This window comes from Triplophysa dalaica, chromosome 16, assembly GCF_015846415.1.
Source record: "Triplophysa dalaica isolate WHDGS20190420 chromosome 16, ASM1584641v1, whole genome shotgun sequence".
NCBI lineage: Eukaryota > Metazoa > Chordata > Actinopteri > Cypriniformes > Nemacheilidae > Triplophysa > Triplophysa dalaica.
In genome coordinates, this window is record NC_079557.1 from 22277212 (window position 1) to 22545431 (window position 268220).

The 268220-nt window shown below is 41.0% G+C and overlaps 2 protein-coding genes and 1 long non-coding RNA gene across 9 annotated transcripts in view; 2 read left to right on the forward strand and 1 right to left on the reverse strand.

Annotated features, from left to right (window-relative positions):
- Positions 1 to 252, reverse strand: part of LOC130438379 (uncharacterized) — a 1868-nt gene extending 1616 nt beyond the window's left edge. Inside the window, exon 1 of the long non-coding RNA XR_008909319.1 lies at positions 79 to 252. This is a non-coding gene — a long non-coding RNA (uncharacterized LOC130438379). The remainder of the gene's footprint in view (positions 1 to 78) is intronic.
- Positions 253 to 16250: 15998 nt separating this feature from the next.
- Positions 16251 to 191015, forward strand: nlgn3a (neuroligin 3a). Of its 3 annotated transcripts, XM_056769110.1 has the most exons (9): positions 16251 to 16470; positions 40476 to 40539; positions 65003 to 65639; positions 67407 to 67466; positions 75734 to 75793; positions 82645 to 82794; positions 112423 to 112608; positions 171805 to 172594; positions 188721 to 191015. In XM_056769110.1, the coding sequence occupies exons 3-9, from the start codon at positions 65180 to 65182 to the stop codon at positions 189571 to 189573; spliced, it is 2559 nt and encodes an 852-aa protein (XP_056625088.1). In that variant the 5' UTR covers positions 16251 to 16470; positions 40476 to 40539; positions 65003 to 65179; the 3' UTR covers positions 189574 to 191015. The 3 variants fall into 3 exon arrangements, with proteins under 3 accessions (XP_056625088.1, XP_056625087.1, XP_056625089.1); XM_056769109.1 differs by lacking the exon at positions 40476 to 40539; XM_056769111.1 differs by lacking the exons at positions 40476 to 40539; positions 67407 to 67466; positions 75734 to 75793.
- Positions 191016 to 248451: 57436 nt separating this feature from the next.
- Positions 248452 to 260628, forward strand: si:dkey-27i16.2 (regulator of cell cycle RGCC-like). 5 transcript variants are annotated; one of them, XM_056770310.1, is made up of 6 exons: positions 248452 to 248564; positions 258593 to 258723; positions 258798 to 258932; positions 259625 to 259696; positions 260240 to 260302; positions 260418 to 260628. In XM_056770310.1, exons 2-6 carry the CDS (start codon positions 258702 to 258704, stop codon positions 260423 to 260425), a joined length of 300 nt encoding a protein of 99 aa, XP_056626288.1. In that variant the 5' UTR covers positions 248452 to 248564; positions 258593 to 258701; the 3' UTR covers positions 260426 to 260628. The 5 variants fall into 5 exon arrangements, 4 of the variants coding, with proteins under 4 accessions (XP_056626288.1, XP_056626286.1, XP_056626285.1 ...); XM_056770309.1 differs by lacking the exon at positions 248452 to 248564 and adding an exon at positions 249335 to 251729; XR_008909326.1 differs by lacking the exons at positions 248452 to 248564; positions 258798 to 258932; positions 259625 to 259696; positions 260240 to 260302; positions 260418 to 260628 and adding an exon at positions 249318 to 251729 and having other exon boundaries at positions 258593 to 258697.
- Positions 260629 to 268220: the final 7592 nt, after the last annotated feature.

The following is a 268220-nucleotide window of genomic DNA, read 5'->3' on the forward strand; positions in this document are numbered from 1 at the left end:
TTCGTTACAGTGTAACATAAACAAATGCCCAAAGTGCCAGACACCTTTTACAGGGCAAGAAGGATTTGGGCTCATCACCTCATCATCAGAACCCTTCTCTTTCCTCTCCGACATGAAAAGTTATGTGTCAGCACTTCACAGCAGGCAATTTTTCTTGTCTCCTCCTCTCACCATAATTTTCAGAGCAGCCGTAAGCCCCCTCAGGACCTCCAGGTGTAACATGTAATAAACTGGCCATGCAGCAGCATCGGCTAAAACAAAGAACAAATCTTTGGATTCTTTTATGCACAACAAGGACAATCTGTCACGTGGTTTGAAAGTGGTTTAGGAAGTTAAATATGCATAGGTCAAACACAAAGGTCCTATGCAATGAGTTCCATACAGATGAGGAAGGGTGAGTGAGCCCCCCCTGACATCACAAGACAATCACAGCGCTGGAATAGAGGAGTGCCAATTGCAATCTGAAAAGGGATAAAAGTTCCCTTCAGCAGAAACTCTTTGTTCTGAGTCTTCCATTTGGAGAGCATGACAGACACTTACCCACTCCAGAGAGACTGTTACAGATCAGCAAAGCTCATGTCCCCAGCGAACACACCCTGAGTCTGCATCAGATCAACTTCACCCCGAGTCTACCATATAGTAGTATAGTATACAGCAACAAACGTCTGCGACAAGGTTGAGCTCAGGAAAGCAAACATTTACTCCAAGGTACCTCCGTCTGTGTGTTCCAGACCTTTCTTTACCAGCTTCTGAACCTCATCTGAGTGTGCAAGGCATTTAAACAGAATTCGACTCCTTCTCCTCTACAGCAGCACCAAGCCTGACCAGTGGAAGATGCTGCCTCCACAGGAATTCTCACGACTAGGGCAGAAACGATTCCTGGAGTGACATGAGTAATTCCAATACAAAAAATCATCAAGGCAATTTTTGCTGCCTCAAAGCTTCGTTTAATCCATTTAACTACACAACACACGGAGCTCTGCGTTTCCCCACGGACCGTTATTACTGATGCACAGCCCACTAAACTTGCAGACTAGTGGATGCTGAATCCTGTTACTCACACGTCATCTGCTGTTCTGCGTGTGTGGGTGAATGAACTGCATCTGCAGAGTTGCTTTGAGAGTTTATTTCACAAACCTTTTGATTGTTTTAGTGAAGAAACAGACATACTAAAAAAAAGCGTCTTCTGACAACCTGACAAAATAAAAGTCCAGTTAACTCAGTATTTTATGTGGACAAATATATTACCATTAATAGTAAAAAATAAACTAAAACTAATTTAGATAAACTGAATGCATCATGCATAAGCTAAAGTTAGTTGTTTACCTTTGAAATTATCCATGTCATGTATTTTAAATGGGTTTACTTTTCAAAGATATTAATGTATGCAATTTTAGAAATAAAACAAACGAGCTGTACATTTTAATAGACGTGTCTTATTTTCTTTTTGATATTAAGTATTGCTCTTTAATAAAGAAAAGGTTTTTATTATCTGAATACCTGATTAATCGATGGACAAATCAGTAGAATACTCAATGACTAATAGAACGGATTGCTGCAGCGTTACTCATGACCACAGAGGAATGCAGATATCACTAACCAAACCTCTCTCAGATACCTTGGCATTGGTGTAGTCTACAGTATCTGTTCATATTTCTATTCGTTGCACTTTACCTTTCCAATCTTACTATCCTTTAGACTTTTAGTAACATTAAGTAGATTTAGGTTTGTTTTCTTGCATGTCTGTTGTTTATAAATTCTATTTCATTACATCTGTGTCTTCGTTGTGTGATAATGCAGTTTACAAGTTAGTTGAATCTAACAAAATCCTTCAGAAAAACCAGATGATTTACAGATTATTTTCTTATTGTATGATCTATTTGGATCATTTTGTTTGTTAGGGTAAACTTTCCCTATCTGATGACACAAGCACACACACATCTGATACCTATAGGGGAGAGTCGGGTGGTTTGTGCAAGGGGGGAAATAGTTCCACCCCTTGTTTCTGGAAAGCCATTGAAGAAATTGGTCATGTGACCACATAATTTTGAAAAGCCATCCATTTCACTCATCTTCCAAAGAAGAGAGACACATGGCATGCCAGGTAAGCACATTTTAGCTAAAAAAAACTGTTTTTTTCCTTTTAAAGTAAAATTTCTATGATCAAGGTTTTTTGATTGTAGTGTCTGAATAATTATAGACAAGTTTGAAAGACATTTCAAACATGTTTTAGTGCTTTAACAGGCTACACAATGAGTATATACAGTTAACATGATGCTAGCTCTTGACTGCTGGATTATGCTAGATTTTCAAATTTGTGGGTGTGGGGTGATTTGTGCCAAAGGGCCTGGGTTAAGTTGTGCAAGTGGCACAACTCACCCCCACTTATGATTGTTGTCAACGTATTATTAATTTGTAATTGTATATTGTACTTAAACTATTTGATATTCTGAACTTTTGAATATTCTGAAGTGCCCATGGAAGTTATGTGTCTCCAAAAGTCATACTTCCCTTGCCAAAAGCCACAGCAAGAAGCCCAGAATGATGAGAAAGAAACTAAAAATAAGAATCATGACTGACACACCTGAAAAAAAGAAGCTGGAGAATGCACACAAAGAAAAACAAGATAAAAAGGCTGAAAAGGAACATAAAAAGAATGAAAGGCAGAAGAAATGGGTTCTAAAAGGGTCAAATCAAACCAAAATCATAAAGAAAAAGGATGTGCACAGTATCTCAGAAGAAACCACCATGGGCCTTCCACTTGATGACACCACTGACGATGAAGCAGAGGATGACCTGGAGAATACACACAACAGAGAAAATAAAAGGGCTGAAAAACAGAAAATGAATGAAAATAAGAAGAGAGGTGCTCTGAAAGTGTCCAAACCAACCAACCCCCCCCAAAAAGTGACTGTCTACAGTAGCTCAGAAGAGAGTGACATCTTCATTCTTCTTAACGACACAACTGATTAAGAGAGTTCAGATGTCCAGAATGATGATAATGATAATGATAATGGTGACAAGGATCTGTCTGCTGGTCTGCTGTGATTGTGAGCTTTGCAGGTAAAAAAAAACAAATCCTATAACTATGTTGGATTGGTCGAGAAGGTTGAGGGTGGAGACATCAGTGCAAAGTTTCTAAGGCAAAGTTGTAAGAAGTCTGTGGATGGAAAGCCCATCTTTACATTTAAAGAAAATGATAAAGGAGTCATCCCTGGAGGTGATGTGCTCAAGAAACCCACAACCCATAAACTCGGTGGTGCTGCCAGAAGGGAGCAGAAGTTTATATTCCCCTGCACCATTGAGAACTGGGATGTTAAGTAGTAGGACAGATCCAGACCACCTAGACGTCAATACCTCATCAGTGTTTGACTTACCTGCTATTTGTTTAATTTACATTTACATTTAGGCATTTGGCAGATGCTTTTATCCAAAGCGACTTACATTGCTTTATCCTATACATTTTACATAGGTATTTGCAATCCACTGGGATCGAACCCACAACCTTGCGTTGTTAATGAAATGCTCTTACCACTGAGCTACAGGAAAGCTAACACTGATTTCAGTTTTGAGTTTGCACTATGTTATTAAAGAGAAGTTTTATTCAGTTTTTAAGTGGCAATGGGATGTTTAGAAAATAGTTGCTTTATTCTCATATGTTACATAATTGACAGACAGCGTTCCATGTATGTCAACAGGCATCTATTGCCAAAGCCTTTCTGCCTGATATGATTCACACATATATTATATTGTGTATTAAATGTTTTTGTCTTTTCTCAAAATACGACCTTTTCCAACAGTTTAATAGGGTGACAATATTTAAATAAACCTTAAATGAGTAATTTTGTATCGAATTTGTCTTGCTTTCATATAGCACTATAGTTCACAACATTAAAATGTTCTGTTTTACTTCAGAAATCTCTGGCACAATTTACCCCAGTGTATTCTACCCAAAGGCACAACTTACCCCGCATCAGGGTCAAGTTGTGCCGCAAGACCACTTTTTCCCCAAAAGCTATATTTCTGAAACAATTTATTTCAGATTCAAAGTTACTGTTCTCGGGGATGCACCACATCCTGAAATATATGTACATTCTTAAGTTGAAGGCATTACGGTCATGGCGTCGCTTTAAAGTCACGTTGAGTAAAAACTGGCTCAACTCACCCCACTTTCCCCTTGTGTCCGTGTCATTTGGTGTCCGTGTGAGTCTCACTACACTGTGTATCACAGTGACCTAAAGGAATGATGGATTGCTGTCTCATTAAGAGTTGCAATGAAGAGATTTGGTTGTCACATGTAAAGACCGGCAGTCAATCACTGGGCTTCACGGTGTGGTCAGCAAAGTCTGTTTGCGGAAGTCGTGCCACTCTGCATCCATGCTTTTGAGGCCTCCAGGCAGCTATTTTCGTCATAGCAAGACAACAGGCAGACATTTCTAAAATCAGCATTAAATTGCATAATTCCAATCATTTTAGCTCTTCTGGAGTCCCTGTTTGACTGTGAAACACAGAGTACTGCCACCGGCTGGTATGGAAGAGTTGAACATACACATGAGTATGTTATTGACTGCAGTCTGTCCGGTGTTTTCAGGGGCTACATCTTTTCACCTGACACAGGCCATGTGTCGGGTGAAACAGACAAATGAAAAAAAACGATCGCCCTCTCTCTCTCTCTCTCTCTCAACAGGTACGGCTCTTGCTTTTGTTGAAACATGTAACTTTGTATTAGCACCTATTTTACTATTGCTCCTGTTTGACATATCACTTATTGTTCCCTGAACTCTCTATAAATCGCTTTGGATAAAAAGATCTGCTAAATGACTAAATGTAAATGTGTTAGTTTATGTCACAGCCTCTCTGCCAATCACAGTGGGCCTTCAGAAACTCCTGCAGATGTTTCCTGATGCATTTGCACCATTCTCCCCAAAATCACTTTGTCACATAGTAATGCATCATTTCACATACTGAATTTTTTCAATCTGGGCCTGGAAATCCTTTCCGAGCAAAATCCATTAGGAGGAAAAATTATTCATGTGATTCTTGTGCATTATTTATCAGTTGATGAAGAAAAAGACGTGCTTCTCACTTTTTCATTATTGTTGCTGTCCAAAGCAGCGACGTGCCGGGAAGATGCTCCTCTTCAGAATGTTTTCCAGCAGCTCTGACAGAGAAGTGAGAAATGACTTCAGATCATAATCTGATTGGTTTTGAAGCAGTAAGGGATTTCATTTTACACGTCTCCAGCTCCAATATTCTCTGCTACACGTGTATGATTAGTTTCTTCACCAGACCATGATTTCTGCCCTTTACATATGTTATCATACAGAGCAGAACTCACAGCTGAGACACCTTTGTATTTCAATTATTCTCTGTTTTCTATTCGTAGGGATCTCTCTCTACACAGTGGATGTAAAAGTCAAAGCAGGGTCGATGTTTACCTTTCTAAAGATCCCTTTAGATGCCGCTCGCTGTTACTGGTTTCCATTAAACACTTGACAGTCAACGGATTGGACAATGATACTAACATAAAAAGTAGCAAATATCAAATGTTCTGTCACATTCTCTTATCAGATCAACATATTGACAGAACTTGTATCTATATTAAATTAATTGTGATTAAAAAGCCCGGTTTTAAATAAAAAAAATTAAATATGTTGTCCAACATTTAACATGATTTCTCCAAAACATGAAACACTTCTTAACATTAAATGATCAGAAAAATAGGCCTAAGTATTGCAAGAACATATTTTCCATTTTATAATTTTTTTTAAATAAAAGTGTGTGGTTCTCTTAACATAGTGTTGTGTTTATAGTTTGGAACACCTTTTTGTCTGCCACTCATTGGACAGACAGACAGTCACACCATTGGTTGATGGAGGGTCATGTGACAGAGAGCCACCATTTCTGGGAAAGTGATAGGCACTATGTTGAGATATTTTTTAGATGAAACCAAATACATTTAGCTCTAAATAAAAGCGAGTAGCTCATGATTTTTGAGATATTCTGCCAAAGCCCCATAACATCCTGACACGCGTGTGTGAGTGTGAAGCTGCAGGACAGCAGGAGCTCCAGCGTTGTGTTAGCTTCTCCTTCCTCTCTTGTTCTCTCGCTATGGCTGTGATGAAGGCAGCAGATGGAGGCTTTGCAGGTGGGAGAGTCTGAAGCTTCTGTTCCTGGGGACGCTGGAGAAATAAAGCTGCAGTCTATGATGATGATAAATGTATACATGCCGACTCCTCCGCAGCTCAACAGATTGACGGGCCGGGACGCCTTTGACTTTATGCTCACAGGAATCATGTACTGTAAAATAATGCCTTCATATTGAGTTATACAGCAGGATCTGTCAAATTCAGCATGAACAGACCACTCACGACCATAGAATCCCAGTAAAAACACAGCTCATAAACAATATCTTAGATTTAGATGAAACTAAAGCATGTATACGGAGGAGTAATGATGCCACATTATGTCTTCTAGTGCTGTTGATGTGTAGTTCTTAATGCCTCCTATGTTAGGATTCATTCATCTTTGGCCTGTTTTCATCTCACCTTTTCTTTGCTAGTTTCAAAATTCTTTCTGAGACTATAAATAATAATGCGTTCAAGTCTTTGATCTTCCTCTAGAATCTGAATTTACACGTAACCCACTTAAATGATCTCAACCATCTTCTCTAAAACACTGACCTCATCTGACAGCAGAGGAGATCAGGTAAAGTTATCATTTTTTTTCATTCTGACGCCTTTCTCCCAAATTCTAGAAAATATTATGTTTATACAAGTAAATTTTGTTGGAATCTAACATACAGTGGACTGATCTCAATACAAGCAGAAATGAGGATTAAAGGCCAATTTTGAGCTGCATATTCTGTCATAACTGCGGTTTGGCATCAAAACTCTCAACATAACATTAGCGTTCATGTAGAAATCCACATTTTATTATGTGTTTGGATTCTAAGGCACTTCTGTGGTCTGTAGACCGAAGCAAGATAAACAAAATTTCGATTTGATAAAGCCAAACCAGATTAATTTGGGTTCATCTGTACCATGATGCTGGTTACCAACTTTCTTTCTCAACTCATGTTTAACGATGAATCCAATCCACTGACTTGATCCTGAAAACTCAAAACTGTTTGCTGAAACTAAAGACAAACTTACATGCATGGGTGAAAACTGATGCTGGGTTCGCAGTGGTGACCACACCACAATATTTTAATTAGTTTTTCTCTTTACGCTGTGTACACAAAAAAATATTATGTGCCTTAGTAGATTTTATGAAAACTAATTCTTAAAATATATTTATTATAATTACGTTCCTGTTTTTCACGGACGAACCTTTCATGGACGGAGGCCTTAGCTTTCTACTGGCGAGAGGCCGTCCGGATCGGGTTTATACCACTTCCTACCCGGGGGGAGGAAAACAGTGGATATAGATATGGTCTCGCCCTTAGGGGAGATCGCATGGAACGTGCAGACTGAGTAGTTAACCATGAGGTGGAGGTCCACCTGGGGGAGGTCATCCAGGAGTGGGAACCATCTCATGAGGATACATCAGAGGGAAAAACCCACGGAGGGGGTGTTACAGATGTCCTGTATCACTAGGTCCGGTTAGAGCTATCTGTGATAGTTCATATGTTCTCCCGGCCTAAGGGGGAAGGCTGCTCTGCCCAGCTGACCCCCAGGGGGTGTTTGCTTAGTGATGGATGGAATACCTGTTCTTAACCATGTGGTTGGGTTAGAAGACAGGCAGATAGCACACTGACCCAACCTGCTGGAGGGTGGGGAGGATTTTTTCATTTTTCCCAGGCATATGCCCCGCCGGATGCCAGTCCTACATGTTGCCACGCAGGACGTGGGCTGACACCGGGTTTACGCAAAGGTTGAATGACCTTGCGAAGGTGTTGGGCATAGCCCAACCCGCACCTCTACAAATGTCTGCCAGAAAGGCGCCTCTGGCCAGTGCCAAGGAGGTGGCTATACCCCGTGTGGAGTGAGCCCGCACTGCCAATCGGCACAGGAGATCTTGTGATCGGTATGCCGTCGTGAAGGCATCCACGATCCAGTGCGCCAGTCTCTGCTTGGAGACAGTTCTCCCCTTCTGCTGTCCTCCAAAATAGACAAAGAGCTGGTCAGAGCTCTTGAAGCTCTGCGTAAGGTCCAAGTAGAGGCGCAGTGCGCGTACTTGACACAACACGGATGGGGTTGGGTCTTCCTCCCCGATGGGGAGCACCTTCAAGTTCACCACTTGGTCCCGGAAGGGAGTCGTGGGAACTTTGGGCACGTATCCGGGCCTGGGTCTCAAGATAACGTGAGAGTTGCCAGGGCCGAATTCAAGGCAATCTGGGGACACAGAGAATGCTTGAAGCTCCCCTACCTTCTTGATGAAGCGAGCGCCATCAGGAGGGCCGTCTTTCTCAAAAGGGTGAGGAAAATCAGAACCTCCGAGGGGCTCAAAGGGGGGCCCGGAGAGGCCCGCCAGGACCCCATTAAGGTCCCAAGAGGATATGGAGCGGAGGCGAGGTGCCCTCTCCCGCCCCTCAGGAACCAGGTGACCAGGTCGTGCTGCACTAGAAACTTTCCATCAACTGAGTCGTGATGAGTGTCGATAGCGAATACATACACATTCAGTGTGGAGGGGAGAAGTTAGTCTCCAGTCTCTTGAGAAGGACAACATGATCCCGATCGAGCACCTCTGTGGGTCTTCTCATTGAGAGAGACAGCAGGACAAGAAGAGGTGCCATTTATAGGCGTATAACCGCCAAGTAGATGGGGCCCTAGCCTGGGTGATGGTCTCCGCCACAGAGGGGGGTAGCCTACTCAGGATCTCCTCGTCCCGTCTAGAGACCAGACATGGATGTTCCAGAGGTCCGGTCTGGAATGCCAGAACATGCCCTTCCCCTGAGAGAGCAGGTCCTCCATCAGGGGAATGGGCCAGGGGGGTGTTGTTGTCAAGAGCAGTGATTCGCACACTCCTTCAGCCGGGATTTAGGATTTACAGATGATTTTATGTCTACACGGCTATTTGCTAATTCATGCTAGGCTACTCTCCTGCGATTCTTTCAGCTCATACAGCCACTTGCTTTCCACAGACGTTCGGGATTCAGTTAATTCCGGTTGTTTAATACACTCGTCACTCAAACCTCATACAGTGCACAGCAGGCGTTTCATTCAACAACCGTGTTTGAAGCTCTCAAAAGGCATCTCTGGATTTATATGCAAGATACTGCGATAAGTTAGTGCTTTTTATGAAACAACCTATGCAGCATTTGTTCCTTAAAGCTATCACCAATTTCGTTTTAATTTGAAGCATGCATCAGACGCAATTGTCATGTATGAGAGTGTTATGCATTTAAACGCGTGTGCAGGTCTGTTTGTTTAAATACAGCATAGATGTAACTGCATCACAAATGGTCTGGCGTGTATAGCGCATGTTTACATCGAAACAGCTGAGCAGCGCATGGAGACGTAAACTGTCCCTTGCGTGTTTTACCAACTAATATAGGAAACAGGTAAGATATTCTTGCTTTTATTGCTTTCCTGGCAGCCGTGCAGCTAATGGCCAGCATGGGGATCGTGACAGTCGATCAGTACGCAATCTCTCTTCCAATTTCATACTTTTGGCCTTGTGCTCATGGCAGGTTTAAAAAATAAAATAAAAAAATTGGCATTGCTTCCCTGCACTTAACTGCGGTGTTTAATTATGACGGCGGGCGTATAGCAAGATAGGGGGAAACACTGTTACTTCAATGGCCCAGGCCCTATTTTCGCCGTCAAAGCTCCTCCATAAATTAAAGCTCATCTTTTCCATCTTATCTTGTTCTTCCTCGAACATGCACAGCTATGGGTTCTCGAGCTCAGTCATGCAGCTCCCTACCTTTGGAACTCAATACCGAAGGATGTTAAAAGAAGCAAAACGTAAAGATTTTTAAAACTCGTTTTAAAAACATACTTTTTAGGCTGGCTTTTCTGTGAATTTATTTGTGTGCCTATCCCCTGTTTATATCTAGCTTGTATTAATTGTTCTTATTTGATGACTGTTGTGACCATTTGCTGTACTGTGTCCTCAAGTGTCAGTAAGCCGCCTGTAAATAAAACGTAGTAGTAGTAGTATTTTTACGGTACAACGTTTAGCGTAAACCAGAGAATCCATGTTTGCTCAGCGCGCATTTTCACTGTTAAACGAATATATATTTTGTTGCAGGAGCAAAGAATGGTTACAGCGGTTGCGCTAATTGCATTCGCTGCTCCATCTGTTTTCGTCTCGTTTGTGTTATTTGGGCAATCAGTTTATTTTGCTTATTCAGTGGTTGTGAAGACAGAGATAAGTTAAAAGGGTGATATGACACAGCTGGAACGAACTTTATCGTTTGTTTCGATATTATACAATGTGTATACATGATTTGTGGTCAAGGTGCCGTAATTCCACATGCCATGCCTGCCCAGGTAGCCAAAACAGTTTGGCCCAAATCCGGTAGGCCAAAAAGAAAAAATAACTCTGCGGTTGCGGTTGCCAGACTCATGCAAAATCGGAAGTTACGTGGATGTAGACACAGGCTATATGAACTCCATGCAGCCAGAATGAGTTTCAATCGCAAATAGAAAAACTAAGTGAACGAGCGGGCGTACCTTCAATTGGCATCACACACAAAGAAGCAGAAGGACAAGCATACTTTTCACAAACAAGCCGCTCCGTCTAGTGCTCTTGAAAAAACGTATCGCACTCGTGAGACCTCGCAACCCAACGAAAGTGATTTGACGTAATACGCCAATGGGCCTGTCCTGTGCCAAATTATGTTAACACACCTCTCGTTTTAGGTGACAGTCAAGAACATGTTCCTCGCATCTGTCCAAAGTGGATCGAGGATGCCTTGAAGATCCATCGTGATGTAAGATCATCAGATCGCCCCCCCCCCCCCCCTTTGTCCCTGATAAAATCCAACATTTATCGAGGCAATTGAGCATTTATCCAGCATTCGAGCCCTACATAAGACCTGACTCAAAAACCATCATGGAAGCCCAACATGCTCTCTCAAGTGATGGTGTCTCGCTTCCCCCAACACTTGTCAGTGTTGTCTCCTATCGGGGCCTTGTCAGTGTTGTGGCCTATCCAGGCCTTGTCTTTGTTGTGGCCTATCGAGGCCTCGTCTCAGTATTGTGGCCTATCGAGGCCTCGTCTCAGTATTGTGGCCTATAGGGACCTTGTCTTTGTTGTGGCCTATCGAGGCCTCGTCTCAGTGTTGTGGCCTATAGGGGCCTTGCCTCAGTGTTGCTTACGGCCCAGCGACCGGTCAATTGTTAATATCATTAACATTTGCATATAATCTCTGTGAGAATCTGGATTTCGTCCTGTCCTCTACAAATATTGCATCTGTGTTTAATACAAAGTTCATATATCATATGTATTCATTCGTATTCATTCGTATTAATATTAGCTTCTATTCACATAAGATGTGCCTTACTTTCTTGTTGTTTAACCTCGCTGAAAGTTGTATCATGTCTTATGCTGTCTTGTGTTTATATAAGTATCTGTTGTTCTCCATATCAAGGTTCCTAATGATGCCTATGGACAATTGTTTTGTTATTGTAATATTAAATATGTAATCATATCTGATTGTTCAGGAGGAAAGACTAAACAGAAAGTCTGGTGATTTTCCACTGTTTTGGTGGTTTTATATGACGCCCCCTGATGCAAGCTTATAAGTGTTAGTCCTTAACAATAAACTTTGGACTCTGATTGAACAAGCACTTGTGTCTGTGTCAAACTTTGTCTCCAGGCCTGAAACTCTGTGTGTTCCGTCGACTAGACTCTTCAACCGTAGAATATTGTTTAGATAAGGGGACATAAGAAGTTTACATTCTTTCAATCTCGTTCTGCAGGAACCACTAGAGACTCCAACCAGCGGGTGAGTAGAAATCCCTTTTGTTTTAGGGGGGTAGGCCACGCTCCAGAGGCAAGCCTACGACCATTCTCAGGGGTTGGCTACGCCCCCGCCTTCATCTCAAGGCGGGAAGTGGAGGACTTCTTGGCCCTCTGGATGCGAGCCACGGACAGGGCCTACTCTATAACCATATATTCTGTCTAATAAATGTTCAATACTCAACATTCCAAACTCTTTCTGGTAGAAATATAGCTTCAGCGCAAGTTCTGCCAGGAAGACTCAATCCTGTCAATCCTGCATCACTCACTTCCAATCAACACCTAACCAATCACCTTCCAACATGTTGTTTTCCCTGGGGTCTTCCCGTCAGGGTCACTCCTTGCGATAAGGTTGCTGACGGGGTGGAGGTTTCCCCCTCGACTTCTACTTCAGGGGTGCAGCCCTGCGCTGCCCAGGGGAAGGTCGCTGCAGGTTGGGACGATCCGCTGCTCTATGTTGTAGATCCGGCAATGTAGTTTTTAAGAATTCTTTTAATTCAGTTTTCGTAATCATGAGCGATGGTTCTAAATAACAAAAGGTTTCCCCCTCGACTTCCACTTCAGGGGTGCAGCCTGCGCTGGGGGCACAGGGACCGGAAGCAAAGTCAAAGGGGTCCTTGGCTGCTGGGAAGCAGACGTCGAGCAAGATTTTAGAGGCCTCTGGGCGGCCGAGTTGCGGCGCGGTAAGATGTGGCTAATTGCCTCTGTCTGCTTCTTCACCGTCGAGAACTGTTGAGCTAAGTCCTCGACAGTGTCACCAAACAGCCCACATTGCGAGATGGGTCTCTCCTGGACCACTAGTGTGGATATTGTCCGACCCAGGGCCCGTGCCGTCACCCTAGTCGGTGATGCCGAAGTCTTACACGCTTTGGACGGTAGGGTTGGCCGATTCCTCCAGGTGGCAGCCGTCTGCGGGCACAGGTGCACCACAACCGCACGTTCCACCTGGGGGATATCGACGTAGCTTTTGGCTACCCCACCATCGAGGGAAGTGAGGGAGCTGGAGCTGGTTTGACTGGAGCGAGCCATCAGTGGAGCGCTCCAAGTCTTACACAACTCCTCATGCACCTCCGGGAAGAATGGCACGGGGGGTGGGCGCAGTTTGGCACCACGCTCCAACCCCAGGAACCACGTATCCAGGGGAGGAGGCAGTGGCTTGCACTGCAACCCATTACTCGCGGCTGCCCTGGTAAGCATGGCTAACATCTCCACGTCTGCTTCCTCCTGAGCTCGACCCCCCTTGGGTGGGATTCAGAGTCTTCAGGGTCGGATGCCAGCAAGTCTCCCTCCGATGCTGCGAGCGACATCTCATCATCATCACGCAATGTTTCCGAATACTGGGCTGAGGATCCGGACGGGGTACGATCAGAAGAGCGAGGCGGGGTGCAAAAGGCCCTTGAGCGCTTGTCTGGCGGGTTTACGCTCGCAGAGGTCCCCATATCACTAGAGCCGCTTGCACTGGCGGACATCGGGGCCTTGGCCAACGACGTCACAGCCTGGGTAGCAGACGAAGTAGTGGCTGGTTCCCAGAGGAAGACAGCCACCCGTGACTGCAACTTCTGGATGATCATCTGCCCGCAGTGCAGCGCAGCACCAGGGACATGTCGTGACCGTTCAGACATGTCCCTGGAGATGTATTCAGCATGAGAAAGTTTATCTGTATGATTTCACAAATACTGTTATCATCTTGTAGGTTATGATCTTTTATAAGTGTATATATAAAACAGCACGAACAAATGAATATTCCGTTAACTAAGTACATTTAAAGCAATATGGGCCTGCATATTCTCTTAACTAGGTCAGCACTTGACCTTAAGTAACCTTAGACATAATACATGAACAATAATCATTGTAATACATTTCACACAGTATGTATGGGTATAATATTATTATTAGTTACTAAGTGGGGACACAGACGATATCCAAATTCTCACAACGTGTCTACGAAAGCTGCCTCAGCGTCCTGGGCGCCCAGACACTTGATGCAGCTATCATGTCCGTCCCCCTCCTCGATGAGGTTTCCGCACCCAAGAGAACAGCGGGACATGGCGCGCTGGAGAAATCCTAACCATAAACCTGCCCAGGGGAAGGTCGATGCAGGTTGGGACGATCCGCTGCTCTACGTTGTAGATCCGGCAATGTAGTTTTTAAGAATTCTTTTAATTCAGTTTTCGTAATCATGAGCGATGGTTCTAAATAACAAAAGGTAAATGAATGCTGCACGCCGTCTTTCTTTTATACCGGATATCCGGGACCGGCATGCAAATTTCATTTGCCAAATTTCATTGGCCTCTTCTATAGTAGTCAGGGTTGATAGGTTCTCAAGGGCGAACCCCATCTTTCGGCTCGACACAACATCGAGAGACCGAAAGAAAGGGAACAACTCATTTTTGTTGTTAAGATTTTTATTATAGTAATTTTAATTGAACAAATTGTTAAGTAAATCCAACTAAATTTTATTGTGTTAAAGCCGTTTACATTTTTTTATTAAGTTTACCTATTGTTTGACTCCATTAGGAGATTCATTTTTCAGATTAACTGTTATTTGAAGTGTTTTTCAGTGCACTTCTGAAGATGTTGCTCTCACTGCACTGAATCTGAGAGCACTACATCTGAACCTCAGCGTCACAATGCTGTGGATCATTAGTAGGTCATTTTTGTACCGGGTTCTGGGTGATTTCGATATTTTCAGCCATGTGTTCCAGGTGGTTGCTCACTGGCCCATATCAAAAGAGCTCATCCCTAAATCTCTAGATGAGTGGCTCAGGTCCCTGCTTCAGTGCCAAAGTCTTTTGGATTGACCACACTGAAGAATCTGGTATTTAACAACATTGCTATCAATCATACCATGGTGAACAATGAAGATGAGGAGTTCCTTCAGGTCACCATAAAACAGGGACGTTTGCTTCCACAAGCACAGGATGAACACTCACTGGTTTTCACACGTGAATCAAAAGACGAATAGACCTTCATTAAATATACATTGATCCACATTTAGTTACACGCTCCTAATTACCTGTAAAGCAATTACTGGCAGTAGACATAAATCTCTTCCCCGCGATACAGCGCTCGGAAAAAAAACCAGACGGTGAGATTTGGTGCGTGAGGGAGGGCAGTGCAGAAGTTCATTTTGGCCGGTCCCACCACAATTCCCTCGGTCTGCTGGATCCACCTGTGAAGGCCTCGCTCGCTGACATTGGCAGGTCGCATTCTGGGAATCCATCTGGTGGCATCACAGACAGGAGGAAAGCTGCTAATTAGTTCTCGCTGTAAAGGGGCCGGGCCGAGCGAATTCCCAGCTGTCATTAAACACACTCGAAGAGGCCGAGAGGATGGAAAGCACTTGGGATCTAATGCTCTAATTCCTCTTTTTAGAAGAAGGGAGAGAAAAGTAACCCTTTACACACATACACCGCTGTGTACATCTCAAGATTTACAGAGTGAAAATCTACTGCGCTGGGTTCTGTGTGCTAGAATGACTTGTTTGATTGTGGCTTTGAATCCACAAAATCCTGTGGCGTCACCTTTGGCACAGCCTCTTTTCCAACCCTGCAGCGCTCGACAGATACACAGACACCTTGAAATCATACAAAGAGGAACAGCGGACCGCAAATAAGGGAAGAAAATATGCCAAAACATACATTATAGCTCTCTATTGTAGATCCGGCGACAAATGCACCCTAAGTGGCTGCAGTCATTTTAAAAGGAAAGCTCCACTTTAGCCATGATAGTTTAAACACTGAGAAAGTGGTCGACTGTCCCAGCTGCTTGACCGGTCACTGAGTCCGACTGCCTCTGACTAGATAATTGTGTGAGCAATCTGAGCATTCTGGGAAATTCCCATCAGATTTCATAACAAATATGTCAATGGTTTTCTATCATTTTCTATCAAGATTTCTATCATTCTTTGTCATATGAATACAGTAAACACAACAGCAGCTGAGATATTTTTAGGGCGAGTTTGATTTTGACAATTCAGTTTCTGACACTAGAACATACAGAATACAGCCTATAAACGTTCACTGTGAGAACCCGCTGTTCAATGCCACAGATTCCACAAGAAGGCATTTATTGTAGATCAATTAGGCTATGTGTTATATTTCATGGCTTTTCCCAAGAAAAACATAAAAAAACTGTTTTAAAATACACCATACAAATTGACACCACCATTTACACAAATACACCCCAAATAGCAGAATAACCGATGTTAAAGAAGCTACGGAGACGTCCTGTTCAACACACTCCAAACCGCTTACGTGGGCGCAGCGCGCGCGCTTTGGTTTCCTAGTTACCCGCGCCCGTGCTAGCGTTGCCGAACACTCGAGCGTGACCGCGCAGCGCGCACTCGTGTTGCTCGCGTGAGGAGCTCACGACCACGCAGGAGCAGAACATCAGGAAAACACGGGAATGTGGCTGGAGCGTATGGATGAAGGATGCACGCGCTCTCTGGATAAGGTCACAGTGTGAGGATTACCGTTCACGCGCACACACATGAAGGGCACTTGTGCTGGCACTGGGAATACTGGGAATGGGGCATTTCGTATTACATCACAGCAGGTGAGTCATTTATAAAGATGACCAAGTTGTTATTATTATTAGCGATATAAAGCATGCGACGTCAATCCCACTGACTGTGAAAGTACCGCGCGACGGATGCGCGTGAGCATCTCGTGCACTTGTTACACCGCATCATCCACATTGCGAGGCAACTCCAACGCTCTCCTATAGCCGGTAGAAATGACGCGCGTCGCGTTCCTGAGTAAACTCTTTGACTAGTCAAACGCAGCGTCCCTGAGAGACGCATATAACCCGTTTGCTATGAGGGGATTGAGGCGCGTCTAGTTTGGTCGCGTCCGCGGACTGTGAGCGTCAGGATTTTACCCGCAGCCCTGAAAGACGCGCCGCTCGCTCGCTCCTCGCAGTGTGGAAAGCTGCCCTGATTTGTCTAGTTTTGTCGCGTCGCTCACAGAGGGAGCGTTACACGTTGCGGTCCTTTCACGCGTGGATGACTGGATTCATGTATAGACGATTGTGTGATAACCTAATCCAGACATGAAGAATATTTTACATGAGCACTGATGACATCATTGGATGATGATGATGATAATAATAAGTGATCTTAATGAATGTGACCGCGCATCAGTGATGAAGTCTTGGCTAGTTTCAGATATTTATGATGCAGCATATCCACATGGAACATAACTCTTTCAGATCATGACCTCAGGTTAAATAAACAGCTAGTGACTTATGTCATATTCATATTCATTAATTAATAGCTTTACAGTTTCATTTTAAAACACATGCCTGTGTGTCACACTCATGTTTAAAAGACTCCAGAGAAAGACTGAATTGCAAATGGAGTGAGTGAGAGAGAGTGAGTGAGTGAGAGAAAGAGAGAGAGAGAGAGAGAGTTGTCATGGTGATGTGGTGAATAAGCAATTGTTGTCCATGCATTAAAGGGATTGCTGTTGCCATTTGCTCTGAGTGAGGCGCATCTTTCAGCTCTCAATTGACTTTATGGAAGTTATGAGAAGATTTTAGGTGGTCAGAAGGAGTGTGGCAGGCATCTTTAATTCTTTGCAATCTCCTCTTTTTTATGAGCAGAACCTGTTTATGTAGTCTGGCATTTAGTCTCTTAAAGGATTATGCACGCTGATGCTTTTGAATGCCCTCTCTTTAGCAATGTCTCGATTGTGTTTTGGCTTCTAGACTCTTCTGTTTCTCAAGCACTGACTGATTTTCATGCATGCTAAGTTAAAGAAAGGAGTTGTGGTGTCTTTCTGTCAGAACAGCTGGAGTGATTTGTATTTCATGTTCTTCAAGACTGAATCATAACACTGATCTGATCTGTGTGGTGAGTTGACATCAATGTCACTGGACCTCTATTGTGATTCTGTCAGACAGGACGTGTTTCCTATTGATTTTGGTTCGTGTTTGTCTTGGAGATGTGGCATTGATGGTAACTTAACCGTTTTCCTGATGTTGATGGAATAAAAGTGTTTTGAAAAATTGAGGATCAGGTGCTGCTCACATCCTGTTTTTTACATTTAATTGTAATGTGTGACATTCTCTCTTAAATGATTTATTATAGTAGTAAATATATCTTTATAATGTTTGATCGCGCTTGCTACAGGCTTCACTTGTCTGTATGATTAGGACACTTACAGCCAGAGATGAGACATGCTTTAATGTCATAAAGAGCACACAAAGCTCCTGCAGCTGACCTCCATGCTTCAAAAATCTGAATAGAAACACTGCCCATTCAGAACACGTGGAGAAAACAGACATGAGTGTTTCATTTGCTGTCACAGGAATTTGTCGAGTGTCTTTCAGAACATGAAGAATGAAGAAAAAGTGTTTTTACACAAAGTTCAGACAGAGCCTCCATTTGAAGGGCAGATTCATGAATCACATGCAAACATGTCCTGCTCAGATTTTTTCACTAAAACAATAAAATGGTGGATGGGAGAGGTTTTTTTCATATGAAATGAAATGTAATTTCAGAACAATCAACATGTGCATTATGTTTATATTTTTTTTAAATTCTCATGAGCACATTGCACTGGAGTTATCTGTAATTCACATGAAAGTCATACAGTTTTCATTTTCTGTGAGATAAGATAAGAACAGGCAGTAGTCCTTAAATCAGAAGGCAAAAACATGTTTAATGAAATTCACTCTTTGACCAAAGATATTAGTTAACGGTTGGTTACCCTAACCCTAACCCAGATTATTTAGACAGGAATGTGTGAAAAGAGACGTCCCCACACACAGTGTCACTGAAGTGATGTTAATATTCAGTGTTTCTCTTTCACGCTGCTGTACTGAATGTACACGGGTCAAAATGTCATTTTTGTTTTGTGTATCATACATGTTTCCCTGATGTACAGAAGACGCCCACTACAACATCATTCAGTGTAACAATCTTGTCAAGCATATTTACAACAAAAATACATATTACATATTAAAACACTTACTTTCATCCCAAATGCTAATTAGTTGCATTTTTTTATTTACTTTTATTTGCCTCTACCTATTGGTTTTGCCCATTTGTCAATACGAGTGTTTTACTCATTTAAAGCACAATAATTTGTTATATGCTTCCTTATTCTGTTTGTAGTAGAGTAGGCGGGGCGAGACCGTGGATCGAGTCCGGTGAGTAATTGTGAATGAGCGCCAGCTGTGCGCACACCGGGCTCGAACCACGGTCTCGCCCCGCCTACTCTACTACATACATTTAATAACAGAAATAATAAAAGCCGGCGGCCCCTCACGGCCGACCGCCGGCAAACAAAACATAAATACAAAACACAAGAACATAAATATAAACTTAACACATGTTCGGGCCCGGTCCTCTCTCTTCGCCCGGTCCTCTCTCTTCGACGGTCCGGTCGCTCGTTCCTTTTATATGCTCCCATCTCCTACGTGATTCGAGCCCGGTGTGCGCACAGCTGGCGCTCATTCACAATTACTCACCGGACTCGAACCACGGTCTCGCCCCGCCTACTCTACTACACTGTTATTTATTTAAATCAGATTTAAGTCAGACTAAGCATGTTGTTTGAATTTGTAGCACACAAATATTGTGTTACACTGAATGACAATGACGATGTAACAATATTTCAACCAGATTTTGACATTTTATTCTCCAAAGACGTAGTTGAAACCATAAAGTAGATATTTTACTTGCATTTAATGTGCTTTTTATGGACATAAATCTCTTTTGTAATTTATTTTGACGGGGACATGTTAATGTCTTTGACCCACACACAAGTTCTCATCTGTGGTGACACATGACACGCACACACACGGCTGGCATCATGCATGCGTGCGTGTCTTTCAGCGTGTCTCCTGGTGTCCTGTATGAGACCCTCGAGATTTTCAGTCAGTCGGAAGAGTGGATTCAGTTGCAGATCTCACTGGAGTACATGTGCAATGCATCATGTGTTTAAAAAAGAGCTTCATCTCCCAGTAAAACAAAACCACTTGATGAAGTCGTTCCAATCTTTCTGAATAAACTGGCAACCGAGAGCTATTTGTTTAAAGGCTAAAAGGGAAAATGGTGTCGAAAAGATAAGGCCACATATCCACTTGATATCAGTCTCTTGGCAAGCGTGATGCCATTAAGAAGCAACAGGAATGGAATGTCAATGTTCTCGGCAGCATTTCACTGACCTTGTCTCAAAAGATCTCTTATACTCGCATAAAGCCGACTAAAGCTCTGCACTTCCAAATAGAACAGAGACGCCGTTCTTCCTGGGCCCTTATTTCCCTTCTATTGACCAACCGACTTGGACAAGTGACCTTGCATTAGCTATTTTACTAAGTTATACTAATCCAACACTGCCAAGTTTTTCTTTTTGAATGCAATGAAAATTATGTCAGATATAAGGTGTGTTGTCAAGTGCTGTTTAAATAATCACAATCGTATACGGATGCACAGTCAGGTTCTTCAAATGTTAATGGTCTCATTGTCTCAAGCATTTCATTTTGCCCCGTCATCCAAGGCAAAAAAAAGGCTTTCAATTGTAAAGTCCAAGCCGTTCACACGAGCAGATGCAGATAAAGAATGTCTTTCCTGATGAAGAAACACCGTTGACTTCTTCTCCTCATCTGAGTTCTGTACATTTAATGCAAAATTTGTCCCTCTACATGTTCTATTAGAGTTTCTGTTGTTTGATATTTGTGCGCTTCACTCGTCTGCTTTATAATAGCATTACATGCGCCTCTTACACCCGCGCATTCCGCTTTAGGGGTGGGGCTCTGATAGATGAGCGAATGGTTGAAGGAGGTGAGACGAAAATTAGTGATTGAATGGAGCAATATTGCGCAGAATAACATTTCTGCATATTTAACGTATAATACGCAAAAATCCTATATTGATCAGTTTGGCAGTCGCAACCATTAAGAAAAGCTTGTCGCACTCGCAGTAAAAATATTTGCAAAATATCACAATTTATTCGCAGTCTACGGCCCTACAAAACACAAGATGTTGCTCTGTGACCCGTTCTGTCACCATCAGTGAAAACAGTTATCAATATTATTCATGTCACTTTAATCCTGACCGAGCATTGACACCACCACCGCTCTGATGAAAACAGACTTTCAGTGTATGAAGAGCAGCTGAGACATTTTGGAAGTATCATTTGTGTTCACATATGAATTTATATCATGTGGGTTTGGATGACATTGGAGTGTGTGAGTGATGACAGGCTTTAGAACATTTGAATTGGGTGATTTTGTCATGATTCCACTATCATGTCATGTTTATTCGTGTTATTTGAGTGGAGTCATGGCATAACCTATGGTTTTATGTGAGATTGAATGTTTCTTTCTCGTGTCTCGTCATTGTTCCCTACATCACGTTCCTCGTCAGCCTCTCCTCAGTGCTAATACCCAGCACCTGTTTCTTGTTAACGATCCTTTGTCTGTTTCCCCTATAAAGAGTCCTCATGTTTCATTGTCCTGTGCTCGTGCATTGTTTCTTACATGTGTTCTTGTACCTGTAAGTTGTTTGCTGTATGCTGTGCACGTCTGCTTCATGCCCTCGTCTTGCCTTGTTCATGTCTCCCTTGTCTAAGTAAGTCTTAGTTTAGTGTTTGTACCAAGTGTTTGTTTTATAGTTTAGTAAGTCCGTGTTTGTTGTTAACGTTTTTATATTCCTGTCCTGTTTTCCCCCTCGTGGGTTTTTGTTTTGCCTGTTTGCTTAATCCTGTTATTTGTTTAATAAATATCAGTGTTACCACCTTCACCGTCTGTGTCTGCCTGCAATTGGGTTCCCACGCCATTGTCTCCCTGTGAGATTCATGACAGATTTGCTCTAAGGATATATACTACAGGAGATTATTTGGCCATCTTTACTGTTATGAAGAATAAAATGCATTTGAATGTGTTGACTGTAAAATCCTGCAGGACAGGACACAATGATTTAAATACACACAGTGAAAGTGAGAGACTCGTATTTTCACGCTGCATGACCTCATGAACTAAAACAGCATAAGAGTATTTAACATGTATTTCATTCTTGTTTATTCAGTTAATTGCTGTTCGTGTGTCAGAGACATTGAGATATTATGTGCTTTTAGATAACTTCAGAGCGGCAGAGAATAAAGCCACACCCGTAATGCAACATTAGCCGTATATAAGGCCAGTGAGGTGAAGGGCTGTATGATTCTTTATTTGATGTTAAGGATAGAGCCGACACTATTGTCCGAGGCCGTTCCCACAGGCGATCACTGATTCTTCAGGGCATCTTTCTAAGAAGCTTAGCAAAAGCTGTTAGCATGAAGACCATGAAGAATACTTCACCATCAGGCTATATGTGGGTCACCACCAGTAGGGATTTGATTGGGGATCTTTTCCTCTGTTTTTTTTTTATTTCAGAAGGTTGTAAAAAAATACTATTAGATTAGAATCAACTTTATTGTCATTACACATGTACAAGTACGGGGCAACAAATTGTAGTTTTATCTAACCAGAAGTGCTAAAGCAGCAAGTGCAGGATATACAGCGGTTGCAAAAACTGTATTATGAAAAAAAACTGTATTATGGAAGTAGTTTAAAGATGGGTATATACAATGATTATCATATACAGGTGGCTATTACTATAAACAAGACATTTACAGATGGGTATATAGAATAATAAGTTATAGCAGTTATAACAGTCGTGCAATGGATATAGAGTTAATAAATGATGGACAGAAGCCTTCTAAGTAACAGTGCAGTGGATGAAGTTATTGCATATTACATGTACAGTACCTTGCAAAGAATTGACTGTAAATATATGGTGGCATTTTAATGCCTGTTAGGGACTGGTCCAGGGGGATTTATCCTCCGGTCAGTTCAAGATTTTCAGCAGACAGTTAAAACATAATTTTTATTATGTGTATGATCTATTAAATGAATATCTGCCAGTTTAATTACACAATTTTTTTTAAATGATGCATTAATTATGATTACTGTTGCCCAACAACAACACCCCTCAGTCCAGCCAATCTAGTTCCAGGCCTTCAAAATATCTCCTCCTGTGTTCTGAGACTCGTGCAGGTTTGATATTTGATATTTGATATTTTTTCATTAATTAATTTGAATGAGCACACAGAACGAAACATTTGATGCTAAAGAAACCCAATGGAAAATCAAAGAAATACCTAAAACGGCGGTATGCATACTTTTTAATAATACAGCACTGTTTTCAGTATGAACTACATATAAAACACTTATCCTACGTAAAACTCTTCATTTCCCAGAATGCTCTAATTGAGTCTTCAAAATGGAGTCAGTCAACTAGAAACACCTCAAACTGAACACTTAAAGAGTTATTTGACCACAATGAAACAACAACTTTTGTTGAATTATCACATGACATTTAAACTCATAAACGGATATGAAGTCAGTATAATTCTGCTCAACTCTACACCAGAAACAGAAAATGATGAAGGTACAGGTATAGTTTACATGTGTGATGCTAAAGAAAATTTGCTGTTTTGTTGATTAGTGACAATTGAAAAAAAAAAAAATCATTTACAGATTCATCCTTTGGAACCAAGATCAAGCTGTGTGCAGCACTGATTGTGTGGAAAAAAACACTGAAAAGGCACCGGGCCTTGTACCACAAGAGCTGAAGTATACGCTCAGATGGTGGAGCTGCTGTTTGGATGAAGCGTACAGTATTTGTCCAGATCTCAGTATGTACTATGTCTAAGAGAGAAGTCTTTTTTAACACGTCTTCAGATGTCATAGAGAACCTTTGACATGAATCTCCATTCAGTGAATTCAAACATCTGTCTGATGTTGTATGAATTGATTAAAGAGAAGTTACCCATCAGTTAGTGGTGTTTACTAATCATGAATGTGTTTCTGTAGCTCAGTTGGATACTGTGAGCAATACAAATATCAATTTCCAAAAATACAATGACACGTGAAAAGAGACACACTGGTTTAAAGAAGTGTGTGGATCAAATGCACTGTGACTTGATTTGGATGAGAGCGTCTGCCATGTGCATGAATGTTAACTGACAAAGACTATCTGTGGACATGAAGAAGGGAAATGAGCCTCATTCAAGATGTCTGAATACAGCACATATTTCTGTGTGTGTGTGTAATCTAGCCGTGCCCTAGCAACCACTCAGCGATGCCTAGCAACCACACAGCAATGCCCTGGCAACTACTAACCAGTCAGCTCTGTTCTTCATGATGTATCTCTGTGGTTACTTGATGATAGGAATTATTGATGATTATTGCTCATTTTTTCACATCTTTAAACATTTCCTTTAATAAAACTGATGTTTTTCAGGTGTCTTGTGATGAATTCGTGTGGCTGGTAGTGTACAAGTTTTTCACTGAAGTCTATTATTAACTAAGGCCAGGCTGGCGAGGCTGTTTTGAAGACAGTCTTTGTCCTTTATGGAGCTTACGGCCCATCTGTGCACAGATGCTTCCCAAACCACCTCGGTTATTAGAGTTTCCCCCTTGACAACACCATCATATCTGTCTGATTCCAACATATTCATCTGTAAGTGAATCTGTCATGTGTTTATACAGAACACACATTGGCATTCAGCTCCAAGTGGTCCAGTGGACTGTGCGCCGACATGTTGTGCAGCAGCACTTCTGGCGACCTGCGTTCAAATCCCGAGTTGTGGTCCTTTCCCGGTTTCCAATTCCCTCTCTCTCATCCCATAATTTCCTGTCTCACTCTCCACTGTCCTATCTATCTAAAGATGCAAAAGGCCCAATAAAAAAAAAGAACACACATCGGCCTATATATTTTCATATTGCTGCATATTCTTCATGAATTGATTGAAAACATGATTTAGTGTAATCTTCTTTCACAGAAGAAAGTCATATAAATCATAACAGAATTCAGATTTTTGGTTGAACTATCCCTTTAAACTTCAAGTAGGCTTAAAATTTAAACGGTAATTGTTTCTCACAGGGACGTAAGATATTTTCTCAATTTACAGGGGTACAGTGGTGATTTTATTTCCATCTGAATCCAGAATGCCTGCGGAAAACTCCCTGGTTGAATTACCTACTGTTTTTTTACCAACACCGAGGTCGTGCGATAATTTAATTCCCGTCCCAATGTATATAACAGGTGTTAAATCCAAAATACACACACACATTGATCAGGATTGCTGAATCACTTCACAGAGAGGGAGATGATAAGAACAGAAAGAGGACAAGAAAAAGCATGAAACATTCAATATTGGCATTTTAAAATATAAATTTTATTCCATGGTAATTATTAAATACATGTGTATTGTCATCTGACTGTGCAGGATTACAATCTCACTGAATATATGTTTGTCCGAATGCATGAGTTTGATCACCAAGGAGCCATTTACAGAGGTCCTTGTGAGAATCGATGACCATCCGAATAGGGCTTTAGGTCTGGATTGAGGCCATTGAATTACGGAGAATTGGTGTGAGTCTCTGTGCAGTGATGAATTTGTAGTTGTGGCTCATTGTCAAAGTGCTGTTGGTGAAGGACACAAGGAAACAATGTCATTACGAGAAATTCCCAGGAACTCAGTCTGTTGGCAAAGAGAGCAAAGCTTCATGTCTGGGGGAACATAACATGTTGGACCTGTCATCACTCGACTAGCTCGAGAGCAGCTTCATTGTACCGAAAGTCAAGCAAAATTTGCTGTAAAATGTGTCATTTTAAACAGCAGAAATCATGGAAACAGCTCGAGATCTTAATAAAATCTGCCAATTGCTTAAGCCGTGGCAGTAAAACAGAAGCATGTGCTCTCATGTTGTGCTGCAGTGAACTGGAGCTTGAATATTTCTGACTGTGAAGTCATCTTGACCTGCAGACACACATGATGTCTATTAAAGTCCACATCGGTGTGTCAGGTTGCAACAAACCGCTAACATAAATCACAGAATTGTTTAGACTTACATTTGACTTCTGTCATGTGATATATTTACACTGAATGTAGGAGTGTAGGGTGGAGTTTTATTCTTCTGTAAGTGAAAAGTGGCAAAAGAATTGGATAGTAGAAGGGAGCCTGTGGGTTGGAAGGTTAAACTAATTGGTCTTGGTGACCTTGACAGGGGTGATTAATGGAAATCACTGGGAATATGTCTGGATTCATCTCAAAATGATGTATGTTAGAACTGTGAACAGGTTACTTTGGTGTGTAATTACACCATGCATGGCTTCACCAGAGCTACAAGAAATGCATTATAACTGGATCAAGAATAGCTTTTCCTGGTCCAAACTTAGGCTGCACCAAAAATCGAAGAATAAAAACCACGCACACGATTTGGTGATTAGCTGTGATTTATCATGTGCAGTTTATCATAAATTGCTGCTGCAGAAACTCTAAATATACACCACAGAAGAAGTACTGTGACACATGTAGTTCCAGAAAATGTGTCTGTCTATTGCTGTTCTTCAAGCCGTCAGGGGTATTTTTATGATAATAAAGTATATTTATAATGATGATGTTTGATGGGTGTTGCTTTTTCAAATGCACGTTACAAGCGACTCAAACTTGCGATGCTATTAGATCGAGCAGCACTTCATACTGATCAGAGCCGTGCTTTATGGACAAGCTGCACATGAAACATAATCACAGCCTTTGCATAATCGCAGCGATTTGATATTCGCACTAGCCAGCTCGATTTAAGCATGACTTTGTGGTAAATCAGTATAACAAGTTCGGTTAACTTACAGATTTAAGGTCAGCTAAAACAGTCATTTTAACATGTCTGCTAGTTTACATGACTAGAACAATGTGTGGAATTTTGAAAAGCACAGACAAAAAGTCCTCCAAAATAAACAAACGCAAAATTAAACGAGGAAAACAATTACCAATCATAATTACTTATTAATGGAAAAATTTCCAAAGTCATTTGTATAAAGCATATGAACGACACGTGCTGCTAAATAAGCTGCAGGGTTTTCACATATCGGTAATGATAACCCACAAATTACAACAGATTAAAATAGCTTTAAAACTGTACATAAAAACATATATTTTTGGTAAGAATAGAAGTTTGTAACCTAGCCTAGTTAATCGCCACTTGTCTGAGATGGCGGTTGGAGAGTACTTAACGGAAAACTGCCTCTTCATTTATCGGCATAATGAGCTTAATCCTATATATTGTATTGAGCACAAATATATTTCATTTATTGTGCTCAATACAATGATAAGTGAAAACACAAATAGAATGAGATTTATAAGTAGGTCATCAGCATACCGATGAACATGATGTCAAGTTCTTCACTTCTGCCTCATTGTCTTCCATGATCACCCTGGGCACTTGCGCATTGCCCAGGAATCATCACGGGAGAATTTGTTTTGGACAAAATCAGTTAAACGTACAAGCCTTTCTTAAGTGGATTGATTTATCACTTTTGACAGTACCTTTGAGTGTCTTTCAGTGCTGGGCGTATGCAAAACACTTTGCCAAAGCAGGTTTCGACCTCACTTGTTTTGAAAGGCATTCTGATACACATACAACATCTTTGAACTGCTATTCATATTTCATTATGAAAGGATACATGACACATGTAAAAGAGCCGCTGCTGGACTGTAAACTTGTGTTGGTGAGAGAGTTTGTGCAGAACGATGATGGCTGCGGTCAAAGTTGTAGAGTTGTGATCATGTTGGTGCTGGTTGGTTTGCTTCGAGGGTAAAACACTTTATTGAGGACCTTTCTTAAGGGCAGCTGGAGAAAAAGATTGGACAAAATACTTCCAGAAATCAGGCGCTGGAAAATTGGGCGAGCACTGTTCTCGTCATAACAGGAAACACAGATCCAGGTGCAATGATTATTTGCCCCATGACAACCATGAGCAGTTGCCTCAGCTGAAATGAAATGTGAAATGTTCTAATGTATGGGATATTTTCACATTTTGAAAAACATTTAGCCTTAAACCAAAAATGCATGTTTTTGTAATATGAATAATCCTTGATCATTGATTGGGTCTTAATCAATCAAATTGAGGCCATGACCCCTGAGCTATTCTGAGCCACATTACATAAATAAAGGCCTGCCTCACCAGATAGACAGTAAACACCTTCTGATATTTATAAAGAAATACACATTGATGTTATTAACAGGATTCAACCCATGACCCTTGCACTGCTCACACAATTACTACGGCAAACATGTATTTCTAATCAACATCACCATTGACTGCTGTGCGAAATGAACTTGTACTTCTTGTGCATTCTGGGATTGTCTTAAGCATTTATGTGATACAGCTCGTTTTTGTCCAGCATTATTGCCCTGGTGATGTCATGTTGTAAATCACATACTATAGAATAACATTTTGGTTCCATAAAAAACCTTTAACATCTTGAATAATCTTTCTGTTTCACGAAGGTTCTTTGTGGCGAATAAAGGCTCTTAAAAAGGTAATACAGAGATGGTTATTTGAGAACCTTTGCCTGTACGGTTCTTTGTGGAACCAAAAATTTTTCTTCTATGACATCGCTGTGTATCTATATTTTATATCTATAGCAGAGATGGGAACAAGTCACATATGGCCAAGTCCAAGCAAGTCTCAAGTCTTAACTATCAAGTCTCGAGTCAAGTCTCGAGTCACAGTTTAGACAAATCAAGCAAGTCAAGTCAAGTCAAGGGTTCACCCTAAGCAAGTCAAGTCAAGTCCTGATAAGTTTCAAGTCAAGTCAAGTCGCAGTACTAAAATAAACAGAGGTTCATTTTTTAGATACATGTTTATTTTTGCACAGAAAAGATGACTATATACATACTTTATGTATCTTATTCACATTGCTATATATGAATTATATGCATATCTGTGCAACATTAATATCTGAAAATAAAAGTGTTGCTTACACAAAAGAAATCCAGTCTGAAATGTATAATAAAATCTAATTCAATTTAATTGCAACCTCTACACAGAAATGGAAATACTTGTATCTGAGAGAATGCATTTATACAGGCTATGAAGCTTATAAACTAAGAATTGTGATTGAAAACTTGACTATTGTATGTTTTAAGTATATGATGCTGTAATACTTGTGCTGTCCATTAATGTGAACAGTAGGCCTATAGGGAATTTGCATCTATTGATGGGAATCCCGGATCATTTTATTGACTTCGGTATTGAATCTTGTTTATCAAAATGAACGAATCTTTTTCATTTCGGTAGAATATAAATAAAATGTATGTTAATATAGCCCAGTGATGAAGTTATGATGCTTAATCGTCATCTCTGCGGTGGACACGCAGTAAGCACGTTTCATACGTAATATATAATCTGAGAATATTTGTTTTCTATTTGAACTGGTTTCATTATTTTACAGCACAAAACGTTTTGCTGTTATTGTGAGTATAAATTTTTTTAGACATTTAACAGATTCGAACTATGAAATTATTCTCGTCAGTATGACCGAAAAGTTTTTAAAGAGTTTTTTTAAGTTCAAGTGATGTCACCGGCGCGTCCATGTTAGCCAGTCATGCAGTATATAAGAGAGCTGCTATTCAGTTTCCACACGCAGTCAACACAAACACTTGAACATGCACACATTTAATATAGACATTCGCCTACATGTAATACAGAGAAGCCCTTCTTTATTTTAAGATGATTTTAATGTTTTAAGAACATAACAATTCGGGCTACGCCATTATAGCCAGATTCCCCAATTCATCACCTTATGAGATGAGATGTAGGCCTACCAGTGATGATCGATTATCACTTTTCTAATGATAAAAAACAACCAAAGCAAAATTATGACAAACAGAAACGATTAATTCATTATATTAGTAATCGTTTTATTACACTGACTATAAAGAAATTACTTTGTAACCTTTCCTTGTGGTTCTTATAATGTCGGATGAAATTCGACGTTGTGGTTGTCGCGTCAGAAATCCTCGCGTTGCATGCTCTGCATCTGGCAAATCATTTTTTATTTTCACGGTCCAGTTCAAAGTCCTTATAGCCAAACGCGACTATCTATGGAGCTCGACTGTTGTCCGCCATTGTAACGGCCACAACTGTTTCAAGCCGCCAGGCGCATGCGCAGTTTCCTCTCTATCGTAACTGCTCTACAGTAATTGGCTGTTTCACCTTGTTTGGCGCGGTTTGAGTTGAGCAGCGTTAAAGGCACAGGCGCTGTAGTGCTGCCGAGTCACAATAATTATTTTAGGTAATTTCAGTACTTTACAAAGTTCAAGTCATTGTCGAGTCTTCCATTTAAAGTCAAGTCAAGTCTCAAGTCACCTGCTCTCAAGTCAAAGTCAAGTCAAGTCATTTTCTTACTTCAATCAAGCAAGTCGCAAGTCCTGAAAATTGTGACTCGAGTCAGACTCGAGTCAAGTCATGTGACTCGAGTCCCCCACCTCTGATCTATAGTGTTCAATATGTGCAATGTTTATATAATCATCAGCATTCATGTGTGTAACTGCAAATGTAATGTAAGCTTTGGCAGACATATGTTCAGTTTTTTAATGCAGACACAAATTGTCCTACAGTAGTACAGTACAGTACAGTAGTATTCAAAGCACATGTGGTCTGTCCATTAATAACTGGATATCACGCGTCTGTGATTTCTTGTAAAGGGCAGACTTGGATTTGCATGATGGGTCAGTCTCTCAAATCTCACTCATTTCAGCACGGGGACGTTTTTGCCCTGCAGTGACGATTGTTCCACTTCCTCAAATTCTACAAAAACGTCTGTGAAATTATTCAATTTATTCTAACTGTGCAATATTTGACTCAACCCATTCTAATGGATTCATGTGAGCTTTTGTTGCCGACAATCTTTTGAAAAATGAAATGGTGGAGAGGCACAGATTGCCTGTTGCCACAAAAGATGTTGAACATGTGACATGGCTCCCAGGGGCCTGCCGTTCTTTGTGTTTGTGGCCCATTCAACCCCACTGCCTTATAACGGGAGACATTGTGAATGAATGAAGATTCTCAGAGCATCTACAATCAAATCACCAGTTCATCCTTCGCATGTTCAAGATGCTCTGAGCATGTTCCCTTATAGAAGAAAATATGGTGTTTTTCAGAATGTACACAGACCATTAAACATACAGAACAGATTTATTCCTCACTTTTTAGATAAATCATTTTTCAACATCGGTGCATTCCCCACAGTTTTTCATTCTACACTGTTGGTATGTCGAGTATTCTTTGCAGCTCTTAAGCACTTATGATGTCTTTATCTCACATATGAATGAATCATGATACGTGTGTTGACCCTGTTAAAGGAAATCTCCTGAAAAACAAATGCTTTTGAAAGATCCACCCTTGCTTGTAGCACAATGAAAGTCACACCATTTCCACCCTGTTATACAACAGATTGGCATCAGTTATTCCTGAGATGCAGCTACAAAAAAATAAAAATAAGCTGGCCAGACCCACACGGTGATATCGACCTTCAGCTCTGCTCATGAGTTAAAGTAACACTGTAATCCTGCCATGGTTTATGCTGCTTCACTCTTAACTCAGCAAATATGAGAGAAAGTCGAGCCACGTTGAGTGACAACGTTTCTAGATCCTGCAGAGATTCTGAATGTTAAGACTAACAGCGGAAGCCTCAAACCGAGCCCATTCTTTTTATGTGGCAAGCCCACACAACCTTGCCTCTCAGATTTACAGCGGCTCGTGCGCCGGTGGCTCCAAATCTTCAGAGCCGAGTTGCCGGATCTATGGGTTATGTACAGTTGTGTTCAAAATTATTCAACCCCCACTGAAATTGATTGTTTTGGTCGGTTTGACATTGATTATGATCATTCAGTCATCCTGCTTACAATTAAATCAAAGAGGTACGTGTAGGTCAGACAAATATAACATAACATTTATAATGAAATAACCACAAATGTCTTTTCTGAGCTCACATTATTATCAGTTTTATTCAACCCCCAAGTGACATTCAATCTTAGTACTTAGTACAACATCCTTTTACAGTTATAACAGCTTTTAAACGTGAAGCATAGCTTGACACAAGTGTCTACGGGTATCTTCGCCCATTCATCATGGGCAAAAGCCTCCAGTTCAGTCACATTCTTAGGCTTGCGCACTGCAACTGCTTTCTTTAAGTCCCACCAGAGGTTCTCAATCGGATTTAAGTCTGGTGACTGCGATGGCCACTTCAAAATGTTCCAGCCTTTAATCTGCAACCATGCTCTAGTGGACTTGGAGGTATGCTTGGGATCATTGTCCTGTTGAAAGGTCCAACGTCTTCCAAGCCTCAGGTTTGTGACGGACTGCATCACATTGTCATCCAATATCTCCTGGTACTGAAGAGAATTCATGGTACCTTGCACACGCTGAAGCTTCCCAGTACCTGCAGAAGCAAAACAGCCCCAAAGCATGATTGACCCCCCGCCATGCTTCACAGTAGGCAAGGTGTTCTTTTCTTCATAGGCCTTGTTCTTCCTCCAAACACAGCGTTAATCCATGGGCCCAAACAGTTCTAATTTTGTTTCATCAGTCCACAGAACACTATCCCAAAACTTCTGTGGTTTGTCCACATGACTTTTGGCATACTGCAGTCGACTCTTCTTATTCTTTGGGGACAGCAAGGGGTTGCGCCTGGGAGTTCTGGCATGGAGGCCTTCATTACGCAGGGTGCGCCGTATTGTCTGAGCAGAAACTTCAGTACCCACATCTGACAAATCTTTTCTCAGTTCCTCAGCAGTCACACGGGACTTTTCTCCACTCTACGCTTCAGGTAGCGCACAGCAGTCGAAGTCAGCATCTTCTTTCTGCCACGACCAGGTAGCGTTTCAACAGTGCCCTTTGCCTTGAATATGCGAATGATGCTTCCTATGGTGTCTCTTGGTATGTTTAACATCTTTGCAATCTTCTTATAGCCATTGCCCTTCCTGTGAAGAGTAATCACCTGTTCTCTTGTCTTCCTGGACCATTCTCTTGACCTCACCATGTTTATAACCACACCAGTAAATGTCTAGAAGGAGCTGAGTATCACAGTCAATTTAAAGCTGCCTAATTGGTGCTTATTAGGCTTTATTGCTGCTCCCTGATATCCACAGGTGTTTTCAATACTGATTGAAAACACTTCATTGAACCTCTGTTCTTCAGAGTGGTAGTCTTTAAGGGGTTGAATAATTATGTCAATGAAGAATTCACAAAAGAAACATTTACTACTGTATTACAAAACTAATTGATGTCATTTTAGTTGCATATGGTTCTTTAAGAAGTCCTTGTAGGATTTCATTCTGAATACAATTACAAATGTACACTAAATTCCCTAAAACCATTTACAGCATTGGGGGTTGAATAATTTTGAACACAACTGTAGTTAGTGAGATGTGCATGCTTTACATAAACACATTACCCATCTGGGATTTAGCTTTTACACCTACGAACAAATGACAACGTGATGCTATAAAATAGGGAGTCAGGGCAACATAAAGCGTGAGTGTTTATCAAGTCTCATTGAGATTGTGTTGTGTGGGTTTGCATTGAACAAACAAGAGAAAAAACACAACTGACAATCTGTTTCACTGTTTCTACAAAACTACCCTACATGGACCTGTAGATCATATCATATTAGCCTACATTATTTTATTATCATTTTCGCCTTTTCTTGTAATGTGTATGTGAAGAAATATTTCTTTCTTTATTTTTTATTCAAATTAAGGTTTTGTTTAGAAATTCTATGAACATCTGCATCTATATTCAGGGGTGAAGTAGAAAACAGAGAGAACGCGGCTGTATTCCCCCGTCATTATCGGTTTCCTTAAGCAAAAACTTGTTTGATCGCTGTAGTGAGTGAACACACCTCTTGACAAAACTGTGATTCCCATGAAAATATGTAAAGTAGTAGAGGGGTAGCGTCTAGCACGTAATCCTGTAGATTTACAGTACATTAAAACCTTGTGCTATCCATGGGCATGATTTGTAAATCACAGCAGAATAATCTTGTTGAAAAACAGCAGTTGAAAAACAGCATATGCTGGATTAGGTACGTTTTAATTTTTTTTTGCTGGTTTGTGCTGGTTTAACCCGGTGACGAACAAACACATGACCAGTTTAAACCAGCATCAAAACTTACCTAACCCAGTATATGCTGGTTTTTCAACTGGGATGCTCCTTAACAGCATTAAGAGACTCCTTTGTTATTGTTTTGCAACCACTAGTGGCGGAAAGGACTTACTTTGCCTTCGAAAAGCTCTTAAAGATTCAGTTGGTGTGTTTTCTTGTCAATTAACCCACGGCCCTCACATTGTTAGCTGTTAGCATTGAGCTAATCTACAGGAGAAGCCTAAAGATGCCAATCATTTACCATTACCAGATATCTGTCCAAACGCTCATCTTAAATGTGAAGTGACTCATCCACTGCATGACAAATACAGTTGAAAGAAAAAGTATGTGAACCCTTTGGGCTTACTTGGATTTCTTCATAAATTGGTCATAAAATGTGTTCTGATCTTCATCTAAGTCACAACAATAGAGAAACACAGTCTGCTTAAACTAATACCGCACAAACATTATACGTTTTCATGTTTTTATTTAACACAACATGTAAACATTCATAGTGCAGGGTGGAAAAAGTATGTGAACCTTTGGGTTTAATAATTGGTTGACCTTCCTTTGGCAGCAATAACCTCAACCAAACGTTTCCTATAGTTGCAGATCAGACCTGCACAACGGTCAGGAGAAATTTGGACCATTCCTCTTTACAAAAGTGTTTCAGTTCAGCAATATTCTTGGGATGTCTGGTGTGAATCGCTCTCTTGAGGTCATGCCACAGCATCTCAATCGGGTTGAGGTCAGGACTCTGACTGGGCCACTCCAGAAGGCGTATTTTCTTCTGTTGAAGCCATTCTGTTGTTGATTTACTTCTATGCTTTGGGTCGTTGTCCTGTTGCATCGTCCATCCTCTGTTAAGCTTCAGTTGGCGGACAGATGGTCTTAAGTTTTCCTGCAAAATGTCTTGATAAACTCTGGAATTCATTTTTCCATCGATGACAGTCATCCGTCCAGGGCCTGAGGCAGCAAAGCAGCCCCAAACCATGATGCCCCCTCCACCATATTTCACAGTTGGGATGAGGTTTTGATGTTGGTGTGCTGTGCCTTTTGTTCTCCACACATAGCGTTGTGTGTTCTTTCCAAACAACTCAATTTTGGTTTCATCTGTCCACAGAATGTTTTGCCAGTAGTGCTGTGGAACATCCAGGTGCTCTTTTGCAAACTTCAAACGTGCTGCAATGTTTGTTTTGGACAGCAGTGGCTTCCTCCGTGGTGTCCTCCCATGAAGTCCATTCTTGTTTAATGTTTTCCTTATTGTAGATTTGTCAACAAAAATGTTAGCATGTGCCAGAGATTTCTGTAAGTGTTTAGCTGACACTCTAGGATTCTTCTTCACCTCATTGAGCATTCTGCGCTGTGCTCCTGGAGTCATCTTTACAGGAAGACCACGCCTAGGGAGTGTAGCAACAGTGCTGAACTTTCTCCATTTGTAGACAATCTGTCTTACCGTGGAAACATGGACATCAAGGCTTTTAGATATACTTTTGTAGCCCTTTCCAGCTTTATGTAAGTCAACAATTCTTGATCGTAGGTCTTCTGAGAGCTCTTTTGTGCAAGGCATGGTTCACATCAGACAACGCTTCTTCAGAACAGCAAACTCAAAACTGGTGTGTGTTTTTTAATGGACAGGCCAGCTTTAATCAACACATCCAATCTCATCACATTGATTGGACCCCAGGTCGGCTGACTCCTGGCTCCAATTAGCTCTTGGAGAAGTCATTAGCCTAGGGTTTCACATACTTTTTCCACCCTGCACTATGAATGTTTACATGTTGTGTTCAATAAAAACATGAAAACGTATAATGTTTGTGCGGTATTAGTTTAAGCATACTGTGTTTCTCTATTGTTGTGACTTAGATGAAGATCAGAACACATTTTATGACCAATTTATGAAGAAATCCAAGTAAGCCCAAAGGGTTCACATACTTTTTCTTTCAACTGTATCTGAATCCCCCCTCACGCAACCTTGCTTACCTCTTAAATCACTTTCCACACGCCAGCCAAAGCATTTTAATAAAGCAGATGTTTACCTTCAGAGAAGCTGTAATTAGAAAGTAGAAAGTCTCTTAAATGATCATTTCACAAAATCATTTCTCTTTTTACGAAGCGCGTGCGGGCCATGGTATTACTTTTAATTAGTATGCTAAATTCACACACCCCGCAATAGCTCACGCCGCTGATAACGAAACAATTCCAAAGCAATTAAACAGAAAGACTTGGAAGCATTGGGTCATGATTATTGAGCATCTTTCACTGACACCTGTTTTATTAGTTATATAAGCAGAGAGGATTATTTCTCATTCAGAAGAATCAAATCATATATCATTGCATTGACTGTCACTTTTGTTCTGTTCTCTTGTACCCTTGGGTGGATTAAACATGGCACGAAATCTTGTTTGTGAAGATCAACCTTGATATGTCACCTGTGAAGCGGTTCACGCATGTTGGGTTATTAATAGCATTAACTGAGACACACATAACACATCTAAGAGACCTGAAACATGGTGTGTTATCTTTGTGATTTGTGGGTGATAAACTGGTGAAAGGGAACCATAAACGTACATTAGACACACCCGGCAAACACACTGATAGGGTGTTGCACTATTCACATTTTCTTCAGACCATGTTCACATTTCTTTACACTTGAAGTATTTTGAAAGATGACCTGGCTCTTCCCTGCTTGGTTGTGGCATTGGAGAGTGCACCAGTTTTGAAGTCTCTTATTTTTTGTGAACTGACAGAATTTCTCCCAAATTTCATAAAATGTTGTTTTTATTTGCAGAATATATAGATGCGTTTTTTAATACTACGCACAAAAAGTTCATATTTATTTTTCAACAACACAAAACTAATGTTTGTACATCTATGAGAAAAAGTAAAAAATCATGTTTTATGATATAACCCTAGTTTTTTTAATGAGTTAATTATCATGCTTTCAGTCTTTATATTGCTGTTGAAGGTCGCTCTTGAGGTTTGCTTTCGTTGGAATTCAAAACTACAATATGACTGCAATACATACAGGATTTAAATGATTTATGATGTTATAAATATAAAAACAAATTAAAACAAAAAAATAATTATTGTTCATTATTGCCTTATATATAGTAATTTTGTGCTTTTGATTTTATTGATGTTTTATGCATTAATTAAGCAGTTATGTAAACTGGACATAAATAGAAGCCTATAAAGAAAGCGGGCTAAGAACATTCACCTTTTCTGAACGATCACTGACTTCTGTTTAATTTCGCAAATAAACTCCCGTTTTAAGAAGAATCTGATTACACTGTACAATGAACTTTACATCATATTTACTGTTGTTTGTGAGGTCTGTGAGTGCGTGTTTGAGATGGAGTGAGACGATGAAGATGGAGCTTTTTGTCATCAGTGACGCTCAATAGGTTTAAACCTAGCCTTTATATTGTAAAAACATAATAGCTGTTTGTTAACAGCCCAGAATAAGACTGCAAAAACTCCCCTTACAATAAATGTATCAGATGTAAATGTATTTACTGCACAATTTTCTTTGACATACGTGCAGTGTGCCTACAACATCTTTGCACAGTATTTTGCTTACACCTGTAGCATGTAGCATGCTTCTCTGTTACAAATTAAAGCCGCTCTGTGAGTGAAGAGTAATGTTGCTTTAAGCCAATAGAAAATAGTCTACAGCAGTTTTGGTTTTCTCTTTTTATTCTCATTGGGTGGGCAAGAAAGTGAATGAGTGAGTGTGTGTGCCCTGCGATGGGTTGGCACTCCATCCAGGGTGTATCCTGCCTTGATGCCCGATGACTCCTGAGATAGGCGCAGGCTCCCCGTGACCCGAGGTAGTTCGGATAAGCGGTAGAAAATGGATGGATGGATGGGTGGGCAAGAAGCACTTTGGGTTGTAGAAAGACTTTGGGTTTTAGAAAGACTTTGGGTTGTAGAAAGACTTTGGGTTGTAGAAAGACTTTGGGTTGTAGAAAGACTTTGGGTTGTAGAAAGATTTTGGGTTGGCTCGGCTGCATGACATGAGTTTTCTGAGAAAGGAAAACATTGATAGATCACAAAAGCACAGCAATAATTAGGGCAAAAATGATTCCTGGAGTGACTCGAGTAATTTGAATACACAAAATCAAGCTTCGTTTAATCTACTTAACTACAGAACACACGGAGCTCTGCGTTTACCCACGGACCGTTATTACTGACGCACAGCCCACTAAAATCTATACATGTTCCAGGGTTCTTAAGCATTCCCCATCAGATACATGCACTTTCTGTTCACACGTATGTCTCATGCTGATAAATAAGTGACTGCTATTTACTCAGTTTTAATCTATTTTGCGAGTGAAACTTGTTTTCCGGCTGCATTGAGTCCATAAGACTAGATGCGGACTAGTGGATCGTGAATCCTGTTACTCACACATGTCATCTGTCTGTTCTGTGTGTATGAGGGAATGAACTGCACAGTTTAACGTGTTACACACGTGATGCTCATGATGTGTCTGCGTTTGCACGTATGAGGATATGAACACATGAACTCTTACATTTTATTTTATTGAGTGAAGAAACAGACATACTAAAAAAAGAATCGTCTTCTGACAACCTGCCAAAATAAGTTAACTCAGTATTTTATGTTTTCAAATATATTACTGTTTAATAGTAAAAAAATAGATAAACTAAATGTATCATGCATAAGCTGAAGTTAGTTGCTTACCTTTGAAATTATTCTTTCTATTTTTATTAATGTTTCTTATTCATACATTTGTATTATATTGCATTTTTGAATGTTATATGGCAGTGTCATGTATTTTAAAAAGGTTTACTTTTCACAGATATTAATGATTGCAATTTCAGCAATAAAAAAAATCTTTAAAGGAAACAAGTGAGTATTATACTCTCTTGTATATTTAGTATTGCTCTTTAATAAAGAAAAGGTATTTATTATCTGAATACCCGATTAATCGATGGACAAATTAGTAGAATACTGGATGACTAAAAGAATGGATAGCTGCAGCGCTAGTAATAATTTTTCATTCTTCATTTCATGATGCATGTAAAAGCAGGTTAGTGTGTCAGCAGAGAAGCTTTCTGTGGCTGCTTGTCCTCAGTTGGGTTGTGGTATGATGGGATGGCAGATTCACTCCCGTTTCCTTGACAGGGGGACTTTGAATAAAGATGAGGGAATTGACAGGAATCTCCTGCTGGCACACTTGTCTGCAAGTACACCAGATGGGGCCATCCGTTTCATCTCACTCACGTTCAAGGAGATATTTCACACCAAACTTTTTGAGAGAAATTCTACAGCAGATCGAGGGGCAGCGCTGGGTTCATCTGCTATCTCTAAATAAGGTGTTTATTCAGCTGGAAAGAATTATATTTGCTTTCTTTAGCAGCTCTGATGGAGGTTTTACCACTGTGTAGCAGTTTTATCATTCACGTTCAATGCCAGATTACGCAGTTGTCAGTTTTAATTAGCTGTTATGCAGACATTGTAATCATGCAAGCTCTGATTTATCAATAAATGCTTGTTGAGGTTTTATGCCAAGATTGATTGTTAACCAACAAGGTACAAATATTCTCTGTATATCGATATTGTTGTTTACAGCAAGTTAGATTGAAATAAGATTGAAATAAGCTTTCCTGTAGCTCAGTGGTAAGAGCATTGTGTTAACAACGCAAGGTTGTGTGTTTGATCCCAGGGGATCGCACATACCTATGTTTAAATGTATAGGATAATATGATGTTAGTTGCTTTGGATAAAAGCTTCTGCCAAACGCATAAATGTAAATTTAAATGAAATAAGCAACAACCAACGAAGTGAAATGAAATCGACGGAATCTAATCTGCGTGCTGTTTTCATGCGTTTTCAATGTGTGTAGAGCAATAAAACGAAAGGAGATCTACCACAGAGATAAATGGAGCATGTATAATACCAGTCAGAAGACTGTACACATCATCTCATTCAGTTTTACACATTTAAAAAAAGCTAGTGTAGTCATGCTGATGCGCTGCAGAAGTGAACGGTCTCAGTTATGATGGATGAACTCCTGAAGTACGCTGTTGTAATTACAGCCTCAGCATTACAAAATGACATAATGGATCCTCCCTGTGCTTTGGTGTTCTCAAGTCTGCTGTTAGCTTGTCGGCCATAAAGTTAATTACATTTACATCAACTCATATCTCGTCTCTCCAAACGTTTTTCGTTTCATGTCCAACAATGTGACTTTAATGAGCATCATTTGTTCAATGTGCTTTTTAACTCTTGACGTACCTGATTTGAGTCATTATACTGCACTTGATTTAGCGCTTCATCTGTTTCCTCTCATATGTGCCCATAGAAACACTGAAGAAACGGCGACATTTAGAATGATCACATGATGTGCTGCTGATAAACTGCAAGTCATTTCTCCTCTAGAGTCAGGAAACAGACTAAATGAATAACGGCTTCAGTCTCAACGCAGCGCATTTCTCCTCTACGTGTTTTGGTGGTCGGTCGGCCGCAAATGCCAAAGCACATCTTGCTATTAATAGAGCTCTACATTTACACTTAACATCTGGGTCACGTTGCTTTTTCTCCCAACAGCGGTTCATTCAGCGCTCTCCCCTAGAAAACGGCGCAGTGTTTTTGACGAGGCACTCTGCACAAGGTAAATCTGAATAGATAGACTCTAATAGCAGCTTCTGAATTTAGGTTGAAAACAAGAATCATGAGCAGAATAATACCAGTGCCAGGCCAGTCAGACCCTCCATACTGTGATGGAAATACACACAGCAAACAAACTGTTTCATATACAATAGATCTGACTAAATATAGACTGTCAGGCGTAGATTTGTGGTAAAGTCTCTGTGTTGTTTATTGGCCATTATCACACAGATGAAATGGAGAAAAGATATTGCACGCTTCGACAGACGTTACCAAACCAGTTGTTTACTTTTTGCCAATGTTGGAAAGGGTATTGACCTACAACTAAACTGAGGGTAATATATTGCAATTGTAATAAATAGCGTCGCTTTATGAAGTGTAGAAAACCAGATTTTTCTCCTGGGACACAGATGAAGAAAATATCTGCTCATTTCTGGAAATGTGCGTCAGCGAGAGAGTTAATTAACATTACTGTGTAGTTTATGCGGGAGGCGTTGAGCTGACGTGTGAAGCCTTCATTGTGATTGTTGCCCTTGTTGTTCTGGCTGTTTAATATTCTTTTAAGCATCATTAATTGAACGTGAGAAATCCTACGCTCTGACGTCTGATGAATGTTCTCCTTTCTGCCTGTTTGTGTGTGAATATTGTGCTTTCCCCAGAAGGTGTCCACATCCTAATCACAAATGAGATATTTTAATGCCACATTAATAACATGTGTGAGCGGACATGGACACCTTTGTGCTTCCTTTATTTTCTGAAATAAATACATGAACTGGTTTTCTTCACACAAAGGTTGAGCGGATTTTTTTTCAGAATAACCTTAAGATATTGTTTGTCCACCCTACTGTATACCATATCTGATTGGCTGGAGGGTGTGCATTAAAACCCTTTAACGCACGGGTAGCTCCAGTCAGTTTAATTATATTTGAAATGACCTTACAAAATTACACAGCAATGTTAATTTACTCTCTCGCTGATGTACATTGCCAGAAATGAGCACATATTTTCTTCATCTGTTTCCCAGGAAAAAAATCTGGTTTTCTACACTTCATAAAGCAACGCTATTTATTACAATTGCAATATATTCACCTGTTTGATATAAAATGACACTGTAAACATCAATGAAACCTTTAACTTGGCAAATGACCATGGTATAAGCGGAATAATCCACAGCTAGCAGTGCATCTAAGGAATTTTTCCGCTTTGCGTCGGGTGGTTCCAGGCCTCCATGTCGTGCATTAAAACCCTTTAACGCACGGGTAGCTGTGAATTATCCTTTCGTATGTAGCAACCCTGTAACAGCAAAAAATAAAACAATAGGACAATCATTTATATGAATATTTTTAGAAAGTTGAATGGCTGACCTTAACAAATGCAGCAGACACAAAAGATTTGTAAACAGTTTAAAGGCACATTTGTATTAAATGCTAATGAATGTAATTGTATGATGTAATTGTATGATCGCTGGAGTCCAGAGGGTGGGAATTGGGACAGGAGAAAGTCAGCATAAAATCAGCTACTTTTAACACAAGTCTGCTTCAAGCTCTCTGTACTGAAGGGAGATTTGCCATTCAGAACGCTTGACTGTATTTGCATAGTGCAGGATTATATTTGGCCCCTGTGGTTTCTGAAAGGGTCCCGGGAGAAATGTTGAGCGATTAGCTGCTTTAAATATCCTGCGGAGGACTGTCTGGAGGTATTAGATCCACTGCGGATCATTACGCTGATGAGCTCACGGGGTCATTTTGATTTACCTCAACTTAACCCTGTGTTTGAGAATGAACACCAACACGGCGGGCTGCCCTATCATATCATATCATATCATATCATATGAAAGATGAAGGATGTACGTTCTGGACAGCTTTGTGCAGTATGTGTGGACAAGGGTTGAATGGGCTTCAGCTTTCCTCTCAGACGACATTAATGAAGGTTTACACAGCGACAGTGATGAAGACACCGCAGGTTCACCTCTTCACACCTGATAAAAGTGCTCGATGTGCAGAAAACACAAACATGACAGCATCACACCGTAAAGCTTTGTGTTAGTGAGACTCAAGTCATGGATTCAAGAGTCAAGACTGAATACTTTAGATAAATGCATGCGATGTACAGAAGGAACCACAATCAACATTCTAATGTTGACAATAAGAAGAAAAGGACAAACTATATGAGCGGAACAGCATAGACGTGTGTTTTCTCTTTCAGTGTTTAGTTTTCAAGAAACATACAGGAAGTAAATGATGATTTCAACATCCAAACAGTATGAATGTAATCATATGATAAACATTGTTATTCAAGAAATGAAGCCAATATGAATGTCTAATACTGCTCATACACTTTTAAAGAATAGATGTTGACTTCTAGCAGGCTGTCATGGACAATAAGACTGTCATCAGGATCATAATCACACCTCACATTCAAACACAACAGACAGTTTGAGGGCGAGTCCAATGGATCAAGATGACACCATGGTCCTCATTCAGGTATAATCTGATGTATCTCCACCAGTGATTCCGGTAACACGTTACTCTAATCTGACCACATTTTCCAGTAACGAGTAATCTAACGCATTACTTTTTCAAAACCATTAATCAGATTAACGTTATTTATCCAAGTCACTGTGCGTTACTATTTTTGTCATTTTCCTTAGTAAAAATATATATTTTTTGCTTTCTTCTTGCGTCTCAGGGAGTGAAGTCACGTAACATTATGCGACAAATCACGTTTTCCGCATGAGGACAATTCACGTGTAATAGCCCCTACCACACAGCGACACAAACGTAAACAACAATGGAGGGATGAGAGGGATGCGCGTTTCTAGCTGTAAATACAGTCACGAGTTTGTGTCCGCTAGATGACAATATTAAGGTTCGTTGTACTGTCTGTGCTGGCGACAAAGTGCTATCTAGCTAATAAAACACTACGTCAAATTTGAAGAAACAATTGGAGTTGCAGCACTGCACAGTCCAATTTACAGAGCAAGTCCCAGCAGTTGTTGCGAAGCAGAGAGCAGCAGGACCCCCAACAACCAAACAACAAATGCTGGACTATGGTGGGGGAGAGTTGAAGAAGTTGGTCGGGCAGTAGTGATGCGCGGATGGCGGTGGGTCGGGTAATAAAAAAAAACATTCAGATTAATTGCGGGTGGGTCGCGGGTGAATGATATCATATACAATATTGACAACATTTCTCAAAAAAATAAGAATGTGTTTTAAATGCATTTTTCATCAGGCGCTAATTTGCAGTTATTGAAAAGAAATGCGCGCGTGGCGGCGGTAGAGGACGGTCTTTTTCTTAAAGCAGAAATGGAGGCAAAACAGATCCGAGAGAAATGCAAAAAGGGAGAAAGAAAGGTACCGTGTGGGAGCGTTTTAGCGAAGTCAAGGATGAATCAAGTGCTGGGTATGTAATATGCAACGACTGTGAGGCACTGTATGTATATGAAAGCCATAAGACTGTTACCTCTTATGGTACATCATGTTTGTGCTAAATCAAAATATTAGATTTAATTATTTACAGACAAAGACAGTGCTAGAAAATTAACTAAGTAATTAAAGTGACGATCGGGTCCGGGTCGGGTCAGGATTTCTATATCAGAGAAAATTATACATGCGGGCGGGTGGCGGGTGGATAATTTATTTGAAGCAGCGGATGCAGGTGACATTTAAGCTTATCCGCGCATCTCTATCGGGCAGTATGTAGAGGAAATGTTGCCCTTAAACACGGTTGACTTGCTCTCGTTTCGTGCGTTTTACACTTGTTGTGTAAAACCCCTCCTTGCTGCTCTAATGCTTTGAACAACAGGTTCAATGTTCGTAAAACATGTTAAAAAGAAATTAATTGTTACATTTATAAATAATGTAGATTATAAATAGTATGTTTTGCAATTATTAAAGTGTTAACAGTTAAATATGTCAGGTCAAGAAAGACAGTCTTTATTTTATTTTTATAAAAAACAAGTATTTACGTTAAATGAAATCAAGAAAATCAGTCTTTATATTATTTTTAATAAAAACATGTTTTTTTCAGAAAATAGTTGTCAGAGAGTTAACACAGACACCACCAGCTTCACCCACTGCAATCAACAGATCTCACTCACCTGAGTACTGATCACTCACCTGCCACCAATCATCAACCCCACACTATAAAGTTACACTTCCCTGGTTCACTCACTGTCTGGTCTCAAACCTTCCATGAGAAATTACCCTACAGCATTACTGTCCTGAGGATTCTTCTAGGACTTTGGATTCTTCTAGGACTTTGGATTCTTCTAGGACTTTGGATTCTTCTAGGACTTTGGATTCTTCTAGGACTTTGGATTCTTCTAGGACTTTGGATTCTTCTAGGACTTTGGATTCTTCTAGGACTTTGGATTCTTCTAGGACTTTGGATTCTTCTAGGACTTTGGATTCTTCTAGGACTTTGGATTCTTCTAGGACTTTGGATTCTTCTAGGACTTTGGATTCTTCTAGGACTTTGGATTCTTCTAGGACTTTGGATTCTTCTAGGACTTTGGATTCTTCTAGGACTTTGGATTCTTCTAGGACTTTGGATTCTTCTAGGACTTTGGATTCTTCTAGGACTTTGGATTCTTCTAGGACTTTGGATTCTTCTAGGACTTTGGATTCTTCTAGGACTTTGGATTCTTCTAGGACTTTGGATTCTTCTAGGACTTTGGATTCTTCTAGGACTTTGGATTCTTCTAGGACTTTGGATTCTTCTAGGACTTTGGATTCTTCTAGGACTTTGGATTCTTCTAGGACTTTGGATTCTTCTAGGACTTTGGATTCTTCTAGGACTTTGGATTCTTCTAGGACTTTGGATTCTTCTAGGACTTTGGATTCTTCTAGGACTTTGGATTCTTCTAGGACTTTGGATTCTTCTAGGACTTTGGATTCTTCTAGGACTTTGGATTCTACTCTACGTTTGTGTGTGCACCTTCAACTCCTGGCTCTCTTGTTTCCCGTCTGCTCCAGTGGATTAACATTCTACTCAGAAACCAGATAAGATTCATAGACTCACTTAGCTCAAGCTCCTCATCTCCACTGCTTGAGCCTTAACCTGATTCTATCTTGTATCTCAATAAAATCCCTTGCAATAGCACTGACCTCTGTGTCCCGTGTCTGTCTGCTGACAGAAGACCAGACCTTTAAAAACATCTGGAGATGGAGCACGCTGCTTCCCCGACGGATATTCCTTACGAGGGGTTGGTCAGCACCCTTCGTGCAGCTTTATCTCCGGGTCCTCGTCAACAATCTGCCTCAGCCAGTCCCATGGGCCTTCCTCCCAGCTATGTTGTTGAAGCGGCAGGATGTAGCGGTTTCCTCCTTCAAGTTTCCCTATACATTGAGATGCATTCTCAAAAATTTACCACCGAACGAGCTAAAGTGGCATTTCTCATTTCCCTCCTCTCTGGAAGAGCGTTGCTCTGGGCTCAAACCCTTTGGAGCTCACAATCCCCTCTGACTAACTCTTTTTCCATCTTCTCGTCTCACTTCCAGGAGGTATTTGGTCTCAGTGCCGGGGACCTGGTTGTCTCCGATCAGCTCTTCCGCCTACGTCAAGGAAATTCTTCGGCGAGGGACTACACTCTACATTTCCGCACGCTAGCGGCTGCTAGCGGATGGAATGAAGCAGCACTGATGACAGCTTATCGCCAAGGATTGAATTCCCAACTCCGTAAGAAGGTAGTCATCTACGACAATAGCTTGGGACTAGAGAACTTCATGCAGAAAACTGTGAAAATCGCCCAGTTACTCACCGCATGCCAACTGGACGCATCACCTCGTTCACCGCTCTCACCAGAAGCCTATCCTTCAGTACCTGAACCCATGCAGGTTGATACTCACAGACTATCTCCCCAGGAACGAGCACTTCGTATGACCCAAGGTCGGTGCCTGTATTGCGGGGCCTCTGGACACCAGATCAATGCATGCCCAATTCGCCCGCCACGTCTTATAGTGGGTACCATTCCCGGATCTCCTGCTATTTCTAAGTTAACCCTTTTAGAAATCCAATTAATCACTTCCAATTCGATCGTTGCAGGACGGGCACTCCTCGACTCGGGCTCATCAGGCAACTTCATCTCCCCGTCGCTACTAAAAAGACTTGAGTTACGGTTTCTACCTCATGCGGAATTAAAGGTAGAAACCATCCAGGGAAAGCCGCTGGGACGAGGCAGAGTCAAATATCAATCACCACCCCTCAACCTACGTATCGGCTGTTTGCACCAAGAACAGATATCCTTCCTGGTGTTGGAGGGATCCACCGTAGATGTCATCCTGGGACGCCCATGGCTCGCTCAACACTCTCCGGAAGTTGGTATATGGAGTTCCAGGATGTTTTAAGCAAACAGGCAGCAACCCTCCTACCACCTCATAGGCCATGGGACTGTGCCATTGATCTGCTGCCTGGGGCTACACCGCCTAAAGGACGTGTGTATCCACTGTCCATCCCGGAGCGTAAGGCTATGGAGGATTACATTGAGGAGGCTCTAAACCAGAACTTCATTCGATCTTCTACCTCACCCGCGGCCTCAAGCTTCTTCTTCGTGGGTAAAAAGGACGGTGGTTTGCAGCCCTGTATCGATTATCGGACCCTCAACAGCCAAACTGTCAAGCTACCCTATCCTCTTCCTTTAGTCCCTGCTGCCCTTGAGGAACTCCGTGGTGCTCGCATCTTCACCAAGCTGGATCTGCGGAGTGCCTACAACCTCGTTCGAATCCGGGAGGGGGACGAATGGAAAACTGAGTTCATCACTCCTTCGGGACACTACGAATACCTGGTGATGCCTTACGGACTGTCCAATGCTCCAGCTGTCTTCCAGGGTTTCATGAACGAAATATTCCGAGAGTATCTCCATAACTTCGTGATCGTCTACATAGATGATATCCTCATTTACTCCCGGGACTTGGCTGAACATCGCCACCATGTCATAAAGGTCCTCCAACAGCTCAGGAAACATCAGCTGTATCTGAAACTTGAGAAGTGCGAGTTCCATCGCCCCACGGTCCAGTCTACATCGTCAGCGCGGAGGGCATTAATATGGACCAGGGAAAGATCCAAGCCATCAAGAACTGGCCACTTCCTCAAACAGTAAAGGAACTTCAACGTTTCCTGGGGTTTTCAAATTTCTATCGAAGGTTCATTAAGAGCTTCAGTTTCATGTCCTCTCCTCTCACCTCCCTACTCCGCCGTAAACCGAAATCATTATCCTGGAACCCCGAAGCTCGAGATGCTTTCGAAGAGTTAAAGAGAGCCTTCATCACTGCTCCTGTGCTCGCCCATCCAAACCCAGATCTCCCCTTTGTGGTGGAAGTGGACGCCTCCACTACCGGCGCGGGAGCGGTGTTATCTCAACGTCACGGAGATCCTCTTCAACTCCATCCTTGTGCCTTCTTCTCCAAGAAGTTGTCCCCGGCGGAGCAGAATTATGACATCGGCAATCGGGAGCTGCTAGCAATAAAGTTAGCACTGGAAGAGTGGAGGCATTGGCTGGAGGGAGCTAATCACCCTTTCTCTGTCATCACTGACCATAAGAACCTGGAATACCTCCGCACCGCAAAGAGACTGAACCCACGTCAAGCCCGCTGGTCTCTCTTCTTCACCCGTTTTCACTTCACCATCACCTACAGACCCGGAGATAAAAACGTAAAAGCAGATTCCCTTTCCAGAATTCATGCTCCAGAGGAATTCCCTACACCAGAACCCATCCTTCCTCCAGCCATACTTGTCAGCCCTATCCAATGGGATCTGGATGACCAAATACGGACCGCCACAGTTGCTGAACCTGCTCCACCAGGGGGACCAGAGGGTAAGGTCTACGTTCCAACCAACCTACGCAAGGACCTTCTGGGCTCAACGCACTCTTCCCCGGGCTCAGGACACCCAGGCAACCAGCGTACCCTCTTGCTCCTCCAGGCTCGTTACTGGTGGCCTAATATGGTCCGGGATGTCTCACAATTTGTAGAAGGATGCTCAGTTTGCGCCATCTCCCGCACGCCACGTCAACTACCTGCTGGAAAACTGGTACCCCTTCCTATTCCACGTAGACCCTGGTCACACGTCGGGGTTGACTTCGTCACAGATTTACCCAAATCAGATGGTTTCACCTGTATACTCGTAACGGTGGACCGTTTCTCCAAGGCCTGCCGGCTCATTCCCCTGCGGGGTCTACCTACCACTCTAGAAACCGCAGAGGCCCTTTTCCACAACGTATTCCGCAACTTTGGGATCCCAGAGGAAATCGTCTCTGACCGTGGACCACAGTTCACCTCACGTGTGTGGAAGGCCTCTTCAAATTCCTCCAAGTGGCAGTCAAACTCTCTTCGGTTATCACCCTCAAACCAACGGCCAGACAGAGCGGAAGATACAGGAGATAGGGAGATATCTTAGGACCTACTGTCATGACAACCAAACCAGCTGGAACCGTTTCCTTCCGTGGGCCGAGTACGCACAGAACTCCCTAAAACAAAACACCACGGGTCTCACCCCGTTCCAGTGTGTACTCGGTTACCAACCCCCGTTGTTTCCCTGGACTGAGGAACCATCGGAAGTCCCATCTATTGACCACTGGTTTCGAACGAGTGAGAGGGTGTGGGACTCGGCCCATATCCACCTGCAGCATGCTGTACGGAAACACAAGCAATTTGCTGATGCCCGACGATCACCTACCCCGTTCTATCGTCCAGGGGATCGAGTTTGGCTTTCCACTCGGGATCTGCGTCTCCGTCAATCCTGCCGTAAGCTGAGTCCCCGCTACATAGGTCCTTTCCCAATTGAGAAGCAGATCAATGACGTCACCTACCGGCTCCAACTCCCCCCGAGGTACCGCATTCACCCTTCGTTTCATGTTTCACTCCTAAAACCCGTGCATCCATCCTCCACAGAACCAGAGGAACTATCCATAACTCCGCCTCCAGAAGCAATTGAAGAAACCCTAGTATACCGGGTGGAGGCAATCCTGGATTCCAGGCGACAGGGTGGCCGACTCGAGTACCTGATAGACTGGGAAGGTTATGGACCCGAAGAAAGATCCTGGGTTCAGCAAGATGACATCCTCGACCCTGCTCTACTGACGGATTTTCACAGAGCTCATCCAGATCTTCCTGCACCCAGAGGCCGAGGCCGCCCCCGTCTGCGGGCGTCAGGAGCCGCCCCTGGAGGAGGGGGAGGTAATGTCAGAGAGTTAACACAGACACCACCAGCTTCACCCACTGCAATCAACAGATCTCACTCACCTGAGTACTGATCACTCACCTGCCACCAATCATCAACCCCACACTATAAAGTTACACTTCCCTGGTTCACTCACTGTCTGGTCTCAAACCTTCCATGAGAAATTACCCTACAGCATTACTCTCCTGAGGATTCTTCTAGGACTTTGGATTCTTCTAGGACTTTGGATTCTACTCTACGTTTGTGTGTGCACCTTCAACTCCTGGCTCTCTTGTTTCCCGTCTGCTCCAGTGGATTAACATTCTACTCAGAAACCAGATAAGATTCATAGACTCACTTAGCTCAAGCTCCTCATCTCCACTGTTTGTGCCTTAACCTGATTCTATCTTGTATCTCAATAAAATCCCTTGCAATAGCACTGACCTCTGTGTCCCGTGTCTGTCTGCTGACAATAGTCTTTAAATTCAACTTTAAGTCAGGAGATACATTGTTGACATTACTGTAAAAAATACACTTCCAATAAACTGAGTGTTGGCAAACCCGATTGTAATTTTTATGTTGGTGGCAGCTGCTGAATGTAACTGATAAAGTAATGTGTAATCTAATTTAGTTACTTTTACAATCCAGTAATCTGTACAGTAACTAAATTACTTTTTAGAGGTATAATCAGTAATCAGATTACTTTTTCAAAGTAACTGGTAACACTGATCTCCACTAATCTTTATGTGTTGGTTTAGACACTGGACTGATGTTGTGTTTGATCAATACACGCTTGTTCAATCACGCTTGAAATCATTCTGCAGACTGACGTTTGTCTTTCTGTTTTGATGAAAGCTGTCTTACTACTCATGTCTTCAGTCACTAAACACATGATATTTTCAGCACAGGTTTGCAGATATAAATTTAAAGTTAAGTCAAAGTCTGCTTTATTGTCAATTCTGCCACATGTACAGCCAAACATATAGAGGATTGAAATTGCGTTACTCTCAGACCCGTGGTGCATACAAATAACACTAACACTGAATAAAAACGTGTATATAAAAAAATACAGATAAATTCAGATTTTCCATATATGTCTAATACAACTATTACAAATAATAGGATATGTAATGGAAGATAGAGTGAAATATACAACAGTGCAGTGGAAAGAGCTTCTGTTAAGGGTCTTGGAAACACAAAAAATAATTTAAACCTTTTTCCCTACAATATTTCCCATGTGTTTTAATCCAGAAATGTAATCATTTATGATCAATCTGCACTGCTGTAAGCAATGTTAGATCCAATTTTTACAAACTATAATTACTTAATAAATGTAAACATATAGTAGTCCTGAGAGAAATAAAAGAAAAATACAGTTGTGTTCAAAATTATTCAACCCCCAATGCTGTAAATGGTTTTAGGGAATTTAGTGTACATTTGTAATTGTATTCAGAATGAAATCCTACAAGACTTCTTAAAGAACCATATGCAACTAAAATGACATCAATTAGTTTTGTAATACAGTAGTAAATGTTTCTTTTGTGAATTCTTCATTGACATAATTATTCAACCCCTTAAAGACTACCACTCTGAAGAACAGAGGTTCAATGAAGTGTTTTCAATCAGGTATTGAAAACACCTGTGGATATCAGGGAGCAGCAATAAAGCCTAATAAGCACCAAGCTTTAAAATGACTGTGATACTCAGCTCCTTCTAGACATTTACTGGTGTGGTTACAAACATGGTGAGGTCAAGAGAATGGTCCAGGAAGACAAGAGAACAGGTGATTACTCTTCACAGGAAGGGCAATGGCTATAAGAAGATTGCAAAGATGTTAAACATACCAAGAGACACCATAGGAAGCATCATTCGCAAATTCAAGGCAAAGGGCACTGTTGAAACGCTACCTGGTCGTGGCAGAAAGAAGATGCTGACTTCGACTGCTGTGCGCTACCTGAAGCGTAGAGTGGAGAAAAGTCCCCGTGTGACTGCTGAGGAACTGAGAAAAGATTTGTCAGATGTGGGTACTGAAGTTTCTGCTCAGACTATACGGCGCACCCTGCGTAATGAAGGCCTCCATGCCAGAACTCCCAGGCGCACCCCCTTGCTGTCCCCAAAGAATAAGAAGAGTCGACTGCAGTATGCCAAAAGTCATGTGGACAAACCACAGAAGTTTTGGGATAGTGTTCTGTGGACTGATGAAACAAAATTAGAACTGTTTGGGCCCATGGATCAACGCTATGTTTGGAGGAGGAAGAACAAGGCCTATGAAGAAAAGAACACCTTGCCTACTGTGAAGCATGGCGGGGGGGGTCAATCATGCTTTGGGGCTGTTTTGCTTCTGCAGGTACTGGGAAGCTTCAGCGTGTGCAAGGTACCATGAATTCTCTTCAGTACCAGGAGATATTGGATGACAATGTGTTGGAGTCCGTCACAAACCTGAAGCTTGGAAGACGTTGGACCTTTCAACAGGACAATGATCCCAAGCATACCTCCAAGTCCACTAGAGCATGGTTGCAGATTAAAGGCTGGAACATTTTGAAGTGGCCATCGCAGTCACCAGACTTAAATCCGATTGAGAACCTCTGGTGGGACTTAAAGAAAGCAGTTGCAGTGCGCAAGCCTAAGAATGTGACTGAACTGGAGGCTTTTGCCCATGATGAATGGGCGAAGATACCCGTAGATCGCTGCAAGACACTTGTGTTAAGCTATGCTTCACGTTTAAAAGCTGTTATAACTGTAAAAGGATGTTGTACTAAGTACTAAGATTGAATGTCACTTGGGGGTTGAATAAAACTGATAATGATGTGAGCTCAGAAAAGACATTTGTGGTTATTTCATTATAAATGTTATGTCATTTGTCTGACCTACACGTGCCTCTTTGATTTAATTGTATGCAGGATGACTGAATGATCATAATCAATGTCAAACCGACCAAAACAATCAATTTCAGTGGGGGTTGAATAATTTTGAACACAACTGTAGATGTGGTGTATGATGTGAGACAGGTCTGCTTGTGTGGAGAAATAAAGCATTCAGCATGAATGTAGGGTTATGACAAAAATCACAATTGTAGATAATTCACCTCGACATTGGAATTGCCATTATTACTGTTGATGAATAGATTTGAAATGGAAGATTTGAAATGTATTATAACGGTCACGGTAGATCCGGATTAAATCAAAAACCCATGATGGGGCAAAACAAAACAAAACAGGAACTCAAAACAAACACTTTCCACGAGGGCCAAAACAAAAGCCAAAAATAACACGAATGGTAAATCCACAAACACGGCAGAGTAAGGCAAGACGGAAACAAGATAATTAGCACAGGGACTAAACACAAATATTGTATGACGAACTGGCACGGGACAGAGGGTGCTTCTCAATTATTATTTACACATCCTCGCTTCCTTTCCTCATGTCTCAGCTCCATCCCATCAGGATCCGGAAGCAAGGAAAAGACGCGAGGACAGAGGAATTAAATGAAGTGAAATGGCTCATCCTTGCTCTCTTTAGCAGCACCTCAAAGCGGCATCAGTTAATGATGACTGCACACATTGCACATTGAAAATGTAAAAAATAGAGTTAAATACATACTAAATCACCATCATAATCCACACTACATTAAAATAAAGTTTAAATCATGCTTCAAAGTGCTCAGAAATGTATATAAGGTATGTCAAATATAGGTCATAAATAAATATGAAATAAATTAAAATATAATAACTATATTAATATGATCTACATTATACTGTGTGAAATAGGTCTACGTTTACAATATTTGAATATGATCTAAAGATGTGACGATGTGCAGGTTGGTGAGAATTACGTGCTTCACGTTTAGTTGATAAAACCCTTCCGCAAAGGAAACCCTTGTGTATCCTCGCTCATGACTCCTCAGAAAGCTTCCTCTCTCTCCTCAATCCTCGCTTCCACCTGGTGCACTAAGACAATTGTGACGTCCTTAAAGATGGCTGAGCTCCATCAGTTTCCGGGTCATAGGATGGAGGACGGAGGAAACGAGGATGCAGTTTGAGAAGCTCCCAAAGAGCACTAGGACTTTAAAAGGGGAACACTAACAAGGGAAGTTAATAATGGGCAGGTGAGGGGGATCAAACACTAATGGGATGATGACGGGGAAACAAGGGGGCGGGGCCAAGGCTTGTGACAGAAGAACATGTTGTGCAGAGACACAACAAAGCCACGTGTTTCAACACATAACACAACAATCACAAAACACATGTTACTGTCACGACACTGTCCACACAACTAGAAACACCTGACAAGAAGGACAGGATCATGACAATGACGTTCTGTGACGCAGCTGCATGCCATAGTCTTTCTATAAACATCCAAAACTAATGAATATAATGTAAAAATAACAGTAAATTTTGGGAGTTATGCTGTCAATTAAAATCCAAAACAATATCTAAAGGAAACGTCAATGTCGCCATTCTCTGACTCGCCATTGTACCCGATGCCCAAACACTGCACTGAAATGAGCACAAGTGGAAAGCTGTAAGTGTAACTGTGGCTTTTGACGATGATGTAAATGTTTCACCAGTAATTATAATCCTGATTAGTTTTTCCATCACTTGTGCAGCCCTATCTGAATGTACAGGAATGTATATGTGTGGTTTGTGAAGTGAGTAAATGTTGTAATCCATCCAGATGTTACAGTCTTCCAGCTGTGCTTTAGTCATCTCTTTACACATCTGATGGACTCTTCAGAGCTGATAACCATGTGACCAAACTAGAACACTCTGTCAGTGTCATGTCTGCTCTTTATTTTCTTCTACATCAGCAGTGTAGACTCAATGGAGAGTAGAGTCAGAGACTTAATTCCTCGCCGAAGCCGAATAAAAATGAAACATTTGGCCGAATACCGAACATGGCTTTGTGCATCGCTTCTATTTATTTCAATTCAATTTTATTTATTTAGCACTTTTCACAATGTGCATTGTTCCCAAGCCACTTTACAGGAGAACATAAGAAAAACACTATAAAGGTAAAACACAGCACAGTGCATGGTGTTTATAGAACAAGCAAGATCATTCTAATGAATAATATCTATATTGTCTCCCAGTGGTTTATTTTGCATATTCTGCATTAAGTGACTGCTTGGCTGACAAGATGTGCCTTTAATCTAGACTAAAATATGGAGTTTGTCTCTTGAATAGTGTCAGGAAGTCATTAAAATAACTTTACAATCAAGACGATACTTAATGAGTAACCAGTGAAGCGATGATAAAACTGGGGTTACGTGATCGTATTTTCTTGACCTAGTAAGAACTCATGCAGCTGCATTCTGAACTAACAGTAGTTTGTTTATTGATGATACAGGACAACCACTAAGTAGAGCATTACAATAGTCAAGCGTGAGGTCACAAATGCATGAATAAGCTTTTCTGCGTCAGCAACACATAAAATATTTCATAATTTGGCAACATTTCTAAGGCGGAAGAAGGCTGTTTTTGTGATATTTGAGATGTGGTTTTTAAATGACAGGTTGCCGTGTGATATAACGCCTAGGTTTAAAAGAAGGAAAATAAAATTCATCCAATGTTTTATATCTTCGATGCACTCTGCCAGTTTGGATAGTTTGAAGGAATCATCTGGTCTTGATGAGATATATAGCTGACTATCATCTGCAGAACAGTGGAAGCTAATTCCATGTTTTCTAATAAGGTTGCCATGGGGCAGCATGTATATGGAGAAAAGCAAGGGTCCTAAAACTGATCTCTGAGGTAATCCATAATTTACTCTTGGATGATTCCCCATTTAAATGGACAAACTGATATCTGTCTGATAAGTAAGATTCAATTTAATTAGCCATTTTTATTATAACACAATATAACTTAAAATATAATTGAGTCAACAAGTAGGTGAGCACTCTCCCTTCTTAAATAGTCTATTTTAGACCTATTCCTGACTGCTGTAAGAATGTACTGTACTCTGTACGCCACAACAAAACCCTTTATTACCAAGTTTTGTTCAACATTATAAGCTCAAAATAATACTATTATAGGCTGCGCTGCAAAATGATTTAAAGGAAAAAAAAACATCCATGCAAGCAATTCTGACTGACAGTTCAGGTCTCTCCTCCAAACTCCGCCCACAAAAGCTGTTACTGTTCTCTCAGATTATACACTTGTGACCGGGATGTTTGGAACAACTGGTTCCTCTTCAATTGTACTGACAGGTACACCACCTTACTTGTGTATACATTTGGGCGGTCTTACTCAAATCAGACCACCAACTGATGTAAATTTGTGGGGGTGTGGTTACACCAGGTGTTTCAGGCAGGTCTGGGTGAGCATTCGCTTTTACAAAGAATGACTCTTCTGTTCCCACCCTTTAATTTCTGCTATTTTACACGTCTTATACATGCATGAGCAACTTTTAACACACCAAAGACACAGAAAAACACGTGTTCATTACATATGACCTCTTTAAAATGCTCCACACACATACTGCTGACATGTTTGCAGCATTCTTAAAATAATGTATAACGTCTTAGAACGCGACTCAACCAATCAGAATCAAGAACCAGAACTGAGCGTTTTATAAGTCACTTTGTGAATAAATACTATACTGGCTGTGGATCAGATCTCCGCTTTTAAGTTTTATTCACATTCACTCATGGTGGTGGTCATTGATGAAGCCATAGTAAGATGAGCGTGTTTGAATTCTTTTATTTGACATCATTCATTATTTCTTTCTCATCACATGAGACTGGAGAAATGATGTCTATTGCTGTGGTGCTGTAGATTCACTGTGACAGAAGAAATCACTCAAGTGTTCCTGGAACGATGAAAAAACCTGTTTCTAAATAAAAATATATCCTAACCCTATACAGAAGAACCTGTAAGTACATGACGACTGTGTCCTGTGAGGCAATTAAAAGGCCTGTGGAGTCTGCGCTTCGTCTCCTCGCTGGGTTTATTATGGGCTGCAAGGACGACGTATGAGACGATCAATATCGTCTGTGTTTGATGGAGCTGATTGGAGACAGCTAATGCAAGTTCTTCTCTCTTTTACCTCCATGAAGTTACGTCAGGTGTTTTTTGAAAGATCACAGTAGTGTTGTCGCAATACCAAATTTCGGAGTATAAATTTTGATACAATAACTAAGAAATGTATTTCGATACAAATACTGAATCGATACCATGCAAAACCAACATACAGGAAATGATTAAAAAAATAGATGATGAAACAAAAATGACATAAATTCTGTTATTTAGTTTTAAGTTTTATAAACTCATGCCTTGCTTTTTGAGCATTTCCTCCCCCTTATTTAAAAAGACCACCTCACCACACAGACCTTCATATGAGTGTCAGGTCTATCAGTCCTAAACATTTACCTGTCTCAGTGTCTGCTGGGGTGAAGCGAGAAAATAAATAGTTTAAACCTAAAATAATCGACATAAATACTAGCTAAGACCTTAAAACATGGTTCAATTCATTCACTTCAATACATACAAATAATTCATTAAAAACATCACACATAATGCATTCTGACATAAACTAACAATAAATGTCTTTTTACAGTATCTATTCACTTGTGTTAATGTTGCTCAATACAAAAACAGCTGTTTATTTAAATTAGTTTATTGAGAAATTTTAACAAACACAACTGTTAATATTTTAAATGGATTGAAATATTTATGAAGTATTTCCCATTGTTAGTTCATGTCATCTACAGTAACTCATGCTAGGAAATGGAACATTGTTGTAAAGTGTTATCAAAGCTAGTAATCTGCTTGTTTGTCACGATCCCGTTCTTGTCTCTGTATGTTCTGACTTGGGAGGTGTTTGTTTTGTTTTGTCGAGCACGTGCTATCCTCTTCTAGCGGGTAGTACGCACTCGGTGTCTATGTCATTTACCACGCCCTCGTGTTTACCCCGTCAGGGCTTTCCCCACACCGGTGACTTGTTTGTTATTATCACTCGCACCTGCATTCCATTACCACCCCTTAGTAATTCCCTTTTAAATACCCTCTGTTTTCCCTTGTTCCTTGTCTGACCGTTGCGTGTTTTGCCTGCTCAGACTGCCTACGCTCTAGCGTGTTCTAGACGTCATTTAGCCTTAGCTTACCCTTTGTCTTTGCCTTAGCCTAGCTTTAGCCTTAGCCTTGCTATTCATCCTATCATTAGCTTGTGAGATCGCTGTTTCACCTCTCTGTGTTTTTCCGCCACCCTGCCTTGCAAACTCTCCCACTACATCTACAAAGATCCCGTTGGCGTTCCGGACTGCGATCTCCCTCCTCACAAGACTCCACCACTGCTCCTGGATTCCACCATCAATTGGGCTCTACGGATTCTCTCGCCCAGCGAGTTCCGGGTCGAGTTTTCTCCCCGGACCCAGATCTCCACGGATTCTCCCGTCTGGCGGACTCAGCGTCGAACTATCTCCCCGGACGATATTCTCTTTTGATTCTTCCCCGTGGCCCGCAGGGGGTCGTCTGTGGTGTGCTTGTTACCAGACTGTGGTGGATTTATTGGCCTGAATAAAAGCCCTGTTTTTTGCCCCGCACTTGAGTCTTTCCTTGTCTGCCATGACATTGTTTGCCCGTCACAAAATCAATCATGAATAATCATACAGTACTTCAGTCTATTGTTAGATACATCCATTGACTGTCTGTTGCTTTCACAATTCTTTAATCAGGTTTGTCGTCATGTCTGTCTGTGAAATGCTTTGCCAAGCTGATCATGTTGGTTCATTAGGTCTGCGCGCACACACACACACACACACACACACACATTGCATTTCAGGAAAGCTCTTAAATACGAGCATCATTAAAGTACTGGTACCAGATAAAGCAGAAATAGTGAGGTATAAACAGATGGGTATGGCTGTACTTTTCTAGTACCAGTCTATCACGCAACACTAGATCACTCGCTCACTTTGTCTTGTTGTGAGAGCAGAAACATATTAAAGAGAATTCTAGAGACTCATCTTGAAATGACTTCATCATCATTTAGTTTAGATGAGGATTTTTTTCTTTTAGTTTGCCGTCTATGGAAGTCCTGTGAGTCTATGATTGGTTGTCAGATTGTTAGGGTTGTGAGGAATGAGACCTCATGGTGACGTAACGCTGTGAAAGCGTCCTCCTCACTGTTGGTGTTGTGGGAGTTAAGCTGAAGATGCTGGGACAGCACTTTTACAGAGTGTGTAGGTTGAGATATTCCTCAGCACATACAGTATATGATGGGTTTGTCCTGCAGTGCCTTGTTAGTCTACATAGGTATTCCTTGATAATGACTCATTTACATTGCTACTCGTTAGAGATCATCGGTGTGCTGTTGGTACTCCTATTGGCTGTTTCAGATGATCACATGAGCACATGGAAAGTCATTGGTGTTTACAGAAATGTTGCTTCAAATCAAACTCTGATTGAAATAAATGACTTCTGGTTGCTTTGTCTTTATATAATAAACTCTCATCTGAGTCACTGAATGACGGCTCTCCTGCAATGACATTCTGTGTTCCAGAGTGACCAATGACCATCTGCACAGTGAAGTCCATAAAGAAATGATTTTCTGTGGAATAAACTTGCCTGCCCTGAGCAAAGCCCAGACCTGAACCCACTGAACACATTTGGGATGTACTGGAAGCCATCAGTCAACATTATCCACTGATTTCACTCACACTTTTCTGTCTGAGTGAAAGCTTCAGGCCTTGTCCATATGTACACCGGTATTTTTATTAATGGAGTTTTTCCTTCTTCATTTGGAAACACCCGGGGTCCACAAAAAAATATGCTATAAACGCAGTCACAAGCTTGCCAAACCAACACTTGACAATATAACCCAACCATAAAGCCATGTTGGCCAATCAAAAGCCTGTAATCTGACAAAGGAGATAGTGGGACGCATTCCAACGTCACACTCCAAATCTCCATCTACACGTCAATACTGGAACCGGAGTTTCAAAAAATCTCCACCCTGGCTAGAGTAAAAAAAAAAAAGTTTTTAGTGACGAGTACTGCGTTAGCGTGTCGACGAACGGCCGAACCGCATAGAAAAAACTACCTTTGTTCGTGTGGCAAGGGCCTCAGTGTTCAGTAACCTTCAGTGCTCGACCAACATCTAACATGTGTGGTTCAACAAACTGCAGGAGTGATGCTAGTGTTCATCAGAATACATTGATCAGAGGTTGACAGCAGGAATGATAATTACACATCAATGGACAATAACCTTCATTCTAAGCTTTGTCTGTCCTCCTGCCTGTCTGTTTCTTCTGTGTTTTACCCAAGGACTCAATCTCCCATGATCCTCCACGCTCCCTCACCTGCAAGTCATCACCCTCGTCCACAGGACTGGTGTTATACTCACTCTGTTTGCCTCATTGTGGTCTGATCTGGTTTATGTATAACATCAAGATTATAGTGAGTAATTCTGTATAGGACTACCCATGTTTATATCTTTGTCCGAATATATCAAAATACCTCTTACATCTTGTTTGTGGTCTATGGCACGCGTGAAGGTTGTATTGTTCATCTCTGATCTAGACCACTTCATTTCTCTGTATAGTTGTGGTATGAACTCTCCTCTTCTCATAAAGTCTGGAGCTGGTGTGAAATAATGTATATTTGTTTTGACATTTTACAAAACAAACTGTAAAAGTAAGTATGTGATATGATGAGGTCAGTTGGATTTGTATGTCGGAATAAATGTCAATTGACCCCCAGTCAGCAAGCTAGAGACCGGACCCTCTGTAGATGTCTTCAGTTAAACAGCAGCACTGCACACTCTGGATAGTGCTCGCATGGAGAGGTCATGGGGATAAATGGCAGAACATTTTTATTTCATTGACTTTGACCCTTGTGTTAGAGATCAGCATTTTTGATCATATTTCATTTTGAGTACTGGACGAGTTTGAAAAACAAGTACTCAATTACTTGGGGGCAGGACATTAGAGGGGGCGGGGCATGTCCCTCATGGTGACAATGAAAAGATTTGAATTATAACACTGATACGAAAATGTATGTTGATGAAACTATGACAAGATTGATTAAATAATTAAAAAAAAAATTCACTGTCAATGTTTTCAAACATCTAAAAGAAATATCAGCGTGAGGTGACACATCATCTCTGCCCTGTCACGTTTCTGTGTGTCAGTGTCCGTGTCTGACTGTGAAGTTTCTTAAGACTTGTACACATCGGCCAGCGATGTGTATTTTTTATTAACAAACGTTCTTTTGCAGTCATGTCTCTGTCATCTGTCAATCATTGAGCTGTTTTACTGTCACACGCAGTCTCTCTGGTGCTGCTGTTTGCAGAAAACGCATCTGCTCGAGTTATGAAGAACATGGGCATTAAATAACTTAAAGATTTACAGAGATGAAATGAAAATATATATCTATCCACTGGGACATTGTTTTTACGTGTCAATACTTTTTTCAATAATTTTCATGTTCATTTCTGCACTTTGCGAAGTTTCTTCACTCGTTCCATTTGGTCATTTGACTGTCAAAGAGAGATTGGTTGAAATAATAAATAAATATATATATATTGAACTTGTTTAAAATGGTAGACAAAAGCGAAACTAAAACGTTTTAGATAATGACTTTTTGTCATCAAACTTCATATATCATTGGCGCTGCACATTTTGCATTTGACTGTAATTTCATCAAATGTATCAAAGTGTAACCAGGCATCCCTGCACACTTTCAATATGCCCTCCTGTGCTTCTGAGTTGACTCTGGACCGCGACCAATCAAATCTCTGGGTTAGGTTAGGGTTAGGGTTAGCATAACCAATCAGAAAGAAAGACAATAAAAGATGTAAGTATAGACTCAAACAATCATGGTTTTCATCATGGATCGTCGCTGTCGCGTCCTGGAGTACTCGTGGCCATCTCTAGCATGTGGTATGCACATATATGAAGCAGATATGGCGTCCTGACCATGTGTTTTCTTCTACAGGCGAGCTGACATGTTTCTGCTCTTAGTAATTGTCCTTCTACCAGTAATACATGATGTTCAGGCAGAAGTCAAACATAGATGTCATTTCCAGTGTTGGGTTTGTCACTGCTTGTCACATCATACATTGTCAGTCTGAGGGATATTGTTGAGAGCTCTGGATGTTATTCCCTCTGTTGAAAGCGATGGCGGCAGGAATTCTGCTGTAGGTTATATGTGGTGCCTTCTGTCCCAAAGCACACTGGCTTTACTATCATGATTCACACTGCTGGACCCTCACATTCTCCAGTGATGGTGAAGACCACCAGCAACACATGAGGCCAAACTGAGTATTCAAGAAACGCTCATGAATATCGATCGACCATTTATGGCATTTAAAACCAGTTTAACCTGCTTGTTAATCATGTGACTTCTGCTAACTAAATTCTGATTAGTTAAATGTATAGTTGCTTCCATTTAACAATCACACCGTTGTAACTTGACATGCCACGATACTGAACTGTATTTCTTTCAATCACCGATCTTCAGAAGATATTGTGAGGTGTTAACAGAGTTAAGGACCTGTCAAAATTCCAGTTGATTTCTCCAGACTGTTTCCTGACCACTCTCAGCCTGTCACATGCTCTTCTTTCTAATACGACAATGTCCATCACACCCCACATACAGTAAAACATGATAAACCAGATCATGTTTTAGCCCCTGTTGAATGAAACATGGGTCTGAAATATCTACTGGGAAAAACAAGGTTGGTGCTGGAAGAGGTGAGAACATAAGGGTTTTTGTTTGTACAGAAATACACGATATAGAGTATATATAAATGCATCATTATTTAATGCATACTGTATGACAAAGCCTAGAAGATAAAGAATACTCTATATTCTCTCTACGACTGCTCATATTATGATAACACGACTATGATATCCATTTACATTAGCTCAGTGGTTCTCAACTCTGGCCCCCGGGATCCATTTTCCTGCAGAGTTTTGCCCCAACTCTGATAAATGACCTGTTGAGGCTAATCAGTGACTTCAGGAACAGATGCGCTCAACTTAATGCGGGGTTGCACAGATTGTTTGGCATATCGCATTAAAGTACCGCAAGATCGATTCAAATGCGCACGGCGCAATCTGCACTTGTATCGCTCACGCGGTACTTCAATGTCATAAGCTGATAGATTTGCGCAGCGTCGCATTAAATTGAACACATCTATTCCTAAAGACGCAGATTAACTTGTTCAGGTGTTTTATATCAGAGTTGGGGCTAAACTCCCCAACTCCTAAAGTTTTGTGTTCCGTTGCACCACTTATATTTTGATTTGGATGTTTATAGCATCCTAGCATCATATCCCTTCACAGAAAACACTTCAAAGCATACTTTACTGTAAAATCTTATCATCAACAATAATAAACACAATTACAATATTAAGTCGAATAATCGAAAGTTATGATCTTTGTCATAAGTTTGTGTACAGTATATACAGCTACAGTACATGAGAGCGTGACGTATGTCCCCGGTGACGGCAGTGGTTGTTACACTAGATGTGTGTTGAGGCGTTAGCTGGTCACACCTTTACAGGGAACTCAACAACATCAAAGATGAAGCGGAGGTGTCTGGTCAGAGCAGTAGCGTGATGGGGCACTAGAAATAAATAAACCTGTTTTTCTAAAGAAGACATGAGTGTTGTTCTGAGTGGATTTGAGTGTTACGACCCTGAGGTCTATGGCCCCTAGATACAATCTGACTAACAGATGTGAGATGTGGAACAAACTGAGATTTAATACTCAAGGTTAGGATCTTGCTCAAGCACATATTGAGGATTGTGTTAGTCAGTTCCTTTCATAATCATGTCTGAAGTGATGAATGTAAATGATCGTGGATTTACAGGCCGTCGTTTGTCAGCTCAGTTGTAAATTTGGCTTCTAATAAGCTTCTCGTGGCCAGGAATGCTAAACGTATTTATTGTGAGTCATATGACAAGCCTTCACCAATTGGCCGCGTTAAACATCGGTATTAAATCTCTGGATTCTAAAGGTTAACCCAAACAATGTATTATTTCAATGTGTACAAACACAAGTAATATTTCTTCGAATAAGAGTTTCATGGAGTAAGCCATATCACTTCTGTTTAGTTCTCAGCTCGATAACTAAAATCAATTGTGACTGGAGGAGTAATTGAATGACACAACTCGTGACTTTGAGAAAACAGTTAGTGTAGGATAGCTCAGTGTCGAGGGATTAGAGCGGAGATGAGCAGTACCACGAGGCCACGGGTACCAGAAGATTACAGACGGCAGCCAGCGAGAGTCCATGATGATGTGCCAGAAGAAGAGCTTTTTGTCAGACTCTGTGCAAATCAGCCTGTCTCGGGATTGGAGCTGTAGAGTGATAAGTGCACCTCCAGGAAGATTCATATTGCCTTTGCCTGGTGCTTACTGCTCCACTAGATACATTATAAATCATTTACAGAGTCATTTTGGAATGCAATATCCGCCACTAAACTCCGGCTTTTCTCTGTTATTATTCCAAGGCCTCCGAGGGACGGAGGTCTGAGGGTCTTAAGATTTAGAAATTGAAAATTGATCAGTAGCTGAGCTGGGAAGAGTTTCTCTCCACCGGGGAGCACCTCCTCACCATTAGCATTTACAGCGTTAGCACAGGCGCACGCTAGGCATTTACAAATATCATCCGTCCACAGACGGGACACTGGAGCTAAAATATTTGATTCTGTTCTCCTCCCGTTAATTTTGTCTTGATGGAAGACTCCTATGTGCATCACATCACGTTTGATCCGGTGAGCCACACCCAGACATACACGCCTCCATTTCTAAATTCATTTACCTTAAAAAGCACTATGACAAGTATGTTAAATGTAGCGTAAGAGCATAGTGATATTGTTGTGGATTTGATTCTCTGGGTACTGATAATGGTGTAGCTTTAAGTCATGTTGGAATAAAAGATAAAGCATGGGACCTTTAATCAATGTTTGATGTTGCAAAGCATTTTTCGTCCATTTGTTCTGCTGTCCTAACCGTGCTCGACTCTACGGTTCATGGCATTTCATTTTACAATGTTATTTTCCATGTGTTGTCCGTGAGCCAACCATCTTACGGGTGTGTTATTCCTTCCTGGGTCACGACCCAGCAGTTGCGAACCACTAATTGAAAGTACTGTGAAGCGTATTGCAGAAGAGTGTGGGTCTTCCAACGTGTGTATAAATCAAAATTCAGCAAGAGAGCTTTTATTTGCATATAGTTTGTGGTTTACTGTGGCGGTGGATGCATTAAGGACACTGTCATATTAATGAACGCTGTTTTATGCGCATACAGAAAAGCCCTGTAAAAATCAATAGAAAGTGACTTTCTTGTGCTGTTTTTCTCTTGTAGGAGAGAGCATCTGACCAGACTAGAGGACAGTGAATGAGGATTTGTCCAGAGGAAAGCAGAAGAGCTTGTTTGTGTGTTTTCTTCAATGAATGGCGTGTTCGAGGGCTTGAAGGCACGTGCTGGAGGAGTTTCTCACTGTACGTTGAGGTCTAGCGGCAGCGGGCATTTGAACGGACCATGTGGTTAGCCGCGCACACAAACCGGCTCCTCGCACACCAGCGGGACTTCTGCTGTGGCAGTGTTTCTCTGTGGATATGGCTCCTTTGCTGTTGCGTGACACTCGTCCGAGGACAGGGCTACTACCCCACCGTAAACACGCAGTACGGGAAGTTACGGGGCGTGCGGGTTCCGCTGCCCAGCGAGATCCTGGGACCGGTGGACCAATATCTGGGTGTGCCGTACGCCGCCCCTCCTGTGGGGGAGAAACGCTTTCTGCCCCCCGAGCCGCCCTCCTCTTGGTCGGGGATCAAGAACGCCACTCACTTCGCCCCAGTCTGTCCGCAAAACATCCACAACGCCGTGCCGGAGATCATGATGCCCATCTGGTTCACCTTTAACTTGGATATAGTCGCCACATATATACAAGATCAAAACGAGGATTGTTTGTACCTTAACATCTACGTTCCAACGGAGGATGGTGAGTGGGTCGGGTATAAAGGAAAATTTTGGTCACTTCTTGTGTTGTGTTTGAAGCATGAGTCTGGCGCATGCTGTGTCTGTGTACGTCATTTCCATTTCCCATCTTGACTTGATCTGCCCATGAAGTCTTTCCATCGACTCTTTCCACTCGTGCCACTGTTATGAGTTCCTCTTTTGTGTTACTCGAGAGAGCAAAGCAAAAAGTAAGAAAGCGAGCCAGAAGAGAGCAAGTAAAATGAGAAAGTAGACTTTCAATATAAAAGCTCAGATTGTAATCTGACATGAAGATTGGATGTAATGATGTTGGTGCACCTCCCTCTCCTCACTGTCTCGACTGTTCTGGGGTATTAGCGATCTGAGATTAGACAGCATGATGAGCCAATCAGCTTTTTATTGAGTTGGTAAACTGCACTGGAACGCAAGAGGCCTGTGGCATCGGTTCTAACCGTGTAAGACCTTTTACTGTCCCTGTTTCTGGTGTTTCTCTCTCTAGGTTTGCTAGGCCGAAGGTGCATCTGTTCTAGAATCTAGTACACCTCTCGCATTATCAATACCAACAGCTGCCTTTCCTACTAAAAAACAGCTAAAACTGGTGAAGCAGGCTGGTTTTAGAGAGGTTTTGGCCACTTTTTAGTTGGTCAGGCTGGTTTTTGGTTTAGCCAGTCTGTGTGAACCATCTTAAACCACCAAAGACCAGCAGGTCTGCAGCCTGGCCTGGCTGGTGTTCAGCTGGTTTAACCTGCTGTGTTCCAGCCTGTTCTGCTAAAAAAGTGTCCCAAACATCCCTAAAACCAGTTTCCCAAAATCAGTTTAAGCAGGTTGTTTTCAGTAGGGTTGTTTTCCCGCCAAGCGATACATCCTATTAGATTCCTACGACCCACAATAATATACGACTACTATGACAGCCTCCTGATGTCATTTCTGTTAGATTTCAGAATGTCAGTGTTTGTGATTAGCATGCTGCTATGCTAACATCATGATCCTCCAATAAGCACAAAAATAAATAGCACATTTGATAAATCACTCATTTATTAACACTTTTGTTTTAATTAGACTTTGTGTATTGTTATAGTGTTTTTTTAACAATAAATAAGTCATTAGTGATAAGTCAATAGATTTATTGAGACTTCTTTTACTGAGCACAAAACATAGTATTGGTACGTTTTTTTTTCTGTAAAGTTCAAAGCAATGGCATGTTAAAATGTTGTCACTGGGTCTTGGAACAGAGTTAATGTGTAATGGACAGCTATGTCATATTTAATTGTGACTATAAAACTGGAATCAAAAGTCATGAAGGACACACTGGTTGCCAGTTACTTCTGCACCATGTGTGTGTGTGTGTGTGTGTACGTGCGTGCGTCTGTGTGTGTGCGTGCGTGTGTTTGTGAATGAGTGTGTGTGTGTATGCGTGTGTTTGTGTGTATCTTTGGCTGGTTTGGTGCACTGTAAATCCCAGTCCTGCTTCTCTCAGATTCAGACAGTGATGCTGAGGTGCAGAGACAGAGTTCAGTCAGCTTGTTTAGCGCTGGTAAAGGGTCTTATAAAGCAGCGTATGTAAACCAGTCTTCTTGCGTTCCAGTGTGCAGCACATCACTTCCACCTTTCTGGAATATTTTCTGCCCAAACAAACCACACCCCAGCTAACGTTCTGGACAGGTTCTCTTTGTTGTCATTGTGGGGAGGGGTGGTGACGATGTTGCATGTTCTCCTCAAATGTTTCTTCCAGAGCCTTTTGTTATTTTGTAGTCTTTTATTCATTTTGCAGTCAAAAGAATATCCAAGGAATGTGCCAGAAAACCCAACAAGAAAATGTGTAGAAAAGGAGGTATGTGAACAAGTCAACATTGAAGTGAAATGCAGAGAAGAGAGCGACTGCTGCGTCCTCTCTTGCTGTGGTGGGAGAACCGCATCATCTACTGAGTCTGTTTGGGATGAGCGATGTTAAAATGATGTGTGTGTGTTTATGATGTGAATTAAACCCTGTCTACACCACACGCCAGTCACGCTACGAAAGACAATAGAATCCATTAAGAAGAAGCCGTTAATGGCTTTTGTCCAGTCTCACTGCTGCTGTAGCGTGTGGTGTATGCAGGGTGTGATCCTTCAGTTTTTGGGGTTTATGAACATGTGCTATTTCATGTAAGACTATACTGTGAAAATGTAGACAACTGCCAGTTCACATGGGTCATTCTCCAGAAACTGTGCCATCATTCTCTTCTAGAAGATCTACTTTCATTGTAAGGATGTTCTGTGTCCATGCTATTACATTCAAAAGGGTTTGGGGTTAAAGGTCAGAGTAATCAGCCATACAACTAGCAAATGTCATCACTTGAGTTCAAATATTGAGCATGACAGGAGCAGCAGAAACAAGATGAAGTTATAAACGCTGTAGACACAAAACCTTCTGAAAAAGGATGCCACTATGTTTTATTTCTTCAGTATAGACCACTTGACCTGAAGCACCTCCAGTTTGACTTTGTATTTAATTATTATTATTATTATTGTAAATCTTACACATATAATTCAATCTTAAAGCTGTTTGTTGAGCTGAGGAAAGGAAGTGTGATTTGGGATGGAATGAGGGTAAGTACACGATTTCTTTAAGAATGACCCATGTGCCTTTATCTGTGGGCAGTTGTGTGACTGATGTATCATACAGAAGGATGTGAGTCACTGATGTCATACAGCTGGATTTGTGTCAAAACATTAATATTATGTGACACGATTCGAGTGATTGACAGTCTTCCTGTAGTCTTCTGTAGCGCTGATTATATTCATGCACATTATACAGAGCAGCTGCCACAGCTCGTCACAGAATGTGTACAGTAATGAACTCTTCAACAACAGCCAGCTGTGAGGTTTTCTCTTTTTAGATAAATAAATGATCCAAGGATGAGAAAATGGCACACAATCATCCAGTAGTCTCAAAGAACCCAACACAATCTTCTGTGCTGTTCAATAGCCTTTCATTCATGTCACAGATGATATTTATAGTTTAGAAGGAATTACACAATCATTCAACAAAAAATGCATTGGTCAATATAATGTTTTTGCCCCATTTTTGAGAAAAATGATGTATTTTTAATAATGTAGACAATGAGGTGTGTGCTAGCATATATACATGGCCTCAAAGCTAATACACCTGAACAAAAAACTGTTCCGATTTATTAGATATTTCATGAACTACTTGAAAATAATGTTATTTTATATTTTCAATGTTTGTGATTATACACTTCAGAAAGCAGCTTTGTCAACACGTCACCTTTCTGCAAAAATAATGATTACCTTGAAAACGCCGACATCGATGCATTCAGTAGCCTGTGTTTATAATAACCACAGATACAGGACTTCACATGGAGTGAAATGTCTTGTAATACGCTTTATCAGCTTGTTAAATCGTGACAAAAGGAATACTGTTCAACTCTACAAACAGGCATTTATGAGCACTTTATTCTGATCAGACATCTGAACTAAACTATCAAAGTGTGCACTACAGTCTCCAGAAATCTCCAACATAGATATTTTTATCAATTATATAAAGCATCTGTAATTTGTTTAGAGAAAAAGGTCAGGATTGTGGATTATCTGAAGTTCTGCACAATCACCGAAAAACTGTAGAAAACAGAATTACAAAGGACTACAAAATAGTACAGGACAGGAAGTAACATAAACGTCCTCAGTACAGAAGCAACACACAGACTGGATCATGACAACAGGATCCTACAGCCTGCGAATCAATTGAAGAAGCTTGATGTATTACATGGCAAAATCACTTTTTCATTAATGTATTAGTGCATGCATACTGCACATTCTTAAAGGTATAGTTCTCCTAAAAATCAAAATCAAACCACATGACGTTCTACACGTTTCAAGACTGTCCAGTGTCTTCGGAACACAAATGAATATGTTTTTGATGACATCCGAGAGCTTCCAGGCCTCCTCATAGACAGTAATTCTCACAAAGTACTAAAGACTTTCTTCAATCGGTCCATCTGATCATACTGGTTCAATTGAGTTTTTATGAAGTGACGATAACAACTTTAATCCAAATATTCTTCTCTTCACTGCGAGTCTCCGACGTGTGTTGACAAGAGCACCATGATGCACGCATGCGTTAAAGTTCTCTCATGAGCGTGCGTCATAGACAGACATTAAAGAGAAGAATGTCTCTTCTGGACCTTCTGAATTACTGTCTACGAGGACACGACGATGTCTTGAAACGTGTAGAACGTCATTTGTTGGTGAGTAAAAAATGACAACATTTTGATTTTTGGGTGAACTATACCTTTAAACGCTGGGTTTACTCAAAACAATCTGTGAATCACTTAGTAAATATCAGAAAAATAAACAGCTGTATTAACTTAATCAAATTATTATTATTTTTAGGGTTGAATAAGATATGAACAGAAGTTGTTGGGTTATAAATGAAACTGTAAACAGTTGCTAACTCTCACGGTCGATCTCATTTTATTCTGTGATGTGTAATAAAAGCCTCACTGTATTTAACTGTTGTAAACATTGTACAACGCCTCAATGGTCTAACAGCACAAAAATAAAAGGGAATGGCCAATCAAATGAAAGAAGAGTGAGCTACTGTTCACAGATCCTGAGCGCAATATTCAGCAAGATGCTTTGAGTGAGAGAAATGTGGCTAAACATTGAATATTTGACAACTGTTTATTAATAGAAATATCATCCACTGATGCAAAACTACAAAACACTAGAACACGAGACAAGAACAGTAACAGAGACGTTAATAGTGTTTAATTATGGATACTAATAAGAATAAATAAATGAAGGAAGGAAATTCACATTTCTAAGAAAACGATTCATTTAAACTCTCTCAGATCGTCACTAAACAGTCTTTGAAAGTGTGTTATAGGTTGTGGTTTGTATATTTAGTGTTAAATGAAGGCTTTATTAATTCTAACAAAGAGCACTCTTCTTTTTGGTCTTTATCACCCAAACTTGAGACCAATGAAATCTTGTTTAAGGTCCAGTGGGTCATTTTGGGGATAATGGATTGACAGAAATGCAATATAATATTCATAGCTATGTGTACAGAGGTGTGTAAACATCTTACTCAAACAGACACATTAGGCAAACAACCTCAATCATTGGAGGACCCCTGCACGCTGAAGAATACCTCTAAACAAGTACACTGTGTGGAAAACAAAGATTGAGAATGCAGGCGTGCAGAAGGCAGCAGTCTCTCGTCTTGTCGTTATGAGACGTGTAAATAAGAGCTTAGCATGAAAAGCAATGTCTTTACACAGCAGCAGATGCAGAAGAACTATGAACAGTGTTCCGGGGACAGAAATCCAGCATGAGTGTGTTGTGGGTTAAATGATGTGTGTAGTGTAAGTGTTGAGGGAACGGCCCATCTGTCTGTATGTGGGTCACAAACATCAGCCTCCTTCATGCATTCTTCACTTATTTTTGCGCATCATTTTAATATGATAATTAAATATGGTGTCTATACTATTGTGTAACATAAAGCGAGAGCAGGCAGATCAACACATTAATTGTGTCTTTGGGGATTTGACCCCCATGACACCTCTTAACATTCTGTGAAGGATATTTTATTGGTTGTTGATATTGTAATGGCAGGCATGTAACGTACGGTAAATTATTTGATCACATTAACAGCAGCTCTTCTTTCTTGTATAACTGTAGTGTCAACTGCACTAATCCAGCTGAACAATTCAACCTTTTATAGGTTATAAAATAACATCACATTAAATTGCTTTTAAACTAGAAAGGTGCTTCTGCATTTTTGAACTGTTGTTTCGTTAGATTTGGGTCGATGGTCGATAAAGATTTTGTAACAATTGAGCACAAACTCAATCTGAAGCACTATTTCTGAAAACTGCAACGTTTCTATGTACTGGTCCGATCTGATAAGTGTTGCATGTGCAGTTGTAATGAACTGTTGATGTCATCCTTATGATTTCATACAACATGAACTCTACACAGCAGTAGAACACACATCAAATAAAAACAAAAACATGGAAAGTATTAGGTTTTTGTTTTACAGTGCAGTCTATTTGATCATCCAAAAAACTATTAGTCTCAACATGCAGCAACAGGAAATCTTATGTAAATGGAGATTCATTTGCATAACAGAATCATCATCAGTAAGGGTTGCCAGGCAACAGTACACTTCTGCTCTGAGAGCCTGTTGATGGTCTTTCCACTCTCACTTGAGCTGCTGCAATCCAATTTGCCTCAGGGATTCACAAAAGAATTTTATCAAGACATTATGTTAGGTGGAAAAGCTGAGCGTTTGGCAGAACAGAGGAAAGAACGCACACACACACACACACGTCTGTTAGGACTGAAGATCATGTAATAGTTCTTTTAAAGAACAGCGTGTTCAAGAACAATTCACATTATTATCATCGGGCAGTTTTGGCAAGAGCTTGTGGAGGATGCCAAAACGGATCGGTAAATAACAAAACCATAATTCCCCATTCGCATGAATATCTTTATTTCACAAAAACGTTTAATTTCCAAATCAAGAAATTGCCTCTTCAGAGGATTTCTTTCGTTTCATCTTACATGCACAGTGGACATGGTGTTTTTCAGATGATCTCTTGAAAGAACACATTTTATTTTCATAATGCATATTTTTGGCGATGAACATGCTTTTTGAGAACGGGGCACGCTCTTTTTGACAGATGACTGGAAGAGAAGGGCTGTTCTCATCTGAAACAGGAAACAAGGAACATGTTTTTAGGTTTTGATGACACATTATACAATCAAATATACAAATATACTGAATCACAACTGCTGCCACTGAATCACATCTGGAAATACACATAAAAATCAATTACAGGACTACATGTAGATGTGCACGAGTCGATAGCTCTTTTTTTACAACAAGTAACTGACGCATGTGATGAGATCATGAACGTTATGGCCAATCAGAGTCATCAGTGCAGTCGAGTTGAAGTGCACAATTATCACAGAGTTTTTGTGGTGGAGTCACTTTTATATTGATTTCAAATGGGTTTGTTGTAAGCGCTTCAGGATGGGGATGTTCTTTACACTTTCTGTAAACCGTTTAAATGTCATGCAGCTTCTTAACATGAACAGGATGTCCTTATTTTGCCAAGTTGGCAAATTAATTCCTTTAATGGAAAGTTAATTTCTTCCGTTAAGTTGTGTTGTGTGCAAGTGAAATGAAACATCTCTGATCTCTTAATGGTGATGATCTCTACATGGGAACTATTATGGCAAGATGAAATGTAAATCTCAGAGGTCCACAGAATGTGCCTGTGAAGTTTAAGCTGAAATACACCACAGATCATGTTTTAGATGAGGAAGAGATGTGGTGTGAGTCTCTTTAAATTAGTGTACAGGCCTGTGTGAGCATGTGCCATCAGTAACAACAAAACTGGAGAAGGACTAAAGGGCATCACGTAAATCGGAGGAGTACATTCCAACACATTGTTTTCTGTGAGTGAACAGATGCAAACCAAATCCTGCCGTGCTGCAGAACAAAAGTCCCATCGCTTAAGATTAAATCATATGATATTTATTCCAAATAGTTCATGTTCATGCTGTCTTGGCCTGACTTTTGTTCAAATCAAGTGTTGTGGTGACCCTCATTTGTAAAGCAGTCGGGTGTAAAGTGAGACTCAAGCCGTTGATAAATGAAATGAATGGCCTTGAGACTCTGATGTTTCTCATGTGTTAAACAGCATTGCAGTAATGTTTATGTTCTGCAAAAGGGATATAAACCATGCTAGACTGTGATCGACTCATCCCCAACGGTGGGCGGGGCTTACAGCTGATCACCAGCAGTGGGCGGGGTTTACAGCTGATCACCAGCGGTGGGCGGGGCTTACAGCTCATTTTCCGACACTGTTTCTGAGTGGTATTTTCATTACAGACTGGTCATTACACACATCTGTGTTCAAACACCATGTGAAAGCGCATTTTTTGTAAAATGTCCCCTTTAATGTCAAGAGATGGTTATTTGTCCAAGGTCAGACCAAAGATGATGTGTTTTATTCATCTTATGGACTATTTGAGTAATGTTAATGTAAGAACCAGAGGATCTCCTGCTCGCTCGATGGCTACCGGTTATAATGCAGTCTTTTATTTATGCAGCACTTGCTGTCAATGTCTGGATGTCCTTCACCTCAGGACTATATTGACCTTAACATGTAAGAACTATCACCAGACATTCTTCCATTCCTCTCACGGCACACACACACACATTTCTCATTACTGGAATGCAAAAAAGAAGCATATTATCTAAATAGTATTTATATATTATGATATTTATTGTTGAGTTTATGCTGATTTATGAACTCGCAGGTATATGATCTGCACTCCTGACTCAGAGCATTATTGCTTTACAATAAGAGTTGATCAAGCAAAAGTCTGTAATTGTCACTGTGAACGCCAATATTATTCTTATCATCATTGTGGTGGATAAAATGAACGAGATTCACCCGATGCTGAATATTGAGAATGAAAAGATGAAATATCAGTCCTCTAAAAGATGGACTGAGAGAGAGAAAGAGATCTCAGACAGACAGTAAAGTGAATATCATCTTGGATTGTTAGCAGTCAACGTTTGGCCAATAAGTCCCTCGCCACAGCGTGACCTTTCCGTTATGTAAATCTGAGCTCAATCCATTGTCACTTTGACCCTCTTCTCGGGCTCGTCAGAATGGGATGCACTTTACATTCAGTAGCTCTTTACGCTGACGCATAGGTCACACAGACTGCATTGAGCTCACAGCGCTGGAGAGATGGGCTGGCGTTCTCTCAGGTTAATATCAGTAATAATACAGTATAAACGCCTGTAGCACCCAACAGAACCAGCCTTTCATAAGAAACGCTTCAACCCAGAGATTTTCATGATGTTCAAATTCATTAACTGTTCGTATTCATTTGTCTGTTGATGTAAATAAACATAATTCACCAGTAAATGAGTCTGCTACAGGCTGTAGGTTAACTGCTTTTGCACACTGATGCTACAGACGTTTCAGGTTTTGTAGCACACGCCAAACAGTTGCAGCACAAATATAAAACGTGAGTTGTCATCACATATACAGTATAGGCAGGTTACTGTTAAAAAAAGATGTATAAATTAGGGCCATATCATTAAATAGATGGTTTCTGTATGCATTTCTAAGTACTGTGTTTTCAATTTGATACAATTTTAATATAATATAATACAAGTATTAGAAATGGCTTTCCTGTAGCTCAGTGGTTAGAGGTCGGGGGTTGGATCCCAGGGATTGCATTGTGAAGACATTAGAAGAAAGAAGATCCGAGCGGAAGCATCACTTGACCCAGAGCCCCGCAACACAAAGCACTGTTAGAAAACTCCGCATGTCTGTACACTTCCAGCTTATTTCCATGAAAGGTGTACTGTACATCTAATACTTTACATATTCACCATGAGCACTTTTAATATCCCACTAGATTTAGTCAAGTTTATTGATTAAATAAATAAGGTATGAAGAAAGAAAGATATAATGTCTGATAACAAGACTTGGCACAGGTCCAGTTGTTATGTGCACAGATTCAGCTGATGACATCAGTGATAGACTGTAGAAGTCCTGTATAAACATCATTAACAGCATTGTTACATCTGTATCTGAGGATTCATCAGGAAAACATAACTTGTTTGAATTGATTGTTAATTGTGTCTGTTAAAAAGAAGAAGCATCAGAGAAAAGGTCTGTTTAAAACATTAAACATTCTCTCTGTCATCAATGCATTTGTCTAAACGTATATTAAGGCTCTTTAAACAGTATGTAATGGATTTTTATTTTACAATGCTATGACTGTAAATAGGGTTTGTGATATTATGAACAGACTTAATAAGAGGCCTGGAAAGAATATCTCATTTATTCCACGTGTGTATTGTTACATACATTAAAGCAACAGACTCGTATAAGGTTTTGTTCTAAGTGAAGCACACGATGTAAGCATCAGTACTGTCTGTACATGACCTCATGTGAGAGATCGCTTCAGGTTCATATAACATAAAGATTGTGCCGTATCTTGTTGTAGTGTTTTGAATTGTCCTCTGCTTCTTTGTATTTTCTTCTGCTTTATTAACAGGAACCCATTCCAAAAAACAGGGCGAGGATTTATCAGAGAATGACGGGGATGAAGATGAAGGTATTTCTGTGGTGATGAAACCATTGCATGTCTCTTTTTTCAGAATGTGTTTTCTCCTCTTGTATTCAGGCCTTATGTTCTGTCTATAAACACTCATTTGTGTTTGTGTGTGTGTGTGTGTGTGTGTGTGCGTGTTCAGTACATGAGTACTGAATGGTACTGAGAGAGTGAATGGTGTTTGGAGAGTCGTGAAGGTTTTCTTTTGTTTTCTGATCTGCGGTGTGTTATGTAAGGCTACAGATTGTCAAAGATTTTCTTGAGCTATTCAAGAACACCTTCATTCCTCTTGATGTTATCTGAGCATCATTGTGTGCAGGTCTCATAAACAGAGGCGTTTAGTGTTCTATTAGATGTCAAACTCTTGTACATGCACATGTCCATCATTCACAGGGTCTTAACAACTTGAATTGAATATTTACTTCACATAATCTAAGGATTCTTCTCTGAAAGTAAAGTCAGAGCGTTGAGATATGTTCTAAGAGTTCTTTGAGTTGTCTTTGGCTGTGCTCGCTGGTAAACGGTCAAAGTTGAAGTTGTTTGAACTGGATGTCATGATGCCGAAGAGAAGGCCGTGTGTTGGTCATGGTTGAATCCACCTCAGAGACATCTATAAGAAATGATATAATTCAAAGTGTTGTGTGAATGTAATATCAGCTATACGCTTCAATGTGAGACTTCTACCGTCTGGTTGAGCGACATGAGAGCACAGAAGAGGCAAACATGGGATATCACTGCACACTTTTTAAAACAGGCCATCGGATTTAGATGAGGAGCAAAAGGCTGACAAGTTGTGGTAAGAGGATTAGCAACGGAGAGAGAGAGAGAGAGAGAGAGAGAGAGAGAGATGCTGCCAATCAGAAAGAGCATTGTTCAATTTCAGCATTTATTGTGAGGATATTCTGAGCTCAGGGTGGATATCTGCTGAGATTAGAATTGGCAAAGTATTCTTCCCCAGTTCCTCAGCCGCCCTGTCCACTCCTGTCACTGTTTACTCCCGGTTTACAGTGTACACGCTCTACTCCATCTCTACGCTGTCTCAGGGTATTTTTGCAGTATTCTTCACCCGGTTCAGACGTTGCGACAAAGTGGGTAAACAATTAAAGTGACAATATGAAAGAGAACTTCCAACATTACCCATATCTAATGACTAGGGTTTGAAATTAACTTTTTCACTTAGCAGCCAATTGGTCCACTACATCCTCTCTTTGTCTTTTTTTCTTATCCTTAATTATTTTCATATTATAAAATGCATTAAGTGTGGACAAATCAAATCAAGAGGTCACCATATTTAAGTCCCAGTGAACCGGAAGTTGCACTCATTTTTACCTCGTTATTGCCTAGTGAAATGGAATTTGATGGAAAAATAGAGGGCGTGGCTTTCGTCTTTCTCTGCAATTTGATTGGATGTATAAAAACAGCCGTTGCATTTCAAATGGGACTCTCATCAGGCTGGCAGTTGAAGGGGAGGAGTTATCAGATGCTCCACCCAAGCCGTCTAACAGACATCATTTAAGATGGACGGTCACTACTGGAAGGAAGTGCATTTTCAGACTGTGAATGAAGATTTTAAGGGCACACAAATTTTAAAAAGAGAACTACCCACATTAATAAACTATTTACAATAAACTGTGTAATAGTTCATGAAAAAATCAACTTTATAATTTTTCATTTCACTGGGACTTTAAGCTTACTTCATTGTTTGGGCTACTTTTCTCTTCATCCTTTCAGTCATGCACTGGATCCTGTGGCTTTAGATTGGTCATGGAACAGTGTAGTTGTGCTTCAGATTATTTCAGTGAAGAGTGTGTTCTGTATGTGTGTTTTGAAGCGGTTCAGTCTGGGTATTATTATGCTGTGCATGCGTCCAAAGAGGATGTATGTGCCCGCTCTCCAAATGTGCCGGCTCTCCACTCGGCCCCAGCGGTCCACCGGTATGTCCTTCCAGAGGCTTTTCCGCTTGGTCTAGAGCAAGATGGGTCTGTTGTCTTTATTGAGATGGGTGGAGGTCTCTGCGTGTCCAGCCCAAGGCGTGTTTTTGCATGGGGAGCCAATTATGCTGCATCAATGACCTGACATCCCAGGGACATGGCACTATTGGTGACTGCAGTATAGAAGCAGAAAAGTCAGGAGATTCCAAAAAACCAACAAGAGGTGGACTAAGATCCTGCATTTGGAGAGATTAGCATGGGGCAGACTCTCTGGCTCTGTAAGGCATTTGGGTCCTTCACTCCAAAGTGATCAAATGAGTGCCACAAATGAGTTTTGACACTTGAACACTGAAATGACATTTCAATTGAGATAAGTATATAGAAGAAGATCTCGTTTGTCTAACAAGCATCTCAAGTCAAAGCAACAGTACTTCAACACAGAATGTAGAGTTGAGCTGCCGCACCACAGTATATTTGCCCAAGATGATGCTGTGTTCACCTTCAGACATCTCCTGTGAAACTAGGCCATGCGTTCATACAGCAGCGAACACTTCTACATAACCCCGCACTCGCTCATTCACATTCAATACATCACACTCTTCACACTTATGACTACACCTTCTGCTAGGAAAAAAACATTGGTCAATTAGTTCTCTCCAAGGCACAAAGAAAAAAATATTTTATGTTAATGTCAGTGTTTATATCAAACCAATGTTGTCAGAAAGATCCCGATCAAAAGACCAAGCGACTCTTCACTATTATAATCAAAGAAAACACTTTACAAAGAATAATGGTTTAGTTTTATTCATAAATGTGAACTTTTAAATGAAGCAAGCTGGTTTATGGGACACAGGAGGGAAGCACCTAATCTGCAGTTTGATTGACAGTTGTCACAGCCTATGAATTCACTGCTGTCTGACGTATGTTTATCTCAAATTATAATGAGCATTCTCACTCAGTTGGTGGTCTTTCTTTCAGTCATCAAGCCTGGCACCAACAGATTGCAATGCCCCTCATAAAGACAGTGAAGTGGAGCTCCGGTGCAGTGAAGTAATGTGAAGTACCACTGCCAGCCAATCAGCTGAGAGCCCGAGCGGGCTGCATGGACACAGATGGGCTAGTTCTTGATGTAGAATATGACAGTAGTGATATATTGTGCTGTGCTCAAGAGTAGACGTTCTTCTCTCATGTGCCCGCTGTCATAGCCCATGGCACCCTTGACAAATAGATGCACATAGCCGTTACTTGGTGTGCTGATTCATGTGCCCTAATTGGGCTAAAGACCCCCTCCTCCCCCTTCCCATGGTGCCTTTTGCCAGGGCCGGCTCCTCCTGCTGGGGTGTTAGGATGGATTTGGCTCTGGAGTATAAAAGCTGCGGTGTGTTAAAGAAACAGCGTGTTCAGTTTCTCCATCAGCGAAAAGTGCTGTTCTGGATGAAATGTGTAGAGTTGTAACAATGGTTCTTACTACAGCTATTACTATATTCTGATTTATTTGTTTGTTTGTTTATTTGTCTGACAAGGGTAGAAAAACAGAAAAGACCCTGAGCCTTACAATGACATCCATGCCATATATAACAGAGTTGACCAGAAAATGTCATTTAGTCGCCCTCATGCCGTCTCAGATGAACAGGATTAATGTCAGAGTAAAATGCTCTCATGTTGTCTTCTTATATGAGTGTCAAAGGCTTTAAAGAGCATGTGACATGCACGAACCAATGAGATTGGACACCACGCTTGAACCTACCGTGCTGATATGTCTGTCCACACATTCTGTCAATTGCTAAATAAACTCAAAATGTGGATGTTATTTAAACATTCTCTTCAGAAAGGGATTTATTAACACACAGAAGTTTCATTTATGATGGATGTTTGTGCTTTTAAAATTTTCATGATCCAAGGAAGAGTAAAACTATATTCCCCATCCTCTGAATTGGCCTTCTCCTCTCCATCGATAGCTGGTGTGTAGTGAGCGCACTGTGGCTGCCGTCGCATCATCCAAGTGGATGCTGCACACTGGTGGTGGGTGAGGAGAGACCCCCCTCATATGATTGTACAGCGCTTTGGGTGTACAGCAATACACAATAAAAGCGCTGTGTAAATGCAATATTCATCCATAAAGTTCATAATGAATAAATGTTACATTTATTATGAATATGTTTTTATGAAACAACTTCACTTATTGATAATAAAAATGTCCCTTATATCATTTAAACCTCACATCAGTCAAGGGGTAATAAATGCGGTGAAACACTTTTGGGTGATTTAAGCGTGTTGTTTGAGCGTCTCGTTCACTAAGCAATCATGATTCACTAAAACTTTCCTACGAAAATGTATTCTAAATATAAGAAAGCAGATTACTCTTATATGTATATTTAATGTGAGCATTATCTCATCATATACAGAGAGAGAGTAAGAAAAGCTGTGTTAGACAGCACTTTTACAGCCAGATAATGAGAAGAACTCTGAACTGTGTGTGTGTATAAGAGGTGTTTTAGTGTGGATGAACTGATTTTGAGGACTGTGCATTTCCAATTACTTGCGAGAGTGTGTCTGTAGACAGCGTCACATGTTTTCATGAGAAGTTCTTATGCGCGTATAAATATGAAAAACCTTCTCAATTTGTTGGTAGAAGACACACTCAGGTGTTAAGATCTGTTTATCAAAACACATACAGCCAGCATCAAAAATGTTAATATATCGCTTTAGTTTCCATCAGTCAGAGACAACTGTAGAAATCAATGTCAGAACATTTCTGATTTGATAATAATGATTTTGGTTATTTGTTATGTGATGTGGAACTAAAGTGCTGCAGTGGGTTTGAGAGAAACACCACACCGGCCCGCCCCGCCCCGGCCGTCACCCGTCTGTCTCTCACCCGTCTCTCTCTCTCTCTCTCTCTGAGCTTCAAAGAGCACATCAAACAACCTGTCTCTGCACTTACCAACCTTATATTTCATGCACAAACGCTACGGCCCAGCCTGACAAACTCGCCGTCTTCAAAGGTCACGCGTCCCCCTCTGAATAACACTTGAGCTGTTCAAATCAGACACATGCACACCTTTTGCTTTTGCTCAGACCAGTGTTTGTGTTGCTAATATAAGATGAAATATATGTGTATTTCCAGAGATATAAGTCTGTTTTTATGTAACCTATTTTATGGGGTAAGTGACCAAACCTCAAACCTATAACATGTGATCTTGCCACAGAACGTTGGCCCAGCAGTGTCTGTCTGTGAAAGCTCAAATGATGAAGTTTGTGTTGGAGCAGTGCTTAGTTTTACGCTGCTGATTTAACTGAAAAACAATATGAATGGTGGTAAAAATGAAAGAATCTTGTAAAGACAAACACCTTACATGTTTTGTTTGTTATTGGTAATAGGCGCAGTAAGTAACCACCTGCAGAACCCACACGATGCTCATTTGACACTTGAAACTTGCATGTTTTACTGCATCAGAAGCGGACTGTAGCACTTATCGTCTTTACAGAAGATGATGTGTTAGTGTGTTTGTGTGTGCTTCAGAGGCGTTCTTCCACGTGTGACTGTACATTTGTGTTTCATGTTTAGTCAGCCTTTCTGTTTGAGGTCATTTGCGTTAAACACACTTCTGTTTATTTTAATGAAATGTTAATATCTTGACAATGTTTATTAATCAATATCTCTCTTTTCTCCCCTCAGGGTGTGACTTCTGAATGTAGTTGTTCTAGAATACTGTATGTCGTTAAAGAGAAATGAATGTTTTTGTCTTTGGACTTGATTATTTATTGAGGTTGGATCAGTTAGCATCAAAACAAAAGAGGTTACTGATAACATTGACATGACAAACTCTTCTCTTCTGATGCCATTCTGTCTTTCATTTCGTGCGGGAAATCTTCATGTTTTTTTCTCACTCCATACATTGTCTGTCTTTTGTTTCTACAGAGAATCCTCATATTGAACTGTGTCACATCATGGTTCTCTCAGATACCGGATAAATAAATGTTTATGCTGACGCGTTTCAAATGGATCATGATTTATACAAATCAGTCCTCAGATCAGGACTGCTTTAATTCGATCAGAAAAGCAAACACAGTGACTCGATGATGTAAATCAAATCCATCTGTGGCTGATTTAAGGACTGACGGCGTGAGCTCGGGTGTAAATGAACGCGTCTTTAAGAGGAGTGCAAATGCATAGGAGGGGTTTTCGTTTGTTCTCACAGATGCAGAATTTTGAACTGCCGTTTCCTTGTCAACCCCTGTTAATACAACACAGTTGGTACAGTCTGAGAGACAGTCTTGTCTGTCTTTTCATATAAATACAGATTGTAATGACTGAAATATGAAGAGAGTGATGTCAGTAATCATTAATTCACTTCATGTCATTCCGGTCTCTCTTATTTTGTTTCTTCCTTGAAACACAGAAGGTGATGTTTAGGGTAGAAAGTCAGGGCTTCTGTTTGCACTCAATAAAAGTCGACGGCAAATTTTAAAGTGACACTTAGAAGAACCAACACAAGGTAATCTCATTTGATAATTTGATCCAATTTGGCATTAAAGTGATGTCCAGTCTAGTGTGATGTGTCCCAAAACACAAACAAACACATGAATGGCAAATGTATCTCCTCACTTTGATACGTTTATTGACCTGACAATCCATTCTTATGTTGTGCTTCATGGAAGGAATAAAGTCAAACAGAGTTGGAATCAAATTTTGTTGAAAACCTTTCATGGCTGCACTGTATGCTGAGGTCATCGGATCATATCAGCTACTGAAGCGGTTTAGATCAGCCTGCAGAGGTCCAGATGGCTTCATCTGTCGTCAGGGTTAGCGGTCTGATATGAGATCCATTTGAAATGTTATCTGGTGTCTGGGAGGACTGTGAGACTGGTTGTTTTCAGGGCAGTGGGACAGTCAGACTTTAATAATGGCCACTCTTACAGACATACGAGATACCGGAGCCAAACCTGTGATGGTCTACATTCATGGCGGGTCCTACATGGAAGGCACAGGGAACATGATCGACGGAAGCGTGCTGGCCAGTTATGGGAACGTCATCGTCATTACTCTCAACTTTCGAGTTGGCGTCTTAGGTAAGCGCTTTGATTCTTTCCATTATTTCTGGACCAAATGTGTCAGGAAAAGAAAAGCCAAATAAAGAGGTCCCCTCAAAAGGATAAAGTGTAGGCCCTCCCCAATCTATCTACATACCAACGTTTTTGAATGTCAATAAGAACGCAAATAACCTTCGGGAATGTCAGGCTGTTGTTTTTGGGCAGTTGATGGTTGAAGCTCAGCTGTAATTGGCTTGATGAAGATATTCTAGCAGATTGAAACCTGCTCTAGCTGCTGTTATTCCAGTTGATCAATCTTTGCAGATTTGTGTATAAACCCTTACATTCTGTTTGCTGATGTGTAGCTGTTGTTTCTATCATTCACTAGAATCTTCACTTATTAAGCTCGTATTGACAGATGTTGTTATGAATCCTCAGGTTTTGATTCTTTGGCTTTCAGTGTTTTCAGACTGTCTGGATGTATGTGTAGTCACACAGTTGATAGGCTATAATTTGTCAAATGTAAATGTGTAGGTAATCCTAAATAGTATGAAGTAGATGTGGGTGGTATGTTGATATTGGGAGGTTAAGGTCATGTAAAAACCCTTCCTGGCAGTTGACCACGCAGATAATAAGTACAGATAATAAGGGGTATGTGTATTTGGTGTGCTGTCCTGGGGAGAGGGCTATGAGCTCGGTATGTGCCCGGACTCGTTCCCCCCCACCCCATCTGCGCTAGAAGGTGCTGAGCTGAAGGTGAGGAGACTGAGTGGAGGAGGGGTCCTAGAGGTGGTGTAGGTAAGGTGGCTTGTCTATTTGTAGGGGTTGCTCCCAGGCGAATGGTAGGAAAGCCAGCCGGAATTATTTTCTGGTTGGTGAGATTGCTCCTCCTGAACATCATGCCTGCATTAAGCCCGTTTATAAAGCACCGGTCTGTGGACAGGACTGAGGCGTTTCTCATGAAGTGACAGTGATGAAGAAACAGACAATGTGTGGAACCCTTTGATAGACTCATTCAGCCAGCTCACTCAGACTGTTGGCATAGATTGGATAAATGCAGAGCCACAGGTAACTGTGTTATCTGTGCTGATTGTGTTAGGAATGGTGACGGCGTTATAAGCATTTTCTGCCTTATTAAAGCACTGGACGCCCCTCATTTGCACACCGAAAGATGTCATTAGAATTCAGAGCAGACTGAACAATTTCAAACAAGGAAATAAATATGATTTCAGTGATGTTGTTTAAAGCCACAAGAAGAGAATTAAACGATCTAGGGTTGACCCCGAATAGTGGAGGAATTGATGCTTGGTTACATGGTTCTCGAGGGAAACGTTACTCTGGTGGAGTCGGGCAAAACGAACTGCTGGATCCATGGTAGGTGAAGTCTTCTGTCACGGGCTAGACAGAGACACACTGGTTGAGGATCCAAATTAAGTCATTTATTGATGGGGCAATCCAACACCGTAAACTTAAACAGGCAAAAGTCCATACACATGTGATCAGTCCAACCATGGCAAACAAATCCAAATGGGTAAAGGCAAAAACAGGGTAATCCAAATAACAGCGCAAGAACTGAAACCAGATAAACACACGAGTGTAGAACTGCTCAGAGATGTCACACTCACAAGATTTGGCACTGAATGGTAGAATGAATCCAAGTATAAATAGACACAGGTGAATGATGGCAGATGAGTGTGGGCAGAGGATTATGGGAAATGTAGTGTGTGTTGGCAGTCCAGGTAATGAAGGGAGTGGCTTCTAGTGGACTTGAGCGAGCATTTCTGTGGGTGACTGTGACATTATGTTCCCCTGCATTTCAGACATTTTGCCTAAACACATTTATTTTGCTCATTGTGACTTGAATCTGACTTTTTTAGTTGTTTTATTATAAAGGTATATTCTACAGGGTCTAAACTAATTCTATAAATTCATATTTTTATTTTGTGCATCAATGTTGTGCTGCACTTTGCACTGTACCCTTAACCACCTGGTGTCGTCCCCACATGTCTGACGCGTGTGATTCAACTATCAGTGGACTCTTCTGATTGGACCTCAGTCGAGGACTCCCCTATACTGTCTATCTCTGAAATACCTTCTGTCTGTTCATGAAGATGACAGTATGATTGTTACGGGAGATTATTGGTGTTTGTTTGGAGGGTCACATGCTGAAGATCAGTGTATTGTACACTCTTTATATTCAAGTATTCATTACATTTATTCATTTGGCAGACGCTTTTATCCAAAGCGACTTACAAGTAGGGTGCAGTGGGCAGCTATCACTGCAGAGCAAACGGGTAAGGTGCCTTGCTCAAGGGCACTTCAGTCATTTCCTGAAATTGAACCAGTGACCTTCTGATTACGAGTCGATTACGAGTCGAACTCTCTAACCACTAGACCACAACTGACCCCTAACAAGTAGAGTTTAATAAGTCTCTCTGGAGGCTCCTGTGGATGTGCTAATTCTTGCTCCTAAGTGTGACTCTGCCTCTTCAGGGGTTCTATGATGAGACTTTCACATGTGAACATCATAACTCATACAGGTTTTATATTTCATTACCAATACCAGCTCACTGGTGCCTCTGCGTTCCTGCCTCTGTTGTCCCGCAGCCGGGTGTCTGCCTGTTTGAGACTGATTGGATACCAGGAGGATGTTGTGACACAAAGATTTGATCAGAGATGAGACAATTTGTTTATAGAAACGCTGTCTTGTTTGTGCATCGATCTGTGTGAGTGTGTGTGCGGGACAGGGTGGGGTTGTTTGACCCTTTAATGGCATGTAATGACTCTTGTTCAGGGGGAGTATCCTGTATCACTGCTCTTTACAAATAGAATTACTCACCGACCCTGCGGAGCATGTCCACTTCCATTTACTGCAGGGAAGACTTCATTACCGTTTGCAGAAGCATTAAATATTAACCATAGCCACCTACCTCACAAATCCATGACCCTTTACCATGGTAACTCAGTCAAGCTGTTTCCAAATGTGATTTCATAAAATCTGAATGAATATTTCCCTCAAAAAACACATAGCATATTTCAAAAGAGACTGGATTTCACCTCACTTCACAGATATTTTACAGGCGAACATCATCTGCATGGCTTTACATCTAGACACGGTATCCTCCTGAGTGTATTATTTCTCTGGCGTGGGGATGTTTGTGTAAGTCACAGGAGAAATGATCTGCACTCACACTGTTAATCTAATTCTGAAATGTACCACACACTCTGCTCTTTGCCAAAGTCCTTTTACATGATATTTCATTTCTCATGTCACTATGACGACTGTTCTTGGCATTCAGAATAAAATGTTGCATGTTATGCAGCAATGTAAAATGCTTTTTATGAGCCGATTCAATTCCCTGACAAATGCATGTTTCATCTGTGCTACAGCAGCAGAAGCTGACTCATTCTCAGGTGACCATGAGCATGCTTTTCATTTGAAAAGGTGTTGGTGTGTCTTGTAATAACAAACACGTTACAATTGAACAAATGACACATGGAATTTCTCTTTCAAAACCACTTTCCAGCCGTCTGGCATTCAAAATCCTTCATGGTTCACAAATAAAGTTCAGTGAATAACATGGCTAAAAACACCCTTATGACCATGACACATTATTCACAGTCTGCCTGCATTCATGCCAATGACAAATCACTTGGATTTTATTTTGACCCCTAACAGAAGATAAAGTGTAAACACGATGAAATACTTCTTATATGTTCAAAGCATATGGTCAACAAGACATCGGAACGGCAGAACACAGAGAGACACATTCTCTAGTTTCTGAAACAGTAACGGAGATAAACGAGAGTAAAAAAATTCGTTTATAAACACATCAAATGTTTTCGATAAGTTTGTGCGGTGAACATCTTTAGAGTCATCAAGACTTGATTCCCAGGAGTCTGGGGCTTTCGTCGGGCACTTTTCATTTACCTCCAGGGGTTGCCAGATCGAGGGCTCATGTGTGAGAGATAAATGACCCAGATTCATCTCTTCATCTAAACATGACCTCTGGGTTTGACACATTGATTCTCTGTATGATGTGCTGTGACATTTGGGTTCTTATTGGCCTGTTTTTCTGCAACTGAGCGATATGTGAGAAACGCTCTCAGAGGAAAACTCTTTTTCCGTCTTACATATAGAAGTGTTTAAGGGCTGGACAAAGTTGACTAGGGAGCCGCAGAGATGTAGGCTAGCCCGGAATTTAGCGCTGCGCTGGTTCCCTCACCAAAAGCATTTGCTCTGTGAAAAAAAAATAAGCTCTGTTTATGATGTTTCTGTATCAAGACAATCTTTACAGATGAAAACAATGTAGTACCTGATACCGATCAGACACGCATAACAAATTAAATTTCTTAAATATTACAACAACACCCCTCACCCCACCAGCAAGCTAGTCGGTTGGGGTCTACCCCCAATCTGTAACTTACACCAAGAGCAGGAGAAGATCTCTGGTGACCATAGCAACTCACACCAATCCATCAAGATAGAGTATTTTTTACGACCGAATGGAATGTATGGAGCTGAACTCTCTTTACTCACTTTGGGGACAGACATACAATTCTAAATGCATTTATATGGAAATGTACATATATTCATTTATACCATTTCCATGTATTAATGTTCTTGTTGTTACGTCTGTTTTAAACATTAATCCAAAGTATCCATGGATGTGTGTTTAACTACTGGAATTATTAGATTTGTAGTAACTCATTTAACCAAGATGATATTTAGATCATGTTTGGTGTCTATGAGCTACATTTGTTATTTCCTTAATGTTGATGTTTGTTGTGTTTTGTTAACTCTTTTCATATTAGTTTTATCAAACTCTTAGAAATCTTCTTAGTGAACATCCAATCAGCTCTCACATGCAAAACACCATCTGAGAGACAAAGACAATTAACTTTCCCTCCAAAGTTGCCATCTCCTGACTGGACCAGTCACGTCTGTAGGATGTGACATCCTTACAGTTTAAAAGAGACCACGAGAAGAGTCTTTTTGTCTTTGGTTCTTGTGTCAAGGTTTTAGGAGTTGTTCTTCAGGTTTGCAGTTTGTGGGGGTTTGTTCTTTCTCTCCTTGCGTTCTGCATCTCCAAAGGATGAACTAGAAGAAGACTTCACCTTTGACCCATAAGTTTGTGCCAGGCTGCGGCCTCGTCTTTCCAGATACAGATCCTCTCCATAAAACTGGTTCTCTCTGATCACTTTCAGCCAAGATCACCTGGAGCCTTAAGAAATTGCATCAGGACACTTTCTTTCTTTTGATGGGCAAGACGTGCAAGTATCAAACTTAGTCTTATTAATGGATGCATAGGGCATTATTAATCCTTTTAACAAAGGTGCTTTACAAGAAGAAACTGATGTTTAGTTCAGGCTATTGATCTTCTGAATATCATATACTGCCATAAATCCATACTCTGTTCTTCTCTCTGCTTCAACTTCAACCTTCTTCCAATGCTAAACTGTATGTGTGTGTGTTAGATTAGTATGTGCCTAGTCTAGGTAATAAAGTCCTGTTTTATTTCACACGTGATGTTGTTTGTAGTTCATGCTCATAATCCGGAGTCCCTAAACATGCCGATTCTTGCTACCTGCTCGTAATGCTAAGTGATTTCCCCAAATCATGAATTTGATCCAGATAATTATAATGATCATTATTAATTAAATTCATCCCAATTTGGGTTGATATTTGTTTCCCTTACAAAGGGTGGTGGAGAATATATTACTTATAATTGTGATCAAAGCTCATGATGATTCTTACATATTTGATGAAGAATAGTGTTTAAATAATACTGTTCCTCATTGAATTCACTACAACAATATTTGTTACTTTTGAAGCCGAAATGCAATCAGCAGAAGTAGAAAACTAACACGATGCTATAAACAGAACCAACACAAAACCTCAGACAGCTGTTTCAAACTTTATAGAAATCTGTTCACTGGTAAGTCATTACACATCTATTTTAAAAAAAATGTATGTCCATGTTGCATTATTTATGAGCTTTTTATCCATGATGACGTCTAACATCCCCGACAAAGGAAGTAGTCTCTTTTAGCAACCGCCATTTTTAAGACACCATAAGGCTTTATAGAATCACACGCGGGTTATAACTGGTGTGTTTTATGTCATCGATAAAATGTGAAAATAGTTCAAGGTTTTTTTACCACAGTCCTTATTTCAGGCGATTGACCAAAGCTGCTTTGAGCTTTGTTCAAGGCTGTGCACACCATTGAGGTCTGGACCCATGTGTCTTTTATTCTATTTCTTATTTTAATTCTCCATGTTTCTAGAACCTTTAAAATTGAATATGCCCACGTTTGATCTGTGCTCAAACACTCAAAATGGAATTCCTTTATCGCTCACTTACCTTGATGTCATTCCAAAGCCAAACTCACTCTTTCATGAGACATTGATGAGATTGAATTTCTGTCTGGTTATATCTGTTTAAAAATATCAAATTGACCATGTGTGTACTTTCTTTACTGACACTGACGGACGTGAAAGGACAGACATGGTTTGAACTATTGTTTTAAGTTTTGCACTTATTGGGCCTCTTTTGTAATATGCGGCGAAGATAGCGACCTACATCTCATTTTATAATCGTTTCTCAAAGTGTGTACATGTGCTTCATAGAACAATATACTGTATGTGAGAAATGTTGTTCACAAATAATCTTCATGGCTTTATTAACCGGTCAAACCTAACTTTGCATCTGTAGCACATGTGAGGTAATCAGACAGCTAAACCTTCAGGTTCTTGTAAACTCATTCTGTCTCTTTCACTCGCATTGTGAAGAGACCGACCATCTCTGAGCAGTTGAAATTGTTGTGCTCCTCAGGTTTGTTTTTCTTAAGGAGATACTTATTGATGGTTTGAAGACAAGATGTTGAACCTCCCGGCCAAACTTCGCATCCTTCTTTTATGTTCTGACATTTTCGCAGAGCTCTAAATCTCGAAAACTCTCAACGCATAAATAAGTACTATGTGAAGAATTAATTTCCTGTAGAACTCCAGCCGATGGCTTGGGAATGTATGCCAGGAACCTTTGCCAACCTCATTGAGTTTGGTCTGAGGACTTTCTTCAAGATCATTCTGTATTCCAGAGGTGAAACAACCCACAGGCATATTGATCTTTGTCTCGCGCGGCTCGACGGGAGATCAGGTCAGCCAGAGGCAAACATTTGTATAAATGTCTTTTAAAATTGCTTTTCTGTTCACGACCTATCAGCTTTCTTGTTTACAGTCTGAATGCAACCCGGAGTCCCTGCCGTTCCATTATTTCTTTTGATTTGACGTTTGTGGTGTAGCGTAACTTTCTCTGCCTCCACACCGGCCGGCCTGCGGTCTGCTCGCCTCATCTGTCTTCTCTTGTGCGGAGGAAGGTTTGTCCATCATCGGCTGTGTTTGGGGTCAGAAGTGATCTGTCTGAAGGGAATTTTGTGGGCTCTTCGGCCAACTCTTGCTTCTGGTCTTTTTGAGTAATTAATCATGTTTTGGTCACTGAAGGATCCAAGGCCAGCAGTCTTAAAGCACGTGGGAGGCAATATTCTCCACATTGTTTCGGCTGAAATGAGGAAGTGGGCGTGGAGGACCGGCAGAGAGGCGTGAAGTTAGGAGCTGTGAGAGAGTGGTGGTGGGCGCCCCATCCGCTCACGCTGTGACTTAACAGATGAGAAGCACGGAAGAAAAACAAGATATAAAGCTTCGCTGAGTAGGTGTCATTATGAACGTTTTTGCCTCTTGTGAATGAAAAGCCTATCAGAATTGTTCACAGCACTTTTCTGAGGTGTTGCGTTAGTGTAATTCAGAGAATATGATGCGGTCGGGGTGGTCGAGTGGGAGTGAGATGGGAATGGGTGAACTAAACAAACCACCTTTAAACTTTTTTTAACATAACCTTTTTTAACATAACGCTGTGTGTACATTTCCTCTGGAAGGTGTTATAAGATATCTGATTTTATAGCACAAATGCTTTTAACACCCGCTCTCTTTATAGAAATGCACACAAAATCTGCTGTTTCAAAACATTTCCAGACGTACAGAGATGAGAGAAATACCAGTTCATAATCTTTTTTTAAAACAGAGAGCATTATTTTAATGTTGTAAATGTGTTTCTTATGAAGATTACAGTTAGGATGAGCTCTTGATAGTGTGGCAACACACTGTTTGCAAAATAGCTATGATGCTGTTTCCCTAATAATCTATTTGTATTCTTCAGTCTAAGGGGAGAACACACAGCACAAGTGAAAATCCCATCGCACATCGAGTAAATATCATCATAGGTTGTGTGCTTTATTCCCTGAGGTAAATTACAGAATGAAGTCTGAGCGCCAATGAATTAGAGTTTGGTGTTTGACTACAGCAGCTTCAGGTGTTCTGTGACATTCTCTTTCAGAAAGTGCCTGTCAAACCTTTGTTTTTTTTTTCCTTCGGTGTGTCCCCCTTTTAATACCAAACCACCTCTACATAAACATCTGATCTGCTTACTTTGACTAGTCTTGGGTGTATTTAATATGGTGCTTTACATGGGAAGCATTAGCTTATTAATAATCACATGATATTTTGTAAATGGATAATTGCCGTTTCTTGAAAGCTTTATGGTCATTGATAGAAGTCCTGGCACCAAACACAGACTTTCTGAAAGCATGCTGTGAAGAAAATGAAACAGGTATCTGGTCGGGATTGTGTATCCTGATGGTTAGTAGAGTTTTGGTCACTTTTCATTGGAAAACTAGGACACTGTTGGCTGGCCATTGGAAAAGAAAATCATACAAACCAGTTTCTTCACCAGAGAACAAATTGTTCAGCTAAGTGAGGCGACCAGAATACCAGCATTCAAATGCAGCAAATATCCAGCTGGTCTTGTCAGCAACATAAAATAAGAAACAAAGAAACAATCACTGCAATACTAATGTAAGTGGAGTCAGACTGCGTGTCATTTGTTTGAGGAGCACGAGCTTCTGCACGACTGCATGCTGGTGCTGTGACCTTCTCCATTAACCCCTCAGTGGGTCTGTTATTTGAAGTGTTAAGATTATAAAGATCTCTCATTGGAATATTGTCAAAAGGTTATATTACAGGGCACCGCTGTCCATCACTGCTTTCCATTTGAAGGTTGTAAATTAAATGGTAAATGCAGTTTTGTACGTGTCCTCTGAGTGTAGGCAGAGAAACAGTTGTGTAGAAAGATATAAGTGTTGCTTGCTAAAAGCCAGTAAAGAAAGTGGTTGAATCGCTGGAGCTCCTGCTGCCTGACCACATTGTCCAACTACATCCACTTTCATCTGGATACAATTAAAAAACTTGTCAACATGTCATTTTCATCATTAGAGGTCACAAAACAATAACAACAGTGTGGCTGTGCAGGTGTGATGGTTCCACTATCATGTCATGTTTTATTCCTGTCTCGAGTGGAGCCATGGCATTGCCTGATGGTTTTGTGTGGGAAAGAATGATTCTTTCTCGTGTCTCGTCATTGTTCCGTACATCTCGTTCCTCGTCAGCCTCTCCTCAGTGCTAATCCCCAGCACCTGTTCCTCGTTATGATCCTGTGTTTGTTCCCTTTAAAACACCCACGTGTTCTTTGTCTTGTTCTCGTGCATTTTACTTGTTCTTGTTCATCATAGCTCGTTGTCAGTATTCCATGCCGTCGTCTTACCCTGTTCCTGTTCCCTGTGTCTAGTAAGTGTTAGTTTAGTGTTTGTTTGCAGTGTTTGTTTTATAGTCTAGTTAGTCAGTGTTCTCGGAGTCCGAGATAAGTTGGTGGCTAGAGACTCGGGGGCGACGTCGCTGGAAACCCCCTACCCAGTACTCCCTCGGTCACCCACTGGCCCGGCTGAATCAGCCGTGGGCCAGACCGAACGCAGAGGGAGGAGAAGGGCACGTGGAGGAGATTCCAGGCAGAAGTTGCTGTCCTGCAGGTCAGTGCAGCAACCAGCAACAGTTCCGGAGGTCCCGAGTCCGGAGGTCCCGATTCCGGAGATGCCAAACCCCAAATATTTTTTGGGGGGGCGCCGTGGGGAGGTGACGGTCCGAGCGGCCAACCCGGCCGCAGATTCTCCCCAGCAACCGGCACCAAGCCCGGTCCATCAACCGGCACCAAGCCCGTGGATTATCTTGTCGTGTTTGCCCCTTGTCATGTTTGCCTTGTCTGTCTGGTTTTTGGCCTTGTCCAAGTTAGTCTTGTCTTGTTAGTTACCCCTTGATGAACACCTGGAGGTGTTCATTTAAGGGGGGGGCTTTTATCATGGTTAGGGTTAAAGTTTATATTTTATCCTGTCCTGTTTTCCCCCTCGTGGGTTTTTGTTTTGCCTGTTTGTTTAGTCTTGTTTATTGTTAATAAACCACTGCCGTCCGTGTCTGTCTGCAATTGGGTTCCCACGCCATGTCTCCACCCGAGATTCATGACAGCAGGAGAGTGGAATGATGGAAGCTGCAGTCTGATGGAAATCAATCAGACGAGAAATGAAACACTTTTTTATCGCTCACAATTTTGAATAATCCGGATTCTTTGGATTCAGACATTTGAGATAATCTGAGTACACAAATGAAGAAATAGCACTGTACTAGAGGTGTTTGGATAAGATCTTCAATGTTCAGTTCACACTGTAATGAAGGACCTTATGATATGAAGTTTAATGTCAGACCTAAAATCCAAGAAATGAATTGCCACTGGGCCTGGTGGGTCGAGAACATACATTCTTCAATTTTCATGCCTTGAGGAGTGTTTCTGGCTGGGTAATTCTTGGCTGACTTTTAGATGGTTTCATTTTGTTTTCCCTTCCCCTCTCACTGTGTTTTTTCTTCGGCTTGTCTGAATCAATTGAACAAACTGGCATGATATTTGATGGCCCCTGAGCTCCAATTATTACAACAATATTATGTCACGAGTAAGTTCCTCAGCGGAATGCCAATATTACAGGCAGGCTGATTGTATTTTCGGCAAGTCCTTCAAGGCCTCAGCAAGGGCAAACAGCTCAATAACTCCATTTTTGACAATTAGACCGTGATGTGTCCTTATGAACATCACTTTATTGTTGATGGAGTTTTCGAAAAACAAAAGATTAGCCATTTAAGTTCTCCACAGACCAAATCTCATCTAAAGGCGTTCTTCATCAAATAAAGTCTTTGATTCACCTAGATGTCACAAGTGCATCGTATTTCATACAGATTGAATCCTATATCAGACATGATAGTTGGTTTGGCTTTTACCTGCACCACAAAAGTACACGCCAACATCATAGAGTTCTTCCACATTTAGGAAACGATCTTCAAGTTTACATATTACAAGCACACGTTTATAGATCATGTTTTGCTTAATAGGCTTTTCATCACCTTGATGGCCATTGCTAGAATGAAACAAAGCTCAAGAAACAGAGTGAGGCCTTGGGCATACACTAACCTTGCCACCCTTGCGGTGGGCGGAAAAATGTTTAAAATGGTGTTTGTTTATAAACACACTCTGCCTTTAACAGAATTTGCCTGCCGAATGAATTAAATCAGCCCTTTAGTCATTTGTGTATAATTAAAAAGGAAATTACAATGGTCAATTGTTTGGTTTGTCTATTTAAACCTCCCATAGATGGGTTAAGATCAGAATGTTTCAGGAAGTTTAAAGTGCACAGTTTGATTGTAATGATGTGCTGAATGCCCTAATCTGTGTCTATAAGAGTAAAATCATCTCCTCATTTCAGCAGGTCCATCACATATGAGCTTTAAGATTCTTAAGTCTCCTCCTGAAGGGTATTTGTAGCATGGGAGGGACAGTGGAATGCTAGAGGGTTAAATGTGTGATTTGCTGATGATTCTGAGTGAAGAAGAGTGAAAGGATGCCCTGATCAACACTTTGATAAGCAGCTTCAGGTGTGTTTGGACCGCGACCCTCCATGAACACATGATCATTTAGATTGAGGAGTAAACCCATCTCCTGGGCCCAGTTTTTCCAAAAGTAATCCGGTGGGATTTCGGATCACGGATTGGATCAAATCTTGGAAATGGGTTTTTCAAAACCATAAGAGGGATTCCTAATTAAGATCAAATCCGATTTTACTTTTTATCTGGATCAAACCTGCCCTTTGTGTTTTTCAAAACTTTGAACTAGGTTTGGGATCTAGTTGATCCAAAAAACAGGATTATCCTGATCCCATCAGAAGGGTGGATAGGGCTGGGCGATAAAACGATATTGATATTTATCGACGGTACAACATCGTTGATATCAATATAAAAAAAGTTTGATATAGCGCTAGATAATTTACTTAAAATGTGCGTGCCCGTGACGTCCGAAAATCTTAACAGCCTATAATATGTTTTGTTACATGAGCGTCTTACGATTGACAAGAAAACAACCAATAAGATTAGTCTCAATTTGGTTGCGTCATCGCCATGTTGACATTAGAACATGTGCAAGATGAGTGCCGTGCTTGCCGTCCGCGCGGAAATTGTGAACAAAAAGGGAGATGTCAGCTCACCAGTGTGGCAGTTTTTTTATTTCTTTCTTCCGACCAACATCAGAAGAACGTACTGTGTAAGCGATGTAAAAAAAAACGTCCCGGCTAAGCAAGGAAACACAAGCAATTTATTCCACCATCTAATCCGCTGCAACACTTTGGAATATACATCATGTCGCCCATCTACCTCAAGTCAACCAACAACCCACAAGCAGTACACGATGAAGAGGTACTCGGTAACAATGCCATATGACAAATCTTCAAAACGATATAATGACCTAACCCATGCAATAGCGTACTTCATTGCAAAAGAAATGCTGCCGTTCAGCATAGTGGAGAAGTCAGGCTTTTGTTTACTGTTATAAAGGTTTGTTGGTATTACTTATTACAGATGCTGTTGTTGATCAACCTCAAAGTTTGCCTCGATTGTTCCATGTTTACATTAAATTAAGTGAACACATTTTGTAACATTTTAAGTTCAAAGTTAAAGCTTGTTTAAACGTTTATCTTCATATAAGTAGAGTAAGACATAAAGAATATATTTGGTTTAAAAAATTTTGTTTTAGTTTTTTTTAATGCTAAAACTAATTGTATTTGCTGTATGCCTTAATAATGTGGGTCAGTTAAAATACAGTGGTCAAACACTTACTGTTCTACTTGTCATTTTTATTAAAAAAAGGTCAATAATTATTGATATCGAACGATATGAAGCATCATATCGTTGATATATTTTTTTGCCATATCGCCCAGCCCTTAGGGTGGATTCAGTTGTGATTTTTCAAACCAAATAATTTTTTTTACATGAATGATCACAAAATCAATGTTTACTGATGATATATACATTTCTTTATATTTGAAGCATATATGAACCATGTCACATATAATGAGATATGGTAAACAACAAAAACAAAAAAGAAATGCAAACATTTCTCAGCTACAAACCAGGATGGTGACAGCTTTTGAAACGGGAAACCGAAAGAGCAGAAGTACAAGTCCAACTGGGTAATCAACAAATCTTGCTTACACAACTACAGCAGAAAAAAGTGCAGATGGAGATACATCTCCTTAAGGCAGAGATGGAACGAGCTGGTATCTGTCCTGTAAATGATTTTTGAGTATTGGATAGTATTGTTTTTGTTTTATTATTTAACATTATAACAAAATAAGGAATGAAAATGTTTCTTTTTATTACAGTGTTTCTGTTTCTTACAATTAAAACAAACAATGGCTATTTGTGGCCACCAGGATTTTGCCTACCTGTTGTTCTTTGCTAAGCCAGTAGGCTACACAGTTGGTTCCATTTAAGGCTCTGGTAAAAAGGATTTGGTTATCCTGAAATTTGGTATTTGGATCACAGTGATCCAATCCAATGTTCCTTTAAAAAACTGTCTTAAAAGTAAGATGGATCAGGTGATTCTGGATAGCAAAACATGGGATTTCCAAATCCGGATCAATTTGATTCAGATTACATTTTTCTTTAAACTGGGCCCTGGAAATCCGCGGCCCTGGACCACATAAACAGGGTCTTCAAAATGACATGCAAATAAAAAGCAGCATTAAAATTGAACATGGCGGCCGTTCTTCGGGGAATCGTGGAGAATTTTTATACGGTGCTGTGATGTTACCACACATACAACCCAGCAGATGAGCTCTGAAGCCACTAGATTCTCAACACTGACATGTATCCGGCCTCATTCTGTTGAATAGTGAATGAGTCTGTGCTGATTATGAAGACTAATTGTACTCCTGGTGTAATGAGTGAAGACTCCTTCCACTCGGATGCTCCACTCCGCCACAGATGCTTGGTGTCCAAGATAACGTTTCATATGGGAATTCAGTCCACAAACCGCACCTTTGAATTGTTGAAATCAATTCATATCGTGAGCAAATTTCCACAGTCAGCTGATGGGCGTAATTGCTCAGTACTGCACCTGTGCTCTGTATATGGAATGGATGATGTATTTGTGCTGGTCTGTAACATCTGAACCAGACTTTCCTCTAGCTCAGTGGTTAGAGCATGGCGCTAGCAACGTTATGGTCATGGATCCCAAGCGTGACACATACTTAGAAACATATGTATAGAATAATGCACTGTACATCGCTTTGGATAAAAGTGTCTGCCAAATGCTACATATGAATATATAAGATATGCAGTATAAGAGGGGAGTCTGTCACCACATTTTCTGGCGAGTCAAACGACCACAAGGTCACACCACAATATCATGAAAGGCCTTGAGTGGTCCAGCACAGAGCACTCTGAATAATGAGACCCACTTCCTCTTTCTGTCTGAGCCGCCGGCTCATCTGCACTCTGAGAGAGAGAACGGAGCGCTGTCAAACCGGAGTTTGACTGAACAGCAGACACATGCAGTCCATTAAACTAGCATTTCATAACTATGGGAAATAGCAAAACAATATTCAACCACAGGAGCACCTCTATCAGATCTTTCTTACCCATCAGCTCAACAGGAAGTAAAGCGTGCTGTGACATGGGTCTCTCCCAGACAACGCCTCATCTATTTCTGCACCGTCAGCTCGCCATGAAAGCTCAGTTGTCAAATTTAATTGTGTTACCTGCAGTGCCGGTGGCCCTTTCATTCCTTTATTCCTGACGGAGGAAGAAAATAGGATGTGAGATGAGCCGCAGAGTGTGTTTATACTGGCAGAAATAACATAACATAAACTTGCATTGACACCAGTAAACGCTTTGGTCTTCCGGTAGTGGAACTAGTCATTTCATTCTTTTAGCCTCATTACGCAGGATCTGCAGACATTTGTGGTGGTGATTTCTTGGAGCTTGAGAGACCTGCTGTAGTATGCTGTCTGCCTATAGAATCTGAGATTGAACTGAGGGAAAGTTGGTTATGAAAGATATCAACTCTAGGTTAATGTGTGTTTGTGTGCACGCCCTGGACCTTTGACCCCTGGAGGCTGTGTATTCATTCATACGATTAGAACGAGTGTTTTGACAAGGGCTCTCCAATGTTGGGGCGGTCTGTGAGTTGTAAGATGGTGTAGACAGGAGACAGTAGTGTGTCATTGCTTTTGGAAGAGTGCTCATGTTTTCATTGGATGCTTGCGGCATTGTTGGATGCCACTCCAGCAGTACTGTAATAACACCCTGGTGAAAGTAAACACAGCCTGTGGTTTTAACAGTAGTAGTTCATGTTTAATTTCTTGGAATAAAAGGTTTTCAGAGAAACATTAAAAGTCCTTCATTTTCTTAATGAGTGTCATTAGAAGGAAGCCGGCTGGAGCTGCTATCCTCTTAAACTCTCTGATACTGTGCTGCTGTCGGCTTTAAGGTGGACGGTGCGCTCTGCCGGCCAATGGGCAGTGAGAAAACAAAGCCACAGTGACATTTCATCTGATGGAGAGTCCTGTGGGGGAAAGCCGTTGCCCTGAACTGTCAGGCAGATTTCTGGGAGATGTGAAGAGGATGAAAAAGCGGTCATCACCAGACTCACAGATCACAGGAGCAACACAAAAAGAGATCTCAGGGAGAACAGGACTCTTTGGTGATATCTGAGAGATTAAAAGAGAAAATCTGTGCTTATTATTGTCGTGATTGTCAGCTGAAACCCAAAACATTGCATTGATGTGTGTGCTGTATATGATGTATGATCAGCAGGAACATCTGATGTTTGAAGAGAGAACAGGAGAGACTGTAACCTCTTTTGTCACTGCTGTGTGTGATAGAACTCAATTTGTTTGCTTTCTTTAGGGAGCAATGCTGTCTTCTTCGATTGCTACAACACCCCATATGAACTAACAACAGGTTGGTTAATGTAAGCCGACCGACTGACCCCTGGACCCTGTGACCTTGCATCACAAGTGTTTGTCAGTTACATTCTTTTCTTCTAAGTGAAGTTGAAATCACACTGGAGCTCACACACATCAATCTGGGAAGGTTTGTGGTGAAGATAAATGTCAGGAATTGCAAACCTTGAAAACTCTACTTCAGTGGTTGTTAAGATCGACTGGAAATTTCTGTGTGAAGTGTTTGATGATCAGTGCAGATATCAGCGGTTGTTTGTCTGAATAACTCTTGCAAAGCGGATTTGATTGGCAGATTTGATTCAGGCAGATGAACAGGGTACACTTCTCATAGCTCTTGCCCATTGTTTGCTTTGCATGAGCAGAAGCTCTTGACCTTCTCCTCGGCCGGGTATACTGAGATGAGGTTTCTGTGTTGAGGGAATAGATGAATTGAAGGTGTTGTCAGTGCTGAAGCAAGTCATGGTAAAGCTTATACCCCAAGGCCTGTCCCAGGACGTCATCAGACAATGCCTCACCAAAGATTTCAATGGCACAAGAGAGGAAGTGGTTTAATAGGACATTTATATCATTGAGAATGATGTCATCAAATCAAGCCCAATTGGTCTTTTCAATGTCTTTTTTATCCGTAGGGCTCAAACATCATATATGTCTCAAGAGACTTAGGATTGTGGGTAGTGCAGAGCTCCTCTGAGAATCACAACATTTAACACGACAAATAAACATGAAAAAAGATATTCACCGCAAACACTGTAGGTTTAGACCACTCCCAACTCACCTCCATTAACCTGACTTTCATTGACCAACCTCCGAGCTCATGGTGGATCTTTCTTGTAAGGTTTACAAATTAAATATGAAGTCAGTTTTGCTCCACAACATTTAAACAGCGTTTTATATCTAAAACAGAATTGAGTGTCGAGGAGTAACTGGATTGTGAATTACTGCAAATTACCGCGACATTAAGGTGGAATGACTGTTTCATAAGCAATGATGGTGTATCCTTGAAGAAAAAAGCTACGGTCTCTTGGGTTTGATAAGAGTTCCTGCCGAGGCCGAGTGTACGTGTGTTTTTCTAACCCGTGAGATAGGACGCGGCAAGTAGCTGTGCTCGGGAACTAATTGAAATGAGAGGCAATGTGCAAGTCTCCTCCAACATTGGCGAGCCATTCGTCAAGGTGACATCACTGGGCTTACACCACATCCATCTTGTAGAGCACGGCCAGACTCACGCTCCTCGTCGCGATTAATATCCATACCTCCCCACCGCACGCATTCAAACACACAAGCGTGCTGTGAGGCAGCGGACGGCTTCGCCGGTAATCTTCTCCAGAGCCGGACAGCTGTGGTGTGGGCTTCTTTGCCGGGCTTACTCCACTGATGTTGGAAAGGGAGTTGGCAAAGCGGTGGAGAGAAGTTTCCAGTAGGAAAAGATGAAGGCTCTGCTGGATGCCATACGCTCAACGGTCCCCAACTAGGATATGGATTATCTTTCCACCTTCCACTCTTGACAAATTGTTAATGAAAGCACAAGTTATGTCCACAGCAACCACCTGGCATCCACGAGTGCACTGAGAATTACTGTAAAAGGAATTGTTCAACCAACCATAACAATTCTGTTAATTACTCCTCATCATGTCCTTCCAAATGCCTGTTTTTAACTCTGTGGAATGCAGATAAAAGCTAACTGGTCACACTGTGGTTTTTATATGCCGTTTATGGATAAAGGAGTAACAGCAGCAGTAGTAATGTCGTTTCCAGTAAGTAGAGAAATATTTACTCAAGTAGAAGTAAGAGCCACAATATTAGAAATATATGCAATGAAAAGACTACTCAATTAGCCAGTTACTTTTTTATATGAATAATGTTTATTATTAAAAGTATCAACATTTAAAACTGTAACCCTGGACCACAAAACCAGTCTTATGGGTCTTTTTTTTTAGATTCATACATCATCTGAAAGTTGAATAATTAAGCTTTCTATTGGTTTGTTAGGATAGGAGAATATCTGTCTGAGATACAAACGGTTCAAACTCTGGAATCTGAGGGGCCAAAACAATCCACATATTGAGAAAACTGCCTTTGAAGTTGTCAACCAGAGGCACTGTAGCAGTCCGTCCACTATGGAGCTATTTTGTCCTCATTAATTAATCACACAACTAACACTGCTCTCCACGGTTATGATTGGTTGAAAGGTAAGGTTGAATCTGTTTGGATAAACAGGATGACAACTCAAGTGGGAGGGACAGCGCTGCCAAGAGAGTGTCAATATACACACTCACACAAATTCAAGGCGATTCACACTCCATGATGAACTTGAACATTTGAAACTTTAGAAATATTTTTGTAGAGTTGTACGTCTGTGAATTGTATTTAGAGTTTGTGAAACTTATTTTGTGAAAACATATTGTCCTTTACAATATATTTTTGGCTTTTACTAAAAATGTTCCTGTGCTACTTAAGACTGGTTTTGTGATCCAGGCTGACATCAAATGAATATATGATATGAAACACAAACTGACTTTAGTCAAAGCTTATGTTTTCTTACACTCTTAATTTTAACACATTATGTGTTACTTTCAACACTTCATTCTGCTGATTTTTAACACAAGTCTTGTTGAAAGTATCACAAAATGTATTATCCCAAGACATAACACAGAGATGTGTTGATTCATGTGTCATCCTTAACTGAACACAAAATGTGTTGTTTTAAACACATTGAACTGTTTGTTGTGAAACCTGTGTAATGTGTCACTCACATGTCAACATACATTATTGAGTGAATCAGAAGCCATTCTCTTCTTCATGTATGCACAGTATTTCCTCAAGTGTGGAACTTGTTCAAAGTGGCAAGAAGGGCACGAAAATTTAATATTTTTCAAAATTTTACAGAAAATTTACAGAATTAATACAGTATGAATATTTTTATTATTCTTTCTTTTCGACATTGCCCTCTCCTTTGCCGCATGTACGTCTGTGCCATGTTGTGTGGGTTGTCAGTGAAAATACACAGTACAGTACATAGCAATGAAATGGTGTTTAGCATCCACCAGAAGTGACAACAGTAGAAGTGTGCAAATGAGCCAGTGCAGTGGAATATGACAAAGCTATGGTCGATTGATATAAATACTACTAGATATCTATCTTATCTATCTTTCATTAAATAGATGTTTGGGATGACAAAGGTCGATTTAGAGGTGTGATGCATTTGAAATATTTGCAAAGAATATCGTTGTTTTACTAGAGTAACCATAACCCATCAACTCACCTGAATCAAAGCCGCACAGTGATGCACGGATGGCGGTCAAATCCGCGGGCGCTGCGGATGATCCGCGGGTCGGGTGGGTATTGTAATAAAAAAAATACATTCTAATTAATTGCAGGTGGGTCGCTGGGTGGATGAGATCATATATAAATATTAACTAAATTTCTCTAAAAATACGAATGTTTATTAAATTCATATTTCATCAGGCAGACACTAATTTGCACTCATTTAAGAGAAAGATGCACGTGCCGGCGGAAGAGAGGGGGATCCGGGAGGTATGGGAGAATTAAAAACAAAACAAAAGGAAGGAAAGAAAGAAAAGCATCGTGTGTGAGCGTTTTAGCGAAGTGGTTGACGAGGATGAATCAAGTGCTGGGTATGTATGCAACGACGGTGAGGCATTGTGTGTGTATATGAAAGCCACAAGACCTTGAATATGGTACATCATGTGTATGCTAAATCGAAGGATTAGATTTAAGCATTTGCAGACTTAGACAGTGCTAGAAAATGTACCGTTATCCAGTCATTCGTGCGTGTTTGTGTGTTGCAGTGACAGCAACGGCGATATTCAAAGTCTGAAGGTATTAAAGTCTGAAGGTAATAAAATGTCTTATTTTATTAAGAAAATGTAGGCTAATCTGGCCAAACACAAACTTTTGTTTGTTTTATAAATAAATGTTCCTTTAAAAGCATTTCACAATCAGCATATTATTGTACCATCAGAGATTGGCAGATATCTATTTTAGAGAAAATTATACGTGCGGGCGGGATAATTTATTTGAAGCATTTATTTGAAACATTTTAGCTCATCCTCGCATCTCTAGTCTGCTCATATCTGGTCACACTGACATTAAACATGTAAATTGTGTTTTCAGCATTTTGTAGTTTGCTGTGTATTACACTCGCTCGTTTACTCAGGATCTTTATTTAAGATTTACATTTAGTCAATTATCCAAAGTGACTTCCAAATGAGCTAAACAATAGAAGCAGGACAAGGCAAGGTCAACAATGTTCAATGAAACTGGAGTCCATCAGCCTATCATATTATTGTGAAAAGTGACCTATAACCGAAATGTGAATTCTCTACATTTAACGCCTCCAGAGAGTAGTGAACACACAATAAGCAAGTGGTGAACACACGTACACCCGGAGAAGTGAACAGATATCACTGCAGCGCCCGGCCAGAGCACCTCATTTGTTAACCGCCGCCCTGAGGATAAAACCAGCAACCTTCTTGTCACGAGCCTGACGTGACAACCTAACCTTACCACAACTGCCCCAGTTTTGTTGTGTGTGTGTAAGGATAGAAGGTGAGAAGGAAATAGAAGTGTAAATTAATGAGTCAGGTGTTGACAGAAGAGATGTGTTTTTACCCGATTCTTGAAGATGATCTTGTAACACCAGGCAGCTCATTCCACCATCATGGAACAGATCCAGAGAAGTTGGGTTCATCAGAATGGTTTTTAGATGCGACATCGTTTTTAACATCTCCTAACATTTTTCCATGATAAAAATGACTTGCATCGCGCTCTTTAAACAGTTCAAACTGAACTCAGCTTCTGTCCAAACCAATGTTTTCATTTGATTGGACAGTAATCCTCACCTTCCTTTATTTGACTGGCCAACTCAATCAGATTGACAACGAAGAACGCTGACCTGAGATCACCTATCCTGGATTTTCTTCAGTGACAGCACTAAATATAGTTTGTCCTTTTAGGCTTTTATTACATACCATGGAAAAACTCCAGAGGCCTGGACGTCAGCGGTGGCTGTAGCCATGAGCTCACTGACTAGCAATGAGTTAGGACTTATCTAGTTTTACTTTTCACATTTTGCAGTTATGACCATTCTTGAAGAAAAACTACTGTAACTTTTAATGATGTTTTGTAAACAAGGTTCAGGAGGAGCACGTGCAGATTATTAACACGGCTAGCTTTCCATGAGCAATCACAGCAATCATCCCATCAGCCGAGTAATTGTCAAGCCACCTTACCTTCATTCTCTTGAATGTATGGCAACATCCCTCCTCCTCATCACAAGTCCGTTCTCAACTCAGCACCAGGGGTTATGCTCGGGGTCCTCTCCCCAGTCAAGGGCCGGATGGTATGAGTTTGGGGAGAATCACCCTCAGCCCGGGACAGCATGCCAATACGCATGCTATCAGTCCAAATTTATTAACTGCAAGGCGAACTTGGAAACACTTGTTTTTAGGAGTTAATGCAACCATGCCCTTTCCAGTCCAACACTATCAGTGACTCTCCGTTTATTCCTCAGAAGAACCAGCAGAGTTTCTACAAATCATTTGTCATTTTGAATGCCTGACAGTCTTTGGTCAATGTATGCTTCCAGTGTATAAAAAATAGAAGAGCTCTGGATTGTTTTTACTTCTTGCTGTAGGACTATTGGCAATGACCTGTGAGTACATGATGATTCCATTCCTTTAAAACCAGGAAGAAACGATATGATGAAAGAAGACGATCTTATAAAAGCATGCAGTCCGACTGAAAGGAACAGAACAACTTCAGAGCTAAAGATTTCCCCCCAAAGCGTCTCATTATCAAGAGATGAAATTGCAGCCCCCCACGCGATCGGAGGCGAGCGGCACTTTGAAAACGCAGTGAAATGTGACCGTGATTTGCTTTGATAATCCCCGCTCTCTCCTCCCTGACGGATGTGTGCAACACTTTCAGACTCTCGTAGTTTTCAAACGGCAGCGTACGCGTATCCTAAAAGCCTTTCGCTGTCTTAGAGTCGCCCCCATCGACACGCATGCTTTCATTCATGGGCATGCACCGGTGGATGAGATTGATTGGGAAGTGCTGTCGCGGCCGTTCACTTGTTGTCATTCGCAGGATTCCAGCATGTCATGTAATCAGATTAAAAGAGGTGCAGTCACAGGACAGGACGCCGGCTCACAAACACCCTGATTTACTCATCGCGTTCCCCTCAAGGCAATCTGTTTTATCAGTCTCGAATTTCATCCTTCACGATCAGCGTTATGGTTTTTGCTTCGTAGCGCTCCACCACGCTGCTGGCAGTAAGTATGACAGGCTTTGGGGTGAACGCTCTTAATGCGATATAAATTGCATGTCCATTGCAATCTCATCAGCTGCTCATTTGGGCTGAATTGAAAATTCCAAGAATAATGTTTTTCCTGTGGTGTCACTCGCACGCACACACACAAACACGTGCGGTTGCTTAGGTTAATAGTAAAGGCTTTGGACTGAGGCTCTTTGGAAACGTGCATCAAGAGCTCTTACTGTTATTAAGAGCCGGGAGATGAAAAAGCTCTTGTCCGATCTCATCTAAATTCATAGATGACACAAGGCTAATACGCTCCTATCATATATCTGCGCTCATTCATTCCACAGCGGTCACTCAATCGTAGACGTACTCATTGATAAAGGATGAAATTGTATGATTTATGTGTCAGCAACCGAAGCTCCTAAATCTTCCACCCTTTATATCTATCTGTGCTAAGTGTAGATTTATACTCGGAGCTGAGAGGGTCCCGATTCAGAGTAGGACACGACCGGGTGAGTGATTGGTGGAGGCTTTTAGCAAAAGTCTAATAAACACAGATGCAGCGATTTGCAGAAAAACAGGCCTCACAGTAGGACTCCATCAGAAATGAGATGTGAATGGGCCTCAGTGTTCTGAGAGGCTTTAAAACAGCTCTCTTGTTCAAGACTTCCCCCGGACTTCCCAGACACATCATTGAAGAGGCCAGCGAGTGTCTTTGAACACTGTACAGTCATACAAATGCAACGGTTCTCTTTCAGAGATTGGCTCTCCGCCCCTTTTCCTTTTAAATCCAATATTTTGAAGAATTCGATGGATATGGGGAGAGTTGAGAACTGGGACGAGTGAAATGCCCCTGGAGCGAGAGGTTTGAAGAATACATAAGAGAATCTGAAACACATTGGCTCTTTATGTTGTTTTGAGGGTGGCCCTGCTATTCCCTGGGCATCCAGAATCCCTCTATTCAGTCCCGATGAGAGAAACTGTGAGGAGGATGGGTTATGAAGTGTCAAAGCTGTGATTGTGTGAGCGAGGTTGGGCGAGCAGGATTTGGGAGACTGGCAGATCGTTGGAACACACAGGCGGTCTTGTTAGCCGGCATCAACAGTGAAGGGAAGAGAGAGAAAAACAGACGGGCTGATGTCAAAAGCTACTTGTCCATTGCATCATCATCATCATCATCAGGATAGAGTTAGAGTTCGCACAGCATTCTGCTTTAGACAGACAGGGATTGCAGGATGTCACTTAAAGCTTTCACCTGAAATGACACCCGTGACTTTAGTTCTTTTGTTTAACACACCAGATGTTTCAAAAATGTTTGAGTCACAGTTTTCATACTACTTTACAAAAAACGATCTGATACTTCAAGGTATCAGTAGATGTGTGATGCTGAGGACTGAGTCCATGACACAATGCTAGACCAGCTGACTGACACAAGCATGTGAAGAGTTTGGTTCCACAGTCAGACCACTCCGTTTTTTTTTATCATGTTTTTATCATGTTTTTAAGTCACCATGCAAACAAACAGGGAAATTGTAAGTGTCTTACACAGTGTTGCAGTGATTATTATAAGTTATTTATCCAGTTTTTTATTTTATTTTATTTGCACTTGTTATCTTTAATCAAGACAGTTTAGCTCCTCTCCCTCTCTCAACAACAACTCTTCACCACATGACATCAGCAACATAAAAGAGGTCGGACTATACTCACTGTCCAATGACCAGGCACTTTTGGCCCCCAGGCCCAATTTCAACAAACCAATCAAAAAGTGAAGGGCAAAATAAAGCCCCGCCTTACAGTTTTTTTTCTAATTTCTCTATTTTAAAATAAACTCTACGTATTATAACAGCACGCTATACATAAACAGATTGAGATGTTGGATTTTTGTCATTGTGTTTTTTCGAGTAAACCATATCATAATCTCATAATATCATAATAAACTTCATTGTTTGTTAAATGAATGGATGTTTTTTTATTAGAACAGTTATATAACAGTACTATATTTACATTTATGCATTTGACAGACGCTTTTATCCAAAGTGACTTATATTGCATGATACTGTTCTATACATTTGACTTGAGTCTGCACAATCCATAGGATCAAACCCATGACCTTGACGTTGCTATCGTCATGCTCTACACACTGAGTGACAGAAAAGCTGTATACAGTCTAGTCTAGTATAGATAACTACAGTGTGTGTACAGTCTATTATAGATGACTACAGGATGTGTACAGTCTAGTATAGATGACTAATATGTGTGCAAAGTCTTGTATAGATGACTACAGTATGTGTACAGTCTAGTTTAGATGACTAGAGGATGTGTACAGTCTAGTAAAGATGACTACAGGATGTGTACAGTCTAGTATACAGTAGATAACTACAGGATGTGTACAGTCTAGTATACAGTAGATAACTAGAGGATGTGTACAGTCTAGTATAGATAACTAAAAGATGTTTACAGTCTAGTATACAGTAGATAACTACAGGATGTGTACAGTCTAGTATAGATAACTAAAAGATGTTTACAGTCTAGTATACAGTAGATAACTACAGGATGTGTACAGTCTAGTATAGATTACTACAGGATGTTTACAGTCTAGTATACAGTAGATAACTACAGTATGTGTACAGTCTAGTATAGATTACTACAGGATGTTTACAGTCTAGTATACAGTAGATAACTACAGGATGTGTACAGTCTAGTATAGATAACTACAGGATATTTACAGTCTAGTATACAGTAGATAACTACAGGATGTGTACAGTCTAGTATAGATAACTAAAGATGTTTACAGTCTAGTATACAGTAGATAACTACAGTATGTGTACAGTCTAGTATAGATTACTACAGGATGTTTACAGTCTAGTATACAGTAGATAACTACAGGATGTGTACAGTCTAGTATAGATAACTAAAGATGTTTACAGTCTAGTATACAGTAGATAACTACAGTATGTGTACAGTCTAGTATAGATTACTACAGGATGTTTACAGTCTAGTATACAGTAGATAACTACAGGATGTGTACAGTCTAGTATAGATTACTACAGGATGTGTACAGTCTAGTATAGATTACTACAGGATGTGTACAGTCTAGTATAGATTACTACAGGATGTGTATATTTATTTTAACTGCTGCGGGAGTTAGTGTCAGTTTAGACAGGTTTCATAATGTCATATTGTCTTAAGTCTCTATATGTAACAGTGTGGTCCTGGGAGACACGACAGATACTGTTGTTGATACACATGTATCAGAATGACTATAAGAGAGGTTTTCGTTTCCTTAAGGCTTCATGGTAAAACATAAGGGGGTTAGTAGAAACAATGCACAGAAGTGTGACTGCGTACAGATGTTACATCACACACAGTCCAGAACAACAGATGTTTCAGTCTATGAGTTTGATTTAGAAGTAGAACTGATGTGAATCAGATGTAATGAGATCCATTAGAATCAGACTTTCTGAGAAGCTCGACACTTTATTCAACTCATCATCAGATGTCATTGCCATGCGCTAGAGAACATTATTTAACCCACGTATGTACGCATGTAACATTCTCTAACGCTTGATCCACTTCTGACATGACTAAAATATATCTCCAATTCTCTCTGATAGTGCTTCAGTATCTGACGTTGTGTGACATTCCAATATTACTGTAAAGTCCTATCAAATTAGTTTTTTATCTGATCAAATGATTGCTCTGAATGTTGGTGCAACATTTCTGAGTTTCTACTGTAATAGGAGATTGCTTCAATCTGAGCACCGTCTCAGACATTGTTGAGATCTCTTGTGAGATTACTGAGGTTTTAATGCGCACTTCATTTACCATTATTGACATGTGGAAGAGCAGGTGATATAGCAAAGACAATTGTGCTTGTATTATATATTATTTCTTTCAACATGCGTCGCCAATTTTTCTGAATCTGTAGAACAATAGCTTTAAAAATCATATCCATGTTGTTGATGCTCTTGAGAAGGCAGGAATACTGCAAGCCAGTGGAAATCATTTGGATTTGAAGCATGTGCCGATGGAAAGCGTTCATTGAAGGGACAGGTCGGATGAATTGAGGATGGACAGAAGTGTGAAAGCCATCTGACAGCTTTAGTGATGAAAGAAGGCGAAGAAATCTCTGGTGGGTTTGCTGTATATTTAATGTGCTCATATTCTGGCGTCAGCTCCTGTCCACCTCCTGTCGGCTCAATGTCATGTTATTGGCGGTGCGTGGATCAATATCAGCGCGTGTGCGATCTGCTCCGGGTGAATTGTGAACGCAGGGCCTTCGTGCTCTTCGCGTATGCTTTACCAACAAGACTCAAATCAAGCGGAAACCTCCGAATAGATTAGATTAGATTCAACTTTATTGTCATTACACATATACAAGTACAGTGTAACGAAATGTAGTTTAGGTCTAACCAGAAGTGCAATTAGCAAGTGCAGGATATACAGTGTGAATAAATACAGAATACATTATTAGGAAAATACTATACAATGGGCATGTACTTTAAAAATGTGACAGTCGGTATGTTCTATGAACAATATAGACAGAAGGCTATATACTGTGAACATTAATGTGCAGGTGGTTATGAACAGATAACAATATAGACTATACAATAGTGCAAGTGACTTGAGCGTCACTTGAGAACTGACTTGAGTCATTGAGCGTCTGCTCAATGACTTAATAATGAATATTGAGGATGTTGAGCATTGCTGACATCACGAGTCCCCTGTCAAGTTGTTTCATGAAACCCCATGTGTATGTCACTTTGGATAAAAGCGTCTGCTCAATGACTTAATGTAAATGTGTTCAAACTCTGAACCGGCCGCTACTTTGTGAAGAAATTCACCAGGAGTTAAGACATCTAAAACACAGAAAAATCATAAGTATAATGTTGTGTACTTGATATACATTTAATGGTCCTAGTTACCATGGTTTGCTTGTCATTACATTGTGTGTCTTCTTAATTAAAATACTGAAATAAAATGAAAATAAAAATGCTCCTTTTTAAAACAGCCCCATAGTCAGATAGATGTTTTTTTTTTTTTTTTCCTTTAACCATTATTGGACAGATATGTGACATGAGGAATGTGTTTGACACAAATGTAAGAGATTTAAAGTGAAGGTTTGATTCAGCGTGAGACTCCACGTCAATATAAAGTGACATAACGCTGTGCAAAATGTCTGCCGATGCCCTTGAGAGGTTTAGGAAATCTGTTCTGGTTTAAACTCATTTTCTTTATCTTTACACGCTCCTCGGTGCAGGAAGCAACCTTGAAAAAAACAGACTTTATATGATATGCTAATATATTGCATGCAGTTGAATTGATTTGTTCCTGATGAAAGCACAATTAAAACGGATCAGGGGAACAAGATGTCTCCCTCTTTTCAAGTGATAAAAGTCAAATCACTTCAAATCTGTTTTTGTCCTAACTGTCCATGATATGAGTGAGAAAACATTTTGTGGATGGCTTGTCATGCTGGGCCTCGTCGTCTGTAAAATCTTCCAGTTTCATTGCACATTCCACACTCGATGTAAAATATACTCTACAATTTACACTTTCAATCAGAACAGACAGTCCATTTACCACAATAAATTCCATTCGATTTATGAAATTATACCTAACTACTACAGTAGAGTAAATTCAATTACATTTAGGAATTCATCAGATGCTTAAAGCTACTCTCAGACGGGGCGTCATTTGGGTTTGTCAGGGGCCGGTGGCTGCCATAGCTCGGCTGTCTGCTCAGGTCGACTCAAAGTTATATTTTACTGCAGTATTTATTGCAGGAACATTGGTGTCGGAAGTGAGAATAATGTAGGTGTTTCCTCCCCCAGAAAAGAGTGTAAAAACAGTGGCGCTTTATCAGCAGCTTAAGTGACGGTGTGAGAAAGACGTGTGACAAATGATATTGCCTCTGTTCACATCACATATCAGATCTGCTTCCATTTGGGTTTAAAGTATATGATGTTTCCATCGATGGAACACCGAAAGCATGTTGTGCTTTATCATATGTGAGGATGTCTGCTGCAGCGTGTGTGATCGGGTTAGGACGAGATGAATAAATATACAGTAGTGAGATGGGATGACCTCACGAGAGTCTGACATACCTTGGCTTCAGGTGAATCGACAGAAGATATAGGAACAATAAAGTGTTTTGTAAATAGGAGACAATAATACAATAAGTGCTTGTACTAACCATGTAGTGTCACAGTGATAGGAAGCTTCCCAGATCTAACATTTCGTCTCAATGTAACAGAAAATACATTTGCCTGCTGTCTCAAGCTCTAATTATTGTTCCTCTGGGAGACGACTTGTACATGAACATTGTTTCAGTGTTGTCGTTCTATTCCCAGCTAGTAAGTGCACATGTCTTCATAGACTCGATGTGTGTATGTGAAAAGATGTCCAATGTTTATTTACATTTACAGTTGTGCAAAAAACTTCTCATCAATCCAGCAGTGTGTGTTATGGCCTTGTGTTTGAGTTATTCTCTTGAGATGTTATAAGGTGCTGCAGTGTTCTACAGTGAGCAGTTGCTATGGTGTCCCGGGTGGTTGCCAGGTGCTTGTTTAGTGCCTAAAGTCAATGGTTTGAATGGTTTCAAAACACCTCTCCTCAACAGGCCACAGGATCAGAGGTTTACAGCATTGATGCTACAGGAGGAATGTAATACTTTGAATAATATGAGCAGTGGTTTTAATGATGTTTGCAAACACCACAATATTTTCAACTCCATGCCACAGATCAATATCTTTTCTGTAAATGGCACTTATATCCCAGGTGCTGTATGTAAATGAAACAGAAGCATGAAGTTACTCAGTGTCATTTATACATGATCGTTGGTTTATTGATTCAAATGTTTCGTGATTTAATGTTTAGCTCGCAACAGAAAATACCATTCAGCTAATATAAATACATTTGGTTGGCAATAGGACGTTCACTATTTTAGGTCATATCTACATGGTTCTCATGGCCAAAACAATATGATCACATTAAGAAGAAAAAGACAATACTATTGGTCAGATTCATCTTTCATTTTGCTTATTGTTTGCTTTCTCTTTTTTGGTCATTGAATGTCCCTCTAAGTATAAGTGTAGTGAGGTGAGAGAGTATGTTTTTAAAGCAGTTGTGTCAATGGCATGTTCTCATGTCTCTTCCAGGGTTCCTGAGCACAGGAGACCAGGCGGCTAAAGGGAATTACGGCCTTCTGGATCAGATTCAGGCACTGCGCTGGATCAGCGAGAACATTGGCTATTTTGGTGGTGATTCCAATCGCATCACTGTTTTTGGATCAGGAATCGGTGCCTCTTGTGTGAGCTTGCTGACTTTATCACACCATTCTGAAGGTACGAGAACATTTCATTCCATAAAAATCCCACATTAAACATATGATCTGGAAAATGACTTGGTTTCTAGTACTCAATGTGAGATTAAACAACAGTCGAGTATAGAATCAAATATACTACATAATAGATGTTTAAAACCGAGTAAATAAATGAATCAAAATGATGATCTGGTAATGGAATGAAATCCAAGACCAATGTTTGTTTTTACTCTCAAGTCAGAATTTCATCATCCCTCAGAAAACACAGTCGGGGGAACGTCTGGAATAAACATGTAAAACCAGTTAGTTTAGCATGAGAAGCACAAAAGTGCAGAAATAAAGCATGATGTAATATCTGTAACACACCACACACTCCTACAGGTATAACATCAGTAAACACAAGTTCATCCACTGAACAAAATGTGCACTTCATTGATCGCTGTACATTATAATATCATTTGGGTAATCCATGAGAGAGGAGGCATACAGTCATTTGAAATGAGAATGATCAATGTGGCCATAGTTCCACACAACAGACAGATTGTTTTTACTCATTCATGTTTATAAACAAGTGCTATAGAATCATATCATATGCATGCTCAGATGTTGCTGTTGATAGCTTGTTGGATATTTTGCACTTAACATCAAAGTGCTTTTAATTGAATCCAGCGATGATGGACGTTCAGTCGACAGTGATTTCCAAACAAAGTGTGTCACTGAATCTGTTTAGTAATGTATTCATGCAGCCATAAATACACGGCAGTTTTTCACAGTTGTCGAGGTTACATTTATCATTTTAGCAGCTGTAGCATATCATCACAATCAGAACTCGATCTCAGGAGGCTTTTCAGAGACGTGAGATACTAATGGGAAAGTCAATTAGCCTTGTGACATCTAACTGACCGTGGAGCTGACATAAAACCTAAAGAAAAGTGTGATACCTGTGACATAAATATGGAGATGCTGTTAAAGTGATGTTAGTTATGTCATTCTGTGTGTAGTTCTACATGGAATCAAAGTTGTCTTGGTTTCTCTATTACATGTTAAGTTGAGATCTTTTGCTTCCTGCTATGAATCATTTTGTGTGTGTGTCATTTGCATCAAAGTGTTATTAAATGTTTTGATTTCCTTTGATTTTGGATTTGCATTTGGATTGATTTCTTTCAATATACATGTCTTCAGCATTCACAAACTCCATATTGTCAAGGTTCATGTAGCGTGTTATTACACGCTCACATCAGCCGTCCTGCTCCTATCGCAGTAAATTGGATATTAGCGGTGCTGATATATCCCCTGAATAGAAGCATATGCACCACTTGGTCTGATGAGAAGAAAAGCAGTCTAGGGTGTAGCGGGGGGGGGGGTTGGTGGGGTTTGGGGGGGACGATGGGTCTCTAAAACTATCAGAATCCTTGAAAATTGAAAGAGGAAAGCAGTTATTGCAGCCCATATCAATCACTTCTTAAAGCTGTGATTTTAACCATCGCTGAAGGACAAACCCTCAGGACAACACAAGACTGCTGTTAGCATTTCAGGTGCCGGAACTACAGACAAAAGGCATGATTATTATTTAACAGCAGCTTAATCCAACATTGTACTAAAACTAGTAAACATATAGCAAACATGATCAACAGAAATAATCTGTTCTACTTACTGGAGTAGTGCCATTCCATTCACACATCACCACTCATGTTACTACACTATAGGTGCTTTAATGGCAGCTGGACGCTTTGTCAAGAGTTAGTCAAGCAACACAGCTTCATCCAATACTTCCTCAACACTCCACCAAAGTTCACTCTGTGCCATTCACTTCAACTCTCATTTGAACATTATGGAAAATCTGCAACAGCTAAGATTTGAGTCATGAATGTTGTTGTAATGTCTGCAGCGCAAGCAACAGAGACGACACCTCGTTGCAAATGTAGTCTTTACACATCTTGATTTAGCCAATCGCACTGTCCCCCTGAAATACTGCAGGAACATCCAACATTATACTGTCTAACTCCATAGTCTGCAAAACATCTGTCAGGTAACATCTCAACAATGTATTGCTGCAGATGTCATACAGTACATACTGGAGAGCAAAACACACACGTGTCAGTCACATTAGATTCTAATTATAACTGGCTCAGCTCAGCTTCCAGTGAAACACATCCAGTATTTCATGCATCTTCCAACAGCGCAAATCTTAGACTGAAATCCCTCCGCAGGTTATTCCCAACCACTGTTCCCTGATCCCCGACACCACACAATTACCTCGATCCCATCATCTGAAATAACAAAAGCCCAGATAAAAAAACACTTCAGCTTGCTGCTCTCAGGGCGGTAGGGTGCGTGAGATTGAGTGTGATGCTTGTTTGGCACACGTGTGAGTGTATGTGTGTGTGTGTTTGTGGGGGTGTTTATGAGGCCATGGTGACCTGTCTCCTCCTCACTGTCTGGCTCAACATCTTATGGCACATGGTGCTCTCCCTGTCTGGGCGTATGGCAGGCCAGGAGCAAGGGATCATCTATCAGCCCTCTCCTCCTCAGGAGTGAGCCTGGCCGCTAGGCCCCTGCCGCGGGACGGATTGCAGAGGCTTCCCACTGTCCTTCACCATCATCAAGATTCAGGTCAATAGCCTGTCTCACTTCTCTGAGTGAAATGGGAGTCTATTGGAAACAAGGAGAAGAGTCGGCTAGTCTGGTTCTTATCTCTTTGAGTGGGATGGGTTTAAAGGGGTCATGAGACATGGCTAAAAGGAATACTATGGTTTGTTTAACATGTAATTCAATGTGTATTCAGGATTTAAGGTTCATAAACATTGTATTTTCCACACACCGTGCATGTTTGTATCTCCTCTTTGCTCCACCTCTCTGAATCGAGGAGATACAAAGCTCATGGCTCTGAAAAGTGAGGTGTGCTCTGATTGGCCGGTTCACCAGTGTGTAGTGATTGGTGGAATACTGCGAGCGTTTGAGGGAAATGTAACGCCTCTGACCATATTTGGAACATCAGGTTCCTCTTCAATTGTACTGACAGGTACACAAGCTTACTTGCGTATACAACTGGGCGGTCTTACTCAAATCAGACCACCAACTGATGTAGATTTGTGGGTGTGTGGTTACACCAGGTGTTTCAGTCAGGTCTGGGTGAGCATTCGCTTTTACATAGAATGACTCTTTTGTTCCCACACAAAATTTTACACGTCTAGTACATGCATGAGAAACTTATAACACACCAAAGACACAGAAAAACACACAGTATTCACATCAAATGAGCCATTTAGATCACTCTCTTCTTCTCTCTGCCTCAAATGGTCATCAACATCAGGACGTGGTCCCAACATTTATTTGAAGCAGTCCTTGCCCTTATATCTTCATGCTCATGGTTACAACTTACAATGATCAACTAATCGATGACCTTTGATTTTAGGGGACGGTGTAGGGCCTGACACAACACTCTAATGAACCAATGATTGCCTTAGGTTCTCAGGAGTAGGTTTAGATGTTAGGCCTATCATTAGATGGGACGGGGGTATAAGCCTTCTTCATGTTCTTCATAAGCCTTCTGTGCCATCAGAAAGGGTTTCTTGAGCCGTGCTCTTAACTGCTGGAGGTTCTGGACTGCCTCAGGCTCTTCTCTTCACCTGTCTCTCTATCACAGCACCAGGGCTCAGGAAGTAAGGGCAGGCATGAGCATGAGAGAGAAGGATGGTGCAAGTAAGGAATTCAACATCAAGGATGTTTCCCAATCTTGTGTGTTATTATTTATTTGGCATCAGGGCTCTCTCTAAATGAACATGCAGATTTGCCGCTTTCTTTCTTTCATTCTTCTTATAATAATGATGATGTAAAATGAGATGGCTCCACAGGCTGGTGCTGGAATATTAAGCGACTCAAGGGTTGGCGCTGTGTGTGTACGTGTGTATGTGTGTGTGGGTGCGTATGGGAGGGGGGATATTGGAGGGCTACCAGCAGTGATTGTGAAGGTCATTGGCAGACTTTTTTTTTCTATTCCTGTAACTAATCAGCCTAAAAGCCCTGCTCATGAGGACACGCTCTCCTTTTAAAGGAACGTCTCATACATTATTGGGGGCTCACAGAGGGCTATGCTGGAGGATTTTTATAGAGACTTGTAGGTTATTGAGGACCGTAAATATGCACTGTAAATTGTGTGGATTTTATTAGGTGATGCTTTGAGATGTGGTAGATTTGTGCTATGATAAAGTCTGGAGAGGTAACACTCCTACTAAAAAAACTGCACATGACTTAGAGGCACTTGAGTCTGATGAACTAAACGTGAAATGAGCTCTATACATCAAGATAGCAACATTGATTTTGATTGAAAACGATATTCGCTGCTGTTACAATGACAACAATATAGAGGAGACTATCTAGCTAGCCACTCAGCATATTTTTTGAATAACCTCTAATCGTCTAATCGAGTCCATGGAGTGAAAACACAGGGAAAGCTGGCAGGGGAACACAAAGGGGCAGACAGGACCGTTACATTAACATCCCACCAATAGAATCTGTCACAAACCAGAGACACCACTGCACTTTCCATTCAAACCAAAACAAATCCATTTAAAACCATTAAAACCATTACAACATCTTTATTGGTTTCTATATTTTTTTTCCGCAGGGAGAATATTTAATCGATATAATGGGGATAGTATTGGTTTTAATGGTTTTAAAGCACTTTGACAGTTCACACAACCAACAGTCGCAGTTTCGCTTACGTAGTGGAATGGAGGCGGAGCTATAGCACACTGCTTGAGCAAAGTTCTCCTGTGGAATGTTCACGCTTAAATCTGATGGTGGCTGATGTCATGCTGGGCGAAACAGATGGAATGTCCATTAAATGTACAACGTACAAATTGATTTTATTGACACGCATTGTGTTGTGCGATTGACATAATTTGCCCTTGTGTGGGAAGCAGCTTATACTTCCGGTTAGCATGAAACCGTTGAGTATTCTTTTTGTGACGATGCAAACCTTTTAAAATTCATACACTAGACAGTGAATAGGGCATAGTATAAGTGCATAGTGTAGGCTATAGTATGTCATTTGAGGCACAAATGTAATCGTTTGCTCACATGGTGTCATGTTAGCGGTAGAGGAGAGGCGGTCAGCTACAGTTAAATGATACACGCTGCCTTCAAAATTGATCAGATGAAGGGATCTCAGGAGAAATAGAAACATCAAATCCTTCCCTTTATGCTGATGCACTGATACCAATCGAAGAATTGGACCATTCTTAGTTTCTGTGCTTCACAGTTTACTGTACTTAAATCTGTGCTGGATTGAATTAAGACTGGCAGTCGACAATCAACATTATTTTCACATCATAACTTTGAGTTTGCAGATTTAAAAACTAAACTAACTTCATTGTATTCAGACAAAAGAAAGTCCAACTTGTGACTCAGAATTCTTTAAGCACTGTTGAGAATAATGACATGCGCGCACCAGAACATTGAAAACACATGAACACAGTGGTGATATTCCTTACACGCTGGTCGAGATAGCTTCTTGATTTACGGAGTGTGGAGACATTGAGTATTTGTGTGACCCCATTTCAGAAAGCTGTGAGCACCACCACATTCTGATGAAAGTGTCAGGAAAAGAAGCAAAAACAGGTACATCTGTAAAATTCACCGATCACTTCTGACCTCTGAAAACACATGTGTTCTTTTTCAAATCTACAGTAACAAGCAGCAACAAGAAGAACGTGTGAGTGGAGCTTGCTGTATACGTGTGTTTAGCGCTATGCTAGCATGTTGCCAGAGTGTTTCATCGGATTACTTGGCATTGTACGTCTCTTTAAAGTGTTTTGCTAAGGCTTTTTCATTGGTGACTATTATGTTTCATCTGGTTGTAAGGCATTGCAAGGGTGTTTATATTAATGCAGTACTATTCATTTATAGTATAGTATACTATTCACTTGCTCTTTATATTCTATAGACGGTTTTACTAGCAACAACATAAACCAACGTAACTGTGCATGTGCGCTTCCAGCCCAAATTTAACTTCTGGTACACATCTGCAAAGAATACAGACCCTGCAGATTATTTCTGTTAACAAGTGTAACCAAGAGTCAATTTCTTCATGTTATGATTAACATCGGAAGACACAACTTAATGAATACGGTTTCAGTGCTGTAATTCAAAAGGTTCATATACACCTGACACCAGCGGGGGCACAACACAAGCAAACACACACAATATGCATACATACTTACACAAATTGACATAGACGCACACATGCAAACACACTCGCACACACGCACAGTGAAAGCACACATAGGAGAGAGAACCACAGGTCAAATATTAAACGGACTATAAATTCTTATATGCAATATTAATTATGTCTAACTTCTAAATTCTAAAGCAGCCCCCCGGCCAAGCAAATAGTGCAAAACAATATACAAACGGTGGCGAGGAACCCAAAACTCCAATCGAGAAAAAAAACCTCAGGAGAACCTAGGCCCAACCAGGGGATTCCAGTTCCCATCTGGCAAAAGATGCTGCCTCTGCACAAGCTCAACAGTGCTTGCACAACAAGGCTTAATAAAAAATAAATAAACTTACGAATAAGGAAAATTACAGATGTAAGATTATCATTAACAAGCTAATAGCATTTGAAGTGTTGTAGAAAAATCCTACCTCTCCGACAGATCCTTCAGGGTGTCATGGAGGGGCTCGCTGTCCACAGCTCACCACATGATCACTAGGGTCCCTCAGGGGTCGGTGCTTGGACCGCTGCTTTTTTCCATCTACACGACATCACTGGGACCCATCATACAGGCACATGGCTTCTCATATCACTGTTATGCCGACGACACCCACATCTACATCTCGTTTCACCCAGACGATACCACTGTAGCAGCTCGCATTACAGCCTGCCTTGAGGACATCTCAGCTTGGATGAAAGACCATCACCTCCAGCTGAACCCTGCCAAGACCGAACTACTCGTGTTTCCAGCACACCCTACGGTCCAACACGATTTCAACATCCATCTTGGCAATACCAAGATCACCCATTCCAAAACAGCCAGGAACCTCGGAGTCATATTTGATGAACAGCTGTCCTTCAATGATCACATTGCAGAGACAACACGGTCATGCCGATATGCCTTATTCAACATTAGAAAGATCAGACCCTATCTCACGGATGCAGGCGGCACAACTCCTTGTCCAGGCCCTGGTAATCTCAAGGTTGGACTACTGCAATGCTCTCCTTGCTGGTCTTCCTGCAAAGGCTACCAAACCACTTCAGCTGGTTCAGAACGCAGCAGCACGCCTCGTCTTCCAACAGTCCAAAAGGGCTCATGTGACACCCCTTTTCATCTCTCTTCACTGGCTACCGGTTGCAGCCCGTATCAGATTCAAGTCACTAATGCTTGCCTACAGGACTATCACTGGATCTGCACCGGCTTACTTCCACTCTCTCCTGCACTCCTACACCCCATCAAGATCCCTGCGTTCAGCAAACCAGCGGCGTCTTGTATTGCCTTCCCATAAGGGCAGTAAATCGCTCTCCCAGTCTTTCTCATTCACAACTCCTTCCTGGTGGAACATTCTTCCTAACTCTGTCTGTTCAACCTCATCTCTCACAACATTCAAAAAACTACTTAAAACCCATCTCTTCTGTGAATACTTGACAAACAAATGAAAAAAATAATAATGTAAATAACGATCTTACTGAATCTACGCCAGCACATTTAAATTTGACTTGATGTCAGGCGCTCTGGCTCCCGGTAAACATTTGACTATGGTGGCTGGTGCCTCTATGTTAACGTTCCGGACAATCTTTTGATCACTGGGGCACTTTCAGCAGGTTTCTCAGTCGGTGCGTCACTGAGCGGGGCAAACCTGTTCGAGACTTTAATTTGCTATGCCGTCTCATGGTCACAAAGTTTCCCAGCTGCAGAGGATTTTCAACCGGAACCGGCGCTAACATTGCTCGCATCCAAAGTGTTTTCTACGGTCCTTACAGTCTTTCTATCCTCAAATAAAGATGGGATGCGAGACTCTAATTCTAAGATCTTCTCCGTCAGCCTAACTACTTCCCTGCATTTATCACATGTAAAACCCTCGCCGCTGACAGAGAAGGCTAAGCTAAACATATGACATGATGTGTAAGTAACAACAATAGGAATAGAAGCCATGACTCACCGTGTATGAAGTGCAATCCTAACTTACCAAGGTTGCTTGATGAGTCTTAGTATGTAAGCTTAAAAAGAGAAATAGTTAGCACACAAGACAAATATGGGGAGATGATATTCCACAATGTAAACAGAAGGCAAAAAAAGGTTAAAAATGCTAGCGGCGTTACGTTTCAATTAATATAGGTTTAATATAATATAGGAATATAAAGTTATAAATAATTCGGCAACAACAGTGATAAGTAACGATAGTAAAATACACTAATATTAAGACCAAGAACAAATGTGAGGTGAAGCAAGTTTCAGAGGATACAAACTAGCCACCGCCAGCGATGCAATCAGGAACCTGAACCATATAAAATGATATCTAGCCAGTATTATTGTGGGTTACCAGTAGAAGAACCAGGGGCGGCTGGGTGTCTGGAGCACTGGGAGTTTTCCCATAATTATAAATAACCCAGTTCCCAGTTTCCAACCTTCTTTTCCTTTCCTGAATCTTCCACCGATGAAAACGTTTTAAATCAACTGTTAAACACAATATAATGTGTATTGAGTATATCATTATATTCTGCCAACCAATGCTAGAGCGCCACCCTCAGCAAGGACATTAGAGCTCTGCCAAAAGTGTTGTGCATGTGTTCAGTCATCTGAATGTAAAACTCCCAACAGTTATTCATAAGTTTGTGCTTCAGCCTACGACACCACCCAGAATCTACTCCACCCAAACATAATAGATATAAACAAGATGCGCCACTGCCCTTACAATGAATGGCGGCCATAGCGAAGAAAGCCCCGCCTTCCAGTAGAACGATCCAATCATCCAACAATTAAGACTGACGATTCTATTGGGCGGAGCTTATGTGAGGCACGCACTAGCCAAAACAAAATGGACTACAGACAGTGAAGGAAGTGACCATGCACACATATAACAATGGTTTCCATGTTCATTTTATATATATTTTATCAACATATTTAATTGAATCAAAAAATAAATTGTGAGTAGGGCAAGAGTATGTTTCATGGATTCATATAAATGTGAAGTGATTGTTTGTTTCAGAGTTTATTAAACTAAAAAAAGAGCTGCTTCATATGAAATCTACCTGAGATCTGAAATAAGCTTTGAAATAAAACCCCATGAGTTTACTTTGGGATTGGTTACAGTATATAAGTACTGTACTATAGAAATGATGTTCTTACGTTTATATTAAGCAAGTGCAGAATCACAAAGGACCCACACAAAGTTCTTTGTTTTCTTTCTCGTCGTCATCGTAAGCATTTCATCCCTCATCACAAACATCCAGAAGCAGATCTCAGAACTACTGGTCTAATTGATGTTTACATAAAGAAATGTTCAGCAGTTCAGTGAGGAGAAGTACTTCATACAATCAGGAAAAGTGTGCTTTCAGATGAGCTTTGATTGTTGAAGCTTCTTTAGATGTCATTATCAGTTTTCACACTAAAGTATCATGATCGCAATCGCATCAAATTACCCCACGGCACTCTCCATAGATTTGCATTTCTCAGCATCACATAAACCATGAAGTCACCCAAACCCAGATTCACCAACTTAACCTAACAACAGCCAAACACAAGCACTTTGACAAATACCAGTAGAAATAAAAGAGCTTGTAATGACAATGTAATAAAAAATCTAATTCATTCTGTTATGAAACGGAAGCATCAGTCAAGCAGGTCTAGAAAAATAAAGCATCAGTGACATCACAGCTTCAGCCATCATACTCTCTCTCGTCTCTGTGTCGCGAGATAATTTTGCTTCTCAAATTGTATTTTTATTATGATGACTATTATAATTATGGTAACAATAATAATAATAATAAAAAGAAGAAGAACTATCGTTGGTTCCATTGATGCCAGAGAAAAACAGGGCATTAGTTCACCCTGGTTAAATGTTCATGTGAGAAACATTGATTGTAGTAAGAATGTTCTGGAAATGGATGTGGATCACATTGAAGCTCATGAAAAACTCTCAGCCGCTATAAACTGTTTATAGCGGATGTGTTTCGCTATAAACAGTAAACACATCCGCTGTCATGAAACTATAATCTTCTCTCATACATGAACGTTTCGGAGAATGCATAAAGTACATGAATATTTCATGAGGTTAGCACAGAGACAATTCATCATTGAGTGTCTACTGCTAAACTACTAACCTTTACATTCTTAGAGAGCTTCACTGCACAACCCCAGGACTTCTTCATTTGGAAGGTTGCTTTATGTTTTTATTTGGTGTCCCTTTAAAGAATGATCTTAATAACAAAGCATAAAGACTGATGTACCACACACAAACACCAGTGGCACTCTCCATCACATTATCACAGCATCAGAACTCTTGCTGGCGTCCACTTAATACAATCAAACTCTGTCAGGCCTGTTTCCTAAGATCCACCTGTGAACTGACAGCTGATTTCTTTCCTCTGTGTGTTTTGCTTTGCTGTGCCTCACGTGTGTGAGATACAGAGCAGGAGGTATACTCATGAGCAGGAGGAATAATGTCCTGCTTTCTGCTGGGCTGTCAGGGCAATGTCCAAAAAGACATTTTTGTGGAGAATGATTTATAACGCATAGATGGAGAAAAGAAATGTGAGGCTTTGCCGATTTAGAATAATTATCTAGCTCATTTCTTAACTAAATGGTTATTCTATGACTTTACTGGATATTTTAAAGGATGATAAATAGAATAAAGTAGAATCTTTATTGAAAAATCTAAATGCATGAGCAAGAGGAAAAATTTACCACGTTCTGCATGACCATACAGCACACTAAATATGGTTTCAATTGTAATAGTAATAATATTAGTATTTAATGTTAATTAATAATAGTAATAGTAATATTATAGTATGTAATAATAGTATCAATTATTCATTACATTTATATAGTGCTTTACTGGGTACTGGGTATAGCACTCTACATGGAAGGTTATGTAGACCAGCACCATATTGCTCAGAACGCCCACCACATGCCAGCTTATTGGTGGAGAGGAAGCCAATTAGTACACATGAGGATGATTAGAAGGCATGATGTATACTGTAGGGGCGAACGGGCAAATTTGGCAAGAATCACTGGGATGTTTTATTACCACAGAGAGTCAGGACCTCAGTTTAACGTCTCATCCAGTAGTCCATTCCCTACATCTATCTATACAGTTTAGAATATGAACCAAAATCAAATAAATTCATCCTGCAATGTCTCGCGTTCACAACGCGTGAAGGACTGGAGCACCTCCTGAGATCTGGAGTGTTTTGTGTGAAATAACAACTGACTTTAGTCAAAGCTGATGTTTGCTCACGATGTGAAACTCGTGTAACATGTGTGTTGTGAAAACCACTCACATCTGAACATACATTATTGAGCAAATCAAACACCAATTCTGTTCTTCATGGTATATTTCTGCAAGTATAAGTCACTGTGTGCTTCTCAATTCTTATTTCTTTCGGCGTGGCTGTCTAATCGGGCTGAATCCTGCTGATCCCTCAGGATTGGTCACTCGTCTGTCGCTATAGAAGAAGCAAAGTTTCGTTGTGTAAAATGATATCATATCCCTACTTGCCCAGAACGCTTGGGGCATGATGATGGAAAAGGGCTCTTTGACTTGGCGATGTAGCAGTCTGACACTCCTCAATAACTACAATACATCCAGGGAAAACCTCCATTAAATGATAATGAGGAATCTAATGGAAGCTAGTTTACGAGTGCTATCTAGAAGTGTGTATTGTGGCAGCTGATGTCCATAAGCATTCATTCCATAATCATTCAATGCCGGCTTAGCAAACAGATGAATAAATGGATGTGAGAAATGATTTTACCGTGTAAGCAGAGATCACCATGCATGTATCAGCCTTCACTGCGATAAAACACTGTAACGCACAGCCTCTCATGGTTTGTAGCTGTATTTCTATGCGACAGTGGAAATGTTTCTGCGACTTTCACACAATGTGGCTACTGAACGGCATTAGAGCGGCAGTGATCCCCCTGGAGCAACGATCGATACTTTCAGCTAATCATTATTTAGTGGCTTGGAGCAGGAGAGTTACTCAACGCAGGTTCTCACTCTTCTACTCTTGAGACAGAACCTTCTCTCTGCAGTTCGCTGCTGTCTTTCTTCCTCTGGGGTGATACCTATCTTTTCCTCCCTCGCATTCACAGTCCTTCACGCTTTCTCTTGGTCCTTTGAGAGCGCCGCGTCTCTCTCTGGCCCGGTGAAAAGCCTCCATTATAGTTGGATGCATGGCTGTCTGAGTTGGCACTCCTCAGTTCCCACCTGCACAGGAAGCCCAACACAAAGAGCATGACAGCTGAGCCCCCCCGCCCCCCACCAGCCTCCTCTGCATCGGCCCTGGTGTCAAGCAGCTCTTTGTCTCTGCATCTGATAACATCAAACATGATCAAAACAAAATTCCTGTTTCCCCATGCTGCCTGACAATCTGTGCCAATCAGCCTCCCAAATGACCCGTGGTACTCTTTTACACTGCGGGGCTTCAAAACCTTGAGAACGCTGCTCACATAATGCTTGTCACAGTTAAGATGTCTTGACCAGCAGAGGTTCATGTAGTACCGATCATCTGGATTGATCTTTAAAATGTGTTTCTGCGTGCTAATGTGTGTACAGTGTGCAGATATTCTTCATGCATGTGCTGAATTCAAAGTGGTTCACTGCAGACGGATTTCACAATAGCTTCAATCATGTGTGGTCCGGAGATGAAACTCGGACTCTCCAACCAATTCTATTAGAACAACCCATCTGTGTTTCTGTTCTCTCACTGCCTCTCGAGAGCTCTTCAACCCCCTCACCTCTCTGCTCTTACAGTCACTGCTTTGAACTTAATATTCATGAGCGCAATGAGTTTCCTGTGAACATCTTGCAGCCTGACAGAAATAATTAGAAGTGAAGATAAGAAAGACCAGGGACAGTAAGAGAGAGTTTTTACAAATCAAAACCAATTGCCTGTATTGTGTTGCGTGTACGTGGTAGAATAAACTGGTCCAGACAGGACCTCTGGTGGTCTTGTTGTGACAAGGTGAGTGTTTGCAATTTGGAGCATTAAAACCCTTTTCAAATTGGACATGAAAAAGCAAAGCGAATGTTAGATGTCAAGAGGCACTACAAATAAAGCATTCACATCGCATACGGACATTTGTACTCCTGAAAAGTTTGTGCGCTGATTTTCTTCACATTGAGCAGTGAGTGTCCAATCATGTTTAAGCATTACATCACGTGCCCCCGAGGTATGGCTGTTACACATCAGGTATATCATGATACAACAGTAAGCACGTTGTCAATTGTTTAATTGTTTATTAGCACAGCGTCCAGTGTGAAAAGACCTTTTGGTTTTGATGAACACTGCCATTACAACACGCAGTGACGGACAGTTGCTTTCAGAGCATGCCTGCATCAGTCTCTTATCTCTAACACGGGATGAGAAATACACCGATCTCTGACGGGGAAGCTTCATGCTACAGAGTGACACGCCAGCACTCGGCTTGTTTGACTAAAACGGAAAACTTTAGCCTTCTCTTCTGCAGAGTATTTGCTTTAGAGAACACAAACCATATTCATATCAATATTGTTTCAGCGTGGTATGTGAAGTGAGAACCTTTCAAGCTATATCCATTATTGCTACTGAATCAAAAGTGGATGACTATTGCTTTAGAGTAAGACTGAAAGGTGATGCCGTTTGATCTCTAGCATACTCTCTACTTTTGATGCTAGCTGGGATATTGACTGATTATTGCTTCCTCGGAACACACGTTGTAGCCACCTGGTGCTTTGCATAGACGCATTTGTTTGTTGGCAGGCTGACGAAAACAAGTTGCATTAAATTCAGCCCATCAGACCCAGTGTTTCAGGTACCGCTGGTTCATTGCCAGTTTTGTGTGCAACATACATCACATGCTCAGAAACTGTGGGCGGCCTGGGCCAAGACTTTTTCAATGCGAGGCACAAAATATGCCCATTTCCCCTTTATGTGTTGAGATGAAAGTGATGCAACTCTGTGAGATGCATGCTTGCGCATGAAAGCCGCAGTCTCACACGCACACATATTGTTGTTCTCTGGGGTCCAGGACTCCAGCAATTGTGTAAAGGCTTCATTAGCCGCGACCAGCTCTGATGCAGAAAGAACATCTGTTTGCTAACTGGAGGCATTGTTACCCGGTCATCTTTGTATGCCGCGCTGCCAACGCGCTCCCTCGTCTGCTAATAGAATCCTCATTAGGCGGAAGGTTCTTGACTGGAAAAGCGCAGCTACGCCTCTCCCATCGGTGTCTATTAAGCCGGCAAAATAATCTCACCTTGACCTGATTGGGATGCAGAGGGTACGTCCTGTTGACCCCACCTCTAAGAGTTTTGTCGTCTCTCCTCTACATGCCCCAGGATCGATTGCCTCTTTTATGTATTAGGTCACAGGCTTGCTCAGAGCCAAAGATTATAGGGCTCTGACCAGAATAAAAACACTTTCACCCAGACTCGGCGAGAAGGTCAAAGCTTTTGTTTTTCAATTTAGTTGGAGCGTGCATGCACTGGACCGTTAAGAACAGACTACTATAATTTGATGAGAGCCACAGCAAAGTCCATTTCTTCGTGTCAAAACTGCTCAAGTCCCATTGGAAAGCAAGCAATGGCGTCACGCAAAGAGGCTGTTCAAAATGCATGATCTCTGTAACGCTTCATCAGCAGCATATGGAGCTGTTCAGCCGTTGACTGTGGGTTTGGGGAGACATATCAGGAGGTCAAGTAGACCCCTGAAAGATAATTAGGATTCTTCCATAATGAAGGTAATAAACAGAATGCCTCGGTGGCGGCAGCAGTAGATCCATCGGCCTCTAAAGGGACTTTTGGATTTTCACCCAGGGAGCAAGTAGGGTTCTCTGCAGGTGGGAGTAAAGGGCGTTCCGAAAGGTTTCTCATTGGTCAAAAGTGCTCTTCCTTGGCACCTCAGTTGACCAATCAGCATAAACCACACAGATACATCATTTCTTTTACATCCGAATAAGATCGTGGTAGGTGTATACTGTGATGTTTGAAAAATTGTGAACAAAAGCGCTTTAAAACTAATTTAAATTTGATTAGATAAGTCTGTTTTTGCTTGATTACTGAATAGTATAAATTACTCATAACTGCAAACCTGTTTACCTTCATTTTACATTAACAATAAAACGCACTATGATATTTACACAGCCCTATCCTGCTTCTTTCCTTTTTTCTTTTAAATATATGTAATCTGATTATCTTCATTCAGTGAAAAGTTCACATGCAGCGCTCCAAGACTGCATCAAAGTAATAAATACAAATGAAAGAGACTCAGGCAGACTGGGAACAAATACATTCATCAGACCAACCATTGCCCATTTTGAGATTTATCCTTAACGAATAATGTCCTTTGTTATAACTAAAGTGACATGACAACCAGTGGACAGTTTAGGTGTATTTGCTGACATCATGCTTTTCTCTGCGGCGTTGATACCTCAGAACACGTCGAAGCCGGCATCTTTATAGATCAACCTAAATCCTAAATCAACCAAATTTACAAATCAAATTCTTGGTTTCATATTTAAAACACAATAATGAAAAAGTGGCTTTGGATGTTGACCAGTAGCGTTTAAGTTTATGTGGAACAGGCAGCTTTCCATTTGAAAAGACTTTTCGGCACGCTCAATTCTCTGACCTGCAGATACCCCTGTTTCCCAGGAGACAACACCCGCTCGCACCTTCATGTACCCCAGCGACCTGTGGAGACTGATATAGATGACAGATGATCCAGTGTGGTTTATACAGTGCATTGAAGGTGCGATGAGTTGAGCTTGAAAGTACTTGAACACTCTTCTTGTTTTGCTCGTCAAGCACTGCAATTTTCTTTTGAACCTACAGATGTGTTTGTTCTATACTGCAAGACATGCAGATGTGTTTGTTCTATTCCGTAAGACATGCAGATGTGTTTGTTCTATACCATAAGACATGCAGATGTGTTTGTTCTATACCGTAAGACATGCAGATGTGTTTTGTTCTATACTGCAAGACATGCAGATGTGTTTGTTCTATACCGTATGACATGCAGACGTGTTTTGTTCTATACCGTAAGACATGCAGATGTGTTTGTTCTATACCACAAGACATGCAGATGTGTTTGTTCTATACCGTAAGACATGCAGATGTGTTTGTTATACACATTAAGACCTGCAGATGTGTTTGTTCTATACCGTAAGACATGCAGATGTGTTTGTTCTATAACGCAAGACATGCAGATGTGTTTGTTCTATACCGCAAGACATGCAGATGTGTTTGTTCTATACCGCAAGACATGCAGATGTGTTTGTTCTATACCGCAAGACATGCAGATGTGTTTGTTCTATACCGCAAGACATGCAGATTTGTTTGTTCTATACCGTAAGACATGCAGATGTGTTTGTTCTATACCGCAAGACATGCAGATGTGTTTGTTCTATTCCGTAAGACATGCAGATGTGTTTGTTCTATACCATAAGACATGCAGATGTGTTTGTTCTATACCGTAAGACATGCAGATGTGTTTTGTTCTATACCGCAAGACATGCAGATTTGTTTGTTCTATACCGTAAGACATGCAGATGTGTTTGTTCTATACCGCAAGACATGCAGATGTGTTTGTTCTATACCGCAAGACATGCAGATGTGTTTGTTCTATACCGCAAGACATGCAGATGTGTTTGTTCTATACCGTAAGACTTACAGATGTGTTTGTTCTATACCGCAAGACATGAAGAAGTGTTTGTTCTATACCGTAAGACATGAAGATGTGTTTGTTCTATACCGTAAGACATGCAGATGTGTTTGTTCTATACCTCAAGACATGAAGATGTGTTTGTTCTGTACCGCAAAAGACATGCAGATGTGTTTGTTCTATACCGCAAGACATGCAGATGTGTTTGTTCTATACCGCAAGACATGCAGATGTGTTTGTTCTATACCGCAAGACATGCAGATGTGTTTGTTCTATACCGCAAGACATGCAGATGTGTTTGTTCTATACCGCAAGACATGCAGATGTGTTTGTTCTATACCGCAAGACATGCAGATGTGTTTGTTCTATACCGCAAGACATGCAGATGTGTTTGTTCTATACCGCAAGACATGCAGATGTGTTTGTTCTATACAGTAAGACATGCAGATGTGTTTGTTCTATACCTCAAGACATGCAGATGTGTTTGTTCTATACCGCAAGACATGCAGATGTGTTTGTTCTATACCGTAAGACATGCAGATGTGTTTGTTCTGTACCGCAAAAGACGCAGATGGGTTTGTTCTATACCGTAATACATGCAGATGTGTTTGTTCTATACCGCAAGACATGCAGATGTGTTTGTTCTATACCGCAAGACATGCAGATGTGTTTGTTATATACCGTAAGACATGCAGATGTGTTTGTTCTATACCGCGAGACATGCAGATGTGTTTGTTCTATACCGTAAGACATGCAGATGTGTTTGTTATAAACATTAAGACATGCAGATGTGTTTGTTCTATACCGTAAGACATGCAGATGTGTTTGTTATAAACATTAAGACATGCAGATGTGTTTGTTCTATGCCGTAAGACATGCAGATGTGTTTTGTTCTATACCGTAAGACATGCAGATGTGTTTGTTCTATACCGTAAGACATGCAGATGTGTTTGTTCTATACCGTAAGACATGCAGATGTTTTTGTTATAAACATTAAGACATGCAGATGTGTTTGTTCTATACCGTAAGACATGCAGATGTGTTTGTTCTATACCGCAAGAGATGCAGATGTGTTTGTTCTATACCGCAAGACATGCAGATGTGTTTGTTCTATACCGCAAGACATGCAGATGTGTTTGTTCTATACCGCAAGACATGCAGATGTGTTTGTTATAAACATTAAGACATGCAGATGTGTTTGTTCTATACCGCAAGACATGCAGATGTGTTTGTTATAAACATTAAGACATGCAGATGTGTTTGTTCTATACCGTAAGACATGCAGATGTGTTTGTTCTATAACGCAAGACATGCAGATGTGTTTGTTATAAACATTAAGACATGCAGATGTGTTTGTTATATACCGTAAGACATGCAGATGTGTTTGTTCTATACCGTAAGACATGCAGATGTGTTTGTTATAAACATTAAGACATGCAGATGTGTTTGTTCTATACCGTAAGACATGCAGATGTGTTTTGTTCTATACCGTAAGACATGCAGATGTGTTTGTTCTATACCGTAAGACATGCAGATGTTTTTGTTATAAACATTAAGACATGCAGATGTGTTTGTTCTATACCGTAAGACATGCAGATGTGTTTGTTCTATACCGCAAGAGATGCAGATGTGTTTGTTCTATACCGCAAGACATGCAGATGTGTTTGTTCTATACCGTAAGACATGCAGATGTGTTTGTTCTATACCGCAAGACATGCAGATGTGTTTGTTATAAACATTAAGACATGCAGATGTGTTTGTTCTATACCGCAAGACATGCAGATGTTTTTGTTATAAACATTAAGACATGCAGATGTGTTTGTTATATACCGTAAGACATGCAGATGTGTTTGTTCTATACCGTAAGACATGCAGATGTGTTTGTTATAAACATTAAGATATGCAGATGTTTTTGTTCTATACCGCAAGACATGCAGATGTGTTTGTTCTATACCTCAAGACATGCAGATGTGTTTGTGCTATACTGCAAGACATGCAGATGTGTTTGTGCTATACTGCAAGACATGCAGATGTGTTTGTTATAAACATTAAGACATGCAGATGTGTTTGTTCTATACCGTAAGACATGCAGATGTGTTTGTTATAAACATTAAGACATGCAGATGTGTTTGTTCTATACCGTAAGACATGCAGATGTGTTTGTTCTATACCGCAAGACATGCAGATGTGTTTGTTCTATACCGCAAGACATGCAGATGTGTTTGTTCTATACCGTAATACATGCAGATGTTTTTGTTCTATACCGCAAGACATGCAGATGTGTTTGTTCTATACCGTAAGACATGCAGATGTGTTTGTTCTGTACCGCAAAAGACGCAGATGGGTTTGTTCTATACCGTAATACATGCATATGTGTTTGTTCTATACCGCAAGACATGGAGATATGTTTGTTCTATACCGTAAGACATGCAGGTGTGGTTGTTCTGTACCGCAAAAGACGCAGATGGGTTTGTTCTATACCGTAATACATGCAGATGTGTTTGTTCTATACCGCAAGACATGGAGATATGTTTGTTCTATACCGTAAGACATGCAGATGTGTTTGTTATAAACATTAAGACATGCAGATGTGTTTGTTATATACCGTAAGACATGCAGATGTGTTTGTTATAAACATTAAGACATGCAGATGTGTTTGTTCTATACCGTAAGACATGCAGATGTGTTTGTTCTGTACCGCAAAAGACGCAGATGTGTTTGTTCTATACTGTAAGACATGCAGATGTGTTTGTTCTATACCGCAAGACATGCAGATGTGTTTGTTCTATACCGCAAGACATGCAGATGTGTTTGTTCTATACCGCAAGACATGCAGATGTGTTTGTTCTATACCGCAAGACATGCAGATGTGTTTGTTCTATACCGCAAGACATGCAGATGTGTTTGTTCTATACCGCAAGACATGCAGATGTGTTTGTTCTATACCGCAAGACATGCAGATGTGTTTGTTCTATACCGCAAGATATGCAGATGTGTTTGTTCTATACCGTAAGACATGCAGATGTGTTTGTTCTGTACCGCAAAAGACGCAGATGGGTTTGTTCTATACTGTAATACATGCATATGTGTTTGTTCTATACCGTAATACATGCAGATGTGTTTGTTCTATACCGTAATACATGCATATGTGTTTGTTCTATACCGCAAGACATGCAGATGTGTTTGTTCTATACCGCAAGACATGCAGATGTGTTTGTTATAAACATTAAGAGATGCAGATGTGTTTGTTCTATACCGCAAGACATGCAGATGTGTTTGTGCTATACTGCAAGACATGCAGATGTGTTTGTTATAAACATTAAGACATGCAGATGTGTTTGTTCTATACCGTAAGACATGCAGATGTGTTTGTTATAAACATTAAGACATGCAGATGTGTTTGTTCTATACCGTAATACATGCAGATGTGTTTGTTATAAACATTAAGACATGCAGATGTGTTTGTTCTATACCGCAAGACATGCAGATGTGTTTGTGCTATACTGCAAGACATGCAGATGTGTTTGTTATAAACATTAAGACATGCAGATGTGTTTGTTCTATACCGTAAGACATGCAGATGTGTTTGTTATAAACATTAAGACATGCAGATGTGTTTGTTCTATACCGTAAGACATGCAGATGTGTTTGTTCTATACCGTAAGACATGCAGATGTGTTTGTTATAAACATTAAGATATGCAGATGTGTTTGTTCTATACCGCAAGACATGCAGATGTGTTTGTTCTGTACCGCAAAAGACGCAGATGGGTTTGTTCTATACCGTAATACATGCATATGTGTTTGTTCTATACCGCAAGACATGGAGATATGTTTGTTCTATACCGTAAGACATGCAGATGTGTTTGTTATAAACATTAAGACATGCAGATGTGTTTGTTATATACCGTAAGACATGCAGATGTGTTTGTTATAAACATTAAGACATGCAGATGTGTTTGTTCTATACCGTAAGACATGCAGATGTGTTTGTTCTATACCGCAAGACATGCAGATGTGTTTGTTCTATACCGTAAGACATGCAGATGTGTTTGTTCTGTACCGCAAAAGACGCAGATGTGTTTGTTCTATACTGTAAGACATGCAGATGTGTTTGTTCTATGCTGTAAGACATGCAGATGTGTTTGTTCTGTACCGCAAAAGACGCAGATGTGTTTGTTCTATACTGTAAGACATGCAGATGTGTTTGTTCTATACTGTAAGACATGCAGATGTGTTTGTTCTATACCTCAAGACATGCAGATGTGTTTGTTCTATACCGCAAGACATGCAGATGTGTTTGTTCTATACCGCAAGACATGCAGATGTGTTTGTTATAAACATTAAGACATGCAGATGTGTTTGTTCTATACCGTAAGACATGCAGATGTGTTTGTTCTGTACCGCAAAAGACGCAGATGTGTTTGTTCTATACTGTAAGACATGCAGATGTGTTTGTTCTATACTGTAAGACATGCAGATGTGTTTGTTCTATACCTCAAGACATGCAGATGTGTTTGTTCTATACCGCAAGACATGCAGATGTGTTTGTTCTATACCGCAAGACATGCAGATGTGTTTGTTCTATACCGTAAGACATGCAGATGTGTTTGTTCTATACCGCAAGACATGCAGATGTGTTTGTTCTATACCGCAAGACATGCAGATGTGTTTGTTCTATACCGCAAGACATGCAGATGTGTTTGTTCTATACCGCAAGACATGCAGATGTGTTTGTTCTATACCGTAAGACATACAGATGTGTTTGTTCTATACCGTAAGACATGCAGATGTGTTTGTTCTATACCGTAAGACATGCAGATGTGTTTGTTCTATACCGTAAGACATGCAGATGTGTTTGTTCTGTACCGCAAAAGACGCAGATGGGTTTGTTCTATACCGTAATACATGCATATGTGTTTGTTCTATACCGCAAGACATGGAGATATGTTTGTTCTATACCGTAATACATGCAGATGTGTTTGTTATAAACATTAAGACATGCAGATGTGTTTGTTCTATACCGCAAGACATGCAGATGTGTTTGTGCTATACTGCAAGACATGCAGATGTGTTTGTTATAAACATTAAGACATGCAGATGTGTTTGTTCTATACCGCAAGACATGCAGATGTGTTTGTTATAAACATTAAGACATGCAGATGTGTTTGTTCTATACCGTAAGACATGCAGACGTGTTTGTTCTATACCGCAAGACATGCAGATGTGTTTGTTATAAACATTAAGACATGCAGATGTGTTTGTTATATACCGTAAGACATGCAGATGTGTTTGTTATAAACATTAAGACATGCAGATGTGTTTGTTCTATACCGTAAGACATGCAGATGTGTTTGTTCTGTACCGCAAAAGACTCAGATGTGTTTGTTCTATACCGTAAGACATGCAGATGTGTTTGTTCTAAAACGTAACACATGCAGACACAAATCATGCCTGTAAAGTTCACACATATGAAGATCCCTGTTTTAGTCACAATGCTATTATTTGCATTGATATCACTTTACAATCCTGAAGTATTCCTGACTTGAATGTGAATGTGAGTTTCCCTGCAGAGATTTAATTCACAAAGCACGTTTGATTTCCCACAACCGAGAGAGACATTCACAATAACCATTGTGTGTGTTTTTTGCTCAGTTGCTGCTGCTGAGCCTAAACAGACAACAGTCAAATGTGAATCTGTCAAACTGAAACAGAACCTTTATCTGGAGCAAGATGAAGTTAAATGCTGCAAAATCCTCCAAGAACGCGTTTGATAGCATGCTGGTTGGGTTATTCTAAAATAAATAAATTAAGAATTACTGAGAAATAATTGATTCACCTTTGTAGCAAGGTTCAATAAAAGGAAGGAAGGAGGCGGGAACCGGCAGACATTTAAATATTTACATTTACATTACATTTGGTCATTTAGCACACGCTTTTATCCAAAGCGACTTACAGGTGGGGTAGGCACTAGAAGTAATTTGGACAGCATAAGTACAACAAAAGCATAAGTGCAATCAAAAAAAAGAGGGCTGGTCTCATATAACCTAGCACAGTATACAGAACCATTCATTCATTCATTCATTTTTTTTTTTTTAAAGAGTATAGAAGAAAAAAAGAGTTAGAACAGATCAGTCAGATGTTGACGGAAGAGCTGTGTTTTCAGACGTTTCTTAAAGATGGCTACAGAATCTGCAGATCTTGTAGCAGCAGGTAGATCATTCCACATAGGTGGAACAGATCCGGAGTAGGTGCGCGAGAGAGATTTTTTACCTTTTTGGGATGGCACCACAAGACGCTGTTCGTTTGCAGAGCGTAGGGATCTGGCGGGTACATATGTCTGCAGTAGCGAGTGAAGATAAGTTGGTGGCGAACCAGTGGTGGTCTTGTAAGCCAGGAGCAGAGTCTTGAATTTGATGCGAGCGACTAAGGGAGCCAATGTAGCTTAATGAATAGAGGAGTGACGTGTGCTCTCTTCGGTTCATTAAAGATAACTCTTGCCGCAGCATTCTGGATCATCTGTAGAGGTTTGGTTGTGCAAGCTGGAAGTCCACCCAGTAGCGCATTGCAGTAGTCCAGTCTGGACAGGACCAGAGCCTGTACTAGGACTTGCGTAGCATGCTCTGATAGAAAGGGTGTAATTTTCCTAATATTGTAGAGGATGAATCTACAGGACCGGGCGGTGCTAGCAATTTGATCTGTGAAGTTAAGCTGATCATCGATCACCACTCCCAGGTTTCTTGCCTTTCTGGAAGATGTGATGGTTGATGAGCCCAGTTGAATGGAGAGGCTATGATGAGTCTTTGTATCGGCCGGGATTGCAAGCAGTTCTGTTTTTGAAAGGTTCAGCTGCAGGTGATGGTCATTCATCCAGAGCGAGATGTCAGCTAGGCAAGCTGAGATGCGTGCAGAAACAGTATGATCGTCTGGGCGAAAAGACAGGTAGAGTTGTGTATCATCCGCATAGCAGTGATAATGACAGAGCCTCTCTCTTCTCTTGTTTGTCCATCAAAGTTGATGACGACCATGGCAGATTTGTCATTTTGTTGGGTTTTGATGAGTGCGCAGATGGCTGAAGAGGCCAATCCGAGCCCGGAATTCCCTGTGGCAGGATGATGTAGAGCTCTGAGGTGCAGCCACATATCCTTCCTTGGTAGATTTGCGCTGCTGCCTTTTCAATATAGCACAGGAGCTTCTCCTGCTCTCACAGAGGACCGCACCATCCTGGACTTTTTTCCTCCAGGCAGGTCGGTCCTGTGCTAGGGATTCCCAGCTTTTCAGGTCGAATCCAAAGCTCTTCAAGGAGGTTTTAAGGGTGTCCTTGTAGCGCTTTTTGGGCCACCTTGTGCTCGTTTGACATTTTTCAGCACGCCAAAGAAGACTTGTTTTGGAAGTCTCACGTCAGGCATTCTGGTCACGTGGCCAGTCCATCTAAGCTGTTCCTTCGCAAGCAAGGTGTAGATGCTGGGGATATTTGCCTTGCTGAGGACTTCCGTGTCAGGAATTCTGTGCTGCCACTTGATTCTCAGTAGTTTCCTCAGACAGCTCAAGTGGATATGATTCAATTTTTTGGCATGGCGCTGGTAAACTGTCCAGGCTTCACACCCATACAAAAGAGTTGGCAAGACAACAGCCCGGTAGACCTTCAGTTTTGTCTCCTGCTTGATGCCAGTCCTTTCCCATACCAGGACACGTAGACGTCCAAAGGCTGCACTGGCCTTGACAATCCGGATGTTAACTTCATCATCTATGTGCACAGCACGAGACAGTGTGCTACCAAGGTAAATACACCTGTCCACGGCTGACAGCTTTTGCCCATTAATTAAGATGGTTGGCTCAGTGTATGGTTTCCCAGGAGCAGGTTGGTAAAGGACTTCGGTCTTCTTTGTGCTGATTGCTAGGCCGAAGTTGTTGCAAGCTGAGGAGAGGTGGTCCATACTGTCCTGTAGATCTTTATTCGAGCCAGCAGCCAGAGCACAGTCATCAGCAAACAAAAGTTCTCGAACAGTGACTTCCTCCACTCTAGTTTTGGCTTGCATCCTCCGCAGATTGAATAGCCCACCGTCAAAACGGTAGATGAAATTAATCCCAGAGTTGTAATTCTGGAATGAGTCTTGCAGCATGGCAGAAAACACCATGCTGAAGAGCGTTGGTGCTAAAACGCAGCCTTGCTTTACCCCGTTTGTGATTGGGAACGGATCAGAGAGTTCTTGCTGGTCTCTGACGCTGGCCATCATGCCATCATGAAGATTGCGCACAATGCCAATGAACTTGCACAGCCATACTTGGCCATGATTTTCCATAGGGCCTCCCGGCTGACTGTGTCGAATGCTTTTGTTAGATCAACGAAAGCCATATATAGATCTACATTTTGTTCTTGGCATTTCTCCTGTAGCTGCCGGGCAGTAAATACCATGTCAGTGTTTCCGCGGTCTTTTCTGAAACCACACTGACTCTCAGGTAGCAGACCCTGGTCTAGGTGGACATTTAGGCGGTTCAGAAGGATTCTTGCCAAGATTTTGCCAGCGACTGATAGTATGGAGATTCCTCTATGGTTGTCGCAGTCCCGCCGCTTGCCTTTCCTTTTATATAGATTGATTATAGTAGTATCCTTGAACTCCTTGGGAACTGCTTCTAATTGCCACATAGCCTGGAAGAGGTCGGTCAGTTTCTCGACTAAGCGAGGCCCTCCCGCCTTGTAGATTTCTGCTGGAATGGCATCGGACCCTGGAGCTTTGCCTGATTGAGAGAAGTGTTATGGCTTTGCTGGTTTCCTCAGTGGATGGTAGAACAGCCAGAGTCTGGTTTATTTCAACTTGAGGCAGTCTAGCAATTGACTTCTCATTTATGCATGATGGCCGATTGAGGACCGCGCTGTAGTGTTCGACCCACCTTTCAAGTATTTTGTACTTCTCCGTGAGGAGTGTTGTTCTATCTAAGTCCAGGAGAGGTGAGGTTCCTGATTGTTGCGGACCATAGACCTGCTTGAGTGCATAATAGAAGCACTTGGTGTTGTTACTGTCAGCGTAGGATTGAATCTCCTCAGCTTTTGCGCACAGCCAGGCGTCTTGCATTCCATTGGGAAGCTTCTTAAAAATAAATTTTCCCTGAAGCAAACCCGGCGGCTTCAAAGCTGCATCCATGTTAGCACGTCACGTTTGATGTGGTCATTTCACAGTAACGTTATGTTGTGTTCAGACCAAACGCGAATGGCGCGTCAAGCGCGAGTGATTTACATGTTAGTCAATGCAATGACGCGATAGACCTACTTGCGGCGCGAATCGCGCGAATGAAGCCCTGGTCATGAGATGATGAGGCGGCGCGAATGACGCGAATTGCTGAAGTTGAAAAAAGTTGAAGTTGAAAAATCTCGTTCTCGCCCGGTACAGTGCAATTAAGCTAGGTATACATCCGCGCTAAAATATCAAGGTGAAAGACATCATAGCTAGTATAGACCCAGCTCCCAACTCAACTTTGAGAATAGATTAACGGCAACATTTTTTTATCGCGCGATAAGAGTCTCACGTTAACACTGTTAACGGCCCACCACTAGTCCAAACATTGTTGTGCTCGACATTCATTTGCAGATGTCCATTTAGACAGTTGAAGGACCATTAAACCTCGACGCTTTCATTCACACCATCTGACATCTTCTGCTGGTTTTGATGGACACCTGAGCTGGAAGGAACTGAGTGGCCCATCATGGAAACATATGAGCTAATGGGCTGAGAGACCTTTGCACGCTTTATTAGCCCATGAGCTTCATGTACATTATGTTTAAAAGCTTTTGTGCCTCTGGGTATTCGCGGCCTGTTCCATGTTTGATTTATTGCCTTATTTTATGCAGCAGTCATTGTACCTCAGATGGGAGTGCAGGCGTTATTCAGTAGTGGTCCACTCAGTTATATATGGCGCCGGCTGAAACTGCAGCAGAATGTGAGAGCTTGACATGTGAGCACTTCAGCCAATTGAAACTGGATTGCAATGCTGAATTGTCTTCTTTGGCTCTCTGTTCCACGGACAGTAGTTGAGCTAGAATATTGCTTCAGTCTAAAACATGAAGGCTAATGTGCTAACTTTTGACATTAATGAAATACATTCGCTGGCTTTTTTTGTCTTGCTCTCTATGAAGTTTGTGGCGCTATTACTAACCTGACCTCAAACCGGACGTGTTAAACTGTGGTGTGTAACTCAGTGCCATATGTTTGCAATTCCCTCGTAATAATGTTAAATGTGTATTTTTCAAAGGCCATTGCTTTATTATCTATTGTATATAGAATTTTTGGATGTTGGAATTGAATGATCAGAAATCACTTGAAATAGTGTAGGAGAAGGAGATGTTTTTATTTATCTACATCAGTTATAGATTCCATCCTAAAGGTTGTTCTCTATTATATCTCAAGAAGGAATCAATTGACTATTTTTATGAAAATTGAATTAAAGACAATGTGTTCCCATCCAAACATTTTTGAGCAAATAATCCAAAGGCCCCTTCACAACTGACTCTAACCAGATTGTGTTGTGTTTGTGATGCGTTGGGGTCTTGCTCGCAGGCACTGGGGCCAAGTTTCCACTCTCTGCCGGAGCCTCATGTCAGGGGTCAGAGTTCCTCTGAGGCTCTTCAGATGTGTGTGCTGGTGCCATATGCCTCACTGAAACACTGCATATGCTCATGTATGTCAGAAGCCTACATTGCAGGTTAAGCAGGACATGACGGAGCTGACATTTATGATCATTAGTAAAACGGTGGGTTTTGTCTGTAGCCACTAATATCTGTGCCAGTGATGCATTTGACCAGACGCAGACGATCTTTAGCTCATGGTCTAGAGTTTCCCATAATGAAATACTGTGACTCACCAAAGACATTCAGATGCCTGTGTGTGTGTGTGGGTGTGTGTGTGTGTGTGTGTGTGTGTGCTGAAATAAATGCAAAATCAATTTTGGCATTTTGGTCATTTTTCTCCAGCCCACAAGCAGCCTTGGTCTGTCAGGAGCTGGCTCACAGGGCTGTGACTCGCCCAAAAGAATTTAAATAGGGTTTTCTTCTGTGAATTGCCACAGTCAATCCCAAAGAAAAATAATTGTATTGCACTCCATTTTATGCTTCTAGCACCCACCGCACTAGAAGAGTGAAATGGATGGAAAGGAGTGTATTGATGTGCTAACCGTTAGCTCTTCTAACACCGTCATGCATTTTACACAAAACATGTTAAACATGCCAATGAATTTCACATTTTTGCCTGCTGTGGTGTGTGAATGAAGTTCATAAACGAGTGGAAAAATGCTTATTCAGCTTTCCCAATGCCATTAATTATAGTGGGCACTTTTTGCACAAAATGTGTTTTTTATGGGTTAAAGTCATTAGTTCATGTCATGATTGTTGCTTTGAAGTGGTTTCTGGACATATTAGACATATTTTCTAACTCTCTTTAATGCTCTGTTTGATCCATTTGATTTGTTTTCCTGGTTTAATTAAATTTTTTTAAGGAGATAAAATGGTCATTATCATTGTTGATTGACATTGCAATACATTTCTATCACATTATTTTGGCAGTTAAAATTTGAGCTAGTGTTTGTTGGACTGGGTGGGTATTATTGAGCCTTTGGTCTGGAAATTGTCCACCCAATCTGACAACACCAGATTGTCCAGTTACCCCAGTAATTTCTTTATATTTGTCAAAATGAAAAGAAAATTAAGGACAAAGGCAAGCAAATAACAATAAATATATTCTTTATTTCATTTTAAAGGAAACAGACATATTTTTAACAAGAAAGAGGTTCAGTTCTCGTGTAGGCAGTCATTTTGAAGGAGTTTTGCTCTTTTCGTTTTACTTAAACTTCCAAAGCATCTGTTCTTGTGACCTGCAGAAAAAGACAAGATGAGAACACTTTATGGTTCGGTGGTTATGAACCTAAGATAACACCGCAGTATATTCATTTGTTTTTTTTAATAACTAATTATCTTGAACTTACTTCTAATTTGAATAGCAGTGTCAAGTAAAATGTGTTTATGAACGTAAAGTGACATACTCTAAGGTTTATGTTAAGTAAGTGAAACAACATCCTAACCAGATGCTATAGGATCAGCAACATTTAAAACAAACCGTTTCTTATCTGGAATCCACGGTCACTCAATATGTGTCGCCGTCAGAGAGACAGTACTCTATTGTATTTAAACTGTGAGCGGCGTATCCCTGAAGTGCTTCAACCAGTGGAAATGATTGATCATTTATCGGCTTGAACTTATGATAACATTAAAAATGACTATTAATGGCTGATACCGATATGGTCCATAATATATTGTGCATCCATACTTTTTGCCCTGACCTTCGGGTCATGGCACCATTTTTTACATTCAAGGTCATTTGAATGGAGCTGTTGATGATGAGACGTTGGAACCTTTGTTTTATTCTTTTTACTGGAGACACTGTTTGACAGTCATTCACCTCTTTTCACTGCTCAGGAAATTCAACAGGCATTTCTCTGTCTGTTATTTTTTAATGCTATGTTTTTCACTCATTAAAACCTTCCGAACAGTATTGGCACAGACCGTGGTACAAAACTATTTATGAGAAAGTATAAATGTTAGAGAGATGTATAGAGATGGCTGTGAGGCAGGAGGTACATCACATTCTCGTCTCTTCCTGTGCACTTCAATCTTTAATGTGTGTGAATGAGTGAAGACACAGAGGCTATTTTAGTTCTGTGTTTACTGAACGTGTCTGCCTGCATTAGTCCGAGCATGTGTGCTCTCCACCTGCAGGGCTTGTTTTCGCGGTAGCCGGGGTCCAGTAAGTGGGCTGGGATGGAGCTGTTTGTGCCCCAGATTGATGTCATGGTAACAGGGTCTCATAAGAAGAACCACGTTTGTACCCTCCAGCCAAACATTTACCTGGCCCCGCCAGCCTAGACATTGCTATAACGTCAGCACTGATGTCAGCAAGTGCAGAGTATTTTTATCATGTGTTTCAGAAAAAAAACTACAGTTTGTCAGCTGTTTTGCATGTCTGTTATTTCCAAGAAACGTAGAAACGTGTTGCTACCCGTTGTTGTAATTGAGAGAACATTGTGCATGCTGCATGTGGCGTCTAATGAGGAAGAACAGTCAGCGAATGAAAGAGAGAGAGAGAGAGAGAGAGGGAGAAGAGAGAGAGAGAGAGAGAGAGTGATAAAAGAGAGAGAGGGGGGATGAGAGAGAAGAGAGAGAGGGTGAGAGAGGGGGCATATATCAGAGTAATTGCCCAAAGGTATTTCCTTCTATTTGCAGAGCGCATAAGTGGGCACAAAAGAGCCTGAAGAAGTGTTTGACATATGATGTGTATGCTGCTTGAATTTGAGATTATTTTCAAATATCTGCATAATGTAGGACACTCCTGAAGACTCAAAAGAGAACATCTTTGTATTAAAATATATTATTATTATTAGTGTATTTTTATTCATATTAATGTATTACTCAAAACATATTTAGAAACGTAGAGTGATTAAGGAGGTCCTTTTCAAATTTGTCATGAGATATTGCACACAGACACGCACATGCTAGTGCACGCTTTTACACATACAAACACATACAGACGCGTGTCTGTATGTGTTTTTGTATTTTTTAGCAGAAAATGTTAATGCGATCAAACTGGTGAAAATGACAAAAAAGATAGAATGATTGTATGGTATTTAAATACTATATATTTGAAACCCACTTATAAATGTAATCAAGGTTTTTGTATTAACAATGAAAAAGTTGTGAGTTTATTCTCAGGGAAAACACATACTGAATAAATGTGTAGCTATCTTATATGCACTGGAGACCAGGGCGGAGCTGGTGGCAGAGCACTAGGGTGGAGCTAAAGAGCACCAGGGTGGAGCAGGAGGCCAGCGAGGACCTGACGGTGAGCAATGAGCTCCTCCTGAACCGTCAGACTGGAGACCATCAGACTTTGGACTAGCTCTGGAGAGGCAGCCATGTTTCTCCTTTAAACCACAACAGTCACACAAAACAGGCTGTAGGGGATCTGATGTCACATTGATTTACGCCTGCCCATGACCGCTCACAGACTCTGCCTTATGAGCACTACCTTCAGCCAGAGACACCCTGTCCGCCATTTTCAGCCAAGAGCAGATGTTGCCACTAGCCAAAAACAAAAATGTCTAAGCAACAACAAATGTGTGCTGTTGTTGGATGTAAAATGGTACATAAAAGTAGGTCGTGAGGAGAACTTTCCGACGAGCCCGGGTCCATCCCGCTGCCACCTCGCGGGCCGGAGTTATATGGATCAAAAGTCTTTCTCGGATCGAACAAATCCAACATTCACCGGTCCGTATATCCGGTCCGGAAAGACTTAAACCCCATTCACATAGCCCACTGATCCCGGAAAAATGCCCAAAAATTACAAGACTGCCTTCTGTGTGAACGCAAACGCATCCCGGATAGATCTGAAAAGTGATTCCAGAGAGGGAACCTAGTAACATTAACAGGATCAGTCCTGGAAGCCCCTTGTGTGAACGAAAGGCAGGAGCAATGCTGTAAGGGGTGTCGTAGTGCTGAGGCACGCGTCATTACAATGATGTAGCTATCATGCAACTGTTTCAGCGGGGGGTTTAAAAAACTTAAAGCACTTTGATTTACAAAGCATATCAACATCTAACGTTCGAACACCTGCCATGTTGTTCACATAATCGAAACACTTCCGCTGTTGTAGAGTGTCACTACTGCTTTCTTGTCTGACGCGCATAGTATACGTCACGTCAAGATCCTTTCACTTGTCATTACGGGATCTTTATGGGATGTGTGTGAACGCACGCACAGATTCCAGAAATTCAGGGCAGTGAGAGTGAACAAAATTCCACCGGAGCATTCGAACCACGCTGACCGTCGATGCAACCCCTAGGTCTGGAGCTTGAGCTCCCGGTAGCCGGAAAGGTTGAAAAATCTAAGCTCCGGTACCTGGTGGTCTGTCAGTATAGCGTGGGTGTAGCAAAAAAGAGCGATTCTAAAGAGTGGATCAGTACCAGCTGTTCACGATCAAGCTTCATCTCTGGCAGAAGTAAGTATTAAACATCGTTTTTAAATCGCCTTTCTTAAATAATATGTTTAGCATGTAAGCGACTGTTGTTTACATGTTTGCGGCTAATATGAGACGTTACATTGGTCCAAAGCCAGGTGTTATGTCGTACCGTTAGTGGTAAACACATCGCGCCCATCGGTTCAGGAGACTTGTGACTGACATCATTTCTGTAAAACTTATTAATTTCAACAAAAGAAAGCTATAGCTATAGTGTCTTTTTTTGGTGAGTCCAGTGTTTTCTCGTATGTCCTAAGTGCGACAATACTTAGAGCAGATAGAAACAGAGTGTGCATCTGCAAGACAATGAGGTTATGGAGAAATTGCTACTCACAACGTAATTACACCTGGTTACTGATCTTTTCATACCTGTCTGACAAATACAAGTACTCTGAATGCATGTTTTTGCCTACATCCGTGTTTATGTCTGTTAGTAATATGCATGCACATGATTAATCATCAATGGCCAACATTTCATACTGTATATGTTGTTCTATCTATGTTTTTGTCTTCTCCATTTAATTTGTATTTATGAAAAAGGCATCAAGGTGATTTTTATTGCAGTTAGTGTATGGTTTTGGTTGGATAGGGCATTACAGACAGAATAGCGCTTTCCGCCATATACTGTATATATATTTTTTTTGTCATCCAAAGCACATGTGTAAGAGCTCTACATCATATTTTCCATACGGGGAGGGGAGTAGAAGCTCATTTCCATTTAAAGAGACTGAGAAAAGTTCTTACAAAACAGTTTTACATTTACATTTTTTTTACAGAAAAAGCTTTCCGAAGCCTGTACGATCGCTGGGGGATTGTATCGGGTATAGAAATACTACGTCATACGCCCAAATCCTTTTTTAAAAGTTGACCATGTTAACAACGTCTGGGAAGTTGGTGTAGTTGGCGATGGTTCCCTGGCAAATATGGACGAGGGCAACAGAACGAAAGGAGTAGGAAGTAACATCAAAGTCTGCAATAACTAGAGGAACACACCAGATCCTGATGCATAAATATAAATGTAAGCTGACTGTATGTTTTGATTGGCTAGTTTCTTGACAGTGTCTTGATATGTGAGTGTACAGTCACATGCAGGCTACAATGCCCATCATTCCCAAAGTTTCCATAAGTTCAGAATTTCTGTATATGCAGTCTGAGCAGGAGCTCCCATGATTTGTCTATCACATCTTTAAAGGGGTAGTTTTATCATCAATTACTCTTGTAATTTCAAACCTGTATGAGTTTCTTTCTTCCAATGAACACAAAAGAAGATATTTTGAAAAATGTTGGTAACAGATCAGCACAGCCCTCTGTTCTCTTCTATTGTTACCAATGCAAATGAATGTTGCTCTCAACAACATTCTTAAAAATATCTCCTTTTGTGTTCTGCGGAAGAAAGAAAAGTCATACAGGTTACAATACAATGGTGCCCGAATTTTCATTTAGAAGATGAACTGCTCCTTTAAATACGCTTGATTTCTCCATAGTTTCCAGTGTGAGTCTGTTTGTTAGGGCCATCTGTCTGTCAGCCCGCAGCTCTTCTTCCCCATCCTGCTGTTTGTTTGGAATGTCAAAATCCCTCCTGCTCTAGTTACATTAAGATATGATTTATGTTTTATGCGCTACACCACATTCCCACCGACATTCGTTCTGATCCTAGAGGCTCATATGTAAGAATTACATCTATTTGCAGTTGTCCAAAAATAGAAGAGCGTTGTCATTGGTTGTGTGATTCAGGGTGTAGTGTAACTTTCTGTCGTTTCAGCTCTATTGCAGCACTGTGGAAGCAAGGCAACAACATACAGTATGGATGTTCTCAAGCGCTCCACAATTCTTGTCCATTCAGCTCAAACCACTGAAAGTCAATATGAAAAAGCATTCATTAATCATTGTAAATTGATGTAATTCTGAATTTATATGTGGGGGAATACTAAAATAATCTCTATACTGAAAGGTAGTTATAGCAGTCTGTAAAATACAGTCATTTATTTAGCAAACATTTTCATTGAGTGTTCTGTAAATTTTGTGAATTCATACACTTTCATTTTCATCTCCTCTTGCCTTCTGTAGTGACATCCAGAGCTGGGTCCATTACTTGTAATTGAAGTCAGTAATCTCTTAGATTACACACTGTTTGGTAATGACTACTTTTGGATTACATTAAGATTACTTTAGAAATCCTATTTGATGTCATATATATTAAAGCAGGATCATTTTGTACTATTCTGATGCATGCAAAGAAGAAAAATATTTCATACTTCATCACTAACAAGAGCCTCAACGTCTTTTTAAACTTTTTAAACTAGTACGGACAAACTGCAAACACTGCTATAACTTGCTGTTAGTGTTCACTGATAGTAACAATATAGTTTTCCCAAGAGTTTCCTTAAAAATGTAAAAATGAAACGGTGTCTGTTAGGGGTGTGACAAGATCTCGAGAGATTAAAACCTGAAGATTTTTATGATGGATTTTGGTGGTGAAATTAGTATTAAAGATGCCTTACACTTTTAAATAATATTATAATTCATTAGAGTAGACGTAAAAATATATTTTTTAAAGCAGGTTTAAAAAATGCATTTTGTGATTTCAGTTGAACAAAAATGTTTATATATTTCATCACTGAGGATTTCATTGCTCAAATCTTGCCTTGTTCCTGTAATCCCAGTCTTGTATCTCTTGTCATCTGGTGGGATAAATTTCTCGTCACACCACCTCGTGTCTGAACATGAAGCCGTCAAATGCTGAGTGCCGCTCCATTTTTCATCTCTGTGTGCGATTCCAAACCGACGAAAATAACTCCAAGAATCACAAACATATATAAGTAGTAGGTATGCTTATTAAAAAAAAGAAAACTATTTAAATTGTAGTTTACTCTAATTACGATGACTTGATTTTAGGAATCAGATTAGGTAATCCAGATTACATGATATCCGTTAAGGCAGCTCTGGTGCCATCATTAATAATTGTATGCTCAATGTGGTTGGTTGGTAATTTCATTCACCACAATAGTGCCTGAAGTTTCAATCCGTGCAGAATTGTGACGCATGTCGATCTACAATAACATGAATTCTGATATGACCGTTTAGACCGAGGTGGCATTGTGAAACATCACATCTGAATCTGATTGAGGAATAGGGTTGGGGATCAAAAATCAATTAAGGTTAGGAAACGGATTGAAATCAAAAGAAATCAGATATTTTCAATTCCTGTGTTCATCTTTTCAGAAATGTGCATCTGTTCACTTGTGATAAAGCATAGAAACCACAAATTTACCAGAATTTCATTATACTTACTAGAGTTTAACCATGATGTACTGTAGGCAAACTTTGGAAATATAAATTGTAATAAATCAGACAATACATGCTTGCTATGTGTACTGTATATATACACAAAATGGGAGCTTATAAATTTACTATATATATAAATTTAGAAAACCAGTCAATAAGCAGGCTAAAGGAACAGACACATTGATATCTAAATCTTTTACCTTAACGCTGCAGTCCGCAAGTACTTCTGAGTAAAAATGAGCTAAAACCAATTATTGTTTTGTTTAAAACTGTGTCATAATCTGCTGGACTCACCACAGAAAGCTTGTAATAATGGGTTGTAATTTGCCATGTCGGCTCGTCTTCCCCGGAGATCCTTATTTGGTGTCTTTCGTCACATTCGTACACAGAACGAAGAGGATCCGGCTGCTTTGTCACAGGAAACGACTCATAACTTCAGAGTCATCCGCGGAGCTGAGCAGTGCCCAATCACAAGTCACATAAAGAAATACCTCCGCACATCAACTGAAGTAGCAATTACAAACTGAGATACAAACAAAGAGGCCAATCCTACGGACTGCCGCTTTAACTGGGAGTCGATTAGAATTAGAATGGATCAAATTCAACACCTTTTTTAGGACCACATTGGAGTGGCTCAGATCAGGGGCCCGTTCTTCATACGTTGCCTACTACACCCAAGATCTAATGAGACATCCAAGATGACCTAATCCTGCTAATCCTGATCCGGATCATTTGTTCTTCGAGCGCACCTGTTGTTGATGATTAGTATATCTGGATTCAATAGTCTCGGATCATGTTGCCTCAAAAGATGTCGTTTTTTACTGCTGCTTGGAGATTATGACACGTTTTGAAACCTTATAAAAATGTCAGGAACACTTCAAACGATACACAGTTTACTTTCAGAGGTATTTATTATAATTTAAAGCTGTTGTAAAGTGAAATCGTATAACTTTTTTATCAATTCTTTTTAATTGGTTAATTGCAATGAAATGGTGTTTTTTCACCACAAAATAAAGTGTTTTACACCCATTAGTGTTCACTTCATAGGATACTGAGTGTCTGGAGGACTGTCTATTTCGATAACATTTCTTAAACTCAGTAAAAGTTGAAGGAGTCCACATCATCTGAAAGGCTTTTACATCTGATGAGCCTGCACAGAAAAGTGCTACAGAAATCAGGAAAATATCAATTTGTTGTGCTATTTTATTGCTTTCAATGCATTATGAAGTATTGATTTATCTTTAATGATTGGATATATGCAAAAAGGCCAAAACTTCAATACACTGATCTTGAGAATATAAAGACCACAAACCTAAAACTGGAGTTAGTTTGAAAAAGATTGGAGATCTAGAAACTGATAGACACCTGTATATTATACGTGGAGATTCAAATAACATGTATGTGGGCCTAAACATGTTTTTATTTATTTATTTAAGAATAATAAAGAAATGGTATTCCAAAAAATCTCTCTCATGAAGCTCAGTCAAGTTTAGTGGTTTAGTGATGATGTATGATGATGTGTGTAGGGTAGCACTTGACACAGTACAGGTTCATCCTTTACACTCTTTATACACTGAGACCCTTCATTCCTATCAGTTGCCCAAAGGTCACTTCATGATCCTGTCCTGGTGTATCAGGTTTGGTTCAGGGAATGGTGTCATCATCATAAATGTGACTGAAGATTGTTGACTCGTGCAGATTCCGCTCATTTTGTTTCAGTGCTGGTGATACTGTAGGTGTCACACGCCATCCAAGAGATTTCAACAGTCAGCTTCCTTATTGATTCAATTGCTTTTTGCGTAATACTATTACTAATATTACAATTTATATCACCTGCAAATATTATGATTTATTTTCTGGAAATAAAATATATGTTCTTGATGACATATAGAGGCATACTCAATGCATTGGTGAGTGTGGTGGTGCTCATGGGTTGTGGATCTGGGATGGGTGAGTAGGCTGAGGGGGATCAGAGTAAACTCAATTCAAAAAGCTAAACTACACCACTGGCTCAGCCTGAAGGTCGGTTCACTGATGTTTGAGTGTTTTTTCTTATGATACATCCCCATCACTTGGTGATAAATGACCTCAAGATATGAAAGTGGCTTGGCATGTAGTCTATTATCATTTATTTTTTAGACTTCTAAATGAGCTGAAACGTGGACCAGAGCCTGTCCTGATGAATCGAGATGTGCTTTCCTGTAGCTCAGTGGTAAGAGCACTGTTGTGGGTTCGATCCCAGGGTATTGCACATGCCTATGTGTAAATGTATAGGATATTGCAATGTAAGTCGCTTTGGATAAAAGTGTCTGCCAAATGCATAAATGTAAATGTGCTACCTTGTTTTATAGAAAGAGTGCCTCTCTTCTTTAAATAAGGTCAAGCTTGTAGCTTTGCACTTGAAAGTGAAGTGCTTCACATAACAGAAGGTGATATTTTGATGGAGGGGGATAAACAGAGGGATCCGGAATAAATGAGATTCCAAGAATGATGACACACATATGAAGCCGAGGCCTGCTTGTTGTGGGCCGCTGCTGCCACTGGTTGGCGCAATGTATCACACGTGACGAGCGATACGCATTGAACCTGTCGATCAGCTCATCCTCAGCCAGATCTCTCTCACTTTCATGAATCGCTTCTTATCTGGACACAGCTCGCTGTCTTTCTTTGGCTCAGGGGAGTCGCTGTCTGTCTCTCCGGGTACACAGAAGCTCTCTCACCGATGCTCACAGCTGCTGCTTGAAAGCACAAGCAAACGTGTGGTTACTTCAAATGCCCCTGCATGCACTGCCCTGAAAGCAAATCAAATGAAGATCTATTTTAAGATGAAGCACGGAGGAATCATGGGTCATTTCTAGAAGAAGAAATGTCAATCCACCGTTTACGCTCAAAAGACATATGTCCCGTAACTGTTGTGTTAGGCTTATAGTAACAAAGATGATGTGTGTGGTTTCTTTTTTCTTTGAGTTTTTTTATCTGCGTCATTACAAGGCATTGCAGAAAACATCTCTGCTCAAACCTTTTGTGTTCATGTTATGTAAGTGTTGCACACAAAGCCTGAAGGCCAAATCAATGGCGACAGAAGGCCATCTAACATTTCAACTCACAACTCTGTTATGAGGGTGAAAACAGCAAAGCTTGTTTCTCAGAGGAAAAAAAATCGATCTTCTTGGGTGAATCTTGCAAACCCTGTCAAGAATATGAAATAGGCAATTTCACTTTAAATTTGAAAAAGCAACAAAGAACTTCTTGTGTACCACGATAACAAATAAAATTACTACTTTAATATGAACTCATACATACAGGATTTTGTATTACATTCTCCCAAGAATCACAGCAATCCCTTACGAAAATTAGCCATGGTGTTTTTTCTGGTAAATGTGTTGTAACCATGTTTTTTTTATGGTTCCCTTTCTGTCGGTCTCTCAATGTTCTGTCGAACAGACAGAATGGGGTTTGATCTTGAGAACCTGTCATCTCTGATTGTACTTTCAAAGGCCAATGAACTTGGCCGATGGCATGGCATGTCATGCCAGTTTCCTCCCCATACATACAGGTGTAAAAGAATGTTAGGGTTAGGTGCCCCAGAGGTGGGACCAAGTCATTGCTTTGAAGGTCACAAGTAACTCTCAAGTCTTTGCACGCAAGTCTCGAGTCAAGACAGATATTTACTTCACACACCTGACTGAAGATGAGCTTATAGATAATAGATGTATTGGACACACCAGCTATTCTTACCATTATAATTTTGGGTCTGACCTTTATAGCTGTAATATTACTGTATACTGAATGTAGTTTATATTATAATATACTGTGGAACATTTAATTTAGGTAATAATTAAGTTATAGAATTGTTGTTCTTTTGTCTTGAATAGTATATTCAAGGTTTCCAGGATTTTTTTATCATAAACAAAATGCAATTTTCACTAAACGATACATTGTATAAATTAAATAACTTATTGTTATAAATTAATTATTAACTTTCTAGTAAATATAATTATACAACATAAATCAAAATGTTATTGAACAACATGAAGGTGAATACAATTTCATGTTAAATAATGCATTGACTATAAAACATATTTGAAAATCATTTTTGTAAGACTATAGAAAGTAAGAAAATATTTTCTGGCGTACTATGTGTTTTGTTTATATGATACTGTTCACTCTTTTCTTCATTATCTCTTACCTTTCTCTAACTCTGTCCTTCAGTCTGTCCAACTCTTTCACCAGTTTGTTCTCCCTGCCCTTTTTTTTAAAATCAATCTATAAGAAATGAATCCAAACATATCTTTAAATGTCGTTTGGACACAATTAAAAAATTGTTACACTAATGTTACATCCTACAATCATACTTTATGTTTCTTTCAGCTAGTTACAGGCAAAACTATAGAGCTTGTATTCAAGAAATGTGTTTTGACTGTCAACAAAAAATAATGCTGTATGCTTAGGATTGCACAGAATGAGCAAGAGATCATAAATAATAAGCATTATAGCAGCCGTTAACTAGTTTGAGAGAGCAACTATCATTAATATTGTGTAGGCCTACATGGGATGCATTTAGGCAGGCTAGCAAACAAGTTGAAATCATCACAAAAATACCTTCTATGAGCTTCTAAACCACATGTTTCTTACAACAGATTTTGAGTTTTCCGACCCCCGCTCCATCTGATGTTCCTCCATTCATGAAATGACTGACCACCTGATGCTTACGAAGGGTTACCCTGCATGTGCAGAAATGTGGATTTTCTGATATTTATTATTAAACGTGTACATCTATTTTGCGTTTTAAGGTAGATCATCATTTGATGCCAGGTTAATAGAGCTATGAGCTGCAATGCAGTTCAAGTTGGGCAGATTTACAACATGCAAGCTCACCCATTTCTCCCAACATGAAATGAATGGCTTGAACAGGAGCTTGAGGAAGACCAGGGAAAATAGTGAGCTTTTTTATTTCCTACAGAATTGGATGCGTTTGAGATGCGTTTGTCTGAAATAAGAAATAACCATTATGTGGTTTAAAGCAGTGAACAGTTTTGATAAATGACAGACGCCCGCGTCACAATGTGCAAAGCGTTCTCTGGCACAGTGCCAAACAAAGCGAACATCTCTAACCTGTGAGATTCGCTCCAGAATACAGCCAACCGTGGTTACAACTTCGATGTTTGGTTTTGGTCAAGTCACGAGTCATTGGTGTCCAAGTCGAAGTCTTGTCTGACTTTAACGAGTCGCCTCGCAACTCAACAAATTTTTAACTAGAGGTTAGGGTTAGGTTCCACATCTCTGGTGTCCACATCTATTCACCTTTTGTTTTTCCGAACCTGCTAAGCTAATGCTAAGCGAATTACCTCTGAGAACCACTGGATTCTACGACACAGAGCAGCGGATTCGTTCTGTTGTATGCGACTTCCCCTCTGTGTTTCTGTAGCGGGCCGCAGGTCTATTAGAGCAAATTTCTAAAAGAGCTGAAGTTTCTCACACTGTGTGCACCTATCGCCTGGCATGTCTCACCACTGTAATCTTGGATGTGACTGCCTCATCCTTGAGCCTGACAGGCACGATACCTGCATCACATGTCAGGGTCACCAGCATGCTGAAGTAGCGTTCGCGCATACGGCATGTCCGCACTGCGACCGCATGTCTATCAAGGTATTGCGGTCATGGTTGGCTGTGCTCTTTTTGGACACTGTTGCCTCGTCAGGCAGCAGTCGGCAGTCCCACTGAAACTTATTCAGAGGCTTCTGGGCCCTTTGGCGTCCTTGACGGCAGTTGTGCTGCTCAGGTTGATACATATGAGACCGCTTCAACATTGCCTTCAGAGACGAGTTCCCTGGAGAGCGTGGCGCAACTGCACGAGACGTATTCCCTTTACATCTCGCTGTCGTCGCACCCTACCCCCTTGGACAGGCTTGTCCTTTCTCTGGGCTGGAGTCCCGATCGAGTAGGTTTTGAGGCGCGTTGTGGTTACTATAGACGCCTCCCTGCTCAGCTCGGGTGCTGTGTGCAATGAGATGCAGAACGGGTCCCCGCCTGCAGTGGCATATAAATTGCCTGGAGTTGCTGGCTGCTTGGCTTGCTCTGAAGAGGTTCCTTCCTCTCATTCAGGGCAAGCACGTGCTGATCCACTCGGACAGCATGGCTGCTGTGGCGGACATCAACCACCAGGGTGTTACGTGCTCACAGCAGATGCCGGATCTCGCCTGACGCCTCCTCCTCTGGAGTCAGCAGCTGATGGAATCCCTGCAGCCACTCATATCCCGGGCGACCTCATCCAGACAGCCGATGCACTCTCTCTGCAGGTCACGCATTTAGGAGCAGTTCTAGCAGGCGAAGGTGGACCTGTTTACCTCCCTGGACACCTTCCATTGTCCGCTTCGGTTCTCCCTGACCGAGGCCCCCCTCGTCACGGAAGCCTTTTTTTCCTCGAAAAACACAGGTGGCTTGACATGTAGGACCCCACTGCTTTATTAATCCCACAGACCAGTCGATGACAGGGTTTTGATCGCAAAGCCAGAGGTAACCCAGTACAAGGTGAAACTCGGAACATGAAACTCGGTGGAAAGTTGTCGTTTCCTGGTGTTGTGAAACTGAGAGTCTCAGAGGAGAAGTGGCAAGAGTGACTAGTCCAGAACCCAGAGGACTCCCATCCAACGTGTTCACTCTAATGGGATCTGTGAGAAGGCTTGAGGGAACGCTATTCTCCTGTGCCCATCTACAGTCCATGAAATTCCCTGCGGCTCCAGAGTCCACCAGAGCTTGAAGAGAGAATTCCCGGTTGTGCCAGGAAAGGGTGACTGGAAGGAGCAAACGGGCGTTGGATGAATGGGAGGAAGTGGTTTCTCCCCTTACAGCCCCTCCCGGTCTGTACGGGGCCGGGCGTTTCCCTGGATCTCAGGACACGTGGTGCGGAAATGGCCCGTTTTGCCGCAGTAAAGACAACATCGTTCCCTCATCTGACGGTCTCTCTCGGCCTGGGAAATGCGCCCGATCTGCATAGGCTCCGTAGGACTCGAGTCAAAAAGTGGTAAAGACTCGAAACTGGGAAGAGTGGGTGCTGGGGTGAATAATCTCCGGTCTTGCTCTCGCTCTCTTAGACGGTGGTCTATGCGTGAGGCTAGTTTGATGAGAGTCTCGAGACTATCCGGTGGTTCCCGAGTAGCCAACTCATCCTGGACAGTGCCTGAAAGACTCTTCAGGAAGTGAGTGCCTCGTCATTCCACCCACTGGCCGCTGCTATCGTGCGGAATTGTATAGCATAATCCGTCACACTGCGCTGTCCCTGCCTGAGTGTGAGAAGTTGTTTTGTCGTCTCCGGACAACAAACCCATCCTGAAACACTCGCTTGAACTCTTCAGAGAATGCTGCGTACGAGGCACAAAATTTACTTTTTTCCAGGGCTTTATCTGACAGTAAAGCCAGGGCTTTATCGGACAGTAGGGTGATTATGTAGGCAATCTTGGACCGGTCGGTGGGAAATGAAGAAGGTTGTAGCTCGAAAGAGCATTGGGTGAGGAAGCCCTTGCAGGCACGAGGATCACCTGAGAACCGCTGCGGGGGTGGAATACGAGGTTCAGCGATGGGATTAACCTCCACAGGAACTCTGACTGGAGGGACTGGTGCCGAAAGGATGGTTAGTGGAATCCGAACACTTATCTCCATGATGGATGTCAGTATCTCCGACAGAAGTTGTGAATGTTTCCCCATTAAGACTTCTTGTTGGCCCAGCGCCGCTGCATGGTGTTGGACCATCTCTACTTGACGAGACAGCGTGGCTAGAAGATTCTCGAGATTGACTGCCTCTGGGTTCATGATGGCTCTAAGTTTCTGACAGAACCCGGCTAGTACTCGGTCGTCAGCGTGGAAAGTGGTAACTTTCCTGACTGAGCCACTGGAAAGTGTTTGAACCCAAAAGGTGAGGCAGACACAACGATGCTTGCAAAAAAAGGATTTAATGGTCAAACAAAAATAATCCACAGCAGGGTAAATCCACAAAAGGGTAAATCCAAAAAGGGTAAATCAAAAAAGATAATCTCGAGAGTAACAAGAGGAAAACAGAGCTCCCCGTAATCAAGAATGGGCAGTAACTTACAAACTTATGGCGAGGGACTAAGGGCAAAACAGGGTGTAAAAATACGCTCAAACAAACAAGGCACAGGTGCAAACAATAAACAAATCAAAAGGTGAACATGACCCCCAGGCGAACCCTGGTGGCCAAATAGTGACAGTAAATGAAATAAATTAACTGTCAATAAAAATGTAGAAGCACTTCAGTGATTGACTGCCTGAAGTGCTTCTACACATTTACAGTTGTGTTCAAAATTATTCAACCCCCCAATGCTGTAAATGGTTTTAGGGAATTTAGTGTACATTTGTAATTGTATTCAGAATGAAATCCTACAAAGACTTCTTAAAGAACCATATGCAACTAAAATGACATCAATTAGTTTTGTAATACAGTAGTAAATGTTTCTTTTGTGAATTCTTCATTGACATAATTATTCAACCCCTTAAAGACTACCACTCTGAAGAACAGAGGTTCAATGAAGTGTTTTCAATCAGGTATTGAAAACACCTGTGGATATCAGGGAGCAGCAATAAAGCCCAATAAGCACCAAGCTTTAAAATGACTGTGATACTCAGCTCCTTCTAGACATTTACTGGTGTGGTTACAAACATGGTGAGGTCAAGAGAATGGTCCAGGAAGACAAGAGAACAGGTGATTACTCTTCACAGGAAGGGCAATGGCTATAAGAAGATTGCAAAGATGTTAAACATACCAAGAGACACCATAGGAAGCATCATTCGCAAATTCAAGGCATAGGGCACTGTTGAAACGCTACTTAGCCGTGGCAGAAAGAAGATGCTGACTTCGACTGCTGTACGCTACCTGAAGCGTAGAGTGGAGAAAAGTCCCCGTGTGACTGCTGAGGAACTGAGAAAAGATTTGTCAGATGTGGGTACTGAAGTTTCTGCTCAGACAATACGGCGCACCCTGCGTAATGAAGGCCTCCATGCCAGAACTCCCAGGCGCACCCCCTTGCTGTCCCCAAAGAATAAGAAGAGTCGACTGCAGTATGCCAAAAGTCATGTGGACAAACCACAGAAGTTTTGGGATAGTGTTCTGTGGACTGATGAAACAAAATTAAAACTGTTTGGGCCCATGGATTAACGCTGTGTTTGGAGGAGGAAGAACAAGGCCTATGACGAAAAGAACACCTTGCCTACTGTGAAGCATGGCGGGGGGTCAATCATGCTTTGGGGCTGTTTTGCTTCTGCAGGTACTGGGAAGCTTCAGCGTGTGCAAGGTACCATGAATTCTCTTCAGTACCAGGAGATATTGGATGACAATGTGATGCAGTCCGTCACAAACCTGAGGCTTGGAAGACGTTGGACCTTTCAACAGGACAAAGATCCCAAGCATACCTCCAAGTCCACTAGAGCATGGTTGCAGATAAAAGGCTGGAACATTTTGAAGTGGCCATCGCAGTCACCAGACTTAAATCCGATTGAGAACCTCTGGTGGGACTTAAAGAAAGCAGTTGCAGTGCGCAAGCCTAAGAATGTGACTGAACTGGAGGCTTTTGCCCATGATGAATGGGCGAAGATACCCGTAGATCGCTGCAAGACACTTGTGTCAAGCTATGCTTCACGTTTAAAAGCTGTTATAACTGTAAAAGGATGTTGTACTAAGTACTAAGATTGAATGTCACTTGGGGGTTGAATAAAACTGATAATGATGTGAGCTCAGAAAAGACATTTGTGGTTATTTCATTATAAATGTTATGTTATATTTGTCTGACCTACACGTGCCTCTTTGATTTAATTGTAAGCAGGATGACTGAATGATCATAATCAATGTCAAACCGACCAAAACAATCAATTTCAGTGGGGGTTGAATAATTTTGAACACAACTGTATGCTTTCCACATTTATTAATTTCAGTGGAAAGTAGTTCCAGTAACTGTCTCTGATATGTTCTTGATTGATATTTGCAAAAGGTGGTAGGACGCCAAAGAATATAGATACCAAGAGGCGAAACTCTGGTGATTTGTAGAAAACAGTTTGGGTGCCATTTGGGGGTGAAAATGCTGTTTAACGGACATGGTTTCTGGCGAGCTAAGGTTATTTCATCATGTATCATCATCATTCAGGTCGGATTTCAGCTTCAATTTTTTTTTGTAAAAGTAGCTCATATTGCCATCGCGACATACAAAAAAAGACGAGTCAGTTTCACCCCAAAATGCCGGAAATCGTAGGGCGCTGGTGTTCCAATGGTTCCCTATCTAAAGCTACACTCGATGTCGCGTTTCAACCGCTATGGGAGAACAGTCCTTGTTCACCCGGTTGTGAAGCACGTGTGTCAAACACAGCAAAAACAGTTTTGGCTTTAAATTACCTCGGCAGGTGGCTTGGCTAATTACGCAAGCACCTGCAGGTTATAAATAAGCATGAACTCGGACAGCATCATCAGGTTCTTTTGTCTTCAAGGACAGCTTTATGTGTGTGTGTGTTGTCAAGGAGAAGTCTCTCTCTTTGTTTTGTCTCTAGAGTCTTACAAAAAGAAAGAAAAATAGTAGATTCTTACACTACTGTCCAAGCACTTTTTAGTCACTTAGCCAAGTGTAAACAAGCTGAAGTAAAGGAAATAAAAAATCTTACCATGGCTGACTCGGATCGGAGATGTGTTTCTCCCTGTGAGAGGATCCTCTCCGAATTCGATAAGCATGAGTTTTGCTTTGAATGCTTGGGGGCTGACCAGGCCGTCCGGGGTCTTGAGGGAGAGTACGAACACTACAATGTCTTTGACTTCCGGGTTCTGTGAAAAAACTTCAATTAGCACTTTTAAACATCCGTTCACTAAAAAACAAATCATTTTTGGTCAATGACCTCATCATGAGTAACAAACTGGACTTCATGTTTCTAAATGAAACTTGGTTAGATGATAGTTGTAGTGCTACAATCCTCAATGAATCTGCCCCCCCCCCAAACTTTACTTTTATAAATGTTTGCAGAGCTGTTAGGAGAGGTGGAGGAATAGCTGCTATATTTAAAGATCTTTTTGACTGCAAGCAAGTTTTACTTGGTGACTACCTGTCCTTTGAATACTTGAGTATTGCTTTAAAAGGTGCACCACGCATTCTGTTTACAATTATTTACAGACCTCCCAAATACTCCCCAGTCTTTGTTGATGATTTTTCAGAACTGCTATCAGCTATTCCTCAGAATTTGACTGCTTATTTATTGCTGGAGATTTTAATATTCATGTAGACAAGACAGAAAACATCACTGCAAATGAACTTTTAAATGTTTTAAACACTTTTGATCTGATCCAGCATGTACACGGTCCCACACACAATCGTGGACACACTCTGGATCTGCTCATTAGCAAAGGTCTAAACACTTCATCCACTATTATTAGAGATGTGACACTGTCTGATCATTTCTGTATTTTCTTTGATATATCAATCAGTCCTGCCACTGAAGATAGACCCGTCTCTATAAAAAAGAGATTCATAAATGAGAACACCAGTGAGCTATTTATGAATGCTATGTCTGTCACCAAGTATATCTGCAGACTCTATGGATGTTCTCCTCTACAGCTTTAACGTAAAAGTAAAAAATGCTATCGATGCCATTACTCCAGTAAAGGTCAAGGCGATAACTGGCAGGCGTAAAGCACCCTGAAGAAACACACCAGAAGTACAAAGTATGAAAAGAACATGCAGAAAAGCTGAGCGTATGTGGCGAAAAACCAAACTTGAAGTTCACTATAACATCTATAAAGACAGTCTGCATGCCTTCAATGTTGACTTAGGCAAAGCTAGACAAACTTTTTTCTCTAACATTATAAACTCCAAAATAAATAACACTCGCACCCTTTTTGCTACTGTAGAGAGACAAACAAATCCCCCTAGTCAAGTTCCAAGGGAAATGCTGTCTGATGACAAATGCAATGAGTTTGCAACTTTTTTCCTTCAAAAGATCAGTAATATCAGAATGGAAATCGCCAAAGCTCCATGCGGCAGTCAGGTCAGTCTGACTTCATTACATCAGAAATGAGTTACTTTGTCTGAATTTCAGACAATTGATCTCAAAACCCTGGAGGAAACGGTACAGCATCTTAAGGCATCAACTTGCAGCCTTGACACACTTCCCACATCCTTTTTCAAAAGAGTGTTTAACTGTTTGGAAGCAGATCTCCTAAAAATAGTTAATACCTCACTGCTCTCAGGAACTTTCCCAGAGTCCCTAAAAAATGCCGTTGTCAAACCTCTTCTAAAAAAGGGCAATCTAGACAAAACCTTACTGTCTAACTACAGACCAATATCAAATCTTCCTTTTACAGGCAAGATCATTGAAAAGGTTGAACTTAAATGGCTACCTGGACAATTACCAGTCTGGTTTCCGTCAGCATCATAGCACAGAGACAGTGCTCATAAAGATAATTAATGATATTCAATTGAATTCTGATTCAGGCAAAATATCAGTTCTGGTTTTACTAGATCTCAGTGCTGCTTTTGACACGGTAAATCACACCATACTCCTTCATAGGCTGGAAAACTGGGTAGGGCTTTCTGGATTGGTACTTAAAAGGTTTGGGTCATACCTTAAAGGGAAAGGTTACTATGTGAATAAAGGCAACCACAAATCTGCCTGGACACCCATGACTTGTGGTGTTCCACAGGGCTCAATTCTTGCTCCGCTCCTCTTCAATTTATATATGCTCCCACTTGGCCAATTAATCAAAAAGTACCAAATTGCCTACCACGGTTATGCAGACGACACTCAGATCTACCTATCCCTCTCACCCAATGACTACAGGCCTATTGACTCTCTTTGCCAATGCATTGATGAAATTAACAGCTGGATGTGTCAAAACTTCCTTCAGTTAAATAAAAACAAAACTGAAGTCATTGTTTTTGGTAACAAGGATGAAACTAACAAGTTAAATACATACCTTGATTTAAGAGGTCTAAAGACACAAAGTAAGGTAAAAAATCTTGGGGTAATTTTAGAGTCTGACCTAAGTTTCAGCAATCATTTCAAAGCAATAAGCAGATCAGCCTACTACCGTCTCAGAAATATAGCCAGAATCAGATGTTTTGTCTCAAGCCAAGATTTAGAGAAACTAGTTCATGCTTTCATCACCAGCAGGGTGGATTACTGTAATGGACTCCTTACAGGTCTTCCCAAAAAGACCATCAGACAGCTGCAGCTCATACAGAACACTGCTGCCAGGATTCTGACCAGAACCAAAAAATCTGAGCATATCACTCCAATCCTCAGGTCCTTACACTGGTTACCAGTTACTTTTAGAATCAACTTCAAAGTATTATTAATTGTCTATAAATCACTCAGGTCTAGGACCTAAATACATCTCAGATATGCTCATTGAATATAAACCAAACAAACTTCTCAGATCATCAGGATCAAGTCAGTTAGAGATAACAAGGGTTCACTCAAAACAGGGCGAGTCAGCGTTTAGTCATTATGCCACCCGTAGCTGGAATCTGCTTCCAGAAGACATCAGACGTTCATCAACAGTAGATACTTTTAAATCCAGATTAAAAACACAATTGTTTAGCTGTGCATCCACAACCTGAGCACTGTGCTGGTTAACATCAACTGCACTTTTATTTCTAATTTATTTTTATTTTGCTCTTATTCTTTTAACATTTTTTAATCAATTTTATTGCTGTTTTACTGTTTCTTAAGAATCTAAAGTTTTTGTGATCTTAAATCATTTGCACTTTAAAGATACATTTTATTTCTTTCTGTCAATCATTTTATGTAAAGCACTTTGAATTGCACTTGTGTATGAAATGTGCTATATAAATAAACTTGCCTTGCCTTGCCTTGCCTGTGTGCTCGGCTCGCCTTTTTTAAACGAGACTGAGCCACCTCTTCCTCATCCTGGGGTTTGCGGTTTGATCTTGCTGAGGCACGGTTAATGGATCCATCCGCTTCTCCCGTGCATTCGCTGAACCACGACTGCCTCGCGTCCGCTTCTGAAGAGGTCCCCAAGTGATAAAAGCTCGACAATAGGTTTCATTCGGATCTCCCCACGACCAAGCAAACAGCACGCGCCATCGAATATTCTATGGCTGTTTTGGTCACAGCAGAGAGGCATCTGTGGTTGAACCTCACGGGCATCAAGGATAGAGACAGAGCCTTCCTCTTTGATGCCCCAATCTCGCGATGCGGTTTATACCGTTGTCACGAGGAGGTATTCGTAAAATATCTTCCCCGCCGTGCCCAAGCGTCTGGAGTGTCTGCCATCCACTCTGGACCAGTTCCCCAGTCCCGGCTAAGCACGCAGTCTCTGGTGGATCCGGTCTACATGATGCGTGAGCTCCTCAGGGAGAATGTAGCGAGTTGCGCCCCCCCCTTGCAGATGCAGGGGAGTGGCCAACCATGCCCCTCAGCCTTCTAGGGAGACCTGAGGCAATTTATCACTTCCAAAGAGAAGAGATCCTGAGACATGTCTGCTCAGGACTTAGGGGGTGTGCCCCTCCGGGGAGGGGTGCTTAAAATTTCGATAGAAATTAGAGGCTCCTATTCGGTACCCTCATAAGGCCCCTTTGCAATCTCCGCAGCTACAACCACGGTGAATGTCTGGCATCTCCCCAAACAAGATGAAGCTGGCAGCACGGAGACTACTGCCAGGTATCTCTCCATGTCTAGCAAGGACTGTAACCAAGGCTACAGGATTCAATTTGCATATCGCCCTCCGCATTTCAACGGTGTGGTCTCCACTTCCGTGCAACCGGAGCGAGCAGATCTGTTGACACAATAATAACAAGCTCTGCTGGACAAAAGGGCCATAGAACCTGTTTCCCATCAGACAGAGAGTCATGCTATTGCAGCCGGTATTTTCTAGTTCACAAGAAGGATGGGTTGCATCAAATTATAGACCTTCACGGATTGAACCGCTACCTGAAGACACTCAAGTTCAAAATGTTGACAATCAAGATGATTGTGTATCAAATTCAGTGTCATGACTGGTTTGTGACGATCGATCTCAAAGACGCATACTTTCACATAGAGATCTTGCCACAACACAGAAGATTCCTGAGGTTCACTTTCGGGGGGGAAGTTTACCAGTATCAGGTTCTTCCTCTCAGCCTAGCCTTGTCACCCTGCACGTACACAAAATGCATGAATGCGATTCCGGGGCATCCACATTTTGAATTACATAGATGACTGGCTCATTTGAGCTCAGTCTCGAGAGCTAGTGGTTCGACGTCGGGATGTCGTCCTAGCTCATCTCAAGGCTCTGGGGTGAGACTCAACGTCAAAAAGAGCATTCTTCTCCCTATGCAGAATACAACGTATCTCGGGGTCATATGGAACTCGATCGAAATGCAGGCACAACTGTCATGTGTTGAATCCATCCAAAACACCATGAGGAGCATCAGGTTAGGCCAGAAAGGGACACATCGTCACTATCAAAGAGTTCAAGGTCTCATGGCGGCGGCTTCCACAGTGATACCTCTGGGCCTCCTGCATATGAGACCGTTTCTGTTGTGGCTCAGAGATTGAGATTCAATTTTATTGTCATTACATATGTACAAGTACTATGCAACGAAATGCATCAAGAAGGAAATACAGCATAACATGAGGAAGGTGGGGAGAAAAACAAGCACGCAGTACATATAGACAAGACTTGCAACAGGGTAAGTAATCCAGCTCCGGCAAGCAGCCATCCGGTCCTGCAACCATTACGGCGCTTAACACAGACCCGCTTGCCAAGCTGGCGGGTCAAAGCGCCGGAGGCTTGGAATCGGTCAGAGTTTGTGTTTGTGTGTGTGTCTGTATGAGGTATAAGGTCCAAAAGTCTTTGTGTGTTTGTATGATGGGGGAGGGAACGCAAGAGCGTCTCGCCACATTGCCCTTGAGGGTTGTTTCTCCAGTATCGGCCTCGGCCAATCCTGGTTCAGGGGGGCCGAAAGATAAGATTGCAGTTGTTTCGTCTTGAGGCGAGTAAACCGCATTCCAATTCCACGGCTACTCTCTTTGTCCATTTTGGTCTCTAGCATCATCAACTTTCCTTTCCAAAGCCTTGAGCTTTTTCAAGATATAATCCATATTGCGATTAATAGTCTCAGTCTCAGTGCTGACCGCTCTTCCCACGGCCTCCGTCAAAACGAAAAGGTAGATATCTTCAATGTCCTCCATGGAAAGAGCGGCAAGACACACGATACGCCATCTCTCCCACGCGTCCATCGTGTAGCCAGCTGCGAACGTTCCGTCAGGGCATTCAGGTTCACCTGAACCTTTGTTTCTCGTCGAGAAAATGGTGTCAATTGCGCTAAGGGACCAGTTGATCACATCCATAATTTCCAAGTTTCGAGAGCAGTGCAGAGAGAGTCTCTCAATAGATGAGACGAGACAAGACAGGAGACATAGCAGGGAAGATATGGGCAAGGACGGGGAGTGAGAAAATGCGACCGCCTCCAATGAGAGCCAAACGAGAAGAGAGCCAGGGAGTTTCCAGGGAGTTTCATCCAGAGCCAGGGAGTTTCATCCAAGGACCAACCCCCAGAGGCATATAAGAGGCCAGGGGCCTTTCGATGTGGTTCAGACCTCTCTCTGACTTGACGTCCACCTATCGGTCCGTATTGTCGTCGCAGGATGCTAACGACATACGCATCCCTCATGGGTTGGGGTGCGGTATTGGATGACTGTCCAGCCCCTTGGGATCTGGAGAGGTCATCTTCTCGATTGACACATCAATTGCCTCGAAATGATGGTTGTATTTCGGGCCCTGAAATACTTCCTATGGCAGTTACGAGGCTACCATGTCCTAGTGCGGGTAGACAACCCTTCAGTAGTCTCGTACGCGATGGCCCATACGTGGACCAGACTGCGTCTTTACGCATTTCCTCCTACAGCTCCGCTCCCGGGAGTCCTGGCGAAGTTCCTTAAACAGGGATCTCGCCTCTTATTGATAGCTCCCCGTTGGCCAACCAGAATCTGGTTCTCGGACCTAGTATCCCTCCTAGACGACTCGCCATGGGCGATCCCAGTCAGGAGAGATCTTTTGTCTCAGGCACAGGGGACAGTGTTTCATCCTTCTCCCGAGCTCTGGAACCTCCATGCCTGGCCCCTGAAGGGCACCAGCTGAGAGGTGCTGGGCTTCCGCCTGACATATTAGAGACTATTCTAAGTGCTAGGGCTCCCTCCACTAGAAGGAGCTACGCCCTAAGATGGAGCATTTTTGACAGATGGTGCATTGCAAACCATACAGACCCAATTCACTGCCAGATCGTTTTAGTGTCTGAGTTTCTGCAAAAGAAACTGTCCACAGGGACAAGCTCTGGTACTCTCACGGTTTATGTTGCCGCCATTTCGGCCTGCCACGCCCTTAAATTTGGGATGTTCAAGAGCGATTGTAATAGTAACGGAGCAAGCAGCACTCAGATCCTCCTGTCACGGTATTTTCATGTAATTTCGGTGATTGGATTTTCGCAGCGATACATGATGTTTAAGTCATTACTAGAGAGTTACAAACAGGTGAGTTTGATCAGGGTTAAGGCTGCAGGAAGCGGACAGAGTTTAGAACCAGTAGCCTTGATCATAAGCCTGTGTCAATGCCGTGTATTTTCGCTGCTTGTAAAAAACATCTTATGACAACTCAATAAATGATTATTTTGAGAAAAGTATATTTTCTATTTAATTATCAATTAAAACAAGCTTATGAGACAATTCAATGTTTAATGTCTAGCTGTGATTGACTCAAAAGAAAAAAAAGGCTATTAAAAGCTTGTGCGAGACATTTTTATCCTTTAAATAATGATCTAAATTTGTTTTGGATACTGTGTTACATGTCAAAGGTGCCTTGAATATAACAAAGTTCTCAATCAGTTTCACTGTAATACCTGTGAACTGGGAAAATCTCTATTTGAATAATTTAGACCCTTTTTAATAAAGAAAGGGTTCAAATATATATTTCTAATAAAGAACTACGAACAGGTTAGGTTAACAAAGTATTTTTTATGGCACATTCCTCCAATGTGATTTTCACAATATTTGATCAGTATTGTAATTTCTCATTGAATGTACTTTAATGCTCTGTGACCCCTCATATGTTATTTCCAGTGCATGAACAAAGGGAATTACTGTAAATTTCACATAGTACTTGTTTGTTGTGACTTTCTACAGGACAGTACTGGTTACTGTGACTTTGTACGTCATATTCCTCTTTAATGTGATTTCACAATATTTAACCAGTTTTGTAATTTCTCGCTGAAACTACAGTAATTCACCATGAAACCTAATACAGATATTTACAGCGCATGAACACAGTGAATTACTGTAGATTTCACATGTATTTTTTACAGTTAACATACACGACTACGAGAGCGATATTGAATGTATACAACAGTTCGATGGCACATCGGAGTGTCTTTCAAACCCTCTGGTTTTTAAAGGAACTGGGGACTACTTTCTTCCGCCCCGAGTGTGCGGTGTGGAGATGGTGGTCTAGTGGGTTAAACCACTGAACTGGTAAATCAAAGGTTGCTGGTTCGATCCCAGCAGCCACCACCAGTGTGTCCTTGAGCAAGACACTTTACTCCATGTTGCTCCAGGGGGATTGTCCCTGTAATAAGTGCACTTCATGGCAGAGCGCTGTAAATAAATCGCCAAGAGACACTGACAACATTTAGTTTCACTTAAGTGCGTGTTCCAGTCGCCATTTTCGACTGGATGTATGGCAGTAGTGGCCATTTTCTAGTATTTACGTTTGTTATGTATGCGCAGTGTTGAGATTTAGATTTCATTAGTTTAGCTTCATCACGCAAACAATCTTTACCTCAGTGAAAGATGCGCCTTTAAGTTGATTTACTATCTGTAAACTTTCATATGATGTGTTAACATGATATAGATTCTTGGAAGTTAAACTGTGATCGATAGAATATAATAATGAAAGAAGGTCCTATCGCAAATATATTTGCAGATGGCAGATGTAACGTTATTAATGTGCCATTTGTGATTTCATATCTTTGTTATTGTATATCAGTTTGACAAAAAAATGAGAAAGCATCACAGAGGTAAACATTCTGGAAAGGTTTAACTGCTTCGTGTGTTTGCTTGCTTGTTAGCTAGCTAGCAGTCAGTGAAGCGGTTCAACGGTCAGTTCCCATGATGATCCTTGTGGAATATTGCATATAGTTCTCAGCCATCAGATTCAAAATCCAAAAAGAGCTGTTGTATAAAATGAATTATACATCAGTTCTCTCTGTTTCTTGAATCTGATTGGCTGATAGCCGTGAGATATATCATCAGGATTATCATGGGATCTGACCGTTGAACCGCTTCACTGACTGTTTGTATCACTCCGCCACAAAGCTAATTCTTCTACCATAAGCTAGGCTAACATGGCAATGATACCTTTTTCAACAGTATATCAATAATATATTTGATTGTTATATTTGATTGCTATTTATTATATGCTGATGACTCATTTATAAAAGAAAGATTTTTTTGACATGTTGATTTCATAAGATGAATTTCTGAATTTCTTGGTTATACTTTATTATTGTAAAATAGAACGAACTTGACCTTGATTGGGAAATGTGTTTTTTTTTAGTTTAATGACCTGATTTTTACATTGAGTACATACTACAGTATGAAACTTAAAACCTCACGAACCTTTGGGGTTGCACATCCGGTACAGTAGATGGCAGTGTGAGAGAAACAGTGAGGTAAACACAAGCACATGGCACCCTCTCGTAGAGCAATGTAAAGTGCAATGGGAAACTCTTCTTGGCTCATTTGGTTTACTTGCAATAAACTGAATGTCATTAAAAAAATGATGTGCGGTTTTCTACAGTTTCCACCAAACGTGTCCTGATCCCACTTTCTGTCGCATAAATGCACCATCTCAGAAGTGAATGGACACCATTTTTTTTACAACATAGATGGAGGACACGTGTCCAGATCTATAATGACATAATTTATGCGACACGTTCAGGATACCCTGAATAACCTACCTGTGAGGTTAGACTTGAAGCACATGTCTTATACTCTTCTTATAGTCCTCTTCTCCAGAATGCATTTAACTTGTGAGAGAAATTTAGCAGCATCGTCTCAATAAAGTAATATGTCAGCCCGTCCAGTCTGCAGCATCTTGCTAGCGTTAGGAATACAAGGACATTATGGGATTTCAGAAATCAAGCCAAACCCCTAAAGACAGTTTGCTGCATGATAGGTGTCAGGTGACTGCCTCAGAAAATGAACTCCTCAAAGCGTCAGATGCCAGCCTACATGTCTCTTTGTTCTAAGTAGTATAGTTATGGCGACGGTCATGTCACGAGAGGAAATAACGATGAATTATCACTTCTCTTTCTAGGGTGGCACTGTGACGCTTAACTGTTAGTAGAAATGGGCTCAGATGTACAGTCTGATGTAAAGTCAAATGCATCTGAGAGTCAGAGTGGGACGGTGAGAGAAGAAGAGACGGTAGGAAAGGGTGGTGATGATGCTGGGCATAAACTGGGGGTATCCCAATGAGGGGTTGTTCTTAATGGCAGCTTAAGAGACAGCAGAGGAATTCGATTTTTTGCTGTGCTCAGGAGAATGTTTCCAGAGCGCAGACTAATAAACATCCTCAGTGTGTGTGTGTGTGTGTGTGTGTGTGTGTGTGTATGTGTGTGTGTGTGTGTAACAGCCAGGGGATTGTAGCCCATTTGGATGGATTGATGTAGATGACTTTTAAAATGTTTGTATTGCACATGGTCACTCTACCCTCAATATGAAGTAATTTCAACGTTTTTTGCAACCTTCTATATGTTCCCTCTGGAGACACGGTGTTGTTGTTGTGGAAGATGTTATGGAGGTAGTTCAAGCTCAAAGTATTGAATTTTCATAAGCGCATTGATGTCAAAGCTGAGCATGCGGTGGTCATGGCCCAAGGGTCACTGCTCTCTGTTTTATGTGAGTTATGCCCTGACCAGCCCATGTTCTGTGCAGTCATTTCACCAGCATCTGAGGCAGCTCAGCTGGAAGAACGCGCAAAGCACCAGTGCTTTAGAGAGGCCGAATGAGTGATTACCTCCCAATTCACCATGACCTCATTCTGCCACCGGAGCCTCTCGCTGACCGACTGTAGTTCAGCTGCTCTCCATACTCTGCTTTTATCCATTCTGTGCTGAATGCAGCTTGTCAATAGTAAATATTTGTGTTATCCATCCACCATATATATGGCTGATGAAAGTGTACACAAAAATAGAACAAATCAAGATATGTGTGGGGAACATCCACCATTTGCATACTACAGAGACAATGTTTCTGGCCTGACCCTGTGTGTTAACTGTAGTGTTAAGCTCAGAAAGAGGAAACGAGAGGAAGGGCAGAGACAGAGTCTTGGCTTCCCGAGCCCCATGTGGCCATCTTTCATCCGACAGCCACCATGTGAATGCTTTGGAGAGCGAGTCAATATCCTTGACATCTGCTCTCTCACCCAGGGAGTCTGACTACTGTCCTGTCCTGATCTCCTGCAGTGAAGCACCTTCAAAAGGAACGAGCACTGCTATTCTCAGTGTCTCTCTCTCTCAGAGAGAAACACACATTCAAAAATACACATTTGTCCGAGGTGTTAACCGTAGAACAGCACTGCACACGTCCCCAGACTCTTTAACAGACTAGCAGCCGCACAAATGAAAGGTTTCACAGATACGTTAGATTGGAAATATCCCAGCCTGCCCATCTGCAAGGTTTAATACCTGAATATTTGAACTGCCTGGATTCCTCTTCAGTGCTTGACCTCGAGAAAGTTTTATTTGGGCAAATGAGGAAACCTAAGTACTGGGTAATTTCCTTAGTGTTCACTGAGCCAACAAAGAAAAGCTGAAGTGCCGATCGATTGTGCAGTCAGGTAAGAGAGTGCCCGGAGGTGGTTAAAGCTGAAAGCATTACTTGTAAAAACTCAATGGAGAAAACATTTCTGTCTTTGTATGTTTGTGTGCCTGGCTAGAACTCGCTTTCATATTCAAGGCCTTCATCACCAGGGAAGGCGTACATACTGCTTCATCTGGGTATTGCTTGAGTCCCTACATGGCTGTGTGAAATATATGGCACAGAGCCTTCAGCTGCAGTGTCTTCACGGTTACAGTAATATTGAGCGGCCATTAGGGTGGGAGTGAGGCCAAAACCCTTCTCTTTGCAGGGATGTGTGGTACTTTGCGCTACCTCCGCAATAGCGAGCCAAAGCTTTTTTGTTTCTGGAGAAGTAGGCGTGTAGCAGGAGAATTACATTTTGTTTGCAAGCTCTTGCAATCTATGATCTGAGGTTTAGAGAGCAGAGGATACATGACTTTGAGCATTTGCATGTTAAAACCTGACTCGTAGATCTCCGGGCATGCTAAACTGCATCTGGTCATCTTGACACAAGTGTGGGTGTAGATCATAGCAGTGAAGTGAATGGAGTTATGCTTTTCTTCTCCACTCGTGGACATCTGTGTCCATGATTGTGTTATGACTAGGTTTAATGACATTCTACATTTTGATTATCTAAGATCAATGAGAATTACATAAATATTCAATGGGTTATGTGCTCATCGCCAGTCTTTATTGAAAGATTGTGTGTTTCAAGAGTTTATTGTACAGTAGGCTTAAGCTACTGTTGTGCTACTTTTGTAACAATATGAACGTCCTCCTTTCCACATAAGTACATGGAATGAAAAGTATCATTAAATGGTCCATATGACTTTAATGATACTTTTCCCAAGTCCGTCGAAGCCTTCAAATGGTTTGAGTGAGAAAAAGAAAAATGAAATCACTAATTGCCAATAGACCTCACGTTCATGAGAGTTCATGTAAAGATGTTGTCTTTTAAGACATCGCATCATTCAGTTCATAAGACCAGACTGATTTGTTTAGGATCAACAGTAGGGTTGAGTACTGTTCATTTTTTAGTGAGTCCAAATCTGTCAATTTGAGCATTTTGGTGAAATACAGTCTACATAAATAACTAATGCATTATTATCACTACAAGCTTATTGTATTTCCTCAGTCATCGCACATTGCACATCGCCCCATTTATTTATGCATTGTGATAATTTACCAAAACAATCTGGCCTTCACCTTCAGCAGACCTTAGAAAATATACATGCAACAAGACTTAAAAAATATTGTTTAACAGCATCATTACTGTAAATAACAGATTAATTTGTAATATACATTTTTAACAGAGATATGGACAGAATGACATTATATATATGTATATATATATATATATAATGTTGATCATAAAATAATACATAATGTAAGTGTGTATAAGTCTCCTGCTTCGCTGTTCACAGCTTGAAACTGCACCGTGACGGCTCACTCACCTCTCTTCATCCACTTTGTTAGGGGCTTCATGAGATGATTTTATTCATTCGTGGACCATTGGTGGATGATTTTATTCATTGGTGGACCGAAAACACAAAGCGCCTTAACAAACTTAAATGTTCAGCACAATGTTATGTGTGTGCGTGCGTGCCGGCTGCATCTGAGCGATCGTATACTTGATTTTTTAAACAAGAACAAGTGAAATAAATAATATAAATAGGATAAACATATGTAGAGTCAACTGTTTATTTACATTTTAAATGACGATAAGGACAGCCTGCTTTATTAGTTATTATTATTTATAATCTCTCTCTCTAACATAACTGCTCTCGCACAGCTGTTCTCAGATACCGAAATTTGGCACCAATTGATTTAATGTGAATCAATACTTTGTAGTACCGACAGAAGAGTCCGGTGCCCATCCCTAATACACACTAAGACTTGTTATGGCACACACATACTGTATATGTTGGCTTTGTGTTAAAGCTTCAGGTCTTCATTGATTGTAAATCCATGTCTTTAGATTCTTTAAAATGTCTTCTTTTGAAATGTTCTTCTTTTGATGTCTTCTTCGAATAAAGAATAAGGTTATAAAAAAATAAGGTTAAAAGACAGTTTTACCGTTAATATAAAGCCCTGTCTATAATGCACTAAATGTTTGTCTTGTGTTGCTCTAGGACTCTTTCATCGTGCCATAATCCAGAGCGGCTCAGCCTTGTCCAGCTGGGCCGTCAACTATCAGCCAGTCAAGTACACGAGGCTGCTGGCGGAGAAAGTGGGCTGTAACGTGCTGGACACCCTGGACATGGTGGACTGTCTAAGAAAGAAGAGTGCTCGGGAGCTGGTGGAACAAGACATCCAGCCAGCGAGATACCACGTGGCCTTCGGCCCAGTCATTGACGGCGATGTCATTCCCGATGACCCTGAGATCCTGATGGAGCAGGGCGAGTTTCTCAACTATGACATCATGCTGGGTGTCAACCAGGGCGAGGGCCTGCGCTTTGTGGAGAACGTCGTGGACTCTGAAGATGGTGTCTCGGGCAATGATTTTGACTTCTCTGTCTCGGACTTTGTGGACAGTCTGTATGGTTACCCGGAGGGCAAGGATACTCTGCGAGAGACCATTAAGTTCATGTACACGGACTGGGCCGACAGAGACAATCCTGAGACGCGCCGCAAGACGCTGGTGGCACTCTTTACCGATCATCAGTGGGTGGAGCCCTCAGTTGTAACAGCAGATCTTCACGCCCGGTATGGCTCACCCACCTACTTCTACGCCTTCTACCACCACTGCCAGAGTCTGATGAAACCCGCCTGGTCAGATGCAGCTCATGGAGATGAGGTACCCTACGTCTTTGGTATTCCCATGATTGGCCCAACTGACCTCTTTCCTTGCAACTTCTCCAAAAATGACGTCATGCTCAGTGCTGTCGTCATGACCTATTGGACAAACTTCGCCAAAACCGGGTAAGTGTTTACCTGTCAACATGCAAAGTTACAACATTGTGTATTTATACAGGGTTTTTGAATTTGACAATGCCTTGCTAAGAAACCAGAGCAGTGATCTCTCTTCTGTTCACAATCCCACAGACTACAGTCACTGTGGCTAATCTACATTTTTTGGAAGATCTGTCATACCATATATTCTATAATACAATGCAATGTATAATGTCATGATGTATATATGTGTATGTGCATGTACTGTATATATAATTCTATATTGAAGTTGACTTAAAGAGTACGCCCGAGGGAAAACTGACGAGTGGAACTTATCACGTTTGTGCCCCTCGACAGCATTAATCAAAACTTTTCAGCTCATCTCTGCCTACCCAGCCTACCTGCCCAACAACACCTCCTCTCCTTCATGCTCAATTCCACCCGGAGCATGAAGCATTATAGATCTGTATGAGGAGTGCTTGTAATCAGCTCTACAACACAAATCTAATTTGACACCCGCTGTTACTGAGAAAAATTGATTGGTCACGCTGCCGCTACTCCACTTTTACCACTTGCAATAAAATGACACCTCCTGACATTTATAAATCATTCTTTAACTGTTAAGTATACACAAGGCCTGGTTAAAGATTGAGAAACGCCAAATGGACGTGTTAATGTTTGAGGACCACAGGCTTTTTTTTGACTGAATGTTCAAGTCAACATTCTGCAAGTGTTTTAAAGAACTCTTCAAATAGAACATCTGTCCAAATTGTCAAATCAGTTGAAGGGCATGGCATATGTACGTTAAACTCGGATGTTTCCCTTGTGATTAGAACTTGAACCAAACTTAAAGTCTAAAAACCAATGAAAGTGTTAGACAAGCACAGTTTCCCAATAAAACAGGAAGTTATGCTGGGACAAATGAAACACACTCAGTAGAGCAGTTTGTCCGTTTAGGACTTCTGTAGAAACAACATGATGAATCCCATGTAAGGTTTATGTAGGTAGATATAGCTTATTCTAAGATAATAAAACAGAACGCTTTATTGTGTAATGTCTTTATACACCTCTGAACACATATTTATGAGTATTATATTGCATTTCTGTCAATAGATCCTCTAAACTTTCTTATACTGCAGGTTAACACAAAACTCAGTTGTCTTGCAAGTTATTGCAAAGACATTCAAACATTTATGAATGAATGTATCTAGTATTGATGTTTGTAGAATAAAAAGTTTTCTTGTCTGGAACATTTCCTATCTGCCATTTTAAAAGGATCCTTTTAGAAATCCTTTAAAATAATATTTATCACATGACAAATACTGTATCCTCCTGCAGTCGTTCATCTAATGGCTTCCAGCTCAGCAGCCATGATAGAATCAGTTTATGGCGGTGAGTTTCTGACTTGCTCTTACTTGTGAGAGGATTGTTGTGAATACTGCTTATGAGTTGGCTTGTGAAGAGCAAAGGATTAGATTTCAGGATAACGAACTTTTAAATCTGAGAAATACACAAACCACCATTTTAATATCAACAACTAAACTGTTTTGTACAAAAGCATGCTGGGATTCGGATGCAAATGTCCACATCAGCACTTGCTGCAGCAACATGTGTGTTATACTGGAGTCATTCCGTGTCAAATTAACCCAATTTAGAATATTTCCCTGCTCAATTTTTTAGGTATATTTTTAAAGATGCAAGACCAGCATCAGTTATAGTGAAAGCCAAAATATGAGTGCCACCGATGAGTAGTAAAGTAACTAAGTGATCCACTTTTTTGTAGAGGAGGGTTAAATGACATGAAAAATATGCCAGTATCGTTATTTTATTGTTACACAGATATTGGTATATCTATTTGTAAAGTCTGTTCACTTTAGCAATCCTCAATGACAGTTAAAAAATGAGGAAAAAACCTTTTTGTGTTGTTCTTATGCTTGACCAACTTTTCTTTTGGATACTAAAGAAATTCAATTCCACATTTGGTTCTTGATGACTGAAGTGTGTCCACTTTACCATGAGTTTTTACATGAAGCCACATTTAGGACTTCACCATATAGGGCCCTAATAAATATAGTTCCCAAAAGAATAGTTGGTCAAGCACAAGAATCTAAAGGACATTAATGTATCTGTAACGTTTCTTGAGGCATGCCAACTTTGTAAAAATAACACAAAAGGGGCTACTTCTTCATTTTTGAGCTGTCATTATTGGCATTAAAAGCATCAAGGTTGTATTAACAGATTCACCAATCTCTGTGTAAAATAAAGATGCTGGCATATTTCTCATGTCATTTACCCTCCTCTACAAATGAGTGAATAACTCTCTAACTATCCATGAGTGCCATTTCATATTTTGGAATTCATTGCTACTGATGCTGGTCTTGTTTCTGTAAAAATAGAAAGAATCAAGACGTGGACCTCTGGTGGACTAGACACAGAATGACACGCACACAGCATCTGGGACTGGTTGCATAAGACTGTTTTAGACTAGTGTTACACGTTAGTAAACTAATTTAATCTGTAAAGACTAGTGTTTTCTTTTTAAATCAGTTGCATAAAACCTTAGATTGGTCTTATTTAAAACTGAAAACTAGACTGATGGCCCCCTTGCAAACATTCCGTTATGATCTCTGTTGTTATAGAAACCAATAAACTGTCAACCGCTCTAGATTCTAGTGCCCTGAGTTTGAATTGTGCTATACAGTAGCAAATATTTGAATAAATAGACAATACGATGAGAAAGAGCTTTTCAAAGCTCTTAATAAAATCCACTGGAAGTCTGTCATAAAGATGCTGGAGATTTTTTTGATGGTTTGTGAAACTGAGTTTGAATGTTCTCAGTTACTGTAGTCCAAGCCATGTTTTATGATAATTTACACTGTCATTACAAAATTTGTTCATTTATGTACATTTGGCAGCATTGTATTCCTCTAATATACCATTTTTTAGCAAAGAAAAGCTAGTTCAGCGCCTGCTGTCGGCCATTTGTTTTAAGCTGTTCAGTGTCTTACTATTTCCGCAATTTCGTTTTACTAAAGACAACCACAAGCTTTATTTATGAAACTGTCTTTCTTCACTGACTTCAGTAAGTCAGACTCATTCTGAGACACTGTCTTAAAACCATGGCTATGTTTATGCAACTGACCCCTGAATGTGATGACATACATTAGATACGCAGAGACAAATTGTACAGTGATGTCCATGTTTAAATGGATACATGAAAGTCAACAGCATGTGTCAATCCCCTGCTTAATGCTTCATTGTACCTTCAACACAAGCTTTTTTTTGCTCACTGCTTTTGGAAAATAATATAAAAGCAGTCGCAGTGGGTTAGAAGGTTTGACAAAAGAGAAGAAAGAAATTCGCCTTGTTTGTGTAACCCAGCCTTATATTATTTAGTAAAAGTGTTGGGTAAAACATTGTAAGTTTACATACACTACTTTAAGTAATAAAATACAATCAATGTTGTTGTATGTGGAGACATACAAAGGGAACACAATGTTATTTCTCAGATGATGTAAAGTAGAGTCATCTAACTAAACACATGTAAATCTAAACTTTAAACTAAAGTGTACAAAGTAAATTGAACTATACATGCCAAATGCAATCCATATCTGAGCAATTCAACAACGGAAGAAAAATTATACATAGTTTACATTAACAGATCATGAAAAATGTTACTTCTGTAGCCACTGGTACATTGACAAATGAATTGAATTGAAATGAATGATAAACATTTGAACGCAATGTTTTTTACATCTTTGTATTATACAAATGGACAGTGGTCCTCTAAAGCACAGCACAAGCCAACAGTCTCCCTCACACTTGATAAGCAAATTGTTTCTGCATATCGCCTTTGTCCAGGCTGTACAATGGGTCCTCAGATGGCAGTGTTTGGGTAGAGATTGTGGCATTAGTGTTTGATGGGCAGGGGGCTGTTTCCTCTGGATGTCTTCAGCCCATGCTGTGCTGTGCCAGACACATTGCTGAGCCCAATACTGTGCTTTTCCTGTTGTCTGCATGCTTTTCTTCATCCTGCCTTATACTTTCATAACTTCTCCACCCTAACATGATTATCAATAAACAGTGATTAATAAAAGGATTCAGGTCCCTGAATGACAGCTTGACTATGAAATCAGAAAGATTTGACGCAAGCTATGTTTCATTTTTATCGAGGTAATGCTATTGACACCCGTTTTTCCGTATTGAATTTCTGCTGCCTGTACTTCGTCTGAATGGTAAGCAGATGCTCATTAACTCCAAGCGTCTCATATCTGCCTTGTGTGTATGTAAACAAAAACAATCATTTTAATGTTGCATCTCAATGGGCACTTTTCCCGTACCGTTATACCAAGATGGAAAGAAAAAGCTCTTGAACATCAGTTGACCCCCACCACCCAAGGCCACATGGATCTCTTTTCCTAGGCTCCGAGCTAAATTGCCTCTCGGATTCGGTTGCTTTGTTTCTTCAAAGACTACCCACGTCCAATTGGGAATTCAAAGGGATTGTGTTCAGTTTGTGTGTAACAGTCTCAAATCCACTTAATTATAGCCAGCACGAGCCGGGGAAAATGAAATGCGCATTTGCGTTTGACAAGGCAAGGAAGCCCAGTAGTGTGTTAATGACATCGGTGAGGAAGAGACAATGCTGCATGATCAACAGGGGAGAGGACAGAGATCAGTCTGGACACATGTTGACCATCATTCAGCTGACCGACCCATGAATACAGCTCATAATGAGGAATGCCCAGGGGTCAGTGTCCACCGGCCAATGGATGCTCTACTGGACTGTAATAACCAAATACAGTATGATACTGTTATCCTACAGTAACCCACACATTTTACAGTATTATACTGCATTGTCTACAGCAATAATTCGTATTTTAGCAGGGCATACTATAATTCGTATTTATAATACTGTTATTTAAGATTAAATTATCTCTTGATATATTATACAGGTATATTTTATTACATTTGTCAAAAATTGTACAAATAAACACTCTTTTTTAAAACTTTTTTAAGCAACTGTCCGATAAATGTCTTTCATGAGCTTGTTTGCTAAAATGCCAGCTGACATTTCTTGTTACAAAACATTTAAGGTGTAATAAACAGTTTTAAATTAGGTTAAAAGTTAACCCCTAAATTGAAAATGGCTCCATAATAAACTGATCCTCATGCCACCCAAGGTGCATATGGCTTCCTTTCTTCAAGAATATATATTGAATAATAGGCTGATTATTCTTAGTTTTGTAATGCCATGAACAGGATTTCTATTAATGTCATTATACACGTGTATGCAACATTACAATGAAAAATAAACTCAAAATATGAATTATTGTCTCACTAATGAATCAGTTCACTTTGGAAGTCAAGCATTAACCCCTTGGAGTCTCGTGATTACTTTTATGATGAATTGATGTGCTTTTTGGAGCTTCGCAACAAAAAGCCCAATTAAGTGGTAAATCAAAAATCCAAAAAGCTGAAATTTTGAATATATCTTTGTGTATGGCTGAAGAATGTAAGTCAAAAACACATAGGATGGCATGAGGGTGAATCAATTATGACGAAATTTAAATTTTTTGGCGAACTCGATGACACACTGAAAACATGTCAATTTCCCAGAGGAGAGGAAACCTGTGGATTCAGTTCTTTTTGTACAACATGGCCAGTGTTCTTGGAATTCGCTTTCCCTTTCTTTGCTTTTGATCCACCCAGGGACTGATATAAATAAATCATCTTAAAACAGAAGTAAATATAATGTACTTTTTTCATATTTATTTTGGAAATAAAAAAATAGGCCTATTCATGAAGTTTTATCTTGCACATAACGGTGCTCCTTTTCACAAGCTCAGTTCCTCCATCAACCCTGTATCCGTCCGTACTGCCAGTTTCCAACGCACTCACTCACTCACTCACTGATCTTTCAAACTTTTGTGACTTCTTCCTTTTTTTTCCTTTAATTGGAACCCTTGAATGTGTTTTTGTGTTATATTAATATGCAAGGTATTGTTCATCTCTAGAACCATATGTATGAAATCTTTGCAAGTGAATAGTGCACAATGTCTTTACTTATAGCCTACTGTGAAGACAAGGTCAGTGACACAATCTGCTCTAGATGAATCTATATCCATCCATCCATCCTACAATCCATTTTCTTCCGCTTTATCCGGGGCCGGGTCGCGGGGGCAGCAGTCTAAGCAGGGATTCCCAGACTTACCTCTCCCTAGACACTTCCTCCAGCTCTTCCTCCAGACCCGGGGTCTCCTCCCAGTTTGACATACCCGGAACACCTTCCCGGGAAGGCGTCCAGGGGGCATCCGGAAAAGATGCCCGAGCCACCTCAGCTGGCCCCTCTCGATGTGGAGGAGCAGCGGCTCTACTCTGAGCTCCTCCTGAGTGGCCAAGCTTCTCACTCTCTCTCTAAGGGATCGCCCAGCCACCCTGCGGAGAAAGCTCATTTCGGCCGCCTGTATCCGGGATCTTGTCCTTTCAGTCATGACCCACAGCTCATGACCATAGGTGAGAGTAGGAACGTAGATTGACCGGTAAATTGAGAGCTTCGCCTTGCGGCTCATTTCCTTCTTCACCACGATTTACCGGTACAGCGACCGCATTACTGCAGAAGCTGCACCGATCCGTCTATCAATCTCCCGTTCCATCCTTCCCTCACTCGTGAACAAGACCCCAAGATACTTGAACTCCTCCACTTGAGGCAGGAACTCTCCACCAACCTGAAGTGGGCAAGCCACCCTTTTTCGACTGAGAACCAGTCTCGGATTTGGTGGTGCTGATTCTCATCCCAGCCACTTCCCACACGGCTGCAAACCGTCCCAGTGCATGCTGAAGGTCATGGTCTGATGAGGCCCAGCACAACAACATCATCCGCAACGTGCATAGATGAAATCGTGTGGTCCCCAAACCCGACACTCTCCGGCCCCTGGCTGCGCCTAGAAATTATGTCCATAAAAATTATGAACAGAACCGGCGACAAAGGGCAGCCCTGCCGGATTCCAACCCGCACCGGGAATAAGTCTGACTTACTGCCGGCAATGCGAACCAAGCTCCTGCTCCAGGTCGTACAGGGACCGGATAGCCCTTAGCAAAGGGTCCAGAATCCCATACTCCCGGAGCACCCTCAAACATGATGCCACGAGGGACACAGTTGAATGCCTTCTCCAAATCCACAAAATACATGTGGATTGGTTGGGCAAACTCCCATGCACCCTCCAGCACCCTGGAGAGGGTATAGAGCTGGTCCAGTGTTCCACGACCGGGACGAAAACCACACTGTTCCTCCTGAATCCGAGGTTCTACCATCGGCAGGATTCTCCTCTCCAGTACCCTTGCATAGACTTTCCCGGGGAGGCTGAGAAGTGTGATCCCCGATAGTTGGAGCACACCCTCCGGTCCCCCTTCTTAAAAAGAGGGACCACCACCCCGGTCTGCCAGTCCAAAGGCACTGTCCCCGACCGCCACGCGATGCTGCAGAGGCGTGTCAACACGGACAGACCCACAACTTTCAGAGACTTGAGGTACTCAGGGCGGATCTCATCCACCCCCTCTGCTTCCTCAATGGAAGACGTGACGGCGGGATTGAGGAGATCCTCGAAGTATTCCTTCCACCGCCCGATGATATCCCCAGTCGAGGTCAACAGCTGCCCACCTCCACTGTAAACAGGATTGGTAGGGCACTGCTTCCCCCTCCTGAGGCGCCGGACAGTTTGTCAAAATCTGTTCGGGGCCAACCGATAGTCCTTCTCCATGGCCTCACCGAATTCCTCCCAGGCCCGAGTTTTTGCCTCCACAACCAAGCGGGCTGCAATCCGCTTGGCGTGTCGGTACCCTTCAGCTGCCTTTGGGTGTCCCACAAGCCAGCCAAGCCCGATAGGACTCCTTCTTCAGCTTGACGTCATCCCTTACTTCCGGTGTCCACTTCCGGTGTGAATCTATATGGTTCGTGAAATATGCTCATATCTTACCTCTGAACAAACTCATGGGTGCATCCTGCTGTAGGTCTGATACTTGAGGTTAAAACTGACAAACAACTCTGCCAGGTTGCTCTCCTTGACACACATCTTGTCCTTTCATGTTTAAAGGAACATTTCACCACACAATATATTTGAATCAATAATTCAAATATTCAAATAACGCAATTTAAGTCGTTTTTAAAGATGTCTGGGTTCTTCTCAGCTCGATGTCATTGGATAGTGTCCCATTGTTTTGAAGCACATATTACCGTTATAAATGTTATCCATAATACTTCAGGGGTCAATCTGAATGAGATTAAATTTGTAGTTTTTAATCACAAACATGTTGTTTTGCTTCAGAAGACGTTTATTAACCCCATGGAGATTTCACAAAATGGGTTACACCAGTGCCATTACCAGAGCCAGAACATCTTTAAAAATCACTCAAATTGTGTCCAGCTGAAGAAAGAAAGACCACACACCTAGGATGGCATGGGAATTCTGAAGTGAAATATTCCTTTAACACAGCTGGTTTCTTAGACCTGGTTTTCTCTGACCCTGAAAATGACAACAAAAATACAATAAATAGAGATTAAGTAGAGAGTAGGCAGGCGAGACCGTGGTTCGAGTCCGGTGAGTAATTGTGAATGAGCGCCAGCTGTGCGCACACCGGGCTCGAATTACGTAGGAGATAGGGAGCATATAAAAGGAACGAGCGACCGGACCGTCGAAAAAGAGAGGACCGGGCCCGAACATGTTTTACGTTTGTAGTTATGTTCTTGTGTTTTGTATTTATGTTTTGTTCGCCGGCGGTCGTCCGTGAGGGGCCGCCGGCTCTTATATTACTTTATTAAATGTTTAAAATGTCTACCGGTTCCCGACTCCTTCCTTCCCTTTTATGGAGATTTATTACAGAATGTTGTTCTGCTGGGGTTCCATTTAGTTGTCTGTATAACTATTGTTCTACATAATTGTGAAAAGAACTCTGAGACCTATGCAGGGACATCAGCAGCATTGATCAGCATTACAAACAAGATTATGCATCAATCTCATATTCATGTGCTGGCATAACACACAAAAGCACATCAACTCACATGAACAACATACGTTAGCACAGGAAATTCATCATATTATTCTGCCTAAAATAAATAAATAAAAGTAGAATTATATGCTACATTTCGTTGTAAAAAAGAGACACATTTTTGCTTGAGACATAAGTGAAAACAGTAAAGACTTTTAAGCAAAATAAAGATCTCAATACTCTGTCAAGCTATTTATATGATTTCTCATGGTCAACTCAACTCAACTTTATTTATATAGCGCTATATAGCTATACAATTTTTTTATTGTTACAAAGCAGCTGTACATGAGACACATTGACTATAAGTAAAACAACTAAAGGCATATACCTGTAAAAACAAGAAGAAGGTGAAAACACAAAAGACAGACATACAATTTCTCCAAACACACAATATGCATACATACATACACGCATCGACATAGACGCACAGGCAAACACACTCGTACACAAGCACAGTAAAAGCACACATTTGAGATAAAGGAGAGAGAACCACAGGTCAAATATTAAACGGACTATAAATTCCTATATGCAATATTAATTATATAAAACTTCTGAATTCTAAAGCAGCCCCCCGGCCAGGCAAATAGTGCAAAACAATATGCAAACGGTGACGAGGAACCCAAAACTCCAATCGAGAAAAAAAGGCCCAACCAGGGGACTCCAGTTCCACTCTGGCAAAAGCTGCTGCCTATGCACAAGCTCAACAGTGCTTGCACAACAAGGCTTAGTAAAAAAAAAATCTTACTAATAAGGTAAATTATAGATTTAAGATTATCATTAACAATCTAAGAGCATTTTAAATTTTGTAGTGAAATCGTGTCAAGACGCCGTGTCCTTTATCCAGCTCTATCATCTCAGCTCTTGTCAGGTCACCGCTTACCATTCTCAGCTCTGCCATCAGGTCTGGGCATGAACTGCATCCTGCGGTAACCTTGGAACAAAAAGACAAGACTGGCTGAGAGTAGAGTACTGTTCTGCACTCTTTGATGCAACAAGTACGTCATTTGTTGTTGGATGTGTTCCTGGTTCCGGTTGATCTAAATAATGCAGTCTAAATCCTCTGAGGATTAATATTATGGAGGTGTAGTGTATGCAAGATTAAAAAGATGCGTCTTTAGTCTAGATTTAAACTGACAGAGTGTCACTGGCTCCCGGACAGTGCAGGGAAGAATATTACAAAGTTTAGGCGCTAGATAGAAAAGGATCTACCACCTGCACTCGATTTGGAAATTCTATGTATTATCAACTGACAGGATGCCTGAGAGCGTAATGCACGTGGAGGACTGTAATACAATAGAAGTTCATTTAAATACTGCGGCGCTAGACCATGTAGGGCTTTATAGGTAATAAGCAAGATCTTAAAGTTAATGCGATGCTTTATAGGTAACCATTGCAAGGTTGACAAAACCGGGGTTATATGCTCATACTTTTTTGTACGTGTAAGAACTCGAGCTGCCGCGTTTTGAACCAGTTGCAGTTTTTGTAATAGGCCTGCAGGGCAACCACCTAAAAGTGCATTACAGTAATCTAGTCTTGATGTCATGAATGCATGAATTAATTTCTCTGCATCTGACAGCATATGACGTAGGTTAGATATATTCTTTAGATGAAAAAATGCAATTTTACAGGTGTAGGCGACATGGCTCTCAAATGACAGATTACTATCGAATACAACACCAAGATTCTTAGCTGACGACGAGGATTTCATGAAGCATACGTCAATAGTTAAGCAGTATTCTTGGTTGTTATGTATGGCGGTTTTCGGTCCAGTAAGTAACACTTCTGTTTTGTCCGAGTTCAGTAGTAAAAAAATTGTTACTCATCCAGTTTTTTAAATCAACTATGCATTCAGTTATTCTATGGAACTGCTGTGTTTCATGAGGCTTCGAGGAAATAAAATTGAGTATCATCAGCATATCAGTGAAAGCTAGTTCCGTGTCACTTTATTATATCTCCTAGAGGTAGCATTTATAAAGCGAAGAGCAGAGGCCCTAAGATCGAGCCCTGTGGTACACCGTACTGGACTTGCGATTTGCGGGACACATCATTGTTTATTGCTACAAATTGAAAACGGTCGGATAAATAAGACTTAAACCTCAATGCTATTCCATTAATGCCGACGTACTTATCGAGTCTGTGTAGGAGTATGCTGTGGTCAATCGTGTCAAATGCAGCACTAAGGTCTAGCAGCACCAATAACTAAATACAGCCACGGTCAGACGCTAAAAGCAGATCACTTGCTCCAAAGTCCATTTATAATCAGCAATTTAGGTCATTCAGATGACAAACCATTTCCCTGTCATCTCACGCAGTGTTGTCCTTCTCTTTCTGCATCATGATGGCTAACCACACCACTGGCAATTCTTTGTAATTTCTTATCTATTATTCAAAAAATTGCCATATATTAACAATGTATTATTCAAACAATTTTTCTTAATAAAATCTATAAGAAATGGTTTAATATACTGACAATTATTATATATGAAAAAGTTTTTTCTTTGCGTAAGGGAGACCATTGACCATCGTCTGGGCAAAAATAATTGTCATGTTTGTCTTAGCCAACAGCACAAATTGTCTCCTTTATCAATTGTCCAAATATCAATCCAGTGCAGAATTTATGACAGCTAGACTTTTGGAAGTTAGAAAACACAACCCTCTTTAAAAGAATGAGCAGATTGTGTCCATTCAGACGGCAGCAACAAGAGTTTTTTTTGAAAGAATCCTCTCAATGTCACAGTGTTTTATGTTCTATGCTCCACCTGCGACCTTGAAAGTGGTAAAGAAATATCAAACTCTGAATGTAACGCTGCGTCTCTCAAGAGCAAAGCCAGTTGTGTGCGTGGACCTTGAAATGTACCACATAAATCTAAAGATGAAAGAGTGCCCGACACAATTTTTATATTTATAAAAAGCCACACATAGAGTATATAAACCATTAAAAATGAAAGATGCGGGACCTGCCTTGAGTTAAATTCAATTCAATGAATGAAATAAGGCCAGCCGAAGCGCTGGAAGACACTAAAGCTTTTATGACGCCCCGCAGGATGTGGTGTCTCTATGTCCACGATCATCCAAGCATCTCAAATGAGACTGATGATGAATAAGCAGCGCAGCTCCATCAAATTAACTCTGCCTCTTGTGCACCTTGTCATATTCATTAGATTTATACTGCTATCCTTCATAATCGTGACTTGCAAAAAGAATTGAGGATAATCAAAAGACAAGACTTCCAACCTTCTGCCCATACACTGTGGTGTCTCGTCTTTAAAACTTTACTGCTAAATAACACCAAGACAAGTGCATAGAAAACATGAAAATGAAAGGTACATGCTCTGCCTTCAGTTTGAATCAGTGAGGTTTAGATTTGAAAGGAGCTGCCAATAAATTCGATGACCCAAGCCAATGCATGTTTCATCGGATTTGCATGTGGTTTTAGGTATATAGATAAGTTTTGAATAGATTGTTTTAATGTACATCACATCAATTTAGAATCTGTGAGACTTGTTAGGCTGTAATATTGTGCTGAGTGCTTGTTTACAGTCCCAGAACAAAATGCAAACCCAAGTCTCCCTAATACTCTAATAGTCCACGTATTCTATGCAAAGTTCATTTCTTCATGAATCGTTGTAAAACTGCTGTTCAGTAAATACATATTAATATAGACAAACTGGGTAAAACTGAAACATTTGATGAAATAGATGCTCATCAGATATACTGTACGTCTAAGTGTGTCCTGTAAGCTGGTGAAAAGTAAGAACACATCTTGACAGGTGACGTTTATGACTACTTCAACTAAAACTACAAATACTTACTGTACCTCAAATACAGTATGAGCAAATACTATTAAACATATTTATATTCATTTGCAAAGAAGAAAAAGGGTCGCACGGATAAAGTGACGTTCTTTGGTCAAAATTTGGTTGGAGAGAGAGCCTTCACTGTGGTGTTTGGACAGTATTTTTAAATCCACCCTGGTTTCAGAATCTCAAAGACTCTCAGGGATGGAGACGTGAATGAGGAGCTGATATTCCAACAAACCCAAGTGGCCTGAACTGTAGAAAAACATCTGATCGCTTTAGGAGTCCCTTAAGACAGAACGTTATCAGCTCCTACACTACCTTTCAAATGTGACACCCAGAATCAGCTGCTTTTCTTTTTCCCTGCTGGTTTTTTCTGAAGCATTCTGAATATAGCATTACTGCAGGATAGCACTATCTAATGGAATGTGATTGTAGGCCATCAAACGGAACGTGTTTCAATAATAATAGTTATTAATACAATCAGTGAAACACAGGAACTTCATACATTTATAAACTGTGTCGTGGGCCACATGAAAGTGTAGTTCTGTAGACCCCCCCCATACACCACCCTCACATGTAAAAAGCTCATGTGAAATACATCGACAGCGTTACTTTAGCAAAGACTAATCAATCAAATCAGCAGTCGGCAGCACACTGCAAAAAATGACTTTCTTACATAGTTTTTTGTCTTGTTTTCCAGTACAAATGTCCAAAAATTCTTGAATCAAGATGAGCAAAACTACCTCAGAAAATAAGTCTTGTTTTTAGAACAAAAATATGAAATTTCAGTGAATACTGCTTAGACCAAGCAAGAAAAATAATCTTGAATTAAGGTTTAACTTTTTCTGTCACTAAATTCAAGATTATTTTCTTACCCCATTGGCATAATTTTGCGTGTTTTAAGTACAAATTTAATGAAATTAAATAGTTTTGTTCTAAAAACAAGACATGTTTTCTGAGGTCATTTTGCTCATCTTGATTCAAGAATTTTTAGACATTTGTACTGGAAAACAAGACAAACATACTAGTAAGAAAGTCTTTTTTTGCAGTGCATTGCAGGCCCACCCACTATATTTCCGGCAGCATCAGTATGCTGTGTCGTGCAAGGTGGTTGATTGACCATTATCAGAGCGTGTGGTGATATTGAGATTCCAGCCTTTCCTATCAAGCGAGAATGCCCCAGGTACACCGACTGCGACTCGCACACCACGCAGCAGGAATTCATGTATGCCGCACCGCTGCTGTGCCATTGATATCCTGTTCTCTGGCAGATCAATATGACCTTACCTCTGCCGTCTGCTGCTTTCAAACTTAATTACTGATATTCTCCTCCAAAGTCATCATGGTCCGGCTGCCAATATTCATCGGGATCATTACAAGCCTACTAAAACCAGTTATTTATGGCCTTCTCAGTTGATATTCATCCTATCTTAAATTGCCTCTCTCCTTCCAGAACCGTGAACTGTGATGCAAAAGAAACTTAAAAGCACGTGATGTTTCTGTCGACCTGCCTTTGTTTTATCTGCTCTTTCAGTCGTGGTTGATGTTTTGTCCAACTGTGATAGAAGAGATACTGTAAAATCTAGCTACAACATTTTGCCTTTACGTAGCTTTACATGTGACTTCTCAAGTAATCGAACAAATACTTGATAAATTCTAATAACAAATAAACGAGGAGATGTTTTATGTGACTAATGTAAGTGATACTTTTTTCAAATAATTTTATTTTTATTTTATTTTGATGCTTTTTTAAATACTGTATGCATTTGGCAAACCCTGTTATGTAAATAGACTGACAGTGACTGTAGTTTCTTGTTCATTTGCTGAAGTCACGTGAAGTTCCCTGACTCATGACCATTATGTTGTATGTGCCACACTCTTGAGCTCCAAGAACATCAACAAGAGAGCTCCTGCCTGCAACCCGGAGTACATCAAACCTGCAACATTTGTCGTATTATTCCAGAGAACATTCTCCAGATGAGGTTCAAGGCTAGTCTGGATAGCATGGTCTGGCTGAGGTGATTCACTCGATGAGTTCTGGCCCCAGAATTGGCTGAGCATCAGGCAGCATGTGTTTGCATACAGTACTTCCTGAGAAAGGGTTGTGGGAATGCTACTGAATAACCATCTCCAGGTAACATAAACCTTCTTGATGACCTGACCGACAGGCGGATTAGCAAACTGTCCTCACGCATTCAGTTTTGACCTATATCATCTGTACTGAGCAGCTATAAAACAAGTAGGTGTGGGATTATTCATGTGCCATATGTTAATACATTTGATTAGTCAATATGACCTAGAACGGAGTCCCGAGGAGGCCACCTTAGCAATTGGAGAAACAGTGACCCCTGGAGGCCATATGGTACTACTACACACGCACAGGCTCTATGCCAGCGTCTTCCATTTAGTGTGCGCTTTCTATCAGCACACTGGCTGTTAATGCAATCTGCACTGCTTTCCCAGAGCAATTAACGGAATGGATCCACTGCTGTTGTTTTATCAAAAACAAGTTGCATCCTCAAGCACATCTGAGCTGTTGATTTATTCATTTGTTCTTCAGCCCATTTAGTTCTTTACACAGATTGAGCCATGGATGCGTGAAGCCTGACAGGCAGAGGTGCTTCGAGAGAATTCCACACAGTAGAGAAATGAAAAAGGATGATTTGGAGGGGGTTCCTAGTAGAAAAATACAAGACAGCTAGATGTGCAGTGCACGTGATAAAGAACGGCTGTGTACATGACGGGTAGATTGTTCTGCTGATTGGCGTGAACACCAGGGGCCGATTCATGGTGTAAGCTTTGTTTATGCATACAGAATGATGAAGAATGAAAGTGTTTTCTTTGAAGAAAAGAGGAGACGTGGAAACAGGAATCAGCATGTTGTGAGACGGGCCAAAAACACAAATGTAAAAAACACGATGAAGGCTTGCATAAATTAAACCAGCTAAACTAATCCTCAGTCTATTCATGTTTCAAACCTGAGTGAAAATGTCCAGGGCAGTCATTCTCAAAGAAGCTCTATAAAGCGGTTGGTTTAATGTCTTCTGAAGCCACGTGATAGTGTTCACCTGAAACACACCAACATCGGAGTCATTATTAACTGGCAGTCTTTCAACGGTAGTTTTGCAATCTCATTTGCATGTGTGTCACTTTCACTGTTTGAAAAAGAAGAGCTTGACCATTCGATGTTGTTATTATGGGTCTGGTAGGACAAAAACGATGACAAAATGTTTAACACTGACAGTCAGAAGTGAGAAACACGTTACGTTTCAGAACTGCATGTATTAATTCATCATCCATTTGTTTTGCAGGGATCCCAATAAGCCAGTGCCTCAGGATACCAAATTTATCCACACTAAAGCCAATCGTTTTGAAGAGGTGGCCTGGTCCAAATACAATCCTCAAGACCAGCTATACCTGCACATCGGCCTGAAGCCACGTGTCCGTGATCACTACCGTGCCACAAAAGTGGCTTTCTGGAAGCACCTGGTCCCTCATCTCTATAACCTACATGACATGTTCCACTACACCTCCACCACGACCAAAGTGCCACCAGCAGAGACAACTCAGAATTCCGTTGCCACCAAACGACCCAATGGCAAAGCCTGGCCGTTTAACACCAAAAGACCTCCCATGTCGCCGGCCTACAACAGCGAAAGTGGAAAGGAGCAGTGGAACGGAGAAGAGGAGCCAGGTCCTCTGGTGGTCGAGAACCCACGGGATTACTCGACGGAGCTGAGCGTGACTATTGCAGTCGGGGCTTCGCTGTTGTTCCTCAACGTTCTGGCATTTGCCGCATTGTACTACCGTAAGGACAAGCGTCGGCAGGAACAGCACCCGCAGCCCAGCCCGCCCCGAACCAACACAACCAATGACGTCAACCGGCACAGCCCAGAAGAGGAGATCATGTCTTTGCAGGTCAACCAGACACACCACGAGTGCGATGCAGGGCTGCCGGGCGACCCACTGCGACTGGCCTCGCTTCCCGACTACACACTGACATTGCGCCGCTCACCTGACGATATCCCGCTCATGACGCCAAACACCATAACTATGATCCCCAACTCGCTGGTGGGTATGCCTAATCTGCATCCCTACAACACCTTCACGGCCGGCTTCAACTCTACCGGCCTGCCACATTCCCACTCAACCACACGCGTATAGCTTTACGAAGATCCGGTTGGGGGGGGGGAGAGGGGTCGGGGAGGATTCAGAGAGGGATGGGGACAGTGATGGAATCAAAAGCATTTGAATAGACTTTTGCAAAAAGGAATGACAAATTCCTTCCAGATGTCAAGTTGTGCAAACCTGCCAAAACAAAACTGCTCTGTTTGGGTGAAAAGGAGTGAACATTTCAAGCAGTATTTTTTCTAATCACCATTTTAAAGGAAAAACACCTTTTTAAGCAGAATCGTGCAAAAGGGGCGATCACTTTTTTCTTGAATAAATAACAAAAAAACAAAAACAAAGGATAGGAAAGTGCATTTTATTTCCCATCATAGTCTTTTGTGGGAAGAAGTTTTGAAACTGTGGCCTCTGAGGTGACATCTGCGTAATATTGTTTGCGTTGCTTTTCCTTTTCTTTTCAATGCCTTATAAAGAGCTTGTTTTTCTCTCTCTCTCTCTCTCGATTTGATGATTTTTTCCCTAAGATGAGTGTGGAGGGAACGTGCTGCAGTGATCTATTTTGGATTGAAACAGCAACAGCGATGTGTTCTTTTCAGTCGCATAACCTTACCCATGGTGTTTAACTTCTTTTCTTGATTCTATTGAAAATCCATAGTTTGATACTTTGCCACGGGACAAGACTGGAGAAGTTCCTCTAACCATTTTGTTTCAAGGAAAGTGCATCTTTTTCAATTTCAGCATCATACATTAATGAAATAACATTTACACACAACAATCAGAGCACTATTTGGTGTGTGTTTGATTCTGATTTAAGTTTGGATGAGTATGATGTGTGTGTGTGCTCGTGTGTGTGATAGCCTGTCATATGATTTTCCTTTACAATTGCATTGAGTTTGTTTACCACAAGTAGTTTTTCAATTTCGTCTATGGTCATCTGTCTTTGCGAAATAGAACTTTTTGTTATTTTAAAAGTTACATATGTCTAATTTTGCTTAAGAATTAAAAAATAAATGTATTATTTTACATGCAGGAGAAAACAATAGCTGAAGATTGAACTGAACTAACTGACATGATTCCATTGACTTATAATCGTTCTTCTGGACTGGAGACAGTGGCCTCTTCACACTGAATAACCCATCAGTGTAGACCTGTGTTTCTTTAAATATATATATATATATATATATATATATATATATAAATATGGGCATACATACATATATGTATAGGGCTTTTATGAAGATTTTATGAACGGTGTAAATGAGCTCTGTAGCAGACTGATTCAGATATCAAGCTGAAAGAATCAAAACCAGAAGGCAAAGCAAATACTAGATTTATCCTCAACACTAGAACTGAGGCCAAAACACATGTCTTTTTAATTGCTCTATATGTATATTTATGTATAAATATATTTAATATTTATTTATGTATACCAGATGTATACATGCTGATTGTGCCATGTGCCAAATTAAACCATAAAACTGGAGAAGAAATGGTTTCCTTTCTTAATGCATAACAATATCAATATACAGATTTTTTGGGTTACTTTAGTGAAAGGTTTTTTCTTGAATTTAGAAATGAATGTTTGTCTAACATTGAGAGTGTAGAAAACAAACAGTATAATTGTGCGGCCATTCATTTCTTTCTTTATAAACCTTGACACACACGTGAACCAGCCTGAGTCAGCCAATCAAAGTTTATATTCAGCAGACAACTCTAGAAAATACTTTGAAATGAGGAAATATTCCGCACATCCTATGTCCTATGGTGTGAAAAAAAAAGAATGTGAAAAAACCTGTTAACCGTAGGTTATTTTAAATGAATAATATGTATAAATACATAGGAACATCATAGGAGAGATGTTTTACGTCTTATCAGTATGTGTGTGCCCTAAGAAACAAATGATCTCACAACATCTTCCAGCACTAACGGAACGCCCTAGCACTGAGATACAGGAACACAGTTACTACCCATACAGGCTGCTAACTTATGTAGAAAATGACAACAATCACTTAAAAACATTAAAATAGCATTAAAATGATACCTTACTAAATTTAAATATGACCATAACTACATTTACATTCACATTTAGTCGTTTAGGAGATGCTTTTATCCAAAGCGACTTACAGATGGGGTAAACGATGGAAGCAGTTGGGGACTGCATAAGGACAACAAAAAGCTAGAGAGCTTCAGTGATGTACTGTATTCTAAATGAATATTAATTCACAGTGAGTGAGTGTGATGTGTGTTGTTGGACTTTAAAAAAATGTCCTGCATGTCCAAAAATTGGAGAAAGGCGATTTCTAATCAAACTGAGGTTTAATAATCAGATTAACAAAAATACAGCGCTGGGTTGCCGGACAACACTCCTCTGTCCTTCCCAGGAACAACAACCCCCACAGCACATGGTCACAGCATTTATTGTTATTTCACGCCGATCTCTCTTCTGCCGGGGGCCGGGATCCCCCTGCCTCCACCAATCACCAACTTCTGCCTTATCTCGTTCCTGTAAAACACTTCTGAAACAACATTCCAAATACCTCCCCCAACCCCCTAAACAACTGCAGCCGAAGATGCCTTTTCTCCCCCACAAACTCACATTCCTTTGTTGCAAGCACTTCAATAGGCATATAGCTGTTTCACATCTATGACAGTATAAACTCTTATTTAAACTAACAACTATTTGTTATAAAAGCTTAATAATAAAACCATTTAATAAAATGATAATCAAAACACTGTAATAAATGTCATGATATAAAAACATATTCCCACAATTCCCTCTCTTGACCTCGTAAGAGGTCACACATAATTCTCATCATCGTCCTCATCTTCCTCTTCATCACCATCCATCAATTGGCTAGCCAACAGGGGCATACTGTAAGGGGGTGGGGTGAGATCTTTCTTTTCTATTGCTGCAATTATCAGTCGGTTACACAATGATCTGATACATGGGATACAGCAACAACCACGGCAAGTTACTAAGATTGCCAAGAACACTGCAATTGAGACTATTATTGACATGACCAGCGCTTTCCATTTGCCTAATGCTTTATCCAGCCAGTCACCTATGGGGTTATTTACACCTGAATGTTTCTACGGAAAGTGTTCTCAATCCTTCTAAAGGTTTTGTCACAGTGCCATCCGGGGCAGTGTTGTTGGGAATGAAAGTGCAACACAAATCACCAAACATGTATCATACTCCACCCCTCTCTGCTAACAGCATATCTAATGCCATTCTGTTCTGCACTGCCATAAGAGATGTTGGGGCTAATTGTTCTGACAGGCCTTCAACTGCGGCCCTAGTAATGTTAGTCAATCTCATCACATTGTAATGGACGTAATTTATTCTGTCAATATTTTTGTTTGGGGTTACTGGGAATAACCCTGCTAAAATAGGAATGTTCTCAAAGCCTGATGCTATCTGATCAGCCAATTTAAACTCATCTGGGACACCTCTAGGTACTCCAATAGCATCAATATAGGTTGGGCTATTTAATGACAAATCAATGGAAGTTGCTGACCTTTTGCTAATGACATGTCGCCGTCTGCGGCGGGTCAGAGAGCCCGTACCTGTTGTTTGTGGCCCTACTTTTACTTTTTCACCAATCAAAGTCAATGGCGCTCCTAATCTAACCATTGCACATAGGCCCTTTGTATTTTTTGACACTCTAGTGAACAGCCGTCTATCACCACAATAGTAATATAGTCCTGCTCTTGCCCATGGCCCTATCAATGTTCCATTGTCAGGTATGATGACGTTACACCATTCCTCATTAATCTGTGCATAATTAATAGTTGGTGATTGTGATGTAAAGTTAAAACAGGTGTAATTATCTTTTCTGGGCGTAAATGGGCCTGTTTTTGATTCATTAGATATTGGGGGAAATATAGATGCTAGAGTAGTACAATTGGTGGAGCCCAGGGTTCTGGTCATTGACAACATACAGTCATACCCCCATGTATCATTAGGATACAGTGGGGCCGGTTCAATGTGGAGTCTTGGTCTAGCACCTGCACAGGCAACACAGTCATCTAATTTTTGCTCTCTTGCCATGTTTACTAACCATTCTAACCATAAATTGCTTTCACCATAGCCTGTGGCTTTTTCAATCACATCTTCGGGTGTTAATTTAGTATAATCTATTTCTATTATGTCAATACTTGATTGTTTCACCGGAGGTGATGGCTGTGATTGCGAGTTATTTATCACAACAGGGGGTTGCACTATATTTATCTTAATCAGTCCTATGGGATCCTTATCCATCACATCCACTCCTAGGGGAATATACATGACAGTTTTGTTTCTACTGTATACATTTTTTGTTAAGTGACCTATGGACAATGTTATGGGATTTTGGGTGATGCTGTAATCACGCTGAATGGAAACCTTTTTCCATCCTTCTTTATCAGCACCATAGAATTTGCCTCAGGAGACCCATGGCCCTGTATACTTTACCACCCAACCCCATGGGGGACAATATTCCATTGGGTTATTTCCTTTCTCACATCCTGTCTTTCTTGTGTACGATCTGTAAAAGGTTTTCTTTTTCACCTTTACCTTCAACACCCTCCCTCTCTTGGACCTGAGCTCTCAGGTCCACGGCCGTCTGTTCCAGAGACCTGGGGGGTGAATCACATGACACACAAGAAGACAAATGATACCAGGTGTCGCCTTTTCCTTCTAGGCGGACACAGTGAGATGTTCATGAGATGACACGCAGTGGTTTGGACCACCTAGGCTCGTGCCACTTTATGTGAAAGGTCTTCAGGCGCACCCACTCAGTTGGTGATGGGATAGGTTTTGGTTTTTTTTTTCCGGTGTGACCTGCTGGGAATAGTGTTGGATAAGACCAGTTAGTTTATCAAACAAGGCATACAGAGTGTCCAGCCCCAGTTGGTTCCGGAAACGATCGATCTGTAGGGAAAAAGAATGAAGGCCACAATACAGTTAACAAAAGAACGTACATAAATTAATGCTAGAGGCAATATAGATAACCTGGTCAAATTTGTCTGTGCACAGAATATAGCCAATTTCAAAATAAGGGTCAGGGTTATGGTCTCTAGCTTTTAGAGATCATATAATTATTATTGTTGAATAGCCTTGGCCGTTGATAGATGCCACTTCCGCGGTTATCAACAGAGCCTCTAAACGGTCTCTGCAGCACATGCATGTGTAATAGGTAGACCCGACTCGATAAGGAAATCACACGGTCTGTTTGATGGGGCGGCGCTCCAGTTACATATGAGACTACCTATTGAAAATTAGAAAAGATGTTAACTTTGTTTTCCATAAATATTTTAGAGATTCTGTGAGAAGTGTCATGTCTGCTCGCTGAGCTGATTGTCTTCTACTAATTGACTTATTTTCCCGTGCTAAATCCCTCTCTTTGTCCAAATTACCCTCTGATCGGAAGCAACACCCATCAATTTAGAATGACATCACCTGGTGAGGACTGGTTAGAGACTTACAGACAGATATGGTGTAATACGAGAAGGACATTCAATATTATAAGTAAGTCAAAGTACCGCTAAGGGTTTGGCCAATTTCATATTTCAAAGAGAAAAGAGTAGAAGATTTGTTAGTTAACAAATTTTATAGTTGGATGATTGATGGTAATGATATACAATGTTTTACAATATTGGGAAAATACATTGCTAGCTTGGAGCGAGATAAATAAATCTTTTCTTAATAAACTGAGCATGAAAGGGGGACAATAATGGGTATGGCAAGCTCTTATTTTGCAACATGCCCTGTTAAGTCCTTTGTGACTGACCATTTTCCAACCCCCCAGAGAACCCCATTACTCCCACTGTTCTATCACTCAGATCGTCTTGTGATATAGTGCCTGTTGTTACAGTGGAGTATGTTGCTCCATTGTCAACTAGAGCTTGTAGTGGTTTGTTGTTAACTACTATTTTCATAAGGGGCTCAGCCATTCCCCTCATGGTGGTTCTCTGTTGGCCCTTTCAACATTCCTCCGCGTCCTCACCCGGGCCCCATGTTGGGTGCATAGGCGCCTGTAGGTAGGGTGGTGACGAGAGTTGTTGCCCCGGGTATTGGGAACGTGGTCCCCTGCCTCGACCACCAGGTCCACCTCTACGAGGATCCCATCCCCCTGCAGGTGGTCCTGTTACTTGGCCTCCCCCGGGCTGTAAGGGCAATCTCTTTTCCAATGATCAGGAGCACCACACCCATAGCAAGCACCCTTCCCATGCCCCCCACCCCTTTTTCCTCTTCCCCCATTACCTCTATACCCTCCCCATTGTCTTCTTTGGGGTCTATACCACTGGGGTTGAGACAGATACCTCTGTTTCATATTACTAAAATTACTAGGGGCCACCGGGGCACTTTGTTGGGTCATTCATTTGGCAGTAAGACTTTGATAACTGTAATTGTAGTTTTAACAATTGATTTTTAGTTTTCTCTAGGTCCCGCCTTACTTCTTTAATTCACTGGTGGCCTCAGTTAGGCTAACAGCCACATCTCCTTCACGTACTTTAACCATATTATGTCTCAAGTTTGAGTCTTTGGGCGTAATTATAGCGAACCGTTTCAATTCCGGATATAATTTGGAGAAAGGGTTTGTGCCTTCCGTTCAAAGGACTCTCTGAGACTTCCTGACTTTTCTGCACTGTCCTTATCTATGTCCCTCCCTGCTGTGCTTTTTTCAAAAGTGAGGGCGGTTGCCGTAAGGGCAATTCTCGTCCACAGTCTGAGATCCGTGCTATACTCCTTTTCCTGACTTATATATTTACCCTTTTGTGTCCACTTAACTTTGATGTTTCTTTAGCCTCACATGGGACATCTTTTCCATGTCCATTATTTTTGGCGCCAGCGGTGTGAACACTTTATCTGGCTCATCCCATATATTTTCTATACATATCTGACTACATTTACTCTCCCATATTTTCCTATCTTTCTTATGATTTTTAGGCTCTGCTTGAGCTATCAACATATCTACTACTCTTCCCCATTGTTCCTCAACGGGTAGAGATCCATATTCATCACATTCCTTCTGAAACTCTGCCATTATATTGTTTCTATATTACTACACTCACAATTTTGAGCTAATTATCACACGTACGTTCAAGATATTTTATTAATAAACACACACGAAACAGATAAAAATAATTTACGGTCACCCAGACCGAGGGCCTCTAACCCACTATTTTACGGTTACCTCAACCGAGGGTTACCTCAACCCAATGCAATTTACAGTTACCTCAACTGATGGACATTAACCCACTATTTTACGGTTACCTCAACCGAGGGTTACCTCAACCCAATGGAATTTCCAGTTACCTCAACTGAAGGCCTCCAACCCAATATTTCACGGTTACCACAACCGGGGGTTACCTTAACCCACAATTAATCAAATCAAAAAACCTCAGAAATCGTTATTTTACTTACACGAGATGATCATCAAATTCAACACATAAATTTAGTTTTTCCAATTCCAGAATTCAAATAAACAGGTTTCTGCTTACCTTTTTAATTTTTTCAGGCGCCTGTTGTGTTGAAAATGAATCCGTCTTGTCCGGTCTTTGACCCAAAATGGTCAGAAATTTACCCAAAAATCTCCTTTTTCCTCCAAACACGTCGTCGGGGTCACCATTTGTTGGACTTTAAAAAAATGTCCTGCATGTCCAAAAATTGGAGAAAGGCGATTTCTAATCAAACTGAGGTTTAATAATCAGATTAACAAAAATACAGCGCTGGGTTGCCGGACAACACTCCTCTGTCCTTCCCAGGAACAACAACCCCCACAGCACATGGTCACAGCATTTTTGTTATTTCACGCCGATCTCTCTTCTGCCGGGGGCCGGGATCCCCCTGCCTCCACCAATCACCAACTTCTGCCTTATCTCGTTCCTGTAAAACACTTCTGAAACAACATTCCAAATACCTCCCCCAACCCCCTAAACAACTGCAGCCGAAGATGCCTTTTCTCCCCCACAAACTCACATTCCTTTGTTGCAAGCACTTCAATAGGCATATAGCTGTTTCACATCTATGACAGTATAAACTCTTATTTAAACTAACAACTCTTTGTTATAAAAGCTTAATAATAAAACAATTTAATAAAATGATAATCAAAACACTGTAATAAATGTCATGATATAAAAACATATTCCCACAGTGTATAGAGTTGTTAAGTATTATAAGATATGAATCATACACTGCGGAGGGGCAGGAGATTCTGTGCTGCTTGACTTTCTTCACACACATTATTGTCTATCTCATTTCTCACTGAGTGATTATGTTGATTAAACCCCTTTTTCATTTAGTATAGCTCTTCAGACACCCCGAAAAGCAAATAATAGAATATGCACCAATCATCATGTTGAAAGCTTTAAGTAGACGTGAACACGAAGCATCAGTATATGCGTCTCTGAACATCAACCCTCATTCACTCACTGCTGGAGGCTCTATGCACAAGATGCTGGAAAAGAAAAGAGATTTTGGATCTAGAGGATCTTTCTGAAGATCATAATAGGCACAACATTTAAACCCTCAATACATTTCAAAAGATTTTCTTAAAATTGTACGCATGCATCTTGCTGTCTCAGCTTTTCTATGTTTAATTTGCAACATGGTATTTTGTCCTATTCTGAACATTGCATCAAAGAGTCAAAGTTCCTTCATAACGTGTGGATAAAACCTGCCAACATCTGTAAAAACCTTTCCAGATACATGTGTGTAGAGCAAAAGAGCAAAACAAATGTTCTCTGTTGCTGATGACACAACTGCAAATCAATTCCGAAAATCTGCCTTTGAATGGCATTCTGCCGGGAGACCTCCCATCATCAAACACCTGCAAAGCACACACTAGAATTTCCACAGCGCCTGCCAATGTAAAACATTAGTCAATGAAATAAAAATGAAAAATCTACCTCAAGCTTTGGATGGAACACAGCAGAAAAGGAAGAAGTCCAGAGAGCACCCTTGTTGAACACGTTTTAAATGACTCTGATCATTTGTGAGATAAAACCTTTTTGAGTATCAACAACAAGCTCAGCTCTCTGAAGAATTAAATCTCCTGACAGTCCGGTTCTTCGGAGTCACATGACTAATGTGGGTGTAAAAGAAGACGATCTTCAGCCTCTGATCCACGCCAGACTGAAGATAAAGAGCATTCTGTTGCCTCAGACTCCAGGTATAAAAAAAAAAAAACTTAACTGAGCCTTTAGACCACATGACAGACATCTGCTTTAATGTCTACTGACTAAACTAGTCGTGTGTCACACTAAAGTCAGAAAATTAAAAGTATGTCATTAAATGAGTGTTAGATTTAATTTCAGCATAATTGAATACAAGCCTGCAAACTAATGAATTGTGAAGTTGAATTCAGCTCACTGAATACATTCCTGGCTAGTTAGTTGGAGTAAGGGTTTCCCTCTGGCTATATGGGGGGATTCTTTCTAAGCTAAACATTCTTTGTCTTACCTGTTATACCTTATTTGATCATTCTGTGAACCCCTGGACATTTGAAACCATCCAGATGTCTTTTGGTACCTATATAAAGACTTGTAGTTTCTAAAATAAATGAGTTCAAAAGCTGGATGCCTCTGTGTCTAGTTCTTGTGCTCCCAGATCTGCAGAAGAATTCTCTCACAACATCCAACCTATTTCTGATTTGATTTTAAGGGTAATCCAAAACACAGAAAGAAACTTGGTGTTTTAAAGGAACCTGAAGTTTAACAATGAGTTTGATTGAGCGCATACAGAATTTGCCGTTAAGGAAAAGACTTTAGCTTCAATGCTTGAAGCCACGGTGTATCTTTGGTGCTTCTCTTAGAGTCATAAATCAAACCATTTCCCAGCACTTTCATCAGCTGCTCTCACTTAAAAAAAACTTTCCTTTAAGTAATTTAATCCTTAAAATTCACATCATTTACTTTGGAATCGAAATTTACAACAGTATTTGGAGAATCGTTTTCCCTTTGGTATTTTTTAATCTTATGAGCATAAAATGCAATGTGTTGTTAAATTGTTAAAAAAAATATGACAATTTCATATTGGGGTATGAAAGATAATCTTCATTAGGCTTCAGAAAATAAATATCTTGTTTTAAGGGGTGCTGCAACAATCTGTCATGCATTCTGACTGCTTTACAATGTGCTGTCTTCTCATGCTTAACATGTTCAACTTGTCAAAAAACGTAATGCTGTGTGTATGGCGTAGTATTTCTGTGCTCGATACACTCCCCCAGTGATCATACAGGTTTCGGAAAGTTTTTTCTAACATATAAACTGTTTCGTAACAATTTTTCTTCGTCCTTTATTGGACAATTCTCTGGGAAAAGCACGCGGCAGCATGGAGAGCAGGAGAACGAGAATGCGCAAACGTCACTTTCACTTGTGTGCAGGAGAGAGAGAGAGAGAGAGCATATGTTGGTGAAGTTCAGGTGTATGTTTACTGCATTTGGGTGATGAATGTTATATAAACTGTGGATATAACACTGGATTTGGAGATGGTTTGAAACTTCGCTAAAAGATGACGGACATGAACCGCATGCGGTGAGTGAAACTGATGTCTGTTTTTTTTTTGGACAATGTGTTTTAGTTCAGTCTACCCCTCCCCCTGCATGTGCCGTATGATTTCAGAAATAATTGTATAGCTGTATCTATCTTTTATAAATGTGATCAAACTACTCTTGGAACATACAAAGTATGCAATACCACTCTATAGGTACTCAAGATTAATATGAGATTGGCAGAAACAGCGTGTGTTACGAGTAGTATTGCAACAGCGTGTGTTATGCCCGCTTTAAGGATGTTAACTGAAAGTAAATAAACACATCCATACAGAAATTAGACTAAATAGACAATAAACTGTTTTATGAAGAAATAAAGAAACCAACACCCCTGTGTTTACTGGGCCTACGTTTCAAAATGGCTGCTCTTCACCGAGGTACATGCAAACATTGAGGCATCACATGTTCGCACAATTGAACTTTGGCGTACGTAGTACACAATAATATTAAAATAATACTAATAACTTTTTATATAGTGCCCTTAAAGCAGCTTTTCAAGGCACTTTATCTAAAAACAGAAAACTAAATACACATGAAATTAACAATATAAATTAAACTATCTCAAAAATATGTGTTTTAAGATAAGTTTTAAAAATACTTAAAGACTGAGCATCTTTAATATGGGAGCAAAGAGCATTCCACAGTCTCGGAGCACAGGAAAAGGAAGGCGTGTCTGTGGAACAGTCAAAAACCCATCCTGAGATGAACACAAATTTTGAGAGTCAAAAGTGCTGTGAGATACTGGGGGGCTAGACCATGAAGTGCTTTATGAGCATAAGGATTTTAAAATCAATACGGAAACGGACTGGAAGCCAAAGGACTGCAGTATTGGAGAAATATGTTCATTCCTTCTGACACCAGTGAAGATTCTAGCTGTGGCATTTTGCACAGATTTCTTTTTATTTACAGTGGACTTAGGTGCCCCTACAAATAATGCATTGCAATAGTCGATACGTGAGAAAACAAAAATGTTAATCAGCCTTTCAGCCACCAAAAAAGATAACATAGGACGTACTCTAGCAATATTTCTGATGAAAGAAGGAATTCTTCACTGTATGGTTGTACATGTGGCACAAAAGACAAAGTTGAATCAAATACAACTCCAACGTTTTTCCACACACGCACTATGATGTTACGAAGCGTTCCCAACCATGATATGCTAATGGCACATTTTAATCCTATTAAGCTTATATCATGTAATGAACCGACTGCTAGTGTTGCACTCAAACAATGATCACTTGGGTCTTCGCGAGCAAATTGAATGTTAAATGAGAAGTAAGTGAGGCAGTCATTTGAAACAAATGTCTGTTGAGTGATATGTACATGCAGTAATTTCAATGAGACACACCCATTAGTTTAAGTTTCCTGTGGCTCAGTGGTTAGGGCATTGCGTTAGCAATGTCAAGATAATGGGTTCAATCCCAGGAATGTACATAATTAAAAAATGTGTAGTATAATACAATGTAAACTGCTTTGGATAAAAGCATCTGTCAAATGCATAAATGTACAGGCCCTTTAGAACAAAACAACTGAAAGATGAAGACAGTTTGAACCCTCATCCAATAGGATTCATACTGCAATTTTAAAAATAATAAATACAAATAAAATAAATACATTTAATTTGTATTACAGCAATAAATAAAACATGCATACTTATTGTCACGAATGAGGTTCCTGCAGACTCTTCCATTCGCCACCAGAGGGCTCCCTCCCCAGAATATAGAACTAATTTGGACTTCAATTCCCACATGCCTGTTGCTGATTACTTGCACACCTGAACTTCATTGTGGGAGCTATTTAAGTCATGTACACTCCTTGGATCTTTGCGAAGTCTTGTTTTGCCCCGGTTAACGTTTCTGAGCTATCTCCTATTATCTGCCTTTCTGTGAATTACCCTTGGACTGCCTTTACCGTTCGTGTCTGTTTGCTGCCTGGACTCTGATCCCTGGTTACTGGAATACTAGATTGTTTGCCGCCTGCCTCGACTTACGCCTGCCACTGGATTCACGATTGTCTGCTGCCTGCCCCGACCTATGCCTGCCATTGGATTACGAACTGTCTTGCCTTTGATATTGTGTTTGCTGGTGATTGACTCTGCTTGTACGACCTTGGTTTCAATAAAGCTGCTCATGGATCCTCAAGATGCAAGTGCTTCATTACACTTATCCTTTGGATATTGTGGCGAGGCGCAGGTCCAGGATCAGCGTCGCCTGGGAAACGGCTCGGCAGCTGACGCTGATTGCGTCCACCTGACGCTGATTAGCTGCCGGGCATATAAGCTACGTGTTCCTAACACTCGGGGTTCTGGCTCTGACAACGCCTAACGTGGAGTATTCGCTTCCCCCGAGTGAGTGACGGAGGAAGTGATCTGCGAGAGGAAGCACGGATCCTGAGATGGCAGCAGACGAGCACCCCAGACATTACCCTTTTGTACGAAGTACCTTTTTGTTTTATAATAAATTTCCCACTGGGGTTGCTCGAAACCTTGCTGTGTGCGTGTCGTGTCTCTTCACCCCGTCACACTGGTGGAGAATGCGGGCATGGAAGCGAGAGACCGGCGCGTGCAAGGGTCTTGCCTACAGTGTTTCCTCAGCCCCGGAGAAGGACGGATACGCTCTCTCTCGCCGTGGTCCAGGAGGGAGAAACCCGAGGACGACGAGGACAAGAGGGAGAGAGATCGACGGCCCCGAAAACAGGGACGATCCCAGCCCCAGAGACCGCTGCCCAGCCGCCCGACCGAGCAATCAAGCTGCCGGAGAGGGTTGTATAGCCAACCGAGTGCGCGGCCCAGACGCCAGAGAGCGTGGCCCAGCTGCCAAGGAGTTCGGCTCAGCCGCCGGAGAATGCTGCCCAGCCGACAGAGGTCGCTGCCCAGCCGTCCGAGAGTGTGGCCTAGAAGGGATTCCCGCGCATGGAGTAGCCAACGATCCCGTCCATCTTCCAGCCTGTCAGTCCGTCTTCCAGTCAGTATGGGTCGGACTGACAGGCGACATTTCCCCTCCCACCCCTATCGTTTTCCCGAGCTGTCCGGGAACCAGGTCGACGCTTAGGGGGGGGGAATGTGGCGAGGCGCAGGTCCAGGATCAGCGTCGCCTGGGAAACGGCTCGGCAGCTGACGCTGATTGCGTCCACCTGACGCTGATTAGCTGCCGGGCATATAAGCTACGTGTTCCTAACACTCGGGGTTCTGGCTCTGACAACGCCTAACTTGGAGTATTCGCTTCCCCCGAGTGAGTGACGGAGGAAGTGATCTGCGAGAGGAAGCACGGATCCTGAGATGGCAGCAGACGAGCACCCCAGACATTACCCTTTTGTACGAAGTACCTTTTTGTTTTATTATAAATTTCCCACTGGGGTTGCTCGAAACCTTGCTGTGTGCGTGTCGTGTCTCTTCACCCCGTCACAATATCATAAAAACAACTATTGTATCAAAAGATCACTACCTCTTCATCCGGTCTCTTGTCCTCTTTTTATTTTGGCGAAGGCATTAGTAATAAATACTGTATATTTTCCTACCCTCCACTATACTTAAAGAGCTATTATTAGAGAGGATCTCTAAAGAGAAATGTAGTTTTGGTAATGAGGCTAAATGCTTGCAAACAGTAGCAGTCCCTTACCATAAATGTAGGTGTCATTCAGAAGGATATAATCATTAACTGTGAAGCCTATGTTTCAATGACTGAACACATGCAGAAGGTTGAGCATCCTTCTGTAAATAAATTGGCTCTGTAATGTTGATTATCAGGCTCTATAATCATAGAACACTGTTTTAGAATGCACATTATTGTGTGTCAATGACATGAAAGGATTTGTTTCCGGAGGCATTACTTCCTTTTCAAATAACTTGATACATTTATGAAATGTGTAATTTGAGTCTATATATAGTTTAGTAATATGTCCGTTTATGTCCAAACAAATGAACAGATTAAGAAAGATTAAGACATGCTGTTTTAGGCTCTATTAAAACATATGCAACTCTGTACAGATACAGATACAGATACAGATGTTACTTCCCAACACTGCCATCTCACTATAAACTAGTGGTGGGCATAGATTAATTTTTTTAATCTAGATTAATCTAGATTAATTCCAAGATTAATCTAGATTAATCTAGATTAAAATGGCTCATTTGAATTCTGCCGAAGGCATTCAGAATATGTGTGCTACCCAAATAATTACTAAAAGTAAGTCTTTGAGAACAGGTTTCTCAAGCCAGGTGGCGCATTAGACCAGGGGCTCATCTCCTGTTTCCAAAATGCATCACAAACTGCTTGAGAAAGCTGTTCCACTATGATAATTGGTGATGAAAATTAAATTATGTTCAATAAGATGAACTTGTGTTTACTTCCGCATTAGCTAAGGGATGATTTGCGTTTAGGTGGTACTTGAGACTGGAAGAGCTCCTACAGTACATTTACATTTAGTCATTTAGCAGACGCTTTTATCCAAAGCGACTTACAAAGAGTGAGGGAGCAACAAGCGATATGTCATACAGGAGCCATAATACATTAGATCTCAATACAAAGTTACTGGTTTCAACTAAAGCTAGACCACTACCTGTTGAGAGAAAGTGTTTTTTTTAAACCAATTCCGCATTGCACAAGGTGAAACAACCTTAGTCTTGTCGATGTTTCTATTGGGAAGCTTCTTAAAAATTAATATTCCCTGAAGCAAACCCGGCGGCTTCATAGCTGCATCCATGTTAGCACGTCACGTTTGATGCGGTAATTTCACAGTAACGTTATGTTGTGTTCAGACCAAACGCGAATGGCGCGTCAAGCGCGAGTGATTTATATGTTAATGCAAAGAGCCAATAGACCTACTTTCTGCGCGAATCGCGCGAATGAAGCCCTGGTTATGAGGTGATGAGGCGGCTTCTGCTTCCGCGAATGACGCGAATCACGCGAGTTGAAAAATCTTGTTCTCGCCCCGTACAGTGCAGTTAAGCTGGTATACATCCGCGCTAAAATATCAAGGTGAAAATCATCATAGTTTGCGTAGTAAAGACCCAGCTCCCAACACAACTTTGACAGTAGATTAACGGCGACATTTTTTTTAACGCGCGATAATAGTCTCACTGCGTTAACGGCGTTAACGCCCACCACTACTATAAACACTTGTTAATCATTTAAGGGAAAGATATACATGTGTTTTTTAATTTAAAATAATAACAGAGGAAGTCATTATACGAAAACAGTGCTGTGGAAAAAGTATGCATAGGGCATATACGTGCGTATGGCCCCAACTACACTACTGTGCACAAAACCAATCAGAGTTGAGGCAGCAGCTGAAGTGTGCGTTGGTAAAGTTATAGAGCAGGAGAATGAATGACTGAAAATATATTTTATAAAAAGGAGAATTGCTGTATCCCAATCTATCAATACGTTCCGTAACAAGTTGGGCTCTTTAATTCCTGCGATGCGGAATGGAGACGCATTCACGTTATCCAGGGGTAAAAACATAATACCGCATATGTGTAACTACATGCGTGATGCTCATGGAGTTTTCAGTATCTGCGTCTTACTGTATAAAGACGTAAACACATGAACATATCCGAGCTGCTCTGAGACTTTACTTCACACTCATATCACTGTTTCCTTTCAGAAAAGCCACTGTCAAACACGCACTAAATCTCAAAAATCTTTGTAGCGGCCCTCCCCAAAAAATGGTTTGGTTAATTTGAACAAATAATGACTCACCCACACAGATGTAGACTTCTAGTATACTACGCATTAGTTGTAACGTTGGCAGTAACGGATCCATGTGCAGTTTAAGTCTTTAAATATAAATCCATGAAGTGCAGGTTTAACAAAAAAAGAGGTGATACAATATTCAACAACAAGTGACAAAGGCACAATGGATACACTTAGATATAAAAACAAAAGGCCAAACTAATCAGGGTAACAAGACACAGGTGAACACAATCAGGGCAAGGTTCCAAAATGATGGACAAGAAACAAAAGATGGACACACAAAACAAGTTATAAACTCATATGCTCTGTTTTGGTTTAGTAACGGTGTTCTGTTCTCCTGCCTTGTTTGTTTCCATAGTGGTCAATAGGTTCACACCTGTTTCTGTTCTCCATGATTATGTTGGAGATGGTGGTCTAGTGGGTTAAACCACTGAACTGGTAATCAAAAGGTTGTTGGTTCGATCCCAGCAGCCACCACCAGTGTGTCCTTGAGCAAGACACTTTACTCCACGTTGCTCCAGGGGGATTGTCCCTGTAATAAGTGCACTGTAAGTCGCTTTGGATAAAAGCGTCTCCCAAATGCCTAAATGAAATATGTTATCCCGTGTATTAAAGCCCTGCGTGCTTCTCAATTCATTGTCGACTATTGATATGGATGTGTTGTTTTGTTTCTGTTTGCTCCTGTGATCTTGTTGACATATTAAACGTCGGCTTTGAATCTACTCCTTCATCTTGTGCTTTATTTACTTCAGCCATATGTAACGGTGGCAAGCTAGTGAAGTGCTGTGCAGTATGTAAACCTCATTACCCGGCCTCAAGGACGCTCTAGCGACAGACGCTAGAGACTGCAGTCTTTAGCCTCCTCGCTAGAGTGCATGACTCCCATGCCGTACCGACCCGGTTCGAGGCTCAATTAGATCGGTGCGGAGTGTTGCAGTTACACATACATAATCAAAAGTTTTTCCTTCTTCTTTTGTGTTTGTTTTTTCCCCTCCCATGGAGCTGCCCGCCGTTCAGCTCCTTTGCCTGCAGCAGACCGTTTGGAGGACCATACCAATGACTTCGATCTGCTACGCCTACCAGCGAACCCTAAGGAGGTCCCAGAGGGGATTTTACCGCTTTCGTGGAGTGGGTGCAGGTGAATAATGGTTCTATGTTCACCAACCAACCCCACTCCTGATCAAGAGACCAGCCAGCCATCCCCACCGCTGAAGAAGAGCCCTCGCTCACCGCGAGTGTCAGGTTAATGTAAGAACGAGCAATAGAGCTGATCATCGGCCCATAGCCTGAGTTCGATCTTACCATGTGCGTGAGCTGGGAACACCGTGTTTCGCCGTGGTAGTCCTCGTGGAGATCGATGGAATGGATTATAGCCCCACCCACACTCCCACCGCTGAGGGTAAGCTGCAGCTGGCCTCTGGTTTTATGGACTGTTTAAATGAAGATGATTTTTGGGTACTCTCTCCCTGGTCCTTATTATCTATATGTACATTGACATCCCATTGAAGTAACGCCTCAGTCTTGAAGATGGCGGTTATGCAGATATTAACGATAGGGGTGTAAAAGTTTGCGTATGTGGCGTGCTGTCGAGGGAGCAGGCTCCGAGCTTGACAGATCCCACTGAACCCGGAACACTCCCTATGCTAGTGACGAGTGCCCAAAGCTTGGAATCACCCGAAACCCAGAACTCATGTTCGGTGTTCGGGAAGAGGAGCTGGGGTGGTGGAGGGATGCTGATAGACTGAAAGAAAGTTGCAGATAAGCGTTTGGTCTATATTTATGCCGTCTGGTTCGAGCTGATAGGTTAGGTGCCGTGATAGCTGATGTTGAACCAGCCGGGCTTGATTATATTCTCTAGCTCCTCCCGAACCTTGTTAATAAAACATCATTAACTCTTTCCCCGCCATTGATGAGTTATCTCGTCAATTAAAAAAAAAAGTTCCCCGCCAAAGACGAGTTATTACAGCAATCAGTGTTTGTACTGTTGTAAAGCAGGTGGCGCTGTTTTACATCTTTGGAAAAAGTACAGAATCTCTGAACCTAGAACGTATGTATTTGATCGGTTTTTAATGATTGTTCTCAGTGTAATCTGGGCGGAGTCTTTGACCAAATTTTTTTAATTATCTCAGCTGTGTATTCAAATTCATCCATTTTTTTAAGAAACCTACCCTCATCTAAGGGGTGATAAAAAAGAACGAAGGAAGATAGAAGAATGCAGTTTCTTTTGTTTTAAAGCAGAGACTTTATTATCCCATTTGGTATATTGTTTGTTAGTAAATTAATTACAGAAAATGTAATGTGAGCCATCAAAATTTAGTGAAAATGTTAGTATTGGTAGTTGTTGTGTCACTGCCTTACCAAGCATATATCTTTCTGTCTACCTGTTATGATCATTGTGCTTGTCTTGTTGGACTTACTCTCTTTTGGATTAGTCTTTTTGCCGTGTTTGTCTGGTTGGACTGATCTATTGTTACTGGATTTTTTGATTGCAATTTCAATTATCTCTCTGCCTTCTGTATTGGACCGTTGCTGTGTTTATTAAACTTCTGCATTTGGATTCTACATTTGCCTCCATGTCAAATGCCTCATACCTACGTATCAGCAATGACTCTCTCCCCCCAAGAGCAGTGCATAGAACTGGAAGAAATAAATCAACTCAATAACCAAATCTAAATCTACAACACGTTTACTGGAGTCCATACCAACCAAGCTCACTGTTTTAAGCCTCATATTAAAAAAACACATTTAGACCCCAGCGAACTACGAAGTTATAGACCAATTTCAAATCTACAATATTTGAGTGTCGCTCAAATGACCATATCGGTAAGCCCCGCCCTCCATAGGTTCTGCTGCTAACTCGGACAAAAATGGAGTGGCTGGCTGTCTTACAATTGCAGCTGTAAGTGTAAAGACCTTGTTCCAAGATATTCTTGGACACAGAAGGACCGTCTCTCATTGAGAAGCATTCAAATAGGAGTTAAAAATGCCATGGAGGGATATATTCAAGATTTTAAATAAATATGGTGGATAACAAGATTAAAGGGATGTTTTATTCTAATATCATTTTCTCACCTTCCAGTTGGTCCAGTTCTGTATAAATGTCTTTGTTCTGATGAACATCGAGAAAGATATTTGTAAGAATGTTTATAACCAGGCAGATTTTGCCCCCCATTGATTTCATCTTTGGCTGAAGTATCCCTTTAAATTGGAGGGTCTACAGATCTCAGTTCGAGTGGGAGAAGCCTTATATTATGGTCGTCACGATCCCAGATAACACAATCCAGGATCAACACTGTGTATGTACCACAGGTTAACCCTGTTGACCAAACCAGCATATGTTGGTTGGGTATGTTCTGAAGTTTGAGATGGTTTAAGCTGATCCCAAGCAACTAGCTCCTAGCTCAGGACCAGCTTATAACCAGGTCAAACCAGCGATTTTTTACAACAAGTAAGATTAAACCAATTGACATTTAACCAGTTTAATATAGTTCTGTCATGATAACTCTCTGAGGGTTTAGCATGGTAGTGTGCATGACATATAAATGCATTTGGCGGAATAGATCTGCTATGCTGCTGCGGCGGAGCAAGTAAGGAGACATGTACTACTATCTATAAGAGCCTTGGCTTTCATGCTGACCGGCTTTGCGGTAGTGGCTATGTGAGCCTTGGCTAACAAGCCAACTGGCTTAACTCTGATGCCTATGACAACGTGAACCTGGCTTCCATGCCGACTGGCTTAATTCTAATAGACGTGCACTAAGTGCAAGTTACAAACAAGATATGTTGCAGTCCAAAGATGAGACCCCAGCATCTGTAGTATATACAGCAAATGTTTATGTCCAGTAGTCCCCTTCATTGTTCATATATTTGGCATGTGCCTGATGCTGTGTGTATGTTTCTTTAAGAATAGGACGGCGGGCCTAGTAAAGAGTTTGAACATGAGAACAGCTCTGTGTTTATGTGTCTACTGTTAACATGCAGTTTAATAAAAAACACAACATGGTGTCAGAAGCAACTGTATAAGGTAAAGACACACGCTTCAACAGAAAATAGATAGAAAAAAAAGACCACGGAAATATGGAAATGCTGAACCCGCCTAGACCTTTAGCTCTGACTGGGAACTTGGCTGAAAACTTGCTTAAGTGGGAGCAAAGATTATATCTCACTGCCTCTGGATTATCGAATAAAGATGATTCGAGAAAGATCGCTGTGTTGTTACATTTTGTTGGAGAAGAGGCCATAGACATTTATGACTAGCTATAAATCGAGTATGCCGACCCGCAAAACAAACGATTATCAGAGGTTCTTGATACATTTCAGAATACAGTGCAACGCGGAACAAAGTGCGCACGTGCAAATTCATCATGAAGGAAGATCTCATGATACGAAACAAGATTATATCCAGTATAACGGACGCAGGAATGGGTGAACGTCTGCTGTCAATCTTAGACTTAACTCTAGCAAAAACTATCGATATATGCAGGGCCAAAGAGGTCACAAAAGCACAAGCAATTGTAACTCAACTCAACTCAACTTTATTTATATAGCGCTTTTTACAATTTTCATTGTTACAAAGCAGCTGTACATGAGACACATTGAATACAAGTATGAATTCGAAAGCAGCCCCCCCGGCCAGGCAGATAGTGCAAAACAATATGCAAACGGTGGTGAGGAACCCAAAACTCCCATCGAGAAAAAAACCCTCAGGGGAACCCGGGCCCAACCAGGGGATTCCAGTTCCCCTCTGGCAAAAGCTGCTGCCTCTGCACAAGCTCAACATTGCTTGCACAACAAGGCTTAATAAAATATAAAAATTAAGGATTTAAGATTATCATTAACAATCTAATAGCATTTTAAATGTTGTAGGAAAAACAAAGTTGTCGCGTCCTTTATCCAGCTCTATCCTCTTAGCTCTTTTCAGGTCACCGCTTCCCATTCTCAGCTCTGCCATCAGGTCTGGGCATGAACTGCATCCTGCGGTAACCTTGGAACAAAGAGACGAGACTGGCTGAGAGTAGAGTACTGTTCTGCACTCTTTGATGCAACAAGTACATCATTTGTTGTTGGATGTGTTCCTGGTTCCGGTTGATCTAAATAATGCAGCCTAAATCCTCTGAGGATTAATATTATGGAGGTATAGTGTATGCAAGATTAAAAAGATGAGTCTTTAGTCTTAATTTAAACTGACAGAGTGTGTCTGCCTCCCGGACCGTGCAGGGAAGAATATTACAAAGTTTAGGCGCTAGATAAGAAAAGGATCTACCACCTGCACTCGATTTTGAAATTCTAGGTATTACCAACTGACAGGACGCCTGAGAGCGTAATGTACGTGGAGGTCTGTAATACAATAGAAGTTCATTCAAATACCGCTAGACCATGTAGGGCTTTATAGGTAATAAGCATGATCTTAAAGTTAATACGATGCTTTATAGGTAACCAGTGCAAGGTTGACAGAACCGGGGTTATATGCTCATACTTTTTTGTACGTGTAAGAACTCGAGCTGCCGCGTTTTGAACCAGTTGCAGTTTTTGTAATAGGCCCGCAGGGCAACCACCTAGAAGTGCATTACAGTAATCTAGTCTTGATGTCATGAATGCATGAATTAATTTCTCTGCATCTGACAGTGACAGCATATGACGTAATTTAGATATATTCTTAAAATGGAAAAATGCAATTTTACATGTGTTGGCGACATGGCTTTCAAATGACAGAGTACTATCGAATACAACACCAAGATTCTTAGCTGATGACAAGGATTTTATGGAGCATCCGTCAATCGTTAACCAGTATTCTTGGTTGTTACGCATTGCAGTTTTCGGTCCAGTAAGTAGCACTTCTGTTTTGTCCGAGTTTAGTAGTAAAAAATTGTTACTCATCCACATTTTTAAGTCATCTATGCAATCCTTCATTCGATGGAACTGCTGTGTTTCATGAGGCTTCGCGGAAATATAATAAAGCTAATTCCGTGTCGCTTTATTATATCTCCTAGAGGTAGCATGTATAAAGCGAAGAGCAGAGGCCCCAAGACTGAGCCCTGTGGTACACCGTACTGGACTTGTGATTTGCGTGACACCTCATTGTTTATTGCAACAAATTGAAAACGGTCGGATAAATAAGACTTAAACCATTTCAATGCTATTCCGTTAATGCCGACGTAATTTTCGAGTCTATGTAGAAGTATGCTATGGTCAATGGTGACAAATGCAGCACTGAGGTCTAGCAGCACCAATAATGAAATACAGCCACGGTCAGATGCTAAAAGCAGATCATTTGTAACTCTGATCAAAGCAGTCTCTGTACTGTGACGTGCTCGAAATCCAGACTGGAATTCATCATTAATGTCATTCCTTTGGAGGAAGGAGCATAATTGAGTTGAAACTACTTTTTCCAGAACTTTAGATATAAAAGCTAAATTCGATATAGGCCTGTAATTCCCTAGTTCTTTAGGGTCGAGTTTTTTTTTTTTTAAAAGAGGCCTTATGACAGCCACCTTAAATGCTTTAGGCACATGTCCTAATGTCAGAGATGAGTTAATAATACTGAGAAGAGGATCTATAATTTCTGGGAGCATTTCTTTCAGTAGTTTTGTAGGTATAGGGTCTAGCATGCATGTTGTTGATTTAGATGATCTTATGATTTTAGAGAGTTCATCGTGATCTACTGTAGAAAATAATTGACCTTTCTCCTTAGGGGTGCTGTAGTTAGTTTGTTCAGCGGATTTCACTACAGGTTGCATTGTTATAATTTTTTCTCTTATATCTTGGATTTTACTCTTGAAGTAGTTCATAAATTCATCACTGTTATACTGATAATCAGAATCTGACGTCGATGACGACTTATTTTTTTGGCGTAGGGTTGGCGTAGGATGGCGGCGCGTGAACATCGCGAGGCTCAGCGTCTCTCCAGTTTTAGCAATTATATAGTGTTTTTCTTGCTCATCTCGGGCCTGTTCGTTCAGAACAGTTGTGCATTCACATCGTACACCCGGCATGAGCTTTTGGATATCGGTTTGCGCATTCCCGGAAGTTATATCAGCAACATTCAACTCGTTCCTGAGATCGCTAAAACACCCGACGCTACTCACCCCACACGGCCGGGCGGAAGTGCTCGCCGGCGGCGTCGAGATCGTAAACAAAGGCGGGGAAAACGCGGAGGGCTAAGAGCTAGGCTAAAGCTACCACCCCACCGGCTCTCTTTACCCAGCATATTCCTTCCTAATGTACGATCATTAGTGAACAAAATGGATGAGATTCGACTTCGCATCATCAACAATAAAAGACTTTTGAACTGCAATGTCATAATCTTCACGGAAACATGGCTACACAGCGGCATACCGGAGAACGCTATTGAGTTAGCGGGCTACAACACACACTGGGCGGATAGAACGGCAGAGGAGTCCGGTAAGACAAGAGGAGGTGGATTGTGCATTTATGTCAATAAAGCTTAGTGCACGAACTCTGTTATTGTCGGGAGACACTGCTCGGCTAACCTTGAGTTTCTCATGGTTAAATGTAGACCGTTTTATCTGCCACGGGAATTCACTTCAACCATTATAACGGCAGCTTATATTCCACCGGATGCTGATGCCAAGCATGCTATGAAAGACCTTCATGCAGCCATCAGTAAACAACAGACTGCTCACCCGGAGGCTGCATTTATTGTTGCGGGAGATTTTAATCACTCTAACTTAAAGACAGTGCTCCCTAAATTTCACCAGCATGTTTCCTGCCACACAAGAGGAAACAAAACTTTGGATCATGTCTATACAAACATGGCTGAAGCTTACACCACGACCCCCCTCCCCCACCTGGGTCAATCTGATCACCTTTCTTTGTTCCTCACCCCCAAGTATTCACCTCTCATTAATCGTGTGAAGCCATCAGTGAAGACCATCAAGGTGTGGCCTGCGGGGGCAGATTTCACACTCCAGGAAAGGTTTCTACACACAGACTGGAGTATGTTTGCTTCTCAGGCCACCAGTGGCTCTCACACGGACATAGACACCTACACCTCCTCTGTATTGGACTACATCAATACCACCATTGATAGTGTCACAGATCAAAAGCAGATCACCATATACCCGAATCAGAAGCCATGGATGAACAAGGAAGTGCGCAACACCGCCTTCAGATCAGGTGATGCACAGGCCTATAGTACTTCCAGGGCAAATCTGAAGAGGGGCATCAAAAAGGCCAAGCACTGCTACAAGTTGAAGTTAGAGGAGCATTTTACCAATTCTGACCCTCGACGCATGTGGCAGGGCATCCAGGCCATTAGTGACTACAAACCCAACCACTCCATCCCCATAGCCACAGATGCTGCCTTTCTGAACGAGCTTAATGACTTTTATGCACGCTTTGAGAGAGACAATAAAGAAACCGCCACCAGGCTCACACCTTCTATTGGCCTCCCAATCTTCACACTAAACTCCACAGATGTTTATACTGCACTAAGCCGGATAAACGCACGCAAGGCTGCTGGTCCTGGTGGCATCCCTGGTCGCGTACTCAGGGCATGTGTGGAGCAGCTCGCTGGGGTCTTCACGGATATCTTCAGCCTGTCCCTCGCCCAAGCAGTGGTTCCAGCATGTTTCAAATCCACCTCCATTGTGCCCATTCCAAAACATTCCAGCCCGACGTGCCTGAATGACTACCGCCCTGTAGCACTCACACCCATTGTTATGAAGTGCTTTGAGCGGCTGGTCCTGTCACAACTAAAAGACGGTTGCCTACCGTAGCAACAGGAGCACAGATGATGCGGTGTCCATGGCGCTGCACTCCGTGCTCACACATCTGGATAATAAGGACACTTATGCACGCATGCTGATTGTAGACTTCAGCTCTGCATTCAATACCGTCATCCCTTCCAAGCTAATCATCAAACTTGGAAACCTAGGCATTAACAATTCAACCTGCAACTGGATTATGGACTTCCTGACGAACAGGCCTCAGCTTGTTAGGTTAGGCCACATCTGCTCCACCACCATCACCCTCAACACTGGTGTACCACAGGGCTGCGTACTGAGCCCCTTTCTCTACTCCCTTTTCACACTCGATTGCAGACCTGTGAATGGATCTAACTCCTTCATCAAGTTCGCAGATGATACAACAGTGATTGGTCTCATCAGCAACAACGATGAGACTGCTTACAGGGAGGAAGAACGGCACCTGGCCACATGGTGCTCTAACAACAACCTGCTCCTTAACACCTCCAAGACAAAGGAGATCATAGTGGACTTCAGGAAGGCGAAAGGAGGCACACACGACCCCATCCACATTAACAGGATGGCTGTTGAACGTGTTTCCAGTTTTAAGTTCCTGGGGACCCATATTTCGGAGGACCTGTCCTGGACCACCAACACCTCATGCCTGGTCAAGAAGGCTCACCAGCGTCTCTTCTTTCTGAGGACACTGAAGAAGAACCAACTGTCTTCAACTATCCTGGTGAACTTCTATCGCTGCACGATAGAGAGCATCCTGACCAACTGTGTCACAGTCTGGTACGGGAACTGTTCTGTTGCTGAGCGCAAGGCACTGCAGCGGGTGGTGAAAACAGCCCAGCGCATCACAGGGACTACACTCTCTTCCATTGAGGACATCCAAAAGAAACGCTGTCTGCGTCGAGCTCGCAGCATTCTCAAGGACTCCTCTCACCCCGCTCATAGACTGTTTACTCTCCTGCCTTCCGGCAGGCGCTTCAGGTGCTTCCGGACAAGAACCAGCAGACTAGGAAACAGCTTTTTTCCCAGAGCTGTTTCATTATTGAACTCTGCTCCCCGCTGATTCCACTACCCCTCATAACTTTAACTTTAATGCTGCTATTACATTGTTTACATTGCACTACAGGGCTGCCATTCATGACTGAACTGTACACACCAGTACTTCATGTATCTGCTCTATCGGACTGTTTACACACACAGCATCATTTGCACTCTATACTGCTCACTTGCACACCAGGAATATTACACTGAATGCTCATTTGCACTAATGGACTACTCTCATAACTAGATTACCTCATCTAGTGCACTGTAACCTCAGTAACTGCACTAACTCATCTACTGCACTGTAAATGTATAACTGCATCTACTCATGTATTGCACTATAACTTCAATAACTCATGTACTGCACTGTACCTTTAATAACCGCATCAACTCATCTACTGCACTGTAACTTTAATAGCTAATGTCTAAGTAACTAATGCACACTCAAGTCACTTGCACTATTGTATAGTCTATATTGTTATCTGTTCATAACCACCTGTACATTAATGTTCACAGTATATAGCCTTCTGTCTATATTGTTCATAGTACATACCGACTGTCACATTTTCATAGTACATGGCCATTGTATAGTATTTTCCTAATATTGTATTCTGTATTTATTCACACTGTATATCCTGCACTTGCTAATTGCACTTCTGGTTAGACCTAAACTACATTTCGTTAGACTGTACTTGTATATGTGTAATGACAATAAAGTTGAATCTAATCTAATCTAATCTAATTTTTTGTTAATTTAGCCACGGTGTTAAATAAAAACCTAGGGTTGTGATAGTTTTCCTCTATTATTGTTGAAAAGTAGGCGGATCTAGACGTTTTTATTGCATTCCTGTAATTTCGAGTACTATCCTTCCATGCTATACGAAATACCTCTAAATTAGTTTTCTTAAAGTTGCGCTCCATTTTCCGGGACGCTTTTTTTAGAGTCCGAGTGTGTTCATTATACCACGGTGTTGGGCGGCTATTTTTAATTTTCTTTAAACGCAGAGGAGCAACTGTGTCTAATATTTCCGAGAAAGTAGTGTTAAAATTTTCAATAGTAGTGTCAAAATCGTCAACGTTTTTACTCATGCTAGATATTTTATACAATTCAGGCAGATTATCGAGAAACGCATCTTTGGTAGTAGTAGTTGAAGTAATTTTTTAGTTGAAGTAATCGTTTTACCATATTTGTAACAAGGAGTTTGATTTGCAGCCGTAGGCCATTGAAGCAAACATAATATCAGATAATGATCCGAAATGTCTTCACTCTGCTGAACGATTTTAACATCGTCCACATTTATGCCATAAGAAAGTATTAAATCTAAAGTATGATTACGAAGGTGAGTGGGTCCTGACACATGTTGACTAACGCCCATGGAGTTAAGAGTGTCTTCGAAAGCCAATCCCAAGGCATCTGTATCATTGTCTACATGGATATTAAAGTCACCGACGACAAGGACTCTATCTGCGGCCAGTACTAGTCCTGATAAGAACCCACCAAAATCTTTAATAAAATCTGTGTGGTGCCCTGGAGGCCTATATACAATAGTTAGAATAAATTTTAAAAATGTTTTGTCCTTAGTATTAGGTGTCGATACGTGAAGTACCATGACTTCAAAAGAATTGTATTTAAAATTAGACTTCTGAGAGGTGATAAAAGAATTATTGTAAAGTGCAGCGACACCTCCCCCTCTACCTTTTAGACGAGGCTCGTATTTATAGTAATAATCTTGGGGAACGGATTCATTTAGAGTAATATAATCATCTGGCTTTAGCCATGTTTCTGTCAAACAAAGCATGTCTATTTTATGATCGGTTATCAAATCGTTAACAAAAAGTGCTTTATTTGAGAGAGATATAATATTAAGCAATCCGAGTCGTAACAGTTGATTATCTGTATTTTGTTCATGTTTGATTTGTTTAACGTTTATTAAATTACTTTCAAGAGGTTTACGCAATACCTTATGTTTGCTAATCCGGGGGACAGACACAGTCTCTATTTTATGTTGTTTGTAAGAAGGGATTATTACATGTTGTATATTTTGTGTATTCTGTAACGCGAGACGGCAAGCAGACAATTGGTTAAGCCATTCTGTCTCCTTCCTGACCTGGGCCCTAGGTAGTCAGACTTTAGCATTATTAAGACTGTGTGCCTAATTTCTAGAGAGGAGGGAAACCCCATCCCAGGAGGGATGGAGACCATCTCGTTTCAACAGGTCAGGTCTGCCCTCAAAACTCTTCCAGTTATTTATAAAATCTATATTATTCTGCAGGCACCACTCAGACAACCAGCCATTTAGTGATGATAATCTGCTATAAATCTCATCACCATGGTAAGCAGTAAGGGGGCCAGAGAATATTACAGTGTCTGACATCGTTTTTGTGAGCTCACACACCTCTTTAATATTATCTTTAGTGATCTCCGATTGACGGAGTCTAACATCATTTGTGCCGACATGAATAACAATCTTGCTGTATTTACGATTAGTCTTAGCCAGCACATTTAAATTTGACTTGATGTCAGGCGCTCTGGCTCCCGGTAAACATTTGACTATGGTGGCTGGTGTCTCTATATTAACGTTCCGGACAATAGAATCACCGATCACTAGGGCACTTTCAGCAGGTTTCTCAGTCGGTGCGTCACTGAGCGGGGCAAACCTGTTCGAGACTTTAATCGGAACAGTTGAGTGATGTTTTGTCCTGCGACTATGCCGTCTCACCGTCACAAAGTTTCCCAGCTGCAGGGGATTTTCAACCGGAACCGAGCTGTGTGCGCTAACATTGCTCGCATCCGAAGTGTTTTCTACAGTCCTAACACTCTTACTATCCTCAAATATATGTGGCCTGGGGGTAAAAATGCAATTTTTCTGATGTGTTGTAAAATTTGTGTATGGGCCTTTAAGAGATTTCTCTCCTATTCACGTGATAAAGTGCGCTGACTCTGTGTGCGCATGCGGGGATCCGCGAGAAAAACGTGGAACAGTCTGGGTGTGATGCGTGTCGTCGCGATCTGTTGTTTGAGGCATAGTTGTAATTACGGATTACGTGGATCGGTTGTGCACGTGGCGATTGAACCTCGTGGTGAGTGCTAGCGAGCATTTGGCCACTACCGTATTTTGTTTCATTGTATTTTGTTTCATTGTATTTTGTTTCATTGTATTTTGTTTCATTGTATTTTGTTTCATTGTATTTTGTTTCATTGTATTTTGTTTCATTGTATTTTGTTTCATTGTATTTTGTTTCATTTTGGTTGGTTTCATTTTATTTCTTGTAAACCCTTTTTCTCCCATCGACCGCTGTAAAACTTGTATGTAAACAGCAGTCAGATTAAACCTCCATAATTTAATAGTTTGCCGGGTTGTGCTTTATTTCTCGTACTCCCCGGTTACATTTGGTACCAGGAGTGGGGTATCTGACTGTTGGGAGCTCTTGGGCGTTTTATACATTTTTTTTTGGTTAAAATACGGTGGTGGTGAGTTGCAGATATTTATAGACGCAGAGGGGAGCAATTTCCTGTGCTGTGAGTGTCCAGTGTGAAGACATCGGCTGGGTGTTTTCTGACCAAGGGAGTGGATCGCTGGACGAGAGCAGGGATATCGTTTGTCTGTGACTGAGCTCAGGAGTGTGCTATCGGCTAGAGGCCTGTTGCGTCTGTACTGCATGAAGAGGATCCAGTGTTGCAGACATTTCTTGATGGAATATCCTTTGAACTGAACAAGGACAAACAATCTAAAGGACATTGTATTTGTGGACTTTTGTAATTGTGTTCAGCAACATGTCACAGTCTAGCAATGAAGATTCCGCCTTACCGGGTACTTCTGCTACTGGACAGAATGTAAATCCTGATGAGTATGATGTTCATGAACAAATCCAAGAATTGAGTAGAAAACATGCTGAAACCGTAGCAGCGATAGCGGGCCTAAATCGAGAGCCCAGTAGGTCCTATATCTACGTGCCGAGGGAAAGACACATTCAGTCTTTTAGTGGGGAATTCAGCAAAGACGGTAGAAATGTGGATGAGTTCATTGAAGAGGTAGAAAGAGTGTTGCTTGTTAGAAACCAGACTCCTGAAGATCAAGCAGACTTCGTTCTTTCTTTGTTAAAGGGTGCCGCTTTGGAGGAGGTTAGGTTAAGAAGGGGGGCTCAACCTCAGGGAACAGAGGATCTTTTTACTTACCTCAGAGATGCTTTTGGGGAGAAGCGTAGTCTTGCACAGCTACTGCAGAGTTTCTATACTCGTAAGCAATTAGAAGGTGAAGACCTGCGTATGTACTCTCACTCTTTGTCACAGATCTTGAACTCAGTCGTGAAGCAGTCCCCAGATGCCATTGCAAATGTGAATTCTGCCATTAGAGATCAGTTTGTAGAGGGGGTTAAAGATGCATCTCTTAGAAGGGAACTTCGTAAATTTGTGAGGGATAAGCCCCAAGCAACCTTGATTGAGGTACGAGACGAAGCAATCATGTGGTCTCTCGAAGACCCCAAATTGCGTGTTAGCAGAGCAGCTCTTCATCATCATGTAACCTCTGAGTCTGCAGAAGCCCGCTGTGAGGCTATTGAGAAAAGCTCTGTCACGCTTGAAGAAGTCTTAAAGGTAGTAGCCGAGCAAGGGAAGGCCATAGGTGAACTAACTCAAGCAATTCAGAAATTGACGCTTCATTGTACTAATGCTGAAGTGGTGAGTCGCCCCAAGGCTAAAATGCAGCCCAGATTTGCAGATGATGGCCAGCCCATCTGCTTCAAGTGTAATGAGGTGGGGCACATAGCCAAAAACTGCGTGAGAAAGCTCAAACAGACAGTCAGGGAGGATTCTGTATCCTCCACGCCTCAGGGAAATGCGCACCCTCGGTCGCTGTGAGCCAGGCGATGCGAGGGCGGACTATTGGCTCGACTCAATTTAACTCTGATCGTGACCGTTTACTCCAAAATGCTGTGGGGAGGTGTCCTGTAGTTGACTTGAAGATTTGCGGAGTAGATGTTTCATGTTTGCTTGATACTGGAAGTCAGGTCAGTACGATTTCAGAACAGTTCTTCAAAGAGCATTTAGCAGGTGAAGACGAAGAACTGCTTTCTACATCCGGTTGGCTAAAAATTACCGCTGCAAATGGGTTAGATATCCCTTACCTTGGATATCTCGAGCTTCAAGTTGAGACGATGGGTATAACCCTGTCGGAGTGTGGGTTTTTAGTAGTCAGAGATGCACAGAGTTCATCTGCTGTTCCTGCACTCATTGGCATGAATATCATAGACCGATGTAGGCAGTTGGTTCATGCTGAATTTGATACCACTCTAGGTGGAGAGCTACGGTCTGACTGGAGAGAGGTCTTTCAGCAGGTGCAGAGTGCCAGTCGACTTGAAAAACGAAGTGTTGCACGAGTAGCTGGAAAAGAAACTGTGCATATACCTGCTTTATCGGTCTCCACAGTAATGATTCGAGGAATTAATTCTTCTTTACCTGAGGGTTCTTCCAGTTGGCTGTTAGAATCTGGAAATTCTTCTTTACCTGAGGGTTTGATCTTGGTACCGTCCCTTGTGTCCAACGTAAAACCCGTGTTGCCTGTTACAGTTGTTAATTTCTCCACAGAAGATGTGTGGTTGCAGCCTCGTGCCCGGCTGGGTACGTTTTGCCCTGTTCAGGTAAATCCAAACGCTTGTGGTGAAGTTAAGTTTCAGAGAATTTCAGCTGGAGTGGAGGAGGTAACTGTCGAAACAGAAGAGAGACAGGCGTTGGCGAATGGCATGCCGACTTTCTTTGACAAGCTGAATCTAGGTGGTACTGCTGAGCAACAAGCGGAGCTAAAAGCTTTGCTCTCTAGGTTTGTCGATGTGTTTGCATTGGCTGACGAGGATCTTGGATTCTCTGATAAAGTGCAGCACGAGATCCATCTGGTAGATGATGTTCCGGTTTCGCAGCCATATCGACGCCTTCCACCCACACAGTATTGTGAGGTCAGAGAACATATCACCAAGCTTCTTAAGAAGGGGGTGATAAAGGAGAGCAATAGTGCGTATGCCTCGCCCATAGTAATCGTCCGGAAGACAGATGGTAGTCTTAGGTTATGTGTTGACTACAGAAAATTGAATTCAAAGACTAAACGAGACGCTTTTCCTTTACCACGGATAGATGAAAGTTTTGATGCGTTGCGAGGTGCAAAGTTTTTCTCGACCATTGATTTGGCAAGCGGGTACCATCAAGTAGCAGTGCGTGAGCAAGACCAACCAAAGACTGCGTTCACTACCCCTTTTGGTATATTCGAGTACTCTCGTATGCCTTTTGGGGTATGTAATGGGCCGGCCACATTTCAGCGCCTTATGCAAACTGCCATGGGAGATTTGATTTTTCAGATCATGTTGGTCTACTTGGATGATCTTCTTATTTACTCCTCTAGCTTTCAAGACCATCTTCAGAGGTTAGAGGTAGTTTTTCATAGGCTGAAGGAAACCGGGCTTAAGGTTAAGCTTGAGAAGTGCAGTTTCCTGCAGAAAGAAGTCAGGTTTTTGGGTCATCAAATCTCTGCTCAAGGCATTGGTACGGATCCCAGAAAGGTTGAGGCAGTGAGCCAATGGAAAACTCCTAGTACAGTGAAGGAGTTAAGATCATTTTTGGGTTTCTCTAGTTACTACAGAAAGTTCCTTGAGGGGTTTTCCAGGATCGCAGGTCCCCTTCACGACTTGGTGAACTTTTGCCTGAAACAGCAGGGTACAGTTAGGAAGCATGAGTTTTGTTCACTGTGGTCTGCCGAGTGTCAGTCAGCCTTTGAGTTGATGAAGGAGAAGCTTACATCCGCTCCAATATTGGGCTATGCCGATTTCACCCTTCCGTTTATTGTGGAAACTGATGCGAGTAATGAAGGTCTAGGAGCAGTTTTGAGTCAGCAACAAGGCGATGGTACGAGAGTTATCGCGTATGCTAGTAGGAGACTGCGGCATGCAGAGAAGAATGACCGGAACTATAGTAGTATGAAGCTCGAACTGTTAGCTCTCAAATGGGCTGTTTCCGAGAAGTTCCGTGGTTATCTGTTAGGCTCAAAGTTTGTAGTCATCACGGATAACAATCCGTTATGTTATCTGAAGACAGCGAAGCTGGGTGCCATAGAGCAGCGGTGGGTGGCCCAGTTAGCCGTCTTTGACTTTGACGTTAAGTACAGGCCCGGACGGCAGAATGCTGCTGCCGATGCACTCTCTAGACACCCATTTGCAGGGGAGTCTGTTAACTCGGATGATGCAGAATATGACGACTGTATTGCCATCTGCAATGTGGTAAATAAGGGTACACTTTTGGACTCAGCGTTGTTATCCGCTGGGGATCAGTGTTGTAAAGTGAGGCAGATTCGTGCTTTAGAGTGTGGAGTCAGAGTAGAAGGGACTGATACTCGTGGAGGTACGTTCACTCTCCCGGGCTATACAAAAGCAGAGTTGAGCGAGTTTCAGCTGAAGGACCCGTTTCTCAGTCGTTTCAGAGAATTCTGGGAAAATAACCGAAAGCCAACTTATCAGGAAAGGCGCAGCCTGCCTAAGCCTGTACTGTCCCTTTTGAAGCATAGGAAATGTATTACAGAGTCCGAAGGGTTGCTCTATAGGGTTGTACATGATCTACATCATGGTGAGTGTCAGCAGCTGATTGTACCTGTTTGTTTGCAGGAACGAATCCTGGAGAGTGTCCATGACAAGATGGGACACCAGGGTATTGAGCGCTCTCTTAACCTGTTGAGGCAGAGATGCTTCTGGGTTGGCATGTATGAGGACGTAGAGAGGTGGATCAAAAGGTGTCAACGGTGTATTTTGACTAAGATGCCTCAGCCGAGGATTCGGCCTCCCATGAAACCGTTTCTAGCGTCAAGGCCTTTAGAGGTGGTGGCTGTAGATTTTACACTGCTTGAACCGACCTCTGATGGTCGTGAGAATGTGTTGGTAGTAACTGATGTGTTTACCAAGTTTACACAGGCTTTTCCTACCAAAGACCAGAGGGCAGACACTACAGCCAAGGTTTTACTCCGAGAGTGGTTCATGAAGTATGGCATTCCAGAGAGGTTACACTCAGACCAGGGGAGGAACTTTGAGAGTGAGGTGATAGCTGAGTTGTGTAAATTTTATGGGGTGAAGAAAACGCGAACTGCCCCTTACCGGCCTCAAGGCAATGCTCAGTGTGAGCGCTTTAACCGGACGCTTCATGAGTTGTTGAGAACTCTTCCCCCTGAAAAGAAGAGACGTTGCCCAGAGTACCTTCCTGAGTTGGTCTATGCATATAATGTAACCCCACATGCGACGACAGGGTACTCGCCATACTTCTTGTTGTTTGGTGTAGATCCACGTCTTCCTGTAGATGCTCTTCTGGGTCGTGAACAAACTGTGGATAGACGACAGGATTGGTTAGTAATTCACCAGAACAGACTCAGGGAAGCTCATGAACGAACAAGAGAGTTCGCAGAGCAAAAAGCTCTTGAGAGACTTGCTTCCTTGAATGATAAGGTTTACTGTCCTACTGTTGATGTTGGCCAGAAGGTGTATTTGCGTCACAGACCTGTTGGCAGAAACAAGATACAGGATGCGTGGGCTCCTACGGTACACCGGGTCATAGAAGTGCAGGGTACAACGTACACTGTTGAGCCTCTTGAGGGGGGCCCCAGTAAAAGAGTTCACAGAGTTGATGTGCGTCCTTGTGAATTGCCTGATGTGGAACCAGTGGTAACAGACAACAGCTTTTCGTCTCCACAACCTGAGTCTCAGGTTGAGCAGGTTGAAGCTGAGGGTTCTGATCCAGATTGTGTTGTTTTAGAAGAGGTGACAGTTCCAAACCTCGAGGAGACAGAGGGTGTGGATGTGGAGATGGCCAGCCCAGTTGAGGAGGCTTATGTTGTTGGCTCTTATCCTGTTTCAGAGGGGGTGGAGGAAGCTTCTGAGTCAGGTAACCTGTCTAAGTGTGTGGTTATTCCTAAGGTAGACATACCTGTGTCTGGAAGACCAGTTCCTGCACCCAGAAGAACCAGCCGGCCTAATGCTGGTGTGCATTCAAACCCGTATAAGGAACCAATGTCTGTTTGTAATTCAGTTTCGCTTAGCCCTGAAGTATTTTCACAGGTATTAACAAGCCTTGGTACTGTGTTCTTTAGAGAAGCTGTAAAAGAGGTTAAAAATATGTATTAAGTCATTGAGGACAATGACTTTCTGCAGGGGAGAGTGTGGCCTGGGGGTAAAAATGCAATTTTTCTGATGTGTTGTAAAATTTGTGTATGGGCCTTTAAGAGATTTCTCTCCTATTCACGTGATAAGGTGCGCTGACTCTGTGTGCGCATGCGGGGATCCGCGAGAAAAACGTGGAACAGTCTGGGTGTGATGCGTGTCGTCGCGATCTGTTGTTTGAGGCATAGTTGTAATTACGGATTACGTGGATCGGTTGTGCACGTGGCGATTGAACCTCGTGGTGAGTGCTAGCGAGCATTTGGCCACTACCGTATTTTGTTTCATTGTATTTTGTTTCATTGTATTTTGTTTCATTGTATTTTGTTTCATTGTATTTTGTTTCATTGTATTTTGTTTCATTGTATTTTGTTTCATTGTATTTTGTTTCATTGTATTTTGTTTCATTTTGGTTGGTTTCATTTTATTTCTTGTAAACCCTTTTTCTCCCATCGACCGCTGTAAAACTTGTATGTAAACAGCAGTCAGATTAAACCTCCATAATTTAATAGTTTGCCGGGTTGTGCTTTATTTCTCGTACTCCCCGGTTACATATAGATTGGATGCGAGACTCTAATTCTAAGATCTTCTCCGTCAGCCTAACTACTTCCCTGCATTTATCACATGTAAAACCCTCGCCGCTGACAGAGAAGGCTAAGCTAAACATATGACATGAGGTACAAGTAACAACAATAGGAATAGAAGCCATAACTCACCGGGTATGAAGTGCAATCCTAACTTACCAAGGTTGCTTGATGAGTCTTAGTATATACACTTAAAAAGAGAAACAGTTAGCACACAAGACAAATAGGGGGAGATGATATTCCACACTGTAAACAGAAGGCAAGCTAACACACTAATATGCTAGCGGCGTTACGCTTCAATTAATATAAATTTAGAAAATAAAGTTCTAAATAATTCGGCAACGACAATGATAGGTAACTATAGTAAAATACACTAATATTAAGACCAGGAACAAATGTGAGGTGAAGCAAGTGTCAGAGGATACAAACTAGCCGCCGGCAGCGATGCAACGCGAACTTCTCCACACAGCACTCCAATCAGTCTGAACCCCTTAATCAGACTTGATAGTAGCTAAGCCCCCACCACGACCAACCACGATTGTAATGCCGACAACAGCAGAAACACAGTATGTGAACGCCATTACAAAGAACTGGACTGCACACAAAATGAACAAAACAGCAGTAAAAAAACAACTCCAAAATCATCAAGAGGACAAACAAAGCCTTGTAGCAGATGCGGGCGCATACAAATGCCAGATAGTGCCCTGGCTATAAGAAGTGTGTAAAAAATGCGGCAAAAATAACCACTTTGCGGTGATGTGCATGTCAAAACTTAACATGGCCACACTTGATGTAGAAACAGCGCTGGATGACAAAAAAACATTGTTCATAGGGACTGTACAAAAGGCAAACAAGTCTAATACAGGCTGGCACACAAAGCTGTGTGTAGGAAGCACAGTCGTCGAGATTAAGCTTGACATAGGCGCTGAAGAGAATGTCCTACCAAAAAGAATCATTGACCAGCTGCAAACTCCCGTGAAAGTGCAAAAAACAGAAACAGTGCTTGTATAAACAGGCCCTCCTTGGCAGACAGGAATGCGTTCAGCTGGACCTCATAAGAAAAGTGGAGGTCCCTACAACGTCACCACCCACGACAAAGACAGAGCTTTTCAAACGCTATGCTTCTGTGTTTCAGGTTCTAGGCCAGTTTCCAGGACTGCATCATATTCACACTGATCCGACAGTTCCACCTGTAATACATGGTTGCAGCAAGATTCCGTTTGCGGTGCATGATCAACTCCATGCAACATTGGATGATCTAGCGAAAAGAGGTGTGATCAGCAAAGTTTCTAAGCCCACAGCATAGGTCAGCAGTCTGTGTATCAGGGAAAAGAAAAACGTTACCCTCAGAGTTTGTCTGGACCCTAAAGACATGAAAAAAGCCATTCTGCGCCACTAATTTGCAATACCAACCCTTGAAGACATACGGTGTAAACTGGCGTGCAAAAAGCTGTTCCCCATTCTAGACGAAAAGGATGGCTACTGGCAACTTAAACTGGACAAGGAATCATTAAGTCTATGTGCTATCAACACGCCATAGGGCAGGTATCGTATTTACCCGTATGCCGTTTGGCATCAAATCGGCAGGGGTGAAGTGTTTCAGCGTCTGAACTAAGAGAGCTTTGGGGACATCGACGGTGTTTTCATCGTGGCTGACGAAATGATTATACATAGCAGTGTCTTTCAAAGCAGAACATGACACCATCAATGAAAAAGTGATGAAGAGAGCAATAGCTCTTGAAAGAATGTCTAGTCTAGTCGACGGAACACACAGAGTTTCAGGCCTGGAGACAAAGTTTGACACAGACACAAGTGCTTGTTCAATCAGAGTCCAATGTTTATTGTTTTCGGAGTAATATTTATGTGTTTGAAACAGGAGGTGTCATATAAAACCACCAAAGCAGTGGAAAATCACCAGACTTTCTATTTAGTCTATTCCTCCTGAACAATCAGATATGATCGTATTTAATATTACAATAATAAACAATCATCCATAGGCATCATTAGGAACCTTGATATGGAGAACAACAGATACTTATATCAACATAAGACAGCATGACATGATAGAACTTTATACGAGGTTAAACAACAAGAATGAAAGGCACATCTAATATGAATAGAAGCTAATATTAATAGGAATGAATACGAATGAATACATATGATACATGAACTTTGTATTAAACACAGATGCAATATTTGTAGAGGACAGGACGAAATCCAGATTCTCACAATGGCCACTTTCAGACCAACGGTCTTACAAGCAGTCCTGTGTCCCTTTAAAGAACAAGGTGTTAATACAAAATCTTTAATAAGATGAAAGTTCCATTCGCGTATTTTTAAGTGGTTTTCCTTCTTGAATATTCAGAGTCATTTGTACTATTAGAGACATTTGTTTTGGCATCTCGTAGTTACCATCATCATTTAAAATCATGTCTGTTGTAAGCAGTTAATTTCTCTCTAATTTTACTTCTTAATTTAGGATTATACCAGTGATTATTATTCTTATTAGGATTAGAATAATCGTTGTTCCACGCAGTCCACCTGGCTGCCTGAACGGGTGCCATGGCCTGTTAGGTTCTATCATTTAAGAATTTAAGAATATCTGGGCCAAACACAATAAGGGCTTCTGTAAGTGTGCACGCAGTATAGGAATTGATATCTAAGAATTCCATGGGAAATTTGCACTTAGGATAACAATTTTTCCCTTTTTCCTTTTAAGAATAGAATTTGGCCCTCAATGCACCTCAGGGGAAGCTACAGAGTCAGCACTGTTGGCTCAATGGGCCTCCTATCTTCTTGCTTTGGGTGGCCCCCACCTCACGAAAGGTAGTTCTTTCCTCAGCTTAGTCAGTGCTTTCTCCACCCTGAAGTGTAGTAAGGTGAATCCCCTGTTGAGATTCTATGTTAAATTGGAGCTTGCCTGCTCTCCTGAAGAACACAACTTCAGTCTGGAAGCGTTTATCCACTGTGGCTGGTAGTCCGTCAGAACTCCTGTCCGTGTTACGGCAATCACAGTTGCTGGTCCGTGGTACTTTGGTTCTCCAACCTTTGTTGGCTTCAGATTCCTCACAAAGACCTTTTGTCCTGGAACAAAGTTATGAGTAGGCTGCTCTGAGGGAAGAGCAAGGCACAAAGAAACATCAGGACATATAGAATTTAACTTTTCGACTAGGGAAGTCACATAGTCCTCCTGGATCACCTTCAGATCACCTAAAGAAGAAATACCAGACCGGCCTTTGACCCACGGGGTCAGGAAAGGTCTACCCATTAGTATTTAGAACGGTTACAATTTTGTCGTGGAAGATGGGGTCATTCTTATTTCTGCCAAGACTGCGGGCAATAAATCAAGCCCCTTTCTTCCTGTATCGAGTACAGCTTTTGTTAGTCGTGTTTTCAGTGTTCGATTACATCTCTCCACGACTGCTGCACTTTGCGGATGATATGGAATATTAAAATGCCAATCAATAGACAATGTTTTTGCTAAGAGCTGTGTTACCTTTGACGTGAAACTCGTCCCGTTATCCGATTCCAATCTGGCCGGTACGCCCCACCTTGGCACAATCTCCTTCGTTAAGATTTTTACCACTGTTTTAGCATCTTCCTTTGCGCATGGAAATGGTTCAGGCCACTTTGAGAATAGTTCAACAATTACCAAAAGATATTTCAGATTACCTATCGGCGGCATGTGCGTAAAATCAATATGTAAATGTTGAAAAGGAGCTTCCGGATGTGTCAATGCATCGTGCTTAGCTGATTTGTGCGGATTTACCTGTTAAGCATGCATCCAAAACAAGCTTTGCTGTTTTATGAACATCGGCTATAAAGTACAATTGATTAATTGCTTGAACTACTTTTGCACAACTGGTGTGAGATAACTCATGGTAATGTCTAATTAGGATGATTAACCCTAATTTCGGTAGTGCTATTCTACCCTGTCCATCTTTTATAATCCCTTCCTTATCAGGAGTGCAAACATTTTTTCTCACTTTTTCTGCTCTAAATCTCCCTGTGTTGTTTGACTTTGCAGGAATTTGATATCAATGTCAGATACATTCGTTATGTGCACCGTCATTGCTACCTTTGTGTCATTTTTTGGATGAAATGGTGATTTAATCTGAGTTTGGGCTGCTGCCTTTGCGGCTTCATCAGCCCTTCTGTTGCCTATAGTCTGTTCATCCTCCCCCGAAGCGTGACCCTTGACCTTTACTATGGCCACTTCGAGCGGAAGCTGAACTGCTTCAGTTAACTGTCCTATCAGATTTGCATGTGCAATTGGCTTTCCATCAGCAGTTTTGAAACTTCTCGCTTCCCACATTCTGGCATAATGGTGAGGAACTAAATTGTTACTCTCTTTCCTGTCATCAGCTCACAGGCCCGTATTAATGCTATCAACTCTGCAGCTTGAGCCGAATTGTAATCTAGAGCAAAAGCTTCTTTTACCTCTCCTGACTCGGAAACCACAGCATAGCCACAGAGGTAGACCCCGTCAGATGGCTTTGAACAAGAACCATCAACATAAATGTGTTCTCCCCCCTCTAGGGGCGATTCCAACAGATCGAACCTAGAAGAGTAAGAGGTGGTCAGTTCAAAGATGCAATCATGTTCAACATTAAAATCTGCCATGTCTAACATACCCAAAATACCCAGCAAAGCAGGATTAATGTTTGCTGTAGTTTGAATGCTAAGATTTTTTGTTGCCAGCAGAGTAGCCTCGTAACCTGAGCGTCGTTGCGCTGTCATGTGTTGTGTTTGCATGTTGTGTAAAATTACACCTACCTGATGGGATGCATATAACATTAAAGGGTGTGACAGCACAGTTTTCTCAGCCATCTGTACAATCAGAGCAGCTGCAGCCACAGCACGAAGACATGCTGGCATACCTGTGACTATGTTATCTAACTTTTTAGACAGATATGCAACTGGCCTATATGTTGAGCCATGAAGTTGCAATAGGACCCCTAAGGCGCCCCCCCCCGCTTCCGCAGTCCACTCCAATGATGTGTTTGGCGGAGCTTTGTGATCTATCAGACCCCTCAGGTGCCTAACGTGAATCGCACAGTCAGGTATCCACTGTCTACAATACTTAATTAGTCCCAGAAAGCTTTGTAGCTCCTGTACTGTTCATGGGGACTCAACCTTTCTGATCAGCTGGACCCTATCTGTGGATATTGCTCTGAGACCCTGCATCAACACATGTCCCAGATAGGTTACCTTGGATTGAACCCATTGCAGTTTCTCTTTCGAGGCTTTAAAACCTGTTTCGGCAAGTACATTGCAAACAATTATAGATGCTTTTTCACAGTCCTCCTCCGTCTCCCCCGACACGAGTATGTCATCTGCAAACTGAAGCACACACACTGTTGAAGGCAAATCAGTCATTTTGGCCAAAGTTCTGTGCACTGCTGCAGAAAAGACAGCGGGTGAGTCTACATAGCCCTGAGCAAGGCGTTTCCATGAATATTGCTGCCCTCTAAATGTAAATGCTAACAAAGGCTGAGTATCTGGGTGTACAGGCACAGAGAAAAAGGCTGCACACAAATCAATTACTGTAAAATACTTGTGCGAATGTGGCACTGAATTCATAACAGTCAAAACATCAGGCACAATTGGTGCGAGTGGTATAATTAACTGATTAACTGCCCTTAAATCTTGAGTTAATCTCCAAGTTTTCCCATCCGCTTTCAAAACAGGATTAATTGGTGTGTTATATGGTGAGTGTGTTTGTTCGAGGACACCCTGCTTGACAAAGTTTTCAATCACATGTTGAATGCCTTGTTCCTTATCTTTAGACAAAGGGTATTGTTTAATGTAGACAGGTTTGTTTGTTTTAAGTTTAGCCCGATGAGGACCCATGTCAATGAAACCAGTTTCATCCCTGAACTGAGACCATAACAAAGGGTTAATCATGGTGTCCGCCACTATAGATATGCTGCTACCGGAGGGAGTAACCCTTGAGCCGCTTATCAGTCCACTCGTAGGCAGAGGATCGACGGATGCCTGTAAACTAGACAGAAAGGAAAAACAACCTTGTTATCAGTAAACTTAATGTCCATGCCTAATTTATGCATCATATCACGACCTAAAAGATTAAGTGGAGCACCTGTAATAATTGTTGATTTGTGGAAAAATGGTTTAAGACCATTGGCCTCCACATTACTCGAAAATGTTAGGGTTATCTCACATAAATTAGAACCGACATCTCTCTGTGAGTATCCCTATGCTTGATTTGAATGCCACTCAGTAGGATATGAAGCACCCGTGTTCTCATGTCTGCTCTGTGGTGTGTGTGTGTGCGAAACTTGTGCAACTCTCTGCACTCTCGTTTGTAATCGCCCCTCCTTCGCAATGAAAGCAAATGACCTCAGACTTCTTCCTTTGGCTAGGGTTTACAGCTGTTAGTCCAATGTTCCTTTTTCCTAGATAGCCTGTAAACATGGCATTCTCTAAAGTCATATCATGCAAGTTATTCTGATCAATTGCGCTTGTTTATGATTCATGTTATTTAACAGAGTATTGACAAATAGAGGCTTTATATCATTATTCATAGGCAATCTAGAATCTTCAACCCATGCTTTCTTAAAAAGTACAAAAAATTGAGCAGCTGAGTCTCTTGCTGCCTGTTTCAAAAGATAAGACCTGTTGACTCTCTAAAAATGTATCAAGAAACACTCTTATCTGTCTAAAAAAATATTTCAACATCTGTAAAAGTTTCCCAAACAACGCATGTGGGTTTGCCCCCGTATCGCTGTTTGTGATTTTATCATTTTCAATTGATATTGTGGGGAGGGCAAACTTTTCTCAACGGTCTATCATTTAGCGTGTTTCCAGCTCTTACCCAAACCATTGAATTTTGAGGGTTTGTAGTTACATTAGGTTTATCAATTAATTTTTCCGGTTTCATCTCTATTGGTTCTATCGACAGTGATGGTGCAGAGGGAGAAGTCTGTGTTTGGCAAGGGGCAGTTTTGATTTGCATACGCAACAATTTCATGTCTTTCCATACTGCATAAGCTTTAAACATGTATTGATAATCCCATATTGGGTCTCATGCCCTTTGCCAATAACATACACTCATCAGAAAAGGACCCTTCCCTCGGATAGGGAATATAACATTTTCGGTTTTATTCCCTCCAACCATCCTCCAAGATTGCTAACATACTGGATCTGTATAAAATCCCTGATTATTTCTGTACATACAGGCGACTGGCGTTTCACCCGGCAGTGGCCTCGAAACAGAATTTTCCATCTTACACTTTCAAACCCGGCGGTGATAAGACAGTACAGTACAGACAAAACAAAGAAAAACCCTTGTGTTCAATCGACCAACAGTTTCAACAGTGCTGCATGTATTATATTGTGATCAGAGGTGGATATTACATTCACCGTCCTTTTCTGACACCAATATTTCAATACATGCAGTAACAGTGATATCAATAATATTTTCAATTTTAACTGTAAGAATGTTATCTTTTAGAATAACCATTAAACAGATTTTATTTCTTTTTTTTTTTGTGAGTAACAAAGCCTTTACCTCAAAGCTAACACTTCGATCCCAAATTAAAGTGTGATCAAGACTGCATATACCAGTCATATTCGTGCGTTAATAATTATTTTATTAATTACTGATGCCAGCCTCGCTGTCACAACAATGGGAAGTCGAATCCCACTAACATGAATTGAAACCTATTCATATTCGTTAATAATTATTTTACTAATTACTGTCGCCAGCCTCACTGGTCAACAATGGGAGAATCAACTCCCACTAACATGAATTTAAACACACAAGAATCCTACAGGGTAAGCGTTAGATTTCTGTAAGTCATAAAAAACTGTATAGAAAAACACTTACCCCTTTTAATGTAGGTCTGTGACCGATCGTCAGTGCGCCCCAGATGTCTTTTGTTCTCTTTGGTTCAATGAGAGAAGAGTCTCCCCTCAGACGAGCCCCCAACTGTAAGAATGTAAACTTCTTATGTCCCCTTGTCTAACAATATTCAACGGTTGAAGAGTCTAGTCGACGGAACACACAGAGTTTCAGGCCTGGAGACAAAGTTTGACACAGACACAAGTGCTTGTTCAATCAGAGTCCAATGTTTATTGTTTTCGGAGTAATATTTATGTGTTTGAAACAGGAGGTGTCATTTAAAACCACCAAAGCAGTGAAAATCACCAGACTTTCTATTTAGTCTATTCCTCCTGAACAATCAGATATGATCGTATTTAATATTACAATAATAAACAATCATCCATAGGCATCATTAGGAACCTTGATATGGAGAACAACAGATACTTATATCAACATAAGACAGCATGACATGATAGAACTTTCAACGAGGTTAAACAACAAGAATGAAAGGCACATCTAATATGAATAGAAGCTAATATTAATAGGAATGAATACGAATGAATACATATGATACATGAACTTTGTATTAAACACAGATGCAATATTTGTAGAGGACAGGACGAAATCCAGATTCTCACAGCTCTAAACAAAGACAAGCTCCAGTACATGGTCAACAGGCTGACTTATTTAGGCCACAGAATCACAAGTGAAGGAGTGAAACCAGATGATACCAAAGTGATAGCAATCAAGCAGTTTCCTCCCCCTACTGACAGTAAAGCACTCCGATGACTGTTAGGAATGATTCGCTACCTAGCAAATCACATACCCAATGAAGCCAGTCTCACCCCACCACTCAGACTTTTTTCTTAGAAACATAACCTGGCAGTGACATCAGCACCAGCAGACATCACTAGAGCAGCTACAAACTGCCATAACAACGGCACCAGTGTTGAGATACTCGATCCAACAGAGCCTGTTGAGGTACATGCTGATGCCTCAAAAGATGGTTTGGGAGCTGCATTGCTGCAAAGATAACAGCCCATAGCATATGCATAGCACTATCTATGGCAGAAAAGAACTACACCCAGATAGAAAAGGAACTCCTAGCCATTTTATTTGCTCTGAAAAAAATCCATTAGTACGTCTACGGTGTTGCTGTCAGAGTCCAGTCGGATCAAAAACTTCCGGAGGCAATCCTCACCAAGCCCATTGAAGCAGCACCAGCGTGTCTCCAGAGAATGCTGCTACAGATACAAAGGTATGACATTCATGTTGTTTACACTCCAGGATATCAGATGCTGAATGCAGACACACTGTCAAGAGCATACATCCAGATTGACGAAGCGGAGAGCCTTGACCTGAGTGAGCAGAAAGTAATCTATGCACTGAATGCAGAGTCACTTGGTAGCAGCATTATGCACATGATTCAACATGCCACACAGACAGATCCAGAACTTTGTCTGATACAGAAGCTGCACAAAGATGGATGGGCTGATGGAAAGAAAAACGTCCTACTGGCTAGTAAGACACACAATCAGCATAAATGATGGGCTACTCATGAAAGACGATCGCATCATTTTCCCTCTTGCACTACGACCAGATGTGCTGAATAGACTCAATGCTGCGGATCAGGGTATTCAATTTTCTCTAGCTCATGACCAGTCATGCATTTACTGGCCGGGCCTCAGCGATTCTGTATGCAGAATGGTGAAGGCCTGAAGTTCATTCCAGGAGAACTTTCCTGATATCCAGAAAGAACCACTTATCTCGCATTCAGTTCCAGAAGGGCCCTAGCAGAAAATTGCTGCTGACATCATTTTCAAGGACAAGCGTTTCTCCAGATAGTGGACTATTTCTCCAAATTCTCAGAAGTCCTGCAGCTAAAAGATAAAACATTAGGATCTTTGATAGTACATTCTAAGACTGTTTTCGCAAGGCATGGAGTACCGGAGATTCTGATTGCGGATCATGTACCCTTTGCCAGTGCTGAAATGGCCCGATTTGCCCACTGTTGGGGTTTCGTCATCAAACACTCCAGCCCCAATTATCCTCAATCCAATGGTATGGCTGAGAGAGCCATAAAGACTGTTAAAGCCATGCTGAAAGCAGCTGCTCACTATGGTACCGACCCATACCTTGCATTATTGGTTCTCCGCAACACGCCTATTACTGGTCTCAAATACTCTCCTGCTCAGATCCTTATGGGTTGTGTTCTGCGCTCCAACTAACCAGCAAGCAAAGCTGTACTGCGACCTTCAGCGCCCACGTCTGTCGAGGTGAAACTACAACATCGTCAGTTGCAGCAGAAGAGGTGGTATGACAGAACAGCTGCTCTACTACCAACCTTACAGAAGGGACAGAGTAGACATGAAAATAAACACTTATGGAAACCTGCAACAGTGATCAGAGTCAGAGACAAACTGTGTTCATACAATGTGGTCACACCATCAGGTACAACCTACCGCAGGAACAGATGGCACCTCAGGCCTGACAGATCAGTAAACAATGAGCCACAATCTGATTGTTCCATTTACACTGATGATCGCCTGAATGACAATGTCGTAACAGAACATGTAGATCCTCAAAACTTGGAAAGGAGTTCTGGACTCACAAGAGCTGGACGTAACATCAGGCGACCAGTACGGTTCAGTGATTATTTGCTTACACAGAGTAGGATTCATGTCATTTGTTCATGACAGATGTTTTTTTAACTGTTCCATAAGTGTTTATGCTACGGTTTACAGTGAATGTTTATTTGACTCCTTATAAGATGTGTTTCATTCATGTGTATAAGGGCTACCTTAACTCTACTGTGAGTATCCCCAGTTTTGCTATTATTGCTATTTGAGCTTAAGGGGGGAGATGTAGTATATACACCAAATGGTTTAGTCCAGTATTTCCCTGCATTGTTGATATAATTGGTATATGCCTGATGCAGTGTTTATGTTCTGTTAAGAACAGGATGGCGAGCCTAGTAAAGAGTTTGAACATAAGAACAGCTCTGTGTTTATGTGTCTTCTATTAACATGCAGATTATTAAAGAACACAACAGCATCCACCCGAGCAATTATCAAGATTTAGTGAGATAAAGTCATTGTTACTTATTTTCAAGCCGTTAATCAATAAAGCACATGCTTCTGCTGTTGTGCACACTTAGATAAACAAAGATTAACTCGCTGACTATGGCGGCCCCCGAGTAGTGGGGCGACTCTGACAACGGGGATTGAGTATCCAATTATTGACCAGATTCCGGTGTCATGGTTCCGCCATCATGTCATGTTTATTCTTGTTCTTGCAGTGGAGTCATGGCATAGCCTTAGGCTTTGTGTGGAGGGAGAGATTGTTTACCTAGCGGCCTTCTATACTCTCTCTTCGGTCTGCGTCTTTGTTCCCACCATCTTGTTTCCTTGTTACCATCCCATTAGTGTTTCATCCCTTTCACCTGGTCCCAATTAATAATCCTTTGTCTGTCTCCCCTATAAAACATCCTTGGGTCTATTGTCCTGTGCACGTTCGTTGCATGTACCTGTAAGTACTTACCTGTGCCAGTTTGTGCTTTGTCTTAAGTCTGTGAGCTACAAGTAGTTTGAAATATCCCAGTGTCCTTGTCATAGTAAGTTTTGTCATTCTGTTATTATTTGTCTAGTGTTGTTCACTCTTGTTTGTTCTAGTCAGTGTTCCTCCCCTTGTTTTTGCTTATTGTTTTACCCCATCGTGGGCTTTTGTTTGTTCCTGTTTGTGTATAATAAATCCCTTCTTAACCCCTGCGTTCCCATGTCGCTGTCTAGATTTGTGTTCTCCCAGAACGATCTGTGACGTCCGGTATAAGAATCGGTATTGGAAGATTCTTTAGGAGGATGCCTTTCTTTGACAGTCTGGATGACATCTGCACCAATTATTTTGCAATGATATCTGTATTAACAATGAGTATAATACAACCATATACTAAAGATGTATCTGTTTATATTATTTATTGGACCTGAGCTAAAAATGAACCGTTGCATTGTTATGCATGCCATTATAATCACTGTTGGGTACGTTACTCTGAAAAAGTAATTAATAACTAGTTACTCATTACATTTTCAATAGTGTAATCAGATTACTGTACAAATTACTCTGTCCAAAAAGTATTTAGTTACTCATTACTAATTACTTTCTATATCCTAAGTCGACCTTGATTAGTTAAGTGATTCACGGATAGACATGAAACGGCTTATTTAATTCATTCAAATAAATAATATTATTAACTGACCAAAGTATTACAAATGTGAGAATTATACATTAAAGTACATATTTTAAAGGAGGTCATTCAAGAGACTGGTCTTGGCTTATCTGAAGGACATCACAGAACCCTTACTCCTTACCCTTACCCCCTGCAGTTTGCCTACAGATGAAACAGGGTCTGTTGAGGATGCAGCTATCATGGGGCTGCATTTTGTCCTGAAACATCTTGTCAGACCAGGGACCTATATAAGGATTCTGTTTGTGGACTTCAGCTCCGCTTTCAACACCATCATCACATCACTGCTCCAGACAAAGTTAACCCAGCTATCTGATCCTGGCTCTATCTGTCAGTGGATCACCAGCTTTCTGACAGACAGGCAACAGTTAGTGAGAATGGGGAAACTCACATCCAGCACTCGCACAATCAGCACTGGCGCCCCCCAGGAATGTGTTCTCTCCCCACTGCACTTTTCCCTGTACACAAATGACTGCACTGCCCAGGACCCTTCTGTCAGACTTCTGAAGTTCGCAGACGACACCACACTCATTGGCCTCATCCAGGATGGTGATGAGTCTGCTTACAGACTGGTGCACTAATAACAACTTGGAGCTGAACACGCTTAAAACAGTGGAGACGATTATGGACTTCAGGAGAAACCCCCCTGCACTTCCCCCTCTCACCATCATGAACAGCACTGTGGCAGCAGTGGAGTCATTCAGGTTCCTGGGCACCACCATCTCTCAGGACCTGAAGTAGGACAATCACATTGGCTCTACTGCTAAAAAAGCCCAGCAGAGGTTGTACTTCATACATCAGCTGAAGAAGTTCAACCTACCACAAACTCTATTAAAACAGTTTTACTTAGCAGTCATAGAGTCTGTTCTCTGCACATCCATCACTGTCCGGTTTGGCTCAGCCACAAAGTCAGACATCATAAGACTACAGAGGACGGTTCGGACTGCTGAGAAGATCATTGGTGCTCCCCTGCCCACCCTCCAAGAACTTTATACATCCAGAGTGAGGAAAAGGGCTCAGAAAATCACCCTGGACCTCTCACATCCAAGTCAATCATCTCTTTACAATGCTGCCGCCTGGTCAGCTCTACAGAGCACTGAGCACCAAAACAACCAGATACAAAAATAGCTTTTTCCCTCAGGCCATCTACCTCTTGAACAGTTAAATGTTTTTTACATGCATTTAAGAACTTGCATGTAAAAAAATTATGTGCAATTTTAAATATATCCTGCAGATAATACAATATCAATTTTTATACAACTTTTCTGTATTTTATATTTCATTCTACTGTATATAACAATAGTCTATTCTTATTTTTTACTTGTACATATTTACATACACGCATAACTTTGCTCTCTCTAGCTTTACTCTTATGTTTATTGTATTGTATTTCTTATTTTTTTATACCCATAGGCCATTATTTAAATTATCTGTATAACTGTTTTCTATTGTGTTATGGTCTGTGTGATGTTGCTGATTCTGTGTACTGGATGCTCCAGTCACCAAAACAAATTCCTTGTATGTGCAAACATACAATGGCAATAAAGCTCTTTCTGAATCAATGTCCTGTCTTGTCAAAATTAAATAATCAAACAAAAAAAACAATAAAGTGTGGTGGATCAGCGTCATGACGTCGGGTGTTTCTCAGCTGCAGGGCTGGGCCATCAGATAATGATGATGAAGACCTAGCCCAGAACATTCAGAACCTCAGACAGGACAGAAGGTTCATCCTCCAACATGACAATGATACTAAGCACACAGCTAAAACAATGCAAGAGTGGCTTATGGACACTGTCTATGTCATTGAGTGGTCCACAGAGTGCTTGGGCTTGAACCCAACTGAACATCTCTGTAGAATCCTGAAAGTGTCTGTCTACTGAGAACTCTATCAAACCTGACAGAGTTTGAGAAGAATGGCAGAAAATTGACAAATGCAGATGTGAAAAGCTTGTCACATCATACCTAAAACGATTTAAGTCTGTAATAGTGCTTCAACCAACTACTGAGTTAAGGGTATGAATTAGAGGCCCCTCCCGGTGAATTTCTGACCAATCCCGCCCGCTCCCACAACGAGTGTGTTTAACTCTTGCCCGCACCCGCGAACAATTTAGATTAAAGAATTTAAGCAATGTTGAAGTAAGCTAACGTTCATAACAACTGACACAGGTCGATAAATATGTTCACATGAGGGTTAAGCACCACGCCTGAAAAATAACTTAACTAATGACAACATGTGACAAATGACATTTTTTTGGAGAGGCACCGATTGCCCTTTTCCTTGTCGATTCCGATTTCCGATTTTATTATAAGTTAAACCTGCAGATTCCGATTTTTGCAGATTCCGATATTTTATCCACAAACTTTAATTGACTGTATTTAAAAAAACATTAACTTTTCTTCAATACACATTTTTTCCTATTTTTTTGATTATCATTACATAAATTATTGAACGTTACAATTTCCCTAAATAGTTTTACAACCTGCATTAAATTACAGAATCTTCTCTTGCCCAAATAACTCTTAAATTGAAGAACTATGTGACTGAAAATAAGTATAAATAATAAAATAAAACTAAACTTAATCACTTAATCGACCTTTTACATTTTTGTACTCTCACAAAAGTCCAAGATAACAATAAAAGACTTCAACTTTATTCTTGTATGTTTTGGTTTATGAAACTATCGTTGATTTATTTATCTTTTTCTGAAATGTAAAATAATTTTACTTTATCTTTATCTTGGGTCTGTAGTCCTAAAAAAGTGGGTTGATTTTAGCTGCCAACTTCTTTGTTATTTTAGCAGTGAATTCTACTCTAAATATGTATATGTATTTGACCTTTTTTTATGTTAGTAAAGAACTCAATCAGATATACAACACAAATATTGGTTGATTTATTCATTTTTATAGTTTGGATTTTTTTCAAGTCGTGTTAAATGTTAGATGCCAGGTTACTGGAGAGGAGAATCCGGCCTATGGTAGAACCTCGGATTCAGGAGGAACAGTGTGGTTTCCGTCCCGGTCGTGGAACACTGGACCAGCTCTATACCCTCTCCAGGGTGCTGGAGGGTTCATGGGAGTTTGCCCAACCAATCCACATGTGCTTTGTGGATTTGGAGAAGGCATTCGACTGTGTCCCTCGCGGCATCTTGTGGAGGGTGCTCCGGGAGTATGGGATTCGGGACCCTTTGCTAAGGGCTATCCGTTCCCTGTACGACCGGAGCAGGAGCTTGGTTTGCATTGCCGGCAGTAAGTCAGACTTGTTCCCGGTGCATGTTGGACTCCGGCAGGGCTGCCCTTTGTCGCCGGTTCTGTTCATAATTTTTATGGACAGAATTTCTAGGCACAGCCAGGGGCCGGAGGGCGTCGGGTTTGGGGACCACACGATTTCATCTCTGCTATTTGCGGATGATGTCATCGTGCTGCCCATCAGACCAGGACCTTCAGCATGCACTGGAACGGTTTGCAGCCCAGTGTGAAGCGGCTGGGATGAGAATCAGCACCTCCAAATCTGAGGTCATGGTTCTCAGTCGGAAAAGGGTGGCTTGCCCACTTCAGGTTGGTGGAGAGTTCCTGCCTCAAATGGAGGAGTTCAAGTATCTTGGGGTCTTGTTCACGAGTCAGGGAAGGATGGCACGGGAGATTGACAGACGGATTGGTGCAGCTTCTGCAGTAATGCAGTCGCTGTACCGGTCTCTCGTGGTGAAGAAGGATCTGAGCCGCAAGGCGAAGCTCTCAATTTACCGGTCAATCTACGTTCCTACTCTCACTTATGGTCATGAGCTGTGGGTCATGACCGAAAGGACAAGATCCCGGATACAGGCGGCCGAAATGAGCTTTCTCTGCAGGGTGGCCGACCGATCCCTTAGAGATAGGTTGAGAAGCTTGGTCACTCGGGAGGAGCTCAGAGTAGATCCGCTGCTCCTCCGCATCGAGAGGGGCCAGCTGAGGTGGCTCGGGTATCTTTTCCGGATGCCCCCTGTACGCCTTCCCGGGAAGGTGTTCCGGGCATGTCCCACCGGGAGAAGACCCCAGGGAAGACCTAGGACACGCTGGAGGGACTATGTCTCCCGGCTGGCCTGGGAACGCCTCGGTGTCCCCCCGGAAGAGCTGGAGGAAGTGTCTAGGGAGAGGGAAGTCTGGGCATCCCTGCTTAGACTGCTCCCCCCCGCGACCCGGCCCCGGATAAGCGGAAGAAAATGTATGGATGGATGGTGTTAAATGTCATTTTACTTCAGTAAAATCACCATAGTTTTAACGTAAGACAATTTATCGGGTGAATGGAATTTACATTTGTTTTACACATCGTGTACGACTTCAACATGACTTTAGCATGTGTCAGAGTTTAGCATCACAGTTAGCATGTAGTATATACCCGAAGAAGACGGAGCAATGAAGGTGAACTACTGGACAGTAATACATTGTCTGTGCACTACATGATGTGTGTGCGCGCGTGGAGACTCGCGCAGTTCGGTGGAATCACGCTGTCACAAGCATAAAGGAGCCGTGAAAGACAGCCGTCTTGAACTGACGTTTACTTGTGTATTTGACGTTATATGTTGCCGCGTCGCTGGCAACATACGATCGGCTTCGAATCGGCAAGACGTGAGACTGACCGGCCGGTCACCAGTCACGGCCGATCATGCGAAAACCGGCCGATTCCGGTTTCTGACCGGTCAATCGGTGCACCTCCACATTTTTTATTAGACCAATAAAACTTTTCGCTTAGACCAATAAAACTTTACGCTTACTTTTTGATCAGGTATAAACGAGCAGGTTTGTCCCTTCAACCCAGAGGTGCCAGATTTGTGTCTGTTGTGTCTTTTAACACTTTTGCACGTTTATTGCAACTAACAAATTCTAATTCTTTATTAGCCTACTTTTGTCAGTAACAATAGAGAAATTTGTCCAAATGTCGGACTTACCTTGCTTCTGGTTTGTGTAGTTAATCCCCGCTTTCATCTTCCTCTCTTCCTTGTTTACCGGCTCCATCCTTGCTGGCGACTAAAATTTGCGCGACCTGCACCATTTCTTTTACCCGTCCAGTCCTGCCTGGGGCAAAGGTAAACCCGCCCGCTCCCACGAGATTTGCGTTGAGTCCCGCAGGATCCCAATCCCGATGCAGTCCTCCAGTATGAATACTTATGCAATGTACTTATTTTTGTTTATCATTTTTAATATACTTGCAGTTGTCAAAAATCAGTTTTTTGTCATTATTGTGCATGGAGTGTAGATTCATGTAGTTTTTTTTTTTCATTTAAAGATTTTAAAGATAAGATAAGACAGCAACATAACAAAAAGTGAATAACTGTATATTTATAATGCAATGCTTGTAGAACCCACATGGCTGGTACAGGTTTTGAGCTTTCATGTGGCTCAGTGTTTAGAACATGGCGCTAACAACACCAAGGTCATGGGTTGGATCCAAGGGATTGCACATACACAGAAACAACTGTATAGTATAATGCAATGTAAATTGCTTTGGATAAAAGCATAAATATAAAATGCATAAATGTCCGGCTATTCTGTAAATTTACCAACTTGGTAATGATTATGCAAATTCACTGTAATTCTGCATAATAATGACATTTTCCCAAGTGAACAGCAAGTGTCCTTCAGCTCCTTTTGTTTAATATGCCGCTGTTGTATTATTATTTTATGACGGAATAGACATATTGTTTTACAAACATCAATATGTCTGGTGACAGTCAACAAAATGGTGACAGTCAACAAAATAATTTAGATAAACAAATGAACTGCAATGCATGTTGGGAGTCATGGATGAGAAACCTTGTTTTGTTAGTTTCACAACGTAGAACACAGGTTTCAGACAGCATATGCATCACAAAAAGTCACGCGTGTATGTGTGTTGCAAACGCGCATATTGATATTCAAGCGTGAAAAAGCTGCTCCGCGAGGGCATATTTATTCACCGCGAGCACGCAGAAAAGTTTCCTACAGCGGAAAAGAATACTCGCGAGGGATCTTTTATGCTCAGTGCTCATAAATGGAGCCACACCAGTATGGGCTGAGATGAGTGCTCTCACAAATCTTTCTGCACTCTCGCAGTCTCTCTGCGCTCTCAAAACTGCTGCTCATTAGGGGTGGGCGGATCGATCCTGAAATATCGATACTTCCGATGCTTAGGTTGTATCGAAAAGGATCTATACAATTGTGCTTTTACTACAGATTTTATTTATTTACTAATGTAGCTAATAATTTTACAATAAAGAACAACTATTTATTCCCATACACCTGGTTTTGCACACGTTGCTCCTCCCTGGCTTGCTGTGTTTGGTAGTCCGCTATCACTTGACTCAGCAGCGCCAAGCGCAAGCACGCAGACCCTGCTGCAGCGAGCGAAAAGAAGAGCATCCTGTGGAGATTTTTCATCTCTGTGAATAAAAACAGAGCGAACTGCGATGTATAACAGTGGGCCTTCAGGGGTAAAAAGCCAAAGATAAAAAGTACTTTAATTAAATTATAAAATAATAAATAACTTTAAACTGTCATGGATTCTCAGAGTCAAGTGCAGGTTTTAACAGAGCCTTTATTTGAATGGCACCAATGGCCAAAATAGCCCAACAGAAAAACCCTCAGTGAGGAGCTGACAAAACAAGGAAACCAATGAAATAGGGGCAAGGGCTCGAGTGCTCGGCCCTTAAGACCAGGGGGAATGAAAACGATCAAAAGGTAATAATGAATCAGATTCTTATGTCAAAACAGCAGAAGTCTATTTCGGTGGAGAATCCCAGGGTAGGTAAGCGTCGGTGCAAAGAGTCTTTGAGAGAGTTCGTACTGATTTCCAACAACACCGACAATGTGAAGGGCGGGCACACTGATCCCCGAGGTCAGAGCCTCGATAAAGTCCGTTGAGTGTGAACCTAGCCGTAATCCACAATGGGTGAAAACCAGATGTCCCTAAAGAGAGTCGGTTGCTTTTACGTTATTTCACTAGGCAGGTTAGTTTGATAAATCCAGCAAAAAAGGTAACTTCAGCCAGAGAGGATACTCCGCAAGACAGGATACTCCGCAAGACAGGATACTCCGCAAGACAGGATACTCCGCAAGACAGGATACTCCGCAATTCTAGGCGAGAAGAGTTGCTGGAAGAATCTCCCCAGAGGTCGTCACTCCCAGGCGGTCAACCTCCATCACGACAATCTCCGCAGCATAGGTAGGTTGGAACTGTGAGTGTGCAAAAAGAGGCACCGTGCAGGCACATAAACAGCCGGAGCCTGGACACAGAGAGTGATTTAGAGAGGTACCCCAGAACAGACAGCCAGGGAGGAATTGACTGAACAACGTCAACGAACCGACAAAGGACTGAAAACAAACCAGGATAAAGTAGGGAAGAAAATCAGAGTCTTAATGGGAAACCAGGGGGAGAGGATCCAGAGTGGCACCAGGTGAACAGAGTGAAACACTAATGATCAGTGACAGCAAAACAAGGGGGTGAGGTTACAGACGAAAACACCGAACATATGGTGGTTAGTATGACACACAAAGTGCTCAACAATAAACAAACCACCAAGTGTTCAGACCCAAGACCTGGGGCCCGTTTCAATAAGGAAGTTCAACCAACACTGAGTTAAAATCTGAACTCTGAGTTGATTTACTCAGAGAATCGCTACTCTGAGTTTTCAGTTTCAGAGCAGCTGATTTGATTTAGTTCAATCAACCCTGAGTAAGTTCACTCTAGGTTACGCGCGTGCAGCATGGCGATGAAAAGCCATAATCAATTGAGTGAAGATAGCACGATTCACCATGGCAACGTCACATGACAAAAAGCGCTCTGTTCATTTCTAGCCAATCGAATTGAAGGTACTGTTACAAGCGTACAGTGAATATGAGCTCATATTTAGAAAAAAATGCAACACAGCCGCAGAAGCAAAAGAAAGAGAGTTGGCGTGGGAGAAAATTGCTTCACGTGTTAATGCGCAAGTTTGTCAATAACTTTTATATTTATCTTGTTGAAACTGTGAAAATGCGAATTATATTTAACTCTCTCGCTCTCATGTAGGTGCTTTCCTTCTGCAATAAAAAGATCTTAGCAGCAGCAGAATATGAAATATACGACGGTGTCGTAGAAAAAAAAAAGATTTCGAGAATAAAGTCGAAATGTTCCGAGAATAAAGTCGAAATATTTTGAGAAAAATCACAGAATTGCTAGAAACAATGGCTGTGGAGGATTTCGTTGAATCCTACTTTAGATTATGATTTAGCAATAATGAAATTCTTTGTCTTTTGGCGCATCATCACGGAGTTATAATTAGTAAAAGAACACTGCAGCGATCATGTAGGAAACTGAATTTATTCAGAAGAAAAAATCTGACACGAACTACGAATTAACTCACTGATTCAGATGACGTGCTTAAACATAACTTCAACTCTTAAACTACAACCTTCACGAAAATAAAATACGTATTACGACGAGTTTATTCTCGTAACATTTCGACTTTAATCTCGTAACATTTCGACTTTATTCTCGTAACATTTTGACTTTATTCTCGTAACATTTCGACTTTAATCTCGTAACATTTAGACTTTATTCTCGTAATATTTCGACTTTAATCTCGTAACATTTCGACTTTATTCTCGTAACATTTTGACTTTATTCTCGTAACATTTCGACTTTAATCTCGTAACATTTAGACTTTATTCTCGTAATATTTCGACTTTAATCTCGTAACATTTAGACTTTATTCTCGTAATATTTCGACTTTAATCTCGTAACATTTCGACTTTATTCTCGTAATATTTCGACTTTAATCTCGTAACATTTCGACTTTATTCTCGTAACATTTCGACTTTATTCTCGTAACATTTTGACTTTATTCTCGTAACATTTCGACTTTAATCTCGTAACATTTCGACTTTATTCTCGTAATATTTCGACTTTAATCTCGTAACATTTCGACTTTATTCTCGTAATATTTCGACTTTAATCTCGTAACATTTCGACTTTATTCTCGTAACATTTCGACTTTAATCTCGTAACATTTTGACTTTATTCTCGTAACATTTCGACTTTATTCTCGTAACATTTCGACTTTATTCTCGTAATCTTGAATTTATGTTATTTTTAACGTGGCACTAAAACGCCATGGTAGAAATACACTAATATCATTCATTCAGGAAAGTTTAAAGAAATAAAATGCTCTTGCTAGTAGGATGTCTGATTGGGAAATGTTAAATGTACTTCTTAAACTGGCCTTAAAAGTTAAGATAAAACGTCCAAACGGGGCCTCACAATTCTCTCCCGACATGAATATAATTCTCTGCGAATTAATGCAGCTTCCTCTTCTATGGGTTCCTGAATAAACGAACATGCTATTTTAAGGTCTGTGTGACTAAATAGAGCGCGATTAGGAACATGAATCAATAAACAAATGATGTATGTAATTTCAACACCGCTCGCGCTTCGAAAAGGGGGCGGAGATTGTAACAAACCCTGGGTTTGCGGAATAAAACCTGCTCCCGACCAGGTTAGGTTCACGGAGTAGGTTACTCTGGTTACTCACTCGGAGTATAAGATACCTCGATTTCTGAAATGGGCTTGACTTACTCCGCGGTCGCGGGTCTGACATACCTCGCGTTCTGAAACCAAAAACCCTGAGTATTCCGTTTTCTGGGGTTGACTTACTCTGAGTTTGCACTTACCCTGCTTTCTGAAACGGGCCCCTGACATTAAACACTTTATTTATTTTGTTTCTCAAACAATTGTGTGCACTTTGTTTATAAATTTACTTAAAAAAGTGTAATGAAAGGGAAACATGTTCATTTGTTATATTATTGTGTCTAAACATAACACAGCTTTGTTCTTCAGGAATAACTTTGTGCACTTTGTTTTTTTTAAAGCTAGACGAGTAATATTAGGATAGGGAGAAAATGTTTTGTTATATATCGGTTTTCTGTTCTGTTAATCTGTTATTGTTACTATTTTCCAGCAACAATTTGGTGTAAAGTTCATCCTTTCAAAATCTATTACAGGAATAAATAACTAAATAAATATTTTTATTTGGTTTAAATGATGCCCTGTTTTAACATCTACATGATTTTTTAGCCTATAGGCACATTAAGAGCACAAATCACAAAATATTTTAGTGGTCATGAAAATGTATTCAGATTTAGCAAATTAATGATGCATTCGTCTGATAAATCATGACATTTCATACACAGGAAAGTAAATGTAAATTAAAGTGAGTGCCCTGCATTTACTTATCGATACAAAATTTTACAGTATCGCCCACCACTAGAATGTATGACATATCGCTTGTTGCTCCCTAACTCTTTGTAAGTCGCTTTGGATAAAAGCGTCTGCTAAATGACTAAATGTAAATGTAGAAGGTGGCAGGTGATAACAGACTGGCTGTTGCATTTTTCAAGTGACCAATCACAGATGCGGAGTCATCAGTCACCTGTCCAGCCCCCGAAGTCTCAAAAGTCTGCCTGAAGATTGAGCGAGTGATGAGTAGCAGTTGCGAGAGCGCATAGTGATTCACGAGAGCACAGAGAGACTGCGAGAGCACTCATCCCAGCCCATACTCGCGTGGCTCCATTTATGCTTGCTGAAATGCCAACGTGCACAAGAGAGATCCCAAACTTTTTTTCCGTCTTCAAGCACTGTGCTGAGGTTTGACAGAAGATAAGTGCCGGGGGTTATATCTTACATGTAAAATAGCCGAATCCTTTTTGAAGAGGGCATCTGACAGCTCTAACAAAATAATGGTTACTCATCAAATGCATTTGAAATAAAGGTTGTGTTTCAATGTGTACTTAAAATAAATAAGAGTTTAATTCTAGGGACTCCATCATAATTTTTTCACAGTTTGCTGTGCGGTGATGTTCACAGTTCATTTACCACAATATTTAAATACATCCACTAAATAAATCTAAAATCAAGAATCAGGAATCGTATTGAGACCTTGTGAAATGAAGTGAAATGAATGAAGACCATTGAATCGATACTCATCCCTAAGGGTTAACAATAGACTATATGCAGTATGCACGCAGGGTGATGACGTCCTTTCACCAAAATCTAAGCCAGCTGAGCCACTTCATCTGTCATAGCACAGAGGTAATCGCAACCAAGCGATAACAATATGTTCACAATAAAAGAAACGTAGCAATTACAGCAAACCGACAGCAATGAAGCTGAGCATCGTAGAGTTTCTCTGTGATCAAGCCTCGAGTAAGTGCAAACGTTTTTGTCATATTTGTGGATGTAGTGTGAAACGTGTAGTTAGAAGCCTTTCCCCTTCCTGGTTGTTGATGTATGATGTAGTGTTTGGATAATCTGACTCTAAGGTGCATCTTGAGTGAAAACATCATTCTTCCCTATCACTAACACATTAGTTTAGTGGTTTATTTGTTTTCATTTTTAATTAAAAAACTTATATTTTCGTGATTTTCAATTGATTTGAATCAACATCTAAACATCTAAATCAACAGACCATGATGTAAGGACTGGAACAGGGCTCTTGTTTGTTATATCTAAAGATGGAGCCGCGCTATTAATACTTCTGTAAGAATATTGTTAGCCTGCAGTTTATTCTCCTGTCACCAAAAATCTGCTTTAAATCCTGTATATTGTGTTGAAGTCATTAGTTATTTTATTTCAATATCTATAATGTCTGATGCTGAGGTACACACAGTGTGGTTTTATTAGAAATGATTTACTGTGCTGTTTAAATCGAAAATTACTTCAGTAATGAAAAAGGAATTCTTTAGCTAATAGGAGAATTTAATTCATTGATTTCATCCTCCATATTGTGTGGGGTGATGTTTTTGACTTATTTTAATTAGATGACAAGTGTATCATTAAGTGTCATAACTGACGTGTATGAGGCCAAACTTTGCTTTGATGTCATATGCCAATATGTGCAGTGCGGCAAACACGCCTCAATACACTGATGTAGTTTCAAATCAAATTCGGGATCAGCGCCTCTGTCACGTAAGAGCTCTGTCATGTGACCGTGACGTCAGCTGACTGTAGGGGCAGATTTATTTAGAGTGTAAAAATGTGAAACAAATAGACTACCTACACATTTCTCCATGTGCTGCGGGTAACATCTGTACCTGTATTAATGGCTTTATGCTAATTGTCTTGTGTGGATGGAACGGAGTAGGGCGAATGAGAAGCTTACGACCATTTTAAAAAGGGCGCAAGATCTTTTACTTCCATTCTTCCTTCCGTTGTGGTGGCTTGTATTTAGCGAGTAGTGCAAAGAGAAATCAATAATGACCAAGATGGCGGCGCGTGAACATCGCGAGGCTCAGCGTCTCTCCAGTTTTAGCATTTATATAGTGTTTTTCTTGCTCATCTCGGGCTTGTTCGTACAGAACAGTTGTGCATTCACATCGTACACCCGACATGAGCTTTTGGATATCGGTTTGCGCATTCCCGGAAGTTACATCAGCAACATTCAACTCGTTCCTGAGATCGCCAAAACACCCTATGCTACGCACCCCACACGGCCGGGCGGAAGTGCTCGCCGGCGGCGTCGAGATCGTAAACAAAGGCGAGGTAAGCGCGGAGGGCTAAGAGCTAAGCTAAAGCTAACACCACACAGGCTCTCTTTACCGTGCATTTTCCATGCTAATGTACGATCATTAGTGAACAAAATGGATGAGATTCGACTCCGCATCATCAACAATAAAAGACTTTTGAACTGCAATGTCATAATCTTCACAGAAACATGGCTACACAGCGGCATACCGGAGAACGCTATTGAGTTAGCGGGCTACAACACACACACCGCGGATAGAACGGCAGAGGAATCCGGTAAGACAAGAGGAGGTGGACTGTGCATTTATGTCAATAAAGCTTGGTGCACGAACTCTGTTATTGTCGGAAGACACTGCTCGGCTAACCTTGAGTTTCTCATGGTTAAATGTAGACCGTTTTATCTGCCACGGGAAGTCACTTCCACCATTATAACGGCAGCTTACATTCCACCGGATGCTGATGCCAAGGTTGCTATGAAAGAACTTCATGCAGCCATCAGTAAACAACAGACTGCTCACCCGGAGGCTGCATTTATTGTTGCGGGAGATTTTAATCACTCTAACTTAAAGACAGTGCTCCCTAAATTTCACCAGCATGTTTCCTGCCACACAAGAGGAAACAAAACTTTGGATCATGTCTATACAAACATGGCTGAAGCTTACACCACGACCCCCCTCCCCCACCTGGGTCAATCTGATCACCTTCTTTGTTCTCACCCCCAAGTATTCACCTCTCATTAATCGTGTGAAGCCATCAGTGAAGACCATCAAGGTGTGGCCTGCGGGGGCAGACATCACACTCCAGGAAAGGTTTCTACACACAGACTGTTTGCTTCTCAGGCCACCAGTGGCTCTCACACGGACATAGACAGCTACACCTCCTCTGTATTGGACTACATCAATACCACCATTGATAGTGTCACAACTCAGAAGCAGATCACCATATACCCGAATCAGAAGCCATGGATGAACAAGGAAGTGCGCCTCCTTTTGAAAGCACGCAATACTGCCTTCAGATCAGGTGATGAACATACCTACAGTACTTCCAGGGCAAATCTGAAGAGGGGCATCAGAAAGGCCAAGCACTGCAACAAGCTGAAGTTATAGGAGCATTTTACCAATTCTGACCCTCGACGCATGTGGCAGGGCATCCAGACCATTAGTGACTAAAACCACCTAAAAGACTCTCTACCATCCTCACTGGACCCATACCAATTTGCCTATTGTAGCAATAGGAGCACAGATGATGCGGTGTCTATGGCGCTGCACTCCGTGCTCACACATCTGGATAATAAGGACACTTATGCACGCATGCTGTTTGTAGACTTCAGCTCTGCATTCAATACTGTCAACCCTTCCAAACTAATCTTCAAACTTGGAAACCTAGGCATTAACAACTCAACCTGCAACTGGATTATGGATTTCTTGACGAACAGGCCTCAGCTTTTAAGTTCCTGGGGACCCATATTTCGGAGGACCTGTCCTGGACCACCAACACCTCATGCCTGGTCAAGAAGGCTCACCAGCGTCTCTTCTTTCTGAGGACACTGAAGAAGAACCAACTGTCTTCAACTATCCTGGTGAACTTCTATCGCTGCACGATAGAGAGCATCCTGACCAACTGTGTCACAGTCTGGTATAGGAACTGTTCTGTTGCTGAGCGCAAGGCACTGCAGCGGGTGGTGAAAACAGCCCAGCGCATCACAGGGACTACACTCTCTTCCATTGAGGACATCCAAAAGAAACGCTGTCTGCGTCGAGCTTGCAGCATTCTCAAGGACTCCTCTCACCCCGCTCATAGACTGTTTACTCTCCTGCCTTCCGGTAGGCGTTTAGGGTTAGGGTTAAGGTAAGGTGCACATAATTTGCACTCTATACTGCTCACTTGCACACAAGGAATATTACTGAATGCTCATTTGCACTAATGGACTACTCTCATAACTGCATTACCTCATCTACTGCACTTTAACTTCAATAACTGCATTACCTCATCTACTGCACTGTAACTTCAATAACTGCATTACTTCATCTACTGCACTGTAACTTCAATAACTGCACAAACTCATCCACTGCACTGTAACTCTGTTAATGGCATCTACTCATCTATTGCACCATAACTTCAATAACTGTATTAGTAACTCAGTAACTCTATTAACTGCATCTACTCATCTACTGCACTGTAACTTTCAGAACTGCATTACCTCATCTACTGCACTGTAACTTCAATAACTGCACAAACTCATCCACTGCACTGTAACTCTGTTAACGGCATCTACTCATCTATTGCACCATAACTTCAATAACTGTATTAGTAACTCAGTAACTCTATTAACTGCATCTACTCATCTACTGCACTGTAACTTCAGCAGCAAAAGAAAGAGAGTTGGCGTGGGAGAAAAGTGCTTCACGTGTTAATGCGCAAGTTTATATGTCAATCACTTTTATATTTATTTTGTTGAAACTGTGGAAATTGGAATTATATTTAACTCTCTCTCGCTCTCATGTAGATGAGATCCTTCTGCAATAAAAAGATCTTGGAAGCAGCTGAATATGAAATACAATAACATCATTCATTCAGGAAAGTTTAAAGAAATAAAATGCTCTTTCTAGTAGGATGTCTGATTGGAAAATGTTAAAAATAATACTTAAACTGGCCTTAAAAGTTAATATAAAACGTGCCTCACAATTCTCTACCGACGTAAATGTAACTCTCTGCGAATTAATGCAGCTTCCTCATCTACGGGTTCCTGAATAAACGGACATGATATTTTAAGGTCTGTGTGACTAAATTGAGCGCGATTAGGAACACGAATCAAGAAACAAATGGCGAATGCAGTTTCAAAACCGCTCGCACTTCGAAAAGGGGGCGGAGATTGTAACAAACCCTGGGTTTGCGGAATAAAACCTGCTCCAGACCAGGTTAGGTTCACGGAGTAGGTTACTCTGGTTCCTCACTCGGAGTATAAGATACCTCGATTTCTGAAATGGGCTTGACTTACCCCGCGGTTGCGGGTCTGACATACCTCGCGTTCTGAAACCAAAAACCCTGAGTATTCCGTTTTCTGGGGTTTACTTACTCTGAGTTTGCACTTACCCTGCTTTCTGAAACGGGCCCCAGGAGTCTGTCTGCTGCCGTTGTGCCGCTGTGTGGCCGTTCAACGTTTTACTGCTCAGTGCAGTGCTGTGGAGGAGCCTTCAATCTTCTCACGAGTGTGTGTGCAGAAATTTATTTATTTCTTTGTGAGTGTGGACTGTTACTTGTGTAGTAACAGGTATTCGTTTGTTGTTTTCAGTGAATGTGGATTTTTTATTTTAAATATATGTTTTTTTTGCGGTAATTATACCGCACATGCCTACCACAGACTCAATTCCCTCTGATGTTCCATCTTTCATGGTGTTCGTAGATATTACTTGTTGGGAGTGTTTTCATTAATGAATTTTTTTTTTTTTTTGTGTTTCACTTTACATTTATATTTATGCATTTGGCAGACGCTTTTAACCAAAGCGACTTACATTGCATTAACCTATACATTATTAGGAATGTGCAATACCCTTGGGTTCAAACCCAATGCTCTCACCGCTGAGCTACAGGAAAGTTGCCTTTGTGGAAGGTTGGTTTGAAGTGACTGAAACTCGGTTGAGATTCCTTCGCTTTTGTTTATTATTTTTCTGGGATTTTGATGGTTGAGTTCTTTTGTCCTCATCCAATATTTAAAATCTTTGTGACACCTTGAAGTTGATGGCCCGTGACATGTTGGTCTGGTGGGCCAATGTGTGGTATTTGCGAAGAGGTGACTGTTTAAATCATTATTTGTATGTTATATTATTGTGAGAAATATTGTGGACCCCTAAAGGTGAACTGCTACAGGGTAAACCGCTGTTTAAGAAAATAAAGTATAATTCACACACCTCTGTACTTTATTGTCCTCTATTTATTTGAAGCGCCTCCAGTGGGTAAATTTTGTCGTAGCTCCTCATGAGTGAGGTTCTACGAGGGCTTGAATTAATAACCTCCCCTCTGGCCTGGTCACACTTTCATTGCACATTATATGACAGCTGAGTTTGCATGAAATGCTTATTTTCTAAGCCTTGGAAAATATTTTCAATAAACAACATTCACTTCCAGTCTAATGACGGCATTTAAAATGAATTACATTTAATTCTATTTATGATGTTGAAATGTTTATGTGATACACATTTTTTATTAGACATAACTCTAGGCTTATATATTGTTATCATCTTTGGGTGGGATACTAATTCTCTATTTACCCAATCGTCATCCTATCTGAGCCCAAAATGTACACTGCTTGGACTGGTTCAAGAACGACTGGTTACGTGTTTATTCTTGTAAGTAGATTGTATTGGTTTAATTTCCCAAAATGATAAATGACAACCCTTATATTATACGCCACACACATTTAGGCCTATAAACTTACACACAACTACACTAAAACTTTTTCGAGTAAGGTGAATCTAAGCAGCTTTAGGGTTTTTTATTATGCATTTAGGATTAAGTTCAAACATTCTACTCCACATCGTTTTTGAAAATATGGTAATATGACAACTGGGGCCCGTTTCAGAAAGCAGGGTAAGTGCAAACTCCGAGTAAGTCAACCCCAGAAAACGGAATACTCAGGGTTTTTGGTTTCAGAACGCGAGGAATGTCAAACCCGCGACCGCGGAGTAAGTCAAGCCCATTTCAGAAATCGAGGTATCTTATACTCCGGGTGAGTAACCAGAGTAACCTACTCCGTGAACCTAACCTGGTCGGGAGCAGGTTTTATTCCGCAAACGCAGGGTTTGTTACAATCTCCGCCCCCTTTTCGAAGCGCGAGCGGGTTGAAATGACATACGTCATATGTTTATTGATTAGAGTTCCTAATCGCGCTCTATTTAGTCACACAGAACTTAAAATAGCATGTTCGTTTATTCATGAACCCATAGATGAGGAAGCTGCATTAATTCGCACAGAATTATATTTATGTCGGGAGAGAATTCTGAGGCCCCGTTTGGACGTTTTATCTTAACTTTTAAGGCCAGTTTAAGAAGTATATTTAACATTTCCCAATCAGTCATCCTACTAGCAAGACTATTTTATTTCTTTAAACTTTCCTGAATGAATGATGTTATTGTATTTCTACCACGGCGTTTTAGTGCCACGTTAAAAATAACATAAATTCAAGATTACGAGAATAAAGTCAAAATGTTACGAGAATAAACTCGTCGTAATACGTATTTTATTTTCGTGAAAGTTGTAGTTTAAGAGTTTAAATTATGTTTAAGTACGTCATCTGAATCAGTGAGTTAATTCGTAGTTCATGTCAGATTTTGACATTTCGACTTTATTCTCGTAACATTTCGACTTTATTCTCGTAACATTTCGACTTTATTCTCGAAATCTTTTTTTTTACGACGCCGTCGTATATTTCATATTCAGCTGCTGCCAAGATCTTTTTATTGCAGAAGGATTTCACCTACATGAGAGCAAGAGAGTTAAATATAATTTACATTTTCACAGTTTCAACAAAATAAATATAAAAGTGATTGACATATAAACTTGCGCATTAACACGTGAAGCACTTTTCTCCCACGCCAACTCTCTTTCTTTTGCTGCTGCGGCTGTGTTGCACTTTTTTCTAAATATCTGCTCATATTCACTATACGCTTGTAACAGTTCCTTCAATTTGATTGGCGAGAAATGAACAGAGCGCTTTTTGTCACGTGCCGTTGCCATGGTGAATCGTGCTATCTTCACTCAATTGATGATGGCTTTTCATCGCCATGCTGCACGCGCGTAACCTAGAGTGAACTTACTCAGGGTTGATTAAACTAACTCAAATCAGCTGTTCTGAAACTGAAAACTCAGAGTAACGATTCTCTGAGTAAATCAACTCAGGGTTCAGATTTTAACTCAGTGTTGGTTGAACTTCCTTATTGAAACGGGCCCCTGGCCGATCAAATGTGTTATTTATATTTATTATATTATTTATTTTTATTAGCATTTCACAAGACAAAACAAATTATGCAATTATTTTTATTTTTGGAAAATGCCCAACATATCTAAAACCCCGATGCACAGAAAACGTGTCGTTGCGCTCCGGTTTGAGCTTGAACGTGCCCGATTGAACACTCCTGACTGAATACACTGAACGTCACCTCGATTTATATTTATGAAAATCGAGGTTAACTTTCTCTATGTATTTGTGTGTGCAAAAACATAAAGAGTAAACACTGACCTGTGGTGTAGTTGTAAAGTTCATAGTGTTTAGTTCATAGTTTAACTTTCCATTCATCTAGAACACGCTGAGGTGTGTGCGCTATGGGAAACGCTCGAGAGGGATGTGTTGGGGGCGGAGCCTGCTGGTGTATTTCTTTCCTCTACATGAGTCACGCGACAATGTTTCCCTCTCAATTATACTCATTAAAGGTACAATGTGTAGGATTTTGAAGGATTTATTCACCTAAATGTAATATATAATACAAAACTATGTTGTGAGTGGTGAAGAAATACCTTACAAAATGAAACGAAATGTTTATATTACCTTACAATGAGCCATTTTATGTATATACACCGCGGGCACACCCTTACATGTAATTTATTAATGTGCACAGCCATGTTTCTATAGTAGCACTACACGGACAAACTAAGCGCGTTTCGTAAAACGAAAGATGCGCGAGAATATGTTCTTCTTCTTCGGCTGTTTTTTGGGGCAGCTTCAAAGCGACTACATAGAAGGATTAGCAGAAGAAGAGGAAGAACAATAACAGCATTTACTTGTCGTGTTTTTTAGTAGAAATATAAACGGTTCTTTGTTGCAGTAAGAAGCAAAATTTGCGCTAATGGCGGACCACACATACTCCGCACAAGAGCCGTTAGAGCGTCAATCTGTTCGTTCAAAAAAGAGAAAATACGACGCAGCAAGGCGAAGTCGAGACAAAAAACGGCAGAAAACCCGAATAAACATCGGCATGGCTTTTCCCAAATGGAGGGCACTGAAGCAGGAAAAGGGTTTGCTAAGCGACGCCGAAGTTGCAAGCTTTCTGCTGGACCGGTAAGTTTGTCTAATTTCCGCTATATAAGTGAAGTGTTTGTTTGATAGCTTTAGCTAATAGATGAGCATGAGCATCAAGTGAGTTTTTCTTGTTTTTAGCACTTTGTTATTGTACTATTATTCCTTTTTGCATGGCCGTGTGCAAATCAAGTTAGAAATCATTTTTACAATCATAATTTGCATACATCGGGTGTAAATTATATTATAATACTGCTTAGCTTCTGTGCATACAAATGTGTAATTTAATAATTGATAGGATAAAATCCAAACTTCCACGTTGCATAGTTTATCAGTAATACAGTGTCAACGAAGATTTGAGAAGATACAATTGATCAATTGGGGTGATGCCTTACTTTAGCATTAGCAGGCGGTTTAAATAGGCTGTATGTTACGAACCAAGTTACCGTGCCAAAAAATGCTATGCAAAATAAGCGAATACATCACTGACACAATGTTATACAAGTAACAATAATTTTCACTATAACGATTAGAGTAAATAATGAATTAAGTCAATTTAATTAATTTGTTTTTCTTTGTAAATAAACCTCGTCACTTGATTTGCAAAGGTTACTCTCTGCTGTCTCAGACGACGACATCTCTGTCCTGTGTCCGTAACTTCAGTGTGTTGTTCGCCTGTGAGACTTAGATTGCAATTATCAACACCACCGATAGTGGCCGCTATCATTTATTGAACCCTTTTGTCCTCTGACGGCAACCGTAGCTACTCTAATAGAAGGGAGAGGATGGTGGCGGAGCTTTAGGTTGCAATTTCCAACTACGCCAATAGTGGTCTCTGTTACTTACACAGTTCACCTTTAAAGAGGAGGCCTAATACTGAGAGATAAAATGTCAATAAATAACTTAAATTTAACCCTTATTATACATGTGCATAGACTTAGTAATACAATAAAGATTTCTTTTTTTAAATTTGACTTATTTTATTTTTATCTCTTGAATTATCTGAAATGATTTGAACTGTTGTTAAAAACTTCGATGTCGCCATCATGAGGGGGAAAGCGGTACTTCACACTGAACAGATCGAATATATTTGTAATACTGTTCTGTATTCCTTCAATATCATTCTGTTAATGCAAATACTGTCATTCCGGCGTGTGATTTGAGAATTAACCAATAACTTCACCATTGAAGAGCAACGGAAACCTATACAGTCATCGTGTTGTTTACAGAACAAAATACCAATGCTGATTGGTATCCTTAGGTTGATATCCTTAGGACAACATCATGTTGAACCCTGGGAAAACATTTAAATCAACCAATCAGATTTCACAAATAAGTTTACAGTTTATTTTAAGTTTAATACTCCAACCAGGATAAGGTGCTTCTAGACCATTGTTTTTCACTTCTCATTTCATTCTGATATTATGGGTAAGTTATGGTCAGGGTCAGGGTTTGGTGTGGGTTTAGGTTTTATTTATAAAAATGTTGTCATTAGGTCAACAAAATATGTTACCCTGAGGACATCAACCACTTGGCAAATTCAGGTTGAGTTTGTGTCGTACCAAAATACAGAAGTTAGTTTCTGTTAATAAAGTTGTTTTGGAAATAATAGTTAGTAAAAAATAAAATCAGTTATTGCTTAAAAACCCATTTAGTCATAAGGAAATAACTGGAGATCCCATGTGACATCTTGTGAACACAGAAACCAAACTGAAATCATTTGTCGACGCGCTACATGAAGGGTGGAGTCAGTAACATATGAGGTCACATCACATTCATTTGAGCATCACGCTGTACAGCAACCGTACAGAATGGCAACACCAAATCATTCAGGTAAACACTCTTCTATGAATTGTGATGTCTCTTAGTGTAACTGTTTTCAGTAAATGGATTTGTTTTTCTCTCAGAGCTGGACGTGGAGTTGGGAGATTTACTGCAAGAGTTTAATGATGTGGTGAAGGAGTTGAGCACATCTCACGTCAATCAACACATGTTTGTGAAGAGACCCCCAGGACTGACTGATACAGAAGATTCAGATTACAGTAAATGCACTTTGTTTGTTTAACAGTTATGAAAATATTGTATATTTTATTATTATTATATATAGTGTGTGTGTGTGTGTGTGTGTGTGTGTGAGACACACTCATGTTTACATGAGTTCACATTAAAAATGTTCCTACAAGTGGAAAATATATGACCTTTGAGACACTTCATCAGTCAATAATGTGAAAAAAATGTTGCTATTCTCTAAGCATTTTCTCCACCAAACTAGTAAAAGCTGTTCTGAAGTTTCAATGAATCATATTAACAGCACTAATGAGATAAATTACCCATTTGACCTTTAAAAGGTATGTGCAATTTTATGTGTTTAAGAAAGTCTAATCAACTTTTTAAGTTGTGACGTAAAATAAACTGTTTAAGGGTTTAAGCCTCCGCTCATTTCAAATAAGACGTTTATAAGCACCTTTTATTCCTATAACACCATTGAAATGAAACTTTTATAAAGTGTATACTACAGTCTCACGAAATGATTTGTGGAAATGAACCACTGTCTGGACATTTGGGATTTCGTTAAGGTTAAAGGTTAGAATCGTGTTTTTGATGGTTTTACAGCAGACCCTCAGTGTACATCAGCATTTAGTGTTGTTTGTCATCTGATAGAGCGTTAGGACCCAGAAGTGCTATATGACAGTCCATATATGTTGTTCTTATGATCACTGTTTGTCTTTTACAGGCGGTGAGACCTCACTGGTCAACGGTAGTGAAGAGGAGCTCAACATCACAAGCAGGACTGGAGCACCAACAGGTCTGAACACACAAATCCAGCTGGACAGGAAACATATAAGAACGGATGGGTGTAATGCACAATGGATGTGATGGCACTGATGCTTTATGTATGAATGTATGATAAGCACGTGGGCTGATGCACCATTATATTAGTTTGATCACTGAAACTTCTGCTGCTTCTGTACACATGTCAAACAAACACCCTTCAACATTCTGATCTTCCCTGTTATCTGTATGTGTGATAAAGACTGGAAGATTTCACTGATGATGAATACTCTAGATGGGACTTATTTAGTTCCTCCCTCTACTGTTTCACTGTGTCATCTTGAATGGAGGGTCACATTTCTCTCTCATTGGAATGTTCAACAGCACACACATGCATTTCCACAGAGCTTTCCTGCCCGCTAACATCTATACTCTCTCTCTCTCTCCCTCTCCCTCTCCCTCTCTCTCTCTCTCTCTCTCTCTCTCTCTCTCTCTCTCTCTCTCTCTCTCTCTCTCTCTCTCTCTCTCTCTCTCTCTCTCTCTCTCTCTCTCTCTCTCTCTCTCTCTCTCTTTGCAGGCATGGCCACAGACACCAGTGACCTGCAGAGCTTTATTGAAAAATTGGACAGAGATCTTACAGGTGTGAAAACACATGATCAACATTTGATAGCTTAATGATTAACTTTAAGATATAATGCTTAATGCCGGTGGGAGGTTAATGCTTTAACACACTCTTGTATTGATGTGTTTGACAGAGATGTGACCTGACAGACGGCAGTGACACTAAACTTACAGAGAGATGGCGTTTCTCAAACGGATGACTTTGAGACTCCTTCATGAAGAAAATAAGGCTAACATTGACCTGCGCTGTTTGTCATGACTGTGGGAAGAAATTTATGTGTGGAAATATTTATGTCATGACATCACGTCATGTATATGTTGAATAGATGTTTTTGCATGAAATCATTTTTTTGTTATTCTTTTTTTTCTTTCTGTAAACTTTAAATCATAACAAGAGTTCATGCCATCTCAAACACGTGAAGCAGTTCCAGTATATCTGTACATGACAGTAAAGAGGATGTTTCAGCGTTCACAACAGGAAACACACAGATGTGCAGTCTAACGTTCTGCAGCAGATGAAAGCAGAAGTTGTCAAGCTGAACTACCATCGAAACCAGCATTAGTTTTCATCCGCGCTTGTGGTATTGTCACATGCCGGAAAAATCCACTTTTACTCAATGTACTGTGGCTTAAAAACATAAAGTATTTATAAGATGCTTTTTTAATCCAGAGAGCATTTAACATATTGTCTGAGCCAAGAAAAGGGCAGTTGTTTACAGGCAGGAATAGAATTTAAGCTCCAGGGAAATATGAACAACATATACAGATGAATCATGTTTATTAGACTGCTAGTTCCAGTCCTTGATTCTGATTGGTCAATAGTATCACGATACGATACAGCTATGACCGCTTCACCTAACCATTCTGTGTATCAATATGCACCCTTATCAACATAAACAAAACATTCTTTGGCTGTTTACAGTCGATTAGAGACCATTTTCTCCAGCAGAAGGAAGGCGTTCAGTGATTTGGCTTGATGAAAGTACAGTTGAAGTCAAAAGTTTACATCAACTCAACCTAACTTTATTCACATAACGCTGTTTACCATTTTCATTGTTTCAAAGCAACTTTAAATGAAACATTGTGACAATTAGAAAAACATTTAAAGTTATACAAATAAAAACAAAAATGTGACCTCACACAGAACACAGACACGCACACACAGGTTCATACACAGCCACAAAGATATATGAATAAAACACAGACACACAACCCCACACGCACAGAAAACAAAATACACACACACAGCGTGGTTATCACAGAGAAGCACTCAATTAAGACAGAAGAGAAAGAAACAGCAAATAATATACAGACTAAATTTCTATATGAAATAATAAATATATTCAGCAGAATGGTACATTTAAAGTGATATTAATAAATAAAAAAAAATGTTTAATTCTTAAGGTGATGTCAGCAGTCCCCCCCGGTCAGGAAAACTGTGCAAAACAGTAAGCAGAAGGTGTCAAGGAACCCAAAACTCAAATGGAGAAACAAAACCTTGTGAGAACCCACCAACCAGAGGAACCAGTTCCCCTATGTCAAAAACTGCAGCATCTCTACAAGCTTGACCGTAGTTGCACAACCGGGCTAAACATAATGAAAATAAATATATTATAAAGTAGATAAGGGGGGCAAGGTGGCTTAGTGGTTACGTTCGCCTCACACCTCCAGAGTTGGGGGTTCGATTCCCGCTTCCGACTTGTGTGTGTGGAGTTTGCATGATCTCCCCGTGCCTCGGGGGTTTCCTCCGGGTACTCCGGTTTCCTCCCCTGGTCCAAAGACATGCATGGTAGGTTGATTGGCATCTCTGGAAAAAATTGTCCGTAGGGTGTGAGTGCGTGAGTGAATGAGTGAGTGTGTGTGCCCTGCGATGGGTTGGCACTCCATCCAGGGTGTATCCTGCCTTGATGCCCGATGACTCCTGAGATAGGCGCAGGCTCCCCGTGACCCGAGGTAGTTCGGATAAGCGGTAGAAAAATGGAATAAAGTAGATAATAGGTTTAATTAGTGGTGCTTTGAAAAAGCATCAGTATTATTGTTGTGGATACTTATTATTCTGCTTCTTCTTCTTTTACTGCCAAAATTTCAGCACGTACTTGTCCCGCAGCTTTTGTCGCAGGCCCACAGATGAGGGTTTAAAACGACCGGACTATACGGGAATGGAGTGCTATGGGTTTTATAAGCGATCAGACTTCGATAGGGGGGCAAAAAACACCAAAAACGTCCCATTGACTTAACGTGGTGTCCAATTTTAACGGTCGTAGTTCAGAGCGAGAATTTCGTAGAAACATGAGGGTTACCACATTTGAGGAGCCTATCAGCCTCTGTAAGATCATAGATCACATTGGGGTGTATGTTGTACCCCTGGGGTGTAAGAGCACCCAAAAGTTCCCCATTGACTTAACATGGGGCAGGAAACATGCCCATATAAGGCGTCACAACTCTCATAACTGTCCCGTGTTGAATATCTTCGCAGTACAACCACTTAGAGACAAGTGGGTGCGCTTAAATGACTCCAATCAGTATCAGATTGTCATCATGACGCTATTTACAGCAACCTAGCAACCGTTCCCATAGACTCCCATTATAAAAGAACCAGGTGGATATCTCTGCAGCACATTGTCGTAGACACATGGGGATTGGATAAATTGACTAAGATGAAGAATCAGTATCCCAGTAACTTCATTATGTTACCTAAGTTAGCCTAGCAAACATTTAGCAATACCTATATCTTTGCATCAGAACATTGTAGAGATATGGGGGTTGGTTTGTTTAACTAATGATGGCTTGAACCATCATCAATTGGCATCTAACAGGCCCCGCCCCTAGCAACCAAACAGGTATTTAGTATCATCAACTGACATATGCTAAGCCACGCCCATAGCAACCAAACAGGTTAGCCTACCAACCGTTTAGCAAAACCTGTATCTAAGCATCAGAATATTGTAGAGACATGGCCATTGGATAAACTCTTTATTGCCTTCAAGTGTCATCACCCTAGTGAGCACCCAGTTCCATGGTTTGCCACGAAGCACCACTCACATTTTCTTCAGAAAATGCACATTTCTAATATTAACATTACTATTCTATTAGCAGATTAAAGTAAATTTTGTTGTGAGGACTTTTCAGGTCAACGCTTCCCTCTTTTAGCTCTACCATCAGGTCTGAGCATGAACTGCATCCTACTCACTGTGGTAACCTGTGGAACAATGAGACAAGACTGGCTGAGAGTAGAGTTCTGTTCTGCACTCTTTGATGCAACAAGTACATCAGTTGTTATTGGAAGTGTTCCTGGTTCCGGATGATCTAACTAATGCAGCCTAAACCTTCCGAGAATTATATTATATTATAAATACTGAGGAGCTAAACCATGTAGGGCTTTAAAGGTAATAATCAAGATCTTAAAGTTAATGCGGGGCTTCTTTAATTTCTGGGAGCATCTCCTTCAAGATTTGTAGGTATAGAGTCTAGCATGCATGTTGTTGATTTAGATGATCTAACGATTTAAGACAGTTCATCGTGATCTACGGTAGAAAATAATTGCTGCTTAGGGGCGCTGTAGTTTGATCAGCTAGTGTAGCCTCTGGTTGCAAAGTTATATATTTTTCTAATATCATCAATTTTATTTTTGAATAGTTCATAAATTCATCACTGCTATGCTGACGTTTTATATTTTGTTAATTTAGCCACTATGTTAATTTAACCCTCCTGTTACCCTTAAATCTGATAACACCTTTTCACCACCGGGGTCAATTTGACCCCAACAATTTAAACCTGCAGAACATGATTTTTTTTTAACTAAAAAATTTGTGTTAGGTAGTTTACGTCTTTGTCGAGTTCTTAAATATATCTTTAAATAAACTCACAATGGACTTACATTATACCCTAATACTAGGTGGAGTTTTTGTGTTGGAATAGTAGGTAGTTTTGAGTACATGAGATTAAATACACTGGGACACACTAACAGGGTTAGGGTTAGGACTCTATACTGCTCACTTGCACACCAGGAATATTACACTGAATGCTCATTTGCACTAATGGACTACTCGCATAACTGCATTACCTCATCTACTACACTGTAACTTCAATAACTGCACCAACTTCTCTACTGCACTGTAACTCATCTATTGCATTACTGCATCTATTGCATAACTAACTGCATCTACTCATCTATTGCACTATAACCTCAATAACTGCATCAACTCATCTACTGCACTGTAACCTTAATAACCGCATTAACGTATCTATCTATTGCATTACTGCATCTATTGCATAACTAACTGCATCTACTCATCTATTGCACTATAACCTCAATAACTGCATCAACTCATCTACTGCACTGTAACCTTAATAACCGCATTAACGTATCTACTGCACTGTAACTTCAATAACTGCATTAACTCATCTACTGCACTGTAACTTCAATAACTGCACTAACTTATCTACTGCACTGTAACCTTAATAACGGCATTAACGCATCTACTGCACTGTAACTTCAATAACTGCATTAACTCATCTACTGCACTGTAACTTCAATAACTGCACTAACTCATCTACTGCACTGTAACTTCAATAACTGCACTAACTCATCTACTGCACTGTAACTTCAATAACTGCACTAACTCATCTACTGCACTGTAACCTCAATAACTGCACTAACTCATCTACTGCACTGTAACTTCAATAACTGCACTAACTCATCTACTGCACTGTAACCTTAATAACCGCATTAACTCATCTACTGCACTGTAACTTCAATAACTGCACTAACTCATCTACTGCACTGTAACTTCAATAACTGCACTAACTCATCTACTGCACTGTAACTTCAATAACTGCACTAACTCATCTACTGCACTGTAACTTCAATAACTGCACTAACTCATCTACTGCACTGTAACTTCAATAACTGCACTAACTCATCTACTGCACTGTAACCTTAATAACCGCATTAACGCATCTACTGCACTGTAACTTCAATAACTGCACTAACTCATCTACTGCACTGTAACTTCAATAACTGCACTAACTCATCTACTGCACTGTAACTTCAATAACTGCACTAACTCATCTACTGCACTGTAACTTCAATAACTGCACTAACTCATCTACTGCACTGTAACTTCAATAACTGCATTAACTCATCTACTGCACCGTAACTTCAATAACTGCACTAACTCATCTACTGCACTGTAACTTCAATAACTGCACTAACTCATCTACTGCACTGTAACTTCAATAACTGCACTAACTCATCTACTGCACTGGAACTTCAATAACTGCACTAACTCATCTACTGCACTGGAACCTTCAATAACTGCACTAACTTATCTACTGCACTGTAACCTCAATAACCGCATTAACGCATCTACTGCACTGTAACTTCAATAACTGCATTAACTCATCTACTGCACTGTAACTTCAATAACTGCACTAACTCATCTACTGCACTGTAACTTCAATAACTGCACTAACTCATCTACTGCACTGTAACTTCAATAACTGCACTAACTCATCTACTGCACTGTAACTTCAATAACTGCACTAACTCATCTACTGCACTGTAACCTTAATAACCGCATTAACGCATCTACTGCACTGTAACTTCAATAACTGCACTAACTCATCTACTGCACTGTAACTTCAATAACTGCACTAACTCATCTACTGCACTGTAACTTCAATAACTGCACTAACTCATCTACTGCACTGTAACTTCAATAACTGCACTAACTCATCTACTGCACTGTAACCATAATAACCGCATTAACTCATCTACTGCACTGTAACCTTAATAACTGCACTAACTCATCTACTGCACTGTAAATGTATAACTGCATCTACTCATCTATTGCACTATAACTTCAATAACTGCAACAACTCATCTACTGCACTGTAAATTGTTATCTGTTCATAACCACCTGTACATTAATGTTCACAGTATATAGCCTTCTGTTTATATTGTTCATAGTACATACCGACTGTCATATTTTCATAGTACATGCCCATTGTATAGTATTTTCCTAATATTGTATTCTGTATTTATTAACACTGTATATCCTGCACTTGCTAATTGCACTTCTGGTTAGACCTAAACTACATTTCGTTACACTGTATACGGTATATGTGTAATGACAATAAAGTTGAATCTAATCAAATCTAATCTAACAGGAAGCAGAAGTGGCCAATAACTGTCACACACATCAAAATACAGCCCTTCTTTCCATTAAGGTATTTATTCTTTCATTATTTCCAATGTAATGTAACTGTATACTTACATTTGTTCATTTAGTGATGCATCAGTTATATATTTTATTAATGCAGTGGACAGTCACTAAACTGGATAATATTCTGCATTTCCAATTTCTACCGGAAGTAGTGGACCATCCGGGAATCTTTGGAATACTGTTTTCAACATACTACGATTGGGACACACTCATTCTACTTACCAATACTATTAGGATGGATAGTATTTGGATTGGAACGCAGGGTAAGTATGGCTGCAAACAGGAATTGCAAGAAATCCCAGCCAGTATTTGGGAGAGGGCTCCCTCTGGTCGGGGGCTGAGCGACAAGCAGTCCCCCGTGTTACAGTAGGACAGAGTCAAATATTGTACATTTACTACTTCTTCCTCCTATGTTTTCGATTTTCTCTGTGAAAAATGTAATGAAGTCATTAGGTTGTAGGGCTGTGTATTGGCCAGTGCCTCCCGATACGATACACATCAAGATAGATGGGTCACGATACAATATATTGCTATGTCTTTCGATACCACACACATTTGCGATATATTGCAATACTTTAAATAGAAAATGTAAAAATTAGAGTTAGAAATACAACATGCTGTGCACCACCTGGGGTTTTCATAAGGATACGTGTAAAAGCATCCCTTATCTATGAAGAGTGACCATGATGTGTGATGCAAGAACCTTTAGATCAGAGGTTAGGGTTCCCAAACTGTGGATTGCTAATCTCTAATTGGTAGCACTGGGGAATAAGGATGGTCACTTGGCTGTTGTGGTACATTACACGTAAAACAATGGACAGTATAAAACCCCTGGTTCATTCATGTTGTAAAGGCGCTGGTGTCACATCCGTGAAAGCACAATAAATATCTCTGTCTTTTTTATATAAAATTTTTACTTTACACATTACTCCATGATAGTGTTAATTTCGTTAACGAAAATAATGATGAAAAATATTCGTCAATGACTATTTTCCCAAGACAAAGACGAGACAAAAAGTAAGGCCATTAAACGACAACTAAAACTTTATCAGCACGCATTATCGTTGTAGAAAAATGATGAGAATAAAATGTAGCTATATAAAAAAAACTTACCCAAAACCTGATGCAGGCACCAGGAGGTTGGATGTCTATGAATAGGCCTTTGCACTCAGAGATCAGCGGTTATGATCAAGTTCCATTGTAGTGAAAACTGTTAAAAGTGTTCCCGGCTCTAAAGGCGTTATGTATTTTTTTTGTGGTATTAAATGATTTATCAACATTATTGTTTTTCATAACATTTACCTTAATGTATCATTTTTATTCTCAAAATATATCACAGAGATTATTTTTATATTATCTCGTAGTAAATACATGCATTGTTGTTGTAATTGTTCATAAAATTTGTAAGAATTGCTTACCCTTGTTTCTTGTCCAGTGATTGTTTGATGTTCTTATCGATTCAAAGAAATAACTGTATTAAAGATGCGTTATAGATTACTGGATATTTACTACATTTCAAATGGTAATCATGAAAGTCAAGCGCTGCAAGGTGGGATACATTCAATGCACAACCAAAAGGAAGGAGACCGTTGAGGTTTGGCTGATAGGCACACATACTATTAGTTATTTCCACTTTTTCGATGGTAAACGGGTTGGGAAAAACATGCAGAAAAGCACAACATAAGATGAGAAAATAACGTTATTAACACA

Bases quoted from the DNA above. Each gene is read 5' to 3' on its own strand.
- nlgn3a (XM_056769110.1), top strand. From the start codon at position 65,180: ATGTGGTTAGCCGCGCACACAAACCGGCTCCTCGCACACCAGCGGGAC. The intron at 65,640-67,406 runs GTGAGTGGGTCG...TTCATTTTGCAG, and splicing joins CTACGTTCCAACGGAGGATG to TCAAAAGAATATCCAAGGAA. The intron at 172,595-188,720 runs GTAAGTGTTTAC...TTTGTTTTGCAG, and splicing joins ACAAACTTCGCCAAAACCGG to GGATCCCAATAAGCCAGTGC.
- si:dkey-27i16.2 (XM_056770307.1), top strand. From the start codon at position 249,614: ATGACCAAGATGGCGGCGCGTGAACATCGCGAGGCTCAGCGTCTCTCC. The intron at 249,900-250,067 runs GTAAGCGCGGAG...TAATCTTCACAG, and splicing joins AGATCGTAAACAAAGGCGAG to AAACATGGCTACACAGCGGC.